This window comes from Diadema setosum, chromosome 7, assembly GCF_964275005.1.
Source record: "Diadema setosum chromosome 7, eeDiaSeto1, whole genome shotgun sequence".
NCBI lineage: Eukaryota > Metazoa > Echinodermata > Echinoidea > Diadematoida > Diadematidae > Diadema > Diadema setosum.
The window spans coordinates 10,486,607-10,774,964 of NC_092691.1; the positions used below are offsets into that span (position 1 = coordinate 10,486,607).

General features: G+C 38.5%; 5 protein-coding genes and 1 non-coding gene across 6 annotated transcripts; 4 read left to right on the forward strand and 2 right to left on the reverse strand.

Moving 5' to 3' along the window:
* Nucleotides 1-42,499: 42,499 nt before the first annotated feature.
* LOC140230717 (lactadherin-like) lies at nucleotides 42,500-57,991 on the forward strand. Its single transcript, XM_072310857.1, has 9 exons — nucleotides 42,500-42,652; nucleotides 45,301-45,352; nucleotides 46,460-46,684; nucleotides 47,610-47,930; nucleotides 48,454-48,791; nucleotides 51,816-51,972; nucleotides 53,778-53,995; nucleotides 56,388-56,531; nucleotides 57,511-57,991. Exons 1-9 carry the CDS (start codon nucleotides 42,500-42,502, stop codon nucleotides 57,664-57,666), a joined length of 1,764 nt encoding a protein of 587 aa, XP_072166958.1. The 3' UTR covers nucleotides 57,667-57,991.
* Nucleotides 57,992-81,726: 23,735 nt separating this feature from the next.
* LOC140230352 (ras GTPase-activating protein 1-like) lies at nucleotides 81,727-137,197 on the forward strand. Its single transcript, XM_072310501.1, has 23 exons — nucleotides 81,727-81,968; nucleotides 91,952-92,101; nucleotides 93,373-93,508; nucleotides 100,437-100,507; nucleotides 109,562-109,679; nucleotides 111,599-111,630; nucleotides 116,504-116,556; nucleotides 117,464-117,611; nucleotides 118,713-118,791; nucleotides 121,116-121,263; nucleotides 122,112-122,194; nucleotides 123,291-123,449; nucleotides 124,237-124,484; nucleotides 125,971-126,223; nucleotides 127,348-127,510; nucleotides 127,962-128,104; nucleotides 129,425-129,540; nucleotides 131,075-131,161; nucleotides 132,109-132,176; nucleotides 133,438-133,523; nucleotides 134,299-134,376; nucleotides 135,970-136,092; nucleotides 137,093-137,197. The coding sequence occupies exons 1-23, from the start codon at nucleotides 81,727-81,729 to the stop codon at nucleotides 137,195-137,197; spliced, it is 2,889 nt and encodes a 962-aa protein (XP_072166602.1).
* Nucleotides 137,198-150,589: 13,392 nt separating this feature from the next.
* On the reverse strand, nucleotides 150,590-174,505 carry LOC140230354 (adiponectin receptor protein 2-like). Its single transcript, XM_072310503.1, has 8 exons — nucleotides 174,273-174,505; nucleotides 165,067-165,246; nucleotides 163,967-164,187; nucleotides 161,339-161,615; nucleotides 160,320-160,503; nucleotides 155,340-155,527; nucleotides 152,410-152,603; nucleotides 150,590-151,757 (listed from the first exon to the last, which is right to left on the reverse strand). Exons 2-8 carry the CDS (start codon nucleotides 165,218-165,220, stop codon nucleotides 151,605-151,607), a joined length of 1,371 nt encoding a protein of 456 aa, XP_072166604.1. The 5' UTR covers nucleotides 165,221-165,246; nucleotides 174,273-174,505; the 3' UTR covers nucleotides 150,590-151,604.
* Nucleotides 174,506-188,512: 14,007 nt separating this feature from the next.
* LOC140230355 (cytosolic carboxypeptidase 1-like) lies at nucleotides 188,513-240,961 on the forward strand. The gene is made up of 24 exons (XM_072310504.1): nucleotides 188,513-188,679; nucleotides 198,578-198,693; nucleotides 204,511-204,578; nucleotides 207,634-207,838; nucleotides 209,063-209,194; nucleotides 210,303-210,396; nucleotides 211,504-211,541; nucleotides 217,184-217,330; nucleotides 218,429-218,509; nucleotides 219,156-219,298; nucleotides 220,956-221,048; nucleotides 222,226-222,345; nucleotides 223,999-224,819; nucleotides 226,122-226,253; nucleotides 227,642-227,726; nucleotides 229,002-229,158; nucleotides 229,759-229,991; nucleotides 231,073-231,229; nucleotides 231,824-232,004; nucleotides 232,823-232,952; nucleotides 234,102-234,251; nucleotides 236,765-236,941; nucleotides 239,685-239,899; nucleotides 240,632-240,961. The coding sequence occupies exons 1-24, from the start codon at nucleotides 188,636-188,638 to the stop codon at nucleotides 240,885-240,887; spliced, it is 3,975 nt and encodes a 1,324-aa protein (XP_072166605.1). The 5' UTR covers nucleotides 188,513-188,635; the 3' UTR covers nucleotides 240,888-240,961.
* Nucleotides 188,940-189,014, forward strand: Trnad-auc (transfer RNA aspartic acid (anticodon AUC)). Its single transcript has one exon. It is a non-coding gene; the product is annotated as a tRNA-Asp (tRNA).
* Nucleotides 240,962-258,408: 17,447 nt separating the features above from the next.
* Nucleotides 258,409-259,698, reverse strand: LOC140231308 (oxytocin receptor-like). Its single transcript, XM_072311457.1, has one exon. It carries the CDS (start codon nucleotides 259,696-259,698, stop codon nucleotides 258,409-258,411), a length of 1,290 nt encoding a protein of 429 aa, XP_072167558.1.
* Nucleotides 259,699-288,358: the final 28,660 nt, after the last annotated feature.

Genomic DNA, 288,358 nt, shown 5'->3' on the forward strand with positions numbered 1-288,358 from the left:
ACCCCAGGCCAATATTCCGTAATTAAGTAAGGTAATAATAGAGTTGAATAGAGGGAATGCAATATTGGCTTGGGGAAGAGGTACTTCAATTTGTGAACAACTCCAACGTTTTTACACAACAACTTACATAAATAATCAACATGAACCTTCCAAGAAAGATTACTATCAATATAAATACCTAAAAATTTTGTTGAATCTATTTGATTTAACTGCAAACCATTCACTAATACTGAACCTGGAAGAAACTTTATTGTATTACTAAAAACCATATAATTAGTCTTGTTTATATTGAGCGATAATTTATTCGCCTGTATCCATTCAAATACCAGTTGCAGTTCGTTATTCACAGAATCAAGCAACACATAAGGATCTGAGTGAGAATAAAAAAGACTTGTGTCATCCGCAAACAGAAGAAAAGACAGCAGAGAGGATGAGTTGCGGAAGTCATTAATATAAAGAATAAATAAAAGAGGACCTAAGAGGGAGCCCTGTGGAACGCCACAGCAAATCGAACCTATTTCTGAGTCGTGGTTATTCACAGTAACAAACTGAGTTCTTTCGGTAAGATAACTTCTGAACCACTCCAAGGCCTTTCCACGAATGCCGTAATGATTTAATTTGTACAAAAGTATTTCGTGGTCTATTGTGTCAAAGGCCTTGGAGTAGTCCAGAAACAAGCCGACTGTATGCGACTTTGAGTCTATAGCTTTCGCAACTTTCTCTACAAATAATAATATAGCATGAGTGGTTGCATGTTTTTTCCGGAATCCGAATTGATTATCAGCTAAAATATCACATTCATTTAAGAATTTAAGTAAACGATTATAAACCACCTTCTCAAGTATTTTAGAAAAAGAAGACAGTAATGATATTGGTCGATAATTTCCCAACTCATCCTCTCTACCCTTCTTATAGATTGGTAAAACTTTGGCAATTTTCATTTGAGCGGGCACAATGCCGGTAAGTAAAGACAAATTCAAAATGTGGACTAATGGTGAAAGAATTTCATTTATAATACATTTTATGAGATGATTAGAAAATCCATCGTGACCTGCACTCTTCTTGGGGGAAAGAGAATTGATAATGTCTAAGACCTCTGCTTCAAATACAGGGAGAAAAAATAAAGACTGAGGATTGGAATTTAGTAGGTATGAGTGGAAAGGTCTGTGTGCAGACGAAATGTTGCGTGCCAAATTTGGACCAATGTTAACAAAAAAAGAATTAAATGCTTCCGCAATTTCTCCATCATCTGTTATATTATTGCCTTCATAGACAATCTTATCAATTACACTTTTATTTTCATGTTTATGAATTACATTATTAATTATACACCAAGTAGATTTTACATCTGACTTATGCTGTTCAAACAAAGAACAAAAATAATCCTTTTTCGCTTTACGTAACAGGGATGTAAGGGTATTTCGATACTGGATGTACTTTGATTTATTCAAAGCTGTGTTATGTGATTTATATCTGTAAAACAGAGTATTTTTCTTGTTTATGGATCTAAGTAAAGCTTTAGTTATCCAAGGTGATCGTGGAACTGTTTTATAATTTCCTCTTTGATTTCTCAATGGAAAATGTGAGTGAAATAAGGGTAACAAAGTGTTCATAAATCTATCATACGCATCATTCGGGTCAATGGAATCAAAAACTTCATTCCATTCCATTGAGGATAAACTATGTTTAAACAGCTGAATATTATAATCAGAAAATATTCTTGTTTGCGATGAATTATTACACATCTTTTGTTTCTGTGATTCAGGTATAACAGGATTAGTAGAAACTATAACGGGAAAATGATCTGATATGTCTGTTACAACAATACATTGATCACCATAAGTGTGATTGTTTGAAAATACATTATCAATCAGTGTTGCGGAAGCTCCACATAATCTTGTTGGCTTGGTGATACAAGGAGTGAAAAAGGATGATACCATGGTATTTAGAAAATCACGTGTTTGTGGCTTTTCATAATCGAGTAAGTCTAAATTAAAGTCGCCCATTATATAACTGTGTTTGTTGCGGAGATAGGGCGAATCTAAAATAAATTCAAGGATTGACATAAAATCAGAATGATTACAGTTCGGTGGCTTATAAATTTCTCCTATTAATACATTCTTACCGTCTGGCATACTTATATCAATAAAAATACTTTCAATTGAATCCGACATGTAATTCAACTGGGTTACCATTTCAAATTTTAAATCATTCTTCACATAAAATGCCACACCTCCACCCCTTTTACAAACTCTATTATTTGTGACCAGTGTATAACCGTCTAATTGTACTAGAGAAGTGAAATTTTTGGTCATCCAGGTTTCACACAACCCCAATACTGAGAGTTTTACATTCAAAGTATCAAGAAAAAAGTTTAATTGATCAATGTTTTTAATCAAACTCCTTATGTTATGGTGCAAAACTGAAAAAGTATAATACTCCGTTTTAAAAGACTTCAGCTTTGCTACATGTTGCGGTAATATATAACTAGATGTTCTTGGTTTCTGGTGAGGAAAAATATCATGGTTATCATGAATAAAATTAAAATCAGGCATATCAGCATTAAGAGTTTCGATATCTTCGATTCCATTACATACATTCGCTAACATTTTGTAACCGGCATACCTGAGAAAGATGACAAGATGATATAACATTGGTTGGAATCACCCCCAGAGTTTCTAAAGAATACAACAACATAGGACATTTCAGTTTGGTCAACCAATTCGTAACAATGTGAAATACATGTAAAGCCACACGATCTGTCGCACGGGTGACTTGGCTGCAATAAAGCCATATATAGTATCGTGCAATCGACAATACACGTACCATCAGAGGAGGTATGACATAAATACAATAAACTTTCAATGAACTGTTTGCTTGATTTCAGCAGAAATAGGCTCAGTATAAGGACTAAGAAAGCTGTAAATAAATGTGACATCAAATGTGACATCAATTCTTAACCTAACCCTAACGCTAATCTTTACTCTAACCTTATCACTAATGAGTATTTAGCTGGGGAGTAATTGTCAAGGGGGGGGGGGGTTGTAACTGTCCTGATACGAGAAATAGATATAAGAGTTTTAAATGTGTTGATTTCTGTTTGTAAATATAATCTCATTCAGTGCGTGGTCACACTCTGGTGTGAACGTATAATAATGTGAAACCCCGAGGAAGAAACTCCGGGATACTTAGACACTCATATTATGCAGTATCTTTATTCCTTTCTTTCTTTCTTTCTTTCTTTTTTCTTTTCTTTTTTTTTTTTTGCCTAACTAGAGTGCTCTTTTTCGTCTGGAGTATTATCCCCAGTTCGTTCTGATGCCAGCTGCACGCTGTCTGTTAGAAGACATTTCATCAGAGTTGGTTGACCCTGCGTTTTCTACCTTTAAGGGTGAGTCACATGATCGGGGACCTGGTGGGTGGAATGACGTAGGCCATGGAAGAAAAGAGAGATCCCTCGGAACCCTAGTATTACCTCGTATACAACAGACCCACGGGGCTGGGAACTAGACAGCCAGTTGGATATGATGGATTCTGCCTCATCCTTTCACGGGTCCTTCTTCTGCGTAAACGTTTTGATATGAAGGAAAGTATGTTCAAAACAGGGCACCTGGAAACAAATTTTGATTGGTTGCATGAAAACAAAATGGCCTCTGATTCATAGCGTTTGATTTCAGTCATAACCTTCCAGAGCAACAAGGCCGCGGAGTATTAAAGTGGAGGGTTCGCAGTGCATGTCGTCACCTGTACATCGTAAAGAGAACAATAGGCACTATAGACGCCAAGAAGAGATACGTCGGGGTGATAAGCTCAGAGTCCTGATGACAGTCACTAACCTGTCACCTCTAGACCCCAGCAAAGTCACATCTTTGCCAGGCATGTGACTTTAACCTGCTACCAGAATTGGGTTATAGGTACTTTGAATTACCCTCTTTCTCATTAGATTACGAAAGACCCTTGAGCAGTTAGGCGTCTTTCTGTGGCGTGACTCACAATCGAATACCCCATTGTCTATATTACTCCCCCCGCCCCCTCCCCACATCTCTCTCTCTCTCTCTTCCTTCTCCCTGTCTTTCTTTCCTACTTTCTCTCTCGTTCTCTTCTTGCTTTTATTTTCTCTCTTTGTCATATTTCAGGATCTTTTCTCTATCATTTCTCTCCCCTTCTCAATCCCATGGTCTGAATTTGTCATGTTTCATGATCTCTCTTTGATTTCCTGGTCGAGTTTCTCTCTCCAATCTTTCCTTAATCTTTACTCCTATTCTGTTGTCTCTCACGAGATTTTCCTTGACGTCAAACCTTTCTGTGTCACCAGATCGCTATTTCCTCCGTGGGTAAGTTGATGGAGAAGCTTAGAGTTTTGAGGTCTGATTATCAGGGTACGGAACTGAAAAGGGTAACTGAATTTGAAATGTTTAGTACCGTCACGTTCTAGTTGTGGTCAGTCATTTCTTTGGCTAAATTGTTTTTGCATCAATATCCAGAAACATCAATACGTGGCTGTGTATTAACCTTTTTAGGTTTAATTTTCTGCTTTTTATCTGAAGTGTTCCAGGACATTTGACCTCTATAGGCAATTAACCCAGACCCTTCCTTTGAACATAACCCTCATCCTAATCCCAGACCTAATCGTAACCCAACCTATAAACCTCACCTGCATGTCATTTGCTGGTACTGAAATCCCATCACAGACCCCATGATTCGGACGCAATTACTTTGCTCTGTCTTATATTTATAGATGAGTTTTTGGACCGGGAAAGCCTTCCTATAGCCTTACACATGGCATGTGAGTGTGCATTGAATAAAATGGGAACAATTCGAAATAGAGAACAATGTAATGTCTCAATGGGAAAGTTTTAATAACATGATATAATTCCCATGTCTAAACTTACATGCTTGAGTGTGTGACTATGCCCCGATTTTATGGTATAAACTTTATTATCAATCTGTTCGTTCAATTGTCATGAAACTTTTAACATTTCATTTGCTGGACATCGCTGTTCTTTCCATGGTTGACTCGAATGCGGAGTTGATTTGTCTGTTGGCTACACCGTAAGTGGAGCTCAAACAGGTGAACTACGAACTAATTAAGGCACCTAGGTAATACATGTATTTCTATTATGACGACAGGCAACCTGCCTTTTCCCGCCATTTTTACACGCGACGCAACCCGAAACGCATGGACAATAGCGTGTGGAGATATCATATCTCTATCCTCTCCTCCATTGTTTGTTGTTCAGTTGTCTGGCTAACAATATTGGGGGCGTCCTGGAGAGCTTTTTATAGAGAAGACGGTTTCATCAAGGAACCTCATTGACGTCTTTAACACTGATGGCGTCTATTTGAGATTCATTTCGGCAACTGCACTATGCAAATGGGGTGATGAAAATGACAGTAAGATTACGCAGAATTACTTACCCAAGCGTCCTGGATTAAATTTGTATGGATTTTGGGGGATTTTATGAATATGAAAAACTTTTTACATGTATGTACCTGAGAATTTCTCATGTGGATTACATTTAGAAACTCTTTTCTGTATGAAAGTCAGGAGTGACAATGCCATGGCTGTGTTGTCACTACGGATTTAGTGTAGTTTTTGACTATGGTATTTCAGTAAGAGCACTTGCTGACTATGCTCTTAGCACTGTTATACTGCGCAAATATTACATTTGATTAATGGAGAGGTAATTCACTTAAACCTTTGTAGTTTGTAAATACATAAAGGAAATCATTTGAACGTCTAGGGATGGATTCATGAGAACTACTTTATGAGGTTTTCGGGAAAGGTCAACATAAACTTTTTAGAATTTTTCGATTGCTTTCGTCTTGTGTAGCTTAAATTTGGGAAGTGCTTGGGGCCAGAGTCAAAATTAGGCCACAGACATGGCTTGCTAATGATTAGCCCGTGAATTCACCGGGACCCCAAGAGCTGATGTTGGGTGTGCACGTATGCCATGACGTCACTTTCTCTCTAAAAGGCCGATAGGGGGTCATTTATTATTTTTTTTTAAAGTTATCAGTTATCGCCGTCCATGTTCGTTCGTGTGGACGGTCACGTGGTCGATCGCGTGATTAACCTCTGTCATGAGTTATCGGGGGAGGAGGATGAAGAGAAAAGAAGAAAAGGCACGGTGAAGAGTGGCACGCGCTGATGTTCAGATTGTAAGTGAGTGAAAACGTATACCCCTGACGACGCCGATTATAGATTTACGCAGTTCCAAAATCTGTTTTTTTATAAAGTTATCGTCGTTCAGAACTTATCTCTATACACATGATAGTGATAACGGATATAGTCATGACAATAGGTACACCTGTAAATATGTAGGATCTTTGCATGTGAGTATTGGCATGTGTGTCGGCATGTGTGCATTTGGCTTTACCAAGTTCCAGATTATTTTAGAATATTACGTGACAGTTTTTGTTTCTCTTTAAGCCTTTTCAAAGAATTCAAAGAATTCAAGTGCACCACATCATTCACATCATTGTTTTGTTTTGTTTTGCTTTGTTTTGTTTTCTTTTGAATAGTTACAGTAAGTTATTCCTCAGGTTCGTTAATCCGAAAATGAAATACGGTGCGTAATTCCGAAGGTTGATTATAGTGCGCACCTTTTTTTTTCGGATATCAAACGAACCTTTGAAGTTCTGTATAATCCGAAAATAAGATTCTTAATAAATTCCGAAGGTTCGTTGTATATAGTATGCACATTCTTTTCGTGTTTTTTTTTTTTTTTTTTTCAGATTAACGAATTATCTTCGGAATAACGAGCCTTATATCCGGATAAACGAACTTTCGGAATAACGAACCAAATTATTTCACTTTCGGATTACGAACTTGCGGAATAACGAACTTTCGGAATAACGCCACAATGTTCGGATTAACGAACCCTATATTCGAATTAACGAAGGTCAAGGTATATAGGAATTTGTGTGTTTCGGAATAACTAACATTCGGAATAACGAATGTCACCCATCGTCTAACACCAAAGTTTTCTTCACTGACAATTTTAGCATTGTCATTTTAATATGATGATGTCGAAGTGCTTTATTCACCTTTAAAAGCGTTTCACGTCCGTTATGATTGTGATTCCTTCGGATATTAACACTTTAAGCTGTCTTTATCAAAACTTAGCCGAATGAAGTAGGCCTCCATGAGGTGGTGCTCATACTGTATAATGTGCTATAAAGAGTGTTGGCATGTGTGTTTATTAATTTTGGTAATCAAGATAAGGAGAACTTCATTACCGAGATTGGAGTAATAAGAAACTTATCTTGGACAATCTAAGGAAGTCATGAAACATAACGTTACTATAAATGCTCTCTGTCAACGAAAAAATAAAGGTCGAAGCCAAAAAAGTGTCTTCGAAAGTAAGGCCAAAACAAAACAACAACAACACGAGAAAAAGTATGTACATTTTGTTCAAGCCAAGATAGCTCGAGATAATCAATCGCTTTTTTTCTGTCTTCTCTCTGTTTCTATATTTGGCCGAAGAGTTTATGGTCGAATATTGCGAAAGCTGCCAGGGTAGGCCGATCAGATTTTCCGGCGCTCTGCAGGAAACTCGGGGGTTTTCCGTCCTTCCCGCCAAAGTCATCCACGTGACTCGGTCGAAATGTCAAACTTTTAAAGGCTACTCTCATCTCCGACAAGACGTCGTGACGACAACAACTCTTATAGAGGGTGGTTGATGCTTGAGATGACGAATAAAAATGCCACAATATGTTGATACAAGGCTGCGATGAATACACTTTTAACCTATCGGTAACAAGAAACCAAATGTCCAAGATATTGTGTGAAAATCAGCAAAATAGGAGAGTAAACTTACATAAAAATTTCTTTTCCCAAATCAAACCAGTTAACATTATGAAAAAAGAAATAGTAGCGACAGAAAAAGAAAATGAAAAGTTGGAATCAGTCCCCAGTCGACTGAGGAGCAAGATTTTCCTAATTTAACAACTGATAAACTGATTGTAACTTCTACCATCATTATATTTTGACAAGATTATTGCCAATTTATCGTGTTTTCTGAAAGAGTCCCATGTTCCCATACATATTGCAATATTCGCAATTTGACATGAGGAAAATATAGAAATCCTGCGGAAGAGACCAACTGAGCATGCGTATTGATGAGTAGTGAGATAATAATAGTAATGAAGAGCATGACCCATGGATGTGGTTGTGCTTTTTTTTTTTCTTTTTTCGTTTTTTTTTTTGGATCACATGGTGCTCTGCCAGCACACGTGACATCAAGGTATAGTCTTCCTTTCAAACCTTTCCAGCCTAAATATGAACGGGTAAAAAAAAACTCAGACCTCTTTTAACCCAATGCAAGCCACATTAATTACTTGTTCATAGGGTTGTGTTTGAAATTTGAGCTCATTTGACTCACTGGCACAGAAAGGGGTTATGTTGTCATCATGTTTATTTAAGACATACAATGTCAAATCTATCAATCTATCCATCTATACTAGTAAATACATCTCTCTCCATCTTTCTCTCTTCCTATCTCTCCCTCTCTCTCTCTCTCTCTCTCTCTCTCTCTCCATGTGAGAAAACGTGAGTGTAAAGTGCAGTTAAAGAGTTTAATGGCAAAACGGGTTAAACGCCGTTTTGAAACATTTTAAAGAAAATCAATCATCAGACAGAGCAAAAATAAAACCTTTCTTGTGGTACTTCACTTGTTAAGTAAAAAATTATTTTTTTAAATTCTTGAACTTATGATTGGTAATATGTCATATTTTCTTATCATTTTCTTTGTTTTTGGCAGCTTTAATCGCAAATATATCAAAGTTGTCAAAAATGGAGTTAACTTTTTTTTTTGCAATGAAAGTCTTCAATCTGTAAGTAGAGAAAAAGAAATGGTTAATATAACAAAAAACAAAGTAACAAATATAAAGAACTAAAGAAATGCTAAACATGACAAAAACAAAGTAACAAATATAAAGAACTAAAACTGAGACTACTTCAATATCGAAATCTATACAGTGATTTGTCCTTTTCATGGAAATTCGATGTTTCCTTCCCGCCATAATATTTTCCGCTTTCCCGCCGTGCCTTTCCCGAATGCGCCTTAGTGAAAATTCGCTTGTCCTGCTTCAGGGATTGAGAGTTAATGAGAAATCTGGGTCAAACTGTCACGTCTTGTCACTTGCCATCCCTGCTAAAACCATGCAACATTTTAGATTTCCAGGCCAGAATGGGGTGAATTTTGAGAAAATCCCTAAAACGAGCCATTACTGGTATTTTCAGCCCCCATATTATCTAACTCGATGACATTAACTGATAATTGAAGACATGCTGACGGGCACTATAAAAGTGTGTTTTTCGCAGCATAATACACAATCTCACTGAGTCTTCACTCAAAGTCACCTTACCCGCAAATACCGTACAATAGCATGCGTCACCTGTTTCAATCTTTCAAAATATAGATTAACTGCTTTGTCCCTTAAAAATCGACGGAGATTATACATTTTATAAGAAACTACATAAACCCACTGCACTTTAAACCAACTGATGTAGGATTCATAATTGTATATCAACTGCATTTTTTTTTTTAAATGTTACCACAATTAGACAGATAGATTGCACAAGTGACTTTTCATGGCCAAGATTAAATATAGGTAGATTATTAATTGATTCAACACATCTCAAACGTTATCTGCTTTCAGGTTTCATCTGATTATGTGGCCAAAAAGTATTTTAGTCATATCGCAATTTCATAATCAGTTTCACAATTGATGGCATACAATAATTTTGCTTCAGAAAAAGTCGCCGAGCGAATAGATATACACCAGGACTGGTTAACCACTGGTTACTTCATCAACTTGTCTGTTGTGTATCCTTTTAATTCACAATGTGATTTCATCCACTTGCCCATTCATCTATCCATTTATCCGTCTATCTACCGATTTATCCATGTATTCATACATCTATCTATTTAGCAATTTATTTTCTTTGTTACAAAAATTGTATCAATGAGGAGCATTCCGAATTGGACCCACACTCGCAGAATTATTTACGTCACTTTCCATCGCTCCTTCTGTTGTTGTTGTTTATCTTCCCGATGTCATCAAACTAGTGAGTTATTAGTACAGTACAACAGAATCAAGAAAATTAATAATGATTGTCACATCATCACGCAATAATATCCACATACAATAAAATTGATGAAATGAAGTGATGTTTGCTTTCTTTTCACGCGGAATGTGAAAGAATGTGATTGATTCCCAATCATTACCAGGTTGACATTTTGTCAGCAAATTATCACAGCCCACCTCAATCTTACCAAATATCAAATGCCCCCCCCCCCTATCAATCGTATTAAAGTTAAGCTATGAAGGGGCTTGATCACTGAAATTTGACTTAATGTACAAAGTGGGGCATGATGATCTATTGATTACACCCTAGGGCGTGGACAAAATCCAATCTACAACACCTCATTTTTTTAGCTTATTTAAAGGGCTCCGCCATCATTGGCCGTCCCAAAATAACTTTGTGCATCTCACACTGGAAACACAAAATCACTATAGACTGACGTGAATGCACATGCAATTTATAGGCCTATAGCTTGTATTTTGTGAAACAGCATATTGTCTGTCCTTTAAAAAAAAAGGAAAGTATTTTTGTTTGTTTGCTGAGGAGGAGCAATGGGGCACCCATCAGAGCAAAAAAAAAAAAAAAAAAAATTGATTGTGGATCCTCGTGCAATTTATATCTGTCACTTTGATTATAACGCATTGTGAGATCATTTCTGATTTATTACGATCTCCTATTCCATCGTATTTTGAGTTACGCTTCTATGACTATTTTTGTCATTTCCGCTAATCTGCAGCTCCATGTTGGTATATATCAAACACGAATAGGGGGCTATGATCCAATTGGGCCAACGGTATATTTTCAGATGTTGTGTAGGGGGCGGGGAGGAGGGTAGCAACATACATAAATTATGTCATATCATGAAAAAGATACAAAACCGTAATTAAATCCGTTATGTGCATCTAACATGCTTTTAAAGCATGCAACTATAACTAGTAACGAGCACCTGGGTTTGATTGTAATTCACTGGTGTAAGAAGTATATGCAGTTATTGTAACATTAATCCTTTGCAAGGACATGATTGTATAATTTAGAACCAATGCTACATTTCACTCAAACTCATCCAAAAGTTAAAATGTTGTCCATTCGTTGTTGTTGTTTTAAGTTATGTGCAACGAAATGATATAACTAGACCAACCAAACCAACTAAACAAACATGCGACAAACAATCTCCTTTACAGTCACTTTAATCTACGATTGTTTGGTGAAAAAATGTACTTCATGTTCCAGTCGATTTTTGTGTAACAGATTGAAATCAAACAAACAGAACGGTAGGACAGAAAAAAAAACCTCTTTCTTTTCATTCACTCATTCATCCATTTCTTTATTTATTTATTTATTTATTTATCTATCTATCTATTTATCTATTTATCCATTCATTCATTCATTCATTCATTCATTCGTTCATTCATTTATCAATTCATTTGCTTGCACTTAATCTTGGTACGATTGCTTACAATAAAGAGGTGACCCATGATGCCATAATGCCCAATTACACTTGACCATCATGTGACCATGTGACTGCGCAGTACCAGTCTAACTGACACTCTGCGCAGCTATATAGTTCAGCAGGTCAGACTCTGCACGCACGGTTGTCATCGGCCAAGGCTGGTGTCACTTTGTCCATTTCCTCCGTGACATCGGTTCGTCCGAGCTAGAGTCTCTTCGGAAGCTATAAGGAACGGGTTGATTTGCGAGGACCTTACTCATGGATGTTGGCAGATGTGTGTACCATAAATAGCTCGGTAATCATTCGAAATTGTTCCAAGGATACATGATGGATTAAAATGCCGTGCTCATCTTGAACTTTGACTCGATGACCAACAGAAAAAAAAAGAAGAGATTTGTGGATATTGAATGGTCTATTAATTGTAATCATAATCATGAATGATGATGTAATCGTATTATTGAGACAACATGCGAGATGCATGTATAAAATAAAAGCTTAAATTTTCGACGTGGATATTTTCCAAAGACAAAAACAAAATAGAGTAGAATTTCTTGGTCTCAGTTCTTCAGATTCTGTTGCACTATTTGTCGTTAATTTCATCTTAGATCATAATTCATTTTTAAAACTTTACTTCGACAATAGAAAAACGTTAAAAAAAAACATTATTATCAAAAGTAACCTTTGTTGACAGCATAACGTGGAGCCGTATTTTTGCAATATATTATTCTTCCTCGGAAGAACTGAACTGCATAATAAATTATATTTACCATGTAGACTGAAAACTGGCTTATGATAGGCATAAGCCAGTTTTCAGTCTACATGGTATTCCCAAAACGTCTTAAATATAGACTAGCATGTACATAGGATGTATCAAAAAATGCTCGAAGGTACGAAATTTCTTATATTTTGGTAAAATCAATTTAGACTCTATAGAGAGGTTTAAAGTCAAACACTGGTAGAAAAAGGTGTGTCTATTCCTTCAAACCGAAGTTTTGTTATCTCATGCATGAGTCTTTTACATCGAATACCTACTAACTTTGCAAAACGATAAATATAACTTCTGTGATCATCGGTATAGGGGGAAAAGACATCGTTATTACGCAACCGTCATCTCTTGTACTGTGTACAATTCTTCAGCCTCATGTTATCTGTGTGCTTACTTAAAGGGCAAGTCCACCTTCATATACATGTGGGTTGAGTGAATGCAGCAATATTATTAGAACACATCAGTGAAAGTTTAGGGGAAATCGGACGATCCGTTCAAAAGTTACGAATTTTTAAAGTATCTGCATAGTCACTGCTGGATGAGAAGACTACTACGGTGTATGATGTCACATGCGTACAACGATAAGGAAAATATGAAGAGAATTTCACAAAATTGCACAAAAGTGCACATTTCCTCGACTCGACACTGACGTATATTTAGTGTAATATTATTCCCTATTGCCTTCTGAAAGAGGGAAGTCAAGTGTTCTTTTATCATGCGTGAAAAGTAAACATATCCTGAAATTTTCTTTATATTTTCTTTATATCGTTGTACACATGTAACATTAGTAGTAGTCTTCTCATCCAGCAGTGACTAAGCAGAAACTTCAAAAATCCATAACTTTTAAACGGATTGTCTAGTTTCCTCAAACACTTGCTAATGTGTTCTATTAATATTGCTGCATTCACTCAATCCACATTTGTCTTTGAAGGTGAACTTGTCCTTTAAGTTGAAGAGGCATCAGGGTGTAAATAGATACACCTCGTAATTCACGATCGGAAATCATTTAGGTAGTTTTATGGCTCCTATGATATCAAAATGGCATCGACTCCGGCATTGCCAAATAAATCATGAGCATCTAAAAATTTATGCGCGTACTAACACTACAACCAGCAAACGGTCAGAATTGAGATCACTGCTACAAATTAAAACATAGTCCTATTCTTTAGATAAGTAATTATCAACGCACTATTCGTACTTGTTTTTATTACGTTTCGTTCCTTTTATATTGATTATTGTAACTGAAGTTGATGAATATACAATCGGGTGATAATCATTATTCGTTAGTCCGAAACACACGAATTTCCTATACCTTGACCTTCGTTAATCCCAAAATGAAATAGGATTTGTCAATCCGAACATTTTTGGCTTTATTCTGAAGATTCGTTAATTCGAAGTGTCAATAACGTTCCCTCTTCCGAAGGTTCATGAATCTGAAAATGAACTAAAGAGCGGTTAAATTTCAGCTTATTTCATTTTCGGATTAATGAACCTTCGGAATAATAAACATTCGGAATGACGAACCTTCGGAAATATGAACCTCATAATATTCCCATACATAAATGAGCAATGTTTTGCATTATTTTTATATGGACCTCAGGAACGCCTTGTTTTGAGCATAGGTACCCTGTACGAATAATTAATACCAAATCAAATCAAGTAATCAAATATATGAATAACAACACAGAGGATTAGATGTTTTAGCATGTACAAGTATATTGTACCTTTTTTATGAGGTGATTAATGAAGAAAAATGATACTGATGATGATGACAAATATGTGAATAATAAATAAGGTAATAAATAAATACATGAATACATGATTGAATAGATAGATAAACACATGTAGGTAGATGGATGGATAGCTAGCTATATATATATATATATATATATATATATATATATGAATAGATAAAGAAAGAAAGAAAGAAAGAATGAATGAATGAATGAATGAATGAATGAATAGATAAGTTAGTAAACAGCCGTATGGATAATAAATGGATCCGTGCTCAGAGCCACGTATAGCGCGTTCGCGCATATATATCTTATCATCAGATATCCTCACTCAATGAATTTTAAAATTGTTGAGGTTCCTCTAATCAGCTAAGTATCTCATCTTTTTCAAATGTCATGAAACTTCAGAAACCGCGTATAATCTGGTGTATCGCTGGCTCGATGCCTTCGCAAGGTACTCACCCAATAACTACACACAGCGTTGCCAACTAATTCAGATCACTATCGAGCTTGTGTTCCCCACTGCTTCCGTTATATGCTATATATGTCATGTGACCAGAAATGTCTGTACATGCGTATGTGTGAGTGTTTAGGGGGGGGGGGGGGAGGAGGAGGGGGCGTATGTGACTGGGTGTATGCATTTGTGTTTGTATTATGTACCTCTTGTGGGTTTCATGCAAAGTAGAATCAACGCCAAAGTTTTTCTCGGTGTGATGAAGAACGTTGCAGAAGTAGACCCTATCATCTTTGCCTATATATAATAACAGTATGTAGGACAATGACAATAGTTTTTTCGTATTCTCTTTCGAAGATGTGCTAATTTTCCTTTTATCTGATGACACACAAAATTTAATGAACAGTGTCAGAGAAATAAAACAACAACATTTACTGTAAGATATGTGTCAATTTAAACATTGTGGAGCGTCGGAAACTAAACACTTTTATATTTTGCATTATTAGATTGATTTGTTGTCTGAAAAAATATGATCGTTGAACAAAATTTGATTTGGATTTGAATTCAAACTTTTCGAAGCATGCATACTCACCATGATAATACGATCACTTCTATGTGCTGTCTATCTTGGGAGTTAAGTGCAGAAAACTGAATATCTGCATGGAACCTAATTCAGGAGCATACTTTGAAAGTGTAGTGGAGCGTATGTGTAAACACCCCCTTGTATTTTCGTCACATTTCTTCAATATCTTGAATACTACGATCCAAATCCATAAAATCTAAAGATGGCTTATACAGTATATACTTAATCATGAACGTACACCATTGAATGTATATTGTTGTTGTTGTTTTTGTTGTTGCTGCTGCTGTTGCTGCTGCTGTTGTTGTTGATGATGATGATGATTTCTATAATCTACTTCTCTCTCTGCACTATTCAAGACATAAGTGGTCGTCATTCTACTCAAGCACACTGTTTATTGATGACGGTCTCCTCCACTTTGTAGCTCAAAATATGTAAATATTTACATGTTTACATGTTTAACATTATGTCATTTCTTTTTTATATACCTGCGTGTCTATACAGGTTATGAATATAAGTTTAGTTATCACTGGTTTTGTGACGTCATAGCTATATTGCCATTGCTCTGCATTCGTTGTATTTGTACAAGTGGACAAATAAAACAGAGCGAAACTGAAACTGAAAAGTGTCAATCGAAAGATCAGGAGGAAAACCTCCCCTTTATCGGACTGTTCTCCCTTTTCCCCCCATAAGGCAAAACCTCCATGAGACAAATTAGCCAATTTGTCCTGGGAATACTTTTGCCTATGTCTTTTCTTAGATCTGCGAGTTCACGTGACAGGCCTAACCACATCCCGATTTCCCAACAAGTGAAAGTTTTGTGTTAAAGGGATCACTTCACTCCCCGTTCCAATTGACTTTGATTTTTTTTTCTAAAAAAAAGTATAGCAACTGATTGACAAATTGCACTACATCGACGTAAATAACGTCGATGTAGGGCAATTTGTCAATCAGTTGAATGAAAAACATCTCGATGGAAGAATTTCATGAATTTGAATAAAAAGAGTATATTCAGTAGACGATCACAACATGCCCTGAAAGTTGAACAGATATCTAGAAAGTTTGGAAATTTCTGACTTATTTATTCATGTATTAATGAGGGTAAGATGTAACACGTAAATAGCAAATTAGCTTGAGGCGATAACGTCATTGCTATATAATTTTCCACTCACATCACATCTTTATTTACTTCCATTTTTTCGTAAAATCAACCAGAAGAATCTATATATTTCAGAGAGGTAATGACGTTGCCTTTCTCTCCAAACTTCCACTGCGTTTGAGTTGCGGGTTGGAAGAGAATATTGACAGCATAGGGATGGGAGGGAGTGCTCCCTTACGAGCTTCTTGTAATGTTGTTTTAATTGATGAACTGATGTATTAGTGTTTTGTTTGTACGATATCATTCTGTGTATGTATGCCTGCGTATGTGTATGTAACTGTATTGTATATTTATTAGTTTCGTTATTTTCATTGTGTTGAGTTCCAAATGTGATTATTCATGTAAAGCTGGACCCGTCAAGGAAGACCAGAACGACCATGAAGGCCGACCTGAGCAGGGCAATTCATCGGTTTGTCTTCAGTTTGCTATTCCAATTGTACTGTATCATTATTACTTTGTGATTTTACGGTGAATAATTGATAAACAAACAAACATTCCCCGCACGCTTTCGAGAAAGTACGTGAAATTCTAAAATTCCAAAGCCTAGTTTTGTTTCACCTTCATGAAGAATTTCACTGTTTTGTCTGTTTGCCTTTCGGTCTTCTTATCTTTAAAGGTCGTAAATCCCTTTGCAAAAAAGAAAGTGATTACAGAGAAATGTCTCCGAACATCGTGTATAGTATCTTATGGTAATACACCTCAGAGTTTTGTTGTTGTTCTGAAAGAAAAAAAAATCCGATATAATTCGAGAATATACTCTCCCCTTTTGCTCCGATTATAACGGTAAGATTTTTTTTTTTTAAGGGGTTGGGGGTTGGAACAAATTCAAGGGAAATTGTGTCCCCCTCCATCATAAAGAAGCTTCCCGTTTTATTACTTTACTTGAATAGAGGTCTGACTTACTTACCTCTACAATTTATACCAACTTATGGAAGGAATGTTATATTCAGGGTTGAGAAAGGTACAGCCTGAGCAAGAAATATTGAAACTTGATTGTCATAAATGTCTCTTCGTGCACGTGAAATACTACATCAGAAATTTCTCTCTTAAACCTGGTCTGTTTTCAATGAACTAAAAAAAAAAAAGATGAGGAGGAGAAAAAGAAAGGGAAGATATTTTGAATGGAAGAAAACAGAAAAAGAGAGAAAAATACAGCCCTACAACGAAGTATGATTTGACATATTTTACTGGAGGTACTTTTATGGATACACAATATTTGCTCCATAAGGAAAGGAAAGTCAAATCTTTTTCACTTTCTGTGTGGTCTGTCTTCAGTCTGAAGACAGGGAGGTGAGCTCAAGAGCACTAAAAATAGAAAACTCACTCTGTCAACAAAATGACGGGGTGGATTTCCTTTAAAGTCGCAAAACGTTCAGTTTATGTGTCAAACCAGCTGTTCGTCTGCCTGTCGCTGAATTCTACGGGTAATAGATAATGTCAACTTGTCACTTAGAGCCATTAAGAGTAATCCAATTGTTTCAATAGATAGGAGAGCCTGATTGAGAATTACCTGAAAGTATTTGATTGAATTTTCATACACGACCCTCTGTATGGATGAAACTGGGCGCCCCGACTTTGCATAGACAAGACCTCAGAATCAGACGAAACCAAAATCTTTTAGGAATACGATGGAGATGGGTTGGCGCAAGGCAATCAGATGTACTGTACATACACCTGTTGTGCTTGCTCTCGGGTTCAACCGCACTCATAGGGAATAATGACACATTGAGCTTTGTCACAGACCTGGGAAAGGGGCCTAAAATTAGCTTATTACCTGATAGTTTGGCCAAAGTGATGATTCAAGAGACCCCCCTTAAAAAACAACTAAAATATTATTGCATATTATCAAATGCTATATACAAGAGTGCTGTTTTCGTCTTTGCAGTGGTATTTTGTCCTCATTTCAAATGAGACTGATTATTTCATCAATGGTTGATGTTATTCCTTGATAAACCCAAGCCTGTGACAAATTTACCGTCATTCGCATTTCCGCAAAAATATGTCAACATCAAAATACAAATGCCGAAGAAATACAATTATGCAAAAAGTTCTTTGACAATCCATGCGTTATCTTTGTATAGTTACGTTCTATTTCATCTAACTTCCGTTTCTTTGATACGAATATCCTTTCTTTGACATGGTCATTTTGATTTTGTCGGTTCTGTTTCCTTTCTCCCTCAGAGATACGCATCCCTCGTTCTTTTTTCCTGGCAACTGACAAAAACGTATACAGTTTCATCGTGAAACCGCGAATAGGACTATATCAAAATGTTTAAATGCAAATGGGAGCAAACGTAGGTACCGTTGCCAATTATCTTTCTGGCCGGCAACTCCGCCACTTAAATAGAACTTCCTTCCACTGCACTTAAATTTAGCCTCAATCGAAGACGCCCTATGGCGTTGAGAGCACCGGCTGACTGTCAACCCACACCCACCTGTTACAATAATTTTCTGTGTTACAATTTTTTTATCTTGTTATTTTTGTTTTTCAATAAACTTTCCTGAACGAAAAAAAAAAACCACAAACATATTGTAAAAGATATCACAAAAACAAATTTAAGCGTTTCTGAATCAAAATACTTGAAAACGATGTAAAGAGCCTTAAAGGCATTATTTTACTATTTGCAGATAAAAAAAAAAAAACCTGCTTTAGTGCTTCGAAATAGTTCTTAAATGTGAGTTAGGGATAGACACAAATAACGTAAAAATTTTAATCAGTATAATAAATGTTTAGAAGTATTGTTAAAAATTGAAAATGTGATCAATAGCTATAATAAATTTGTTTTAAATAATCCTTCTACAGTTATAGTTTATTGAGAAAAAAAAAGTGATATCTCTTTATCTTTTTAGGCTTTATTAAATTTTAATATGGTAAGATATTTTGTGATACAACTGACCTACACATATGCATCAAATGTGATAACTAGAACATTTTTTTTTTTAATCACTGCTCCCAATAGTAACAATACATTTAACAATGCATCATCCTAATGTATAAACAGTTTCCCGAGCACATCTATATCCCTGAGTGATAGTAACTGTGGAGATAAATTCTAGTCTGCAAAACTGTACATGATTCGAGAGAGAATACGTGATCGATGTAGTTGCCACTGCGAATAGAATGATATGAATGTATTAAAAAAAGGCTACATCTTTGATGTATCTGTAATAACCAAATAGAGATAGGGGAGAGACAGAGAGAACGAGAGAGATAGACAGATGGAAGGATGAATGGATAGATAAAGAGACAGAGAAGGAGTGATCCGAGAAAGAGAAAGAGAGAGAGAGAGAGAGAGAGAGAGAGAGAGAGGGGAGAGAGATCCGAGAGAGAGAGAGAAAAAAAAAAGACGGAGGAGGAGAAGAAGAGGGATGAGAAAAGGCAAGTGGATAAATACGATGACAACTTGTCGGTATCTCTATTGTGACCTTAACCCGCCGATGCCTCCTCTATAATAGTGCTCGCCAGACCCTATGGGCGATATCTCTTGAGCCTCCGGGAGTGACGAGCTTGTATTCACAGTCCTAACGTAGGCTGGAAAGGGAAAGAGGGCGGGGTCAGAAAGGTGTCGACATGATGAGACACTTAAAAAGTCTTAGAGGCGTAGATTTGAATGAGACAGGGACTAAACTCTACTGCATTTATTCCATCAAATTAGAGTTTTACCCTCGTAATCCTCTTTTCTCTTTTCTCATATTGAAGAAAAGAGACAGAGAGAGATATAGAGTGAGGTGCACTAAAGAATGTTTCGATGAGATACGCAACTACCCCATAACATATTTATGTCAAAAGATCATTTGTAATTAAGCCATATCATTAAAGACGTGTAATTATCCTGTTAGTGGCTAGCATACTGCGGTTAAACTCCTAAATGAGCGCCATGCGCGGCTGCCTTCAAATATCGTCAAAAGGCGAACCTGTGCGCTATACAAGTAGCCCTATACCAGTTTTATAATTACTATAAACATATAATTATAATATTATATAATTACATTTATATACGTGTATCTACTTTGTAATGTGTATATGTGTGTGTTTTAGCACAGTATTAAAAGTGGCACATTTTTTATGGTTTGAAATACCGCTGTGGTAGGCCTATATATTTTTCTTTCCTGTAGGATGTTTCGAAGAGATGGTACATAAAATTGGATTCAAGCTTCGAAGATTTTTTCTTTATGGTACAAAAATAGCCCGTTTTGTGACACCTAAAGGGTGACTATGTACACTTACAGCATAAAGAAAGAAGCTATTTTTCACTCATTTCAAAAAGTCTACTTCATTTTCAGATTTGATTCCCTACAACTACGTGTACTCTGCTGTACAATAATTAAAGGGAAAAAAACACTGAAAATGTTGAAAAGTGCCTTAAACTGTCAAATCGCGAGTTTTTCAAGAGCAAACCATGTGCTTGGATTAATACTTTGAAAGACCCTTTTTGCATAATGACCAAAAAACAAACGCAAATTAGAAGCACAATATCAGTACTTTGCCAGTGCTGCTGAGTATGGAATTACTGAATATTTTTGGTGTCCATCGTGACATGCGTAACGGTTGAGTTTTTCATCAATCAATTCCATCCTTACTTGCTTAGACTGCATCCTCAAATTTTGCACCTAAAGTCAACTTATGGATGTTTCTGCAAAACAAACAAAGTGGAACATTAAAGTTTAAATCTTGGAGATACTTCTACAATTTGTTCCCCCTCCCTCATGTGTAGCGATGATTTTAGCTATATGACCAAACTCAACATTAAAAAAAAAAGACAACAAGCACAATTGACATAAACTAGTATTGGAATGCATTAGTACTGAAAATTTATTCAATACTTCAAAAGCTATGCTGTCCCAAGGAATTCCAAAAAGACTTACAAAATATTTTCATTTCAGTCATTTCACTTCGTTTATTTCATTTCCAACCAAATATGATTGCAATAAAACATTAGAATACACATAATGACACAAAAACGGTTCAATGTAATCAAGGAAAATACTGGCAACTAAAACATGATAAACGTTATGACTTGAATGTCAAATACGGAATCAAAGTTGTTGGAAATTGAGGCGACGGCTCCAAAGCAGAGCTTGTGATTTGGTACAGTCTCCTCATAAAAGATTTTAAAAAACGCTATAACAAAACTAGCAAAACTAGGCACATTTCCTGAGGAAAAGAAAGAAAGAAAGAAAGAAAGAAGACAGTGCATGGCATACATAATGTATTTTGACTATTTTCATCTTAAATTTATATTTCAGAACTATACGTGTGTCATGTTATTACAAGGTATTGTGGTGGATGCTGTGGAGAGATCCTACACAGTAGCATTACCAAGCAGGGCAACGTGGTCACAATTATTGCTTCGTTATATGTGTATATTTCACAAAGTGACTGTACAAAGTAGTTAGAAAATGTAATCCCAAATAATAATGAAATATAATCATGTTCATACGCACTCTTACAGATAATTATGCACACTTATTAATGGATGGTTCATAAAATCATTAGTCATCATTTTGTGGACCAAACCCGCTATAGCAAAACCTTTTTTTTCCCCACTGGGACATTTATTATTCTACATCAAACATACACACATAATACATCATAATATTTCAAATAAGGCACTTTGATAAACAAGCAATAAAGTATCGTGACTCAGACCATCATATCATACATATTAAGAAAACGGGTGTCTGAACAGACGCAACTTTTTTCTTTCTGAAACACTTGTAGCTTATGATTATTTCTTGCAATAAATTTTCCTTATCATGATATTCCCATATGCTATGTTTACATTTAAATTAAAACGAGGTACATTATTACCTTTATTTTACAAGCATGAAATTTATGTCTCACAAGCATAGTAATACAATCCAATGCCGAATAGTTAGTACAAAAAAAAAACCCACAAATAATTTATTTTCCGTTATCAATGTTTTTTCCTAAACCGGCATTAACATCAATCCATTCTATTTGGCAAAGTAGGTTAACATAGCAGTCTTTACTTCCGTGTTTTTGTTGGTTTTGTTTTGCTTTATTTTCTTTTTGAAACGTGATACGGTTAAAGTATGAATCATTTCAGATGGTGACATAAAGAAAAAAAATCGAAGAAAATTTATTCTGTTATCCGTTACATGCAGTACCTCTGACAAATATCCGCCCAGCACTAGAATCCAGGGCCCAACGGTTATCTATGTGTCATCTACTTGGCCTTAAAGGAATAGGTATAGTATCGGTGAGATGAGGATTCAGCTTTTATCTTTGTGCGAGATACTTAGAAACCACGTGATGAAATATGAAGGAGCACACAATTCTTAGAGGAATTCAAAGTTTATTTAATGAAAGTTGGTAATGAAATAGCTGCGATATTCAAAAACAAGGTAAAACAAAGCGATCCTATTATAAAAGGTGGGTCCCACCTTTTATTAGGATCTCTTTGTTTTGGATATCTCAGCCATCTTAAAATCAATTTTCATCAAACAAGCTTTGAATTCCCCTTAGAAATATATCTCTTTCATATTTCATAAGATGTTTCTCATCGTCTCACAGAAACAGTTGGAAACTTGAAGTTCCCATCTTTAATAACCAAAACTATACTATCCCTTTAACGGAACAGACCTGCCCAGTGCCAAGTCAAAACGGCACTGGAACATACTTTTACCTGCTGCCCTCTCCCGGCGTACGGCGAATTTCGCGTGCAAAATGAAATGTCTTGGGCTGCAGCTGCATGGTCTGTAATAATGACACTGATTGTTTCTACTGTTAGTATTGTATGACGAGACAAGGAGATGTACTTCTGCGCGTAGAATCATTATGAGATCACGCTTTTCTCAAAGCTGAACACGGTGCAGATAAACAGTTACTCATCTTAATCGTTCGGTTCCGAAACTGATCAAAATATCCTGTAGACACTTCGACTGTAAAAATAGATGTGATTCACCGTTCACGGAATATCAATGTGCTGTAATACATTTTACCATCATTGGCAGTTCATGACACGTTGATATAAATAGACCACTTGAGACAAGATTAAAGTAAGAATGAAAAGACTCCGTTAGCGTGTTGTGTAGATGAGTAACTGCTTCTGGGCATGGCTTTCTCTTTTAATGGGGATATACTCTCTCGTATACTTAACTCAATCAACACTGTAGTAGACGTTGTATGTGTTATAGGATTGAAAGATGAGATATTTCCTTTTCAACTTTCTTTGATGTATTACATTGTTTGTTTTAGTTAAAATAAAAACTAGCTAATCTGGCCAATTAAATCGGTTATCTGTGACCGTTACTTTGAATGCTGACTACACAAGCTGTACAAACGCTAAAGACAAAGTGAACATAACATTAAGACCAAAGGTGTGACAAGATTTACATTAACACACAAATCAAGTTTTGAAAAGAAATCATGGCACAAAGCAATAACTGTAATATTTGCAGCAGATTTTGTCATCATAAGGTTTACAAAAATAAAGGACGATACTACTTTAACATCTATACAATCAAACACAGGAAATTTGAGATTCAAACAGAAGAAAAAAAAACCCACGGATGTCCTATAAAAGCCAAATTTCGTCACTTAAGTCGAATTATCTAGGCTACTGTTGAGCACTGTGAATTCTATAGATAATTGGCAAAGACAGATTTTCTTTCCCATTTCTTTTAATTCTAGGATCGCAGGTGGGAGTAGGATGCTACACAGGGCCTCTCTGGACTTCACGAATTGTCGAAACTGGTCAAGAGGCGATTGCCTCGTATACCTCCCAGGATCCTTGTCAAGACTAGACACGTCCCGGATTTGGCCGAACTCTTCATAGGGGGGAAATATTCACCACCGCAGCAATCGATGTCCCAACTTTGTGCCTCTCTCCCAGACTATGGAGGAAGGAACTCACTGGGCGAGTTTCACTTAAACAATATCGGATGATTCTCCCGTATGACAGGTGGCACAGTTACATATAGAGACCGCATTCTTCCCACTCGAGCGCTTTGAGTAACGGTTTCCTTGGTCGGACTATCACGAGCAAAATTTTGAACACAATTTTGTTTTCTTTGATCAGTACCCGTTTTCTAACTCTCAATTCGACACGGAGGAGGGATAAGATTCAGTATTCTATCTGCAAGAGGTTGTGAGGGCGCCCATCTTAGATTGGAGGAAAAGATAGAGGAAGGACCTGGATCGTTTATGATTTTGTTCCCTGTGCAGATTGAAACGTTGGGATGATTCACTTGAGAATCGTTTGTTTCTCTGCCCCCTAATTCCCCTTCTCTCTTCCCTTCTACCCATCCCTCCCCTCCTAAGCTATCTTTCTACTCATCTATCTCTTACCAATCAACATATCTATCTACCTATCTCGTGTACCTTCATACTATTTACGTACCTCTATATCTGTTATATCTATTCATCTATCTCCCTTCTCTCTCTCTCTTCATCTCCATTAATTCTAACATACATAATGTCCTCATGTCTGTTTGTAAAATCTTGTAACGAGCATGCAGAAAGGGGAGGGTGTATTAACGGGGGGCATGGCAATAACCGAATAATTTTGCCGTTTCATACACTCCTGCTGGAAAGAACACAGTGTCCCACACTGTGTTCACAATGTGTTCACATAGTCGACTTTGTGAAAACACTCTAATTTAACAGTGTGAGGATGATTTCAAAGTGTGGTGTGATTTTTTTCAGAGAGAGTTCACATAGTAATGTTTGTTTCACATTGTAAATTGATGATATACAATGTGTTCACAATGTACGCTCGAATTTTACAGTATGAAGAGATTTCACACTGTGTCTCCACACTGTGTTCGCAATATCTTCACACTGTGTTTCACATTGCGTTTCACACTGTGTGAAGAGATTTCACACTGTATTCACAATGTGCTCACATAGTCGACTTTGTGAAAACGCTCTAATTGAACAGTATGAAAATAATTTGACACTTTGGAGTGGTTTTCAGCGAGAGTTCATTTAGTAATGTTCTGTTTCACACTGTGAATTGATGATTCGCACTGTGTTCACAATGTAAAGACGCTCGAATTTAACAGTGTGAAGAAATTTCTCACTGTGTTCAAAATGTGTTCACACTGTGTTTCACATCGCATTTCACACGGTGGGACACTGTGTTCTTCCCAGCAGGAATAACACTGACAAGACTTCAGTACTCTCGCCTGAGAGAGCAGCCTGCGACTGTCAAATCCCCTACACATCACGATACTTGACGCATCAATATGTTTTTACTCATGGATAGGATATGTCCCTATGGGTGTCACGATCTCCAGGGTAACGGAAGCGACCTTGGCCCGTCAGCTTGGGGAACAGGTTAGGGATGCTCGGAGAAGCAAATCCTTTGGTGGGAAATGGGGATTTTGCTCTCATCCAATACAAGGCAAACGTGCAGGGATCGTTCGATACGATGGACAGAGAAAAGTTTGGACTTTGTCTAGGCATTTAGGGGAGTTAACTTTGACTGAAAACAGGCTGATCTTCGCTATCTACGGCGGAATAGGTCCATATTTATCTAATGAATATCCCCGAGCATCAAAAGCTTGAGAAAACTCTATACCCTCTCCCGAAGCTGTATAAATAGGCAGACGCCGTACCCTTTATACTTAAGTCATCGTCGTGTAGTTCATAAGGCTGTATCTCCGACGAAGGGAATCCTGGCCTCAAATCATGTCCGGCTCAGACATCCTTGGAAATCCACCCGTATACATAGAATGGTCACTCTTGATCAAGGTGGATACGAATGGCTGGCTACCCGAGGATCGTGTAAGCAAGGCTGATAGTTTTTAGTTATAGCATGGATCTCCATGTTTTAGCAAGACGTTTCAGGAGATGAGTCCTCTAACTGACGTAGCTTCTTGCCGAAATTCGTCGAGGACATTACGGAAAAAACAAATCCATAATTAATTTTAATCACATAGAAAAGAAACAGTTTATTTCCCAGCACAATTCCCTGAAAAGTTATGAATTTGTAAAGTTTTGGTGCTGGATAAAGAAACTACGACACTTTGTGACGTCACGTATGGACTATGATATAAACGGAAATATAAAAAAAAAATCAACCAATTTTCACTTTTCTAGCATTTCAAGAGACCACTTCACTTACCAATTTCGGAAAGTATTAGAGGGAATGATATCAACCTTAATAGTTATGTCACTACAACAATTCGAGGAAATATGTACTTTTCATTTTTTTTTTATTAATTTTGTGGAATTCTCTTTATACTTTCTTCATATCGTTGTACGTCACGAACTGTAGTTGGCTTCTCATCCAGCGATTGCTGCACCAACGTTTTACAAATTCATAACTTTTCAACGGATTGTCCGGTTTTCCTCAAACTTCGCTGATGTGTTCTACATCATAATTGCTGACTTCACTCCATTCACAAGCAAGTGTATTTGGATTACATTTCCCTTTAAATCGCAGGTGAATGTCAATGACCAATCAGAGTTGAATGAGCAAGTGGTGCCAAGAGTCACTGCTTTGAATTCAGTTTGTGGTTATATACCTTAAAGGGATGGTATAGTTTTGGTTGAGATGGGGCTTCTTGATTCCACATTTTTTGTGAGATAATGAGAAACCTCTTTAATGACATATGAAAGAGCATGTAATTCTAAAAGGGTTTCAAAGTTTATTGGATGAAAAATTGGTTTTGGAATAACCGAGATATCCCTCCCTCAAAAAAGTAACCTTAATAAAAGGTGGGGCTCGCACCTTATTAGGACCGCTTTGTTTTATAATTTTTTTTTTATATATCTCAGCCATTTCAGAACCGATTTTCATTAAATTAACTTTGAATTCCTCTAGAATTGTATGCTCTGTAGTATTTCATAAGTGGTTTCTTAGTATCTCTAAAAAAAAGTTAAAATCTGAATCCTTATCTCAACCAATATTGTATCATCCCTTTAACAAAGACGTAGGGGAGCTGTACCGAGACTCTACCCCCGCCTTGCCCCATGGTTTGTGTAACTGTATAACTGTGTTGATGGGCATCGTGTTCGATTTAAGTGTTTTCATCATGACACTGTCTGTCGACGAAGTGTCATATTGGGGCACTGCGAGGGTGGTGTCTAACAATACAACAACGACACCTTCATCGAGAAACAAGGAATATTCCTTCAACCTGACCATGGTTGGAACTACGCACTGCAAATGGGGCCGTGCAGCTTGTCAAAAAAAAAGAAAGAAAGAAATAACAAGAACAAGTTTACTCTGACAACATCCTCCTAGGATACCCCCCTCATCCCCACCCTCCCACTACCCCCCCCCCCCCCCCCCGTCTCCATCCCTTCTTCTGCTTACTCACTCGGGCTAGCGACGGGAAATGCGTCATTGAGCTGCAGGGATCTGGTCCTTGGCAAATTCGGTAAACGTGACACATTACTTTTCTTTTTCTCTATCTTGTTTTTTTTTTTCTCCCTCCCTATCTCTGTTAATACTTCATGACACAGACGGACGATCTTCGACGTGTCAATCAAATCAATCAATCCAACGTTCTTAGATTTCAGTCAGAATAATGATTTTAGAACATCCACTAACCGTGCGTCCAAAGGGCTATCGTCTCTGTATTGCTCAAAGTTACTTAAACTTCACAGCTCAGAATCATAGGGCCTACTTCAGGTAGAGCTTGCGTTTTGATTCTTTGCGTATGCATAAAAGAAAGCTGTTCCACACTCCCCAGGGTTGTGTGTGTTGTCGGGGCAAAATCGAAGGTAGTCAAGAACTTTATGTTCAGCAGATGAATGAAGCGATATTCTGACATCGTTAACCACAGTATTGAATACAGCTTTGGCAAAAGAAATAGTGATACTGATAATGATATTGATAATAAAGCTACAAAAACTGTTACTACTAGCACTACTACTGCTGCTAACAATACATAGTTATGATGATAACAATAATAATAATAATAATAATAATAATAATAATGATAATAATAACAATAATAATAACAATAATAATAATAATAATAATAATAATAATAATAATAATAATAATAATAATAATAATAACAATAATGATAATAGATGGTAATGGTAACAATGATATTCGCATTAAGCCTTAGCATCACAATCTTACATAGTGCTAAAATCGACTATATAGCACATAATAGACGAAGGACGTTTATCAAAGCTGACAGCATCTTTTAGTCTGTAAGCTCTTTATATATTCACAATTCAATTCAATTTAAACTTTATTTTCACCTTTTTTCAACATCTCTGGTAATAGTCTGTTAAACGTATAATTTTTAGCCTTTGTTTGAAAAAAAAAAATTCTTGTTCTAACGTTCTGATCAGTAGTTGATTATTCCCTCACTGACTACTTGTCCGAATTTGTTTACAAATCTGATCATTATTTTTATTTCAGCTCAAGGAACATAATAGGCTGTCACACCCCTCAAATGTACAGGACGTAAGAATACAAAAAACACAAAGAGCAAGTGATTACACTGAGGGACAATACTATAGACAATAGATAAGGCAAAAACAGTGGTTATAAATGATATCGATAGCTATGATGAGTCTATGAGACTCTGCTAACGCCAGTGATGATGATAATGATGTTTTCTATATTACTACGGTTAGTAATGGTGATATCAATAAAATTATGACGACGATTTACTTTCGGCGTTGCTGTTGCTGTATGAGCGTCGTAACTGGAGGCAACTCGTTTGCAATGCCTTGAAACACACAACCCTCGCTAGACCGAATTTACTGATATCCCCTTCCACCTCCGGTTGAGAATTGGATCGACAGGTAATCGGGACAGACCTCGCCTCAGCACTTTGCTGGAGCTGTTTCCTATATAACAACACATTGCATCGTTGTGAAAGCTCTTAATTCGTTTAGCTGTCAGGTGACTAGCCCGTTAAGCGGCTGAGATTACGTGCAGCTTTTGACTCATTCATTAGTTAATCTCTGCCGATCGGAATGATCTAGTGGCTGTAGTTGGCGGATCTACTCGAATTAGCGTATCCCTTGGACGCCAGACACTATTTTAGACCCAATCCGTCGCTACCCACTACCCCACTGCCGAGAAAGATTAGCTACACAAGGGTTACACCAACATCTAATCCTTCCCCGTGTACAAAAAAAAAAACAAACAAACAAAAGTAAAACAAAACAAAAACAAAAACAATACACAATATGAAGCTGCACGACAATCAGTATTGTACAACACCTATAAAATAGAATGTAGCTATCCGATTGGTCGATTGCCCATCATGTGACATTTAGTTAATGTATATGATCAGAAGGCGGCAGACATCCCTTAAGCTCATTGTTTGCGGAACCAGATAAATCACGCAACAAATGTCATGTCGTGATTATATTCCAGGAGAGAACGGGTTAACATAGTCCGTTGTTGCACTTTCACATGTTTCAAAAGGCGCCCGTCTGACTTAATTCAAACATGACAGGAACGAGCTTGAACCGTTGTTTGATAGCGGCACGAAGACGTTACAAGCGGCTTTTTGTTTTAGTTTTAGCAGCTGCCCCGCACAAAAACTAACCGTAACGGTTTTATCTCCCACATCATCCAGCACACTATTACCATGGAGCAAGACAGGGGATTTGACATAACAAATGGGATACGCGGTCACTAAAACTCATTATGACGTAGACACCTGCTCCACAACACGGTATGAATGTTACAGATGATGATGGAAGGTCTAAGAGTTGACGTTAGGTACCAAGGAGTTGCAAATGGTAATAACGATTACAGTCCCGAAGATATAGGCAAAGGGAAGCTCTGAGTCCCTGCAGACCCAACTGACGGAATGACTGTGATTTCCGGCACCCGATCAAAACAATCTGCTCGGTCAAGATAAGAATACAATTTCGACATCTCATAATTATCATATCAGATTAGAGTTTAGGATTTTTTTTCAAATCTTAATGTATGACATTTAAATTTGTCAATTCCTTTGGAAAAGTTTTCATACCAACTGATGCTCAAGATAGTATCTTGGTTGCATATCATAATTATACAGAAGTGACGGAAAAGAAACACACACACGCACACACAGAGACACGGACATACAGATACGTGAGGAACTCTGACTCTGGCTGTACGAAAACAGCTTCGCTTCCACTTACGAAGAACTTGAAGGTAGAATTTGTACACTTGAAGAGTTTGCTTCTGTCTGGTACCGTGTTTCACTTTCATCTTTTTTTTTTTAAAGTTATCATTACATAAAACTTTTATTGTTACTATGATTTGGCTTCTTTTGCTTTCTTTTTTTTCCTGTAATTTATTCATCCCCCCCTTTTTTTTTTAATTGTCCACCGAACCCGACGATCACTGCTTGTTATGCCATGTCGAGTGATGGCGCTAGACTACACTTTGCCAGTTCCGCCTATATCTCCCACCGTCCTGTCCAGAACACCGTCATTTCTGAATTCCTTTTCATTGCTGTAGCAAAGACATAAGGTGTACCGGGGAAAGTGCACACACAGGAGAAAAAAAAAACAAAAACAAAAAACAGTTACGGACTGATATCGACTGTTCATCATGGTGATAAAGATGAACTCCTTTACAAATTCTAGTCTACTTCGAAGCAACATAAAATATTATGCTTTGTTTATTTCGGAGTGTAGTCTGCTGCTGCTGCTGCTGTATTGCCATCGTCCTCATAGAACTGTCGGTATTATCTTGTGTGCATTTGCTCTTGCTGCGGCAATTCCTTCATTTGTCCACTTTTCCGACCTCCTGGCCTGGCCTTCCCTTTCACCTCTCCATCTGAACAAGACTGTGTAGTCACTACTCTAAAAACGCGGAAATAATTTGCTACACAGTCAGGCACTGAAAATAATGTGGAAAAAAAAAAACTAGGGCAAAATAGACATTGAACAACCACAAAAACATCAACAAAACGTCAGTGGGTTCATGTTTGATTACTTCATTGGTTTATTCATTTCTCTAGTGCAGTTTTCCAGTCAATCGTCATATACAGAGGGAACTCTTTCGAGTCACCGATGATGTGCACTGCATTTCGAAGATCAGTTTAAGGAAAAAATTTCTTGAAAGTTTGCTTTTCCTCAACATCATCTATAAATCAGGACTAGATTGACAATCAGCAAAAAAAAAAACACACAAAAAAACAAACAAAACAAAACAGTCCTACACCTTAAGAAAAAACTCGACAGTGATTCGTTAAAAGTTTTCGTATTTAATACGCCCCCATTGTCATGAGAATCTACGGAGATAGATTAGGAAGTGCTGTTCTAGCTATGTAACAGTGAATGTGTAATAAGCCTATACATCTATATACATTGCAATATGTTGCTCAGCTGTCATTAGATTTCATTAAAAATAATCGACTCTGTTCAGTAGCATTATATAATCTGGCACCATTTTTCAGCACGTGTCTACTACACTTTCTATTCGTTAACCCTTTTGTCTGCCAAACAAAGTTAACACAAGTATACCTATGGACAAGAAATCAATAGGGCACGCAGAAGATTAACAAGCAGAGACCTATACCAAAACACGGAAGCTGAAATCTTGCATGGACCAGGACGTTGTCTACTTTATGATAATCCACTCCGTGAAATCAACTTGCTTAAATAAGTGGCAAATGATATTATGTTTATCATGCAGACAGCAATATCATTTGATTGTTTGTAGTTATTTCATTTTCCCGGTGAACGAGCAAAAAAAAAAAAAAAAAAAAAAACCGAAAAACAAAGAAACAAGCAAACAACAATAACAACATTCAGTCACTGAAATCAATTGTATATTTGCTTCGAAATAAAAGTACTTATAAAAATTAGAGTTTATATCTTGAACTCATCATTATAAGAATGGTTAAGGCATGGGCGTAGATCCCGGGGGGGGGGGGGGATGGGGGGATATATCCCCCCCTGAAATGGAGGAGGGGGGGATGGCCTGTACAATCATCCCCCCTGAATTTTGAGGGGAAAAAATGGAGGAAGCAGAAATGTGATTGTATCAATTTTGGCATATTGCATGACGTTTGTACGCCGGCCTTCAGACAGGTAACAGAGCTGAACAGTATTCTATCTTGTAGGAAAATGTATAATTTTCTCAAGCGCTCGCTCGCTTCGCTCGCTCGCGAAGAAAGTAACATCGACATACACTGCGGTAAGGTATGGCTCAGGCGTTGACAACGTCAAATAGTATAGGTCTACATGTAAACATGCTATGACGCGAGTAACTGGGGACCATCTGCAAAATATGTACGAAAACATACAAACAAACAATAACAACAACTTTATCGCCATGACTGAATCCCCTCCATTTCCTGAATCATTCCTGAGAAACGACAGTGACTGATGACTCAGTCAAGATACATCTATGGGTATACCAAGGGAAGATCAGGGACGTCGAATCTATGGGGGGCAAAGGGGCATTTGCCCCGCCCCAAAGGAAGTGTTTAGACAGCCAAATCATTTATCCCCCAAGCAATTCCCGAGATGAGGACAAATCTCGAACTTTCTTAATGGAAAATTGTCCAAATATCGCCAGAACTATGCACCAGATCGTTGTATTGCAATCATGGACATGCAAAAGGTCCGCTATACAGGATAAGTGATAAACTTTGTACACTTTTGACATAGACGTATATTCCCTAATTTATCAAAGAGTGTGCAGCAGATCTTTCACTTAACAAAAAAAAAAACCTAATAATTTATGTATAGAGGCGTCGATGGGGGGGGGATGGTTCTCAAATAAAAGTGGGACAAATAGAAGCGAAAATATAGCTACAAACGGCAGTTTTTGGAGTGTAAAATGATAAAATTTTAAAGCTCGCTCGCTCCGCTCGCTCGCATTTAACAGCTATGCCATTCTCCTGATGTTGCTGCCAGTAATTGACAGCAGGTGCACCCGGTGCGTCCCCTTAATTTCCAAAGCGAAAATATAGCTACAAACGACAGTTTTTAGGACTGGAACATGTCAAAATTTTCAAGCTCACTCGCTTCGCTCGCTAGCATTTAATCAGTATGCCATTCTCCTGATGTTGCTGCCAGTAATTGCCGGCAGTTGCGCCCGGTGTGCCCCTTAATTTCCAAAGCGAAAAAATACAGCCACAAACGGCAGTTTTTAGACTGTAAAATGTCAAAATTTTCAAGCTCGCTCGCTCCGCTCGCTCGCATTTAATCGCTATGCCATTCTCCTGATGTTGCTGCCAGTAATTGCCGGCAGTTGCACTCGGTGTGCCCCCTAAATTTCCAAAGCGAAAAAGTATAGCTACAAACGGCAGTTTTTAGACTGCAAAATGTCAAAATTTTCAAGCTCGCTCGCTCCGCTCGCTCGCATTTAATCGCTATGCCATTCTCCTGGTGTTGCTGCCAGTGATTGTGAGCAGGTGCGCCCCCTTAATTTTCAAAGCGAAAAATATAGCTACAAACGGCAGTTTGGGGACTGTAAAATGTCAAATTTTTGATGCTCGCTCGCATTGCTGCCAGTAATTGCCAGCAGTTTCCGCCCGGTGCGCCCCCTTAATTTCCAAAGCGAAAGATATAGCTACAAACGGCAGTTTTTGGACTGTCAAATGTCAAAATTTTGAAGCTCGCTCGTTCGCATTTAATCATTATGCCATTCTCCTGATGTTGCTGCCAGTAATTGCCAACAGTTTTTGCCCGGTGCGCCCCCTTAATTTCCAAGGCGAAAAAATACAGCCAGAAACGACAGTTTTTGGGACTGGAAAATGTCAAAATTTTCAAGCTCATTCGCTTCGCTCGCTCGCATTTAATCATTATGCCATTCTCCTGATGTTGCTGCCAGTAATTGCCAGCAGTTTTCGCCCGGTGCACCCCCCCCCCCCTTAATTTCCAAAGCGAAAAAATACTAGTACAGCCACAAAGGACATGTGGGACTGTAAAATATCAAAATTTTCAAGCTCACTCGCTTCGCTCGCTCGCATTTAATCGTTATGCCATTCTGATGTTGCTGCCCGATTGCCGGGAGTTGCGCCCGGTGTGCCCCCATAATTTCCAAAGCGAAAAAATACAGCCACAAACGGCAGTCTTTGGACTGTAAAGTGTCAAAATTTTCAAGCTCGCTCGCCATTCTCCTGATGTTGCTGCCAGTAATTGCCAGCAGTTGGGCCTGATGCGGCCCCCCCTTAATTTCCAAAGCGAAAAAGTATAGCTACAAACGGCAGTTTTTAGACTGTAAAATGTTAAAATGTTCATGCTCGCTCGCTTCGCTCGCTCGCATTTAATCGCTATGCCATTCTCCTGATGTTGCTGCCAGTGATTGACAGCAGTTGCGCCTGGTGTGCCCCCCCCCCTTAATTTCCAAAGCGAAGAATATAGCTACAAACGGCAGTTTTTGGACTGAAAAATGTCAAAATTTTCAACGCAAAGAGATTTCACCGTAGGAGGGGGAAACCCCCCTACCATGCCCTCCCCCCTCGCTTGATTCGTTCCCTCACATAACCGCTCCTCCTAAGATCAAATCCTGTCTACGCCGATGATAGGCCCCATTATTTTTTCACAGTGATGTCGCACAGCAAGAGCTGAAATACCACGATTTTGTCATTCAATAATGTATTGTGAATATTTAATTTTCTTATTGTTTTTTTAAAGAAAAGAAAACAAAATTTTCAGCACATCAAGTGAGCACCAGATCGCTGAATTTCAGGTCTGAAAATGCAAAATCTTCCTCGTGTGGGAGAGGGATACCCCCCCCCCCCCATACACACCCTTCCCCCGTTCGGTCGTTCCGCTCCCTCTCACAGATATTGCCCAAAAAAAAAAAAATGTTTTCATACTTTTAAGGTCTGATTTTCCGCCGAAAGTCGTCTGACAAGCAAAAAAAAAAAAGCAACAAGAACAAAAAGTCTTTATGTTGTTGCTGCCACTTTTCTCCCACTTTATATTTCATGCAAAAGAGTGGGACATCCGATCCCTGTAAAGTGTGTGTGGGGGAGGGGGAGGGGGCACAAAGCTTCTCCCCCCCACCCCCCCCCCCCCCGAAAAAAAAAAAAACTTGCAAGATCGATCGTAATCCGAAGGCTTAGATACATTACAGCTACTTGATTATGGATATTTCCAAACTATGCAAACATGCATGAACTGTCAAACGTAACATTCACGGACAGGAAAGACGATGCCATTTGTCACGAGAAATTTTTTTAAAGAAATATTTCAAAACAAAAACTTTGCATGTACACACCAGCACACACATACTATATACCTCCGCTATTATATCCCACATCACACAGATACAAAATCACCATTAACCTGATTATTCACATTCAATGTGAATAAGGATGATTACTACACATGACGGGACTACGAGGAACTCACATCCTTATGCAAATTTGTTGATGTTTACAGATAAGGAAGATTTTCATTGGTTTTTATCATCCCAAGTTAACACAAGCAACACTCTTGTTCAACTGTCAACCCATCAACAGCTGTGTATCTAGTGTGTTTGCCGGTACCGAGTCGGGTTACGCGCCACATGGCTCTCAAGAATTCAGTATCTTGGTCAAGTGTACACTGTACAGTAATCTCTTTTTGCCCCGGACGAAATCAGTTAGTCTACTTAAAGGGGAATCCAGACGATTTTAATAATTTCACATCGACGGCTCAATGTTTAGTGGAATTGTAGTCCTTAAGCAGAAAAAAAAGAATACTCTGAACCCCCCCCCCCCCCAAAAAAAAAAAAAAAATACACTGAACAAGGATGATGACGTAATACGTTCACCATCAGAATGCATGAGTAGTAAGCTCACATTATTTTCGGAAATGTAGCAAAGTAATTCCGTTACAATACCAATTGCTTACCAAGGTCATCCTTGTAGAATGTGTGCATGCTTTCTTCTTTTGTTCTGCTTCCTTGAGCCCCCATCATGTTTCTTATTGTGAAGTTGCTGTGTCATCATCCTTGTTTATTGTGATTTGTTAAATACAAATTTTGACAACCCGTCGTTTTTATTCCTTATCCCAATCAAGTTCAATTCTGAAACTCTGTATCCAAATGGGAAAATACAGTATTACATTAACAGTGACCGCGCAATATAAAACTGACATTTTTAACCGGAAGCTATAATTTGTTCTGCTCCTAGCTGGTGATTATCAAAAGAGATGTAGACACCTAGTGTCCCAGGTGGGTTCATGAACACCGATGGGATTTTCCCTCAAAAGATCTCGAGTTCTGACATCCTGGATTGACATGGGCACTTGAGATAAGGAGGAGAAAAAAAAAGGAGACTATTATAACAGCACCGTGCTGGAGAAAACGCAGGCAGTAGGTTTAATGTTACCATCATCTCTCTTCCTGCTTTTGTGATCGTCCCAGATGTTTCTGACCCGGACGTCGCGAAATCCAAACTTTGAGAACATGATATACACGGTGCCAATAAACTATATTAAACACAATGAACACAAATTTTCGCTTCTCCTCTGATGTCATAATTAATTTCTGTTTTTGTCTGGCTCTTTCTCTTTTTCCTCCCCCACTCTGTCTGTCTTTCTGTTTGCAGTTTTCTTCTTCATATTTTGTTTTTCTCTCAAGCCCATTGATATTTCTATTTCCAAATCACTTTGCCATGGGTTCATAGGGGAACGAGCCAGCAGTGTTGAAACAACCTTACATACTCTCTTTTTTCATTCTTTGTTAACATCTCCTACATTGACTGATATTAAACTGATCCCTTCCGGAAAATCGGGGTGTAAAAGGCTCTACCTTTTATATACCTACTGTATAAGTGAAACTGCATCACAAAACCGCCAAAGAGTCTCCAGAAGTGGATTTGAAGTAAAGAGCAGCCAATCTTAGAATTGGAAAGAAGGTAAACCTTCTGGAAAAATGTTGATACAGAATTTAAAAAAAAAAAAAAAATGAGTGTCTATTCAAGCCGTTAATCTCACCGTTTTTGTACTGTACAATGAATGGGGCAAAATGAAAATGGACGTAATACTCTGTTGTGAGGTTTGTCGAGATGACAAGGAGCAAAATTATTTTACAAAACAAAATTGAGTATGAATGGCAAGTGCACACCAGAATAATAAATTGTTTCATCCCCATGGTCGAAAATTATCAAAGACTAGCACGATAAGGATCTCTAAAGTCCATGATGACTATGCGAGACATATCATTATCAAATTCTTTATCTTAAACTGTAACGTCTCATACTTTTGACCCTTTGCTTTCACATTCACGACAAACATTTGCCAGCAAGTTAGAAAGTGAACAATTTCTAATATTGATAAAAGACATCCTGTCGTTTCATGATTTGGGAAGAAACATGGAAGCAGTCTTGGTCTATCCCATATCTGTTTTCTTGGAATGACATAAAAAAGAAACCCGGAACAGCAGGAAGTTCTAAAAAAGAGAGGGGGAACTAAAAGAAATGGAGGAAAATGTATAACCGCAGTATGCCATGTCAATCTACTTTTGTGAATAAGTCAAGAGGATTTGTACGATCGACGACCTGGACATTGATATGATTTGCTATCAAGCTGGGCCCATCAGTTCAACCAATGAATGAAGCGTATGTCTTGACAGAGCCAGACTGAACCATCCAATCAGCAACATTCTGGTTTGCTGATACCGGAGGTCTGAATTCTGGATGCCGATTATTACTTCACGAGTTGTTCTACACGGTGGTTCTAGTATTTAGTTTGATAACGCCATATTGTGTCTTGTATGTACACGTCTATACACTGAACATTGGGAACTGCATGCATCGAAGATCTAAAGATACCATGGAGGGCGGTCAGCGGTCTCGGTTATTTGCTGCCCTACAGTTATGCGTTTTACTGTGCTGCTTGTCAGGTACACCATTCTCTTTATAGTTCATCTAAGAGCCGGCCGCCCGCCGAAGTGTATCGGATCGCAGTCCGAAGAATCCGACTCGTGTTGGTCGACTATCGGATCAGTGTCAGACATGTCGGGCGGTGATCGAATGAGGCAAGGTGGTCCGATGAGGATCATGCGCAACATGTCTGACACTGATCTGATAGTGGACCGACCAAATCGGATTCCTCAGACTGCGATCCGATACACTGCCGTGGGTGGCCAGGGGCAACAAACTTTTCTTCCGATGAGAGAAAATCTCTGTGGTGGGGGTATAACTGTACTTCGAAGACATCTTCTAACATAATAATGAAGTACATACTGTACTTATAAGTATACAAATGGTGCACAGGTGCATGTTGCACAACACTGTGAATACCCTCGAGTGAGCTGCGTCTCCACTACCGCCAAGAACATAAACTATGCGTTACTTGTTTTATAAAATGGCTTTAGGAACTACTTTTAAACCACATGTATGGACAAATGCTTTACTCAGCAACATGTAGAACTTGCTCAAAAGCAAAGATTTCTGAAGAAGTGTTCCAAACACACTGAACACGGACTTAGAATTGTTCACTGTAAATCATAAGTGATTTTTATTTCATTTCATTTCATTTCTTTGAGTGATTTTCAATTAGTTTCATTTAATTTCACATAAAATGTAGGTAAAAAAGTGACATTTTAACATTACAAACATCTGGGGGCCAACTGAATCACATTAGGCTTGTTTATAAAATGCACCATAATGACATGATGCACGCTAGTCACTGATAAAATACGCAATGAACACAGAATGCAATAGGATAAAAAGAGACAAAAGGTGAATAAAAATAGAGAGTGGCTTACGTTAACACAATGTATAGCAAATCAAATTTGCAAAGATAATTTTCTTTTGTACGTTTGGCTAATATTTCTTGTCATTTTGATTTTTTTCAAATCATCAAAGCGACTTTCCAATGTAATTTTTCCAACTGAAAACTTGTATAATTTACAGGATAAAATTGATTATGACAAAATTCGGATTTTGTTTGTCGGAGTCTATAGTAACTTATAGTAACATAATAGTAATTTCTAAACTTTTTACACTAGACATGTTCATGTCATTGATACTGGCTACGATTCTGTTTTGACAAAGCTTCAGCAGATCTTGTGTGATCCACATTCTCTTTACACTGTTCTTTTTCATTTTCTTTTCTGTAGGTTTAAAACAGAAATACATTTGTAATAGAGCTCTAAACATTTCCATCCACAATTTCAGCACCTGCATGGACAGCAATACAGCAACCGACCGCTATGTATTATGTTTGTATATATATATATATATATCCAAGCTGGACATTCTGTATTATTATATTTTGTTATATTTCATGTATCTTCAACCGAGAAATACGAATATAAAATTGTAATTGAATTGAAATTGAAAAGCTGTACTTCACCCAGCACATTTCTTCATTATTCAGGGGGGTCCAGGCCGAGATTTCGACAGATGGGGAAGATCAGAAACTGAAATAAGTGATATGCTATGATATTATATATATATATGTCATTATATATATATATATATATATATATATATATATATATATATACACTACATACTGATATACTTATACTGATATACTATAGTCATAACTTAGAAAACATTTTTCCAATATATTTAAAGATATCCTATAATCATTCAAAATTTGTGATTATCTATGGGGCAAAAAGTTGAAGAACCATCTCAAGAACTTCCTACATCCGGGCTTCCACATGAATGGAACTGAATTAACTTAACAACTTCAATGTTGCAAATGCTTTGTTAATCATGGTATTAAAAATTTGATTCAAGTTTTCACTTCCATGAAACTGAACACATTTACACACAAAACTGAACCTCTTCTAGTTAGTATATCCTCGTCAGATGAATGAATACTGTGTTTCTTATGCAGTAAAAATAGACACAATTGCGGCATGAGACTCTCGAGAATTGCCAATTGCATTTAATGCATTGTGTTTGTAGAATACAACTTTCGAACTTATTTTTCTTTCGCGAATCTTGGCATACGAAATTCGCGAAGGTTTCATTTATGCGAAAATTTCTGGAAAGTGGAAGTCCGCATTTATACAACAACAAATCCGGAGGGTGTGAGTAGGTCTGAAGGGATTGTCTCGCCAAATTTGAAGCTTTTATCGGCCCCGTGCACGATAATCTTAAAATTTGACGTTCAAAAACTTTATTGAAAACCATGCCCTGTTGGGACACCACCGCTAGGGTTATCCAAACTGGATTCAACCATCAGGTGGTAGACCTACTAGGCCAGCTATAGTACCTCCTTGATTTAACACCGTCTTCAAAACTGTTTGTCAATTAGTCTCAGGGAGTTATTAGGGAGCTTTAAGGGCTTTTTACACTTGTGTTTCTTAACCCCGGACTTTCTCTGACCCAGGACTATCGTTAGTCCCGTACCAATATTTTCAGCTTTTTACACTCGCCAATTAGTCCCGTACTATCTCTTGTCCGGGGCTAAGGAGAAAACTGACCTTTTTACACTCGTATTTCTTAGCCCCGGACTTTCCAAACCACATGAATATTCATAATTACGCTGTGTACTGTACACGTACACGCACGCACCGGCAGCACTTGATTACCTCGTTTCTGATTGGTCAGTGAGGGTCGGACTTCGTCTCCGTTGCTTAGCCCAGGATTATTTTTTCGTTCTGTTTACACTCACTTGCTTGGCACCGCAATTGCGGTGCTAGCACCGCAATTGCGGTGCTAACCCCTGCTATTTTGCAGGGCCAGATAGTACCGTACTATCGGTGGGGCTAGCCCACTTTGGCAAAAACGAGTGTAAACAGAAAGTGGGCTAAGGATAGTCCCGTACCAACGGTGGGGCTAAGGCCCCCCCTTAGCCCCACCGATAGTCCGGGGCTAAGCAAAAATTTACAAGTGTAAAAAGCCCTTTAGATTTCAGACGCGCGGACGTTCAAAGGAAAAAACATGTTCTGAGCTTGCGCAGTATCGCGCGTCAAGTCAATCTATTTTTAGCTTGCGTCGCCTGAGTTGTTTACTACGCGTGCTGGGCTATTTTCACGTCCGCACAGTTTGCGACGTAGAGAACTACTTCATGCACTGATCCGGGGGCGCGATTTTATTTTTTATACGTTGCGTCCCAGCGTAATCTAAAGCTACTTTTCCACACGACGCAGGGAGAGGAGAACGTCCAGCGCACTCGTCGTCTCAAACGTCCGCGCGTCAAAATCTAAAGCTCCCTATTAAAGAACACCTCCCTGGTTAGTCTAGACTCTTCACACTTCGTTGTTTTCTTGTTTTAGGAGTGTTAGCCGAAAACTGCCCCTCCCTCGAGGGGGTAACTTTCGCTACCATCATATACGATCCTCCTGCTTCAGCTGGGGCCGACACCTATCCTGAAGGAACGGTAGCAAGGACACAGTGCGACGACAAGTACGCTGTGTTCCCACGCGCCTCGACCGAGAGAACATGCGTTGACGGTTCATGGAGCGGTCCTAACAGCTCTTGTCGACACATTGGTAAAGCCAACCACACAACGCTATAATCATGTACATGTACCTTTGTAATGTCCCCCCCCCCCCCACCCTAAAAAGGGAGGGGGAGCTGATGGGGACGCATTTTCTTTTTCTTTGTTTTTACTTCGCCATAACTTTTATGGACTATGTTTTCATTTTTAAAAAAATCAGTAACTCTATGCCAAGTTAGGTATCTTGCAAGGTGACGTCACTGAACCTCAGATACCATGGTGACGTAAAAACAAACGAAAGAACAAACGAAACCAACAAACAAACAAACTCACAAAATAAATCCACTATCATGATAACATTCTTTCAAAATTTACTCCAAATTTTAATGAAATTTTAAAATCAAATTGTTTCCCTGATTTATTCTATTCATTTCAGGAACTTGAACTCAGGCTCGATTGATGGGCCTACATACATGTACATTCTCTCTGTCATTCTATTCATTACTTTTTGTTCCTTCGTGTAGGAAGAAGGTGTCGGAGGAACGATTTTCTCGTTGAATACTTCGGACGTAGCTGCAGTAATATGGCATGCTTGAATAGACGTGGAAGGGCGTGTCCAGGGGGCAAAAGCTGTATATGTGATGATGTTTGTGGATGGAGCTGCGTAGGCAATGGTAAGATGGATTAATCATACCCCACCCCCTCCCATAGGACTAGGGAATTCGAAATTTTTTGTTTTGTTTTGGATATCTCGGCCACTTTAAAACCAATTTTCTTCAATTAAACTTTGACTTCCTCTTAGAATCGTATATCATTATTTTCATTATTTCATAAGAGGTTCCTCATTATCTCATGAAATGGTCATCAAAAACGTTGGAAACCTAAAGCCCGATCTCAACCGAAACTGTACTATCCCTTTAAAATTATCGGTCTTCATAAAAATTAAATCTGAGGAATTGAAAGTATCATTGTTATTTCCCTGATAATTCAGAGAACTGCACGGCCCTGCCTATTGAAAATGGACGCTTGCTGCATTACGAAGTCGGTGACACCATTCCTCATGGAAGCGTTGTGGAATATGGTTGCGATGACGGTTACGAGGGAGCCCCATCAGGCCGCGTGGAGTGTAGGCGTGGAAACCTCCTCCCGGAAGTCCCCACCTGTTCGCCAGGTGAGACCGATGTCCACACGCAAGGGCGCCGGAAGCGGGGGGGGGGGGCAGGGGTGGCACTTGCCCCCCCAAACAAAATGTTGGGGGGGCAAAACGAGTTTTTGCCCCCCCAAAGTGCCCCCTGTAACAAATAATTAATCACTTATTTAATGACCAAAATGAACAATAAAGGCATATTTCTTGTCTAAATGTTGTAATTTCATGACTGAAAATGCAAAATTTTCGCCCCTAACGGGGCGAAAATTATAATACACTAACAACATACATTATTGTATCTATACACTAATAGTAACTTAATTATGAGTAAAGTGTATAGATGGTAGCCTCGTGTCCTCGAGTGTGCCCGCTGAAACATACCTTAAGTAAATCTTACATTTTTCATTTTCTTCTTTGCTTTCCAGCAGTATAAGAATATTTTTCATTGTTCGAACGATGCGATCACGTTCAAGCTTTTAATGAGTACATTTCAGATAAATGGCAAAGTGAAAGTGGCTCGCTCGTTCTGCCCGTACTTATAGTAAAATGAAAAGTTTTCATAATTTATTATCATAGTCCTTCGCAGTGATTCCTTTTACTATGTTTAATTCCTCAGAAATTTAATTCAAAATGCTCTATAAAAGCGACTTTTATACTCTGTTTTTACAAAAAGTCCCTACCGCGGGAGGGGGTATCCCCCTCCCACACCCTCCCCCCGCTCGGTCGCTTCGCTCCCTCACCGAGGATCTCACACCATCACATTATTATGTACTCCCATATGTTATGATCATAGTCCTTCCAACTGATTTTTTCAATATGTTAATTCCCTAGAAATTTGCTTTTAAATGCTCTATAAACGCGACTTTTATACTCTGTTTTTACAAAAAGTCCCTACCGTGGGAGGGGGTTTTCCCCCTCCCACACCCTCCCCCTCTCGGTCGCTTCGCTCCCTCGCCGAGGATCTCACACCATCACATTATTATGTACTCCCGTATGTAATAATCATAATCCTTCGCACTGATTATTTTTTACTAAGTTTAATTCCTTAATTTTTTTTTATTTTAAATGGTCTATAAACGCGACTCTGTTTTACAAAAGCTCCCTACAGTGTTTGTGTGTGTGTGTGTGTGTGTGTGTGTGTGTGTGTGTGTGTGTGTGTGTAGGAGGGGGTAATCCCCTTTCCACCCCCCCCCCCCCCCGCTCGCTCGCTTCGCTCCCGCGCCGAGGATCTCACATCGTCACATAATGTGCCCCCGTCGAGATTTTGCCCCCCCAAAACCAGAAGTGTTCCGGCGCGCTTGTCCACACGTATCAAGCAGAATGTTTGGATTTCTTGTGGTTGTTCTTTTTCCCTAAACCGATGTCAGTGGATGTAATTCCATAGTAGAAAGTGTATTCATGATGAATTGTCCAAAAGCGTACATCGCTGTGTACATGTCACGTGTGTGTTGTATCGGAAAATGATTATTGTTCTCATGGACTGTGATGAAATTACAGAATTGAATGCAAATTAAAAGATAACTTTATGAAGAACTTGCTTCCAAAAGGTGCTAAATCCCCATCGTTTTTTTTCAATAAATTTAGCGCTTTTCGGTTGAAAGATCTTCATATATAGGCCTATATATACATGTAAGTATAGAAGCGTCTATAGGGGGAATATACGTCTGAAAACACGATATCTTTAAAGGGGAATTCGCTCCAAAGAGGAAGTTTTTGATTTACCTTAAGGTTTTGACAATGTTTTTCAAAGCCTTATCATTGACCTGGGGCCTCAGGACTACTCCACAGTAGGACACATATTATGGCATAGTGTATGTAGATTGAGGACTGTACCATCAATACAATTTAGGGGAGATTGGCATGGATGGGAAAAAATGGGTGTGTATATTAGATGTGTATAAGAAAACGGGTCATTGGGGGAATTTAGGGAAATTTTTTCTTAAAAAAAGAGTATTATTTTGTCATTCACATACAGGGTATAAGATGCATTTTGTGCTCTTGCCAGTTCAATTCTGCACTGAGCCCATATATTAATGCATAGTTTTTCAGAAAGAGCAATTTTTGCATTTTTCATGCTTTTTATCGAAATTCACCCTAATATCACATTCCGCATTTCCCTTTATGGCTTGAAATAGCGTTTTCACAATACATATATAATATCCATATAATATAATATAATATATATATATATATATATATATATATATCCAAACATGTTGCGAATTCACGTATTGGCTCCAATATAGCGAAGAATCAAGAAATAAACTAGTAATGCATTATTTCGCCAATAAGAATGAGTTTATTGAACAACTCAAATTTTCGGTGGCCTCCACCTTCTTCAGGAGTCTCGACGCGGAATGTCAATACCAAAACATAAATTCATTTATGTTTTGGTATTTTACCGTATTTTGCCAGTGATGCGTAGACCGAGCTCATCAAAGATTTTAATGAGGTCTTTTCGCGCCCAATCGGCTCTACTTCCAGAGGCTCTCCTGAGCACTGCTAGCCATAGTCCTACGCTGTGTGTTCAGTTTTTTTTTTTCAAGAGTGAGAGTGCATTTATTATAATCCAACTAGTCCGCATATCTCTTCTCCGTCGAAAGCCCCCATAGAAACATCGAACTGTTTTCGTCCCTTTCGTTTCTCCATGCTTTGTTATTGTTGTCAAACAGCCGTGTCCTCCTCGAGTGCATTATGGTTTCTATGTCATCCTCTTCTATGGTGGTGAATTTCCTGGCCTAGTTTAGACAGGTGGATAACAGCTCACTTGATATGGAGGGGTAAAAATCCACTATGTCAAATACAATGAAAATCAGAGACTCTTTGTCCGGGAGTTTGTTGAACAATTCGAGCACATCGGCTGTTTGGTCCACTGATTTTGGTTGATTTTGTCTCTTATTTGTTTGTTAATGCGATCAAACATTATTTTGCTAGCGCGGCCAAATTCCGGCTTTGTAGGGTTGATCAGTTTTACCTGGGGTTTGTTGCTGAAATTATCATTGTGGTCTTTTGGTGTAACAAAGGCGGGTTTTTCCATCGTACCGTCCATCCTGTCACTGATGTGTAACTCTTTTGCAATTAACTCAGATTCCTTCTCAATATCTGCAATTACTTTTTCCTGTGCAACCTTGTACTTTCTGGTTATGTTCTCATTTTGAAGTTTCGCGTAACTCTTGGTGTTAATCAAATACACATTCCTGGTTTTATCGGCGTGGACAAATACCTTTGCAGATTTATATATGCGTTCCATGTCCTTGTTTAGTTTCCTTTGGAATTGACTCTTTACATTCTTGAATTCCAAATCGTCTACAATGGCCAGCAGACCGTTTTCAAAGCCTGTCATCTCTTCTATTAGGGGTGTTGAGCGTTTCGATTTGAATCCGAATTTATCCCTGGTTTCAAATAAATCATTTTCACTTTCACTTTGGCCCGTGCAATCGCTCGCTCCGAGAAAAAAAAAATGAGCTCTCCATCTCATCCTTCTCATGACACTTTCAATCTTCTCAATTAGTCATTTCACGTAATCTGTTCTCGGCGGAATTGATATGTTTTTTTTTTTTCCCGGAATAATCCACGTGAAACCGATCCATCGCGCCACATATTAGAACACTGGGTGGATCCTCAGCAGAAGAGTTCTCGACCGCACAGGGGAGGAAAAATAATATGCTCTGCTTTACAGCATTGAGCACTTTTCAATCCTCAACATACTGTATATTCCCGACAAATATATACCCAACGTATATTTTTGCTCCCTTGTCCGGTTTAGCACTCTTCTGCTGAGGATCCACCCAGTGTTCTGTGTTCAACCTTGCTCACATTTAATCTTTGCAGAGGTTCTGAAATGCCTGCCACCTGCTAACCCATCGGGAAACTACAGTGTTTCAACCATTGGTACCAACATATCGCAGACCCCTTCGGCTGACGGGTACAGACATGGAGATGCTCTCAATGTCAGTAGCTTGTGTAACTACAATCATTATCGCGTTCAACCCGATCAGTCCACGGTGTCAACATCTTGTGAAGATGGTAGCTGGACGGTTCCATGGCCGACATGCGGTGAGACATAAGTGTATTGTCTGCAGTGTGACTGGTGGGCACGCATGTGTACGTGCGTTCTCCAAAACAGACATGTGCCGAACGCATCTTCTGTTCAATCTAATTTAGTAAAGAATCGATGTGAACAATTTGTAGGCGGGCATTAACTCTCTGTGATAGGGAGATACTGGTCTTGCTTGACCAATGTGCATTAAGGTTGTAAGTGGCAGCTTCTTTTTTCCCGGTTATTTTCTATTGCTGCAACATTGAACGAAAGCAAAAAAAAACCAAAAAACCAAAACAAAAACCAAAACAAAACAAAAATGAAACAAAGGAAAAAATTAAAACATAAGGTTTAACTGAACTGAGCCACATTTAAGTAGATGAGAAGAAGGAGGCATATTCAACTGTGGGGTAAATGCGAATATACAAAATCTAGAGATGCCATTAAATTCACACTCAAGCTCCACACGTGTACTGTACAGGACAGCCGTAAGTTTTCACTCCAGCTTTACGGCTTACCGGAAATGCCGTATACCCGACCGTGAGAACACACTGTCTCGTGTAGGGAGCTCACGGTGAATGGATGATCTTGGGTGTATAGTCTGCTGGAAAATGCATGTAAGTCCACATAAAAGTAAAATGTGCGCTTTGTAACTTGGTGGCGCGTCGGCCTCACAGCGTGAACAGGGGAATGACATATCCAGATACGCCTACACGGTGCATAGATCAAAAGCATTCTCCCGGTTGCTGTTTTCTCATCCTTGTCTCTATCTGCGGTCTAACTATAAATAATGCATTTTGCAATATTTGACTAGGCAAATGCTAAAGAGTAGCCACACCTTCGTTACCTAAAAAGTATCATAGTTTCATTTTTTCTGTTCTCGCCAGTTAATCTAATATGTTCCTCACAATATTTTGAACGCTCATCTACTCATTCTGTCAGACGGCTTCGTTCATCACGTGGAATTGCTCGGAGGAATGGGCGATGAAGGATTTGTTGCCATAGCAACCAATTCCGATCTGAGCTATCTGTGGCTTCCGTACCTGCAGGGATGGACGGTAAATGCGTCGCGACTGGTATGCAGGCATCTGGGATTCAAGGCGGTGTACACCACTCTCACGGGAAATTACTCGTCCACTGGTGTCAGAAGAGTGGGCGTGTTCACTTGCCCTCCACAAGCTGCCAACATCACTGAATGTTATCTACTCGAAGAGCGAAGAGCATCAGGACTGGACGAAACCATCTGGATAAAGTGTTGTAATGGTAAGCAGGATTTTTTTTTTGTCCCATGCTGATTTATGTACGTATACCATCATTGTAAGTGGTGTAATCCTTTCAAATCCTCACATTTATTCTTGTCAATAATATGGTGATATTTTAATGATGATGATGATAATCACTGATGCCATTGTTATTGTTATTGTTTTCATTGTTATTATCATTGTCATCATATTTTTTCCCTGCTTGATACTTGAAAATAGATATGTTATTAGTGTAGGCGTTTTCTTAGTAATTCAACACAACGGCGCTAAAATGAATTATCGTTAAACTTAAGCTTACAAAGGTTTGTGCACGCTGTTAATCTCGTGGTATTTGAGAGGATAAACTAGTTTATTATCACTGCGTTATCATTATCAATATCATTCCTATTAATATCGTTTTCATTCTAAATGTTATTATTAGCATATTATTATCCTCTTGATCAGCGCCATAATCATAAGGAATAATTGATTGATACGATGATTTATGCTATTCGTACTGTTGTGATGATTGTGATTCAATACAGTCAGTTCCTGTTGGAGTCCAGGAACAGAGCTTGGTTTACAGAGTGGTGTTCTTCCCGACTCTAGCCTGACTGCATCATCGTGTATCAGTGACGAGGTATGCACCAACAAGGCCCGTCTTCACGGGAAGTTTGGATGGATGCCACTCCCTTCCTCCTCTTCGTCCGAATCTTCGTCCGAATGGCTCCTCGTGAATCTGCTCTCCACGTACCTCGTCACAGGAATAATCACGCAGGGAGCTGAAAGATTCCTTTCCTTCGTGCTGACGTACTCTATTTCCTCCAGCATCGACGGGAACACATGGACTCAGTACAGAGACCCTTTGACGGGGAACAAAATGGTAAGATATAATCATGATTATCATCATTATCGCATAAAGATAAATGCTGCGTCGATAGTCAGGCAACACTTATTCGTAATGTTCATTTAGACTTGTCATAACTGTACGGGACAGGGGAAGTTCTTCAATTTTGAAACTAATCGATGCATAAGAAGATTACAATATTTGGAGAATTGACTCGTGGAAGGATGTTATATGATTAAGAAGAACAACTAAAAATGCCAATTTAGTAATGAGAATGACAGTAGGGATACTGGTAACAGTAACAAAAGCTACTTTTTTGTATTAATCATATCCATCCTGCTGAACGTTAAAATCACAATGATAAACCAGTAATGTAAATGATTACAATATATATCAATTATAACACTATTGACAACAGCAATGGTGATAGGATCTTAATTACCGTATAGGAAAGACTCTTTAGGTCTTGCCAGTGTTCTGTATATCAGGGGTCGTATCATTTTTGTTTGTAGGCTAACGTTGCCAGGCATCAATTTCGACAAATGCAGAGAGAAAAAGGGAGAGATGGAGAATGGGAGATAGAGAGAGAGAGAGGGGGGGGGGGGGAGGGAGAACGGAATGAAGATTGATCGAGAGAGAGAGAGGGAGACCAAGGACGTGAGACACTTGTTGGTCGTACCTGAAGTCGGATCGACGTAGGCATAATTGTCCGGACAGTTACAAGTCGTAGTTGTACCAAATTAAAGCGTGTCAAAACTATTAACCGTCTTTAGATCTACAACGCAAACGGTAAAAACGACACCAATTAGCCCCCCAAATCGATGTTCTGTGCATGCGCGAGACAGGTGTCGCCATTGTCAAACGCGGGAGGCTGCGTCGTCTTAACGTTCGCGTCGCAGATATGAACCCTCCGTCTTTATACTGACCTGTTAGAACATTCACTCTTAAAACATCCGAGTCAAATCTGACCCGGAACTGCAGCGAACTGGGTCTGTTGGGGTCAGAAATGACAAGGAATGGGGTCAGATATGACCCATTCAGAGTCATAAATTGGGTCAGGGTGACGCCATTAGGGGTCTTCATGACCAAATTCCAAGTCATTTTTGACCCGGAACGGTGTGTGACCCCAACGGACCCAGTTCTGGGTCAGTTCTGACTCGGATGTTTTAAGAGAGTTGGTTGCTTCCTCCATGGTGCCACTCAATTTTATAGTTTTTGTGATTTGTTTTCTTATTTTTGTATTAAAGGAGTCCTCTGGATGACTTTCAGATTTTTTACATTTGAACAACTATGAATTAGTTATACTGAGGACAGAGTTTCAGAATTTGTGATAATTGGAATGAAGAATAAGAATATTTTCAAAATTTAGAACAATTGCAATAAACAAGGATGATGACATGGCAGAGTCACCATAGGAATGCATGAGTTGGGGCTCAAGGAAGCAGAACAAAAGAAGAAGGCAAGCATAGATTACAGACAGGTGAACACGCAAGCAAGCACTATTGTTATGAAATTACTCTATTATCATTTCTGAAATATATGAACCTCCTATGTCATCATCCTTGTTCAGTGTAATTTGTTTAAGGTTTTTCAAAGTATTGCTTCTCTGCTCAAGAACCACAATAAATTTCACAAAAATATATACATGGAGTTGTCGATTTACGTACTACATGATGTGAAATTATGAAAATTGTCTGGAATGTTCCTTTAAGCAGCATGGGTTTAACAAGATCATTTATTGCAATAAAGGGAATATTAATCAATTGACTATCCAAATCTAACATGTCTAACGTTGCAGAAACGCTCCTTGCCCTGACTGACATGTAGAGTTGAAAATGTTTCAGTTCATCCGTTACAACCATGAACATTAGTTATTAAAGCCAAAATTCATCTTCCATCACTTAGAATATACTTCAAATACATCGAAAGGGTATACCAAGAAACTACCTGGTATTTAGACGGAATGAATACAATATCAACGGACAGCTGTAAAGTGAAGTTAACGCTATTCCGTGTCATTTGAAATTCTGAATGATCTGCTTTAAAACAAAACATCGACAGTAAAGAAAATCTTTCAAATATATTTTAAATTCCATGTATCACCACTTGCACTTGCCCGCCCCGAACACTTTGGTGATGTCATTGCCGGTCACTTCGCTTTGCTTCTGTTTGAGTTACGCATTCAGCAGCACTGTCGCGCTGGATACTAAATATTGCTGTTCATTCACATTCAGCACTGTTAGACGGGCTTTTCAAACTCGAAAATGCCCTTGCATGCTAATATCTTAAATATGCCCATCCAGTGTTGGTTTCTACGCTGGGCAATGGTGTAGTAGCGTGCCACCTTTTCTTTCGAAAATATCTCAATTAGCACAATTCGAAGCAACGTAACCTCTTCTTTAGTAGCAATGAATGCATTTATGATTCGTGTTTCAACTGTGACGTTAGATTGGTCCATTTCATGACGTCAGTAAAACCTTCGCCGAATTTCCCAGATTCATCCAAAGTGCTTGCATCATATGAATTTTCTCTTTGTTCTTGATGCATAATCCCCGTCGTGGAATGAGCAAATGTCTTACATCTTGTCCTTTCCAAGATTCTGGCATAAAAAGTGCATTTATAAATTTGTGCCAAACGGTAATTCTATTTGAAGCCAGCTTCGGAGATAAGCTCTATATGTGGCGCCAACTGTCGCACGGTCGATTTCGTTGTGAATTATATTTCGCATGATTGTCATTATCCATTTGAAATCGTGGTTTTACAGCGGTATTTCACACATTTCTCGACATGCATATACGAGTATATATTACAGACCAATGCTTGACAGGTCTGCCGCCATACGAGAAGTATGTTTTGCTTTAAAAAAAAAAGGGGGGGGGGGGACTACTCTTCAAAATAGCAGAAGACAGGGCGACGTGGGAGAAAATAAAGAAATTCGAAGTGATAACAATGCACGGCATTTTCTTATGATCTTCACTGAAAATCTGTACATGCACAAATAGAGTTCCATATCATTCCTCTTTTCTAATTGGTTTCGAATGACATTACGACTTTTCGTAGGTGCTCCGGGGAAACTTCGATGATAGGACTCCTGTCAAGCACTATTTTCGACCACCGATCAAGGGCCAATACATCCGGTTTGAACCAATCACTTTCAGCTCTCGGATAGCTGTCAGACTCGAACTACTTGGCTATGGTCCTCTACACAACGTTCTTGGTATGTATAATATTGACCCGTCGAGTCCCACCTCCCTGCTGTGAGTTAGGAGCCATGGCAGATTACATTGCTGCGGCGAAACCGCGGCGCCGCCGTTCATCGGCGCTTTGAGCGGTCCTTTGAAAAGCCCGTTGATGCGTCGGGGTACTCAAGCGTATTCTCACCTTGGCCCGAACTGCAGACAGACTTACTTACAATTAAGATAAGCGAAGTGATATCAAGTTTTCTTTTAAAGAGGGAAATGATAACTGGAGTTCTGAAGAGATCACAACAAAAATGGCAATGACAAAAATATACCCAGAGAGCGGAAAAACTGATGCTATTTCATTTTATAATAGACAGCATTGTAGTATCAAATAGAGAATAGGGAGATACTACAAATTATGGTGTCTTTGCAAGTCTGGAGGCTAGCAAGTGCCCCGTCTCACTCCCTCTCTCTCGTCCGGTCCATCTATAGAAATGTGGTATACACATTGAAGATGGAGACGCAAAAAAAAAGCCCCCCAAAACACCAAAACAATATTGCTAATTTCTGGTCTTGGCTCATGGACTATTAGTATATACAGGGGACAAAAACACTCTGTCCCTCGTTGGCCGCGCTGGCTGAGAGCTGGCCACACCACGAGTCGCGCTCGTTAGATCCCACTTCAGTCATTCATCGCAAAGAGCAGAGTGCATTAACCAGGAAAAGTGTTTCCTTTACCTCTATACCCATGCATATACAAAAAAAAAAAAAAAAAAAAAAAAAAAAACCAAAAACCGGGCGCATCATGCTGACCACTCGTGGTTCGTCCCTGGTGACCATGAAGAGTCAGCAAACGGTTAACTAGGAACATTATGCCATGATATACGCTTGAATGACTGACTAACTGAATTCTATATATACAGGGCTCGACACTAACGGTGGCCCGGTGGCCCGGAGCCACCAAAAATGAAAGTCGGGCCACCACATTTCAACAAAAGAAGGCAGAGTTGGAATTTTTTTTTTTCAAAGTATATCAATAAATTCGTAATTTTTTTGCGCCGGAAATGCATAAATGTTTTTTATTGTGTTTTTTTTTTTCGGGCCACAACATTTTTTTTTTCTCGGGCCACCAAAAATTTGAATTGATGATTTTGGTGGCCCCATCGGGCCACTAAAAAAAGTTAGTGTGGATCGAGCCCTGATATGTGTAAACATCTTCATCTATGCTCCTGTGACCCCTTCATTCTGACTTTTGTGACCCTCTTTCTCTCTTTCAATCTCCTTCTTCATCTCTCATACACAAACACGTCTAAAATGATATAAAGACACATGCATTTCTTTGTCCATCTATAATTAATTGTATAGACGAAGCACCTGGCAGAGCGAAAAATGTTCTGGACTTGTAATAAGAACCTTAGCTTGAATCGTGCCATGTTCGTCCATATTTGGATAGGACACTCTGCGTGTGTGGTTTCATGACATTTGCTCCTGCGATCTACACGCTTAGTTAAGCATAATATTCTACCCACAAACATCACCCTTATCCTAATCCTCACATCAAACTAAGCTTTAAAGCCTATCACAACCCCTACCCTAACCCTATAGGTCCGTGGGTCAAAGTAAGAACAAAGTATATGTCGCCGCTTTGCATACGATATCTCGCGACTCATGTATATTAGTACCGTCTACTGCTGATGAAATGACGTACCCAAATTCAGGACCAGTGATTAAAATGGAGAGAAGTAATTTTATCTCTGTATGTATAACATAATTCATATTTACATATCACTTCTTATTTTCTCATACCTCTGTCACATGATTTTCCTTTCTCTCCCCTTAGCGTCATTAGTTGATGAAGGATGCACGGTAGAACGTGGTGTTCCCCTTGGTGTTGCGGACGGCAGAATTCCAGATGACCGGCTAACAGCCTCGTCCACCTATGGAGGTCAGACGAATTTCTATGGAGTCACGAAGGGCAGACTCGACCTCACCGTTCCTGGACCAGATGGTGGATCTTGGACTGCTGAACGCTTTCGAGACCCGCGTCCATGGGTTAAGGTGAAAAAAAAAATGTTTCAAGATAGTGTAATCATATCAAGCACTTTCTTTTTTCTCAGCGTAAGAACTACCATTGCATATTATTTCTGATTAAAAAAATACACCCCAAATCTGGAGTTTCAATGCCTCCAACACGAAGTGTCGGCATTATGTTTTCGGGTTGTTCGCCTGTCCGTCTGCTTGACCTTCCGTCCGTAATCAATTTTGTGGACAGCGTAACTAAAAATCATTTAAGGTACCCTATTGAAACTTGGCATGTATATGTACGAGTGGGCGAAGTTGTGCCTATCAACTTTTGGGTGCAGATGCTCAAGGTCAAAGGTCAACAGGTCAAGGTCAAATCCTCGAAATTTCACTATTTCTCCCATATCTATATGCAATGTCTGGAGATATTTGCTTGAAACTTTGTGTATACATGAGCTATCATATAAAGATAATCCAGAGAAAGTCACGTCAAATGTCAAAAGCGAAGTGAAAAAGTTAAAACTCTCTTTTTTCTCCATATCTCACAAATGGTTCAAGGTATCTTCGTACATATGCATGTAGTGACTGGCAGTAATTATCTAGGGAATTTAGGGGCCATGGGTCGAAGGGCAGGGTCAAAGGTCAAGGTCAACTCCTCAAAAATCTATGCAATGCCTGCAGAATTTTTCTTGAAACTTATAGTGCATGCATGTATTACCCAATAGAGACTCTCTCGGAAGTTTCTTGCCTAAAGGTCAAAGGTCAAAGGTCAAGTTAAAGTGTTAAATTTCACTTCTTCCTTAAACTTGACAAGCCTGTCATTGTAATATTTTGCCAAATATGTGAAACTGTCATCACACATTGTCAGGACATTGTAATATAGAACCTATCAGGAGAACCGTGCATTATGGAGGAGGCATGCATACCAGTCGCCTTAGCGACATTTCTAGTTTTTCTCTCTTTCTCTTCTCTCTGTTTCCTGTCACCCACGTGTATAACATGCATATATGACAAGATTAGTAAAAAGAACGTATGGGTTGAATTCCCAATAGACCAAAATGGGAAAATTTTGGTCAACTCAGCTGTCAATTCAATTCAATTCAATTCAATCATAATTTATTTCCAATCTACGAAAATCAAAACATAGTACAAAGTATACATGTCATGAAATGATATTGTTCAAACATTTGCAAAAGATGCATGTAATATCCGAGATAAATTATATAACAACATGTGTTTATATATATATATACAATAATTAGGAGGAACAATACACATATACTTCGTGGACGTGCGGAAAATAGATTCGATTATGGAAAATAGTGATCCACTAAAAAGCAAGGCTTGTGGGACGTGGATCGCTAGATAAATAATGAGTAAATAATATATTATTCGAGGGTTTTTTTATAGCTATTATATTTGCTATAGATTATTTAAATCATTTGTAAAAAATATATTATAGTTATATTAAGATACGCAGGTCGGGAAAAAAATATATAAAATATCAATGTTAATGCCCGGACACTGTTCACTGAACCACGTGTACCGGGAAAATATGACAAGGACAACACACTCGTACGCACATTACCCACACACATATAAGACGCGAGACAGTACCGAGAAGAGAGAAGACGGTAACAATACAAGTCAACGAAGAACAAAAGACAGGAAAGGAAGAGGAGAGAAGAAAGAAGAGAGGTCTGCATACAGAGCACGCAAAGTGCTGCGACATCAGGAGAGGTGAAAGCTGTCATCGAGTTCCATGTATTTTGTAATAGAATTACAGCTCCCTCCTCTTATATTTCAGTGACAGTGCAAACAATTAGGCAAATAAAATATTCTAGGCCCATAAGTGCTTTTAAAGGGATAGTATAGTTTTGTTTGAGTGTGGATCTCAGGTTTTAAGTTTTTTATAATTAGAAACTATGTATGAAATATTAAAAAAAAATACAATTCAAAGAGGGATTTAAAGTTTATTTCATGAAAATCGGATTTGAAATGGCCAATAACTATATCCAAAAAGAAAGTAAAGTAAAGTAAAGTGGCCGCAATTTAAAATGTGGGTCGCATCTCAACCAACACTATACCATCCCTCTAAGTTTCAATTCTTCCTTTCTGTCTGTGGGAGCCGCAGTGCGATGGTATCTTCAACGTATCACATTTTCATGTTTGTTTGTTACTATTAAATTCTCTTTTTTATTTTTGGAGAAACACATAAAAAAAAACCAATAACTTTTATTAGTTTTTGTCTCAGTTTGGTGAACTTTGTATATACCAGTCTGGTTCCCTTGACTTGATGCCAATGTGAAACCCGGAGTTGAAATTCATATCAAGCTTACAAACAAACAAACACACCAAACACACACACAAACACACAAACAAATAGCAAAAAAATAGAATCCCAATTTTCAAATATTATTATCCCCAGATTGACATTGGCCAAATTGTCATGGTAACTGGTGTGATTACTCAGGGTAGCTACCATTGGGACAACTGGGTGACGTCCATCTTAGTCTCTACGTCATTGGATGACGTCACTTGGCATTTTGTGGCAAGATGCGGTACACAGCAGGTAGGCATTTCTACAAGCAACGTTTCATTTAATGCATTACCTATCAAACCTAGTGATTGTATACAAAATCTACATGTAAAATTCATGATGTCAGCAGCAAGACACGAAGTAATCCCGTCATTACGATTTAGGTGGAAAAGAGATCCATCACAGTAAATCTATGTACCTCATCTCAGTTTATACCTTGTTTCATTACCAGTAGAACCAATGATAATACAAAGATAGTCTTGATCAACGCTATAAAATCAAGTTATTAATTTGTTTTCCTCAGTTTCAGTTCAGTTTGGCATTTATTTCCATAGATGTTCTCTAGGCTTAGGTCTGTAAATGAGCATGTGTTGTTTTTATTTTTCTATTATTTTAAGAAGTATAAAACAACATAAAAACATCTGTATGACTATGTACTATCGACATTTCATCTTTATCACTATGATGACTGTAATCAACATTGCTATTACTATTAGCGTTGAATGTAGCTGTGATGGTGTGGTTAAAGGGACATTCCAGACAATTTTCATAATTTCACATAATGTAGTACATAAATCGACACCTCCATGTGTAGATTTGTGGAATTTATTGTGGTTCTTGAGCAGAGAAAAAATATTTTGAAAAACCTTAAAGAAATTACACTGAACAAGGATGATGACATAGGAGGTTCACATATTTCAGAAATGTAGCAGTGTAATCCATTACAATACCTCTTGCTTGCGAGTTCACCAGTGTAGGGTCTATGCATGCCTTCTTCTTCTGTTCTGCTTCCTTGAGCCTCAACTCATGCATTCTTATGGTGACTCTGCCATGTCATCATCCTTGTTCATTGCAATTTGTTCTAAATTTTGAAAATATTCTTATTCTTCATCCCAATCATCATAAATTCTGAAACTCTGTCCTCAGTATAACTAATTTCTAGTTGTTCAAGTGTAAAAATCTGAAAATCATCTGGAGGTCTCCTTTAATGTGTTACTATGAAATCTTACAGATATTCCCGGCGAACTTTGACCGCAATACCCATGTGACGTCACTCTTTGACGCACCAGTCAACGCTCGTTACGTGAAGATTCACCCATATTGGTTTGTAAATTATTACGTCTCCATGCGATTCGAAGTTCTCGGGTTCTTGATGATGTCCAGCTAACTACTTGGGATACCCAATAAATAGCACTAAAAGATTCAACTTTCTTCTCCGTACACATTATAATCTCCCAGCATCAGTATTGGCGCTATTTCACTCTGTGTGAATATGACAATGCTTACCTGTACACACAGATAGAGATACAGACGTAAAGATCTTTTTAAAGCATCTGTGGGCTCTATGTGAAGAACAGACAATACCCTTGGTCCAGAAAAAAAAAGAATTAGCAAAAGATACAGATCCTTTCGCCATGGATGATTATACATTATTATCTGAAACGTAATGTGAAATGAGAAAGGAAATAGACTGAAGGACAGCAAAGAATCTTACAGGATGTCACTGTTGTAATAATCAAAAGCAAAGTAGATAATTAGCAATATCAGTTAAAAGACAACGTTGAGTCATGCAAATAGAAAGGAGCATGTTTCTTCCACCAATAATGCAAATGCATTCTTCTCATATTTACTTCAAAGCTGCTCTGACGATATTTTTTTTTTCGGTTTTGCCATTGCTTTGCATTTGAAATAAAGGTTTTGAACAATCTGAACGATTCTCCAAACAGCCATTCCAAGAAATATCATAATCTTAAGCTAATGCAATTCCGATTTAGAATGTAAGCCATTGTATAGACAAACTCTCCATTTGTTTTTAGAAGTATCACTTAATCATTCACGCATTTCGATTTACAGAATACGCATTATTGTTTTCTCGAGTCCATTATAGTTGATATTGATGTTGCAATATCCATGGATCTTTATAAACTTCAAATAAAACTAAAGGCATGTAGTATATTCTAAGAGCAAACTACTATTGTACGTTATTCAACACAAACTCTATGTGGAATAAAACACAAATGCTCAGTCGAAAGAAAAAAAAAAGTAGCAGAATTTTAGGCAATAATCTCGTGCTAGATAATTGTAATTGAATATCAGCTTATTTACTCTCATAATTGGTCTCCAAATTCCATGGAAAGCGTATGTAATATCAAGCTACAGATTGATTCTGTAAATAGTGATAGTTTAATCTGAGAGTGTTGTCATGGTTGTAGATATCTTTGTGTGGTTGCATGCTGAAACTTGGGTTGGAATCGTCATGTCATATTTCGTATCATTTTGGGTTTTTTTTTTATATAGAGGTATATACAGAACGAAGATCTCAGACATAGAATCATTGTTATCTATGTTTTTTAATCTCTTCACGTAAGCTGTTATTTTTTTCTCTCATCCCATTAATCATTAATGTATTTCTCTTTATCAAGAGAAGAAAGTGTGATTATTTTAAATTGGGTGTTTTCTCCATGCTAAAAAAAAAGGAAACATATTTAGAATTTTTTTAAGAATCTTTTTTAAACACTGGGACCCTGCATTTTAGAAGTTGAAAAATATGAGTATTATTCATACGTCTGTACAAGTATCAATTAGTGACTATTGGGCTCATGCAACTTAAAATATGTAGTTTACCACCAAGAATCTGGTATTTACTTTTAATTTGATTCAGATTCACATCGTTTTACTGTCATGTATGAAAATGTACATGTACACACACACACACACACACACACGCAAATGCTTCCGGACTCTTCTTGCAAAAAGACGGTATAATCACAAAGAAGTAACAACAAAAACAATGCATAAAATGCATGTCGTTAAACAAATATGCAACGCATAATCAAAAGATACAAACTAAACTGTTACCCACAGGTTCTTACAACTTTAAAATCCATAGATGCCATTATTATGTATACATTGCACTAAGTGAAAAAAATCATCTGAATAAAGTCCACATATCAAGATTATGTATCATTGCATCAGCCCCTTATTCGTACTGTAACAAAGCCCTAAATGAAATATTCATTTAGACTAACAATCAAAGCAATGCAAAAACCCAAACTCCTTTGAGATAATACGTTTTACCACATTCTAACATAAATACAAGACTATTTGAAGAAAAACAAGATTCTATCACACATCAGTACGCTATTGTTTACCTGTAATATTGAATATCGTATTTCGTATCTGGTAGCCTTTGTGGTCAATTGTTTTACTTTTGTCACTGCAACTTAACCTCATTTATCTCTCTTTTTTTAATCCGTTATTATGAAATAAAATTTAAAAAAAAAATATAAAAATTAACTCCAAGGTACACTGTCTGTGATTTTTTTTTTCTGGTGTCCACCAAAGTCCAAGGATTGCTCATGCCATGCAATTCGTTACATATACTGTGACTATCTACGACAGAGAGAGGGAGAGAGAGGAGAGTTACATTAGATTATACTTGTGGTGGCCAGATTTACCGTACTCAACTTCTCGTGAAGCTGAGCTGGAATAAGCCATCTTGGAAAAGGCTGGTTTGCTGTAACATGGTAATAATGGCAATTGTGGGATACAATGGAGTGCATGGGAAGGCTGGCCCGGCTCGGATATATTCGGGAATCTCCGTAACGAATTGTGCTTACAGCCTTATCACTGATCTATATGTAAAGTACACACCAGCCAAAGAATCTCGGCTGGAGTCGCCGTTACCGATGAGCGTATCACGGGTCAATGCACTTATATTTCGCTGACCCGAGCTTGGAGAGAATGCCCGTGTGAATCGAGCCACCCATAGAACGCCACGTTACCGGGTCTTTGATATGAGATACAATTTGATTGTCTAAACGTTTTTGTCACATTTGAATCTTTATTTCACCTGTTGAACAGCAACTCATTCAAGCAGCGCTCGACAAATTTTGGTATTTAGCCATTAAATCGGCATACTGTCCGTCTCATACACGCATTGCATAATGCGTATAAATTACGTATGCGTGTGTATGTATGTGTGTGTGTGCGTTGTGAATTTGTTCTTGTTGTTGTGGTTAAACGAGGGATTTGACGACTGGTAACTTAAGTTTGCAGAATATAAAAAAAAATCAACATTCGGAAAGACGGGGGGGGGGGGGTTAATCGCCATACATAATCGAGAAATGATTGAATTGAGATTTTCAGTCTAATTTTTGGATTTGTCCCTCATCTCAAATTCTCAGTCTAAGAAATTTAAGAGAATTCATAACCCTTGTGCACGTCTGAAAGTAGGCCCTAAGAGTTACCCTGCAGTGCTTGTCTGTTATATGCCTGCATGCTTGCGAGTTTGAGGTATGCTTTGGATTCGGAATCTTGCGAATTAAATGAGGAAGACATAATGACCTAGAAGACAGTCAGAATCCTTGTTAACTTGTACGTGCTTTTTTTCTGCTTCCATTGGTTGTTAGCTTACCTAAAAACTGAGGTTTTCAAGTGAATAACATTTCTATGGTGAGCGTATCTATGCTTTGTTGTACATGAGCAATCAAATCTCTATAATGATTGTAGATTAGCTTACCCTTTCACGACAAAGATTAAAAAATATATCATATATACATATGTATATATATTTCATATACATATATATGTATATCATATATCGCTCAGCAAAAAAAGAAAGTAAACACTTTTTCAAGTTCATATCTCTCATAGAATATTTGGCTAAAGGTTAATGTATTATATCGAAGGTACTTTAATTGGCTATCAATCTAGTAGGACAATATAAAGGGAAACTTTACGCATGAGTGAACACCTTTGTTTTTCTCTTCCAAGGCACAAAAGCAAAAATTGCAAAAATGAACAAGTTATCATTCATCTGCAAGTGCTCTTCCATATTACAATAATAACAAAAGACACAATTAGATACATTAATTAAGTTGCAAAAATAAACCTTTGACCTTTATGATATCTTTGCAGTCCAAAATATCAAGAAAGGCCAAAAATAAAGGAGAAAAACGAAGAATCTTTGGTCAAACCCAAATTCAAATGAAATAAGAGGAGCAATATTAACAAAAATGGTAGAAATTTCAATTTGTTTTCAAACGAGGAAAATTGTAGATAATATTTGGTTCTTAAATTTATCTCATGAATCCTTAAATTACTATATAAAAGCAGTAAAATAAAGAAATTCTGTTTATTTAATCATCTTTATGCCATTACTCCCTATGTCGTTTGAAGTTCAAGCTGACAGAAAATTATGATTTTCCTCTTTAGTTTCCCATTTTGTTTTTGTTTGATGTTGTGAAGAGATAAAGAGAACAAAATTTTGTTTTTGCTATTTCATTCATGTCTCTCATTGTGTTAAACTGGCTTTTTGTTGTCATTGTTATCTTGAAGGGCATTGCCAAATGAAAGACAACTTGTAAAATTTTGCAATTTTTACTTGTGTGCCTTGGCGAGGAAGAATGAATGTGTTCACTCATGCGTAAAGTTCCCTTTTAAATTAACCTACTAACATGATAGCCAATTAAATTACCTTTAATATGGTATATAATACATTGATTTTCATCAAAATCTTCTATGAAAAATATGACCTCGAAAAAGTGTTTACTTTCTTTTTTTGCTGTGTGTATATCATATATATACATTATGAAGCGCTTGTTCCAAATAGCGCTAAATCTATCATTTTCAGCGGATTTAGCGGCTCTTGGAAGCAAACTCTTCATAATATTTACGTACATTTTTCCTTGATATGGCAATAGTGGAGTGATTTTAGTATCCTCTCGGTTGATCACGACGCCGGGGCATAAGCTTGATCTGGATATAGGTATTACTTGTTTTTTTTTTTATTATTATTATTATTATTATTATTATTATTATTATTATTATTATTATTATTATTATTATTATTATTATTATCATCATCATTATTACTATCATTATTATTATCATTATTATCATTATCATTATCATCATCATCATCATCACTGTTATCGTTATCAGCGGCTCACGATATTTCCCAAATTTTCATTTTCAGATGTCCAGATTAACATGGCTCTATAGGTTTATGAGATGCAGAGTGCGGAGTATGTTCTCGAGATTATGATATCATTTAATCAGAGTATAATCACTTCAGAAGTGGCAATGCTTTTTTTTTTTTTTTTTTAGAATAGCCATTGCCACGTGACAGTCATTTTCCACCCATTGCCAATTTGCCAACTAAACCAATCTTTTCACATGGGACACGAGGAACATCACTGGTAAACCATCTTGTCTGATGGCATACTCATTGTTATAGGATTCCATGCTTTAGAGTTCAGGGAGTTCGTCCACTTCGTCGCAATGGGTATGACTTTGATTCACTGGTAGACGTGTCTCCATTAATGAATTTTCGAATATCGTCTCGGGTTGAATATTCGCACATCGTTTCCGGTTGGATAGATATCTTAAAAGGGTGTTGGATAGTGTTCACTGTTGGGAAGGGGGTGATAGAAGATATAGAAAGTTTGTTATTACTAACGAAAGTAAATTACTGTTTTCATTTCTTCTTATAACTATGAAATGTTCAATGAGTTTTGGGGAATTATATCCAGTTTGGACGAATTCAAGTATTCTCAACTTACTTAACATGATTTTATTCTTGTTGCTGCGCTTAAAGACCTAAAGTGACATTTTCCTCACACAGGTGAAAAGCACTATAAATCAAAGGAATCCAAGTGATGACACTATTTGAACGAATTAAGATAAGTATAATGCCCCGCATACATTGATGATGTATGTATACAATTATAACATAGAAGTGTCCAAGGCCAACATAGGACTAAGATACCCTGGGCCTGGCGCACATCCAACTTTAAGCTTCTGCCCAGAGGGCGCTCTATCTTTTCTGACAAGGCGCCTTGGAACTCTAAGTTCTGTGAGCGAATTCTCATGTTACAGGCTAGCCATCCCCGGCGGCCTTATAAACAGACAGAAGCCGCTCGAGCACGCTTTAAACACGTGGGGCTACTCAGCAAGCATCCTGACACAAGCTTCCATTGGCTAAGTATGAACCCTGTGTTTAGGCCTACAGATGGCACTAGACCACAATCGAGACACTTAATACCAGTGTTTACTTGTTGAGAGGGTTGCCTTGGTATACCGTTAGAATGAGCAGCCATTCTGTCGCACACCCCTTCCCCTGTTTGCATCTATTTTCCAGACCGTGGCCCTGACACTAACCGTGATTAAACGGAGATCACGTGATGTTATTACATGTACACAAGTTTCAGCAGCATTTACCGGTGTGCACCCATCAAGAACCTATCAAACGTGACACATCATGACTAGGCCTACTCAAAAGAATCCTGTCGGGATGGATAGATAGCCACCATAGAGCCTGCCGTATTATACATAGATTGTATGGAGATGACGGTCAGACTCAACAAGTGTGTAGCCACGTGGTGCCTCCAGAATGAAAAAGCATGAAGTACATATGTATCTTTACGTGAGTCACCATACATCGTAGGCTACTTTGTTCTGCTGACACACATCATGCTGATTATTGAAAGGGTGTCGAAAGTACGTGAGGTTTGAGTCATCGGGCCCCAGCAGGTTCCATCAATCGCGTCTAGAGATCCTCCGTACACTCTTGATACCACCAAGTTTCACGGCATTGATGCGCTCTTGGGACAACAACGGATCAGGTCACCTCCAGTCTGTTACTGATTTTCATCCTATCGTGCGAGCAAATCGTAAAAGTAATCGTAGTTTACTGTGATCTGGTGTAGGATCTCTCAAGAGCTCAAATGGTTAAAGGGAAATCCCCCACACAGTGTGAATTACTCAAACTCATTGTCGGCTGGAGCCGGTGGAGCCCGGGGCTGGGAAGGCTCCTTGGAGGATGAAGAATGATGATCATAAGAACAATTTTCGTTACTGTGTGCAGCGCCCTCACATTTTACACTGTAAGGACTGTGAGAGGCGTTGGTCAGTTTTATGGACTGGATGTAAGCCTACTGAGAACGGAAGGAAAGATTAACGTCTTGTAGAATGTTGTCATGATTGTTCCACTAATCGTTTACATCTCACGTTTTCAGAAGGCATTTTGAGTATCATTGTTGTTATTTCTGAGTTGTTGTTTATCAGCCTCAAGACAGCACATGATGTGGTCAAATGGTAACAGCTCTTAATAACTTTGTATACATTTTGTCTTTTGTTCCTGTATCTGACGTGAAAAGAAAAAAAAAACATCCACAAAGTTATGAAAGATAACAAGTGTTCTGTGAAATACCACCTGATGTTCCCCATTGTTTAGTTGTCTTTAATCACCTAAATATCGTTGAATCATACAGGCATGTTTTACCTTCCCCCGTGTTTGACGTGGCTGTTCATAAAGAAGTTTTGTTAGAATGAGTCATGTATTGAAATTTACAGTCAAGAATGCTTCAGACGATCTGCAGTAACCCAAGACCTTGAGGGAATTGCGCCGTTGCCTCTGGTTGTGCGTAAATGATTATTGTCATAGACTTCATATAAGGCCCATGCATAATCAATTATGATATCACACTGTACCCCACTGTCCATAATGTACGTAAATATCAACTTGTAGCCCGTATGTTAACAATTCTCTTTGCAGGGGCGGATCCAGAAATTCGGCGCAACTAATGTTTCTGGTGCCACTTCCGGGTTTCATTTCATTTTTTCATTTTTATTTCTTTTGTTTTTAACGAAAGATAAGGGGGGGGGCGTGCGCCGGTTGCGCCCCCTTTGGGACCGCCACTGTCTTTGTAGAACTAGCTCTTCGAAAGAAAATAAAACATACAACTGAGCACGCATTGCACAGAGTAGAAGGATTCGACATAGGCATACAGTGATTGTCTAATCTGTGCTTTACCTCCAAAATATAAACTGTGTTATAACACCTTAGAACAGTGTTTAAATTGCTGTCTGCTATGCTCCCAATTAAATGAGGTTAGGTCGACTTTGAATATCAGGCTCCTAGTGGCTGACTGCACGAATTGCTTCATGATTCGCAAAGCACAAGCTTGGAATTAACATTTCACTGCAGTCGTATCATGCTCGCAGTATAGCTACAGTTTTCTCATGCAAAACCGGGTTCTCCTCCTCCTCCTCCTTCTTTTGCGTTTTGTATTTGATATTACTGTTAAAATGGTAATAATGTTAATAATAATAATAATAATAATAATGATAATAATAATAATAATAATAATAATAATAATAATAATAATAATAATAATAATAATAATTATGATTATAATAATTATAATAATAATAACAATAATAATAATAATAATAATTATTATTATTATTATTATTATTATTATTGTTATCAATTATTATTATTATTATTATCCTATCTTTCTCTGACTTGTAGTCATAACTACATGTATAGACCCTCCCTTGAAGGGACCACACACTTAGCACGCATGAGTATCAATACAGCATTACACTTCGCCCATTTATTGTTAAATCTGTCAATATAATTATTGTTAAATCTGCCAATGCATGAGCGTGCATTCTAATGCAAGGATTGTTATCTACCATGTGCTCTATTAAATCTTTTTGTAAATGCTAGGACTGCAGAATTAATGAGATGTCGAATGTCGATGGGTACTCCGTATTATTTTCTTTGTCGTGGCGTATGATACTATTAGAATAATAGTTTTGGCACTGATTTCAGAAGGTTCAAAACCACACTGTGTATGATTTGATTTTACTTAATTTACAAACATTGGTCAATGGCTGTTCCTTTTGCGTTTATGTATAGAATAACATTATTAAGCCCCTTGAATTAGTCTCAGAGTATTTTAAAAGGCAGAAAAGTATGTTCTGAATTTATGCTGTCGGTAAATGTGTCAAAATGAGTTGACACGCTGTATATGGATTAATCCGTGGTCTTGTAGGAAGTTGTGATATCAAGCGAAGATGACGAGGTGTCAAAGTACGGTATTTCGTTACTCATTCTCCGGAGGGGAGAGGGAATAGAGGGGAGGAGGGCGAGAGGGGTATAACCTGATTGAAGGTTTGTGGTTACCTGGAACCCCAGGGGCCAGATTTTTGTTTTGTTCCTGTTTTCTGCCAGTTGTTTGAGAGTCAGGACATTCGTCATACAAGATTTTGGGGCTACTTGGCTTTCCCGCAGAGATGAATTAAGTGCTCCACCAGTTATCGAGTGATTGATGAACAAGATTTGATAATAATAAACCTGTATGGGGTGATCAGAAAGTCGATACAATCAGTGAGTCAGTTACGTAATGCAAAAGAACAATGACCTTTAGCGTGCATAGGAATGCTCAAAACACTTTCGCGGAATCAGATAGGCCTACGTGATAGGTTAACGTAAAAAAAAAAAAATATGAGAAATTCATCACTTAATACGACTAGGGTATATAACTTAAATGTGTTCTGTAATTCTAATTAGCTCATTATAATTACGTAATCATTGGTAAACCCAGTTTTATGCGCCCACATTTGTAGAATAGTAGTGTGGATGCGCTTCCTTGGGACCCCAAAGATATTTTTAAAAGAATTTTACCACACTATGTAATTCTTCTAGGTATTTTAAATCATGGTGTTTGATCCAATTTTGACGCATCGAGTTTTACTATGATTAAGATTGCATGACATTTTATCTACATAATTACCAAATGCAAAAACTGAGTCGTTGCAACTTGAATTATGTAATGTCCATTTTTTTTCATTACCGGAATATATCTCTGAATTTTATATATACATGTCTTATTTCATTGTACCCTCGAGACATGAAAATAATCACCGGTTATCAGTGCAGTGTTATTAGTCCTGCGTTCACAGGTGACATAGTTATATTATAATTATGCCAATATAATCATACCAATATGTTGAATTTGATATAGAATATGTTGAATGATTTTTTTTTTCAATTGAAATTCTATAACATTGACGAAAAACGATGTTTTTGTGTCCTACATGTAATTTGAATGTTGTTTATGTAATTTTTTGTATTTTTTGTTGTATACTTCAGAAAGAAATTATTGTACAAAACACGATCCTAATATGGACAATTCGATGATTACATTGAACTGAATTGAATTAGATATTAGAACGTAAACTTATCAAAAAAGAAAAAAAAAAGAACACAGCTTCAAACAATGTCAAGCTATCTTTGCATTTCATTGAGACATGATTACTTTCGATAATAACGTATTAATCAATGTATAAAATACCCAATGTGAGCGTGTACCATAAATGCTCTGACGTGCAATTGTTTTTTTTTTTTTTTTTATGCTATGACATCAACCGCTTCTGATTTTCAATGGCACGCACACGTCATTTCATTTTAAATAGTAAAAGCATGACTATCAAGTACCGTCGGAAAATGTCGTCATTGCATAAACCTGCTTCCTACGAGCTGCTGCAGGGATTACCCATTCAAGCTTCAAGCAAGCCTACCTCCAATATACATGTACCTGCGGCAAACCTGAGACCGAAATCTTTCGCGTGTTATTTTAATGACAGTCTCTGGCGATGTGCTGCGGTTTTTGTTTCTGTTTGCAATCAACAGATGGCGCTGTTTCGTCTCTGCCGTTGCAATACATTCCTGCCATGATGTCGCACAGCACCGGGGACTTCTTATCCCTCGAAATAATGACTGTAAAAGCGTATTAGTGGCAACTTAGCGGAATGTTGTTGTCGTAATTCCTCATCTACAATACAGAATAATTACTTCGTCTATTTCATATCAATACAAATTCATTACTGGCAATGTGAATGAATTTAAGAAAAACTATTAAAAACACACCCCCCCCCCCAAAAAAAAAAAAAAAACCAACAGGACATGCTTAACATTCGTCATCAGAAATACCGACTTGAGAACCACTTGAAAATCTATCAACCAAGAAGGTTCATGTTTAGTGTCAATGTGAAGAAAATGAAACAGATTGATTAAGTGTCATCGCAATTCATAATGATTCAATCAACCAGTCAACATGTACTGGTTCCTACGTGAAAAAAAAATGACTCATTTCCCCCTTTTTAACAGTACAGCTTGTGATAAGCTGTACAAGCTGTAAGAAACTATCCTCTCTATTCTCTATTCATGTCAATTGACGTCATCGGCTTGTAGGATATAGGTTATCACGATAGCATGATTATATCAGAATAAATGAAACTATAAACTCGCTCTTTGCTGATGAGATAATTTTGCTTCTACCCTTTGTTTAGAATATTACGAGTCATTTTCAGTTATAGGTTGCACCCGTTGACTCGCAAATGAGAGAAAGCAACCAATAGTTTGTGCGAAACGTGGCTGTCTGATGTGTCATTTCCCCTAGTTCATTTGAATGGATATTCTCTTGTGTTTAATAATAGAGTAAATAAACATGGAGGGGGTGTGGCTCTTTATGTTCAGAAAGGATTCAATTTTGATTTGATTCAGAATTTATGTCATATGACTGAAGATTTTGAAAGCATTTTTATTGAAATCGACATACCAGCTGGAAAGAATATTTTGATTGGTGAGAATTATAGACCACCAAACTGTAATCATACTGCTTTTTTTTGATGTACTGAATTCCGTATTGAATTCTGAGTCTTTGCATAATAAACATTGTTTTTTAATGGGGGATTTCAATCTTGATTTACTGCAGTATCACGAAAAGCCCTGTTGCCAGGATTTTGTGGACACTATGTTTTCATATGCTTTTACGCCGTGTATAACTAAACCTACCAGAATATTTGATTCAGCGTATACAATTATTGATAATATATTCACTAATATTCATTATCCAACTGATCAAGGTATAATAGTTTCGGATATGTCTGATCATTTCCCAGTGTTTGCTTCCAGTCCATTTATACTAAATCGTTTTAAGCCTGCAACTTGGGAAATGAATTCTACAGCTCGTGTTATGTCTGAACAAAATATTATAAGATTTAAGGAAAGCCTGTTAAATATTGATTGGTCAGTGGTTCTCAATGCGAATGAGCCTAATGATGCATATGATAAGTTTGTTGATCTGATCGCTCCTCTTTTCTCTTTTCAATTTCCAATAAGATCACAATCTAGATCAAATTATAAAAAGATACCACGATCCCCCTGGATATCGAAATCTTTGTTGAGGTCTATCAATAGGAAAAATAAGCTTTTTTATATATTCAAGTCTCACAAAACTGATGCTGCTAAAAGCAAATATACTGGTTATTGTAATGTTCTTACTTCTGTGTTGCGTGAGGCAAAAAAGAAATATTTTTCTTCACTGTTTCTTCTCCATGAGAAGGACATTAAATCCACGTGGAAAGTCATTAATAATGTTCTTCAGAAGAAACGAAATAAATCGGATATCCGTAAGATTTGTTTAAATGACATCGAGTTAAGAGATGATAATGAAATCTCTGAAGCGTTTAACTCATATTTTGTGAAGGTTGGATCTAATTTAGCTGATGTTATTCCGGAAACGGATATACCGTTTTCTACGTATTTAAGTCATCGCAATAATCAATCTTTGTTTTTTTGCCTGTATTAGAATCCGAAATTGTTGACATTGTAAATAATCTTAAAGCCAAAAAAAAAGTACAGGTTATGATGGAATTTCTAATTATCTTCTGAAATATGTTGTACAAGAGATTGTTGTACCTCTCGCCCATATATTTAATTTGTCATTACTGAACGGTGTAGTGCCTACTAGGATGAAAATCACTAAAGTTATCCCGATATATAAAAAGGGCCGAGAGGACGAACTGGGAAATTATCCACCAATATCGTTATTAACTTCTTTTTCTAAATTGCTTGAAAAGATTGTGTACACACGTGTATTCCGATTCTTAAACGACTGTAATGTAATAGATGATAATCAATTTGGATTTCGTAAAAAGCATTCCACAATTCATGCTATTTTACTAATGCTAGACAAAATTATCAAAGCGATCGATGCCAAGTGTCACACAGTAGGTATCTTTCTTGACTACTCCAAGGCCTTTGACACAATCAACCATGAAATATTATTATACAAATTACATCACTATGGGATTCGTGGAAGGGCCTTGGAGTGGTTTAGAAGTTACCTTACTGGAAGAACTCAATTTGTTAGTTTGAATGGCCATGTGTCCAGCTCACAGCCTATAACTTGTGGGGTACCGCAAGGATCCCTTTTAGGTCCTTTATTGTTTATTCTTTATATGAATGACTTTCGCAGTTCGTCCTCTCTGCTCTATTTTCTACTTTTTGCCGATGACACCAGCATTTTTTATTCAAATCGAAACCCTCATGTTTTACTGAATACCATTAATACTGAATTGAAATCAGTATCTAAGTGGATTCAGGCTAATAAATTGTCATTGAATTTGACCAAGACACAATTTATGGTTTTTAGCAATATAATCAATATTTTACCGGGTAAGTTGGTTGTAAACGACGTGGAATTGAACCAGGTGGAATATATAAAATTCCTTGGTCTTTATATTGATTGTAAGTTGACATGGAAAGTTCATGTTGATTCTTTGCGTAAATTATTATCAAAAAATGTAGGTGTTATGTATAAGTTAAAACAGTATTTTCCTAAACATGTTCTCCATTCACTGTATTCTACTCTATTTTTGCCTTATATAGGTTATGGAATCCTGGCATGGGGAAACTGCTGTACAGCTAGACTCAATTCGTTATTATTGATACAGAAAAGAGTTATACGGATAATTAACTTCGCCACATTTTTGGAACACAGTAATGTCTTATTCTTTTCCAGTAGAACACTTAAGATCCAGGATTTATATCATTTCAATATCGGGTCATTTATGTATCAGTTAAACTCAGGTGGTCTCCCTGATATGTTTTCTTCGATGTTTGTCAAAAATACTGAAGTTCATTCTTACCCTACTAGACAAAAAGATTCTTTTCATCTTTCTCCTGTACGGACCGTATCTGCTTTAAAAACAATAACCACTACAGGACCTAAATTTTGGAATGAGTTGGATAGAGAAATAATTCCTAAATTATGCGAATAATATTATGAAGTATATTTAGAATTCTATTAATAACAATGAAGTACAAGATGAAGAGGGTTAGCATATTCCTGCGTGCTTTGGCAGAGAGATCACACCAAGGAAATTCAAAGTCTTTTGTTATGATAATGAGTTTGGCACCCCAGTCCCTATAAATAGCAGGTATTCCCACTATTCGACATCTTTTTAAAGTATACGAGGCAGTATCCAAACATTCACACGATCACTCAACGTCAGTCTCCACTAACATTGAACAGAATACGTATCAACAATTATTCATCCGGATCAGTCATATATATCTTACAGGCATAAAGCCAGACAGTAAAGTAATGAGCCTGGTCACGGAAGTTGCGACCGCAGGTAGTATGGCAAATGAGTTGACAGTTTCTGTGACGAGAAGAGAGAGGGAGGGTTATCAAACAATATGTTATGAACCCGCAAAGCGTTGGGTGGGACCCTCTTCATCTTGTACTTCATTGTTATTAATAGAATTCTAAATATACTTCATAATATTATTCGCATAATTTAGGAATTCTTTTACATAACACTTCGTACAAGCTTTCAGAGGGTTAGCATCTTCAAAGTAATACGCAGAAACTGTCAATTGAGATATGTTTCAGGCAAATGAAACTAAAAACTGCTGCACATGGGCGTTCATGATAGGTCAAATTTTATTCATGAGCAATCTGAGGAGTACCATGACAAGGTGTATGTTCCGTATGAATACATGATCACAAGGAGGAAAGAACAGTATAGTTTTGTAACAGTATAGTAACTGTGAGTTACATACGTATCGTGTCCCCCATCTTCCTTATAACTTGTGAAGATGAGCTGAGAATGGTTGAAGCGAATTTTGCTTCTTGAACTGGCTTAAAATAAAAATCTCGAAAGGTTTTGGCAGTGGCCACTCCTCAATGGTAACGCCTTGATTAAAAGCTGCAGTGCTCGAGGCACTGCGGTAAATGTGAGCAGAAAACCGAAGTATCTATGCCTGCTTATTCAATGTGCCCTTTTACCACCTAGACAGGATAGAAGTGATTACTTCTTTGTGAGGTTTTCTAGTAGAAATAAAAAGTTTAGTCACAACGTGAACCTGACGCAAGGGTTCTTTTCGACTTAAGTACTCCATGAGCACTGATAAAACACACAACTTCTCGTTTGTGAGGAAAGAAGACAATTTGATAGATTGGTTGGCAATACCCTTCTTCTGTAGTTGCTTTCAATAACTCAACCACTTGAAAGACTGTACTGTCATTAGGAATTGAAATTATGTAATGTCCAAAAAACTCAGAGTCTGCAATCTCTGTGTTGAAACAAGAGTCGCCAGGGCAATCAAATTCTCGCTTAGAAGTAACAGTCTTGCATTATTACCTAATGAACATAATTGAGAAACTTAAGAAATGTGGTGTTGTACCGTGGTTTGGGAGGTTCTACCTTTCAACACAGGTACTACAAACGGGTGCTTTCCCACGGAAAACCCGTCAGAAGAGGGCAGCACAGATGACAAGGCTGATCAATACGAATCTACCTTACTGTATTTTCCCAAACACATGCTGGTCAGACAAACATTACGATATTGGTGATGGACGAACTAAATGGCTCAAGCGATTGTTTGCGGCATCAACTAATCCAATGCTTTCAAGCTGAGTTATAATGTTTTTTGGTGTTGTGCCATGAATTTGCGATGAGCTCGGAAGTGTGCTCTGAAATTCCTAATGCTCGCCAACGTTCGCTGAGATAGGTCAGGCAGGAAGGTGCGAAGAGATATCTCCCTGGGTCAGGCGAGTAACCTCAGCTCGGGCATTGGAATGGGAAGGGGAACCAGGCAGTCCCCTGGTAGGAGGGGTGGGGCTGCCAGGATCGCGGGTGAGCGGGAGCCACGATTGTGTCCTCCACAAAGGGGGTGATCGAGACTGCTCTCTGGCAGTTAATATTGTCCATGCGGACTTGGGAAGGACCCTGGAAAGTAGGCAAAAACAAATTGGAGGAAAATAGTAGGGATGTAAAAATTCCCATGATATTGAAAAGGCATCGACAGCCTTAGGGGTCTTGTTCCCAAGACAAGTACGTAACCTATTTCCTATTGGCACTGGATGCGAAAAGATCAATTTCGGGTCTGAAGGAAGGTATAGATAAGAGCAACGAAAATATATACCAGGACGAAGACTAATTTAATTCTTCATATCTCTCCGAGATAGATTAATTATCTGCTTCTATATGAGCAACACCAGCCAAGTGGGAAACAGATAGTCAAGAGTAGCGACCCAGCGACCACGCCTAAATGTCATATGACAACTTATTAAGTAATGGAATACGACCACTCATTTTCCTGACGTAACTGACAGCTGCACTGTTATCTGACTTAATATGAATGTGTTGCTTATGGGAGGTGTCGCACAGGGAGGCAAGGCCTCCATGAATAGCCAGTAATTCTAGCGCATTGATATGCAGATTAGCTTCCTCTCGAGACCAGACACCTTGAGCAAAGGAATTATCATTTACACAGAGTGTACCCCATCTTGAGGTGCTGGCATCTGTACGAATATTGTCAATGGATGACAGGAATGTCGATGCAGGACCCAAACTCCTTGCATGGCAAGGGAAGCCACCAACGAATTTCTTCAATGGCAATATTGTTTATTGAATTAAAGAGATACATCAAAATTACCACCTGATTCTTGCACTGCTTTGGTTCTGCACGACTCTAGAACACGATAATGCCAACGACCCGCCGGTATGGGGTCAATGGAGAAGAAAGAAACCAATGAACTTTGCTAGATCTCGAATTTTTGTCGAGGGAGACGACAAAATAGGATGCCCAAGATTCCTTATCTTGTCAATTTTTTTTTCGTCTAGATGGCTCGCCACCAAATTAAAGCCTGAGTAGGTCGGAGAAGTTGTGACTTCCCAAAATTAATGACAATCCCAATGATGCCAGTAAATCCAAAACACAGTTCGTGTTAGCAATACTCTCCTCTTTAGAGCGGGCAAACAATTCAAATATCGTCCAAATAAATTATTATTCTCATGCCTCTGCTTCTAGGAGAAGCAATAACGGGTTTCATTCCTTTAGTAAATACCCTTGGCGCTGAACTTAACCCAGAGGGTAAGCAAGTAAGACAATAAAAACGACCATTCCACGTAGAACAAATACTTTGATAATCTTCATGAATAGGAATGGAAAAATATGCATCCTTGAGATCCAGTGACGTTAAGTAGTCGGATTGCATTGATTAGGATTTCTTTAACATTTCGAAAAATTTCCATCTTGAAATGCTCATACTGAACGAACGAGTTCAGATTTTTCAAATCAATGAAGGATCTGAGATCCTCGGTTTTCTTTGGAACTGTGAATATAGTGGACAGAAATGTAACTTCCCCTGGGGAAATTTCTGATGTTGCCCCTTTCTGGTTAACAACGAAAGAAATTCCAAATTAATTGCCGCATTTTCCTCCTCCGACAGTAGTAATTGAGGAGGAATAATTTTTGTTGGGATAACCGTCAAATAAGATCTTGTAACAACAAATAGTGTCTGAAATCAAGGGATCAGAAATAATGAGAGACCACGTCTCTTTGAAGAATCTGAGTGGTCCCGCATGTAAACGGGGACTTACTAGTTTTTCTACATTAGATGGTGCGTTGCTGGAAAATATGACGGTATGTTCTATCCGCGTGCTACCGAACGACCGACGACGCGGTCGGTCGGAGAAGGTTACTTTTTGGCCCACGCACGAGGGGCGACTCGCCAGCAGTTTTCATGTTGTTTGCAAGTGTTTCTCAAATAGCGTTTTCCCTATGGAGATCGATCTACTGCATAAATTATTATGCCCCTGTACTTCTGATTGAAAGCATGTTTGAGCTCCTCTCGGGTCTCATGTTCATCTCATACGAGGATGTTACGGCACAGAGTAACTCCGTTGACCGCCAGTCAAGCAACGGGGGCTGAATGGACTGACCGTTGCTCCCTAGCTGCTGTCTGCAGCTCCCGGGTGATTTTAGCATTATTTTACTAAAGGGAACATTCACTGAATCACCGTCTTTTGCACTTCTGTCAGCTGGACGGTTTTCCCGGGGATCGAGGTGCACATTTGCCCCTCGACTCTCGGTGCACACACCGAAAGGGGCGTCGAGGGCGTCATGTACTGTAGTGTTATGGATTCTTTTTTCCACGCTCTCCTTTCACGGAGGCAATGTGACCGCCTTGTCAGCTGAGCGGTCAATCCATCAGAAACTGCGAGGCCGGATTCCTCAGGGCCTAAATTGTCTGCTTCCAGCTCTATGAGCTGGTCGCCGAAGCGGCGTTTGCACTGCCTCCCACTGGCTGTGCTGCCTGCACAAAGCTCTCGAACTCCGCCTTCGGGTTAGCCTTTTGTCAAGGCCCTCTCGCTGTAATGGGCGAGCGAAGCGAGCCCTGCCGAGCGCGCCAGCGCGAGGGCCTTTTGAGATCTGCTGCACACATTATTATTCATGACACGTGAACCCTTCTGAATACTCATTTTAATGGCTTCCGGTCAACCAATGGAATGGCGCGCTCCCCGCATCCTCAGCCTTGGTGGTCATGCCTGTTCGCATGCATCACTGACCACCCGAGGAGGTCTGCCACGGAACTCTGCACACTATGTGTGTCGAGTTCTGTGAGAGCAGACCTCCCTGGTGAGAGCATGGACCTAGCAGGGAGGTGTCTCTCACACCTCCCTGGACCTAGTGAGGTCTGCGGCAGCGGCGTGCATTCGCTCTATTCAAATCGGGTTCGAGCAGACAGACACGCTGATTGGACCCCGACTTTTGCTCCCGAAATCGGGGAGCAAAAGTCGGTAATTCAAAGGGCTAACAAAGGGATGCGAAGCAGATCTCAAAAGGCCCTCGCGCAACCCCACTCAGCTGGGCTCTCTTCACCATACAGCGAGAGGGCCTTGACAAAAGGCTACCTTCGGGTCGGAGCTGAGCAGGTGAGTGGTTGCAGAATTCTGGCTGATTGTCTCCACTAAGTGCTCAGTACATCAAATTCGCGGTCACACCGCGAAGGAGCCAGTCTGAAGTACTCCCGCATGCAGCGCATTGCGGGCTGGCTCAGAGGTTTTGGAGACAGGCATCTGTCCATCCATAAAGCGAGATAATTGGGCCGATAAACGTTGAATCTCACTCTTCTGCGCCGAAAGATTAGACCGCAGCTCTACCTGATATACAGCGCCGTTACCGGCGGCTGTAAACCGTTGTCTTCTGTATCACTCAGGTTTGTCACACGTCGAAAAGATCAGTAAGCGAAGCTTATAACGCACAGTTGCACTGTGCAAGCTAACTCTCTGCCGAACACACGAAGAAAAGATGTCGAATAGTGGGAATACCTGCTATTTATAGGGACTGGGGTGCCAAACTCATTATCATAACAAAAGACTTTGAATTTCCTTGGTGTGATCTCTCTGCCAAAGCACGCAGGAATATGCTAACCCTCTGAAAGCTTGTACGAAGTGTTATGTAATAGAATGCAATCCCAGTCTCTCTATTCATTTAAGCATAAACTTAAACTAGTTTTTCTGAATTCATATCTATAGCTATTCTTCAATCCTCCGCGACATTCTCTGTTCATACTTCACATTACTGACATTATCGATTATGTAACATGTGCCTCGCTCGTGATTTCTGTATTATCTCCTGAACTTCCTTTGTACACATTTGGTATCTCTGCTATTGTACACTGCATCTGACTTGTACCTCGCTCGGGTGATCACGCAACTCTCAAGAAGTCTTGTGCCGCGGACATTGTTTTCTTTGTTTTTTCTTTTTCTTTTTACTTTTTGGCGTCTATATTTCTCCAATTCACAAATTGTCACTCCTTTAATTACATATACCAAGTAAGAAATAATCTCACATCCGCATCTGGGAATCTAAACCCTACAAGCAATGCTTCTATGTAGATTCCCCATATTTCACATGTTTTATTGTCTTATAAGCAGTACTTGACAATTCATCCAGGCTTTTGTATTGTGATGTTTATGTTTTATGTATTTCTTGAAATGTGGAATATGGAACAATAAAAAAAAAAAAAACCAACAATAGTTATTCTAACAATACGGACACACCTGTGGTACACCATAACTACATGTATTAAGTACAGTAAACTGGCAGACTTCCTAGTTTCATACGAAAGAGGGCGCAATATACGCGTGTGATTCCGAGCCCTTTAGGGCTCACACGGGTAAATAATTCCCCATAGAGACGTGTGTTAAAATTCAAATTTCAAAAAATTCTGTAAAATAGCTGGGAGAAATGAGGTGTTTCATCTTCACTAACCTGAATAAGTGAGATATTACCTTTCATCCATCAGATTGCCAGGGTGGGTTGTTCTGCTCTAATTCTGTCCAGGGGTCCGCAAAGCCAGACTACGAGTTCTTGTCACTCAAAAAATCACCTATTTTCCGTACACGTACCCAATGAAATATAGTCCCCTCAAATTCCATCAGAAAAGCTTTCATCTTCCAACCAAAATGAATTTTGTAGAGGAATTCATACTCAATATCTACAGCTATTCAGTTTTTTGCCAAACTACATCATTGATTTTTAATTAATTTTTTTCTTCATTTATTTTGGTATCTTTGGTACGAATTTGTGAAGGGGTCTGGGACAGTCCATTTTATTTACAGGTGTGAGCCCTTTATTACACTGTAATAAAGGGCTCTGTTGTGATTCAGTGCCGAAAACGGCACTTACGTGATTCATTTAAAAACAAAAACAAAAACAAAACTAAAGATGATATCTTAGTGTTACAGCAGTATTTACCATAATTATTATATATTCTGGTCCATTATACACCGTTCCTATGCAAGGGTGTCGTGGTTACTGTACTTTGTCAAACAACCAGTGAAACAGAAACTTAATATAGGGCCTAATTGCTTGCGTACAAAAACATCGCGGAGACATCAACTAACTATGAAAAAAAAATAATATTGCTGGAAAAAATGTAATAGAAATTATGAAATGAATAATCAGGGAGATGTAGAGAAAAAGGAACAAGACAAAAATAAAAACACCAAAATGTAAAACCTCACCACTGTGAGCGTGTTGGTGAGAAATTCCTACACAGGACGCAAATTGCAGATGGTTATTTAGAAGTAGAAAAACAAAATGATGACGTAGTAACCTACACGCATCGCAAAGTGAACTTACTATGTGCGAAACTTTCACAGAATGAAATGAAATGATACAAATTTTCACTCAGTTAAAAACAACACTTTCATAATCAAATGTTTCCATTCTAATAAAGTAATTGTTTGATGCCTACTTGACGAGGTAATCCCGCTTGTATCTCAAATAAGTTGTGCTAAGATGAACTACACAATGTCTGTGCTTTGTACTAAGATGAACTACACAATGTCTGTGCTTTGATGATGACCTCGATTTACAATAAAAGAGTGTGAGCTGTGCGAGTAAAATCTGGATACATATCTCTTCAAAATAATAAGATAGCCAGTAGAAAGCTGCAAAGTTGTAGTATAGGGAGAGCAGCCTCTCTGAATGTTGTCAGGGCGGTCACATGTCCAACTGTCCTTAGGAAGAATTATGACAATTGAGTATCTGAATATAAGAACGACCCAAGTCCATGGAACACCATTTCGAGTAAACTTGAAAAAACTTCACATCTTTATTATTTGTCCAATAATATTCTATTTAACTGTGATGGGAAGGCAACATTGTATGTACAAATTAGAACATATTATATCATTATGACAATTAACATTTACATTAAGTGTGGAGAGGCCATTTTGTGTGATGGACTTGGGTCGTTCTTTGATTCATATAGGGCTCACACCCATAAATATTTCCCCATAGGGATGTGTGTTAAAAATCAAATTTCAAAAAATTCTGTAAAACAGCTGGGAGAAATGAGGTGTTTCAGCTTCACTAACCTGGATAAGTTAGATATACCCTTTCATCCATCAAATTCTCAGGGTGGATAATTCAGTTCAAATTCTGTCCAGGGGTCCGCAAAGCCAGACTACGAGTTCTTATCACTCAAAAAATCACCCATTTTCCGTACACGTACCCAATGAAATATAGTCCCCTGAAATTCCACCAGAAAAGCTTTCATCTTCCAACCAAAATGTAATTTGTAGAGGAATTCATACTCAATATCTACAGCTATTCAGTTTTTTGCCAAACTACATCATTGATTTTTAATCAATTTTTTCTTCATTTATTTTGGTATCTTTGGTACGAATTTGTGAAGGGGCCTGGGGCATTCCCTTGTATTTACGGGTGTGAGCCCTATACATGATATTCTGCTATAGAGTTGAGAGAAGGATGAGAGAGGGCGCTATAATATGAATGTAAGAATGACCCAAGTCCTTCATTCCTACATTCATATAAGATTTAACTTATTCATTTCAGGCACTTCCGGGGGTAATTAGGATTTATCATTTTTTACACAAGATGAGTCAATGCATAAGCTACAATTTCCCATGTCAAACTGAATTTGGCCAAAACTTGGACTTGGGTCGTTCTTATATTCAGGTCTTCAATTGTCATAAATGCATCAATGGATGTCTTGGGTATAATGATGAACTTCAGGTCATAATCCGTCCTTGCTTGGTAGGTTACAGGGGTAACTGCTGGAGGCAAAATTGGTAGGCTTACCGGCCAGTAAATGTTGTGGATTGTGTGTGTGTGTGTGTGTGTGTGTGTGTGTGTGTGTGTGTGTGTGTGCGTGTGTATGTGTGTGTGTGTGTGTGCGTGTGTGTGTATGTGTATGTGTGTTTGTGTGTGTGTGTGTGTGCGCACGTGTGTATGTATGTATGTGTGTGTGTGTGTGCGTGTATATGTGTGTGTTAAGTGAGTATTGGTTCAGGAGTCGCCGGTGTGTCATCTTTGTTTGTTTTACATCAAAATGTGTTTTTATATGTGTTCCATCCGTGCATGAACCATCAAAACCACTGACAGTAATCTAAATGATAAGTAAATTAACTATAGTGGAATAGGCCAACTTGACCCAAGATAATACATACGTTTGTGCCTTGCTGAAAACTATACTCCCTAAATAATGTAAGTATAACAGAATAGTAATATTAGTTGCCGTAGTTCGTGCCGTTTTTATCACAGAACTAGTGCCCTCCTATTCGTCTCCACCTATCCAGTATATTTGTCTTTGGATTGTTAATGTCATTGCGTTTCCTATCTAAAATAACACCGAGACAATCATGTCCCGTGAAGTTTACAAAGTAAACTCACAAGCCAAGTTCTCAATTCATGCCTTGTCATGAACACTAAATCACGATTATATGCGGTATATTTCACTCTATGAATCCACTGACTGTTGCTGTAACATTCATTTCCATTTTGTTTTTTTGTTTTTCAAATAATATTTATTCACTTCCAATCAAATGATACAAGAAACATCAATTAATTTGGGTATCTAACACTGTACAACATAACAGAATAATTCTTTTAAAAATGAACAGAAATGACTATACATTTTCATGTTGCAATAATAAACGAAGAGAAATGACAATAGTACAGCAATTACCGAGGAAAAAAAAAATGGAAGTATATTATATCTAAAATAAAGCCCACCCCAAAACAATTCTCCCTAAAGCTGACCTAACTACCCTTCCTAACCATGTAATACTTTACTATAACAACCCCCTAAAAAAAAAAACTACATAATTACCTATCCTTTCCTTCCAACCCCTACCCATTTCAATGTTACTATTCTACTATCTAAACATAAGCACTTTAAAAAATGTGTAATTAAAAAACTCCACACAACGCACACGCACGCACACACACACACACACAAGCACGTTCATCGCATTGTTTTCATTTTCTTCTTTTTTTTTCAGATGACGTTGCTCTCTCTTTCTATGATGAAGCATCCAAATTAGTGTCATCGTGTCCTAAGTTGTGACTTTCAAAATGACAGTATTATTTCTGCTTCATTCAGTATCATTTCCGAAAAAGATTCCGCGATGCCTTCCACGCAGAAGACCGGTTTCCGGTAATTCGGGCGGGGTCCGCAGGTACAGAAGGGGGCCTATGGTGGAGGACGCCAATTGTGAAGGGAAATTCCCGGAAAGATACGACGCGCGCATGGCCAATTTGAATAGCTATCATTATTTGCCCGAATATATATTATCTTAAAAATAGTTTCATTACTAAAATATTATAAATACTTTAAAATGATTTTATAAATGTGTATAATTAATGTTTAGGATATTTTTGAAAATTTTACAACTGTAGTCGTCCATAATTTATAAAGCTTATTGGCAACCATTTGGTTCTACGCTGAGAAGGCGGGGCTCGCGCGAATGATGGCTGATGTCGGAAGCTGTGGTAGAGCGGTCGAGAGGAGAAAGAATGTCCATACAAAACACTTCCACCCGGACCGCGCAGCAGGCATTGCTGGGCAGAGATCGGCTTCTGGGAACGTCAGCCGACATGCAGAACTCCGAGGAATTTCAGGATCTACCAGTTCACGATGATTTTGATCCATTCGAGTCCTACACTGAGTTACCGGAGGAAACTGTGGATGCTAATCTTACGGCTCCCCCGGAGAATGAGTGAGTAGCCTTCGCGTGGGAGGAGAAAATCTCTTGGCCATTTCTGTTTTGTTTCTCGTCTGGCCGTGTCAGTGTCATTCATCAATGTGCCCTATGCACAAAGGGTTGATGCATGCACACTAAGCACTTAGCGATATTAATGAACGTAGGTGTTCATACATTCAGGCACATGCAGCGACGCAGTGCAGTGTGGTGTAGCTCTGGTAGTATTGTATTGTATGGCTTTGCTGAGATTATGCCGCTTAGATTGTTGTGCTCGTAATGTACAGGAAGACCTACAATGTATTTGCCAGGTCGTGCCCAAATTGATGCCTGAATAAACAATATCAAAGGCCTTCTTGACCAATGTCCAAAGTACTCACTGCTACTGTGCACTGATATACAAGTACACATGACCAGGTGGCAGGTAGGTGCCAGTGGCAGGCAGTGCAGCAATGCAGTGTGGACTAATGTAACATGTGTGTAGCCTAGTTCAGATTGTATATTATCAGTTTTGGATGGGGGCTGCACAGGCAAATGCTCATAAAATGCAGTCTCCTTTTATAATGTTATTTCTTATTTTGCATATTGCAATTCGCAATGTGATTCATAGAAATAAATATGTAGGGTATGAGTGTGTTTGCTAGATTTGAATACCGGTAGTTTGTTTTGCAATGTTTATCACTTGTATACAATCAGTAAACTAAGAAAGATCGTAATGAAGTTGGTGAATGGGAAGCCAGTGGAACATGCCATTGTACAAATTGTGTTTGTGTGAAAGATCAGTCATCATCAATGGAGATGCAATTAACTGTTATTTCCTTTTTAGGTATCATGTAAAAAAAAAAAAAAAATGTTTAGACTGATACGCTGGGCAAGGGACACTTTTTTATTTCTTCAAAATATTGTATGAGCATTTTGTAAAGAGTTTAAAGTAGACGGTCATCCAGTATCCACGAACATCAGGAAATGAGTAGAGAACTTGTAATGGACTGTGTATGCTGTATCATGCAACATTGTGTTTGCTGGATTTGGGTTTAGCAAAAGCGCTTGCATTTATTTACAGTGTTCAGTCATTTATTAGGAAGATTTTTACGTACTGCTGTATACATGCATTTGTACTATTACAGTAAATAGTACCTATAGTAATACATAGATGCCCAGAGTAGTCTATGTTGTGTGATTCAACAAAACTTTGTCTGTCAGATGTTCTGACAGCAATTTCTAAATCTCAAAATAGATAATGCTATCGTGTCACTAGACACTGTTCAGATGCCACTTGGGTCTGATAAAAAAAAAGAAAAAGAAAGAAAAAAAGGATTTTCCAAATCATATCTGAGGTCATGGAATTAGCAATCAATCCAAAGGATATTTTGATGCCTGGCATATTGTTCCATAATCTTGCATGTTTATTAGAGCTGGTATATTATTAGTCCTATTCAATGTCAAACATAATTTATAGACGTTTACTCCATCAGGTTTCAGCATGTACAGTGTATATAGTTCTAGAATGTAAGACTGAACATTGAATTATCTAACATTATGCCAATATGTTTTCTGAAACCAGAAGATAGTGATTGTGTCTATCATTGGACCTTTGATGGACAAGGAGGCTGTATTAATCTAAATAATGCACAAGTGCCCTGTAAAAGTTAATTTGCTCTCAGTAAAAACATTTGTTTAACTGTGAGATCTATTCTTGATGATATTCACTTCATGATCAAATGCTATCATGTGAAACTCAGTTAAACCTTGGTAAAAGCCAATCTGCACAGTGTTTTGATAATCTGTTACAAAAAAAAAAGAAGAATCAATTATATGACATTTCCTGTCATTTGAATGTAGGATTCATCATAATTTCATCATGTTATTCATGAGTATGTTTTATTTATGTGTTGTTCAATATCTATGCATCAAATACTATACTAGCTCTATCAGAGTGTCTTTCTTGGTTATAAATGTGCAGTGATGTACATTGTAAATTAAAGGGGAAATCCAGTCCAAATAAGAGTTAGTCTGATAAGAAAGAGTAAAATATTACGAGTTCAACGGTAAAATTTTGATCAAAATGGGGTGAAAAATAAGGAAGTTATGACATTTTGAAGTTTTGCTAATTCTTCAGGAAACAGCTCTGGAATGGCCAACATGAGTACAGGGGGGCTATGCAAATGGCAAAGTGAGCATGTCATCCCCTCACAACTTGCCATACTTTTGTGTAATTTGTACATAAAATTTTGAAATTTCCAGTATTTCATTCAAACACGATTATGCCCAAGGCTCAAATCCTGCCAGTGTATCTAACTGGATCACTGGTTATTCAACCAGAAATAACGTCATGTTTCAGTCTTCAATGACAGAAACATTGTTTTTTCGTCATTTTTGTGTACATAATCAATGGAAAACTGTATGGTTATAGTTATGACATGGATAGCTCACTCATTTGCATATTCCTATCCACTACATACAGCCTTGTACAAGAACTGTTTTGCAGCAATTAGCAAAACTTCAAAATGTCATAACTTCCTTATTTTTCATCCAATTTCATTCAAATTTTTACCATTGAACTTGCAAGTAGGATTTTACTCTTCTTTATCAGACTAACATATATATTTGGACTGAATTTCCCCTTGAACAATAGATTTACAATTTCTTTAATATCCTGAAGTTACTTTGGTAAACTGGAAATAAAACCCTCATCTGCCAAAGATCTGTTTGGAAATGGCATTCAAAAGAAATGGTAAAACCCAGAATATGTGTCACTTTAGGAATCCGTCAGAAACCATACAAAGCTCACAATTTTGTATGGTACAAATGTACATACCTAGTTTTTTACCAAATCGAGTCCCTTCCATATTTTCTGCATGTTTCCCCAATATCACAGTCCATACAGTATATGTTTAGATCTCTAGGATAGTAATTAAGGTCAAGGCATAAAATACAGCGCAGTTTTGATTCCATAAAACTAAAAGCTGGGAAATTCCAATAACACATTGTAGGACACATAAGTATGACATAGAAATCAGATAAATGCCAATACACCAATACGGATATTATATATATTCTACAGTGCACTCCCATCATAATGAGCATGGTTTGAATGAAATTCTGTATAACATTGTACATTTCAGGCCTGATCTATTTGTTTTGTGTGTTTATTTGCTCAGTTGTCACAAAATTTACTTAGATAATGAAAGAAAACTGCCAGTCCTGAGGACTAAATGTTATAACAGGAGTCCTCTGTACACTGTACGGTATATGTATCCTTATATTCCTGTGTACATTATATGTGAAAGATCCTGTGTTGGAATCATAGAACAAATGCTATCAGACCAAAGTTCATTTTAAAGTGTAAAAAACATACCTCACATCAAATATACTGTCCAGAACAAAGCTGGAACTTGACCTTTTTCAGGGAATTCATCATGGGTTTATATGATCTAGCACCAGATATGACATAAGGGCTGTCACCACAGAATTACACAATAGATATTGGTCACATGAGAAATTAGCTTATAGACCAGCCCCCCCCCCCCCCCCCAAAAAAAAAAAAAAAAAAAAAAATAATAATAATAATAATAAGATAAAATAAAATAAAAATAAAAATAAAAATAAAAACAAAAATAAAAATAAAAAATAAAATGTATATATTGATTACATTCTATTTATACCATACAGTGTACATGAATGATTCCACATTAAATGTGTTGTGTTTGGTACCCAAACCATCATGTTTTATGTGAATCCTGAAATTTTCAAGGGTATTTTCATTTCCATTGCAACAGATTGACAGATTGCCCTACATTGATGTAAATTAGCTCTGAATTTATCAGTGTTTTAGAAGTAGCCATGATAAAAGAAATCATGGTTGTACATACTCGAGCAGGATTCGAAGAGTACGGCCTGAATCCTGCTCGAGTATGTACACGTGTACATGTATGCCCATGATTTCTTTTATCATGGCTAATACTATTACACTGATCAATTCAGTGCTTATTTGCGTCGATGTTGGGCAATTTGTCAGTAAGTTGCAATAAAAACATCTCGACGCAAGAATTTCATGAATTTGGGTATTTCTGTTTGTTTGTTGGTTTCTGCTCAAATTCCGCTCAGGTACACAAGTTTGTTTTTCCTTGATAATGAGGCAGACTTGGTTGTAGGCCTACCCAGGACCTCAAAACTTGTGTATGCTCTCAGATTCTACTATCTCTAAAGTTTAGGTAAAATAATGTCCATCCATTGATAGCGTCTAGTACATTCGTTGTTCCATTAAAAAAAATTTAATCATGCACTGCCAACTAAACAAGCTTACATCCTTTTCACATCCCTCACCCCAGTTCATAGCATTTTAGAACAAATTGATGGAGCTCAGAGAATATTTTTTTTTTTTTTTTTTTTTTGGGGGGGGGGGGGAATGGGGTTACAACTATAGGTGGTGTTACAAATATTTTCTTGGACAGTAGATTTATGTAGGCACATTTCAATATCAAAAGAGAAAGCCAGATAGCCTATACATAGTGCCTGCATATAAAGTACTAACAAATAAATAAACGAATGAATAAATAAATTTTAACAAATAAGTATATGAATAAATAAATAAATAAATAAATAGATAGTTAGATAGATAAATAAATGAATAAATAGATGAATGAATAAATTGCTCTTGTGGTCATTTTGTGAAGAGAGAAGAATTCAATATCAGTGTACATGTAATACTTTGATTGCATTGTAAGTTTCTGTACAGTGTCATGTGAACCATACGGTTATAATTCAACCATGCATACCATGGCAGTTCATTTTATGCTGGTTTTCAACTGATTCAAAGACTCTTTATGTTTCTCTTTGAACTTGTTGCTTACAGGAGACAGTAACTTTAAAATATGAGAGTTTATGAGCAGATCATCACAGCTTACAGAACAGATTAGGATTTTTATTGGTTTAGTGGTTTGGTGCATGTGTACAGTTGTAACATGACTTTATGGCTAGACAACCTCTATTCTGGGCGATAGAATGGTTTAAGGCTATTTTTGTAGAAACCGCAGGGGCCTAACTCATAATTTTTAATGTAATAAAGATACATGGGGAAACCCACTGTGTGTATTCTTGTTTGGCTTGCTAAAGCGATTCTGCGCTTGTTCCTAATATTATGTAGTTCTATGCTACATATTTATTTATAGAATATGATGGCTTGTTGGTGCATTGCTGGATATTTCTACTCAAGGCAGTCTATTAAAGTGACTTCGAAATGAGGACAAGATGAGAACAGGAACTACACGATGTACAACAATTATACATTGTATGAGAACCGATAATTGAAACCGAGGCTGCAAAGTTGGTACACATTTTTAGTGAGTTCCCCCTTATCCTCCAATCCCCCCCCCCCCCCCCGTTCAATTATTGATGGAAGTGTGTAAATGTTACGTAACATACCACAAGGGAGGGCATCTTCTGTGAGTATAAATGTGTGTACATGTAGTACAGGTAACTGTCATTTAGTACTTGTGAATCTATTGAAATGATCAATTCAGATTCATTGCTAATTGCCTGAGGTGCCCTTCTGCATCAGATTATTTGAGGCATATCCTTGCTTGTTTCAGAACCATAATGTAAACTGTAATATTGAAACTCAGATTTTGGCCAATCAAATTGCAATTTATGCTGCATTGGTAAGATTGTAATTATGGTTAGAGATGTGTCAAAGGATTGTGTACGTATATTAAAGTGCAAGTCTGACATACTGTAAAGCCAGAAATATTTCGAGTTCATGAAACTTTTGTGAATTTTGTGAGGAGCCAAGATTCGTATATAAAAGTGCATGTTTAAGTTCCCGTCTGCATGTGATGCGTTGAATGACAGGGCATATTCAAGAAAGTTTCATGAGCACTGTGAAAAAGGCTGTTGGCTCCAATTCGTGAAAGTTTCATGTCGTGAATGTTACTGGTCTGCCAGGGCAGTGAGTTGGCTCAGTTGGTAGCACGTCTGCCTTGCAGTCAAATGGGTTGGGTTCGAGTCCCGGTCAGTCTAGCTGAGCAGTGTTCTGCGTGAATCATGCCATCCCCTCTAGGAAGGGGCAAAAATATGCTGCACCTCTGATAGGACATTCAAGGGACTGTACAGTACTGGTTGAGGTGGAGATTCATGCTTTGAACATTCCTAAGTGAGATAATGAAAAGCCTCTTATGAAATATGAAAGAGCATGTAATTTTAAGAAGGATTCAACATTTATTTGATGAAAATTAGTTTTCAAATGGCTGAGATATCCAAAAAAGTGCTAATAATAAAAGGCAACATGCCACAACTTTGTTAGGATCTCTTTGTTTCACCTTGTTTTTGGATATATCTCAACCATTTCAAAACCGATTTTCATTGAATAAACTTTTGATACCCCTTAGAACTGCATGCTCTTTGACATCTCATAGAGTGGTTTCTGAATATCTCGCAAAACGTTAAAAGCTAAATCCTCACCTCGACCAGAACTGTACACACCCTTTAAATGGAGGTCCCTTGTACAAGGGAGGTGATTCGCTCACATAGACGATCTCATTTCACTTGTTCACAGAGAGCAGGATGTGAACCTGATAAAGTGTCCTCCCACAAATTTAACCACACCAGAAAACTGGTGAATGATCCTAACCCCTTATGGTTCTTCCAAGGTGACTAGCAAAGTTAATAGCCACAGTCAGCAGTTCAGAACATTGAGCCATGGGAAGAAGAAGGTCGAAGAGTTGAACTTTTAATGCAATTAATTTTCATGTGGAATTTTATTTTTCCTATGAGAGGACTGCTGCGTGTTCTTGATTTCACTACAGGCTAGTGTATTGTATCATGGACAAAATAGAGTACACTGTACCTTACTGCATAAAATCTTGGGTTTGTTACATTTTTGCATTAATAGCACATTGCATGAACTGCATGGAAATTTTTACCCTTTGAATGAGACAATTATTTACTATTATCTTGGATTGTAGTAGTCCGCTTCTGCATGAATGCTAAGCTGTGATATTTGCTAATATTGTATTTGATGTACGGCCACATTATGCCCAAACTTGCAGGGAAAGGAAAATACTGAATAGAAATCTGTTCAATGCCATGTATGTTTCTTTCGTGTTTGTATGTCTGACACATTGATAGTGAATATTTGTGATGGTGAAATTCCAATGTTTTAGTAGACTACCTAAACTGCATATTTTGCAAACTTGCTCTTTTACATCAAATCTGCATCTGTTTTCCGATAACAGAGCGTTTGCGCACACAGAAGTGTCTTTGGCCAGTATACAATAATCATTAACCCGTTGAATACGAGTTCTGAGTATACTCGGGCAGGAGTCTGTGGGAAATGCATGCTGTAGCAAAATCAGCCCATCCTCAATGGGTTAAACTGCTCATGAGAAATATGTCACTTGTGATGTTGTCCGTGCTTTGGATAGTTCTTGCAGGTGCATATGCCAGTCAAAATGCTTCATGAAAAACATTGTATCGACTCACATGATCATCATTCTTTCAGTCTTCGTCTCTGGTACCAGTAGATATATCTTGTCCATATGCAGATCTTTTAAAGCTGTAACTTGATACCCATATGATGTCATTTGTTCGATTCACTTCTTTGTAAAGATTTTCTTCGTATCCTTCCTCCAAATGTTTGCATCCCATCCCGCAAGTAAACACAATTCATTGTACATAAAAGCCCTTTTTACACTTGTGTTTCTTAACCCCGGACTTTCTCTGACCCAGGACTACTGTTAGTCCCGTACCAATTTTTTCAGCTTTTTACACTGGCCAATTAGTCCCATACTATCTCTTGTCCGGGGCTAAGGAGAAAACTGACCTTTTTACACTCGTATTTCTTAGCCCCAGACTTTCCAAACCACATGAAAATTCATGATTACGCTGTGCACTGTACACGTACACGCACGCACTGGCAGCACTTGATTACCTCATTTCTGATTGGTCAGTGGGGGTCGGACTTCGTCTCCGTCGCTTAGCCCCGGATTATTTTTTCGTTCTGTTTACACTCACTTGCTTGGCAACGCAATTGCGGTGCTAACCCTGCTATTTTGCAGGGCCAGATAGTACGGGATTATCGGTGGGGCTAGCCCACTTTGGCAAAAACGAGTGTAAACAGAAAGTGGGCTAAGGATAGTCCCGTACCAACGGTGGGGCTAAGGCCCCCCCCCCCCCCTTAGCCCCACCGTTGGTACGGGACTATTAAAGCAAAAATTTACAAGTGTAAAAAGCCCTAAAGCCAATGTGAATATTTGTGACCCGCCACTACAAAAGGATCCGAAAGTTGCTGATGGCTTTAGCTGAGAAAATTAAGTTTGAGGTCAGATCATCAAAATCGGTCAACATCTTTGACTTTCTGTTTTTGACATAATTTTGTAGTCTAATGTTTCATCTATCATCTGCCAAAATTTTGAGGCTAAATGATCAAAGGAAAGGCAAGAAAATAGTGTTTTTCTGGGCCATAATTTTCCGATTTTCAATGGAACAGAAACATGTCCAAAGATTTGGATTTAGCACCGCAGATAGACTCAGCCCCTAGCAACGAGGGAGTGATCTTATTAGTCAGTGCGTGGCATCGTGGTTACTGATTGGTTGTGCTCGGACCGCTGGCTCTAAGCTTAAAGGAATAATTTACCTTTTGCAGATGAAACAAAAGCCCAGCAGTAGTGCTTTCATATAGTTCTTAGATATAAAGTTAGGGATAGAAACAACCATTGTAAAAAAATTTGAATTTGTAAAATCTATGTTAAGTATTGTTAAATATACAAAATGTTGACAATAATTATAATAAAAGTGTTTCCACACTAAACTGTCTACAGTATGGTTTATTGAGAAAAATACTGATATCTCCTTTAGTATATTTTAGGCTTTAATGTGAAAATCTTATATGGTAGGATATTTTGTAGTACAACAAACCTACACCATGTATAAAATGTGACATCTTAATCATTTTTTAAATCACTGTTCCCAAAGGTAAACAGGACCTTTAATGAACATTGCGGAGGTTGCTACAATGTAGGAGCATACCTTCTATTGTCAAGAGGTGAAAACTATCTTACCTCCCCTTAATCACAATTGCATTGGAAGGAAAACTTTGAAGGCGGTTTTCTCAAAATGCTGATTTCCTAGACCACTCGACATGTTCTCATAAAATCATCGATATTTCCACAACCAAGTACTCTTATGAGTCATGCTATACATATAAATTAAAGCGGAAGAGTAAGGGAATAATGTCACGTCACTTTTAGAAAATCGTACTCCCCCGACTTTCAGATCCTTTTGTCGTAGCAGGTCACATTTTGTTAGTGCTATTTCTGCCATGTATTGCAAGGGGGTTTTACTTTTCACAAATGTGAGTCGGGTGCTATTTGTGAATTCAACAGCACTCAGTGAAAATATGAACTTCGATCTCGACATGAATGCAACATGCATACGTACACATTTCTCGGTCCGTTTCTGTGTCCCATGATGAGTACACCTACATAGAAATAAATGCTTCTGTAAAACCATCCATACACCAGTAGACTTCAATGCTATTCAAAATGGGACATGTCTGTGTAATTGTATTGTATGCACATTGTAGCAATCTCATAACTTCACCATTTATGTAAAGTCACATTAATTACATACAGGCATGTGTACATATGACAAGCTTTACATATTATCTGCGACGCGAACACTAAGACGACGCAGCCTCCTGGGTAGGTCAGTGCAAACAGCTGTCTCACACATGTGCAGAACACCATTTTTAGCCTAATCAGGGTCGTCTTAGCGTTCACATCACAGATCTAAAGCTGGCTATTTTGTAGTAAACATAATTAGTTGAATATTTTAAGCAGCGTACATGGTTCATTTTGCTGTCACAGGAATCTACTCCCAGACCACAGGCAAAACTTTAGCATGGAACCCTACTTCATTGCCTGTAATTTTGTTGTGTTTTGTTTTTATTATGAATGATTGGCTGACATCTGTTGCATAAATGTGACATTATTTTCAATTCCCAGATGGTATCAGGGATGTCTGGATCGGCACACAGCGGAGATGCGTCTCCACGAGGCGGAGAAGCCTGGGAGCTACCTCGTCAGAGAGAGCGAACGCAAGCCTGGCTCCTACGTCCTTTCTTACCTAGGGCAGAAGGGAATCAATCACTTCAGGTACTGTATGATCATGTGACCAGTAATGTCCAATCAGAATCCTCCTCCTCCATCTCTCTCAACAAAAGAAACAAAGTAAAGGGGATTTAAGCAGGTGAAAGTAATTGAGCAAGGATCAATGTAGTTTTTTTTTTTTTTTTTTTTTTTTTTTTTTTTTTTTTTTTTTTAAAAACATTGGGATCGTATAGAAAGATAGAGAGAGGGAGGTGGGCATATAGATTCACAGTTGTATGTCAAATGAAGTTATTCAAATAAATATATATACTGTTGCATTGTCTAGGAATATTCTCCTTGTTTGCACTTTTCAACATGAAGGTATTACATGTATTTAAGGTTTGATTAAATTAAAAAGATTTTTTCCCCTTTTGTAGTGGAAATGATCTGATTAGACAATACACTGTAAGTGAATTTAAAGGAATCAGTTGTACTGTAGATAGAGCCAAGGTTTATCATCCCCAAAGGAATCTGGTAAAACCTGTAGAGTCATCATTTCGAGTGTTCACACTTGAGAAATTCTTTGGTATGCACAACAGTATATTGTATGAGGAGAAAGTACTATTCCTGCTTGCGAAGGTTATTTCTTTTCTAGAGAGAGATCTCAAAATAACTCCTTTGAGCTGGAAATGATGACTTGTATGGTACGGATAGGAACAATACCACATTTTAATTTTGCTTTTTCACAGTAAACATGACAAAATTGATTACATACACAATCATGTATAAAATGCCAATATACATTGAAAGTCAACTTTGCACCTTATTTGTGATAATTTCACTTCCATTTTGCAATACAGCAAGAGTTACAGTAACACTGTCCTATAGCATTCAGCTTGGTTTGTTGTAGATGTTTCGTTTTTTTAATGCTCATCCTTATCATGCTGATTTTGTGTTGCATTATCTGGAAGACATTATTGCTTCTTACCACAATTTGGCACTTTGGATTCTGGAAATTATAACAGAGGGAACATTTGTAACGTTACTGTGCATGTCTTGTGGGGGGAAAACCGTTTGGCTTTGGGAGTTAATGAAGGAGCAGAGTTAATGGGTTTTGGACAATTAAATGTTCAAAGCTAAATTGTTTTGCCCTGTGAAAGTGAATGTGATATTATCATGACAGTCGTTTTTTCTCCACTCCCCCACCCCTTCCCCCTCCCCCTTCCCTGCCCGTCTAACTTTGGGAGATGGGAGGGGACAAAAAGATATGGGGGAAAAGGAAAGTTTTGATGAGTCATGCTCATTGTGTCTCGTTTCTTTCTCTCTGTTTTTCGCAGAATCACGGCGGTTTGCGGTGATTTCTACGTCGGCGGGAGACAGTTCCAGACGCTGTCGGAATTGATTGGTTACTACACGCATATATCGAACATTCTGAAGAATGAGAGGTTACAGTACCCTGTGCCTCCGCCAGAGGTAAGCGTTGCCAGACAGAAGGCTCACATTTTGCGAAGTATGAAACTGATTAATGACTCACGTACATTGTGTAATACATTCCTGCAATGTATGATTCATGAATGGAATGACCAAAAAAAAAAAAAAAAAAAATCAACAACAGCAAAGTCTTCAGTCAAGAAGTGTGCTCACAAAACTGAGAGTTTAAAGGGACTGTACAGTACTGGTTGAGGTTGGGATTCATGTTTTGAATATTCCTAAGTGAGATAATGAAATGCCTCTTATGAAATATGAAAGAGCATGTAATTTTAAGAAGGATTCAACGTTTATTTGTTGAAAATTGGTTTTCAAATGGCTGAGATATCCAAAAAAGTGCTAATAATAAAAGGCGACATGCCACAACTTTATTAGGATCTCTTTGTTTCACCTTGTTTTTGGATACCTCAGCCATTTCAAAACCGATTTTCATAAAATAAACTTTTGATACCCCTTAGAACTGCATGCTCTTTGACATCTCATAGAGTGGTTTCTGAATATCTCGCAAAACGTTAAAAGCTAAATCCTCACCTCGACCAGAACTATACACACCCTTTAAGAGGTGCAATTATTTCCTGGACCAGGTACAGCTGTAATTGTGTGTTTAATTTATGGGTCTGTCAAATATTGACAACCATCTTGTTTATCTATATAGTGTTGATCTGAAGAATTATCACTGTCTCACATGCCACGTTGGAAGTCTTGGATTACCCGCTACACAAATATTTTGGAGGTTTGCATGTTTATTGAAGAAATATTGTAATATAGTGGCATATTTTTGTCTTTTCTGTAAAAACACCATATTGTCCACCTCTGCCATCCGGTGTAATTTTCACATTTTAGTTCGTTAAGTTCTGTCGGACAACGAAGGTGGGTGTGTGGGTGGTGGGGGCGGGGGAGGAGCAATTGGAGACAAGAGATGAAGTTTTGCAAAACGAGATGTGGCATTGAATATATGGGTTCCTGAGTATCTGGGCAAAATTTGCCATGTATGACCCAAAAGAGATCTTCTTGAGTATGAGGAGATGATTACATTGTAATCTGAGTGTGGCATCCTTCAAAACTTAAAAACAGTCATCATGATCATATGACAGTTATATCACGTTAATTTTGTATTTGGACATTTCCACATTAAAAGTGTACATTTTATGGATTTCTTTTTTTTTTTCTGTTTCCAATGTGCATTGCCCGCCAATACAATACCATTTTTTAGAACACTTTAAACAAAAGATAACTTTGCCCAAAAATTGCTTCAAAGAAGCAATCTATTAGAATTTTTGCCAGAATAAAATATTTTTGGCAACATTAAAATATGCAAAGCTGGACAGACATCTATTCATGTAACATATGTAGGTCAAATGTGAATTGAAACTTTGTTATATTTCAACTGAATGGCCTAATATTGATGAGAAAAGATAATAATAGCTCTAAAATTTTATTAAACATTATGTTTAATGACCATTTGTAGACTTGTTGTGTAGTGTACAGTATAACATGGACAGACAAATATGCAACAATTTTTCCCATGTGCACTAAGCACTAGATTACAAATTGCAAATTTACTATGAAAAACTGTTGAACAACTACAATGAAAGAAGCATTACTTACATTGCACCTGCAGCAAAATGATTTCTGAAACCCAATACAGTATTTAGTTTTAGAAACTTAAAACGTAATGGATTGTACTGATATCCCCCCTTTTGAATGTTGTCTGTCATTAGAAACAATATGATGATCATCCGTCATCAAAGTATAGTGATTTGAAACAGAGCACAAATTTGATTTTATATGTCAGATTAGTAACATTACATCTAGGTATTTTGATGTACATTATGCACATGTTACTATGGCAGTAATCATAGACAGACTTGGCGTGGCATAATTACTTCATACAACTGCAATTACTGTAAAACATGATATTTTCGCGGCATGAAATTTTCGCGAATTGGAGGCGACGGCTTTCTCAGCGGCATGAAATTTTCGCGAATTGGAGGCGACGGCTTTGTCAGCGGCATGAAATTTTCACGAGTTGCCTCTAACATTCAATGCATATAGTGTAGACAAGAACTTTCGTGTGCATTTTAATTTTGCGAATCTTGGCTCACAAAATTCATGAAATTAAAATGCACGCGAACATTCCTCATTTTACAGTATCTAGTACAGAGGGTCTTAGGATATGAAATATAATAATCTGCTAATATGAAGATGAGCAACCCAGAAGAACAGTTAAGGTGTTTTGATAAATGGAACCACAAATATTGCTATATCAAATAGAGTCTGTCGTATCTGTGCTCCGTATACAGGAAGTACAGTCTAATGTGTAAGATGATACCATCGATACAAGAAACAATGCATTTCCTATTAAAATTGATACTTCATGGAGACCAAGAATAGATATATTCTGTACAAAAAGTGTGCGTAGTGTCCCATGCACTGTAAAAGTGCTTAATTTGGGAAGATTTATGATTAAATTTAGTTAATATTTAAGACATGCCCCAACATATAACTTTGCAAAGTTTCAGCCAAATTCAATCATGCATGTAAAAGTCAATGATAACCCCCCACGCCCCCCCCCCAAAAAAAAAAAAATTATTACATGTTATTTGTACTCACAAAAAGTAACACATATGACATACGCATTGTGAAACACCCCTCATTTGCATAGTTTATTAATTGGGAAATAAAATTATTTTGTCAACAATGTAGATAACTTGTCCCCTTCACATTATATCCCCACAACTATTGAAAACAAATTGATCGAGATAGATCAAAATCTAATGTATTTTTATGCTCGCCATGAAACACGATTTGTGCAGATTTATTTATTCTTTATTTTACATGAGGTACAGATAGGAATGTATATACACATTTTATAAAATTTCAGTATTTTACCATTAAATTGGTACCTAGTTCAACTCATTTGCACAAAGTTGAGAAATCAACTTCCTCCTAATAGAGGGAGGTAAAAATAGCTTGGGCCTGCCCATTTTATTAGGTGCAAAAACAGAAACCTAACTAAGTTAATGATTTATCAGAATCTATCGCTGAAATACCGATTCAGATTACATGTTTGTATCTACTGGCAAGCATCATGTGATATAGTATTGTGCTACATTTTTGTATATATTCATAAAAACATTAACAAAACATTCAGGACATGATTGTGTGCATTTGTTGCACTCAAATGCCCTAAAGTTAAAAAACAAAAGCATAATAAAACAAAACTGTACAAAATATTTGTGAAGATCATAGCACATTCCATGAAAAGGCATGTACAGTACCAGTATGTATCAACATGTCTGTAATTACACCATGCTTGGATACATGAAGCTTCTTTGTACAAGTAATCAAGGCTTGTGGTTGCTGAAAGTGCTTTACTCATGGTAAATAATTCAGAAAGTGAAGTCACTAGTACTTGGACTGTGCAGAAGCACAGAACTTGGTTTTGATTTAAGAGGCATTGATTTCTTGATATGGACAATTCATCCACATTCATCATTCCGTCACAATTTGTGTGCCACAATCTGACTTTTAGTTGTATGTTTTTTAGATTGAAGGGGGAAAATAAAAAAGGTGATGAACAAACAACTACAACAACAACAACAACAACAACAACAACAACAACCCCACTATTGATCAGATGTTTGGGATCTTGGGGCTAGTTTCGCAAAGACCTTTGAAGTTACTGTAAGTTTCTGTGATTGTGGTTGCCTAGGAAACAATTTTGACTGATGATCGTTTCCTGGCTGTTGTTAGGGTGTCTGCAATTGTACTTAATTGCTGTCGGTTACAGTTCACTCTTCTGAACAGTCATTAATCTGAAAATGAAAGAAGGTTCGTTATTCGGAAGGTTTGTGAATCCGAAAAGGAGATGAAGTTTGTATTTCCAAAGGTTTGTTAGTTCATTTTCTGATTAACAAAACGTAGGAATAGCAAACCTTATTTCCTTTTTAATAGAATTTATAAACAAACCTTGTTTGATTTTCAGATTAATGAACCTTTGAAATAATAAACATCAAGAATAATGCCACATACATGTATGAATGAAGGAACCCGTTTTCATTTTTTGATTAGTGAACTTCTTGTTGGAAATTTGTGTCTTTAGGAAGAACAAAGCTCTGGAATAATGATCGTCATTTCACTTTTTGATTAACAAACATTTGAAATAATGAATGTAACTTGTAATTTAAATCTTTGCGATGAAACAGGAGCCATTACTATGTGCACAACACACATTCACCATGAAGTAACTGTAGCATCAACAACCTTTATAAAGTACATTGTATACTTTGTTGCAAAATTTGGCCTGTGGGACTGCCCCCCTTTTGAAGCTGTCTGGGTGCTTGGCATGCTGTTGTGTGCCAAACATTTATATCGCCCTGTCTGGCCCAAATGTGAGGGTATAAGACTCGTGTACAGGTGTATACCTTCATATAACCACACAGGGGATTATTGCCAAGTGATGAAAGTGAAGGGCATGTCAAACATAGGAATGTGAAGGGGATGATACTAGCAACAATTTGACAGTGAACTGTTTCTTTTCTTTTTAAAACCAGGATTAAGAGAGTGTTACATGTAAGAATCTCTCTGGAGTTTGAAGTCTCTTATAACTGTGACAGTGTACATGCATTCTTGCTTAAATTTGTCTAAGGAAATGACATGTAAATTGTATTCACTGTCTACAGTCTTATTCAGCAAGGTAATACTTCTGTATGTTCAATTTGACTTTGATAATTGGAACAAAAAATCAGACAAATAGAACTCATAGTTTAACTACAATCAGACAAAACTGAAGTTTAAACAAGATTCAAGGATTTTAAAGTGTTATGTATGTTATATGTACTGTATGTAAATTGAGTGATATTGATCACAAGCACATTGTACAATGTACTTAATGTAATACAAATAGATGAGGTGATTATGAAACCAAGTTTCCCACCTGCTTACAAAAATACAATATCAAAATCTTTGCTCAAAAATTAAAAATCTAAACATGAATCAAGAAGACTTATATTTGGGGGTAATATTGGGTTTCAGCTGTGATACCCTTTTTGAATGTAAGACCTTGTTGGTAAATTATTGACCCCAAAATATGTCTTTTATGATTATTTAATTTTTCTATTGATTTTCTATTTGTTGGACAGGGTGTTGTTGTTGCTCTTGTACGATGGATTTGCAGATTTTTTTTTTTTGACTGAAAGAAACACAGTGCAGTCCTGTATAGTAACTTCAATGCATTCTTTTGTTTGCTTGTTGTTTTGCAGCCTTTAATAATCCATTGAAAAGAAATTATTGTCAACATCTGTTTGTTGGTTCGATTTGTATGCCATGAGTGTAAAGAGGTAATGGAATTTACCCAGTGCCTATGACAGATTCTCAGATTCCCATACTTTGTATCTAGGACCTTTAGGCACAGCTTCCTTCTTTCAGGCAGTGGGATAAAAAAACAAACAAACAATTTGATAATCTTAATCTTTAACATGCAAATGGGTATTTTGTACTTAGAACATTTGTTATAACCCCTTCAGGGTTGAATTAACTTTTTCAGTCGTTTCCATTTACACACTGTTTTCACGGGAGCATGAGATCAAAAGATATCATGTGGGCTACATGTACGTACAGTCCTAATTAATCTATAAATTTGTGTCTGCAGTAATTTTTACTCAAAATTTGTTATGACCCCATCAGGGTATTAAAGAGTATAATTACAAGATATACTCCATTGATAACAAAGCAAACCATGCAACATTCCACCCCAAGTTTTCCCAAAGACTGATCCATTTTCTGAACAGTTTCTCTTGTCATTTGAAGGGAACACTCCTTTTAACAATTGTTCCGAGTCATCCTGTCGCATTCTGAGAACAAAAATGAAAGCGAAACAGAAACAAAATGCCCAGCTGTGCTCATCTTCCCTCAGTGCTGAAGGATATTGCTGTTAGGGTGACAAAACTTTGTGTCTCAAAAATGTCAAATGATCAGAAGAATTAAAAAGCATGGCAGCCAAAGCACTAAGACAAATGGGATCACATTGCATGTTGTGGTGGCTTCATTTTGGGAGATAAGACTGCTAGGATTTGGACAGGGCACCACTATCTGACAATTAGCTAAAAGGGTGATTTTCACCCAAATTTGAAGCGCAAGATTTTGTCACCCCAGTGACGATAATATGGTATACCAAATCACAACTTCACTAAATGTAAAATTGGAGAGTGCCAGAACTTACATATGTAGATTATAAGATGTCACTACTGTGTGTGATTTAAGTTGGTATAATTTGGGACTTGCAATACATGTATGAGCTGTAAGGGAATCTGAAGGCTAACATAACCATACCTCCCCAACCAGTTCTGAATTTGGAGGGAAGAATCTGAATTTTGACCATTTCCAAATCTTTTTTTCAATACGAGTTTCCTATTTTTCTTGATAATTTTTAATACTAAGACACACTCCAATTGGAACTGCTCTTTCTTTCCTACTTTAGACTCGATCATCTCTACTTTTTAGTCAGAAAGATTGGGCAGTCTGCATAACTTATGATGCATGAACCAGAGGGAGACTTTCTAAAAATGACTTTTGCATTCATGTATAAAAACGGTGCTTTATAGTATGATACTGGGTATTAATTTATTCGCTATAGTATAATACTGGGTATGAATTTATTCGCTATAGTATAATACTGGGTATGAATTTATTTGCTTTAGTATAATACTGGGTATGAATTTATTTGCTGCTATGATCAGAGTTTGAGGAGTTTCTGTTTTTAATAGTCAGACCGACTCAGGAGGTAAAAGTTCCGAGTCGTAAAGACATGTGAGTGTTTATTTCCTCTTCCTTTCTCTCTATGTCTGGCACTATTGTTATTTGTCATTATTACCTCTGTTCATTGTCTCTTTATTGCTTGATTCTGTTTCAGCCCGTTGATGACAAAAAGAAAGTCATTGCGACGTTGCCATACAACAAGGTTCCGGACACAGATGAGCTCAGGTAAGTGCCTTCTTGAGACCACGGAGGAAAGTGTTTTGAGGGGACAAAAGTATTCAGAAACTTTGGCGGTATTAAAGTTGCAGTCATGTTGTCATGTTCAGACTATTAAAAACAGACTTCAGCGCTGTGTGGATACCATGGAGACTATTATTCATGTTTCTGTAGAAGTGTGATTTTTTTTCCCCCCAGCAAACAGTCATTATCTCTGAATTTAACCAATTGCATCAATGGGCGATTACATTGTAATTCCACAGTATGTTCCAGTTGGCTTTCTGGAGTTAAACTTAATAAAGAGAATGATTTCATCGAAATTTGATGTGGGCGTAAAATAAGAAATTTATACAGAACTTAAAAGTTTCACATGTTTTCCCTGAAAATGCCCAAACTGGAATAGGGGATGATGCCATTGCCTCACCACTCTCCAGTTGGTTGTACGTGAAAAAAAGAAGAAGAATAATGTCATCTATAACATTTTCATAGTCCATGATATAGCAAGTGCAACCTCTAGTCACTCGCCAAAACATCACCAATCCTTGGTTATAGAGAGACTACCACTATTTGTTATTCAAATGAATACATCTTTATTATTCTTATGGCTGTCATGTTGAAAACGGAGATTGAGGAAAGATTTCTTTTCAGTGTACTGGTAGACTTGCAAGGTGATGACATCTACCAGTTTGAATGTGTGGTTGTAACTAATATCACTGTATGTTTGAGTTTAAAATTCTGTAACTTTCTGATGTAGGTTCATTACCTCCGCCAAGGGAGGAGGTTATGTTTTCATTACCGTTGGTTTGTGTGTGTGTTCGTTAGTTAGTTAGTTTGTCTGTGTGCAAAATAACTCAAAAAGTAGTGAACGGATTGGGATGAAACTTGCAGGAAAGGTTGAGAATGACACAAGTACCAAACGATTAACTTTTGGTAGTGATCCGAGAATTTTGGGGGAATTTATGAAGGATTTTTGATATTTTGGCAGGTAGGGTCAATGAACTTGGGAGTTCAGGCTGCGCGTATTTGAGGTTTGTATGCGCGCACTAAAGTGCGTGCTCTAGTTTCTGCCAGGGCGAGGCGCGCCGTGCAGCTGAGGGTTTATGACATAACAATTAAAGGCTTCTATATTGGGAAATCAAGCGACTTTCAGCACACTATAAACACTTTCAGCATGCTATAAGTACGTAGGCTAATGGGTGGAAATCACTGATATCTCTGTGGAAGAACAAGATCAGTGATGGAAATGAGCTGCATGCTTGGCGGAGGTCTGCACTCTCAGAGTGCTTTTCTAGTTTTTTTCTTGTTTGCCAGATTTTTTAAACTACAATGTCTTTTAAGTTAATGTTAACTTGAGGTAAGATTGCACTGGTATTGGGGCCTCTTGTAAATCCTAATGGATTGAGAAGAATGAGGTTTTTATTTGAGTATTGCCCCTTTGATAGGCATATTCATTGAAATGAGCACATTCCAGTGGGCATCAAATGTTTTATAAGCCAGTTTGAACTTACATTCTATGCATGAGCAGATATATTGTAAAGGTCAACTGAGAAAAAAGCAACATTATGAGATATAGAGAATAATGAGCAATGTCGTGTACAGCACCTGAGTGATTTCTTTACATTGCAGTGAAGGAACGTTCTAGACATTCAAGGGAGCTTGCAAACATTAATCCAAATAGATTGTGGAAGTGGGTGATATCGAACTTTGCAACTGTTTTGTTTCGATGGCTTTACAAAAAAGGCATTGTCATTTGCAGATGAAACAAAAACCCAGCTTTAGTGCTTCCAAATAGTTCTAAATTTTGAGTTAGGGATAGAAACAACCAATGTAAAAGTATTAATCAGTTTAATCAATGTTAAGTATTGTAATATACAAAATATGAACAATAGTTATTTTAAAATTGCTTCTAAACTAAACCATCTACAGTTATTGTTTGCTGAGAAAAATAGTGATATCTTCTTATATTTTAGGCTTTATTGCAAAATTTTATATGTCAGGATATTTTGTGATAGACACACATGCATAAAATCTGATAACTCTTAACATTTTTTAAATCACTGCTCCCAATGGTAAACAATACCTTTAACATTGAGGGTCATTTGAACCAAGTTCAAAAGCTAACTGTATACCAGTGTATTGCTTGTCTACAAGAATGAAACTCCCACTGACCATCTGTTTGAATGAGTTTAGCACAGTAAAGGTAACTTTTTCAAGACAGCTATTTCAGAATATAATCATACGATAGTCTTGCCAGCAGTTATGGCAGGATTGGTAGAACACGTCTTACAGTGTACACTGTTTTTTATTTTTGGCCTATTCTGTGTGGGAAGTGCACAATAAAGTTCCACGCTTTATCAAAATGTCATTGCATTTTTTTCAATCATAAACATACTCAAGGAGTTTTGAAAATTGCTTCACAGTGCGAGTGAGATATTCCCTATTTTGAAATTATCACTCTATGTGTACAACTGTATATTGTATGAGAGCTTCGTGCTAATGCGTATCCCAATGCTTAGGATTAGAATGTTCTATCTTTTTTTTTTCAGGGTAGCTATATTTGTTTGAAATCATATCCCTGTTCCTGACAGACTCTATATGTATGAGTTGGCAGGAGACACTGCTAGCGCTCACCCCAAACGTCGTTCGATAAATTTGCGTCAGCTCTGACATCCGAGGGTGCCCTTGTCAATTGATACAAATAGGGACAGCAAATACATAAGAAATGTGGGACGGCCGGGGAAAGAAGCCATTGTGCAGCGTAATTGTTTTTGTGCAGTCACCGTTGCCAGGAATCTGTGACAGGGAGCCTACAAGACTTGAAATATGAAATTCCCTTTCGTCTGCAGCAGACATAAATTGCCCTTTGCAGAAAAGGAGGGGCAAAAACCCATCGCCATGGCTATGCCACTCAGAGAGATCACGGCTCAGTGCACTGTGGTCGAGTACGTGAGATGAAAATTGAATGTAATTTGGTGAAAATTGCAAATTTTTGAGAGAATGGCAAGCCGCCATAGAACGCGAGGTAACCACTGTGCTGGGCGGAGAGTATCTCGCTTGAGTGATGGAAATGGTGGATCATGTGGAGTAGTTAGGGGGACTTCATGCTATTTGCACAGCAACAATGCTGTCTGCTTCATGTTTAAAAAATAGATGTGTTTGAAATCTAATTTACGAGCTCACTGTACAAAAAACATGTACCCATTTGTCAGCTTTTGCAATGTGGGAATATTGACGTACATATAAAATTGTGTGTATAATATAAATTATTTATATCGTCTGGTGAGATTAAGTAGCCACTAAACCCACAGTGTTTGAGGCAACTTAACGCCCTTTTATTCTCAACCGACGATATGTGTGTGTGTGTGTGTGTGTGTGTGCATGGTGTGTGTTTCTTTTATTTTCTGTACAATGCATAGTAATTTTGAGTTACAAGACTACAATATGCTGTGCTGGCACCTCTTTCTATATTGTATGAAGTGGAGTGAGTACCATTGTGAAGAACAGATTTTAAAGGCATAATTTACCATTTGCAGATGAAACAAAAATCCAGCACTAGTGCTTTAAGAATAATTCTAAAATGTGGGTTGTGATAGAAACAACCACTGTAAAAATTTGAATCCAGATAATCGATGTTAAATATTATTAGATACATAAAATGTGAACAATAGTTATAATAAATACGTTTCCAGATTAAATCGTCTACAGTTACGATTTTAATAATTAGAAAAATACTGATATCTCCTTATATTTTACTTTTTATTGGTAAATTTTATACAGTAGGATGTTTTGTGATACAACAGACCTGCACATATGCATCAAATGTGATATCTTGAAAATTTTTTAAATCACTGCTCCCAATGGTAAGCAGGACCTTTAAGCAAATATTGTTAGTGTTCATTTAGAAAAGATGAAAATATTTCTCTTTGATATAGAGGAAGGTTGGAAAATATTTTATCATTTCTACACATGGAAAGGAGGTACCGGTACTGTAAAAGTAGAAATTTTCGCGGTGTGGAAATTTTTGCGCATTTCGCGCAACCAGAAGCTAGCGCGAAAATAAAAGCACGCGAATATTTTTGCATGCCATATATCCCAGTACTAATGTTCTGATTCTGCGGAATTAAAAACACATGAGATCCATCTTATCCGGCCGAGCGCGAAAAATTAGTCGCGTGAAAATATCCACTTTTACAGTAGGAGAAATATTTCTGCTTTCATTCAGATAGAATAAATTCATTAAATATTTCTTTTTTTTTTGTACAGACAATATGGGAAAGTGGGTAGACGGCATCTATTTTGTCAGAAATTTTAAGAGAACACTATACTGAATTTATATTTGCTTGTAGTTCAAATCAAGTGAAGACAGTGCTAAGGGAAATGTGAGTTTAGATTTTACCATGGAGGAGGAGAATAGTGGCAAATGTTTCTACATAGTAACCTGGTATTAAAGAGTGCAGGAAGTATAATTCTGCCTGTTATTATTATTATTATTATCATTATCATTATAATTATTATTTATATTTTCCTTCATGGTATAAGAGAGAAAATGGGGAAATATACATCTAGTTTTGTATATCACTGCGTGCACAGGATGTGGGTGTGATATTTTATAAGCGTTCAATAGTATACAGAGAGTACATGTTAAGAATTGATATGATACGGGATATCAAAAGTACACTATAGTGGAAGCCAGGGCACGACACAGTTGTGTTGTTTCTTGTTTTCTGCCTGGTGTTTGTAGTTGTGAGTGGGTGTTTTGTTTTGTTTAGCTTGGCAGGGTACCCTGGGCATGCGATCCGCTCATCAACACGGTTCCATTTCCTCCACTCGTCTCCACCCCCGCAGTAGACAAGAGGGGGGCGATAATACTTTATAGTATAAAACCTCTGAATTCAATGACTTTGGACACTTTATAGCTCGTATACAAAACAGGACATAGTATTCTTTTTTTGTGTGTGAGTCTATTTTTTTTTGCGTGGGAAATTTCAGGAATGAATACTGGCATTTGCTTGGTTAAATTTATTGTGTTCACTGTCACTTTGTTTTCAAGTGCTTTCTTTAGTATTTCTTGTCTGTGACAGTCATACCTAAACCTTTCTAAAAAAAACACTACTCAAGGATTTCAAACATGTAGAGGAAGTGCAACAAAAGGAACATCGTGCTGAAAATAGAATGAAAACAAAGGAAATATGGAAATAAGTGTGATCAGCTAAATGTTAGGATGATAATTTGCCTCCCATGAAAGAAATTTTACAAGCATTCTAGAGGAATTGTTGATGTACAGTGGATATAATGTTAATACAAATCTACCTGCATGTGGACATTAATTAGCAATGGCACTATTAATTGTTTCAAGCTTGCCCACTTTCTACCAAAGTTCCTGTGCGAATTACTGAATATTGCATTTGGTTTTAATAGGAATTACAACTGAACCATATGGTTAAATACATGATTGTACATGTAATTACCAACCCTTTGACTGCCATCAAAAGTAAACACTACAAACAAACAAAGAAAAACAAGTTTATTTTATTTCTTTGTATCACAAATTATATTTCAAGTCACCTAGAGTATTTTGGTTTGTTTGTAAGGAGGTGAAGTATGGAATAAAGGGTACCACCAGGACACCGGGTAGGGATTTTTAATCTCTGCTGTTTGACATGACACATTGTATATAATTTCACAACTTTATTGTATTTTCATCTAAAAAATTCATACTGACTCTACAAATGAATAACATTTGTGCATTATTATGATGATTTTTTTTTTTTTTTTTTTTTTTGGGGGGGGGGGGGGCTGGGTTGACAATATGTTACTTTTAAATGTAATCCTTGCACTGTAGAACATTATATGGCTAGCTCCTGTATGCATGATGAGCTTGTCTACATGTACATGTACGTACATGCATACTGTACCAATGTGTGCTTGAGGTCGACGTTTTACTCTTTCAGAGGACCAGAAACCTAGAAGTAGTGATATTTGAATGTATGCCTATCATTAAGATGCACAAAAAGCCGAAAAAGCACACAGAATTTATACGGTGTATGTGTACATTGTAGTTACAACAATTACAATTACCGAGGCCCTTAAGTGTACAAATTTATGTCATGAATTTCCCAAGGTTTATCTTCATAGACTCAAAGCCATGTATTGTTCCAGATATTTTATTGGCATGTATTTTTGAAGCAAAAGCAGATTCAAACAGAAGTCTTCCTTACAGTGTAGCTTTGATCTCATCATAGCGGTACTTTCTTTTGTTTTCAAAACAACAAAGATGTACATATAAAGTATGTTACTTTGCTCTGTCTACTGACAAAAGATGTCATTAATTTGTTTAATGTATTCAAGAAAGGTTTAGACAAGAACATTTCTGGAAGACCAGAGTTTTGACAATCAAAATACTTTTATGTGGAATATTGTTACCACATAGAATTATGAATATAATTTACCCCACATATTTAATTGTATATACCCCCACTGAAGTCTTTAGAGAAGAGGGTAATTGACGTGATCGAGCCTTCCGACAGGGTCCAATGCAATGTAAACTGTATTACTTTCTAGCATTCAGAGACTCCAGCTCTCCAGCTTTCGACGGGAGATCTCCCGCCGAAAGCCCATTTTTGCTGAATCTCCCATTCTCCCGCTTGAGATTTAATTTCTCCCGCCCTGGCTCTGTGTCTCCCGCTTGAAATGATTTCTAACCTAGTGTCAACGTATGTTGAAAAATAAAGCCTTAGATAGCACGGAGAGAGAGCATCTAGAATCCTAGAACTTCGCGCTTCACGCACATCAAGGAGAGTCTCCTGCTCGCTAGGGATTTCACTTTTCAGGCGGGAGAATCTCCAGATCAGAAGGTGCTTGGGGTTGAGTCTCTGAGCATTTAAGAGATGTGCCAGTTACATGCAGTTATCCAGTCGAGGGAATGGAAACATAAAGGGATTTTGTAAAATGGAGGTGCCACTATTCAGTTGAAGAGACATTTATTAGCAATCAGCAGATACAGATGTGTATTGTAATGGGCTGTCTGAGGTAGCTAGAATGTTTTGATTACATCAGAAATTGTGTCTAGATTTATGTGTACATGCATGAGTACTCAGGGTATTTATACGTGTGCTGTAGTGTAAGTGTGTTTGTGTGTGTACCTTTTTTTTAAACTTTTTTTATTTGTGAATGCACGCAGTCATGTATGTTGAAGTAGAGTGTGCATTTCTACTGATTGGCCCAAATCCACAAAGGGTGTAGTTCACACCAAATCCGTGGTTTACTGTAAAAGTGGATATTTTCGCGTGACTAATTTTTCGCGCTAGGCCGGGTCAGAAGAGTTTCGCGTGTTTTTAATTCCGCGGAATCAAGACATCACGCACAGGAACGTATGGCAAGCAAAAATATTCGCGTGTTTTTATTTTCGCGCTAGTTTCTGGTTGCGCGAAATGCGCGAAAATTTCAACACCGCGAAAATTTCCACTTTTACAGTATATTTAGACCATGGGCTATAAAAACAAGCGGGAAATACATTTTATGCATATTATGTTGCATCATGTGCATTCTAGCGCACATTCATTTTCGGAGGTCAATCAGTGTAAAAGTTGTCATGTTGTGTGCAATTATGCAGTTGAAATCTGTATGATCCATGGGACAAGAATGATACTGCCTATGTATTCTTTATACGAAAGCGAGTACATTCATTGAGACTGTTTTTGTAGAATATGGGGTTTATACTTATTGGCACGCATTTATCTGCATTACAAAGTGTACATACAGTGTAGAGGTTTATGTTTTGAAAGGGAAGATAAGAGGCTTAGGTTAGTTTGTTAGCCCGTTGAGGACTGCTTGATTTTGCTGCAACACGCATTTCCCATAAGATGCTTGCCCGAGTATACTCGGGACACGTCCTCAACAGTCACCCTCCTGGGGTATGCAAGTACAATGTAACAACCTTAATGCAAAATAGCAAGAATAATAGTACCTTGTATATTAACGAAACATGTAATGATGATTATATGTACACAAAATGGAAATGAACAGATCGAGATAAAACATAATTTACAGCAGGCACTGTGCCTGCAAAAAGTTGTTAAATTTTAGTAATGTAGTCAGAAAACCCGCCATAAACACTTACATACGACGGTATCTACAGGTACAAGGTACATTCAGGCAAGTGATTAAATAGAATGAGTAGAAATAAAGAAACAGTTTATTATTCCTTTGTACATTTAGCATCTTTGCTGTATACTTGAAGGAGGTTGTACTACCATTTGATACATTGTTGCAGTGGTTTAAGATATTCACTACACCATGTCGATGATACTATTCAGACATAGTATTATGTATTGTGTTTCAAACCTTTAATATCACGGTGTCATGTGGCTTTATGTTCTGTAATGAATCTCTGATAGGTGCACCTTAACCCGTTGAGGACGAGTCCCAAGTATACTCGGGCAGGTGTCTACGGGAAATTCGTGGTGTAGCTAAATCAGTCCATCCTCACAAGGTTAAAAAGTTTAAGTGTCCCTCTGGCAACCCAGAAAACTTGGATTTCATAGATTCTTTTCCTAAGTTCAGAATAATAAAACTGGTAATGTTTTGATGATGGATGGGGAAGTTAAACTATAGATTTCCAGTGAGTTCATACGGACCCTGAAAAACGATCCAACAGTTTTTCTCACCTTTAATGCAAAAGGGGAGCGTATTCTTGAGTGACATGTGGTTACACATTGTAGTCTATTCTTTATTCCAAACTCTGAGGTGTTTTACCGTAAGATTTCATACAGGATGTTTGGAGACATTCTTCAAGCATGCAAAATTTCATGATGTTTGCAAAAGGGATATATGACTTTAAAAGTAGCAACAAAAAACAAATCTAATTGTTTTGCTTTATTCCTTCTGTGCCACAAATGCTAGGTATGGTATAAAATATGCATTTTGTACCATAACAATGTGTATTTCAAACTTCATGTCACATTTCAGGCTTGTGTTCAATGGTATCTTTCACAGGCAGAGTGTATGAAGTAGCTTTACTCAAATTATCACTTCATTTCCCCCATTTCACCTGTCTCTGTGTAGTTTCAGCGCTGGTGAAGTGTTCGTCGTCCACAATGAGCTCGGTGGTGGATGGCTGTGGGTCACGTCGCAAAGGACGGGGGAGAGTGGGATCATTGTCCAGGACTTGGTCAAACCGGTGGTAAGACTCTCGACACAGCCGCGACTTTCTTTGCTCTTTTTCATCAGTCCATTTCTGAGAAGGCTGATCTGGAGAATTTTGTAGATATACATGTAAAAAATGGACAAAGGGATGACCTTGTGGCCAGATTCGTGCAAGAAATTTGTCCAGATTGATTGGTGTACATCAGAAGCAATGTACACAGGGCTGCCACGAGTCATGTCCATGGTACTATCTTTATGAATATCATTGTATGGCCATTAGTGTACCAATGCATGCCTTCTGAGTACTTATAGGCCAAAGAAGGTCGGCTGGACTTTTGTGGAGGTGTCTCTTTGTTTTGGGCGTGTATACAAAATTTAGTATCTTCACTATCATGATGATTTAAATCAAGTCATTTGCATATCATTGCTCATTTTATGTTTTATATTTGGGTATTTGTTTAATGTGTCCTTCTTCTAGCAGGGTCTTTAGTTCTCTGAGGTTTTATAGGGCAAGTTATGTTTAGTCGATCAATGTCTTTTGTCTGCTTTGAGAGGGAAGTTATGCTATAAAAATTAACCCCTTGCATGTCAACTGGATTTGGGAGATTGTGTGTTTAATAAGACTATGGATGATTGCTGTATCTCTTTAGCAGTGGATTAAAGTGAAGGTACAAGGGCTGGTCACTGACTTAAATAGGCATGACCAACCTGTGGTTTGGACAGCTGCCTTGAAAAGTGTTTCCAAGATAGTGACACCTTATCCAATAATAGCAATCGGCCCAACTTTTGGGTCAATGCGTTTCCTGTTTATTTTCCTATGCTGTCACGCTATTCGGAGTGAGCACTTTGCTTCTTGTTTCTAATAAGTATCCCGGGATCCTGTTGATAGCTCAGTCACCCATTGAAAAGCTGTCAGGTTTTATTTCCACTCATCCAGGTAGTCTGGTGCTTTTTCTGCCTTGACCTCCCGAGCCTGGTTAGAATGACATGATCATGTCAGTAAGCTAGCTCATTAGATAGAAGCTGAGTTGGATCACTCAAAAGATTAGCATCATGGATAAAAAGCTGAAGTGGATCATGCAATAGATTATTTATTTTTGTTCAGGTGTCACAGACCGTAGCTACCAGAAGCACATGTAGTATTTAAACTCATCATGAATTAAAGGGATGGAATAGTTTTGGTTGAGATGGGGATGCAGGTTTTAACTTTTTATGAGATAATTGGAAATCACTTATATGAAATATGAAAGAGCATACAATTCTAAGAGAAATTTATAGTTTATTTGATGAAAATTGGTTTTGAAGTGGCTGTGATTTAAAAAAAAAAAGGTGAAATAATGTGGTCCTAATAAAACTTTGGACCCACCTGTTATAGGACCTCTGTTTCTGGATATCTCAGTCATTTTAAAACAAATTTCATTTGAATAAACTTCAAATTTCTCCTAGAATTGCATGCTCTTTAATATATTGTATAAGAAGTTTCTAGTTACCTTGTACAAACCTGACTTCCTATCTCAAAAAAGCTATACCATCCTTTTAAGTGGTCAAGGTGTCCATTTTTGTCATTTTCAGCATTCAGAGACCCACTAGCAAGTTTTCTTTGTTTATCAGTATTTTGCTGAGTTTGCTTACAAACAAAATCATTAAACAAGAATTGAATTCATCTAGGATTGTAATAATGGCTGATTCAGAGCACACACACACACACAAAATCAAATTCCTCACTGTATGAACTTTCAGCAATAAAGCTCTACTGTTGTTCAAAGAGTTTGTGATCTTTTCAACCATGATCACACAATACCTGTCACAATGTTTTCAGAAATTAACAATTATTTAGCCACAAAACTATTGATGATGTCAAAGTATACTCCATTCTATTAAATGCAGGCAATTATGCTGTCCCAAAGTTGAATATCATTTAACATGAAATTATCTTTTCCTTTCATTTCTCCCCAGGAAGGTGATATTGATCCAAATGAAGGCAAAGTGTAAGTAGTCATTTTTTTTCCTTTCTCCCACTTTCCTTGGATTCTCACCTTGTTTAGCATAATGTTAGAAGTATATGTACACAGAAGCAAGCCCATAAAGAAGTGTACCCGAATAGTAAGTCAGTTGAATTCAGTGAATGCAGAAAAATGCATCTGGGCAATTCCACGGTAACTGACGTTACACGTAAGGATTTTCATGAAATTGTTTACCTTGTAGTTTTGTGAATGAAAGCACCTTGGGCTTGCAATTAGCATTGATGAATAAGTTCATGACAATGAAGAAATAGGTGGAAAGTTTTTCTCTCAAACTGCATTTCTTATCACATAGCAAGTGAAAATGTGTCGGTAACTGACGTTACGGAAAAAGGACATGGGAAATTATGGTGTAGATGTAAATGGAAATATCTCATGTCCCTGACTTTTGGCCTTTATGTGTTTAATGTGGCAATACACCTAGGTTCTTAGGAACAGGTGTGCAAAATAATGTGCAATTTAGTTGTCTCCTTTTACCACCATGCCAATTTCAGTGAAGGCATGACGGTAACTGACGTTACGTAACTGACGTTACGCTTACATTTGCCATAGGGTTTACACATGCAAAATCATGATTGGGAATAGCTATGTGATATTTCATAATTCTGACCATTCAGAATGATTTGGTTGATATGGAGTCATACCTTGGTTCATCAGTCATAAATACACAATGAAATGAAACAGTAGTCCATTTTCTTTGTATTCTATGAAAACTTAAAGGTAAACATGTCAGTAACTGACGTTACGTAACTGACGTTACACATACTTTACCGTGGGGTTTACAGAGAACTAATTTATTTAACAGGTTATTATACTGCTGCAATGTACCAGTGACAATCCCAGGCAACTACAGCAACAAATTAAAACAAAATCTAAAGACACAAATAATATTGGGTGGGCCCTTAGGGGGCACCCCCCCCCCATGCCATAGCACAGTTGGGCAAAAATAATGTAAATGCACAAGAGGATATTTCTTGACATTTGTCTAAAGATTTAATTTTTATTCAACATTTATGATTACACAGAGCCATTAATAGATTAAGCAGTTCCAAGTATGAATATATTGACATGGCTAAGGGCTTTTTTTGTTTGTTTGTTTGTTTGTTTGTTTTTTAATGAACAGGAAAGTTTTTATCTACATAGAGTGCTCCACCCATAATACCTTGTAGTACTACACAAAACATGGATATTTTTGTGCTTGAAAAAATATCAAAATATCTTCCAGGTCATGGGGAAAAAAAACATGTATCAACTCATAAATATGCATAAATATGTATGAAATCTATTGTGATATATTTCTCCTTCTTTTCTTTATTTTACTCCTGATGATCTCCATCATCAATTGATTTAAATGAAAAGTGTCGCACTTTTAATATTTCTCTGTGAGGAAGAAAAATAAATGCTTTTTTGGTCAAAAGAGCATTATTGTTTTATTCCTAGCTTGAAGTAATTTAACTGTTTTTCTTTTCCTTTTCACTGATATATCACGGCTTGCAAATCCATTCGAGATACCAAGAAATCGGACTTTGCAACGAAAGAATACTAAAATCAATATAAAAAACTCTTCCTGTTCATAATTATCATGTGTTGTATTACAAAATGTCCCTGCATGAATAGAATAAAGTAATCAACAAATACACACTGTATGAACATTTTTTTTTAAACCCTGATAGAATCCTCTCTCACTGTGAGCAACATCAGTGTTAAAGGGACTGTACAGTACTGGTTGAGGTAGGGATTCATGTTTTGAACATTCCGAAGTGAGATAATGAAAAGCCTCTCATGAAATATGAAAGAGCATGTAATTTTAAGAAGGATTCAACGTTTATTTGATGAAAATTGGTTTTCAAATAGCTGAGATATCCAAAAAAGTGCTAATAATAAAAGGTGAGATGCCCCAACTTTATTAGTAACTCTTTGTTTCACCTTGTTTTTGGATATCTCAGCCATTTCAAAACCGATTTTCATCGAATAAACTTTTGATACCCCTTAGAATCGCATGCTCTTTGACATCTCATAGAATGGTTTCTGAATATCTCACAAAACGTTAAAAGCTAAATCTTCACCTCGACCAGAACTGTACACACCCTTTAAGTTTCAAACAATAATGAGTACATGCCTTATGTACCATAATACAAGATGAGCCATGTTAACTACACCACACATTTAAGTGCAAGAGAAGAAATATCTGTTTGTGCATTTGCCTTGAGGTAGAAACTTGACTAAGCTTCCTGAAAAAAAAAAAGAAAAATGCCAGCAAAAGCAAACATTGGTGAAGATTGTTAAACTGTTGGTATACAGCTGTGCAGAAGTTTGTTTGTTTGGTTTTTTTTTTGTAGAAAATGTGGTTGACATGCAATCATGTCACTGATTAGGCCTACAAACTTTGGTAGCTTTATCATCCTGTAGGACTGGGAATGTACTAATTTGAGTGCATATGCATGTGGCAAACTAAACTTCCAGATGTTTTAACCTTGAACTTGTGCTGAATCAAAAATCGAAAGCATAAGCTTCCCCCCCCCCCCCAAAAAAAAAAAGATAATCATGGTAAATGAATGAATAAATGAATTTAGAAATAAAATAAAATTAAAAAAAAAATATCCATGGACATACCATGGTAATGACATCATTTCCTATGAAAGGGATTGCTGCTCTTTGTTGTAAGTTGACTTCCCAGATGTATTGAAATGGCCAAAAGTCAAAAAATTTGCCTCAGTTATAATTACTGTCATGGTAACTGACGTTACATACTCGTGTATGACGTTTCGGTAACTGACGTTACACATTTTGTAGTGTTCATTTTGACTCTCCAGTATGCCAAGTATCCTTATTTCTGGTATTAAAATAAAGGCATATGGGCATACATTAGAAATCCCAAGTTACATCATACAGCTCACTTCCTTTGATGAATAAACTTAAAAATTCCTTGTTTTTGGTAACTGACGTTACATTTATCATTATCAAAGTAATTAACAGTTTTTATCAAATTCTTTAAAGCTACCAGCTTTTTTTTTTTATCGTGTGGTAAAAGACTTCTCTTGTAACTGCATACATGTGAAAGATTGTTGTTTAGAGTACTAATAAAGTGGATATACAGAGAGTAAGTTATGCAACAATACACTCATTTCACCATTGAGTTATAGGCATATTTTGGCAGCCATTTTGAAAATCAAAATGGCCGCTTTTATTGAAAAACATAATGATTCTTAAAACTTCAACTCAAGTACTGTCTGAAAATGTATGGTGTTTGAAACAAATATCATTTTGAATTTTTGGCACCTGTGTCCTAGTTACCGTGGAATTGCCCATCTGTGAAGTTTGAGGAAAATTGGACAGTTCGCTTAAAAGTTAGGATTTGTTAAATTTCTAGTGGATGCCATGTGCCATTAGCATAACATACTGCAAACGTGTGTACACGTAGATGGTACTGCTTATTCAATAACTTCCTTCATGCAGTTGCAACAAGAAATCAATTTTCATAACAAGACCTTAGCAACCAGCCTTCTGTTCTCAGTCAGAACCAATGTATCTTATGCTGACATGCTACAGAAAATCATTCGAATGATTTGTTGATTGAGAGGAGCTTGAAATTCCACAGTGCTCCAATATGAGCTTAATTTCAGTGAGTGAGTACCTCAAAGAAACAATGCAAGTTTTAGTTTAGACTCGGACAATAAGGAGACAGTCATAAAGTTCTAAAGTTTCACATGTGTTGTGATACTGGAACAGTATCGTGGAGGCCTGTATTGAACGGAGAAGTGTACACGCGTGCATCACATTAACATCGGGATCAGAGTCAATATTTTCGCGTGTCTTTAATTTCGCGAATAGCACCTGACTCGCGAAATTCGCGAAAATAAGAACCTCGCGAAATATTTGGCGTATACAGTATACAAATCATGATGATTTTTGTTTTTTCTCTTCAGCTATGCTGTATCATATATTTTTTTTTTCTCATAGTGCTTTAAGTATGGCATCATAATAACAACTGGAAGTGAATGAGCGAGTGTTTACATTGTTCCGTGAGAAGACTGCATATCTGGCCAAGTGACAAAAGGAAGGAGAGAGAGAGAGAGAGAGAGAGGAGGAGAGATAGAGAGAGAAGGGGGAAGAGGAAAAGAAACCCGATCCAATTTTGGCAGGAAATTTTCTGTCCAAGAGCTGGTCACTTTCCAACGTGTAACATTATTATTGTTTTTAACTCTTCCAACTTCAACTGAAAGCTAACAATGGTTTACAAGGGCAAGAAGAGAGAGAGAGAAAAAAAAAATCATGTTGTTGTGAATCCATAAAGTAAAACCAGATTTACTTGTGGAGCTTCTTTAAATTGTCTGGCTGTGGCTTTATTTCCCATGCTCCTTTATTTTTCTAGAGATATTTCTTATTACTTTGTGCAAATTTGCCTTCTCGAAGTTTCACTCTGAAAGATTTCTGCATGCAAAGATGAAATGAACACAACATTCTACGTCTGTCATAAATGTCCAAATAGAAAAAAAACTGATAGATAACTTGCATTTTTGGTATTTTCAGAGTGTGATCAACATAAAGAAAAAAAAAAAGGGAAAAAATAATGGCGGAAGGCTTTGTGCAGACTTCTGTTCTGATCTTGAGTCTGCAAGACTTGGCCTTGCCATGTTATAGTACAGCTTTATAGAGTTGTTAAACATGATAATAAGAATTCCTCTCTCCTTGCCCATTGTAGTGTTTGAATTGAAAAGTGCTTTATTTTACTCTGTGGTGGTTTTAATAATGGATTGTGGCAGCTTGTTTATTTGTTTGTTTGTGTGTTTGTTTTGGTATGGTGACTCGTGTAAAAATTGTCTTTATTGTTGTTTTGCAGGTGGTTTCATGGAAATGTGTCAAAGGAGGACGCAGCAGAGACACTGTGGAAAGGTGAGGCTGGTTGTCTATTTGGCACCAACCATCATTTTTAATCAATACACACACACACACACACACACACACACACACAAACGCGCACACAAATCTTTAAAATTAACGACTCTAACCTTGAGGGGGGGTTTATCGTTGAGTCGTTCACATTTATTTACATCGATGAAAGGCATTTTGTCAGTCCATTGCAATAGAAGTGACTTGAAGCAAGAATCACTAAGTTGAATAAATATGCAGAACCTGCTGCTACTATATGATGGGATTAGAACCATCACTGGCTGTTGAGCAGAAACTCGGTAGTTTAGTGGATATGACACCTGTCTAGCAATCAGGAGGTTGTTGGTTCAAGTCCAACTTGCATATGTATGCCCATGATTTTTATCATGTCTACTACCAAAACACCAAATAATTGATCAAATTTAGGGTGATGGAGGGCAGTTTGTTTATCAGTTGCAACAAAATCTTTGATACTGTATTTTGCAAAAAAAAAATTCTTCCTGAACTTAAGCATTCTACAGGGTGGAATTGGCACTTTATGAATGCTTGCTATAGTAATTGTAATGATGACGATGATGGCGATAATGATTAGGATTTTGAAATGATGAATATAATTACTGTCATCTTCCTAATCACCATCATCATCATAATTATTATCAATATCATTGAAGAAATTGTCAAAATATGAAATGCTGATAGAGAATAGATTCACTTTTTAAATTTATTACCAAGAGTTCTTTAAAATGCCTTAGGCCTTCCTTTGTCTTTCCCTTCCTAAGATGGTCTCTTCAGATTTTATATCATTTGTGTACATGTAATAGAGAAGATATTTTTACTTTTACATTCCTAGATATGTATTGACATGATAAATATATTTCAAGTTTTGTTTTGTTCTGTTTTGCTTTCATAGAGGGGAACGTTGGGAGCTTCCTTATCAGAAATAGTGACAAGAACCCCGGCGACTACTCTCTGTCGTTTCGCGGTCCAAACACCATCCAGCGATTTCGCATCCAGAAGCAGCAGCGGCAGTATGTCATGGGCGGCAGATACTACAACAGGTAAACCAAGTTTGGCGGTTACTGCAAAAGTGGAAATTTTCGCAGTGTTGAAATTTTCACGCCTTTTGCGCAACCAGAAACTAGAGGGAAAAAGAAAGCACGCAAATGTTTTTGCTTGCCAGAGGTTCCAGTAGTTGATGTCTCGATTTCACGGAATTAAAAACACTTGAGACTCTTCTTACCTGTCGAGCGAGAAAAATTAGTAGCGCGAAAATATCCACTTTTACAGTACTGCAAAAAGGAAATTTGTGGAAATTTTCACATATTTTGTGTGACCAGAAACTCATGCCAAAGTAAAGTCTTGCAGATATTTCTATTGTTACGTGTACCACTATCTAATGTCTTTATTCTGCAGACTTAAATAAAAACGTGAAATTTACATGTAGCTCTCTCGGTAGAGCTGAAAATTTACTCATGTGAAAATGTCCAATTTTGTAGCAATAAAACAGAAATAAAATGAGAGAGACAGAGATAGAGGGGAGAGAGTCAAATAAAGATAGAGAGAGAGAGAGAGAGAGAGAGGAGAAAGAGAGAGATAGACAAAGAGAGAGATAGAGACAGACAGACAAACAGACAAAGTGAGTGATTGTGCAATGTGCATGTGTGTGTGTGTCTGTGCGAGCTTGCCTGTGATTGAGTGAGTGTGCGTGTCTTTCCCTCTCATGGTCCTACAATTTCACAGAACGTATTGACGTATATACCTTTTTGGCTGGACTGAAGAGGAGTCAGTGTTATTTTGAGTGTCATCTGTCATGGAGCAGTCATAATTGACTGGATTAATGACAGTTTTGAGGTCAATTGGTGATTTTCACATACTAATAAGGTGATTAATAGGAATACAATGTTCATTGGAAGGCCAAATGCTTGTCAGCTGATTAAACACTTACTAGCTGTATTAAAAGGGTTAAAATGCAGCGTTTTTGTGTATCAAATGGATTGTCATGATGTTGTTGGCTTATCTATTGTTACCCACAAGATGTTCTTTATGTGCAGATATACTTTTAAGGTAATTCATGTGTCTTTGCTTATATTTTGTGACTAATGACTTTATTTTTTGGTAAAGGGTTGGTTCAAATGTGTCTTTTCTGTATTACCTTCCAGTCTCGATGCAATCGTGGATCATTACAAAAGGGAAGAAATTATTGATGGATACAAGTTACTTGACCCCACAGCTCCAAAGGTAGGCTTAGTGTGATTGCTTGACCCTCGTATGAAGAATGTTCAGTCTGAAGTCATTGCATATATTGGACAGTAAAGTCTTGTTGTTTGACTGTACATGAAGTTGCATTTTAGTCGCTGCACATTTGTCATTCTGTTAGACTAGCATATCTCCCTAGTATGCTACAGTTGCAGTATTAAACAAATTCAGCATTCAGCCACAATGTGTTTCACTTTGTAATCAACCATGCTCTGGTTTAGCTCCAGAATCATTTATAGTCTGTTTGTTTGTTTGTTTGTTTTTTGACAATGTACGCACACTTCCATGCTGCAGGAAGTGTTTAAGTCATTGATGAACAAAATCAAGTGCATTTGAGCATTTGGTCAGCACCAACTTTGATAGGGTGTTTCGAGTAGATTATCCTTTTCTTGTTGCAGTTGTGTGTGCAAAAGTCATGCCTCCCAGACCAGGACGATAACAAAGCTCCTGGCCATTTGCAAGAATAATAATCATAGGTTTGTTTCAAAATTTGCATGACAGCAAAGCTTGGAATTTTCTCTCCAACTGTGCTCGTTGCATGTCCAGCATAATAGTTATTTGATGAAGGGCAGGTTGTCAATCAGTTGCAACACCCTTGTTGCCTTCCTTATAAACTCACGCAGTTGATTTTTCTTGTTGATGATTGTAATGGACTGGTATACAAATGACGCACAGGTCTGAGTGCGTCAGTCAGAATTGTGTGCATAAGGTAACTATGGAATGCTTAACCCACGAGGCGAAGCAGAGTGGGTTTAGGCTAAATTCCATAGTTACCGCATGCACACTATATTCCGACTGACGCACGAAAAGACATGTGCGTCATCTGATTTATAGAATGGGTAATTTTCTTGCCAAAAACCCATTTTTCTATCGTGTTACCCGATGACAAAATTACTGAATGCATGTTCTTTTGGCTTGGCATAGACGAGAGCTCAAAAACCATGCATCAGTTTTTACTGGATGCATGGCCAGCCATGCATCAGTAAATACTGATGCATGGTTGTTTTAGCCAATAGGCGTCTCGTACTGAGTGCGCAAACGCTTGCTTAGTGCGTGAACCTTTGTTACAAGTGCGCGTACTCTTGCTATAAGTGCGCGATAACATGTTTACCACTGTGACTCAGCGTGCGTCCAGTAAAAATCAACACATAGCTCTCGACCAATGAGATCGCAGGATTCTCGCTACCCATTCTATAATGAAGTTTTACACCTGCCCACTGATGGTGCTACTAACATGCTCTTTTTGTCGTTAGAAATCCATAGGTCCAGCCATTTTTTGTTTGCAATTGTTATATCAATGTTCTCTATCATTTAATGTGAAGACTAAGTGATAAAGGATGACATGAGAATCACCTGACTAGATTTTATGATGAATACAATTTGCTTCAATAGTTCCAGTATTTTAAGAAAAATTAAACATAATATGTCATAAAAATTGAAACTTGTGGGTGTTAATAACTGGGAAATTTAGGCAGAAAATTCATGGAAAAGGTAAAAAAAAAACACACACACACAGACAAAACCCGCTGATTAGACAGTGAGCTGTCACTCTTTAAAATGAGTGATTTAAGAGCACATGCCACAGGAATGGATAGGAATGGATAGCACAGATACAGTTTGGCAGTTACAACTGATGCATGTGTGCTGATGGTTCTGTAAATCCAGATACATTTATGGCATGAATCTTTCGCAAATGGGAACTCACAGCCTTCTTTGCAACATGAAACTTTTGTGAATTGCCACTTGCATTTAGTACATTGTGTATTAAGTTTTTCAACTGCATATTACTTCTGTGAATCTTGGCTGCTTTGAAAATTCTCGAAAGTTTGTGTACACTATAACTTCTGGTTTTACAGCATTTTATTGATTGATTGGTATTAAAGGGACTGTACAGTACTGGTTGAGGTGGGGATTCATGTTTTGAATATTCCGAAGTGATATAATGAGAAACCTCTCATGAAATATGAAAGAGCATGTAATTTTAAGAAGGATTCAAAGTTTATTTGATGAAAATTGGTTTTCAAATGGCTGAGATAGCCAAAAAAGTGATAATAATAAAACTCGACAGGCCACACCTTTTGTTAAGATCTATTTGTTTCACCTTGTTTTTGGATATCTCAGCCATTTCAAAACCGATTTTCATCAAATAAACTTTTGATACTCCTTAGAATTGCATGCTCTTTGACATCTCATAGAATGGTTTCTGAATATCTTGCAAAACCTTAAAAGCTAAATCCTCACCTCAACCAGCACTGTACACACCCTTTAAAGCTAGAATGAAATACTCCCTCTCTCTCCGTGCGTAGAAATTCAAGAACCAGACGACAAGCACGGAAGACACGTCCCCAGTGAACTACGAGGAGCTGAGGAGGAGGCGGAGCAGCGGGGTCGGTATGCACATTATGACGGGCATGGCAGATTCCATTATCAAGCAGGGACATCTCAGCAAGAAGAGTAAGTTTTAACGGCCCCCTCATCCGATTAAACATTACAGCCAACATCAATGTATTGTAGCATTGTGCCTCAAAGGTGAAAAATAGTTTTGATATGCCTGCAAAAACTGTCAGAAGAAATAGGCAAACATGCAAGTGTGAAATAATACTGTGAGAACACAATTTCAGTTGGGTTACGATGAAAATGCGAAATGCTTGCCAGAAAGGTATGCAGACAGTATTGCAATCTCAGAGCGTATCTGATCATGGTTGGTTTATGATGTTGAATATGACCAATTATAAATCGAGCCCTAGCAGTATCCATAAATATTCCGTGTAAGAGTGAATCGTATGCAAGGCACAAGCGATCAACATGTAACTTTTTGCCTACCCACCACTGAGTGGGCAAGGCACTAGATCATTCATTCATTCAGGGATGTAAGTTATATACTTCAGTCAAAACTAGTTACACTTTGATCTCAAAATACTCTCAAACAACTCATTATCCTGACAAATCACGCCAGCAAAAAAAAAAAGAAAATTCTTTATAGACCTTTTGGTATATTGCTAGCAAATTTCAAATGATGGAGGATGAATTTTGAGTCTTTCCCAGAACTATGTTTTACCTTTAAATCAAAATCTGTAATATGATCACTGTATACCAGCAATTACAACACACTTATTTCAACGTCTGTTGTTTTGAAAGCTTTGCATTGTGCAAACTATTGACATCCTCATTGTAATAGTGCTTTCCATTTCTTTGTTGTACTAGTTCCAGACATAACTCTGAAAAATTAGGTTAATAGTCCTTTATATGGTTCATGAAATTTTATCTCATGTGACATATGCTGTGTTTTTATTCTATGGCAGGCCAGAAGCACAAAAAGTGGAAAACATACTACTTTGTACTCAACAGTACTGAGCAGCATTTATACTACTTTGACAATGAAGCAGTGAGTATCACCAGAATGACGGGAATGTCAAAGATATTTGACTGAGAGAAAAGTCAAAAATTATTTAGAATGTCATATGAATGATCTGTTTGAAGAATTTGAAGGACTGCTGTTGTATTTTTTTTTCTTGAGCAAAGAACAACTGTTCTTTAGCACTGCAAAAGTGGAAATTTTTGCGCATTTTGCGCGACATGAAACTAAAGCACAAAAGCAAAAGCACACTAATTTTTTACTTGTTATATGTAAAAACACTTTCATTTTAATTACGTTGAATTAAAAACATGCAAAATGCATTGTATCAGGTGGAACACCAAAACTTCAACTCGCACATAAGTTTTCACTTTGAAAGTAGTAGGCAGTAGACAACACAAATTCTCGAGTCAGAAAATACAAAGTGTTTTCAAAGAGTCAGGGAAATATGGACTTCTTCAAGTTAGAATGAGCTTCAAGATTTTTTTTTAAATTTCATTGTTCAGATTTTCACTTCTTAATAGGGTTTCATGACATGTTTGAATGTTTGGGAATCGTAGTTGCAAAAGAGGGATGTTATAAGTTTCTTTCTAGAACAGTTCGTCCTCTCACAATAGGTAGATTCACATGCTGTTCCTAAACTTTAAGCTCCAAAACTTAACTCTTGATGATTAGCTAGTAGTTTAGCACCGTGTGAACGCACTCGAAAGTTAGGAATCTTAGAGTTTAGTCGATGATTAGAACCACAAGACATCGTGGGGTTTATGCTTTCTCCACAAGCCACGGAGTCAACACTCGTAGTTTCGCTTCGTGTGGACACAATAATCAACGAGTTTGTGAGTTAGCGTGAACCTCGCTTATTGTTCACATCTGAGTCAACCTCCAGCTGCGCTATTTTGTACGGGCATAAGGTCATCTAGCAAAGACTCTGCACTTCTGGTGTAATCATCGAGCGGAATTCACTCATAAAAAGTTGTAACTTAAAGTTTAGGTGCGCGTGTGAATCCGTGTCGTGAATTCACAAGTGGAGCTAATCATCGACAGTTAAGTTTTCAACCTGAACTTCAAGTTTGCCAACTGCGTGTGAATGTTACTTTTGAGCATGTTCTCCTTTCCTGACCCACAGCGCGTCAAGCCAAGAGGTCTGATAGACCTTGGATACGCTTCGGTCTACACGGTCCACGAGAGCTTGTTCGCCAGGCCCAACTGCTTCCAGATAGTCGTGAGGGCGCTCAACGACCTCCAGGTTTTCTACCTGAACGCGGAGTCGCAGGAATTGGAGAAGGTATGTTTTGCGTAGTTGTCTGTCGTCTGTCACATTCACTCTGGGAAAACCTGCAGTATAGTTATGCATGTACAGTCATGACTCAATGATGATGAATCATTTCTTATCCACTTATCTAGGTGTGGAAGGTCGCAATGTACAGCTGTGACTTATTTTGGGACCATTATCTAAGCTTTTGATTCATGTTAAAGGTCTTTAAAAATGGAACTTGAGTCTTCTCTGTGACTGTGTTTGTTTTTGTTTTTAGCCATTTTGTATTTTTTCAAAGATGCTTCAAAAGCCAGTGGTCCTTCTCAAGTATAAAGAGGAGGACATACAAATGAGAACTTCTATACAACACATCCAACAACTTGTCTGTTGTTTACTGAGGATATTAGACTTTTTGGCAATTTAAAGGCATTGAAAGTTCACAGTTAAATGCACTTAAGACTTTGGGGTTTTTTTTTCATAAGTTTAAAGGTTTTTCAAATCTTTTCTTTAACCCGTCGAGGATGGTTTGATTTTAATACAACATGCGTTTCCCATAGATGCTTGACAGAGTGTACTCGGACTCGTCCTCAACGGGATACGTACACAACTCTCACACCCCTGTATACTTCCTACAAATGAATGTGTGTTATTCAAACCAAATGAAAATGCATACTGTGAACTCATTAAATTTTTTTACCCTTATGCCTTTACTAATGTATATGATTTGCTATTCATTTAATGCCTGGTTTTCAGTGAATAATTAATTTAATTCATTTTCTTGTCTGTATGTGTGCATGTCTGTTTCTACACGGTGTAGGAGTGGGTGCAGGTTCTTCGATCGTGCTGCAGCAAGGCGGGCTGGACCACGCAGTCCCAGCGCAGCAACCGCAAGCGGCGCGTCAAGCAGCTCAAGTCGTTGCGTCTGCGCATCCTGGAGGCTCACAAGATCCCCGGCAAGCTGATCCCGCACGCCTACTGCATCGTGTCCCTCAACGAGGTGAAGGTGGCCAGGACGCCGGTCCAGCAGGCCCCCAACCCAGTCTGGGATGAGGAGTTCCTCTTCGAGTGAGTCCCAGGCAATTGATTCTCCTGGCCAGCTAAAACACACCATGACTTCTTCAAATTGATGAATTCCTGTGTCAAGTAGTTTTCATTCTAGCTGATTGACAAATTGCCCTCCATTGACAGAAATAAGCACCAATTATTCAGTGTTTTATTTGTACCCATGATAAAAAATATAAACCTGAGTATGTATGCCTTTGATTTTTTTATCATGGCTACTACTAAAACAATTGAGTATATGAATATAAGAACGACCCAAGTCCATGGAAGACCATTTCGAGTAAACTTAAGAAACTTCATATCTTTTTTATTTGTCCAATAATATTCTATTTAACTGTGATGGGAAGGCAATTTTGTATATACAAATTAGAACATAAAATTATTATGCCAATTAGCATTTACATTAATTGTGGAGAGGCCATTTTGTGTGATGGACTTGGGTCGTTCTTTGATTCATATACATGGTATTCTGCTATAGAGATGAGAGAAGGACGAGAAAGGGCGCTATAATATGAATGTAAGAATGACCCAAGTCCTTCATTCTTACATTCATATAAGATTTAACTCATTTATTTCAGGCACTTCCGGGGGTAATTAGGATTTATCATTTATACACAAGATGAGTCCATGCATAAGCTACAATTTTCCATGTCAAACTGAATTTGGCCAAAAATTGGACTTGGGTCGTTCTTATATTCAGGTCTTCAATTAATAATCATTGATTATTTGATGAAGGGCAAGTTGTCAGTCAGGTGCAACACCACTATATCGCCTTCTTTATAAACTCACGTGGTTGATTTCTCTTGTTGACAATTGTAATAGACTGGTAAAGTTTTATGCCTGCCCGCTGATGGTGCTATGGACATGTTTTTGGTGTTGTAAGAAATCTGTAGGTCCATTCATTTTTTATTTTCCAATCATTTTCCCAATGCTCTAATGATGATTAAATGATAAAGGGTGACATGAGAATCAGCTGACTAGATTTTGGGATGAAAATTGTTTGCATTAGTTTCCAAGCAAGTATCACAAGGAAAACTTAACATGATATTTCATCAAACTTGAAACTTGCAGATGTGAATAACAGGGAAATTTAGGCAGAGATTCATGGAGGAGATTCTTCCCCCCCCCCCCAAAAAAAAAACCAAACAAACAAACAAACAAACATGCACAACAAACACTTGTTAGACAGTCAGCTGTCACTCTTTAAAAGGAGTGATTTAAGAGCACTTACCATAGGAATGGATTTGGTGTGGTTGAACACAAGCATCACATACAGTGATGGAGTTATGGAAATAAATGAAAGATGCAGATGAATTCTCTAGCATGAGATTCACATAGGGACATCTCAAAGCCAGTCATGCACTCTTCATATTTACGTAAGGAGGAATAGGTTGCGATGCTACAAGAGTACTGACTAGCAATGAAATTGATGTTATGTCCAACATCTTGTGACTTTTGTGCTCTTATGAATTTTATTGGTGGTCTGCAGTGACTTCCCAGATGAGATAGACTCCTTCACCATCGACATATGCAATGGAGCCAAGCGAGCCAAGCCCATCCCTGTGTGTCGGACCACCGTGTTGCTTGACCGCCTGACCAATGGCTCTGTGTCCGACGAGTGGTACCCGCTGATCTCGGCGGCCAACCAGAGCAGGTCGTCAGAGATGGGCTCCATCCGGGCCCGAGCTCAGTTCATCTCCGAGACTCTGATGCCGATTGAAGAGTACAGCCCACTCAAGGAGGTGGGTGAGATGTGAAATGGCAGAGATTAAAGAATGGGTTTAGAAAAATGTTGCAGTATCAATAGTAGGAGTGAAAATTTTGATACATATACCTGTAATGTGAATGGACAGGATTATCATGTAGGGATAGAAGTCAGTACAAAAATGTGTTCTTACCATGATATGCTTCTTATGCCTCGACCACCAAATGTCATTGCAGGTGTTGTATTTTGATTTGTCCTTCCTTCTGAACTTTAGTCCGTAATCAATTTTGTTGACGGCATTACTTAAGAACCGTTTGAGGTATCCAAATAAAACTTGGCATATCTATGTATGCATGGACAAAGCTGTGGCTATCAACTTGTGGGCGCACACACTCAGAGTCATAGGTGCATGAATTTCTACAGATTGCATGTCCGAGATCAATTGATTATTGTGATCATTGACAATAGCCACTATAGACATGCTATCATGCACTTAGCAAGAAATGGTGAGCCATGCGCCCAAGTAAGTTTGGCACATGTCGGTAAGTACTGGACACAAGAAAAAAATAGATTCTTTCTTTTTTGTGAAAATTTGTCAACTGTTCTGTAGAACATTACATGTCTTTCCGTGCATCAGTAGGGATAGTATGTATACAGTAACTATGGAAACTAGTCAAAACTCATACTGCTCATGTCCCCATTCTCTTCCTTATAAGCATTTATGATACTTTGATTGACAACATTCTGCTGGCTAGAAATAGTGTATGTCTAGCATGGATGAAGTAAATCTCAAGGATTTATCTCTTTAGTAAAAATCATTAGGACTGTCACATTAATTTTCTTCTCTTTTTTTTCTTTAAATTGTTATATTTTGTTTGCCATATAAAGATGTAGAGCATGAAAAACCAAGGAACCTCCATATGCAGTGGTTGCATGATCCCTGCATGCTGTCTATTTACAGTATTTTTTCTGTCCTGTTGATTTGGAATGTTTGACATTTTAGGTTTTGGAGGCTGATTCTATACATGATGGAGAGTTGTTGAAGATTTTACGGTGTAACTGAAATTGAGGTGTGCATATCAGTACATTTGTTGAGAAGAGATCCATAAAGATGAAAAAGTTTCAACTGGTGGATCCTGCTGTTTGTTTTTTCTCCTCCAGCTCATCTTTGAAGATGCGGACTACCAGACCATCTTTGCTCTGGAGGAGGCATGTGCCAAAGACCGCGCCCATCTTGCCAGTGTCCTCCTGGACATCTTCATGCACCAGCGGAAGGAGATCTCACTCCTGAAGAACCTCAACTCCAGGGAAATTGAGAAAGAAGGTACCCAAGAGGATGGGGAGTCTGCTTCTGTCAAGATGAATCTAGCGATTCTCTCATTGCCAAAATATTTTTTTTTCTCTCTTTCTTATTATCAATCATTTTAGGTAGGGAGATGACAGCATAATAGATTGATAGATGGACATACTGACATACAAACACATGGAAAACAGGATTTGTGATTAGAGTGCCAAATATCATTGAAGAAAAGGCTTCATGGATACATTTGAAGAAATATACGATAAAATGATAGAAATGAATGTTTGGATGTATTATTGATATGTTATATGAATGGACAGGATTATAACCTGAGGAATAAAAGTCAGTACAAAGTTATGATCTTATCATGAGTCTTGTCTACAGAGTGGCATGGAGGATGTAGAGCTGTAGATGTATGTTTGTGATGAAAGGTAGAAAGTAATGAGTTGTGCTCATTTCCTGTTTTCTCTTCCAGCCGAGAGAACGACCTTGTTCCGCTCCAACACCCTTGCCACGACCCTCATGGACCGGTACATGAAGACGACGGCCCAGAAGTTTGTGCAGCGTGCTGTCGGGGCCGTCATCCTCAAAATCATGGAGTCCAAGCAGTCCTGTGAGGTGAGTGAGGCATGGAGGCAACTGTAAAGTGTTTTTTCCCTTGATTAAATTTTCACACTGAGCAGCATAACGTCGCTGGGGTGACAAGACCTCGTATCTACAAAATGTCAAATGTTCAGGAGAGCCAAAAAACATGGCGGCCAAAGCACTGTGGCGAATGGGAAAGCCTTTCCTTTGACATGCCGTGGTGGCTTCATTTTTGGAGTAAGACAGTTGGGATTTGGACAGGACATCACTTAACCCATTATTTGACCATTTATCCAAAAAAGTCATTTTCACCAAAATTGCAGATACAAGGTCTTGTCACCCCAGCGACGATAAACAGATATTCATGCAATCATGCTGCACAATTGCTCAGTCGTATGTTTCATTCATTTTAAAAAAGACCAAAAACAATTATGCGACGTTTCCATGCATCAATATGGTGGTGCTGCCTGATTGCCCTGAAATCTAAACTTTTTTTTTTTTAAACCCGTTGAGGACGGTTTAATTTTGCTACAACACGCATTTGCCATAGACACTTGCCCGAGTATACTCGGGACTCGTCCTCAACGGGTTAAACAACAAGTAATGTTTTCAGAAGGAACAGACTTGGAACAAAATCCGGTGTAGTGTCTCTCAAATTTTGCTACTAACATTACTGTCAGTCAAACATGTACAATGTAACTCTGAATTATCTGAATCATGTAGGTACATGCTTGTTCCCTATGCCTGCATTCAGAGAGCACGCAAAGTAAGATTTAGAAAACACATACTTGACATGACCTGCAAGATTATATTTTAGAAATATTCTTGACCTAAACCTAGTAGTCTGCTTTCAGACACACTAAATATATGGAATGGTGTGAAACATGTTTTCTATGCCATCTGATAAGGGGTCTAGGTCTGGATCAAGGCTTTTAAAGCAAAAGTCCTCAACTGGTCGCACAGAGACATTTTAAAACATGTTTATGGCATGCTGATGGTTGGAGCAGAATTCAGAAAATATGACAGGTCCCTGTTTCAAATCAGAATGAGCCTAGAGTGTGAGACATGTATAGAGAAAGATAGAATGAAAAATAACATCATTCAGTTGTCATAGAGAAGAGAGTTTGCATAAAGGAATTTGAATGTGCTCTAATCACATCTTATTCTTAACCGACAGCATGTCATTGGAATGTTTTAGTGTACAGGTTTCAGACTATATGGCAGTGAAGGCTATACACTTCCCAAGCATAGCTCTACAAAATACTGCATGCAAATAAACATATCAATATTCATGTCCATATCAAATCAATGACAGAGTCAATAAATGTGTTACAAAATGTTCTTCCATCACAGTTGAACCCTCAGAAGTTTGAGAAGGGAGCCGACGCAACAGAGAACTTGGAGCACTTACTTGGTTTCCTCAAGGACATCATAGAGTCCATCTTCAGTTCAACGAGTGCATGTCCGAGGTGGGTACCCGCTTTATACCTGAATGATCCTCTGGTCTCCTTGGCCATCAATCTATTGTTCATTTCTTCCAGTACCAGATAGAGAGAAAAAGTAGGATCAAAACAGACAATATCAACCAGAGTGGACAAGTCTCCCTGATAGGCCAGTTTATAGTTCCAATTTGTGCATTGGCAGAAAAAGGTCATTTGTGATAACAGGCATTCCTTTTTTTTTTTCTTTGATTCAGTTGGATAAGCATCTATGATGTAATTAATCATGCATTCTTGACAGCACATCTAAAGCCCCACATTTGGAAAAATTAATAAAAAAAGTTACTTTTTTAATGCATTCAATGCAAAACAATTAAATAGATGCTTCCCTACGTGATGGCACACAGTGAGTTCTTTGTGTCATTGTTAACCTGTTGAGGATGAGCCCCGAGTATACTCAGGCAAGTGTCTATGGGAAACGCGACTTGTAGCAAAAATCAGTCCATCCTCAACAGGTTAACTAAAATGTACATTTTGTCTGCCGTGAAATTGCTGATGGCAGAAAAAAAAAGAAAAAAAGATTGGCCTCAGATAACTACTGTCCTTGCTGTTCTTCAATAGTCAGCAAACGGTATCAACCAGGCACATTGTGCTGTACGCTTGAATGAAGGAATGAACTTCTTTGATTTCATTTTTGATTGCCATCTCATTTTTCATCTTTGAACGAGAATCCATTATACCTCTCATGGCATGTACTCATATGCATCATCAGGGATAAATGTAATTACATTTCAGCATAGGGTGCATTCAGGCGCTTTCTTAAAGCGAACCATACCATACCGTACCTGCGCCAGAGGAGCGTTCGAATGCTCCTAAAGTGTACCGTACCAAACTTTTCCAAACCGAAAGTGAACCACTTCCCGATATGCTCCAAAAGGGTACCAATAGCATACCAAAAGTTTGCATTCATGTATGAAGAATGCGCGTAACATGCACATATATGCAATAATGCAAAGAGTTCATTCTCTTTGTTCGGGACAGCTGTAAGTAGTTTAAGCTTGCCAGGTGAATGACCCTGTTGCTATAAAAAGTGTGACCCCCTCTAAAGATAACTCAAGAGGTACTCTTTCTCAACAGCTCTCAAACGCTCCGAATGTGGCACAGTTCGGTATGGTTTGCTTTGGTTTGCTTTTGAGCGCTCGAACGCACCCTTAGTGACTTTATGGGAAAGATGGGAGAGAGATTTAGAGGATTTACTAGAGAAGAGTTTTATCGCAAAATGAGCTAAATCCATTCTTGTTAAGTTGAGATATTTTTGATTAAAGCTGCTAAAGAACAAAGAAAATAATAAGAAAATACTGGATATTTTTAATCATAACTTCTAAAATATTCCTTGTTATATTACAAGTGACATATTACGTGAAAGATTTAATTTTGCTCGATCTGATGATGGACTTACTTTGAGATGTTTAAAACTGGCACTTAGACCATTTTGCAATGAAACTCTTCAAGTGATGTCTGCGTGAATCATTCTCCCTGCATCGTGCGTGGTTCCTTTCCCCAGAGCGCTGAGATACCTGTGTGCATGCATCCAGACAGACGTGAAGACCAAGTGGAAGGAGGACCCCGTCTTACCGGCCAGAGCAGTCGGGTAAGAGAAAGAGAAAGCCCCTCCACCAGGCTCATCTCAGAGAGATGCCAACTGTTACCTTTGTGCAGTATTTTTGACTGTTTGTTTTGTTTTGTTTCAAAAAGAAATACCTCAGAAATACCTTTATCACACATTCTTGTGGAATTTTTGGTTTGTGCACCAAGAGACAGTATCCATCATATGTAAAAAAGCAAATAATCTGAAGACCTCTATCCTTCGCTGTGACAACTTGATGTGTGTTTTGCTTGTCAAGATAACATGCATTATATTTTCCAACTATTGCCCGCACAATCTTTGTCGTAGTTTTACTGTTGTTCAAAGCAAATTTTAATGATAAAGATCTAGTTTAATGGTAGAGAGAGATTTGATGTGATCTTCAAAATTTTTCGCATGCTTGGAGTCTCGCTGCAGTCGTTGCCTTTGGGAGTTTGTAATGTGAAGACTGCATTTTATATGGACTCCATGCTGTTGCTGCTCAATGCCTTAGATTGCGACTTGTGTTTTGAGATTGCCTTCTGACACATAGATGGAACCTCAATGCTCCTTTGCAGGCGTTGCCTGTTAGGATACTGTAAAACATGATATATTCGCGGCATGAAATTTTCGTGAATTGGAGCCAACGGCCTTTTTTTCAGCATGAAATTATTGCAAATTGCCACTGGCATTCAATGCATATAGTGTAGACGAGAACTTTCGTGTGCATTTTAATTTCGCAAATCTTGGTGCTCGCGAAATTCGCGAAATTAAAATGCACGCGAACATTCCTCGTTTTGCCGTACTATATTCATGATTGCAGTGTCTTTGATTTGATCGTGACATGTTTTTTAGATTGTCGTGGACACATAGTTTTAACACTCCTCTGGAAGCACATGTGACTGACTGGATGTTGTATTGATGATTTTTGTGTGTGCCAAAAGTGTTAATTCAATTTTGTGTGATTCTTGCAGTGGCTTCATCTTCCTACGACTCATCTGTCCCGCTATTCTCAACCCAAGACTCTTCAACATTGTTTCAGGTATGAGTGCTGTTTTTTGTTTTCTTGTTTGTAGCCCCACCCTTGCTTCAATACCCAATTCCCCCTCTCTCCGAGGAAGAATTGGGGATGTTTAGGTATGAAGTTGTTCTCGGTTACTCTAAATTGTGAGTGCTGAATTCTATATGTATTCGACATACATCATGTACATTTGACCATTCATAGTTCACAATTGAATATAATCTAATAGTTAAAATGTATACACGATTTGTACTTTAGCAACAAAAGGCAATACAAAATAGAAATCAGAACAAAAGTGGAAGGGGGGGGGGGGACCTAAATTACATGCACAGTGTGTATTCCGTAGGCCCTCAAATACTGGATGTGTGACACAGCATGTACAAGAGATGCTTAAATCAACAAGAAAAGCATTCTGAGAGCGCAGACCTACACCAAGCAGCTACTTCCTTTCCACCGATGATCTTGCTCTTCCACAGAGATCAGTGATTTCCACCCATATGTGGAAAGCCTTAATTTGTTAAGTCATAAATCTTCAGCTAGAGCACACACTTTAGTGCGCGTATAAAAACCTCCTTCAATGAACTCCTAAGTTCATTGAACCTATCTGCCAAAATATCAAAAATCCTTCATAAAATCCACAAAAATCTCCAGATCACTACAAAATTTAATCATCTGTTCCTTGTGTCATTCTCAACCTTTCCTGCAAGTTTCATCTAAATTCGTGCACAAATTTTTGAGTTATTTTGTGCACAGACAAGACAAACAAATCAACGGTAATGAAAACAGAACCTCCTCCCTTGGCGGAGGTAATAAACTGAAGTTCTGCTTATGAGAAAGAGAAAGGAAGAGAGAATGAGAAATAAATGAGTGGATGAGATGGCAGGGGAGAGAAGAGATGGAAAGAAGACCAAGCAGGATTGGAAATTTCAAACATAATATCTTTGTAGTAATAAGAATCAGAATATCTATGTCGTAGTAGATGTTTCAGCTTTTCTCCTGTTTCTGACATAGACATTGCATTATGGACTTGAACTGGATGTTGTGTAACACTGTGGTGTCGTATATTCAGTCTACTTTGCAGTCTTGTGTCTTCTACACTGTGTATAGCATGGTGTTAGTGTTGTGCAGTTTATACTTCTTCAAATTTTTGTACACCCTCACCTATTTTTGAACAACTTTGGTGTTCTGTGTATGTGTTCTGTTTGTCAATCTCTATTTCAATTACATTCTGTTCAACCAACTATTTTTGATGGTGTTTTCCTGATATGTTTGTGTATTGCAGAGGCTCCCTCGCCCGTTGCTAGCCGGACATTAATGATGGTTGCTAAGGCCATTCAGAATCTTGCCAATCAAGTGGAGTTCTCCAAGGTGAATGGAAGGACCATCACAAATGAATCCATTCATGCAAAGTATTTCTTTACAAAACCTCATAGATTTTGAGTCTTATTCTTATATATCATCTCTCCATTCTCTTAATATCATATGATTGTGATAGATATGCACATAAAAATAAAATGCATGTTGCATTATTTCATGCAATGTCAAGATATGAAATTGAATACAACTGTTTGTACCTCTGGAAATAAATGACAAATTTTATATTTGTGAATTGTTTCCCCTTTGCTAATTTACAAACTACAAATGTACCTATACCAAATTCCATGCATAATTGCAATGAATATTGGACTCTTGTTTTCACTATGAAACAGTAGACTTCGCTAACGGTAAGGGTGGATTCCCACTGTCGATCATATCAACTCAATCAAGCCAGACCATGACAATATTTGACCTGTCAGAAAATATCATGTAGGAAGTCAGACCAATGCTGATCATGGTAAAGAGTGAATAGACCCCAATTGCCCCAATCACCTCTGATTACCCTGTACCGAGTGAGTATGACCAGGCCAAAATAGGTTGGTTAGGCTTGTTCGAGTTGATATGATCGGCAATGGGAACCCACCTTTATATGCATTGAAATTGAGATTGCCACAGAATGCTTGATGTGAGGATGCACATGCTTCATTCAGTTTTTTAGTATTGCTTAATGAAAATATTCACTTGGCTTCATATTGACACTATTGAGGTTTGAGTTCCTTAGCGTGTATATGTTTGTAACTCATTTTTCTTCATTCTCCAATGATAGGAACCATACATGGAAGCCATTAACCCCTTCATTGTCATCAACAAAGGTCGGATGATTCACTTCCTGACGGACATCTGTGTAAGTGAACATCATGCATTAAAATAACAGAAGAAAAGAAAAACTCTGATGCTGTACATGCACGTACATCATATCCAGAGGTCATCCTTGCAATCCTTTTACTTGTTCAGTGAGCCTCAACGCTGATGAATACAGGCATGCCCCATTATAACAAGGTTACCGGGATGCCGATTTTAGCGCTTCGTAAGAGGTACCTTTTTGAAAGTATACTTTAAAAAAAAAAGACCAGCTAAATACAGTAATGGAAAATGGGAACCGCTGAATTCCCCTTGTGAAGATGGTGCCTCATTGTAAAGTGAGCTCATTATAATGAGGTTTCCCTGGACTAGACCAAGCCTGAACAAGCCCGACTACCTGAAACAAGAAAAAAAAAACAGAAGAAGACAAACCCTATCACAACGGTTATCAGGATAAAACATTTTTAACCCATTTAAGACGGGATAGTTTTGCTACAACTCGCATTTCCCATAGACCCCTGCCCGAGTATGAATAGTGGTAATCAGAATGATACATTTTAAGTATGGCTACGGTATCAAAGACACCTTGTCAACCATTATGATTCAAGATAACTCACCTACCTGTATACTGTTCTTGAAATAATGTTAAGCAGATAATCAACGTTTGTGAAGGTGATGGGACAAACTATCACTTCTGAGGTGATCTGGATGTAGCTATCTTTCCGAAGCGCAGCTGAGGAAAGATAGCGTACACATTCAGATCGCCGAGGAAGTGATAGTTTGCCTCATTGCCTGAAACTAAAAGTTGATTATTTGCTTTATATTCCACATCTAGGGTCCTAGAAATTCCCATTTTATTCCACATCTGAAACCGTTTTAGCTGTCTTTAGGTATCCTTAGGGCTTAGGCTACGTGTGCGCGTAGATGACAAAACAATGAATTTGCTGCGTGCACCGCGTGGCACCGAAGTGAAAGTGCGTTGCACTGTGTACTATCAAGTGACCTAGGTCACATGATAGTCCACAGTGCAACGCACTTTTATTTCGCGCATACTCATCTTGCGTTAGGACTGTGTGGACTGTGTGGAGATCAGCGAAACAAGAGGGACTATCAACATAGAGTGTAACAAACTTTTCTTCTGAGGTGATGTGATGGGCAAAACTATGCTTCATCACGTGATCAGCTCTGGACCAATCCTATTGCAACATTCTTAGCATGTGGAATATAATGTAAAATATTGAAATGATAAAGTATGCAGGTTCAAGGGAAGATGGTATGATACGTGATGTCTTGGACCAGTCTTGTTGTTTGGTGCTTATGGTAGTCTTTGGAGCACAAAAAAAGTGAACTTGTCATGCAGGAACTACAAGGCTCTTGAAATACAGTGCTGGCTAAATCTTCAAATGGGGAAAAATACAAAAGAAATAAGGAGAGACTGCAATTTGTCAGTCTGTTGCAATAATAATAATAGCTGTTATTAATTCTATTATTTTCAGCATCATCACTAGTATTAGTGGTAGAAGTAAACAAAAGTGGTATCATAATAACTGCTATTAGAATTGTTGTTGATGTAGTCATGAAGATGACTTCCAATCTGAGCATGTCTTTGCCATTGACCCATCTTCTACCCCTCCAGGTGATAAATGGTCCACCAACTCCAGGTGACGTGCCCCCCATCGACCTGGCCAGACAGCTGGCAGCCCTCCACCAGCTCTGCGTCACTCATCTCAAGGAGCTGCAGCAACTGAGCACTGTCCAGGTAACTATGGCAACAGCATCATCCAGGAATAGAGCCGATAGGAGGATTGCTTGAAGTGTTGATGCTTGAATATTGTACAAGTCTAGCGAGATTATAAACAATGTTTAATGATGAGCTTTGAATGGGCTTGGAAATGATATTCATATGAAACACTGTGACACAACCATGGCTTTACATCTTATGAAACATATGATAGGTGTATATGAAATACATGAATAAAATACATAAATATGTTTGAATAGATATTAACATTTTTCAGACTTGCAAGGTCTTCCTGATTTTGCATGCTCACTGAAAATTCGATTATTTCTCACATTATCACAAAAGAACCGTCTTAATTTTGGAACCATCACTGCCTCGTTGACATGTACATGTATGTAAAGAAAAAGTATTTGATTTGATCTTTGTCATTGTTATTGAGACTGCATTGATTTCATTATTATTATCATTATTATTATTATTATTATTATTATTATTATTATTATTATTATTGTTATTATTATTTTTTTTTTTTTTTTTTTTTTTTTTTAATACTACTACTACTACTACTACTACTACTACTGTTACTATTATTATTAACATCACCATCATCATCATTTTCATTAACCCGTTCCTTCCGCGATTCTCCGAGAGCCTTCAGCGCCTGCAAACGAGATTCTTTTTGCCCGTCGATTTAATCTCTCGATCACGGTCGTTTTTCTAATGAGTATAACACAAGTAAACATGCATTTAGGCCACGAATGTAGACACTCTTGTCTCCATTTTGGGAACCAGGTATACCAGGTTCCCGTAATGAACTGGTTAATTATCATTATAATTGTTATTGTTTTACTTATAAGTAGTAGTTGTAGTATACTAGTATTTTGATGGTTATGATTGTGATTATGATGAGATTGGAATACCATCATGATCATGGCTTTGATGATGATGATGGTGATGTTAATGAAAGATTGTGATGATGATGTTAATGTCTCCCTGCTCCTCTTCCCAATGTGTCCAGCCAAGCCTGAAGATACTGCTTGGCGTGACAGAGATGTTGAACCAGAGGAGAATCTACTATGTGGGCCAGCAGACAACCAACACGGGTATGGGCACCATGTCATAACGCCCACACCACTACCGGTGCTGCCACCACCAACCACCACCACCACCACCACCACCACCACAATCTTCTCCTTATTACACACTATCTGGCCACCATCCATTTTGTGGCCACCACAGTCGCCAGAAGGGACCCTCCAACCAGCTGGTCCCCGATAATCTCAGTTTCGGTTGATTTCGCTGCGCACCGCAATATCACCTCAGTATTTAACAATTACATTGTTTGTCTTCTGTAATGCAATTGTGTTGGGTGTATTATCACTTTGGTATTATTTTAGTAAAGATTGGTACAGTGTATTCTTAGATAATGTCAAAATGTCAAGGGCACATCTGCATTTATATCACATTTAGGTACATGTTGTAGGTTACTGGGTGTACAGTAAACTTGTTGTACCTTCCAACTAACAGAAATAAACAAAGCTCTATGGGTTTTGTTTGTTCATGTTTTGTGTCGTTCTTGTACACCTGCCAAGCTGATTTTTTTTTTTTTTTTTTTTGAGGGGGGGGGGGGGGGATGGGGGGGTCATCATTCACTGGATAATACCAGCCAACTAAAATCAACATCTGGTGCTCTCAACCCAAGATGTCTTCCATGGCAGAAGGTCATTAGCAGCCCCAAGATCCTGCTACTCTTAGTCCCACTCTCTCACACAGCTGTTGTAATTAGAAATCAGACTGATCTAGAAAGACTTTTGTCATCTGTCCATTAAAGACCCCGTTAGTGTGTGGATTCATGGAATGGGAAGGTGGGCCTGATTCGGATATATTGAAGAATTGCTGAAACAAATTGTGCACAGCTTTTTCACTGATCTCTCTGTAAGAACTGGTACACACCCAGCCTAAGAATCTCTGCTGGAGTCAGCTGTTACCGATGAGTGTGCGGCTTCGATGTAAATAGATATACGTATTTGCTGAAACACAGCTGATGTGCGATACTAGTAGTTTCCAAAAGCCTTTGGCGGGCAATGGATTCAATCAGACCACACATCCCTTTGTTTGATGTGTCAAAACTAAACTACAAGAGCACAGCCACCTCCCTAATAATTTGATATGGGTCATGGAAGGCATGTGGTACATATTAAAGCCTATTTCTTTTTTAATAACTACACTAAAAGCCCCATGCTCAATGATGTACAAGAACTTGGAAAAAGGAAAGGGTAATACATGTACATTCATTAGAACCAACAGACACTTCTTTCAGACATTGGCTTTTGTACTGGTACATGTATTTCTGATGTCCCGTCATCTAAAAATTGAAGCATTAACTCTCAGCCTGTAAGAGTGCTACCTTTACTTGCAATTTTGTATTTATTATTTTCCCCTTTTGCTTTGAGATTAAGAGCATGTGAAGGGTACAGTGCTAAAGAGCAGAAAATAATCCCCACATCAGCGGATAATTGTTTCTTTGAGAAAGAAAGATTTTCCAATCAGTGCCACTGATAGTATTGGCAGCATCACAAATTTTCATAGTTTGTGTGAGCAGGATCTGCAAGTAATTATAAAGGACATTCAAATGAACATGTACACATGTTGAATGTGTAAACCGTCAAGTCACAGTGTGAGCGTACAACTCTTTCAGGTCTTTGAGTAAGCAACAACAAAAACCTGTCTGTGGGATTATGCCAAATATTTTGCTGTAATTTCCTGTTTATGCCCACCTTAGAAATTATATATTTCTTACTGACCTTTGTGCATAAGAAATGATTATGCAGTGTTTTGTAATTGTTTTATTTTTTAATTGATGTGCGTGGGAGAGAGAGAGGGAGAGAGTGGGGGAGACAGAAAGAAAGAGAGAGAGAGAATTAGAAATAGCATCCATATTAGCAGTAGAAGTTGTAGTCATATAATGTTTTTGTTTTGTTTTGATTTATTGTATGGTAGAGTATAGTGTTTGAAATAGTATTAGATTTACTATGTTAAAGGCACAGACAGTCTTTTAAAAGGGGAAGGCTAGTAACTGATCAGTGGGAATCAGTGGAAATGCTGGGAGATGACTGTTCCAATCCTTATGGGATTCATTCAAGAGTTCATTGTATATCTATTGTTGTGTGAAAATGATTTGCTTCAGAACGGTCTCATATTCAAGTAATGTGCAGATTAATGCTCCCTTACTGACCAGGGACGATAACCTGGAAGCATTAAACTGCACATTACTTGAATATGAGACCATTCTGAAGCAAATCATTTTCACACAACAATAGATATACAATGAACTCTTGAATGAATCCCATAAGGATTGAAACAATCATCTCCCAGCATTTCCACTGATTCCCACTGATCAGTTACTAGCCTTCCCCTTTAAGTCGAGCCCCAGTTTGTACATGTTCTTTTTTGCTATAAACATTCATATATTCAGTCTGGACATTTTCCATTTATGCCTTTTGTGAACAATTTAGTCATGTGGCAACTGTAGGCTGGTTCATAGTCCCTGAATCCCATTATTTGTACTCTTAAAATACTATCTCATGGGGGAAAAAAGGTTTTTTTTGCGTGTGTTTGGTTGTGTTTGTCTTATGATGTGTCTATTCATGATTGATTTTTGTACCATAATTGCTAATTCAAATAATTTGACAGTACTTTGACAAGACTTGCCATTTGTACTGACTTTTAAGTTTCATTTTTTCTTTCCTTCTTTGATAACAGTTTAATGGTGATGAATGTTATTTTTGAGAGAAGTTAGCTAAATTTGTCCCATAAGTGTTGTGTGCCTATTCCCGTATTGTTCTTTGTCATCTAGACAGGCATAAAAGAAAATAATAATAATAAATAATGAAAAAAAAGATGGAATGAGTCACAGAAATTAGCTACAGACAGTTTTAAAAAATGACATGTTTTAATTATCTATTCTGAAATGTTGGGTCTACAGATGTTTTTCTGATGCGCATTGGACCTGAGCACATATCATTTAATATCTTCGTGTGGTATTATCATAGGAAGAAAGGAATTGTATTTTTGTGTGATGCAAACTCCACCCCCCCCCCCAACCCAAATCTACCTGTAACGTGGATTTAGCTGTTTATGTTGACTTCTGCAGCATCAGCTCCTCAGGAACTTGAGAATGCAGTCAATTTCCGACTCTGATTGCAAAGATTTGAAAACAAAACTCAGATGGTGGATATGCTTCAATGAGAGAAAGAAAAAAAAAATAGATATGTTAAAGATGAGTTTTCCGGTATATTTATTCAGGAGGTATATTTACACCATCCCCAAGAATTCCAAGTGGAGGAAAAAAAAAAAGAAAAAAGAATGCCAGATATATTTTCCTCTTCTTTTTACCTCAGACTGATTCTAGTGGAACCAGTGTGCAATACGTGTATCTTTTAAAACAAGGCACTTTGATCATCGATGGAGCTCATTGCTCTTTGCTGAAAGTGCTTTAAAGATGAGTATAGTTCTCCTTGTATCAATTGATAGCGTGCTGCATAGTCTGAGAAAGTTATAATTTGCAAAGCGGTTGGTTTATAGTGCTTATCAAATCTGGGCCCTGTTTCATAAAGCTGTTCGTAAAGTTATGAACAACTTACGAGCGACTGGTGATCAGTTCTGATGTGCTATACTTATCAGAATTTCCATAATTCAGCACAAGAACTGATCACCAGTCTCTCGTAAGTTGTTCGTAAAGTTACGAACAACTTACGAGCGACTGGTGATCAGTTCTGATGTGCTATACTTATCAGAATTTCCATAATTCAGCACAAGAACTGATCACCAGTCTCTCGTAAGTTGTTCATAACTTTACGAACAGCTTTATGAAACACCCCCCAGAACCCACTCACAAACACAGACACACACAGAGAAAAGAAAAGATGAAAAAAAAAAAAAGGTGAGAAAAAAAATTAAAGTACATTGTACTTCTACATGTGGTACAAAAATTCCTTTTATAATTACATAGGATATTATGCCGTGTGGATGTTCTAAATTGTGACCATAGAATTCACAAAATGATGATGTACTAGGAGTAAAACACAAGGACAGGTCCTAATTATACTCATCTTTGATGTTTGAAGAAACTCATGCAAGTAATGAAAATTTATCATCTTTTTATTATTTTCACATCTTTGTATGCGGCAGGCAGATCAAACAATTTTCAAACTCATCAATATTGAACCAATGCACTTTTTTTTTTCTAATATGATTGCTATGGTTTGTACTAGATTGTGCTTTTTTAATATGATTTAGAAATGTTTAGATTCATAGTACTTCTATAAAAATATTATAAGTTGATGTAGAGGAAATTACAGAATGAGAACATATTGTGATCTTTTTTTGATTTTGTATAATGTGCTTTATGTCTTGTATAAGCAGCAATTTACTGTGTATTTTGAGTGATTCATGTGTGTAATTATTACTTCTATATTTGACCAGCAGCTTGTTATGATTTTTATCATTTGTGTTGTTGTGAAGGATGAGGAATGTCACCAAAAGATGAATTATTACATGTACTGTAATAATTCAGTAACAGTACATCAGTGCAGGAGGTATCACATGAAGGTTAAAAGGAAATCGTTTGTCCCAGCCTTTGTACAACACAACATGACCAAACTCTGCTTATTGCCAGCATAAAAAGCAAAAAATTTGTATGGATAAACCTTTAGTTGCTATTTTATATTCTGGTGACTCTGTGGTCGTGTCAGGTAGTAATCCAGCCTCTATGACTCTCTTCTCTAGAAATCTTAAAGCAGAGGAAAAAGGGAAGTCTCTTGTGACTATACTCTGCAGCATCCATCGTATACATGTGTACTTTATTATTTCCTGACGATTTTACACTTTTAACTTTGAATATTGTGGTCCGTGCCATTATGAGAGTGTCGGGACCAACGGTACGTAATTTAGTGGACGCAAAATCAGTTCGGTTTGCTGTTAGTTGTGTGGCTATCTCAGCTAGGGGTGCTACAATGACTCTGTAGTGGTTGGAACTTCTGGCTCACAGTCTCCCTGTTGCAAGTTACGCCTCTCTCTGACACAAAGAAAGAGCAAATACATGAAGGTATGTTTTATAGGCGTTATACATTGTGAAACTATTCATAGAAGTTGCCGTAATGGCAGATGAAATTACAAATGGACTTTAGGACCCCCATTTCATGAAAAGTTGATATGTTAGCAACTTTTGCTGGAATGGCAGTGGTCGTCGTGGTAATGACAAGAATCCAGCTTTCTGATTGGCTGTTGCTCTGAGAAGTTGCCATTTCCAGCAAGAGTTGCTATCCTAACATCTTCTTTGTGAAATGGGACCTAGAAGATGAATGTGACGTAACCTGAATTTCAAATCCGTTTCCGCATAGTCGATATTTACGACACAGGCAGTAGCTATACATACATGGTAGCAGTTATGAATGTGAAGATACAGTTGTAGGTGTCGATCACATGCAACAATAGCAAGAAATTACCCAGAATTTTCTCGCAGCAAACTGTGTACATATCTGTGATACTCCATCATTGAAAATGTAATATAATATGTAGTTTTGCACATGCTACTTTTTCTCACCACATGCCAAACCTGTTTTGATGGCCATATGTTCATTTTCAGCTTGATTCACAGTTATTGACTTCAAGATATTGAATGGCAAATCTTCAATTTTTGTTATCACAAACAAGTTTTTCAAACCTAGTTATGCTGAGCAAAGACAAATACAAAAAAAAAACACATGGTTATTTATGGCATATTCCTTCGTACGGTCACCACTCACTTCATGTTAAAGCTACCTTATTGAGTGTTTTTATGGCACTGGTAGATTGTTTCTTTAGGGTAATTCTTTTCCTGGTGAAAAGGTGATACAACAATAACTTGTTGGATCTTGTGTGTGGACATGAAATTGATTTCATGTAATGAATATATGCACGTGGCAAGGAGGCTGATACCATACGAGGTTTTTATTATTATCATTGTGATTATTATTATTATTATCATTATTATTATTATTATTATTATTATCATTATTATTATTATTATTATTATTATTGTTATTATTATTATTATTATTATTATTATCATTATTATTATTATTATTATTGATTTTGAATGGATGGGAATTCTGTACTGAATAGGTTTCTTTCTAGCTAGCAATAATAGAAAGAACAAACAAAAAATGTGAGCAACAGGCTAGATCAAAACAAGGAAAATTGCAGGCATTGAAATTAGGAGATGTTAGTCACACAGCTCTATCAATCTTACAATTCTCATGAGCCAGGAAACTTTGCATACTTATACATATTACACTTTTGATCATTTTTTAAAAATTATTATATCGGGTCTATTAATAACAGGATTGTGGGATTGTGCAGAGTACCATGCAATACAGTATAATTATGTCGATTCATGTTGACATATAGTGATTCGTTTTTTTGTTTTCTCTACAATGATCATGTGTGCTAACACTACCAATATTATGATGTGAGAGTTGAAATATTACATTATTGATTGTCAAATGTATAACTGTTGATTGCACGGTCAAGATGTGTTGTGTAAATACCGATCTTTAATGGAGTTTTAAAACGCTGTGGACTTTTCTGAAGCGTCTCGACACGCAGAAAGGAATTTTATGTGGTCATTGATGCTTTTGGTTTGTGTCGTGTTTGTATAGTATGTTTGTTTGCTTGTTTGTATGTGTGTATGTATGTATGTATGTATGTATGTGTGTGTGTCTGAGAACTGATGGGACATTATTTATTGAGAACTTAACTGCACCTGGAACTATGTAAACATAACAGTGGAGATATAAACAGTATGTTATTAAAACAAAGTTTGAATTTTCACCTCTACAGGAATGGTTAAGGCTCCATTTGAAATACGCTACAATGTATGTAGGGGTTTTTTCTTCTATTTTTTTTTTCTTTTGCTGTCCTATGAGAGCTAACTTGGATTCAAAGTGGGTGTTATTGTTGGTGTTGTTTGTTTTCATTTAAGTATTGCCCAGCTATGGAAATTAAAATATGTTGTGTAGCTATAATCATAGTACTAAGCAATCATCATAAAAGTCCTAGTGTTCTGTACTCATGTTTTGTGTATATCTGTTCTGAGTCTACACCAGAGTGGGCATTTTGTTTTCTCGTTCGCGTTTTCCTATTCCCAGGCCCTCTATCCCATTTTAAAACTTTCATGTGATGATTTTAAGGTAGATCTTCAAGAGCTATATATCTCTGTATGAAATAAATTCCACTCAGTTAAAAACACAAACACTTGAATTATGACTTGTTTATCTGTGTCTTTGCATTGCATGTTAAATATATTGTTGCTATAAACCAAGTAAATCTTTAGCTTGTAGGATTATGTAGGAAAGCAGGTATCATTGATACAATACCACTGTCCAGTTTTACCACATGGGGTGATATTGTATAATCCTGGTACATACTGGTATAATATACAGCCGGATACTACAGTGTACTACAGTACTTCTTCATACCACTGCCACTATCATTTCTTCTTCTCACACACACACACACACACACACACACAGGCGGGATATCTTCCCTTCAGAAAGATCCAAGTGCATTTTTGACGATTTGTTCATCTTTGTCTGTTTGCTTGTTTTAATGGGGTGGGGCACAGGATTTCTCTAGCTAAATGGCAATGTAATCCACACTCTCTATATAACAACCCTCTATATTTCAGTTATTCCTCACTTCTTTCAAAGTTCCAAAATCTTACTAGAAATGTTCCCCACAGGGTGCCAGCAGTTTTCAGCACCTGTGTTGTGAACCAAACAGGGCTTTAGAAAAACAAACAAACGACATGCAGTTTTACGGCAGGAGTAAAGTCAAGGGCACTCTTGTGTGTGTATCCCACCGGTATCAAAACAGCCACAAAATTCAAACCCAGGGGGGTGTTAACACACATGCTTGCTGGTAAAATGCTCTTCATAACAGTTCATGAAAATTTGCTGTAATATACAATTGCCTTTCTTGTTGGAGTCATATTTGCATGTGTGTGTGTGTGTGTGTGTGTGTGTGTGTGTGTGTGTGGTTTTTCGTATTAGGGATTTTTAACTGATATTTTTAACACACCTCCCTTCTCTCGCACAGCACACAAAAATAACTGGGGAAAGTAACTCAATTCTCCAACCTTTTCTTGTCATTTTAATCCTCTGTCCCATAAATATTACAACAAGTAATATTAAAGTGAATGAACACCACACCAAGCCACTCAAACACGAGGCCTTGTGCACCACACTAGGGTTGGGGCACAGCGATGTGTATTCCCAGTGCAAGGGAAGCACATCTTATCGACAAAGACACAATGACAAAAAAAAAAAAAATGTTTAAACTAACAATCCACCTACATTTGTACTTGTACCTAATGGATTGATGTGTGCAAACAGAACTTCAACTCATTACAAGCATGGAACATTTGTATGAAATGTCTTCCATTAAGATGCCGTACATCTTGCCTTGTGAAAACAAGGCATTTAACATAAATGTGACCCGCTACAACAAAAAGGTCCTAAAGTCGCGCACGGTCGAAGCCGTGAAAATCAAGTTTGAAGTCAGAGCATCATAATTGGTCAAAACTTACGATTTTCTGACTTTGACATATTATTGGAGTCTGACATGTCTTCTATCATCTGTAGAAATTTTGAAGCAAAATGATGAAAGGAAAGACCAAAAAAATAGCGTTTTTCTGGGCCATGTTTTTGGCGTTTCAACCAAGCAGAAACCGGTTCGAAAATTTGGATTGAGCGCCACAGACAGGCTCCGCCCCTAACAACGACCGGAGTGATCTCATTGGTCAGTTTGCTGCTTGCCGCTAACCGAAGCATGAAGCTCGCACACTGCCAAGTCGACTGGTGCGTGCGGGCGGGGTGCGGTGGGTGCGCTATGCCCAGCCGCTTCTCCTGGCATCCTAGTCACTGATTGGTCGGTGAGGAGACCGCCGACGCTGTGCTTGAATGAGCGTTTCGGGGGTTGCTAGGGTTTACCTTCTATTGTCCGGAGGTGAAAACTGACTACGTGCCCCTTGATCGCGATTGCGTCGCAAGGAAAACTTTTAGGGCGCTTTTCTCGAAACAGTGATTTCCCATACGTCTCGACATGCTCTCTTTTAAACATCGATATCTCCACACCCGATTATTTTCATAAGATGTGTTATATATCAATTTAAAGCAGAAAGATTAGGGAATTTTGTCAAGCAATTTTTAAATAATCGACCTCACCCGACTTTAGGATCATTTTGTTGTAGCGGGTCACAAATTAAGAATGCTCTTGAAACATTTCAAAGCGAGAGAAAGTATTAAACAAGCACGTCAAATTATTATACTCCAAACACATGGTGCAGCACATGAAAATTTTTCCCCCATTCATAAATGAAACAGTAACGACTGCCACATATCAAGAAAACTTTTATAGTTTGATATCTGCATCTTCAATTTGTTTTCCTCATACAGAAATCTCACAGATCGTACTAATGTTCTGATTGCACATGGAAATAGACTGTACTGTTGTCATGAGGACTGGAAATGCAAGACTACTCCATTGTCTTGAGCCTTTCTGGCAATCTCCGCAAGGTTTGTGTAGAATTCTATTCATCGCATTTCAGTCCCTATTTTCTTCTCTCAACGCAAACTTGACGTAACACTGACCATAACAGCCAGTTGAATACAAGAATACACATTCACAGTAAATCTGCCCTACTTTGGCAAAAGGAAGCAAGTGACATACCATCCGAATTTGAGTTATTGATGTTTTCATAATTCACATAATGAGCTCTTCTTCCAGGCCAAGTTTCATGCAGAGACACTCATCCTACTAAGAGATATGTTAGATAGGACATCATGATAGTCCATTGACGTCAGTGTAAATGACAGACACATTTTGCTCTTTTACGAGAAATGTCACTTTTGTCACTTGCTTCTTTTTGCCAAAGTAGGGCAGCAGTTCCACAGCTGTTTTATAGAGCATATGGGGAATCAAGAACAGTTCCACCTCGTATAATCAATCCTACATATTTGAGAGAAATAGAGTGAGAAAAAAAAGAGTCTTTTTCTAAGACAGCACCTCGTAGTTCTGATCATTGACAATATCTTGTGTCGCTGAACACGGCATATCTCAATAATGTAATCAATATGATTTAATATAATCTCAAAATAGAATACACTCCAATTCTACCCCAGCCACCACGGTATATGCAAACCTTAGAAACAAAATGAATGTACATGGTGATTAACCAACAAAGTGATTGCCTGGGTTTTAACGTCTATTCCTCATGCATCACAGCACAGCATACTGTATACTGCATACGTGTACATGACCCTGCATCACAAAACCAAATAGTCGTCACACATCAATTTATAATTTAGGGAATATTCTGAAAGAGCAGACTCCAAGCTTAAAGATGATGTATAACTCGATAAAGAATGGACTTTCCTAAATAATGGAAAGACAATACACACTCTGAAAAAGTGCTTACTGAGAAAAGAGGCTTTGAAATTAAAGGTCCAATCAAGTGCTTACTTTCATCAAGCCTTGCTCTGTGCAATGAAAGGGACATCAAAATGAAGTGAAAGTCCATTATGACCATAAAGAAGGGATTATTAGATTACATTCTATTCATGTTTAATACTACATGTAACTTTCAAAACAGTAGCATTATCCTTTCAAAAGTTGTTAGAGTTGAAAGTGAAGAGTGTGTAAAGGGTTTGTAAGAAATGAAAAAGGGCCTCTAAAACATACCTAATCAAACTATTCCACAAAACAAAAAAACCAAAAAAATTATTCTTGAAATGCTGCACAAAAAACCAATTTCCCATTTTTTTTAATGCAAACTTAACCCTAACTAGGCCGGGGGGGGGCCTCCGAGGCCCCCCCCCCTCGACGTTCCGCGCGATGTATCGCAATCGCAAAAAGCTATCGCCGCGACGTTTCACGACTTTTTTCTTTCGAGTCTCCCGCATTTTTTGACACCAAATTTGCGATGCCCGGGCGTGCGGTTCCGAAGTTACGCATAAATATGTACATGCATGTCAGACCAAAAATTGCTCAAAAACGTGAATTCGTGCCCCCCCCCTCGACGTTCCGCGCGATGTATCGCAATCGCAAAAAGCTATCGCCGCGACGTTTCACGACTTTTTTCTTTCGAGTCTCCCGCATTTTTTGACACCAAATTTGCGATGCCCGGGCGTGCGGTTCCGAAGTTACGCATAAATATGTACATGCATGTCAGACCAAAAATTGCTCAAAAACGTGAATTCGTGTACAATTTCAATGCAAACTGTGCTTGCAGGCAAATTTCATAAAAGCATGATTATTTTGGTGTTTTATTGATTAAAATCAATGAATAACATATTTTCTTGTTCAGAGCGATGTCGCGAACGAATTTCATCGAAAATACAATGAAAAACATAAAGTCGAAAAAACAATGAAATACATAAGAAATTCAAAAACCAATAAAATACTTAAGAATTTTTTCTGATATCTCAATTTTTTTTTATTACATTTGCTAATGACACTAAAAAGAATATTTACACAAAAAATGTGCCTGTTTTGAGCTTTATTTTGTGATTTATACCAAATAGTCTGATTTCATGCATCATTAGGCATAAATTAGCATAATTTAGCATAAATTATAATTTTTTGAAAAATTAACTTCATGGTATTTTAGATTACATCATAGGCAATGTGTGTGCCAATTTTCGTCGCGATCGCGCGGTCGACGGCCGAGATCTGGAGGGGGGGCCTGGGAGGCCCCCCCCGGCTCTATTAACTACCAAAATAGCCCGGCCTAGTTAGGGTTAAGAATGGTGTAGAAGAATTGCCCCTTCAGATAAAACAAGTATTACAATAACTAAAGATGGACTAGGTTGACCTACATGTAGTTCACCCATTTTGAGTCCTAATGTAAAATTGGTTTGTATGACTCTTGGTTGCCTTTGTGACGCATGGTCATGTATGGGCAATAGTATTCATAAATCAATGCAAGATTTACAAAGTGGGTTATCCAGCCATAACATGCTTGTCGTACGGACACATTCTGCAGTTGATCCTGGGCTTTTAGGATCACCTTGTATTCAGTCCCACAAAACCCAAGTCACTAGTTGATGAAATTAGACCAACTTTTTGGTAATGATGCACCGCAACGGAAGATGTACATGGACATTGAGATGGTACTGCATAAAGAGCCAATACCTAAGATCATACCACAGCAGCCTGAGATAGTGATAAATAGTGTGAAAATTAAAATCACTTCCAAATCAATAGCAGTATACCTCAAGATTCCCTCTCTGATTATGAAACCATCAAAAAATTCTGTTTTTATTTAGTACATCAATCTTCAGATTTATCAATACATCTGAATATGCTGTACAATTGTATGTACACTATATGCAATCTAAACTAAGGCACACAAGTCTTGTCTAAACAAGGTCGGTTAACTACTTAAATGATCATCCCCCCCCCCCCACCCCTGGCAAAGTTTTGTGTGTCAACCAACTCAAAGTCATTTTTAGGTGTACAGTGTTTGCACCAACAACAAATATCATAATTACAAATTCATCAACACCAAAGAGAACTTAACAAAAAAGAAATCAATGATACTTCCTATATACTTCCAACCATCGGAACCTAGAAATATAAAATCACATTACTATATGCTTCATACCACATGTAGTCTTGAAAACAAAATAAAAATAATTTAAAGCTTTGGGTGTTGATAAGCTTCTAGAATATAAAGATTCCAAGATGATAGATTTAATGCATTATAATTACATCATATCTAATTCATATTCCCCATTCGGGTATTCCATTTGTGTGTATTTCTTCACAAGGTACAAACTATTTGTGAAGTAGTTTCACTTTTCAAGGAGAGGAAGAATATGATACGTTATGATAAATACATGGACGTAATACAGTATGGGAATAATTGGTACTTTTCTTCCCTAGATATGTTTTGATAAAACTATTCTTACATATAATCTTTCTTATATTAATAACACTGAATAGCTATTTAAGTATATACTACTGGCTTTAACAAACAAAATCAATTTTAAACAATCTAGCTGGCAATTTCTTGATTGCCATTATCAACTTTTACATTCACTATGAATCATTTTTGCTGCTTACAGATATTTTGGTCTCTTCCTATTATTGGCCTCTACTTTATCAATTTGTTCAAGTTCAATTGATAAGTAGCATTTTCCCCTCTTTTTTCCCCCTGACATTCAATGAAGCTGGCAAGCAAGTGTATGAAAGCACTGCTTGGCATGTCTCTGTAAATTCACTTTGACATGAGCCAATTTGCATTAGTGCTGTCAAGGACACATGTAAGATGCTGTGAAAGAGAGAGAGCAAAAAGAAGGGGGGGGGATAAAATAGATAACAAACTGTAAACAAGTGAGCGAAATCAGTCTTCCACTCTTGTTCCACGATATTAATTTTCAAACCACATGAATTATACCGCAAAACTCATATATACCCTGTAGGCGTGGTTATTTATAAACCACCTTTAATTATGCCATTGACTACCTGCAGTGAAGTGGTGCAAGCTACAAAAGTATCGTGGACAGAATGAATTCAAGCGGAAGTCTTTGGCTTAATAGCAGGCCTTCCTCCCATTTGACCCAATTCCTCTGTGTTCCCATAAATCCACAGATAGGACCCTACACAGATACTGAAATGTAATTGTAACTCTATCCTCTTACCTTGAACCTTTCATTGCAGGAAGGAAGTATGTGTGCACTGAAAAACAGACATGAATTGTTTTGGCTATTAAACTTTTTGGCAGTTGCATGTTTATATACATGTACTTGTTTATAGGAATTTTGAGGGTTATTTGGTCACATGCCTACTTTCTGGAATTCCCTGCAGGGTGACCTTGTCGCATTTTACAATTGTGGAGATTTTTATGGATTTTTCCCTAATAATTCACGGGGATTTTTATGGCTTGAACAGGACACGTTCACTCTACAACAACTTTGTACTGTAGAACAGCAACATCACATCCCTGTGTTTGACAACGATACATTCTTGAATGATACATCCATAGCAAACTGACAGATTTCAACACAGTGACGGCGAATCCAAGAATGATGCTGCGGACAGCATGTCATCTCCTCTGTACTACGTACAAATACACTGTACCTGCACATCTTGTGCTCAGCTGTGAGAACCAAGAACAGCTCTGCATATTCATAATAAATAGATATCTCTGTATAAAATGGCTTTTGTTGTAATATCATCTGGCATTTTGTCCCCACAAATCTGGCATGTTGTGTGTCTAGAAGCCCTTTAGTAACAGAATGCTTCCAAGACATCCTTGTGACACGCTCCACCTTTTGGGTGCCATTCATCGAGGTATCCTTCGTGAAACGTCACTGCTACTTGTCGATCACCAGATAAAGTCCGGCATGCCGTGGATCGGAGTCTAGAAATAGTTTATACAAGGTTAGAGATGCAATGGACTCCGGGCTGCTGGTGGCGGGGTCACTTCACACTTCCACCGTGACGTCGGGGCCAGTGGTCAGCTCCGGGGCGTTGCACTCCCCGACCTGCTCTCGGTAAGCGGCCATGGTGTTGATGCCGTGGTAGTGGACAAAGGCAGCAGCGAGTACCAGGACATGGAAGATTTGATGGCTCTGGAACTATGGGGATTTAGACAGAAGACAAGAGGCCTTCAAAAGTTTGTGTGGTTTTAAGCTTAAATGCCAAAATTAGATACTTTGTCACAAAGGGACTAAGTTCAGCATGACAGAAAATAACTTGATTACCCAGTTGTGTACAGCAGATGAAATGACAAAAATGTGTTAAACCTTGAGATTATGCAATACAAACAATGGCAAGTCATATTTTAGCAGACAGTATAATGCTTGTCTTTAGGTATACAAAGAAACTGTAAGTTGAATTTAATGCTTTCATATTTCTTTTCTTCTGACACACACTCACACACACACAGAAAATATGTAGAAAAATTCTAATACATGGAAATAATAACATCAACAACACTAAGAGTGAGAGGAAAAGACCTCCCATGAGTTCAAATGGCAAAGTTCAGCAAACTTTCTTACAGGTTCTGAACACAAAACAAGATCTCCATTGATTAAGGAGCAAAGCTTTGCACAACAAAATATCCACTCCCTCACCAACATAATTACCCTTCCCCCTTGTCATATTTCATGGCATATATCACAGTTACATTTCAAACCTTCCCTATCTCCTAACCATATTTTAAAATGTACATAACAGATATGTACATCAAACCCTCTTTCCCAATCTAGAGCCTTTGGTCACACTCACCCAAATGTCACACTTGCCCGGGAAGAATCTCTCTGGGACGCGGATGGCGTAGAGCACGGCCCCGATGATGTAGAGGCACGCCATCAGGATCATCCAGCCCAGCCCACCAGCCTCAATAGCCGTGATAAAGCTGTTGATACTCACATAGTGGATAGCAGGAATCACGCCACTCAAGCCAAGGGCTACATACAGACCTAGGCAGATTGGGATTGGTATAATGTAGGTTAGGTCAGATGGGATACACGTAGGTCAGATTAGTGCTCTGTGTACACATTGTGGGTACACAAGCACCATCGGAGTATTTTTGAAGTACAAAGGGTTGGTGTGAACAGAAAGCCAACACTTGACTTGATATGGGGGCTGCTCACATTCACTCGTTAAAATCAAGGAAGACTTAACAGAAAGATACTTTGGAATTACATAAATTTTGATGTAAACATAAAAAACTGCATCATCATCACCAAATATTAATGATGATGATGATGATGATGATAATAATGATAATGATAATGATAATGATAATGGTAATGATAATGATGATAATGATAATGGTAATGATAATGATAATGATGATAATGATAATACTAATACTAATACTAATACTAATACTAATACTAATACTAATACTAATATAATTTCATGAAGGCTAATAAGCTACTGATGTTTCAATACTAAAAGTTACTGAATCCACTCCCAATAAAAAAAAAAAAACAAATCCCAAAACACTCCTTTTGTATTTAACCAAAGTGATCCAACAGCCTTTAATAACTGGACAATCAAATTTGGGGCAAAAATAATGCCTCTGGCATCACTTCCTGGCAGAGGCATGACAAATTATAAAAATAAAAATCTGCACAAAAAGCCCTCTAAGCATATGTGACCCTGCATCACAAAACCACCAAATGATCACCAGACATTAATTTCTAGGAAAAGTTCTGAAAGAGTAGACTCTCAGCCATAAAATGATGTATAACTCAAAACACATGGAGTTTCCTAACCTGTCTATCAAAATACTGAATGGGAAGAAAGCACACACTTTCTTTTCTAAAGTGTTTGTTGAGGAAAGGAGCTTTGAAGTTGAAGGTCTATTCAAAGCACTTAATCCTCATCAAGCCATGCTCTGTGCAATGAATGGGACAAAGAACAGGATGTAAAACTCAGGAGTAACAATGAAGGGATTATCAGAGTAAGCTGAGATTTTACACAACCTATAATTACATTCTATTCATGACTATTACCTACTTTCAAAGCAGTAGCATCATGCTTTAAAAGTTATTAGAATTAAAAGTGAACAGTGTGTATGTAGAGAGTATTTAAGAAACACACAGGGGCCAGTAAAACTTGCATAATCACACTACTCTACAAGTACTCTACAAAGGAACCACAGTGTTGTAGAAAAAATGCAAAATTCACAATTTCCCAGTCACTTTACAAACCCAAAACTGACAATTATATAGAAGAAAAATTGATTGACCACATTGACCCATTTAACCTCTTTTGAGTCCTCCTGTAAAATTGGGCCATGTGACTTTTTGTTGGTTTTGTGATGCACCGTCATATACTGTGTAAGCTGTTATTTTCGCGAGGGTTTATCTTTTGCCAATTTGACGAATCACAGTTGGATCGCCAATCTAACAAGGAAAAGTAGAAATTACGCGGTGCGTAATATATGTCCCCGCCGGAAGTAGCATTTAGTAGCACAATGTACAATATAGGTAAAAAGATCAAGGTCAAAGGTCAAAGAAGTCAAAGGTCAAAATTTTGAAGCCCTCACCTAGTGCCATCACATAAGGCAAACGGAATCGAAATCGGGTTAGAAATGGGGAAGGAGTAGCATTTTGTAGCCAATGTACAATGTAGGTAAAAACTCAAGGTCAAAGGTCAAAGAAGTCAAAGGTCATAATTCTGCGTAGAAGTTTTGAAGCCCTCACCTAGTGCCATCACATAAAGCAAACGGAATCGAAATCGGGTTAGAAATGGCGAAGGAGTAGCATTTGGTAGTAATATGTACAATACAGGTCAAAAATCAAGGTCAGAGGTCAAAGAAGTCAAAGGTCAAAATTCTGTGTAGAAGTTTTGAAGCCCTCACCTAGTGCCATCACTTAAAGCAAACGGAATTGAAATCGGGTTACAAATGGCGAAGGAGTAGCATTTTGTAGCAAAATGTACAATATAGGTCAAAAATCAAGGTCAAAGGTCAAAGAAGTCAAAGGTCAAAATTCTGTGTAGAAGTTTTGAAGCCCTCACCTAGTGCCATCACATAAAGCAAACGGAATCGAAATCGGGTTAGAAATGGCGAAGGAGTAGCATTTTGTAGGCAATGTACAATATAGGTCAAAAATCAAGGTCAAAGGTCAAAGAAGTCAAAGGTCAAAATTCTGTGTAGAAGTTTTGAAGCCCTCACCTAGTGCCATCATATAAAGCAAACGGAATCAAAATCGGGTTAGAAATGGCGAAGGAGTAGCATTTTGAAGCAAAATGTACAATATAGGTCAAAGGTCAAGGTCAAAGGTCACAACTGAAATTCTGTATAGAAGTTTCAAAGCTCTCATGTAGTGCTATCATATAAAGCAAACAGAATCAAAATCGGGTTAGAAATGGCGAAGGAGTAGCATTTTGAACATTTTGATCACACACGGACGCACGGACGGACGCACGGACGGACGCACGGACGGACACACGGACACACAGACACACACACGTACGGAGCCCGTTTCATAGTCCCCTGCTCGAACTCGTTCGGCGGGGACAACAACATGCAAAAATGTCTCGATGCGCTTGGGTGATAGTGCATTCATGTCAGCGTCAGCATCAATTCGTGAAATAACATCTCGCAAGAATGTCTATGACCTCCTCATTTGCGAAAAAAAAAAATGTACACGAAAATAACAGCGTATACAGTATGAAGAAGAGGCGTCTTTGGGGCTTACCTGCTCTAAGACTACGGTACTTGGGTTGATTGAAGCTATCCCTGAGTGCTACAGTGAGGCAGAGGATCCCAAGCACAATAATGGCTGCCAGGTAGCAATAGCGGACGATGTTGTCGCAGTAGAAGCCGAAGTAGAGCCATGGCACAAAGGAACCCACAATAAGAAAGGTTATACCAGAGTAATCTAACCTGTAGGGTGGGGAAATAAATGTACATGCCTCAATATTATTCTTTGTCAATAGAACATCCCTCTACAACAAGTATAAACATACATATAGAAATGCTCTAAAATTCTTTCCTTTTGCCAAATGCAAACATCAGATTGAACTGTCTTGGAAAGGCCCTTGCTCCACATATCCATACATAATTGTTCTGTTAAACTGTCGTATGAATATCGTACAGCAACTTATTCATACAATTAAGTGTGATTTTGATACTTGGTGAAACACATTTCAATGCTCATGCCCTGTTGTTGTTGTTTTAAAGAAAGAAGAGAAAGAATGCCCTGTTAACACACATGTCCCCTCATTCAATGCTCAGCATATCACACATAAACTGTATAAGCCTACTGCGCATGTAGTTGTATACTAAAAGATTATGTATAATGAATAATAGAAGCAAACAACTGACAATGTCAATGTGTTCTGTCAGATCTTTTTGAAGAAAACTGTTAAAAGATGAAATTTATCACATTAGAAAATACATAAATGTGTAATGCATCAACTACACCTCCTCCACCAAAATTCATGACAAAAACTGCATTACTAGTGAAGGAGTAAATGATCATTTTCCATTTTGAATTTCAGTTTCCCAGATCTGGCGAGTCCATGCAAGAAAAATTCAATGGGAATTCTTCAGCTAATGATAAAACTGAAACACTGAGCTGTCAAAAATTGACCCCCCCCCCCCCCCCCATATAGGAAAATATATATCTAGTTTAACTACTGTATACGGCATTACATACATGTACACAGGCAACATCACTGACAATGAAATACCACTTATTCAGGGCAATGACCTTCTCCTTCCTACATGCCATAAAAACGTTCACGGTAGCAGCCACACATTGTCACACACTATGCTTCAATACACAAAAGAGATAGTATATCCCGTGGAACTGAGCTAAATCTGCTAGGATTATTGCCTGACCAGTGGAGTAATCTCATTTCCTTTTCCTCCCATCCAATGCTTGATAGAGTGTAACAAGCAACAAAGCAGTGTACAGAAATGCTGCTGCACAGAGGTAATAAGCACACTGTCAACCAATGCTGTTCTCTCCTCAGTATCCACAACATTGTGTGGGATTGTAGTTGGGACAAGTGTTCATTCACTACGGACTACTATACCTCCTACTACTGCTATCCTCCATTTACATACTGCTCCTACTACTATTACTCCTTCTACAACAACAACAACATCTACTACTACTACTACTACTATACTACTACTATTACTACTACAACCTTGTACATGATGTGCTACTACAATGTACTACTTCTACTAGTGTACTACTACATTAACTACTACTTTTACTGCTACTACTTCTACTACTACAGTAACTACTATTTCTACTGCTACTACTACTACTACTACTACTTCTACTAGTACTAGTACTACTACTACTACTACAACCTATATACATGATGTGCTACTACTTCTACTACAATGTACTACTTCTTCTAGTGTACTACTACAGCAACTACTACTTTTACTCCTACTACTTCTACTACTACAGTAACTACTACTTCTACTGCTACTACTACTACTACTACTACCACCAATACTACCCCTACTACTACCGCTACTAATAACCACAATATTACACCACTACCACTACAACTAGTACTACTACTACCACTACTACAACTACTACTACTTCTACTACTACTACTACTACTACTACTACTACTACTACTACTACTACAAAACAGACTTTAATTGTGAATATACATACATGTACAGTGTATAACATATGTATCAACACAAAAGCATTTTCTGAAAGAAGGAAAGCATGTGTACAAGGCTTGTAGATACAAAGAGAAAGTTGGAGCTGTTTTGAAAAACAATGGGGTATCAAATTTATATCACTGATCTATTGCATGTCCACATTTCCTGTCATTGATGGAAGACTACCAGCTGCCATTTGGATACATGCCAAATTGCCTTGGGGCAGGACTGCAGGTGGACATGTACCACTGCAGTAATTGCCCTATCCATTTCACACAGTCAGGCTATCATTAGCATGCCACCCCACTTCCTAGAGACACCACTGTGTATCACACACTTCACTCACCATCTATCCAACACATCACTCACAGCCCATTCTCACCCCCACAGTGAAGATCACTTTAAAGGGAATTCCCCCAATTTAAAGGAAATGCGGTGGTCACCAAGAAAAACGTCTCACTGCCTTATACAAATATGACTATCAAAGTATGAAAACATAGCAATGGGATCACAACTACATCAGGATCAGAATGTACAAAGTACATCGTAACCATCCTTTTGAAATGTACATCTCTCAGTATGGAAAAGCATTGGAAGCTGCTTCATAGGTACCCAAAAATGTGATATCATAGAAAGGAAATGATTCAAATCTTTCAGGGCCGAAAGAGCTTGCACGCGAATGTCTACATACGGCGTTCAACATTAGCAGTGGCCCAGGGCCACTAAAAATTGGTGAGGGGTCACCCAATTCATCTTTTGGTGGCGTGACCAGGCAACTAAGATTTAGAATGTTTATTTGTGCTTTTCTTTTGGGCCACTTTATATCTTTTTCGGGCACCAAACTTTCAGATTTTAAGATTTTAGTGGCCTGTACATGCCATCAGATGAAAAAAAAAGTTAGTGTTGAGCCATATGCATCTGTGTGTATATACATATGCAAAGTGCCAGGATCAATCAGGATATTTTGCCAGAATTATAGATATTTGCATTAAAATCCAAGCTGCTACAAGTAGCACGAGCGGCATTTTGTTGGATTTAAACAAACACAACACACACACACACACACCTACTGGTAAATTTATATGAAGAAGAAGAAAACGACACATGCCAGAAGCAATACAGAACAGAGAATACAACCCCAGATGGGACAAAGTAGAATATTTCAGATGAGACTAGCTCAAGCTTAACTTTGAGTATCAAGTGAAATCTTGCCTTCACTTGCCACAGAAAGTTCAGTGCACTTTTGTCAAACTAAATTCAACCATGGACCGTGTACACACCAGTTGTTTGAGTCATGCATAAAATCACTGAAGCAGTTGCAGTAAAATAGATAAGTACTTTAATCCTGGACTTATCCCCTGAAAATAGTATCTAGAGCAGAGAAAGAAGAGCGTGCAGTTGATAAAGTCTACACATTGTCAACTGAGATCTGATATGCTAGAGTGTTATGTAAACACAAAAAGTGGTATGACCAAAACTGAAATATCCATTAATATTACAATAAACACAAATGTGCTCACCATCACTTCAATTTCCTCAATTGGGCTCTAAATAGACAAGGCATTTTCAAGGATTAAACACTGTTTATTCGGACTTTGGAACCACTCCTAAAAAGATCTAGGTAATTGTATTCTTTGACCTCTGTTTAAAAGCTCCGGCATGAGGTGATGTCTGATGTTTTTGTGTGATCTGCCCTCCTGTTGGTTCTGTAATGATTCTAAAATGCTTAGTGCAAAAAGGATCCCTCCCCCCCCCCCCCAAAAAAAAAAAGAAAAAAAGAAAAAAAGAAAAAAAGAAAAAGTGCTGGACACTAAGGATCACAGTGCAGGCTGACAAATCATTAAAGGTACCTTGATTCCATTAGATTTGTTTTGAGTTGATTTTAGCTTTCAGTTGTGTACAAGGTATGAATCACTTAAAAGAGGGGGGAGTCTTACCCAAAAAATTAACCTTTATGTCCAGATTTGACTGAGCAAATTAACCTACAACAAATAGGCTATGGCATATCTCCTATCAGGTTATAGTTTTGTAGAGGGATTGTTCAAGTGCTCCCCTAAAGCGAATTGTATCGTACCATACCTGCGCTAGAGGAGCGATTGAATGCTCCTGAAGTGTGCCGTACCATACTGAACCGATCCAAAAGTGGACCACTTCCCGATGTGCTCCACAAAGGTACCAAAAGCATGCCAAAAGTTTGCTGTAAAGCATGTGCATAACATGCGCATACATCACAATGCAAAGAGTTCATTCTCTTTGCTGATCTGTAAGTAGTTTAAGGGTGCCAGGTGAATGACCCTTTTGCTATAAGATGCGTGACAACCCTCTAAAAATAACTCACGAGGTATGCTTTCTCAACAGAGCACTCTAAAACGCTCCAAAACTGGCACAGTTCAGTCGGTACACTTTGGTTCAGTTCGCTTTGCTTCTCTTTAGATCCTCTCAAGGCCTACATTTGTATGTATAGTGAGATGTACATCTATAAATGGAACTCTCCAAGAGTTTCACAGCAGTATTTCAGTATAGATCTTTTGTTGCTGACAAGTAAACTTTTCTGAATCAGTGTCAACAATTTCTACCTTCCTGTGCTGTTGATAACTTTATCAGATGGATAGCAGTTAGCAGATGTCAGTGCAATAATAACAATATGCTACCACCATGATAAGAAGAACCATCAATATTTGTATTACTACTACTACAATGTGCTACTTCTACTAATAATAATACTACTTCTTCTTCAAGTACTACTACTTTTACTACTACTACTACTACTACTACTCCCACTAATGCTGCCGCTGCAGCTACTAATGCTACTGCTACTACAACTACTACCACTAATACTACTAAGGTACTACTACTACTACTACAGTTTATCATTCATTATCATTGCCATAAATACAGCAAATACTTCAGAAAAAAAAGACATTTAGCAATTTCAAATGCAGGCAACAAGGCATAAAAAGCACTCCTAGCAGAGGCACAGGTCCCTGCCTGCAGTACCGACGGCGGTGCCAGTAAAAGGGGGGCGTTCACTTACTTGCTAAAGAGCCTTGAGACCTGTACAGAGTGGCAGTAGAGGGTGTGGAAGAGGCAGGAGAATCCCAGACACAGGATGGCACCCAGGAAGAACATCATGTAGGCCACTATCTCCTGCCACTGGTAGTGGGACATGATGGACTTTACCAGGAAGAAGATCATAATGATGATGAACGCTAGGCAACCTGACCCAGAGAGAGATGGACAGACGGACAGACAGATACGTAGCAATACAATTTAGATAATGTCAACATGCTATCACAGACTATCATTCAGTATGAACACACACAAACAAGAACAGTCTTGAGGTGTGAATTTTCTGCAATTTGTCTCCCTCTACTACAAATGAAATTTGTAATATTGCAACTGCTGATCAGTAATTCAACAAACATCTCGGAAAGAACAGTCTTCCACACTATAACAGACAGCCAGACACACATACACATTGAAAAAAAAACAATGCATTTTATCATTATGCTTTGATATTGGTAAGCCTACCAGTATTTTCATGGCAGTGATGAACACCACCATATGAGTATCATGTCACACATGACAGAGTAAACGGAGACAAAAATATTGGACAGAAATATGGGATAATGTATTACCACTCACAGCCATTAGTCAATTAAAGTATTCACAGAATATCAAGATAGTCAATTACAACCCTACTGTGTTTGCACTTCCTGACAGATGAAAAAACCTAATGCTGGCATGTCCCTCGATGTACAAGAACTATTGCATAAAGGATATGTGAAACTTACAATTTCCACTACTGCACTATTATATTATATTTAAGGAGAATTTTCGTACCATACTGATGGGATAGTCATTACACATTTTTCATCACAGCAAATTTTCATGCAATGGATTGTTATGTACTGTAATATTGGTAAGAGGGCTAAAGAGTGGGCCTCGGGCAAGATAGTATGTGATGGATTGTTTTGTAACATTGGAAAAGGGAGCTAAATCTGGGTCCCACGGTACGACTGTACGTTCCACGCGAGGTTCGGCGGGGCTCACCTAGCATGTGCGTCCATATATTGCCCGTCTCCGTGTGGATCCTGAAGATGGACTTGAAGCAGGTCCTAAAGGATGGAAGCGGAGGCCGGTGGTGGTAGTGGAGAAAGTCGTTGTCTTTCAGCCAGTCCGGCAGGAAGTTGTGGTGCGTGACCTTCCATGTCACATCTTTGACCTTCTGTACAAACTTCTGGGCCTGTTCGGCGGCCCTCTGCTGGAGCTGGGAAAAGTCTAGGTCGCTGTCACTCCCGGCGGACCTGTTTTCCTTGTCACTGTTATTCTGCGGTGGTCGGAAAACAAGGAGCGGGGACAAACAAAATCAATAAGTAGAGAGACTTAAAAGACATACAAATGTAAAGGTAAAACAGCAAAAAAGAAAAAGAGAAGCACACACTACAAAACTTCTGATTTCCTGATGTATGCAAACAGGCAGATTTAAATTTGTCCCCAAAAAACTTGAATTTTGATTAAGCACAAAATATAAATACTACTCTTCACAGAAGTTGTAGTATTTATAATTTACTTAATCTGAGTAAATAAGCCATGTTTGGTAAAGGAGGCTTAAACATGTGTACACCCTTTCTCTGCAGTGTAGTCAATTTCTCATACTGTATGGGGGGGGGGGGGTGGCCAAAAAATAAAGAATGACAGGAATTGTACATGTATAAAAGCTACATTACTGTACCTGTGGGTAGGTAAAATTGTAAGATATGAAGTCAGCAATTAATTTAGTACACTGGAGTGGTTTACAAAAGCAAGTACACAATCATAGCAAACCAACTTTGTTTTACCAATGACAATCTGTGTTTACTGGCCGGTGGTATGCTAAACTGTGCAAACTATGGCTGACCATTGGAGTGCGTGCACAAAATTATAACAATATGTGATACACTTGTACAGTGATACAGGCAAATATGATGTCCCTCCGTCTACACCAGTATACATATCAGGATGTAGTGCTTTTTTTTTTCTTCTTCTTCTTCCTTTTGGTCGTTTGAGCACAACTGGACAAAGGCTTGACCTCAAAATATTGCAGGTTGTTTGTCCCAAAATCGCCCACTTTGTTTCTTAAGTTTATAGACCGCACAGTCACTGATGCATAATATGGAAGGGTTGACTGATGACAATAGGCTGCATACATGTAGGTATTGAGATTGTACATCTCAAGCTGTGTACAAGGTACAGCTACAGTACAGTGTACAGGTTGCTACTCATATGACCCAAGGGTGCAATACTGGTAATTGAAGATTTGCAGTGCTCAGTATGGGTGTATGCTTTATATGAAGGAGGACAACAACAAAAAAATTGTACTGCTGAAAATTTTGGAAAATATGGCAGTTACTGTACATGTATGCTTTAAATAGCAGTGGGGCTCAGCATTAGAGGAGATTACTATGTGTATAATTCATATTACAACCTACACTTGTATGATTAAATCTTAATATGATGGAGATCTACTGCAAAATTGAATTTCTTGCATGTGAGCTCTCACTTGTCAATCTCCCTCTGGCTGATGATATGAATTTGGAATATCTTCATGCGTTACATTACACAAAGCGTATTACAAATTGTACAAATTGCAAGAATCAAAAGCACACTGAGATAGTACAGTTTTGTTCCAAGCTCTACAAATGTACACTGTATGTCTACTCATTGATATGGTGTTTTGGCATGTATGGAAATCCATGCCAATGCAAATCCATGAAATGTCTTGCCCACAAACAGAAATCAAGAATAAAACAGTGCACCATACAATGAAATTATCAAAGTTAGGAGAATCTACATTTCATGGCAACCATTTATCCAGCATAAACCCAAATCTGTGATGCCCCATGGAAAAGAAGTGCATGTAAAAAGAGATACAATGTATGTTATCAGATGTGTAGACAGCATAAAATCTGATGACATATGATCTGAGACATGTCTGCGTTTCTCCACATCTAATCCAGGAGCAGTAATTCGAGTAGGAAGCCTCATCCGCAGTAATCCAGGAATTTTCTGATTTTAAAGGAGACATGACTTCCCATTTCTTATCTTTTACTACCCTCACAAGGATCAGATGGCATCAGGCTATATTTTTGGCATCAGTGCAAAGAGCAAATGGGGGTGTGAAAATGCATTATTGTACATTATATGGCATTATGTTTATTCTTAAGTTAAATGACATATACAGTGAACATTAAAATGAGTGCAATTTATACTGATAAAGAGGTAGATGTTCAATTTGCATACAACCATGTCACCGATATGTACAACTGTGCACTGGAAAAATACTGGAAGGTTCAGACCTTTGACAACAAGGGAAGGTGTGCAGTTCTGCACAGCAGACAGACAGACAGAATGGGTAAAATGGGGCATGTTTCAGCCAGTTTGGTGACAAATTGGTGAAACTATCTGACGCTGATGAACTGGCTTCGTTACGAACAATGTGGATAACTCCTAGCATCATGAATCATTAGGTCAATCTGCAGTGTGTGAATTTCATTTCAGAAAATCCCCCTATCAAAAATATAATAAACACAACAACAACAACAACAACAACAACAACAACAACAACAACACCAATGACAACAAAACAAAACCTCTGAAGCTTCTTCAACAGAACAAAGGGTGCAAACTGGCTATACTCACAGCTTTGGGATGATCCGCATCCTTGCTTTTTAGAGCCGTTGTCTCCGCGACATCTGTGACTCTCTGCTCTACGAGAGTGTCCTGCTCATGTGACTCCTGACCCTCCTGGGTCGCACCAGCAGCGCCACCAACCTCTGGGTCGGGATCCATGGAATCGCTGTCCGAATCGTCTGGGTGCGTCTGCTTCTTAGGAGCCTTCTTGCGACGTCTCCTAACTTTACCTTCAGGATCACAACAAAACATGTTCAAGAATATACAATCAATCTTATTAATACAATTATCTGCAAGCTTTGCTAAATAGAATTTGTATATTGTTGTTGGGTGTTTGTTTGTTTGTTTGTTTGTTTGTTTGTTTTTGGGGGGATGGAAAACAAATTGTCCATTGTCAAGAAGAGACAGCATGCCCTGTCAGCTGATATATCCATCAAATGATTACCGGTACAAAACAATAAGAAAATGGTATGATCAAACTAAGCAGAAAATTGGGAAATTGTACTTATTACCAAGATAGCAATATGAGCTAAAAGTTATCAGCTATGCACTGGGCAGGCAGCAATTAAAATTAACTGAAGTTCCATTTATCCTTCATGATTGTCTGGATAGCTGGAATTGCCATAATGAATGAACATGCTCTGTACTGGTAAAGAGGGATTTCAATACAATGTATACTGTAAACAGCATAGTGTCTGCTGGGTGCAGTGAGGTCTATTTTTGTCGTCCTCTGTATCAGAATACATTATTCATCCTATGAAAGCAGTCTCAATTTTAACACAATGACTAACGTGTATCACCTGTGTAATACATCATTAAAATTGATTCACTAGCAACCAGATCAGCACATGGTACTGATGAACAGTAAATAATTGCACAGCAAGAAATTTTTGCATCCCTGAAATTTTTGCGAATTGCCATTGGCATTCAATGCATATTGTTTAGACAAGAACTTTTGTGTGCTTAATTTAGCAAATCTTGGCTCTTGCGAAATTTGCAAAATTAAACTGCATGCACAACTTTCTGGTTTTTCAGTATACAGAACTCAACATTCACAACAGAAAATTATTATGGCAAACAAAGCAAAAACACAAATGAAGTTTACGCACCTTCAGACTCGCTATTGGTCAGTCCTGTTGCTACTGTAGGGTCAAGTGGTGTGGTAGCCCCGCTAGTGGTGGCAGCAAGAGGGTCAAGCTCGCTGTCTGCGTCCTCGGCGCTGCCCAAACGCCAAAGGTGCTCTCCTTCAGGTGATTGATTCATTCAGGGTTGGTGACGAGACAAAGAATCTGAGTGGCATTGTAATAACAGAAATACTCCGCGTCAAGATGACGACTTCTACAAAATCAAAATCTTTCAGCCCACTGTTGCAGATGTCAGAAGTGCCATACAAAGCCACTGAAGGCCAAACAAAAGTTTTAGGAAAGTGCTAATAAAGTATTTAAGTACTGAAAACAGCAAATTTCATTTCATATTCACATGAAATTTATCAAAGAGACCTTTGAGCACCTGGTGTGAATAAAGTTACAGTATCATGAATGTACAATGTACATGATCTGTATACATACACCTGTAGTAGGGCCTATGTGAAAGCTTTTAAAATTAGAAAAAAAATAAAACAAAAAGAAGTACAAATATGTAAGTACCAAGATTCAGTGTAGAAGTACAATGCAAACTATAATTTTCAACATGTGAAAGAACACATCCACACATAAATCAATGATGTACAACCATGTTACAATGTACCTTCACATATTGGTGAATTCTTGAAATTCCTTTTGTAATAGTTTTTGTTCAAAGGGTTTACCAGCAGAAGTCAAGTTTAGAGTTCAACATCAAAGCCATAGACGAACGTTAGAGACCTTCCCATGACTCACAAAAATATAATACTACCAATGTTACAGAGTGTACAATATTGTACACAGAAAATATACAGCTGTACAATGTATGTTCAGTCAGTCTCTCCCAGACTGTATGAACAGGTATTGCTATGCAGAATACAGGAATGTTATTAGGGAGAGTTTGGGATTAAACAGAGAAGCAAGCCCTAATAAGCTACAGTGTACTGTACATGTAGTACAAAGGACATGGATCAGAATCTTGTCAGAATCTTGATTACTAGTAAAAGATGAAATACAAACAGTTGAAAGTACACAAAGAAATGAAAGTACGTGTACCAGAAACCCAAGGAATAATATTCACTAAAACTCATAATGTCTGTATCATACAGTGGAATCTTGTCTTGTCATTGTTGGCCATACAAATATATTGTACAGAACAAGGATCTGGGCCACGTTTCATAACAGTTGATATGACAGCAACTCTTGCTGGAATGGAAATTGTCATGGTAATGACAAGAATCAAGCTTCCTGATTGGCTGTTGCTATCGGAAGTTGCCATTCCAGAAAGAGTTGGTATGATAAAATTTTTAATGAAATGTTGCCCAGAATCCCCCTCAGAAGTTGTTAGAATAGAAGCATAACAGCACAAGTACATGTACAAGTAGTTCTACAAGGTATCTCAAACTACCTATACTACTGTAGGACAGATTCAAAACAACACACACACAATTGCCATGTCTGGTTTAGTATGTTTGTTTGTTGTTGCTTTAAAAAAAAAAAGAAATAACATGGATTTTGCTGTTCTGTACGCGAGTACATTGTATGTTTTTAGGTCTACACTGTACAGGTGGACAACAGCAAGAGATCGTGATCTGCATCATAGGGCTTGTTGCATATTGTTGATATGATACTGAAGACATACATGTACACTGTATGACATAACTGTTCGCTTTTTCATTATTAGTGTCAGCTGTACGTGTACAAGCTGTATGTTGACTGCCATTATAATTGAGACTAGCTATATTTTCATCTCCTTTTAACTAAACTTCGAAGGACAGATTTGATTTTGCGTACAAAACATACATTGTACAGTTAACATGTCATACATACAGTATTTTCCAAGTGCAAGAAGTCTATTAAATTTGCACAATGTACAGGTACTCGTCCCATTAAAAAACTATTGATTTTAATTCCAGAGTATTGTTCAAATACAGTGTTATTGTACTTTCATACAAGAAACATACATGCTACACAATGTATGAAACATATTTCATCTTCAAAATTCTGGAACATAAATCAAAATGTGTGATGGCATTTGACTTCAGGTTCTGCATTATTAAAAAAAAAGACTTCTATAAAAGGAAAGTAAACTAAAAAAAAATATGGAACCATTATCAGATTAGTGAACCATTCCTTTATACAATGTACATAGTGTGTACACTTGTATGTGTCCCTGGTACATAAATTTGTATTACTCTTCATGGAAACATTCAATTATTTATACTTTTCATGGAATCATGATTAACTTTATTCAGTTACAACATTTAAAACTGTCAGCTTTGCCTTTCTGGATTAGAGGAAGAGTGGATAGACTGTAGCTTACTGTGACTGAGCATGCATGATATGTGTAAGTCTGCATTGATATGACATGTAGAGATATAGGCTGATGATATTGTTTGTTTTGTTTTTTGAGGGAGGAATAAAGAAAGGTGAAGGTGGGGGTGTGAAAGAACCTCTGCCCGAGTGACCACACACAAAGACACATCTACAAAGTGTATACAGCATACATGTACAATGTACACGTACATTGTACTTATCAGTAAAGGTTACAAGTGCAGTATTTACACCACAATCCATTTCCCATTATGAGAACATACATTTGAACTGCATAGTATGAAATTGCAAAATCTGAAGACAGTATTCAAAACTGTTAGACTGTTTCTAGGCACATTTGACTGATGATGTATAACAATGTTCTATACAAGGGAAATTACCATCATTCTCTAGTCTAGATACTGTTAGTAGTGAGAAATAAAATCTAGACCAGACTATTTGCATTATTCATCAAGTTAATATGAGTTGCAATATTAGCAAGACTCTAATTAGGAACAATAAAGAGATGTACCCTACACATTAATAAGCAGTACTTGTTTCTAAATAAGCCACTTCTTTGGTGTGAAGCACTACCTTGCTTTTAACAGCATTTTCATAGGAGTGGTATTCAAGTTTCGTTTCTTTCAAGAAAGGGAAATGCTGTCGGGGGGGGGGGGGAATAATCACATGATACTAGCATTTGAGTATCACAAAAGTATTAAAGGGATCGTATAGTTTTGGTAGAGACCTAATTTCAGGTTTCTAACATGTTTTCTGTGAGATAATGAAATATGAAAGAGCATGTAATTCCATGAGGAATTCAATGTTCATTTGATGAAAATTGGTTTTAAAATGGCTGAGATATATCCACAACAGAGCGGTTCCAGCAAAGTGTGGGACCCACACTTTATTACGATCGCTTTGTGTTACTTTGTTTTTGGATGTTTCAGTCATTCCAGACCCGATTTTCATCGAATTAACTTTGAATTCCTCAATGGTATGCTCTGTAACATTTTCCTGGTACTTGTACATGTACATTGTATCTTGCAAAAAGTTACAAGCCCAATTCTCAGCTCCACCAATACTGTACCATCCCTTTAAATAGGCAATTAGTGAAAGCTTGGGTGAAATTGGACACTTACTATTACAGAAAAGGAAAAAAGCTTGCCTGAGAGACAATAGTCATCTACTGTACTACCAATCATGTGATGAATACAAAAAGTTGTCAAAGTCATGTGACTGCATTGCCACTCCTCCACTTGTTTGATCTTTTTTTTTTTTTTTTTTTTTATTTCAGTAAGTGCTAGAAATACACAGGCTCTTCTTACGATATTCTGATAGTGGGAGTGTACATTTATACACTTTTTGAAATGCTATGGGTAAGAATTGATATTGACTCCATCTCATGAAAACACACACATCCACACAGACAGACACACACACACACACACACATACTGTACACACAAAACAAAATTTGAAAAAAATCCTAAAACATTAAGATCCTGGCAATAAAAGGCCAAACAAAACACACAGATGGCTCGCAGTTATGTGCGATTTAACAATTACACTCATTTTTTTGTAGAGACACATAATTCACCAATTTTACTTTAAACATTTGCAGATATTTTGCTTTAAATTCTTTCAATTCCTTACAACAATCTTCATTCCAACAAGTTTTCCTATATAACAAAATGGTGCAAAACAGCTAAAGGTGCCTTGAAAATACATACCGGTATTAAACTTGTGCATGCAAGCATACAGTACTACAGTACCTGGTATTAGAAGTCTGAGCAGTTTTGTTTTACAAAAAGCATTTTGAAGTGAGATAATAAAGTGATATTTGTGACACTATAAAATACATTGTATACACACTGTCAAGTAAAGTCTTCTGAACTGGACAGAACTTGCACAATCTACAAAGTCTGGCAAACACAAGCAGCAAACAGGTACAATAATACAAGTGCAAGAACTACCAGCAAGAGGCATTTTTTTTTTTTTTTTTTTGGGGGGGGGGGGGGGGCAAAGCCTAAAAGGTGCAAATGGATTTAAAAATTTGCAACAGGGGTGCAGCCATTATGGTTGTGATGCAATATTAGTTTTAAACATCCTCTTCTTGAATGCATACATGTACAATGTACATGTACTTAAACTTACCACGTGTGTCTTGTTGCTGAAACAGATTGTTGCTGTTACTTCCTTGGAATGAAAAGGAAATTACGAAGATTCTGTGCTTACATTGCAAAGGACAGAATAACATGAACAGAAGTTGCAACATGACCATGTACATGTATAAGGGAAAAAAAAAAAAAAACATTTGAGGACACTCATGCAATGCAAAACCAAAGATGAACTGAAGATAAAAAAACAAAAATGGCAAAGAAGGCCTTGCAAGTGTAGGTGTACATGCAATAAGTACTTGTACTGTATGCAGTCTGCTTTAGGAAATTCATACTGAGATTACCGGTACACAATTTATGCAGCTGTTATACTGTACCAATGATGAATGGGCTTTATACATTTGTATGTTTAATGAGCAGTGTTTAGAAACTTTCACAACTACATGCACACGAACAGTTCTTTTACATTTTGTGTTTGTTTGTTTGTTTGTTTTTTTAAGAACAGAAATTATATGACTTGTATTTTACTCACATAAGGTCAAAGGACATCACTAATGCCTACAGCTCACGGTACAATTTTGTACCTTGTCTTTGTGGTAATACTGTACAACATCAACTTGCAGGATTTTGCAAGTGAAGATCCATACAAGACTATAAACATGTACAAAGTTGTATAATAATATAAAAAATACCATACTTACAGGCGTATCATGAAATGAGATACTGTGAATGCAGGAATACTACAACTGGGCGCTGCAAATCCATTTGTCAGGGTAAATAAAAACTTAACCCCAACAGAAATACAGACTTGTTTGTTGTATTGGACACTACACTACAGTACAGTGTACATAGAAGTAAAGTGTATAAAAAAAAGAAGGCCCTGAGTACTGAAGTCAATGGTCAAGACACCTTTGCCACTAACAAGGGGGGGGGGGGGGGGTGACAAATATATGTGATTTTGATGGGAAAAAAAATGGCAATACATATAAACATTCCTCAGAAAGCTGACTGACAAATTCATCCAACTTTGTACAAGTATAGCATCCATGGGCAAGCTACATTGTACATACAAAATTATGTACTTCAAGCAGGGTCAACTGCCTGTGACTTGCAGAAGCTACGGGCCTCCTAATGGTGTTCTGTGTGTGCACCTACACCCTTTACACAGGCAACTACACGTACGGGGCAAGATACATGTGGTACTGTCAGGTGTAGGCCAACTACAGGGAGCTCCGAGTAGCAAAAATTTTTTCCCTGCAAGTCAACCTGCAACTTACTACAGTGCAAGGCTTCCCCAGACACAGTGTGACAAGGCCTTGAGTATTCATCACAATTGTTCCGGGTGAGTCGTGGGGGTTTGCCCGCAGAGGTACACGCAGAACACCAGTAGGAGGCCCTTCTTAGCCGCAGCACCTTGCAGGCAACTCTTTACTGTAATGCAGGTATTACAAAGTCACCGTATGTCGCTCGTAATTGAAAACGGATCAGATTTGAAGCTCTCACAAGGAATACAGGCTGTACACGCAAGAAGCAGGCAGCACACGTCTAGCAGATAAGACGCAAGTGTGAAACTCGCCAACATACTTGTCTGCCTGCAGAAAATTGCTGAAAAATCCACGTGCAACAAGCCCGCATACCTTGCCCGGAAAGGAGTCATGCAGCAAACCGCAACACCTTTTACAGACATGCATACACACACACACCACCCTATAAATACAAATTGTACTAGTAATAGTATACCCACAGGCCACACACGCACTCGTACACACAAGCACAGCCCTGCTCCTTGTAGTTATTCTAATTAAGAAGTATATGTCTATCAACCAATTTGTCATTTGTACATTTGTGGGTGACGTTTTGGAATCATTTCTAAAATTCTGCATTGATTAGATCGCGTCTAGTGAGTTGGCGTTTTCTACATTTGTGGGCGATGTGGGCTTTTCTCGTATTTATTATTTGTGGGTTCAACAAGTGACAAGGGCCTACGTGTAGGAGAGTAGATCGTATCACCGGACGCTTTTTTTTTCGTGACTTTGAATTCCGTACTCAGAGGATGAAATTTCGGCTAAAAATAACACCACTTTGGCACTTATTCACAGACACCTGGAAATTACAAATTCAGCCAACTTTTGTCAATTGTTCGCTCCAGTTTTTAGAAAATATGCTTCAAACATACCCCTCTAAAAAAAAGTTGTCTTTTTGCGCGGTGCAAAATCGCATTGTAATACCAGACACGTTGTTCGTATAAATGGAATAATCGACGTCTTTCGCATCTTGTCCTTGCACCAGAATTGCAATTCATACCCACGATTCATCATACATTGCACATTCCTACCGAGCGGACGACAATGAAAAAATCGGCAAATGACACTCAAATTTCGTATTATGGTAAAATGTCCGACATGAACATTTCGGACAGTTCACGTGATGAAATCATGTGAAAAATTGATGTCTGCTTCTGCGTTTTTCACATTTACATGTAAATCTACATAGGATGTAGGCCCTATGTGTCACATTTTTCGAGATTTCGGTCCATACAACGCTCTGTGAGGCTAGTCTATAAAGCGGTCCATACAACGCTCTGTGTAGTGTGAGGATAACGTTAGTCTATAAAGCCCTGCGCGTATTGAATGTCATCGGTACGCAGAAAAATGTGCGTGTCCGGTAATACCATGGTGTCGAATAATACCATACCTGTATTGGCTGTATAACACTAGAGTAAAAGCCCCAATTTTCGGACACTTAAGCTTTTTTGCAATATTTATTCAACTCAAATAATACTCCACAAATTATATCTATAATAATGTATGTTGAATATATTAACCTAATTTTTCCCAATATTGATTTTGTTAAACAGATCATGACATTTCACAAAATCCCCAAATATTATGACCTTGTCAATTCCCCAAAATTCGGACAGCGTCTCCAAAATTCGGACACGTGCGCAATGTCAATATGCATACAAGGCCGCTGAAAAATCCACACGCGCCATACATGTACCTTGTTGGCACAAAGTAGCATCGGGGATGTTGCGGCGCCCTTTCGTGTCCGAACTTTGGGGACTGTGCACTTGCATTCAGCCCCTGTACATTTACTCACTGCATCGGCACGTACGGAGATTTTGTTTTTCTTTTGTGTTTTTGAGGATACCATCACACTCTGAGCTTGTGAAAAACGAAATGTCTCGCAAAAGAATGGCGTAATTTTTCAATTTTTAGCACTTTTTTGGCGACCCCGATTCTTTACACGGGACCTATCACCTAATTCGCGCGCGCTTTGGAAAAGTTGCGGCGATTCCGCGTTTTTGACGGCAAAATTTGGGATTTTAGATGGATTTTTGAAGGTGACTCAGGCACTTTCCTGTGGTGAACGAGTGTGCTAGTAGGCCTATGTGAAACGATGTGATATGCTTGTGTTGTGACAGTCCACTTTGCTGCCTTGTGATAAGTGGTAAGTGTCCGGATATTGGAGGCCGGCCGAAAATTGGGGTTCTTACTCTAGATTAACAGTGGACAGTTAGATTTATACTTACCACCTAACGTTACAGTTGTACACTGTATGCCCATCATGGTATTGGTTATACACAGCCCACTGTACATGGTACGTCGCGACGTACCATGTAGGAGATGTACAGCGCAACTGGGCTGTGTATAGTTAGGTATTGGTAGGCCTAACACTAGTTAGGCCTATTTATGGTGGAACGACGACGTACAAACCAATGACACATGTTTACTGTTGTTAGAATTCATAGCAGGACTAGACTCTATAGTAAATGTAACGTTAGATCTAACGAGGATCTAGACCTACTGAAAGTAATTTTACACGACTACAGCCAAAACTGTCCAGTTAAGTTCGGCTGGTGGTAGTGGTGGTACGAGTTAGCCTGACCAGACACTGTGCGCGATTCGCGACAGCGGCTGCGTGTAGTTAGGTACGAGTATGAGTAACATGTCGTTTAACTTATTACTTTGTAGATCTAACGTTAACGTTGAACACATTCAACATTAGACACTACTAATGACTAACGTTAGGTAACTGTTAGAGGTCTTTATACAACGTCCAAGTAGATCCTTGTAATTTGATTGGAGGATTGTTGGTGACGTGATATTAAATAAGTACTCCATTCAACGCGCCGTGCAATTTTGGTTCTATTTTTGCGTGCAACTTGGTTCGATTTTTTCGTTCTATTCCACGGTTCGAGAAATTGTACGGTACTGCGTGTACTGTGTGTTGCATATTGAGGATCGCATGCAGCTAGCGCAGGTACGTGTGCGGTACATGCATGCGCGTACGTAGGCCTACGTAGTGCTAGTGTACGTGTATGAGCTATGACCTGTATCTACACTGATTGCACAAGCCAGAAAGAGAATCGCAGTGGATCCACATGTAAGTATGGCTATATTTTTCATACATAGACTTCTAGGCCTACTTAGACCAAAAAGATCTACTTGGACGTTGTATAAATCAAATAGTGTATGGTCTTTACTCGTGCAATGGAACGAGATTTCGCACTCGGTGAAAGATGAGGCGCACTATTCAACTCGGCTTCGCCTCGTTGAATAGAGCGCCTCTATCTTTCACCTCGTGCGAAATCTCGTACCATTGCACTCGTGACCATTCACTATTTGTATAACATTATTGACGTAGACCTAGATCGTAGATTCCACCAACCAGTTGCCAACGTTAGATCTCGATACCCCATCCTACATAACCAGGGGGCAGTGAACATGTCATGACGAACTATGATTCATGAATGACTTACCAAAATAAATGAGAGGTGGCGATGCTGACTTTCATCTACACTGCACACATTCGTTGGGGGTGGTAACGTAAATACGCTAGCTAGCTCGCCAGTCTTTCATTCAGACAAAGATCGTGAGAATGACAGTGGATTGATTGTGTTGTGCTTCTGGGTAGTTCCTGTCCAGATACCGTGTACGTAGTGGTTGAGCGTGACGCGACGGCGATGTTTTATGAATGTGGTGGTGTCGACATCATCAGCCGACCCGTCTTGTCTACGTCTTTGTACTTGCAATGTGCGACTCTCGTGGTGGTTGTCGTAGCGTTGCGTTGCATGCGTTGCGGCGGTGGTACGTGTTTGATGTGTACAACCGGCCGGCCTGTACCCTTGCTTGACATTGAACGAACTTGTATTCTCTATACCTGTTTACAATTGTGTTCCGTCGTAAGATCGCGCGATCGTGTCGCCATCTGAATGCTGTTGTTTTATTGTTTTGTTCTGTTACACTCTAATACTGTACATACAGTCTCATTCGTACGTACGTCTATGGCAGCTGTGTGTTCATGCGTACGTGGTACGTAAAGTACATGCGTACATAGCTAGCTCATTGCTTTTGAGCTTAGCCTCTTTTCGGTTGGTACGTCCAAATACCAATTGTCGCATTGGTAGTTGAAATTAAAATTCGCAATGATAACCATGATACGTAATCTACAAAGAAAATTGTTTTAATTGAAAACTTTGATCTAAATTCTTCTTCTTCAAAATGTACAACATTGAGATTGGGTGGCCTAGGTGAGATATCAAAACGGCATGATGGACTCTAATCTGTGTTGGTGAGGTGCCAATTGGCGATCCAGTCACATGCCCTCGAGTCCAGTATGACGTCATAATCATCGCGCCTCGCCTCGGTGAATGAGGTTGGATGTTGGGCCTACCCACTGATAACTCCTTGGCCTACATTATGCAATCATTCTATGAAATTAGCACTATAATGGCCTATTACTCTAACTAGTAATGCAAAGCCTAATGCGACGTCGTCGGACGCACCATTGACCAGCACAATGCCCCAGTTAAAGGGTGTGTACAATTCTGGTCGAGGTGAGGATTTAGCTTTTAACATTTTGCGAGATATTCAGAAACCACTCTATGAGATGTCAAAGAGACTGCGATTCTGAGGGGTATCAAAAGTTTATTTGATGAAAATCGGTTTTGAAATGGCTGAGATATCCAAAAGTAAGGTGTTACAAAGAGATCCTAATAAAGTTGTGGCCTGTAGTCTTTTATTACTATCACTTTTTTTGGATATCTCAGCCATTTGAAAACCAACGCATCAAATAAACGTTGAATCCTTCTTAAAATCACATGCTCTTTCATATTTCATAAGAGGTTTCTCAGTATCTCACTTACGAATGTTCAAAACATGAATTTCCACCTAAACCAGTACTAGCTGTACAGTCCCTTTAATAGAATATAAGAAGATTTCCAGTATCTCATATTCAAGGGAGAAGCGTGTGTATCATTATGTACGGCTTTCATAGTTGCACTGAGCCTGTTTCATAAAGACTGATGGAAGGATTGATCTTACGATTGATGCGATTCAAAAAAAAAAAGTTACGCTCGATCTGATATCAAATCTGTGTAAAATATCAAGCGTATACATTTATCTTTATGAAACAGACAGGATTGATTTTATGCTTGATTCGCTGAGCTACGTACGCTCAATAAATCGAGCGTAAGATCAATCGTAACTCTTCACGAGAAAACTACATAGAATCTATAGGCTCCTGTTGCTGCAGATGACATTGTTTATTGAATGAAATAGAACTGAAATGAACTGAACTAAACATTCTTTAAATGGACTGAATTGAATCAAATTGAACTGAACTGGACTGAATTTAATTGAACTGAACTGAACTAAATTTTATTCATCTGATAATGAATGTCGACTGTAAAAGTTAATTGACTTGAATAAAGATTAACCAAACTGAATTTAGAGTGAATTAGACTATGCTGAATTGAAATTTAAATCTAGTAAATTAAATATCTCCATTTTGGCAAAAATGGACTTATCGGTTTTTGCGAACAAACTCTTCAATTATTCAACACTGCTCAAAACATCGTGCTTTTTTATGTTGTTTACTGTCAGTTATACTTTCATCAATTAGCCACCAAGATTTGTTCATGCAACACTGGCGCTTCCCATAGACACCAAATACAAGCTAATGTTTTACAGTCCTGCGGGAGAGCGTCATCAAAGGAACCTTTTGTTTGTCAGTGAGCAAATGCGGAACGTTGAGAACAATTTTTGAACGACATTTTCAAGAAAAGTTTGGAATTGTAACAAGGATCAAGCGAACTACGTGAGCTATGTAGGTTCGGTTGTGATGGGCGGATAGGCTTTATCAACAGAAATTGATGTGGCAAATTCAGGCGTCACTCCTTTCAATCAAAACAAACAAACACACAAACAACTTAGAACAAACAAAAACAGAACAAACAAACAAACAAACAAAACACAAAAAGATCCGAAAATGGGTGAAAAATGTGCTTGTATGTTGGGACTTCCAGAGGACTTCCATTCTAGTTATAAGCTATGTAAATCTGATAAAAAGGAGTAAAATCTCACGAGTACAACAATGAAGATTTGATCAAAATCGAATGAAAATTTGGGAAGTTATGAAATTGGGAAAGCTTCGCTAATTTATGCAGAACAGTTGTCGTACAGGTGATATGAATATGGAAATGAGTGAGCTGATTATCATCCACCTCGCACTTTTCCATTGATATAGTGAGTGTACAAAAAAAAAACACGAATGTCATAACTTTCTTATTTTTCATCCGGTTTTGATCATTTTTTTTTTGTTGTTCTTAAAGCACTTTTGAATAGGAAATTTACCCCAAAAATAGATAAACTTCAAAAGAAAGAAAAAAAAAACACCTACCGACCGATCCAAAAATGACAAAATCGGATAAGAAATAGAGAAGATGAGACATTTTGAATTTTCACACTTTTTTTTTCAGGAAAAAATTCTTGACCAGTTCTTATGAATATTCAAATAAGCGAATTGATGATGTCATGCCCTCGCAATTTTTAATGTACGTTATAATAATTCCGGGAAAAACTATTTGTAGCTAATTCAGGCAAAAGCATATTCACACACCAAAATATATCAGAGGTAACATTTTGCTTTTTTTTTATCTATATAATTATGCCGATTGAAATATGAGATTTTTGTCATTTCTGTATTTGAAATGAATAAGAAATTGTGAAAGCATGACATCATCGATTTGCTGATTTGAATATCAATAACGACTGGTCAAAAAGTGTTTTCCAATGAATATTATGAAATTTCAGAATGTCACAACGTCCTTATTTCTCATCCGATTATGATCATTTTCCATTGGTCTACAGGGTTTTTTTCCCCTTTCTCATGAAATTGATTCAACTTCGGAGTGGACTTCTTCTATAGATTATTGATGAATTCAGTGAATGAAGAAAAATAACCGCATGCACACTCAGTAAAAATTTAGGGAATTAGTTAGACATGTCAAGTCAGTTGACATCTACGAATTTTTCAAGTTTGACATTGTCCCGCGTGTCGTCATCAAGGACCTTGGGACTGGAGGGGGGGGGGGGTATAAATAAGACACCTTAAAAACTCTTAAAAACGAATTTTAAAATATGAAAAAATGGGTGAGGGGAGAAATCGCGGGGAAAATAATAGCACCCATGCCTTTCCGAAATTCAATCGATTAGTTGCTGACATGATTAAATCAAGTTAAGGGTGATGATTTCGCCCCCCCCCCTCGCCCCCACCCCTGAACGGTGTATAGGCCTCTAAGTCATGTGTTCTTCCACTCTGCCAGATATATAACATAATCTGATATCTTCGAATTTTCCACGTGTTGGACTTCGAATGTTATTATTATTATAAGAAGAAGAAGAAGGAGGAGTCTCGAGTACTCCATATTTTGTAGTAAAGACGTATCACTGTATACACTGACGAAGTCCCTTTCATGGAGTGTCCGATTTTATTCAAACTGTGTTGATTTTGTTTTATCAAAATTTCGGCATTCACTGAATCACTGATCATTATCATTGGTGGTAAATTTCAAGACTAGTAAAACGACGTAGGAAATATGTCAAGAGATGGCGCTCTTTTAAAAGAGGCAACTTGCACCATAATATAACTAGTCGCAGCTGCCTCATGATGTCCGGAGCAATAGAAGGTTACAGAAGAGGCTTTGTCACAACTATAGGCATAAATGCCGGTTGAACTTTCACCCAACGAGGAACGAAATAAAGAAGGCGAGTGCAAGAATGAAAATATATCATTATTGTAACAACGCAGTTTCCGACACAAATTCCATGAGCAGTGCTATAAAGACGAGTAGTAGTTTCATCAGCATTACTTTGCCCTGACCTATTGCCATAATTATTATGCCGCTACCATGGTAACGCAGTTTCTAACACATTATGGCTTGCATATTATCTTTACCCCAATATGTGTCAGTTTTATGAGCATGTAGCTTGCAAATGCCGTAGTAATTTATTCGCAATACTTCTCGATTTCATAACGCAAAAAATGGACGAAATGGACGCAACGGACGAAATGACCGCCAGCTGTATAGGCCTACAGGATTCAAAGTCCTTACTCACCTTTGCAGCCACACGAAAAGTGGACTATGACTTTCGTCGCAAAATACATTGAAAAGTTCAAATGTTTCACACTTTCCTCTTGATGTAGATTTCTGTAAATCTGTTACGAAAGGCAACCGAAATTCAAAACCACTGATCTTTACATCATTTGCGTGCTACGCCAGTGCAACAAAAGATTCTCAATGTGAAAACGGATTTGTTGGTTTTTGTTAACAATCTCTTCATCAAAAACATTGTGTAGTCAAAGTGTCAAAGATGAATAACCGACAGTCAAGCAAACTAAAAACGGGTAAAAAGGAAAATCACAACAGTGCGGGTAAAATGAATTTGTAGTTCCAATAATTACATATAGATTGCAGACCTATGGATTCGGCAAAGATGATTATCTAATATGCGACACAAGTCACCACTCACCGAGTGGAGAGGGGGGGGGGCAGAATGACGAAAAAACAGTAAGAAAGAAAGAAAATGGTGCAGCCGTGCATTGTGCAAAAGTAATTAAACCACGCAAGCACTTCACAATAAAAAAATGTGAAGTGTTTGCGCGGTCACGTAGTTGTGGGTATGTCATAATGTTCATGTTTGTTGTGTACGTTCAGTTCGGATCTCTTACTTTGACGATAGAAGTGAATAGAAAAAACAAAACAGATTAATAGCAACATGCACTAATATTCAGACATATTTTGAGTAAACATCATATCTTTAAGCCGGTTTCTAAATGAACTGATAGATCTACGTTGGGTAAAAAAAAAATCCAAACATCAGGGCCACGATGCTTTAAGGATTTTTGTGCTATAACAATTCTTGGGTTTTCAAGATGATAATCAGATGAACGGCGAGTTGGCTAAGAATGAATATTGAAATTATAGGGACTATAGGAAATCATTGAAGTATTGAACACCGAGGGAAGTTGGTTGAACGTGTATTTATGCATAATGTCGTTTGGAAAGTAAAATAATTGAGACATTTACCCGTACTTCATATAAGATCAATAATTTTAGTTGAATCAAGAAAATGGGATTAAACTCACTCGTTTCGGCAATTATCAGTTTGCATTTTATTGATGTTGTCTTGTACTGGATGAATGAGAAGAATTTACATTCGACTACCCCGGATTTACCCATTTATAAATAGATAAACTAAAAATAAACGTATAATTTCCTTCAGCAGGCACACGCTTAGTCCGACGTGGCCGGTTGATCTGCTAGACTTTGAAGGTTCTAATCTTTGAAGGGTTCTAGCAATCTTTGAACAGAAATCAATTCTTGATTTCCGTTGCGTGCTTCCAGGTGACCGTCGGACCATGCACACTAGATGTAGGAATCAAAGATCATAGGCCTATAGTTATAAGATCTTTGAGGAACCATGCATGAGTGACAGAGCCGGGTGATAGTGTCATTATGAATGGAGATATCTTCTCTCAGATCATGCAGTTCCTGTTGATGTCTCACTCAAAACGGGGGGGGGGGGGTGCTTATGGGGGAGTGCGTAGCACTACTGTGAAAAAAAATGGATGATATGGATGTAATATCACATAAATCAATGATAGGCCTACTGTGATTGATTATTATTTTATGAGCATATAAATTGCGTGCACGCAATGATCAAAAGAATATGTTTTGTATTTTGTTTATTTTCTATTTCTTGTGTAAAGTAATGATATTTTTCTTGTTATCCTGGTGTGAAATCACACAAGGCATTATCATGATATCTATCAATTCTTCATTCAGATCTTTGAGGATCTAAAAGTCTGAGGAACAGCTTCCCATGTTGGGGGCGTGACAGTGGCACACAGGGTAATTGATAGTTTGTGTATGGAGATGTGAGGCATACGAATGCCCTCTATCGGCAGCTCAAGACCGTGCGCTTCGCGGTACGGACGGTGCACCCGGTGCGCACCTAGTACCTGGGAAACTGGAGAGCAACGCATCGTCACCACTGATCGTTTGATCGTCGCACAAAATAATAATTGAACGTGCTATGGTAAGCCAACATAAAAATATCAATATCGGTCTTTCATTAAAAAAAGAGAAGAAGAATTTGTTAATTTTTTTTTCAATTTCTTGAAAAACCTACTTTTACATATTTGTCTTTTGTCAAGCATTCGTCTGTATCACAACATCATTTCATCTTTTCCCAAATAATTCATTTTACGCATTGATTTATAAAAAAAAAAATCAATCATTTAATTCATAACAACTAAAAAAAAAAAAAAAAAAAAAGCCCTACCCCTTCATGTAAACGTTTCTACATTTTTCAGTACATTATGTGATCACGATTTGCAAGAATATGTACCCATTAGACCAGGAGAAACAATCCTTTTGATAAAATGGAAGAATATTGCCCCACATTGTAAAATTATTTTGAAATGGTTGTGATATTCTTGGAAATTTTGTGTGCAAAAATGACATGTTCTGTGATGCCCTGACAGGGCCTCCAAAGTACTTCGCCACAATCATCTCAATAAGTCTCGGGCTCTCAGATTAGCCCTCTTGCTCGCTTGCGTGTGCACGTGGCCATAGGGTGAAGGATTTTGCTCTTTTGAGAAAAAGAGGGATGAATTTTAGAGAGAGAAAAATAAACTCAAGAGAGATTTTTCTCCAGGAATTTGATAGAAAGCTGCAAGAATAATGGCTTCAAGAGAGATGAATCATATGAGAAAGATACCTGGTGTTTTTCAAACAGACAAAACACTAAGTTGTGCAAATACGATTTACAAAATAGAAAATGATTGTGAAAAAACAAATAGTTCGTAAATAAATTGATTCATAAAAAGATGAATAGTTTGCAACCTAACGAATGATTTGTAAGTGAAATATGGTTTTTCAAGAAGACAAATCATCATGAAAATCCAAACAGTTTATAAAAGATAATTTGTAGGCCTTTGCATCGCTGGATGAATTTGTCCTGGGTCTGGATGTGTAGGATCAATGATTAATTTTAAACCCTGAATCATGGTTTATCACGTGCCTTTCTAAAATACAATGTATGTTGGGGTTTGTAACCCCCTCCCCCTCCCCCTGCCCCCCCTCCCCCTCCCCCCCCCCCCCCCCCCCGAAATAATAAACTGTAATGGTTATTGTTTTAAAAAAAAATGAAATTTTGTAAGTTATTCACTTTTGGCTTGCCATAGCATACTGTGCGTAGCTAGGGTCGCGCATATTAATAACGTACACGATAGATTGTCAACATCTATGCAGCTCATGTGTTTAGCACTGTATGTACAGTGCACTCACTTCATCTCTTTCCACCTCCCTGCTTCATCTATACAGCTAGCTTGGGGTTTACTTACCCTGCCCTGTGAACATATGTGCTGCATGCCCATCTTGCAAACCTAGCTAGTTCAATCTTCGCTAATTCTACGGGGAAACTTAAGCTGCCAGACCTACCTTCCGTGGTGCAGCGACAGTGATCACAGCATTACAGAGTCTACCACCATTCCTAATTAATATATCGGGACGTTTACGTTAGCGGGGTGCTGCCTCTCTGCAGAATCTACTGCCACTACCGCTACACTGCGCACTGCCATTGATTGCACTGCCAGTGCAGTGTCACTGGGTAAATTTACAGATACAGGTGAGTGGTAGCCGCAAGCAATAAAACCTCAGACCAATTATTGGTAGGGTGTTCCTAATTGGTATAAATTTATTTGTGAATGATGCTTGCAGCTTCTGTTCTGGAGATGTCGACTGTAATATGACTCCGCCATGACTGATGACAGGAAACTGTGTGTTAGTGTTAGGCCCCTACTGTTAAATTTTTAGTGTTGGTGTTGCAGATGATGCCAAATGCTGGCAGTCAATTAGCCCGACCAGACGCTGTTAATACGCTACGCGAATACGGCTTGTGCCGAAAGGGTGGGTTGGGTGACGGCGCGTCACGTTAATGGAAACACCACCCTTCGTCCAAAGCCCCCCCCCCCCCCCCCCCGGTTTTGCCGAAAGGGTGCGTTGGGAGCGTTGGGTCGCGTCGCGTTGACTGGAACCCCACCCTTCGTCCAAAGCCCCCCCCGGTTTTGCCGAAAGGGTGCGTTGGTACTTTTTCTCATGTAATATTAAAAGACGAGTTTTTCACCTTCAAACAACCATTTCAAAGAGGCTATCGTCCGGATCGGTTTCTAAGCGCACAGTAGGGAAGAGACGGAAGTTGGTCTAATTTCATTTTGTATTAAGCGCATTACAAATGTAATGTATTATTATTATTATTATTATTACTATTATTATCGGTTTACACTCTATTACCACTTGGTCTACAGCCAGTTGGTCTAATAGACTGTTTAATATCAGTTGGTCTAATAACCAGTTGGTCTAGTCATCATTTCGTCCATCAATTACTGTTTGGTCTAATTGTTATTTAGTTTAATTACTATTGGTCTACAGTCAATTCGTCTGATAATAGCCATTTGGTCTATTTTTTATCTAACACCACTTTGTATCATCAAATACCGATTTGGTCTATTATGAGTTGGTCTAATTCCATTTCGTCTAATCATCAAATGGTCTATAAAACCAAATTATTTTGTCCAATATAAATTTGGTGTATACATCATTAATTTTGGTCCATTGCCCAGTTGGTCTAGCCTCTGTCTATCATCATTTAGTCTACACCCATTTAGTCTAATAACGATTTGATCTTATTGTCTGGGCTATTTTTTTTTTTTTTTTTTTTTGGGGGGGGGGCTTTTTATTGATGTGTACACCAAATTTATATTGGACAAATTTGGTTTCATTTTAGACAATTTGATGATTAGACGAAATGGAATTAGACCAACTCATAATAGACCAAAAATAGACCAAATGGCTATTTTTAGACGAATTGACTGTAGACCAAATAGTAATTGAACCAAATAACAATTAGACCAAACAGTAATTGGACGAAATGATGACTAGACCAACTGGTTATTAGACCATTTAGACCAACTGGCTGTAGACCAGGTGGTAATAGAGTGTAAAGCAATCCGGACGATAGCCTCTTTGAAATGGTTGTTTGAAGGTTAAATATAAATTTAGAAGTCGTCTTTTAATATTACATGAGAAAAAGTACCAACGCACCCTTTCGGCAAAACCGGGGGGGCTTTGGACGAAGGGTGGGGTTCCAGTCAACGCGACGCGACCCAACGCTCCCAACGCACCCTTTCGGCAAAACCGGGGGGGCTTTGGACGAAGGGTGGTGTTTCCATTAACGCGACGCGCCACCACCCAACCCACCCTTTCGGCACAAGCCCGGGAATACAGCGTCTGACCAGCGAGCGGGCACCTTCAAAGTGGGGAACCACAACACAACTACAAAACTTATGAAAATTTATACGTTCTTTATAAACAATGTACACGTTACCAAACGTTACTCACCTTAAGTGCATGCTTGTATTACAGAAGGTTCGTAAGTCCATTGTCACATTGAGAGCCCTCGTGATAAGTCCGTGGAACCAAAAAATGATACTTTCTGGCAGATTCCCTAACACCGTCGCGGTTCATCGTTGCAGAATTCAAAATGGCGCCTTGATCTCTGCGGAAATCTTTTGCGTGCGTGCGATGCGCTGCTTGAGTGTTGGCGTAGCAGCACGGTCGACAGAGGCAGCGCGACCTTTTGAAAGGGCATTCAGATCATGTGACCTCCCGAATATTGGAAATGGCCTGGCGTGAAAGACGATGTACCGTTCGTGAACCGTTCACACATGCTGCATATAACCATCAATTTAGGTAAGTTATTAAATCTAAATTTCAATACTCATAGCATAGATATGAAGTCTCATTATCATTTTGTTCGTCAGATGAGTTTGAAGTGGCAAAAAAATGATCTAAAGTATCAAAATTCAATCCGATCGCATGCGATCGTTGGACCCTCTTCGTGTTTGGAGCTTCGTTGGTACAGCCCTGTCGCACTACGTATGTACAGCGGCGACTGGGCTGTGTATAGTTAGCAGTCAATTAACATTAGTGATCCTACTGGCTACTGCCAGTGATACACAACAGTACACAGTTAAATTGATACTGCAGCCATGTGCAGGATACCATCCTCAAACTTGAGGTCTGGGCCCGGATACAGGGCTGCCAACTCTAACTCTCAGTCTCACGCATTGAGCGTGAGACTCACATTTTGGTCCTTTCTCACTCTAAAACTTTATTTCATTTGCATGCATTTCTATTGATCTCACTCATTTTGACTCCTAAATTATAGCATTGGCCTATTTGGGAGTCTCACTCTCAACTAGTTTCCAGTGTTGGCAGCCCTGCGGATATGGCATCTCAAATTCAATCACGGGAAATGTCTTGTTATGCACCATGGTCATAGAAATCCTCGGCGTCAATATCAGATGCATTCAAATGACAAGAATGATCCATAATAATTTTGATAATAATATGTTTGCGTCAGATTGTTGACCCCGTTGAGTAAATTACTTGAGGTTAGACGGAGAGGAAAAGGATTTTAGGATGTACTTTTCTCAGTACCTCAGTTTTACTCTTCATGTAGAAGAGTCTAGACAGTCAAAGTATTGTAGCTGCAGAGGCAAATAAAGTACTTGGTCTGATCAAAATGACTTTTACTCAGAATCTGACGAGGGAAGTGTTTGTACCACTGTACAGACTACAAAAATGTACATTGAAGGCCCTTGTTAGACCGCTCTTGGAATATTGCTCAAGATTGTGTATGGAACGAACTTTCAAAGAGCGATTACAAAAAGCTTGAATCTGTTACAGAGCAGAGGAGAGCAACAAAGTTGGTATTATGGTAGACTCTATCTGAAGTTAAATCGCTCTGAGAAACTCAAGTATTTGGGGATTCCATCCCTAGAGTATCAACGTGAATGTTCAGATATTCAACAAGATTTTGCATGATATGGAAGACTTTGATCTAGCTTAGCTGTTCTCTTTGTTATAAATGATCAAGTTATGCGGGGTCATAAGTTTTAAGTTGTACAAAGGAAGGTGTCGAACTAGTAAAAGGTTAAACTCTTTCAGTCAGAGAGTACGTTGTACATTGTAGGTTCTAGTAAATACTTGGAATAGCCTTTGTGCAGAAGCTGTCGAGGCAACATCAGTGAATAGCTTCAAGTCTATTAAAAAAGCGCAATGATCACTGGAAGCAGAAACATAACAAATTTTATCCAGATTGCATAAACTGACCATCCCCTGGATACATCACATGGAACTCTTCTGAATTCAGGCTCAGGATTTAATCCTTTCATTGACCCTCTACAACTTGTAAGTTGTACAAGTCTTCAACTTACTGGGCATTATTCTAGATAATTCAGGTAATTCAGGTAATTCATCTGTGGACTTTATTGACTGGCGGTTTAGTATTATTCTCAGTGTGTCACCAGAAAGAACTGTTAACTGTTCCACTGTGATATGAGAAGTACGATTTCTCGTAATGCGACCAGCCCGAAGGCAAAGCTCCCACAGTATAGTTCTGTGTGAAGGAGCGCCCGGGGTTAAATTTCCTATGTGCTTTACATAAATCCTACGCCTAATCACAAAATATAATGATGTTTAAAAAGTCATGAGAGCAAGTGGAAAGGCACTTTCTTTTTTTTTTAAACTGTGCTGTGATTGTGAAAAGTGATCTATAGTTTTCGAGTTCTTGATTTAAAATCTAGATCTGGACTCTGTAACACTAAAACAGGTAAAGGTAGACAGCCTAGGTTCACCTTTACCTTTACCCGACATTCTGGAAGAATGCTGTGGTATTGGCACAACAGTCTGGCTTCCAGTTCTTGCTCTTTAAACTCATCCTTTCTCTATTCCTTTCATAGCTATCCTATTATTTTAGGCTTCAAATTCAGCACAGCCATACATAACGTTACCCTAACCAAACTCTAATCCTAAACCTAAACTCTAACCCTACTATTAAAGCCATAAAGCCACCTAAATTTAATCATACTACTTTGATACACGTAGTGTACATAGGGCCTATCACTTACATGGCTGTATTTTTTAATTTTTTTCCCCCCAATTTTAGCAGGGGCTACATGCAATGGAGATCCTGTAGGAGGAAAGTCTTGTCTGGCTTTCCATAGTCCATACAATATACAATATATATATTTTAATATATATGAATATAAATCAAAGGTTTATAATAATGGTGCGTCCCCATCCGGGTCTGGGCCTTTCCAGGGTTTTTCCGGTTCTCCGGGGCTGAGTCGTCTCATGTGATATTAATAATTTATGTAATTTATTGTTATTGTTATGTTAATGTGCGCGAAATGAATGACTGTGTCTCATTGTGAATAATTTATGTATGCGGAATCGCCCCACTTTATTATATTGGACTCACTGGAATACAAAATAATGCAAATGTTTGTTAAAATTCAATAGGTATGTTATGCCGTCAAGAGAAAAGTGTATCATGTATGTACTACACTTGGCCGAGTTTTCTTCTTCTTCTTCGTCTTCTTCTTCATGCTATTTTACTTTTCTCCTTTTTTCTTTCTATGTCTCCATTTTCTCTACTCCTAATCTTTCTGGTCTCATTTCTTATCCTTTTGCCTGCTTATACAATATTTTTTCACACTTTGAATATGAGTAGGATTCTGTCGAAGTTATGTGTATTTATGTTCGTAAATCTTCTGTAACATTGTGTGATATTTATGTATATGCCCTGCTTATTCTGTTCATCCAGTTATGTCCTGGGCTTTTATGTTTTGTATTTATGTATTCCTTTGTTCGATTTGTATATCAATAAAGTGATGAAATATAACATGTACACTTCACAACCAACTCCTTTGATAGTATAGCTTGCCAGAATGATTGTTTTTTAGCTCCTGGGTAACTTTGCTATAAAGTAATTTATAAAATGGGTTCAAGAATGTAGCCAACTGGAAGTGCTGAAATGAGTCACGTGCAAGTGCATTATTTTTTTACGATCATGCACGGCCTGACGTCACAATGTTTACACTAGCAGTGCGCACTCAATCAGTTGTTACAAGTGCGCGTCACGCGCTACTATACGCGCTGTCAATCCTGTAAACAACTTCTAGTTCGGGCTGCCAGCCGGCCTTTCTTGTGCATAAAATGTGGCGTACGTATACTCTTATACGTACAGTACTTATGTGCGGGATTTCCGAGTGTGACGTGCGTAAATATTTGGGACGAACATCTTCGGACATCTTGACTTTTGAGCGAGTGTTACATGTAGCTGACTGGTATTGACCCACAAAGGTACGTGAAAAATGCTGTTAGGTTTCGACCCATTTTATAAAACAAATGATGCACAGGATTATTTCGTGGCGTTAGTGAAGGTGCGGTGCACTCTCGAGTATTATTAATGTCACATTGAGTCTAATATTGTAGATGGCTAACTACATGTACAGTTTCCGAAAATGAACATTGAAACAAGTAGGTGCTTAATGACAATTTTTTATTGTCTTTAAACCCCTATTGTCATTTGTCAAAATGTTTTTAGTATTTTTTTATTATTATTATTTTTATTTTAGCTCATCTGTGCTGGACAGTTCAAGTAAACTATTGTGCTTCTTTACCCACCATGCATCTTCTTTAACAAATGAAATGCACTGATTGAACACACTACACCTGACCAATGATGTATTTCCTTTTCTTTCCTGTTCTATTCAATCCCCTTTTCTCTTTATCAAAATAGGTCTCATCTGGCACAACAAGTACGGCTGTAGGACCTACAGCTGCCATGGTGTCTTAGCCAATAAGAGACAAGAAAATCCCTGTGCTGTCTTTCACATGAACTCTCATTGGGAAAGAAAACAGCAACCATGAGCAAGCCAAAGTTGGAAAAGACGGTCTACTCTGTACCAGGGTAAGTCTGACTTGTGTCCAGGCATGTGTTTTGTGGTGGAGATATATTACATACATGTATAATGGCTTGAATCATTAGAGACATAAATCCAGGGATTGGGAGAAAAGGTATAATGTATCAAATGTTCAAATTTTCCTTCAGGTTTACATGTATGTCAGGTTCAAGCGTGTGCGTGTGTGTCACGCACATGCACACTGCTTTAGCTTCTGACCATTGCAGCATTGAGCATTACAGGTTTCTGGGATGAACACTGTACTGGGGCTTTCTATAGCTCAGTCGGTAGAGCACCGGGCTATCATTCCGGAGGTCTCGGGTTCGAATCCCGATGGAATGCCATTTTCGTTGCTCATTTGTATTCATGTGAGAAGAGAGCAAGAAAGATGGAGAGAGAGAGAGAGAGGAAGAGGGAAAAAGAGAAATTAAAAATGGGAGAAAAAACCCAAATCACTGTACTGAGATTTGGCATCTTGAAGTGAAGAGTGATGATTTAGAAGGTGGAAAGATTTGAATGGCTTTTATCCATGATTTGGCAAACCTCGTCCAAGAGTTTTATACCTTCCCACTCATGAACACATACTTTTTGTAGCAAGCCACTACAATCAAATGTATTTTACAATTACGTTATCTAAAGACAGTGCTATCGACAAACTCACAATAATGGAATCTTTATGAGAGCGACAATGCCAGGTGGTGGCCAAAAGTGGACTGGTGGTCATGTAAATTTAGCTCACAAGTGTCTGACCTCAATTCAAGGCCAATAATTCATCAATGATGTACACTTGTACTGATAGGAATGATTCCATTAATAATTTTGTTGTAGTACTATATAAAGAACAACAAACAAAACCAGTTCTGTGCAAGTGAGGGTTAGTGCTCTATCAGCAGGGGGGGGGGGGGGGGGGGTGTCCTTGCTCATGATACAATCGTAGTTTAGCATCGTGTGGACAGACTTGTTGATAGGAACTTGTGGATATAAATGTAGTTACTGGGGCAAGTGAGCCTATTCTCGAGGATACACCTTGTTGTGTGAACACTCGTTGTAGTTTGGGGGCCAGAGCTTATCCTCGAAGATCCTCGAGGTTTAATAAAGATCACTGGTCTGAATTTAACTAAATGTCATTGCCACTTAAATGTAGTTATGGATGAGGTTTTCCAATGCAATTTTTTTTGTGTGTGTGTGTGTGTGTGTGTGGTTGCACAGCATGACCATGTAATAGCATTTTTACATTCTTCAGTGACTCAAACTGAAGATGATGAGCCTTTGCACTCTTTGCCTGAGGGAATTCCTATTTCATAGACTGACCAAAAGCCCAACAGACCGGAAATCAAAAAGGGACCTTTAGATGGAATGTCATATGGATCAAAGATTTCATTGAATTTCATAGAAAATCATTAAATTGTGACAAACACACAGACATCCACACACACATGCATGCACAGCATGCACACCCAATGACACACACATCAAAAACTTTGAATCTAGTGTCCATCATGAGTAAAAAATACACAGTTTCCTTTCAAGCTTAATACAAACCCAGGTACACTGTAAATGCACACAGACATTCTCCCAGGTACTGAAATACACACAGCCATTCACCCAACTCCCCACATGGCACCCCACCCCCACACATGCTTTGAGAAGTATTGCATACAACATATATTGTACATGCACACCCAACCCCCACTCACTCATAATACAAGTATGTGTATGATATGTAGTAATTCATAAAAGACTCAATGATTACTCTTGCCTTTATGTTGTGCCTTTGTTAGAGAATAAGTTCATATGGAGCATGAACTTGGTAGTTCAAGCTGCGCATTTTTTAGGTTTTAAACGCGCACTAAAGTGCGTACTCTAGTTTCTGCTAGGGCGAGGCGCTCGCGCAGCAAAGGGATTATGACGTAACAAAGGCTTCTATATTTTTCAGCATGTATAATATGGTTGGAAATCACTGATCTCTATGGAAGAGCCCATTCCCCAGTGGTGGAGAGGAGAAAAATTCTCTTTTGGGAAGAGCAAGATCACTGGGTGAAAGTAGCTGCTTGGCGGAGGTCTGCGCTCTCAGAGTGCTTTCCTAGTATTGGAAAGTTTCAAGGATTTTGGTGGTAAAGTTCATAATAATGGAAACATGCAGAGGGGAATTTTTTTGGAGTTTGTAACCTTTGCTTTGCAGAGTGCTGTGATAAACTGTTATGAATTCCATTTGAAGCTTTTTATAAGTTATTATCGCGGATTTGATGGCAGCATATCGCCCAGCCTGTGAAGTCACAAATCAAGTCTCTCATGGTTCATGCACCCAACAACAATGGCAACTCAACCCCCTCATACAATGTAGCACAATACAGTGAAAAAGTTCACCTGGTGGAAAAGGTATCACCACAGCACCATTCAAGGCCCAATCAGAGTGATCATATACAATGTGTACAGAGCTTTAAGGACAAGTTCACCTTCATATGTGGATTGAGTGAATGCAGCAGTATTAATAGAACACATCTGCAAGAGTTTGAGGAAAATCGGACAATCCGTTTAAAAGTTATGAATTTTTGAAGTTTCTGCTTAGTCACTGCTGGATGAGAAGACTACTTCAGCTTGTGATGCTACAGTGTACATGTGTACAACGGTAAAAAAAGTATAAGGAAAATTCAAGATATTTTAACTTTCTCGCGTAATAAAAGAACACTTGACTTCCCTTTATCAGAAGGCAAAGGAGAATGATATTACCCTTAACATATGTCAGTGACGAGTCGAGGAAATTTGCACTTTTTTCAAAAAGTACAATTTTGTGAAATTCTCTTTATATTTTCCTTATATCGTTGTACACATGTTACATCATACACTCTAGTAGTGTTCTCATCCAGCAGTGACTGTGCAGATACTTCAAAAATTCATAACTTTCGAACGGATTGTGCGAGTTTCCCTAGATTTTCACTGATGTGTTATCCAAATATTGCTGCATTCACTCAATCCACATGTATCTGAAGGTGGACTTGTCCTTTAATATTGAAAAGGGAAAAGTGAGTTGGTGGACACCTGCCGTGCTATTATCTACATTGTCTGTGGTAGATAAAGTGTGTCTGTCTAGGGGCAGACTGGCTGGAATCCATATGCTGACCATTGAACCAGATCAGACAATGGCTGTGGTTCCACTTTCAAGCAGTTCAATTAATATTATCAGTGTGAATCGTCTTCTTGTAAATGTCATATCACAGCATATACAGTGTACGCCACATATTTTGCAAATTGAGACTTAAAACACAATGCCACTAGTGGTTGCATTTCCAATCAAGGACCATATTGACAGCAGTAGAAAAGCTTGCAATGTTCTGCCTTGGAAATACAATGTACTCTGAAGCGGACCTGTGATAAGGCAATATCTTGACAAGTTTATGATCTCAAATGCTGAGTATACTGTGTACTGTCAATAATATTCATATAGATGATGACTGGTGGGGGAGGGAACATACCGAATGTTCCACCCGAAGGGTTTGAAATGCTATTGAGGGAGATTATAAGTCCCAAGACGAAGTCGAGGGACTTATAGCCCCCCTGAAATAGCATAAAACCCTGAGGGTGGAACGTTTGGTACATGTTCCCGACAACAAAAGTCATCATCTGTTATATTATATGAGTTTATAGTCAAATACGTCAACATCAACCACCAGCACAACGCACTCGATCGCTCGCGCAGAGCCAAATTCACTAAACACGGGTCCTTCAAATCACATTTTAGTAAGCTTTACAATATGACTGTTCAATCGTTTGATATCGTTTATCATTTGTTACGTGAAAATGTTTTCCCAAGGGAGAACATTACAAGAATGTTCTGCCCATGGGCGAACATAACCAATGTGCCTCCATCATGTGATTGTGTTTAGCCAATCACTAACTGGTATTTGACTAACCCATGTAATATAATATGATATGATATAATATGCATATTTCAAATTATATCATAATACCTATCATCCCTCTTGGAATAGAGTGTAAGACCACCAGTAAGATTTCTCCAATCAGACTGGTCCTGTGCCAATCTCCCCCAGGTATAGCCCCGCCTCCCCTCCAGTTACAAGTATATAGCCCCGCCTCCAGATTTCAGGCTCTCTCAGTCACATTGTACATATGTCCCAGATATTTCTTGGATGGCTGCATTTCCTTTTGCCCTGTGGGTTTCAACTGAGTGCTGCCTTTGTGATATTTTGAATTAGTTTTCAGAGGGTGTATCCTAACCAGTGCCAGCATCAGTGTAACGTTAGTATCTTTCTGTCCTATTGGCTGCTGGCTTGTCCTTTCCCATAACTCCCTGTTGCTGATCAAAGCTGGATGACGCATTTTAAGTATTCTCCATGGGCAAGATTTGATAAATGTGTGAATTCATCTTTGAATAGTTGCTGAGATCCTTCATGTTTCAGCCCGCTGCAGTGGTACAGGTTTTTACAAGTGTGTTGAAGATCTTAGTCATTGTTTCAAAATGTGTATGGTTGATAATCACCAGATGTTCTGTACAATGTAGCTGATTGAAGACTGCCCTTCCTCTGCCAAATCTTACCCTGCGTCTGCATCAGTTTTTCCTGATTTTTCTATGTTACTCCTCAGGTAGGTGAAACTTTTCACTTTTATTGAATATGTACCTCCCAATATGACTTGGTTTGTGTTTCTTGCATTTATTTCAGGTACAATGTACCTTTGTCTTTCTTGGGTGTACATGTTTATTTTGAGGCCAGTCATGCAGAGTTTTAGCTGACTGTATCTGTCTTGTCTTGCATCTGCTGCTGTGTATTGGAAAGCAGAGCAAAAATTACCAGCAAAATCCAAATCATTTCCATTCAAAAGTTCAATGCGATTAAAAACTTTCACAGGTACGGAAAAACAGCATTCTCCTGAACATTGCATTTCCTGCATTGACTATCAAGATCCTATTATCCCCCTTCTTTCGCAGCTTCCCCAAATATTCCTTTCAAATGCTCTGGAAAAGTGGGTAGAATGTTTCCACTCTTTCTGGGATGTTTGCCTTTAGATCCTCAGCTAGAATTTCATCTGGTCTGGTAGATCTGCCAGTCTTTAGCTGTGTGATGGCTCTACATGTACGTATTTCCTCTTTCGTTGGTGGGCTACAATCAGTAGGAAGGTTATTGTAAGTTGGTGAAATATCAGGTGTATCTTGTGGGAATGGCCTGTTCAGCAACACTCTTCAAAGCGCTCTTTCTATCTCCCCTTCTGCCCTTCACAATCTGTGATAGTATTTCCTGTCTTATCTTTCACCAGTTAAGGTATACTGAACTTGCCATAGAATCTCCTTTAATATGATAGAATACAGTTCTCTCATGCTATTTCCTTTGCAAGATGCTACCTTTGCTTCATCTGCAATTGTACGTCCATATAGACATGATATTTGTCTCTCTTTAATTCTTGGTTGACAAATTGTTTATCTTTGTGTATTCCTGTTCAGCTTTGGACCTCTGAGACCCAGTTTGACTGTTGTTGATGACTGCCTTTTTTTCCTTTTGTTCTTCAACCTTCTTTCATGTCTGTTGAGACATCAATTCCTTGAGGCTGGGCCTCACTTACATGAGTACTTCCTTACATATTTCCATCTACTGACTTCTCGACCATCGAATCCTGAAGAACTTCAAACCTGATTTGTAAAATTACTGCTGACTTCCCCTAGCTTGTTTCAGTTTTTCAAGTGCGCAACGTCATACACTTGTATCTTGATCGTTTAATTGTTCTTGGGTCCAGAAAAAATTCCTCTTCAGTTTAAGTTTTCATATGCTTCACAAGTAACGATGGTGAACTAATGCAATATCTGCTCCCCATCTGACCCTTGCACATTGAAGAGACTTGTGAAATGTCCTGTTAAATACACATGTGGTCCGTCTGGTCCTCTCTAACCAAATCCTAATAGATAACCATGTTGCCTTGTGGATCTATTCGTGTTGAAACAGAGTGCTCTCTCCTCTCACTGCAGCGCAAAAATACAGAAATCTCTTTCCATTCTTCAGTCCTCTCTCCTCCACCTTCACTTCTCATAACTGCTTCAAATCCCTTCTTTTTACTGCCAATCCTAGCAATTAAAGGCACATCAGTAGACCAGGTTGGTTTAGTTGAATGCGTACGCGGGCGGACGGCGTAAGTTTCCTACAGACACCTAGTATGCTGTCGACTCCTCTTTAGTGCTTACACTTAGACCCATTTCCAGTCCGGGGCTGTGCATCTTTAAAGTGGCCCATAACCATGATGGTATACCTTGATGGCAGTTTGTGGATAGTTCCATGGTGCTTCTGACATACTATCCTGGCTCCCTGTTTTCATGCTCTCCATTATTTATTCAAATTGATGAACTCTTGCATCATTGCTTTTATTGCAGCTAATTGAGAAATGACCATAAATTGGCGAAAATATTAAAGCACTGATTAATTGGTGTATTAGTAGTAGACATGATAAAACAGATCATGAGCATACATACTGGATTTGAACCAATGATCTCCTGACCATCGGACACATGTTGTATCAACTGGACCACAAGCTTCCACCCAACAGCCAACACTTGCTGGTTTTAGTCCTCACAACAAATAGCAGATGCTTTTCTCAAGTTAATGAATTTTTACATCAAGTTGTTTTTGACAAATTGCCCTGCATTTACGTGTTATTTTTATATCAAGTTGTTTTTGACAAATTGCCCTGCAATTACGTATTTGTTTTTTGTTTTTTTTGTATTTTTGTCGAGCCCACCGGAGGAGCGGGGAGATAAAGGGATCGCCTGCGGCGTATGTCCGTCCGTCCTCCGTCGTCCATCCGTAGTCCATCCGTAACACTACAAAAACTTGAATAACTCTCTACTGAGGACTTTAATTTCAATCAAACTTAGAGGGAAGAGTGGTGATACAAAGTTACACATTTTTTTAACCAAACATGAAGGTCATCACAAGGTCAAAGGTCACAGACAGGGGTCAACAAACTTTTAGGGCCCAATGTTAAGATTTTACGGCGCGTTTCAATTATGGCTCGTAACTTTTCATGTATATGTCCGTTTGTAACCAAACTTGGCTAGTAGATGTTCCTTGGGGAGTTGAAGGTCACCTCAAGGTCAAAGGTCACAAGCGCGGTCAATGAACTTCCAGGATTTAAAAAAGAGATTAATTTCTTCTACGCGAATGGGCGAGACACATTTTGGCACTTACCTGGTTATATTAACTATTGTTTGTTGGAGAATACACAAATATCAATGATGATCCTACATTTCAAATGTTGTTCTGAATGTAGCAGTAATGACCTGTGCACCATGACTCTCTCAACCGATGAGAGCTCCCTGTGCTGATCGAGAGAAAGCATTAATGCAACCCCTTGAGTATTTGGTGCTCCATCTTCAGAATATCAGAGTATAGAACCGATTGCCCCATAGAGATTTTTATTTGTCCCTCCCTGTCCAATGTGTCTCAGACCACGTTTACAGTGCAGGGCTTGCCCGAGCCCGGGCTGCCCAGGCTGAGCCCGGCCTCAATTGTGGTACTCTGCCCCGCAATTCTGTCCATTTACAGTGGAGGGCTCAGCCCGGGCTTTTTGTTCAAACCTTTCAATATTTTGTCATAGTGGCACTCTGCTTGTAAACAAACTATCATTACTGGGAGCGCGCCGATCGCAATTTGGTACCGCATTTGGCCCAGTTTGCGTTTACAGTTACAGTGAGAAAAGGCTGGGCTGAGCCCGGGCCACGTACCTCCAGAGCTTGGCCAAATACGAGGCCGTTTTTGGTACCGCATTTGGCCTTTTGCGCGTTCACAGTGAAATGAGGGCCGGGCTCGGCCACGGACGAGCGCGGGCCTTTCACTCACTGTAAATGGGGTCCATCAAATTCTCCGTTCATGCATCTTTATCTCAACTGCTGCTTGTTTCCAGTCTTCCATGCTGCAAACATATTTCCTGCATTCCAAACATTCAAATGTCTGTGGACTTGTCATGATTGCGAAAAGAAACTCGGTAAGATAAACCTTACATAAAGTATTCATTAGAAGGCAGGGAGATAGACAAGGAAACATTTGAAGGAGGGACATTGGGTGATTTCAAGTTTGGTGCTAGTGCTAAAGCTAGTGCTAAAGCTAGTGGTATCTCCCACACAACTGCCTTAAATTGAGCTCCAACACTGATGGTCAGATTAACGCAAGAGATACCGATCAAAATCGTTGATCCCAACACTTGGTGTTGACATCGAAACCCCGTGAGGTATACGGGCACTGTGCAACAAAAAATGTGATGGCAAGTGGTTCAAGGCAAAAAATGTAGTCAAAAGTGCTTTAGAAGTTTTAGATACATAATGAGGAAGAAGGATTAAAATGCCAAAAATTTCATCCCCTCTCCAATACACATCAATCTTCATGTTTCTTCAAGGCTAAGGTTTATGTAGCCATGTCTAGAGTGTTTGTGTACATTCTGCGATGACCGTTTCATTACATAAATGTAGCAAAGACTTTGCACATACAACGTGCATCTATAATGGATGTGAATGTGGGTCTCATGGTCATGGAGCAACACTAACACCAGCACAGAACTTGAATTGACAAAGATGATAATCCCATGGGGCTAGTGTTAGCTAGTGGGAAAAAAGCATGTACTGGTAAACCACCAACACAAACAGTGGAGCTCGGTTCAGCAGAAGACATTCAGCATCTGGCCCAGCACCAACTACTGCAAATATGTCATAATTTTTAGGTGAACCTCCAAAGCAAAACCAAGTTACGACCAATACCGGTATTCAGTGTCTTAGGTATGCCTTTCATGTCCGTCACTCGACTTTGACAAAGTAAATGTATTGAAATCCTTCCTGTTTTCTTGAAGAAAAAAAAAGAAGTGTTGACGAAAAAGTCTTATTTTGCAAAAGCTACTGTCTACATATAAATTGGTAATGAATTTCAGTGATTATGTTTCATTGAAATATGTTATGTTCCACCTGTCAATTTAGGAGGATTAGGAACCTGCACACTTTAAGGCTGTGTGCTGCTATATTCATCACACCTACAGTTGCAAGCATACTATTGGACTCATTACCATAGCCTTGCAAAGTGGCTTATACCCCTTGTAGCTAGCGGTCGCCCCTCTTAAATTCTGAGGATGATCGCTAACAAAGGCTTGTATTTGTTCTTGGAGTGAGGGGATTGAAAGGCGTAGTGATGTTGCAAAGGGACGTATTGATTTGTGTGCAGGGGCGCCACCCGCTGATTGTGCTATGGCCTGTCTGGCTACTTGTCGGCCTTGAATGGCCTTTTGTAGTTAAAATTCCCTGCAGCATTGTAATACGTGAAAGGAAAACTAGTGCTGTATGATGGGAAATTGATTGGTAGAGTATTCTTAATGTTGAAGATACTACCTCTCAACATTTGCTCACAAATAAAGTTTATGACAGTTTTTCAGTTTTTGATATCAAAATGTGAGTTTTAAAATACCTTCATAGATTATCAACGGCTGAACACGTATATGAAACTGCCAGGCAAAAACTTTGTTGTTGCGATATAGATCCTTACCACTCATGAACCTAAAATTGTATAATAGAGCACAACTATTTTATCTCTAAACTTTATACTGACTCCACAAAAGGACATCATTGGTGCTATCTTATGTCGGGTTGACATTATGTAATCATTCCTCACTCAATGTCATGGATGTACTGTAACATAAAATGGTATTATCCTGTCCCCTGCGTGAACCCTGCCCCAACCACCATGAGTGCACACAGGATTTAATGTAGATTTACCGTACGCCTACTGATGCTTGTGCTTGGCTGATGGTGTATAAAGTGGTCCAAATGATCCATGTCCCATTCTGTGCATACATGTATGAATGGACCTGATTGATGATTTTGTGTGTCCCCCACCCACCTCCCCAATCACATTTGATTCTTTTATCCAGGTCCAGGATGGCTACCCTTCTGTACTCACTGGACAAACTGAACAGCTCCAGTTCAGATGATGTGGATCAGCTGCGCTATGTCACCACCAAGATACAGCACTGCTTGAAAGACCATGGTAAGGCACTCAGGTGATGTGGTCTCACTTTCTTGATAACTAAACAGGTGCAGATCTCTGGCTGCATTTTTACAGTGTCTGTAAATGGTTCACATTTTTGCAGTTCCTGTCTTTCTTTACAGGTCTTGTGGAATGACTGTTGAATACACTTGGACCCCGTTTACAGTGCGAGGCTCAGCCGCGGCTCGGCCGCAGCCGTGCCCAGCCCCGCTTCAGTGTAAACGCGCAAAAGGCCAAATGCGAGGCCAAAATTGGCTTCGCATTTGGCCTCGCTCTGGAGGTGGTCTCGGCCGCGGCTCGGCCGCGGCCGAGCCCGGCCTTTTCTTGGTGTAAACGCAAACTGGGCCAAATGCGCGGCCAATTGCGCGGCCAATTGCGCGGCCAATTTTAGTCTGGCTTCCAAACCCTCTGCCTGTATCTTTTGCTATTCAGGATATTAACCCCCTCAACGTCGAAAACTAGTATAGTTTAAGGTGGTTTTGTCCTGCAAAGGATTTTTTCCTACGGCAAAGGCCTTTGCCCGAACGGCAACTTCGTCGCCACGGAATTCATTTGGCAAAGGGTCTGAAAACCAGACAATACCAAATTGCGTTTGTTTACAAGCAGAGCGCCACTACGACAAAATATTTAGAGGTTTGAATCAAAAGCGCGGCCGAGCCCGGCAGTGTAAACGGACAAAATTGCGGGGCCCGGCCTCGCAATTGAGGCTGGGCTCGGCCCAGCCCCGCACTGTAAACGGGGTCTTGTTTTGTGTGTCTTTTTGTTTTCTGCCCTACCATAAGCTCTATCCAAGGCAACAAGTGATGATTTCAAGTTCGGAGCTAGCGCTATCTCTCATCCAACTGCCTTAAATCGAGCTCTAACACGAGTTGACTAACGCAATTAATACTGATCACAATTATCAATCCCCACCATTAGGTGTTGGAATCACAGTGCGCCGCAAAGTCAGCGGGATTTGCACAACAAAAAAGTTATTACACATGATTACAATCAAATATTAGCAAATGTAGCCATGACTGTGTAGTTTTAAACACATAATGAGGAAGTCAGATTAAAATGCCACAAATTCCATCCCTTTTTGAAACACAACGATCTTAATTTTGCTCCCAGGCTCAGAATTATGTACCCATGTTAAGAGTGTTTGTGTACGCTACTTGGGCAACCATTGCATTAGCATAAACTTTGCAAGTAAAATGTGTATCATCTATCATGGAAGTGAATGTGGGTCTCATGTGGCAATGCAAACACCTGCACCAAACTTGAGATGATGAAAATGATAATCCCTAGAGGCCAGTGTTAGCCAATGAGAAAAACTTACTTAAATTGCTAACACAGACGTCGGAGCTCAGTTCAGCCATGGACCTAATATACATGGACTGTTCACGGCAGTCTTTCTTTGATGTAATGATCGTCGCCGAAACATGATTATGTGCATCTTAATGAGTACATTCAGGTGTCTGGACAATAACGATTGCTTGATCATGTATCGTCACTAACAAAAGAATCGTTTCCCTCATTTCAGTCTTGTTACGCTGATGTGCCTTTTCAGACAGAAGTGTCTTTAAATGAATACAGATGATGAGGAGCAGCAAACCTGAGATCGTGAAAATTTTTGTGTCAAAAGATGGGTAATTGCTGGAATAAGCTGTGGAAAAGTGAAATATTGAGATCACAAATGACAATCATTGTGCCAAAATGTTAGCTTTCTTTTAAAATGCTTTCTGTTGAAATGCATCATGATTTTTATGTCAACCTTCCAACACTGACTAATTTCAAGTTCAATTTTACCATCGGTGCTAGTGCTGAGATGGCACTACATTAGCACCAAACTTGAAATCACCCAATGTGTTCATTACTTTGATCGTTTTGTGAAAATGTGCTTGAACACGTCCCTCAGCCGAGTGCTCTAGTTTTTGTACCAATTTCCTTACATAACCAGAGGAAATGTTGAAATCCTGTGTGGAACTTCGTGGTATTATTGTACAGAACAAATCCTGTTTTCTGTCAGATATCCCTGTTATTAAAGCCCCAGGACTGAAAAAAAAAGAACATTTATTTTATATCTCATAAAAAGTTAGCATAACCATCTTTTGCACATTTACAATGTATGCATAATTTTGTTCACCAGATTAAGGAATGTTTATACTGGTAAATCATTCATATAATTATAAAGTAATTTGTTTATTAGAAATGTAGTGGGGTTTTTTTTTGCCTACTGTAGAAGCATTGTACAGTTGAAAAATAAAAAAATATAATTTTTTTTGAAATGTCGTGTTTTTTGCTCTATGAATAACTGCTGCCGAAATTATTGAAAGGACCGGAGAATTGCTGCTCGCTAGATTTCTTGTGGTTTAGGGATGATGATTACTTTTATAGAGTGCTCACTTTTGTCAAAGCAATTTATTCACACTTGCAATAGAGCGCATAACCTCTCCATGACACTGAGCATGAGTACAAAGGAGAGATTCTGGTTTCTTCTCATTCTACGTGTTGGGAACTTGCGTTTCATTGCAGCTGTACATAAATAGCATTCAGAGAAGCATGGTATTCCATAGAATGGAGATGATGTGTAAAACGATTTGCTTGTTGGATCAAGAGAAAATAGCACCTGGATCAAAAAGCTTTCCCACGACATTTGTGGTCCAGTCACTGTGTCGTGAGTATTTGTTATAATCACAGGACTGCGAGCATTGAAGAAAATGACATCAAGTATTTTTTTTTTTTTTTTTTTGTCATTTCTGCAGTGTGACAAGTATGGTAATATACAGACTCAGGCTCATTGAGAAACATATAACCGTGTAATTTCAGTGAAAGGAGTTCCAGGTCAAATCATAATTTCAAAAGGTATCTCACAGTATATGGTACCAGATTTTTTTTTTTTTTGTTTCTTTAACAAGTCAAGAGCTCACATTCAGTGGCCTGAATCCTAAAGGTGTATTCTCGTACACACTGTAGCAAGGTCATTTTCTTTAAAGGCACTTTGAAAGAGTTGCGTGTTCATTAGACGGAAATCAATAGCGTTTCACTCTGAAGTCAATACCCAACCGCACTGAAAATAGCAATGTCATAGAAAAGGGGAATCAATGGGAGCTATGGTTGAATTGTGTTACATAAAACTTGTATGTGAGGTATGCATGTTAATCACCTTTTTCTATCAAATGCACTGCTACAAATGTGTAACACGAACATTCATGCATCTGTCCATTGTACAGGAATGCTTGTAACTGTCGTTAACAAGTGTTTTCTTTGAAAAGAATGCATAAATTACTAAATCACATTCCACTTGTTATCTTATCGTCGTTTGTTTTTTGGATCACTTGCAATTTTCTCATCTTTAAACTTAGCAAATTATACTGAAGTGGGTTTTGTCATCAAACCAAAGGAACTCTTTTAAAGCAGGGAGGGGGATGCTCTGTCTATACAGTATCAATCATGTTTTACTATTAAGTAATATGTTGTCGTCTCTGCTTTACATTGAGTCAAAGCATGCAAGTGATGTCATGTATATTTTATGTTTACAAGCATGTTTTGAAAAGCAGTGCAGTCATCTCACAGTTTTCCTTATTCCAAGTGATTGTATGATTTTATTACCTCTGCCAGTGTTTTTTCTTTTGCAGAAATTAGTTTGTACATGTGTATGTTTGTTTGTTTGTTTTTTTTGCAAGTTAACTCAAAAGGTTATGATCAGATTTTGATGAAATTTTCATTGAAAGTTGATTACGACACAAGGAACAGATGATAAATTTTGGTAGTAATACAGATTACCCTCTGGATCCAGGATTTTTTTTTTTTAATTATTATTATTTTGTGTGTGTGTGGAAATCATGATATGGGTGAAAATGAGCTGCTTGATGGAGGCCTGCACTCGCTGAGTGCATTTCTAGTTCAAGTTTAATTCATTTCTCTGTTAAGAATTATACCTACATGTATCATAGGAGGCCTGTGGGTGACACGATGTTACAAAACAGACAAGCATATAAATCATTTAAAAGAAATGATGGACACATATAGCTACATGTAATATAAAGTCAACAACTAAAACAGTTCACATACCCCTCAGTATCCTTTTGGATAAAATGCCATTTCAGGTATGATGATTGGATTAATGGAGGCACAAGGCACCGGTTTGAAACCTGCACTGTCATATAAATAATCAGTCTATTTCCAGTTTTGTCCCATCTGCACAACAAAATGAAGAATGCAATCATTTCCCTCCCTGAGGTTGTGCACCAATCACAGACACCCGGTTTATAGCAACATTGTACCCAAAGCTCCAGGTCTCTGCCACTCCCCAAGCAAGCCACTCCCACACTCCAAAAAGTATACAAACAATCAGGGCCAGCCAGATAGAAAGAGACACCCCCAAACTGTTCATGCTGCAATGCAGATGGCATCCAACCATAAAAAAATACTCATTATCAGCAATCAAGTATGACAACTTCAGTATTCCTTCTTTGGAAGACTATTATTTGACAGTGCTGGAGGGTATAAATACATTGTAGTTGTGCTGTGAACTGTAGATCTATATTGAACATAATAAAAGGTTCAAGGCCAGTGGCATACAGTGTATGATCAAAATATGTAATGTCAAATATTCATGGCAAGGTGCAGCAAGTCATTGAAATTTGATTTGCAAAATTGGCTATAAACATCACAAGGATTCTGCTGAGAATAAGTACAGAAATGGTACCCATGTTGTTGAACTGACGGAATATTGATTACAAGTTCAGATATCATCAAAAAGCTGTATGATCTGATATGATTATTGACCCGTAGGACAAATCATGAAGCAGTGAAACTCATTTCCTGTGCCTCTTGCAATACATAAAACACAGAAACTATATTCATACAATTTATTTTGATATTGCTGAGGTGCTTTTTTAATGGAATGTTTGCCTATTTATTAGTGATGCACAAAATAGCTCTGTCTCTTTATTATTATTATTATTATTTTTTTTTTTTTTTGAGGGGGGATTTAACAAAGGAAGGGACATTGATGTTTTATAAAACTACCCTCTTTTTTTAAGGGGGAGGGAGGGTGGGAATCATGGTGAATTCAAGCACTTGCACAACACCCAACAATTCCTTTGGCAAAGCAAAGCAAAACAAAACAAAAAACAAAACAAAACAAAGTGAAACCCAAATCAAGTAGTCTGTAGCCCTTCATCATCGTGACTTCCTGTTCTTAGGTTTCGACACTCTCCCATACGTGGACATTTACCAGACTTTGAAATGATCCACAAGTCTTTGGAACATTTGTAATTGATGGTTGAGTGATAGAAATATTCTTCTAATAAACTTGATGCTATGAGAAACCCTCCCATGGAGTAATCCTTTTTGTCTTTCCCTCTTTCTTACTCTAGATCTGTCAGATATCTTACCTTGATGAGTAGATCTAGCATTTGAGTATACTGGCAAATTGATGTTGGGTTTGAGTTGATGCGATACAAACTCTCAATGCTAATATGCTAGATGCCTGTCTTGATTCTCTTTACCAGAGAGTATAACTTTTATTTTGGATAGATGATGAAGCCGTACAAACATTGGCATTGACCTATGCCAAGGAAGAAAGCAAATAGGACTCCCAGGTAGTAAAGAGCATCATTGTGTAGATGTGGATGCTGACATTATTTGTAATGTTTGCCAGCAGGCACCGTGTACTGTGTACAATTCAAAAGTAGATGACAGGAGTGTACTGAGCTTCAGGTCCAAGCTTTATGCCAATGCAGATCGATACAAATATCTATGAACTGTGCTCACTTACTAGTATTTATTAACTTATATTTGGTTTGTGTTCTACTTCTTCGATTTGATCAGAAAAAGTTCGCAAGGAGGTCATGTCCAAAACTACCAACGGCCTGGAAATCCTGCTAGCAACCTTAGAGGTAAGACTCAAAAATTCTGTTTGTTGTTTATTATTTGCATTTTTGAATTTGGCAGTTCTGTGTCCATCACCACAATGTCATTGTGTATTGATAAAACCTGGTGATCTGGTCTGCCCCAAGTACAGTGTACTCACAACTACAATGCAGATCTCATGGAAGATTTTTAACACAGGCAGCTGAAAATGGGCTATCCAGCCATCTTGTCATTAAGAAAATAACAAGAAACAAGCAAACATTGTTATGTTTACAATCTATTAAGTTTGTACATTTGTGTGATGCGAATAGTGCATAATTCATTTATATCTTTCTATGATACTACAACTGTGCTTTAACTAGAGGACACAACTCTGTGTCATGTACCGTACTCCCCTCTGGGCAACATGAGAAGTAGATTCATATTCTTTAATGATTGAGAGATTAATGTGGGTAAACACAGTAAAGTATGGAGAGACCCCTAGGCTACGCACATTATGAAGATTTTCAGAGGTGTACAGGTTTGACAACTTTTATTGCATGCAATGATAACTTCATTGAATTAGGACGCAGGTTCAAAACCATCATTATGTGAGAAAGAAATCATTTACCTTGAAAGTATTTAATTTGCTGTAACTTGTTTTGAAATGTCCTCTACCAGTGAAGAACTGAAATTCACAATCTTAAAGACCTAATAGAATGGTTTAGGCATTTTTTTCTCAATGATGTAATAATATTAAATGTTAAATTCTAAGTAATTCTATGGTTGTGCGGGGTTTTTTACTGTTCTGAATTTTGTTCTATATTTGTTAACATAATGGATGCAATTTCCTCGGTTTTGGAAAACTTGCTATACTTTCACCGCATGCGGCGCACTATCACTTCTAAATTGTGATGACGTCTAAGAACAGAGTCGTTCACGACCAGTCTAGCCGTAGCCAGCGAGCTGGCAAGGCTATGCTAGCGCAGCGCAGCGACAGCCAGCCGGCGGCTGCACTGGCTAGCGCTCGCTGGCGGGGGGAGCGAGCTAGCGAGCGTATAGCAGGTGCTGCGCTGCCCTATTGTCATTGGCTAAGCCTTTAGACAAAAGAATATTTAATGAACTGTATCGGATTTAATACTGCCAATAATACAGATTACAACTGTGGTACGCTTGGATATCCATTATTTTCGGCAAACTCGTGAAATAGGCCCCACCACTCCGTGTGGCGTTCATCTCGGCAGGTAAGCACGGCGGTGGGGCTGCCTTCCACAGTGAATACTCGTGAATGCGGCGAAAATGACTTCATAATATGGCCGGCCCTCAGCTCGACTAATTTAACGGCCAATTTAACCATAAATACAACCCTACCTAACCCTAAACCCTAACGTTAGGAGGACCTACCCTTGCTTGCTATAAACGCACGGGTACGGTGCACGCGCACTGCGGTGGGGCCTATTTCACGATAGCCCCACCACCACTTCGTGTCTGTACTAACACTACGGCGACTCGCTTGCTTTATAGGCCTAGACCTACTCGTGAATCCAGCCCCACCGTGGCATTCATCGTTAGATAAGCACGGCGTTTGGGCTTCCTTCCACAGTATGATTTTAGCATAAAACAAAAACTACTCGACCAAAATTGACGATCATTCTTGGTATCGTTTTTCTTAGAAAATGACGCATCTAAATTACTGATCATATTGCAGAAACTGACTATGGGAAACTGGTTAGGCCTTTTTTTTTCTTTTCTTTTTTTTTAGCCACGACCCACCCTGTAACAACATATAGGCCTATCCCCCTAACCGTTAGGCATTAGAGTGTAACCTCTGTACTACTACCAAAGATTCTGCTATTACTACTTACTAGTCTACTAGACCTAGTGCCGTAGTGGTAATTGTACTACTACTAGTAGTAGTACTAGTAGACTACTACTACTAGTAGACTACTACTACTAGTAGACTACTACTACTAGTAGACTACTATAACTACTAGTAGACTGCTACTAGATCTACTACTAGACTACTACTGGTAGTTTAACTTGTAAGCGCCGGCCGACGGGCCAGGCCACGGCTGGGGACGCTCCCGCTTGCTTGCTGCGGCCGGAGTAGCCGCTCTACACTTTGTGAGCGAGCTGGGCCTGTTCTTCTAATCTACTTACTAGACAGTTACAACTTACAATGTCAATCATGTAGAATACAGTATATCCTTTCTAACGTTAAACTATATGGGGGCATACCAGACATACCACTCTGTATTTCCCAGGCGATCGTTTCCGTGAGGTCTATTCTCGGGCTTGGTGCCATGTTCATACGCTCTTGCACTGGCAGCGGGGGAGATGCAGCTGGTTCATATCGGTAAGGTGCAGCCCCACGATAACGTTCTGGTTCATCGGCTGCCTCTCCCTCCCCATCTTCCCCTTCAACTTCATGTGCCTCCTCTTCCTCTCCGCTATCGTCAGAGCTGCAGTCTTCATCATCATCATCAATGTCGAAGTTTACCCATATAGGGGAAGACATTATGCTCGAGGTACCAGGTATCTGTGCAAGCTAACTTGGTGATAATGTACGTGGTAATGCGTACATGTCGACAGTCAGTGTGTCGACCGGGAGCGCACATCCCGCGGGGCATGGGCCTGGCCGGGCTAGCTATCGTGTACGCGCGTGTACCAAGCTAGTAATCTGAGTGCTTGTGCTGAGCGGCGTCTGCTAACTGAGCACAACTCCGTGCTTATACGTCATCAATCGGTTCAGGGGTGTTGGTCACGTGACTATCTTTTTCGCAAAAGCTGCAACGGGGTCCTCCAAAAATGTGATATTTGGGGGAGTTTCTAGAAGCGATAAAAACCGGAACGACACTGACAACATATTTACATTGATAATCATGACATATATTTTACATTTCTTTTGCATATTAAAACATTTTGCAAGCATTTTATTAGGTCTTTAAACATGTAAGTGTGTGCAAACAGCTCTGATAAGAGTTAATTAGAAGGTCTGTGTAGTCAAGTTGTGTGCATACTGTATCCTGATGAGATGAAATTGTTGATAATGATTTGTGTTTTCTCCTCTTCCTCCTCCTCCTCTTCCATTCACCCTTGTAGAGCTCCAAGGACAGTCAGATCTCGCTGAATGTGACCTACAGCCTCCTGGACCTACTGCAGTCCCCAAAGCGGGCCCAGAGCATGGTGTCCCGTGGGGCCACCCAGGTCCTCCTGACGGCCCTGAGCACTGCCTCCAAGCAGCAGCCAGTCTGTGAGGAGCTGATGGCTGGCCTCCACCAGGTTCTGGCCAAAGTGAGCCCCAAAGGTGAGCCTGGGCCATTTCATAGTTCATGGGGGTCATCATGGACACTGTCCCCTCAGGTTTACGGCCCTACGGTTAGCACGGGCCACTATTCCATACGGTTGTGACCCAAAAAGCTACGGCCACTCTCCACAGGGTTTGGACCTCAAAAGTGGGAATACCCCTATGTCCATCTGGATTGTAGCCCCAAACATGGGAATGCACTACTGTCCATTAGGGTTGTGGGCACTTGAAACAAGAAGGGGCCACTGTTTACCTTGGGTTGTGAGGGCTGTGGTCCCTGTTCCTTGGAACAGGTGTTGATGCATCTTTAAAAGGAACAGCGAAAAGAGAATGTTTTAGTGGTAAACTTTGTAAAAAATAAAAACCTCCAGATTCAACTGTGTAAAAGTTCAACACCTTCATTCCAAATGTACAGCTATGCAAGAGGGTGGTCTCCTATTTAAAGGTACTAGCCCACATTTGCAAACCCATGAAAATCAAAACTGCATAAAACAGGTCCAATATGACTTCAAGTACAAGTTATAACAGTAACATACCTCACCTGTCGCTCTTTGTCTATACCATTCGATAAAAGAGAGAAAATCATCGTTTTAAAATCAATTTTCAAACCGGGTCAACCCGACCCAAAATCGAATTACGAGCGCGGGCTATAGCTACGTACTTGTACATGTAACACGTACATGGACCGGAGCTAGCGAGCGTTATACGCATGCATACGGATTACGGTGCATTTTCATTTATTTTTATGAAAGTAATGGACTTATTGGAACGAAATTTTGCACAGGTGTTACTGCAATCATACCCAAACTCCATGCTAACTATGAGACCAATTGCTGCAGGTTTACAAATGTGGGCTAATACCTTTAATGTTTAGCACAAAAATGGCATTTGACATCAGGGAAGCACATGTCAAATTCATTGAAAGTAACAGGGATGTACATGTACAGCAAAAAGAGAGCCAAATACAATATGTTGTGAATTTCAGGGGCATAGTATACATAGTACATATGCCCATTAATTCTGTGATATATTGACATGTCTTTGCAGTGTACATGTTACAATGCCAACTAGAATAGAGTAAAACCAGATCAACAGTATAATTATGTCAGCTTTTGTATAGTAATTTTTCTTCATGATAAGTTCATACTTTAATTAATAAGAGGGTATTACCCAAGTGATTGCATTATGGTATCATATTTCATTTATTGATTTATTTGTACAAAGATCGGAAGTTTGGTGTGAAGGCGCGCCTGAGTGGTGCCCTGCCTATCACCATGGCGATAGTGAGAGTGAACACAGGAAATCTGGACCTCATCCAGCCAATGGTCCAAGTCTTGAAGATCTACTGCACAAATTGTGAGTCTGGCAAATATGGCCAATGGAAGCATTTTCTATTTGAAAAAAAAAGAAGAGATGTGTTCATGGGTATAATTCTGTAAAGCGGGCCCAAACGCTTCATTCTATAAAGAAAGCATAATCAGAATTCATCTTTATCTTATTTGCACCAAAGCCTTAGAATACAATGTTTGATGTTTTTAACTTTGTGAGAAGAAATACAAGTAAACTTTTCTTCTTTATGCAAGATGTCCATGATTACAAAATGCTCTATAAATGAGTCCGTGTTTCCCTGGCAATAATCAAGATTAAGTATGATTTTGCATAGAAAATAAACACAGTGCAGAAAAAGAGTCTAAGCAGTTTGATTCAATCAACATCTTGACTTGAGAGAGGTCTTTTGCAGACATCTTTGATGAGTTTAACTTTTCCTGCACTGTATGAATTTGCTTAAATATTTAATCACCCATTCCTGCAGATCATCTCTTTTGCCTGTACCCATTGAGGACTAGCTGATTTTGCTGTAACACGCATTTCTTGTAGACACCTGCTCGAGTACCCTCAGGACTGAAAATGAAAATTAAATGCCTCAGATTTAATATTTTGTGGGACATTGGTCAAGAGCTGGCAGTCTTGAGTCACCACATCATGCACTTTTTTTTTTTATTGCATAAGAACCAAAACTCCTTCTTACCAAGAACTGTCAAAGACTGGAACAGATTACCCCAGGAAGTGGTCGAGGCTAATACCATCGACACATTTGTGTCCCGAGCCTCGGCCCAGGAGTAGTTGCTTAGCACCTTTTTTTAAAAATCATTATTGTTATCATTATTACTATCATTGATGGACTTGTCAGTTTATTGGTAATTTATTTGTTCATATATTCATTTGGATGATGATTACTACGGCAACTACTTGAACTCTTTGAAGACTTGCATAACTTAGACCATAACTTAGTGACAGAATAATCAGCAAGTTGATTGCGGTCACTCTTACGGAAGAAGAAGAACTCCAAACCTTACACGAACATGAACCCAGAGTATGAAGAGAGAAAAGAAGGATTATTAAAGAAGATATGACACTTACATGGGCAAATAGAGAAGATAGGGTGCTTTTCTCTTTTTTGCAGCCGTAAATTCGTCTCACCTGGGTAAGGCTGGCGCAGTAAGCTGTATGCTGAAGATTGTCTCCCTGTGTGGGAAGCGCTACCACCCTGTTCTCAGGTGAGTCATCACTGTACTGAGCAATTCCACTTCATGTCTAGAACGTCCTGGGAAAACCTCAAAACAGTGAACTGTATGCTGTTGTGTTTCTTTGCCAATTACTGTAAAAGTGGATGTTTTTGCTGTTTTGGAAATTTTTCGAGCATTTTGTGTGACATGAACTAGTGGGAGCTCAAAATTGATGTGCTTTTTGTCGTCATTTATCATTATGTGGTTTGAAGTTTTCGTCTTGTTTGGTAGTTCTGTAGTGAGAAGGAATTAATGGTTCAATTCAATTCAATTCAATTCAATTCAATTCCACTTTATTTTCATTTCCATAAAATTGGGAAAATTATATAAGTGCATTAGCAGAACATATTTGTAATAATTTTGAAAATGTGAGTTAACAAAATACATGTTATCATGTGTATCAACAAAATTGTATTTTTAAGGTATTTACATATGCACAGTACAAATTAAATAAGGATGGGAATGGAAATAGAGGGTCCCACTAAAAAGCAAAGCTTGTACGATGTGGGACCCTCAGAAAATGCATAAGAGAACGAATAATGACTTAATGAAACTACAAACAGATATATGAAACAAAATCGAAGAAACCAATGTCAACTGACATGAAATCAAATTAGGAAGGAAAGAAAAAAAAAAGGAAAAAGAAAATAAATACATTGAAATGAAATGGTCATAATGTGGACCAGTTACCTTATATTCTAGTACTGTATATGCTGCCAAAACCCCTTACTGCTGTGGCAGTGGTGAGCTGTTTGAAATGCTCACTTAATGTGACCATCCGCAAAATTAAAATCAAGGGGCATTCATCTCACCAGGCAGTACACGAATAATTAATCACATGAAAGTTTCTGTTTTTACACAAAAGGATAAAAGGAACAGATATGTAAAAAAAAAAAAAAAAGGCTTGTTGCGAATCTTGTTTACTGTAGGTTGCAGTGACAACCTCATCAAAGTCTGATATATGTCGTCTTCATAAAGCTATCAGATATGATTGTGATCTACATTTATAAAGCTAAACCTATGTGGATGCTGTGGTGAGGTTAAATGAACAGATAAATCCTTCATTGTGCATCTTTCTTGCTCTGTTCTTGTTAACAGGAATTCTCTGGAAACACTTTGTCTTCTGGTGAAATCAAGTAAGTGACTCACTCAGACAACAGAGTTTGGTTTGGAATGACAGTTCCAAGTGTTGTCGTGTTTGTAAGAATTCCCTTGAAAAGCACATAAATTAATCTTGTCGGAAATTACGACACACCTTTTGTCAGTTAGACTTTGTCTTTAAAAAAAAATTAATGTTGCTGTTTATTACAGCAAAATGTGTGATAAACTCCGCTTTTCTACAGGTAATCGACAACTCTTTTATCATCAGGCTTTGGTTTGATCCCAGACAACTACCTGTCTATTCAAGGCAATCACGAAAGGCTGTGTTGATTATTACCTCCGCCAAGGAAGGTGGAGGTTACTATTCCAGTGGTCATTGGCGTTGGCTTGTCTGTTTTTTGCAAAATCACTCAAAAAGTTGTGAACGGATTTGAATGAAACTTGCATGAAAAGTTGATAATGACACAAGGAACACATGATTGAATTTTGGTAGTGATCTGGCAGATTTTATGGATTTTTGAAGGATTTATCTTTTGGCATATAAAGTACAAGAACTTGGGAGGTCTACATGCACATACTGGAGGTTTACATACACGCACTAAGGCATGTGCTCTGCTTGGGCATGGCACCGTGCAGTCAGTCCGCAGCACGTATGCTAATGAGCCAATCCGGCAAGATTTATTCAGCACTCTCGTTGACGATCTTTGCGTTCGAAAGGTGTCTCGTCGTGCGAGATTTTGCGAGACTTTGATAGGGCTATGGTTTTCACAGTGTAGCGACTTGTACATACATTCGTCATGGCTACAAGTCACGGTAAATTGTTTTCCAGACTTTGATCTTTATTTTGATACTAAATTTGCCTATAACATCGGATCTTATCATGACTATATAATCAGTTGAATTTGCGTAAATTTTACCTGCTTTTCACGAAAGATTTTGTCATCTAAAGTTCTTTTTTGGTTCCTGACCGGATTAAGAAACTGTTGTTTGTGATTTTGGCTTTTTCGTAGAGAGGAAACTTAGATACTCATCATATATTGGAGTCAAGGAGACGCAAGCATGATTTATACTAGTTTTTCCGTTTTTAAATGTCTGTAAAATTCACTCCTACACCAGAAGTATGCTCCGCACAAAGTGTACAGTGGTGCGAAAGACCTCTCTCATTGGACAGTGCGTGCGTTCAGCACTTGAACTACACGCGTGCCAAGAAACTGCAAGTGGCATGAAACCGTTATTGTAGCAGCGTAATGACGTAATGCAAGCGCTGAGTGCAGGCGCTGTCCAATGAGAGAGCTTACTCTTGAGATTGCACGGTTTCAAGCTGATCAGCACTGACATCGATGTATATTTTACTGGTTCCTGACCGGATTAAGCAACAAATTGTCAAGATATTTACATGGATACAAAGATTAGGAGATGGACTACCAAATAAAGCATTTTCATTGAGACGCAAGGTGAATTTGGTATTTTTTTGACGTCTTGAAAGTGTACTGCACGAATTACTTTTTTCATCATTTTTCAAGCTCAAATTACGCTATGATATTTTTCATTTACAATAATTTGAGTAACATGTGACGATATTTTACATATTTTCCTTGAATTTGATACCAAATTTGTGAACATAAGGTGTATTTTTGTAGCCGAAAGCCCAAGGACAAAATCCCCTTACGCAGCTCATTACGTATGCAAGCCTAAAGCGGGCTTGCATACGAGTTGAATAAATATGAGCGAATTATTGGGTGCTGCGGACTGACTGCGTGCAGGCAGCTTTAAGCTGATAACATATTAAAACTTAAAGGCTTAAAGGCTTTTATTAATAGGAAATTGCATGCATTTTCGGGTAAAAATGAGTTGCTGGCTTGGCGGAGGTCTGCACTCTCCAAGTGCTTTTGTAGTTTTTCTATTGGCACACTCTTAAAAAAACAGTAGGCCCCTACTTTTTGTATTGTTGTATCAGCTTCAGCTGAATTTGCATGTACATGTAATGTGCATGCGTGTAAAAAACAACTGCAAGAGTGTCCATTTATAGAGTCCTCTTTACGACCACAGTCTCATAACGCCAGTCATGTAGTAAACATGCAAGTTTTCGTTACTCTTGGTTGCTTTTTTTGAATGACAAACCTTGATTTAATGAACCTTGCTGTGTCTGTGTGTGTGTGTGTGTGTGTGTGTGTGTGTGTATGTCTGTGTGTCTGATGCTACATTGGTGAGAACTTCGTCCTTGAATTTAAAGAGCAAGATGAGTGTGGAGGCCTACACGAGTTTGTTCATTCAGTTGTTTCTTATTTTCTGTTTAGCTTGATCAACAACCTGCCTGTTTGTCATTATTTCATGTAGTTCTGGTCTAGTACATACACGTGTTTGTATAGACAGGCCAAGGAGGTTCTAGAGAATGGAGTCATGACCGTCTTATTTCCTTTGCTAGATGTTCGAAGCCGCCGCTGAAAAATATTTTAAGCATGTGCAAAACAGGATCTGCCGCGCAGATAGGAAGACAATTGACTTGTGTCTCATTGCATAATCACTAGCCACTTTCAAAGGAAGATATTTCTTTGTGATGGTAATTACTTTTCGCTATCCCTTCTTATAAAAGGTAGGTGGTACAGACATGAGGATGCGCGAATAGAAATTGAGCAAAAAATGCTGAAATGAAGATGAAAATTACTCGACTGGGCATATGCGGGCACTAATCTGATATATCTATCAATAAAGAATTATACTTGAAGATTATTCCATATTAGTTTCATTTGTGGAAACTAAGCGGAAAAGTGATAAAACCAGCTTTCCAGGATGGTACAGTTTTAAACATTTTCACACGATACAGCTCAGATTTACACTTTTGCGAAAATTTCTGGACGGAAATGTCTTTTGTTTTACATGCTTTATCATTAATTGAAATTTCATTTCATTTAATGAATAGATAAGCAAAATATGGCCAAAATTATGATAACGTTCAAAATTAATCTTCAGAATGCTGAGCAAGACGGCGGCAAGAAACATCGATCATCAAAGGCACAAGTGCACCTGTGGAATTCCTTTGTACATCAATAGAAATCTGACAACTGTTTGAATAATCACAGCCAGTTGGAACTCCAGTGTATAAAACCTCCTTGGACAGGCATTATCAGTCGCGTACAACATACACCCTGTACATTATACAGTGTGGTAGACAATGAAATTCCTAACCTTGAGGCAAGAATGTCTGAAATTCACAGTCATGATTGTTGTAACTTGTCCTGTCCTTTTGTGGAGGTGGTTACAGGTTCATCAAGTGGAAAAAAAAAATAGATAGAACAAAGTTGGCAAAAATGTGCAAGTATGTATGCATCTACAAGAAAGTCTGGTGAAATTTGGGAAATGTGAATGCAAGAGGCATTTTCAAACAAAAGCTGGGAACCAAACTTTCAGATGAGTATGATTCAGGTATGCTTGAATACCGTATAGACAGTTCCATAGAGAAATTAAAAGAGTTAACCCATGCATATAATGTGCATAAACCTCCTGGCTACCAGCTTACTATTTTTGAACTCTTCCAAGTTATTCCTAACAGACATGCCATGATAACATTAATACATGTATGTATGTGTTTCATATTCCCTCAGACAAAACATGCAAGTATCAGAAAAATAAAACCACAGTTTGTTGCAAGTACCATGTAGTAATTGCTAGGAATTATACAGTACAATTGTGCTGTTATTAAATAATGGATTGTCTTTGTATGGAACACATTTCACCCATTGTGTACCAGGGCACATTGTAGCTGCCAGGTATAACTTGCCAGGCTCTTACATGAGCATCAATTAGTCCCCCTAAAATTGAATATACAGTTATATTCAAGTTTGTAGACCATCCACTCAGGTGTAACAAAGCCTCAATCCAACAGGAAGTCAATGATGACATAAAAGGGATTAGAGGGAGGGGGAGGGGATTAAGTAATCTATATTCATGGGCAGTCAGTTTCCAGACATCCATGCCAATCCAGCTACTTAGTCAGTAAGCGCAGTAAAGATTAATGGCAGAAGATGATACGAAATACAGTTTGCCTTTTAAGCTTGTAGTATGCCGGTTTGATGAACTTACTGTTCAATGTTTTTGCTTTTGTTTTTGTTTTTCCCCTTTTAAAGAAGACAGAACACACTTGTCTATTAAAAATGTGGTAAACCATGTGCCTTACTGGCACGTGCAATTAAAAACGGGAAAGCAGCATTTTTATTAATTTTTGGATTTTGGCAGGAGTGTGAATGGGAGACAGTTTCCTCTTATAAGAGAAGAGTTTTCCTCCCTCAGTCTTTGTCTGGGAGAGCTGAATCATACTCTGATAATTGTATCTCCTTGCTTTCCTTAAATCTGCTCAGAATAAATGCCTCATGTTTGACACACATTTCTGTACCTATGAAGAAAGTACAACAACAACATTAAAGGTAGGGAATCTCATTTGCATGCCTTAAATGAAGAGTTGTATAAACACAGTGGTATGTTGAAGAGAGTATCATTTTAGAAACTCCCATAAAGTATTGAAAGTGGAAGGTAACATTTAGTACATTTTTATTGACCGTTAGATTTTGAATTGAATTCTTTTCGGGGCTCACCGTAAATTCCAGTACATTACTAGGCTACCTTTGCAGACCCATGCACTGCATGTGTGTTCATCATGTCTATTTTGTGAATAAAGTTCATCAAAACTTACAAACATTTCTATATACATTCTTGCCACACACTCTATCAAATGTTATTACATCAGCTCTTATACTTTTAGATTTGTGTGTATAGATAAAAAAATACAGAAGACTGCAACAAAAAGGCTTAAGTGTGGCTGACACACAGAACTACTGAGTAGTTGAGTTTTGTGCATTGTTCAAATTGTAGATAACTGTTGACTTCCAAATTTCTAAGCAGTGGCCTAAACAAGTCCCCTGAGGTTCATATTTAATGTTTTGCTGCATTTTGGGAGTTCTGTAAAAGGTATCCCCTACCTTGAACAAAACTAATGAGAGCCATCATCACATTATCAGTGCACTCACTTTTCAATGATATTGTATATTTTGAAGTAGGGTAATAGTTTGTGAGTGAGAGAAGAGAAAAATCTCAACCATTTCTCTCCTCAAATTAGTGATTCTTGTGTTGAGTTGTTTGCATTGCAACTGATTGACAGATTGTCCTTCTTCAACGTAAATAATCATCAATACTATTCAGTATTGACAAATTATCCTTTTTCGATGTAAATAATCATCAGTACTATTCAGTGTTCCGGAGTAATAGCCATGATGAAAATCATAGACATACACACAGTGTATATCTCACCTGTGTATGTTTGCCCATGATGTTTATCATGGCTGTACGTAAGTCTTAACACTGAATAATTGGAACTCATTTTGATATGCCAATGAAGGGCAATTTGTCAATCAGTCACTCTTCTATCCTCTTCTTTCCTGCAATGAATATGTTTGAAAAATCCTGTTCTCCATGAGCTCCCTTTTTCCATCCTGTCCTTGAGAAAGTGTCTAAATCTGAAAGCTCTCATCTCATGCGCTACCAACCTGAATGCTTTTTGGTCTATATAGAGAGAAGCAGTATGTGCTCTCATTGTAATGATGTATTTTGAATGGAGATAATGCATATCCCATGTAAACCTGTGAAATATTGAACTCTGCTTCTTCCGTTCCGCCCCACAATGCAGAAAGCAACTCGGCCCGAGCCATCGGGCAGGGAGGGATGCCGATCCTCGTGCAGGCCTTCTGCGAGTGGCAGAAAGTGGATGTGCGGAACCGACACATCAGTGTGCGGAAGGGGATTCTCAACGTCATCAAGAACATCACCACACTGAGTGAGTTGGAGCCAAGGCCGGCTTTGGGATTACTATCTCATGAACCTTGTGTGATGTGTAGGCGACACCTGGCATAACGAAGTCCTTCAGGATTTGCTGTCTTCAGTCGTTGTATCAAAATTTTGTTCCCTGAACTTTTAGTTTCCTGTAATGAAACTTTGTTATACAGTATTCATCGCATAATCGGGACAGGTTGGGAGTAGCAAACACGGCCCCTTTAAGCGGGGTGCCCAATTTCGCGATGAGCACTCACCATACACTAACGGCATACGACATGTACATGTAGTACACACACAAACACACACACACACACATGCATACTGACGTACTGTACATGTACATGAATACACAACCACGCTACCCCTGGGCGCGACCCTCTAGCTCTCCCTGCATTCTCGCAATGATGTAGAGCACATGGCTTTGCTTATGTAGGGGAGAAGAATGTCGCGAAAGCATGTGTTTCGCAATGGCATGGATACTTATACACGGCACTTTCGTGGCTATGCATGTACATGTACTGGATGGACGGAGGTCAAAACACACCAGTCCGAAGCTTGCTTTGTAAGTTTGATGTAAACAACAACTGATAGGGAATCTTTGAAATATTGTTGTGGTATTTTGGTAGATTTTTTGTGTAAAATATCAACAAAATCAAAGATCGCTAGTAGAAAAATTGTCCCGTTTATCAGAGGTCCCCGCCCGATTATCCAGTGAAAATAACATGCATTGGAAATGTTTCTGGGAAGCGTATGTCATTTAAGCGAGGTTCCCGATGATCAGATGCCCGATTATACGATGAATACTGTAATTGTGTTTGTTGTAAGGGGAGTGCACTATGTAGTGGAATCATGAGGGCCCAGAGTGGAATGTGTTTCAGTTATCTGTTTTCACACCTAGTTAGCATTTGCATATCATACAATGTATGTGTATGCATGTCCATATAGTGACATTAGTTTTGGAGATCATGTTACATACTATATCAATTTAAAGTACAATGTACTTTGACCTTCTCTGTGTGGGGTATATCACTTACGTTGTATCATGATTTTCTGTATTTTATGCATTCATTTTGTTGGTTATGCCTCTTGTCATCCGTAGAATCTGGAAAGAAAGCTTTTGCAGACTCGGATGGTATCAAGCTGCTCTACAATGCTGCACAGGATATGACTACCAGCACAAGTAAGAGCTAGGCCCCATTTCATGAAAAGTTGCTATGATAGCAACTCTTGCTGGAATGGCAATTGTCATAGTAACGACAAGAATCCAGCTACCCGGTAGGCTGTTGCTATGGGAAATTTGCTATTCCAGCAAGAGTTGAAATCCTAACATCTTTTATGAAATTGGCATTAATTTCAAATCATAAATGAATGTTGGTTATTTTGGTGGAGGCGTATCAAACAATGCTCTATTAACTAACTTTATAATGTGTTTGTGTCCCCATGAATATGTAAATTGTAAAAGAACAATATGTGGATAATGTTTCACATGGTATACAATTTTTATGCTGCGACTAAACATGGCATGTTATATCAGCATAGTCACAGTCATTTTTTTTCCTTACCACTTTGTCATGATAATGTTTGTTTGTAGACAGCAGATAAACCAGATTTATTACTGCTGGTAGAAATGTACATCCAAACATCACTTTTTCTTGTCAAACAGACTTTCAAATAATTGCCTCTCTCGTGTAGTGCGCTCATTTTTGTCAAAAAATTGGCAAGTATATCATTTATGTAGCTTGTCAGAAAACAACCAGAAAGAAAAGAAAGTTGTCTGTATAGACTGAATCGTGATTATTATATTTTATGTATTCTACCTCCAACAGACAAAGACATAGAAAGTCTGGTGAACATCATCTGCATCATTCTGAGGAAGTGTTTCCCAAGGAACCGTCTCCCGCTGCCCAGCATCTTGAGTTGCATCCATTTCACTCTTCCAATGATCCCAGAGGGCCACCCACTACTCCAGATTCCCACCGGTAAGACTATGACAGAGGAAGATTATTCAGGTAGCTGCCGGAGTTTCAAGAGAAATGTATGTTTGTATGTGTTGTGCATGTGTGTGCATATGACCATACGCTGTACGTTACCCCGCAATTCTTATATATCCTTGAACTTGTGTAATCCTGTATACACGAAATATTTCGCGAGTCGGGTGCTACTTGTGAATGTAAAGACACTCGAAAATATTGACTCTGATCCTGATATGAATGTGACATGCATGTAATACATTTCTCCGTTCAGTACTGTACTCCACGATCGCCGAATTTAACCACTCGCAAAATCGTCGGGAAGTCCCGATTCACAAAAATTTAGACTCGCTAAATATATGTGACCCGCTACAACAAAAGGATCCGAAAGTCGGGGAGGACAATTTTCTGAAAATGGCAGGACATTATTCCCTTACTCTTCTACTTTAATTCCATATATAGCATAACTCATAAAAGTACTCGGTTGTGGAGATATCGATGATTTTATCAGCGCATGTCAAGTGGTTGAGGAAATCAAGAGTTTTGAGAAAAATGCCTTCAAAGTTGTCCTTCCGACGCTATCATGGTCAAGGGGAGGCGAGACAGTTTTCACCGCTTGACAATAGAAGGCACGCTCCTAGCGACCTCCGCCATGTTCAGTCAAGCTTAGCGCCAGCGGTCTACGCACGACCAATTGGTAATCGGGATGCCACGCACTGACCAATAAGATCACTCCCTCATTGCTAGGGGCAGAGTCTAGCTGCGGCGCTTAATCCAAATCTTTGGACACGTTTCTCTTACATTGAAAGTCTGAAAATCATGGCCCAGAAAAACGCTGATTTCTCGCCTTTCCTTTGATCATTTAGCTTCGAAATTTTGGCAGATGATGGACAAAACATTAGACTACAAAATTATGCCAAAAACAGAAATCTGATTGTTTTGACCAATTTTGATGATGTGACTTCAAACTCGATTTTCTCGGCTCGGCCATCGGCGACTTTAGGATCCTTTTGTTGTAGCGGGTCACATATGGCGTATACAGTAATATCTTTAAGAATTTAGACCAATACAATTCATTGTATGTGTTCTGTAATCTGCAATTTCATGTGCAATGTACAATGTGATCTTTTTTCTTGTAGTTGCCAAACCGTATATATCCCAATGAAATCTCATCTATCTACAAACCTATTTATCTACATATCTATCAATCTATGTATTGATATGTCTATCTATCAATATATCAATCTATTTATTCAAATTACAAGTGTACCTTCCTGAGTGTGTAATCTATCTACTGTATACGGCATATATTTTGCGAATCTCAATTTTCGCAAATCGAGAATTCCAGATGATTTCGCGAGTGGTTAAATTCGCGATTGTTGAGTCCTGTACTGAACGGAGAAGAGTACACACATATGTCACATTTATATCGGGATCAGAGTCAATATTTTCGTGTGTCTTTAATTTCATGAATGGCACATGACTTTCGAAATTCGCGAAAATAAAAACCTCACGAAATATTCGGCGTATACAGTATTTATCTATTTTGTCTATCTCTAGAGTTATATGTTAATCTGTTTATCTATGAATCTGCATGTATATACAAGGTGTATGTATATATAAATCCTATAAATCTATCTATCTATATAAATCCACATATTTTCTGGAGATGATGGCATTGATGAGAGTGATGACCAGGATGATGATGTCAGCAGTGGAGATGAAAACAAGGAAGAAGAGAAACCAAAGGTAACAAAGATTTACTGACACAGTATGCTATGGGTTCATGGTGGAAAGTTTTGACTGACTCTTTAAGGGACCTTCAAGTCAATCTTATTTACAGTTGTAATTCAGTTTAATTTCATTTAATTTATTAATTTTAATTTTCAACAAAGAATATGTATAATGAATATAATGTATGTGTACAAAATGTAATACTACTAGAAAAAAAAAGAAGGAATATACAGTGTACATATTCTGAATATATCTAGATATAGTATAATCACACAGTAGGTTGTCAAACCAAGATGTACAAATGTATATGTATGTACTATATATGTATATTGTTATACAGTTTATATAATTTCACATCATTTCATGCATACATTGATAGTGCTGCATTGTAGATTTGTAGAATTTATTGTGGTCCTTGAACATATGAACTAATGCTCTGAAAAAACCTCTGGAACATATTACATGCACTGAACAGGGACGATGATACAGGAGACTCGCATATTTCAGTAATGTAGCAATACAATGGCATTCCATTGCAATACCACTTGATCAGCAAGTTCACTTGTGCAGAGTTTATGCATGCTTTCTTCTCTTGTTCTGCTTCTTGAACATCAATATGTATTCGTGTATGTGAAGCTGCAATGTCATCATCCTTGTTCGTGGGGATTTTTTATGAATTTTGAAAACATTCTATTTCCTCATCCCAATCACCATAGATTTTGAAACTCTGTACCCAGTATGACCAATTTATAGATGTTCAAATGCAAAAGTCTTCGGGTCATGTGGAGGTCTCCTTGTGAATCAGTGGCTCACAGTGCACTGAACAAAGTACTAGCCAGACTATCAGCTGTGACTTCTTCAACTAGCACTTGGGAGCATTTAATATATTTTTGTGAATCTTGATTGCACTGTTCAGCGATATGGAATAAAAATCATCCCACGTTCTCTCTTGGTATACATTTGTTTTATAGTTGTCGATCTTTCCATGTGTGCTTCTGTTTGTACATTTTTATGTCTCTTCTTTGCCACAGAGAAATGAGATGTATGACAAATGTATTGTAAACAAACAGACTGTAACCCAAAGATGGCTTACATTATGCTTTTAAATTGGTGAGGGTGCTTTTGATGCAGAATTGCATCTGACAGTGGTCTTCTGGTAACCATGGTAATGATGCTATGATTACACCAACAGGTGGAAGGAGGAGAAGGAGGAGAGGGGGACAAGTCCACCCCCACTGAGAGGCAGCATCGCACCCCAGAGGACCTGGCCATGTATCGAGACTTCTTCCCAGAGCTCAGTGATTTCGAGGAGGCAGGTTTTCGGGTCTTCCTAGATGTACATTGAAACCTGTCTATAAAGACCACACAAGGAAGACAGAGAATGAGGTCTCCCTTTGTCAATGGTCTCTCTAGACAGAATCATAAACATATATAACTTTTTCTGGAAATAATGTTGTGGTTATAATAAAAAGATGGCTTCTTAAATTAGGTTTGAGCTTAGCCATTTAGCCATAACCATAAATAAGCATTTGTAGCTGATTGATACTTGGAATGCAAGGTATATGTACTGTATAAGCTGTTATTTTTGCAAGGATTTAATTTTTGCATTTAAATTTCGCGAATCTCAGTTGGATCGCAAATTTAACAACTCTCAAAAATGTCGCCATGCCTGAGGGTAATAGTACATTTACTTGCATCGGCATAAATTTGCAAAAACAACATCACGTATCATCAACGTACAAAGTATCTGTACGCGAAAATAATAGCTTAATATGCAGTATTAACTTCTTTTTATAGATAATAATTTGTTGAGAATGCTACAGGTTGGTTAAAAAGATATTTCTCAAAAGTAAAATTCATGTTTACATTTCTGAGTTAAAATGATATTAATTTTGTCATATTTGTTTTCCTTTATGAAAAAAATTGATACTTGGAGAAGTTTATACAGAGCATCTGTGTCAAGAGTGCTCTTTTTGTCATCTTTTGCAGGTTCTTGCACTTTATTCTAATTTTGGCAATAGGTTGCAAAGGGCATAATATTAGCTCAACACAGATCTACACTTAACCCTGCCTCAGTTGAAAAATAAAGTAATGCTTTAAATTATTGTCCACTTTAAACTGTTCATACAGCTTATCTCCTCTGCCTAGAGGCATGGTGTACTACATTTGTATTTCTCTGACTATTTCGACAGTCAAAGAGAAGTTGTGATATTAATGTCATTTACCCCTGGTAAAGGGGAAATCCAGTCCAAATAAAAATTAATCTGAAAAATTTTGATCGAAATCGAATGAAAAATAAAGAAATTTTGAAGTTTCGCTTATTTTTGAGGAAACAGTTCTTGAACAGTCAATATAACTATGCAAATGGCAAAGTGAGCATGTCATCCCCTCACAACTTACTTGCCATATAGTTTGTACATAAAAGTTTGAAATTTCCAGTTTTTCATTCAAACGCAATTATGCCCGACGTTCAAATCCTGATGTATCTATCAGATCACTATTCTGAAGTTATTCAACCAGGAATAACATCATGTTTCAGACTTCAATGACAGAAATATTGAATTTTCGTCATTTTTTGTACATGATCAATGGAAAATTGTGAGGGTTTGATATGGTCTGCTCACTCATTTGCATATTCATATCAACTGTACAAGAACTGTTTTGCAGAAATTACCAAAACTTCAAAATGTTATAACTTTCTTATTTTTCATCCGATTTCAGTTAAATGTTTACCATTGAACTCGTAAGATTTTACTCTTTTTCATCAGACTACCTTAATTTTGGACTGGATTTCCCTTTTAATGATATCAGAAGTGTCACTGTTAACTTGTTTCACAATGTGCAGTCTTCCTTTGATTTCAGCTGTAATCTCTATGCTTAGTATAACTGCTTCTGCTGGCTACTTTGCACAATATCCTCTGCGAAACTGACGTGACTTACACTTGTATTATCGATCATGCGACAGGTGATGAAAGAATCAGAAGAACCCGAACCAGAGGATGGTGTCCAGCAGGGTGCAGACAACTTCATCCACATCCCCACCGCCAGGAGCGACCCACTAAGGGGCAGCTCCAGGGCGGGGAACAGACATCCCTCACAGCCACAGCCAAACCTGCGGGAGAACCGCTTCAGCCTGCCCAACCTGTCCAAGTACGGCAGCATGGTGGCCAGCTACCACACCGGTAGTGACGATGGCAACCTGGACGGGAAACAGTCGCGGCTGAGCTCAAGTCGGCAGGGCGCTCCTGCTGCCACCGCCACGACAAAGACGAACTCCTGGTTCCCCGTCGAGAATCATGACTCGACAACCTCTGTGGGGCACTTTAACATTGGCGGATGCGCCAACTCGGGTGCAGAACCCTCATCCTTAAGGACTAACACACCACGGGTGACGGCAAAGCAGTCACGCTCTTTCCACAACCTCCGAAGGAACCACTCCCCTCCAAAAGAGCCCAAAGGACTTAAGTACACCAGCCCCGAGCGGCACTTGACAACCCATGCCCTGTGGGGCATCGGCGACGAACACCCCACCGAGAGCATCGACTTTGTTCGGTCGTCGATGACGATATCAAGGATGACTCTGCGCAGCCCGGAGGTGGTGCAAGACGATGCGCTCCTGGCAGAGCCAATAAGTTGGGATGAAGTGAAGCCAGACATGTACGGAGACCTGCTGGCAAAGACCAAGAGAGTTCTACCGTTCAGGAGGATCGCCCATCCTGAGATTCACGGACACTTTCCCAGCCCTGTGGTGGAGGAGTTCTATGACAGGCCTTCCAGTGTACAGAGGTAAGCAGAATCATATCTGGTAGCATGTATAGTCACAGCTGATATGTCAGCCACAAGAAGGCCTTTATCACAACTTTAAGGGATGTACATTACACTGTACAGTCAATTATAGTGTAAAAGTGGAAATTTCCACACATTTCGCATGACAAGTAACTAGCGCAAAAATGAAAGCATGCAATATTATTTTATTGCCTGTTTAATGCAACACTATTCTAGGTTTTGATTCCACAGAATTCAAAACACTTGAAATTCACTTTACACTTTTTTATAGTAGGACAGTATTTGTCTTGATGGATACATCAGACACGTATTCTATTTCACCAAAAATCCTCTCCATGCTTATTTGTGAATAAGCTGGTGTAAAAACGAATTACTCACATTAATTTGAATAAATGACTCAAGAGTTGTGCACAATGAACTTAAAAATTGTACATTTGTAGATCGCTTTGGATCATGCTTATTTCTGATGTATTAGTTTTTGATAAGATTTGTTACGATATTGATAGGTTGATTGTTCGTTTTTGCCTTACGTATTGTGGAATGTTGCAATTGAAGGACATACAGTGCAAGTATGATTGTACATTTGTAGATTGCTTGGGATCATACTTATTACTGTTGTTTTGGTTTTTGATGAGATTTGTTAAGATGTTGATATTTTCGTTGTCAGGTTTTGCCTCACTGTAGAATGTTGCCTGAGAGGACATAGATTGCATTGGATCATACTTATTTCTGATGTATTAGTTTTTTTATAAGATTTGTTACAGTATTGATATGTTCATTGTTCGTTTTTGCCTTATTGTGGAATGTTGCAATTGGAGGACATACAGTACAAGTATGATTGCACATTTGTAGATTGCATGGGATCTTACTTATTACTGGTGTATTGGTTTTTGATGGGATTTGTTACTATGTTAATATTTTTGTTGTCGGTTTTTGCCTCACTGTAGAATGTTGCCTTAGAGGACATAGATTGCATTGGATCATACTTCTGATATATTGGTTTTTGATAAGATTTGTGACAATATAATTGATATGTTCATTGTTGGTTTATACATCACTGTAGAATGTTGCAGTTAGAGGACATAGATCATATGGGATCCTACTTACTTCTGATATATTGGTTTTTGATAAGATATGTGACAATATTATTGATATGTTCATTGTTGGTTTTTGCATCACTGTAGGACGTTGCGATTGGAGGAGGTAGATTGCATGGGATTATACTTACTTCTGATATATTGGTTTTTGATAGGATTTGTGACAATATTATTATTTTCATTATTGGTTTTTGCATCACTGCAGGGCGTTGCAACTGGAGGACATAGATCGCATCATCCACCCACAGAAGGTGATGGAGAGGATTGTCTACGATCTCGATGAACTCATGAAGACTGGTGCCATGACCTTTACCCCCAGCAACAAAAGCCTATACAAGTGGGTTCATGAATATTTATTTTTTATTTGACTGTGTAATATGCATAAACGATGATAATAATTTGTATTCAAAACACACTGGGCACAGTGATGCTATTGAAGAGAAAAGACACCAGAACTGAATGTGGAGGGTGACTGTGGTATTCTTTTCATATTTCCTCACGATGTCTTTGTATGTTTGGTCAGCGTTCAGTCAGCTGATGTTGGCAGGAGTGTCTGGCTACCATACAGGCCTAGATACAGCCGTCTGACCTCTTGATACAACTTGTCAATGCAAGTGAGAGTTGTGCAACTGATTGACCAATTGCCCTACACAGACGTAAATAAGCACTGAATTGATCAGTGTTTTAGAAGTAGCCATGATAAAAGAAATCATGGGCGTACATACTTGAGCAGGATTCAAACCTACGACCTCCTGATCTCTGGACAGGCACCATTTCCACTAGACCACCGAGCTTCCGCCCGACAGCATGTGCCGTTTCTAATCCTTATAGCATGCAGCGGGTACTGCGTGATTATTGAAATTCATGAAATTCTTTCGTCGAGATGCTTTCACTGCAACTGACAAATTGTAGGACAAATTGTCCTACACGTACATTGACGTAAATAAGCACTGTGCAAAGGCCCTACTATTCAGTGCTTATTTACATCGATGTAAGGCAATTTGTCAATCCGTTGCAATGAAAACATCTCGATGAAAGAATTTCATGAATGTGAGATTTTTATGTTTATGTGTGCCTGATCTCGAGGAGCCTCTGTTAAAAGCCCTCATGCTGTTAGAACATTGACAGACATGAGCACAAAAAGCCAAAGCCAGTATTAGTCATGAGCCAGCAGAAAGGCTGAGCTGAATGCCACTCTTCATGAATAATGAAGGTTGTTGTTTAGACCAGTGGCACTAGTTCAAGAGCAGGAGCAGTCTGAAAAGGCCCTACTACTGGGGCTTGCTTCTCACCTGAGGTTTGACTCCGTCCAGCATGATAATCATCTACAGCTATACTGTAAAAGTGGATATTATTGTGCAACTCGTGCAACTTATTTTTTGCGGTAGGCCGGGTAAGAAGAGATTTGCGTTTTCTTAATTCCGCGGAATCAAGACCTCAACTACTGGATCATATGGCAAGCAAAAATATTTGTGTGCTTTTATTTTTGCGCTAGTTTCTCCTTGCGCGAAATGCGAGAAAATGTCAACACCACAAAAATTTCTACTTTTACAGTACTCATATTTGCATATGCTACAGCTAGAGGGCCTACTATTGCAAACATTCGTTGGAGTAACAACCAAACACTCTAAGAAGGCTTTCATAAATTTGAATCTTCCATACAAGCCTGCTGCATCATACTCTTTCTTGATATGAATTACTGTCTGTCTGTCCTTTTCCCTGCAGCTCAAAGTCTGGAGCAGAGGGAGAATCGTCTCCCCTCGTCTTTAATTCCCTCTTTGAAAGTGGGAATCTCAGAAAGGCAATTCAGGTAACATATTTTCTCTATCTTTCTCTCTATCTATATTATGTATATGCACATATCATCCCTGGGATGACAAAACCTCATATGTCATTTGACATTGATTAAAAAAAAAACCTCCATTATCAATTTTTAATATCAGATGAAGAGTTTGATCGCAAAATGAGTTAAATCCACTTCTGTTCATTTGAGATATTTACATTTAATTTTGCTAAAAACAAAGAAAATATTAAGAGAATATAGAATACTTTATGACTTCAAGAATATTGTTATGCAACAAGTGCGGTATCATTGGAAATGATTTTATTTTGCTTTATATTTTGGATCAAAAGTGTATCTAATGATTGGTTGAAAGAGCTTCACATGATTATGAGTATTTTCAGCATTCAGAGTGTTGGCATGTTTGACACTCCATAAAGTACTATTTGCAAAATGACATCACTCCTATGACGACATATTGCAAATAGCATACTACAGTTGCATTTGCAAAATGATGTCACAAAGCATTTCTGAAATTGTGCACAGCTTTGCTCCGTCACTCTGTGAAATGTAACAATGTTTAACAAACAATTGCTTACGTCACAAAGCAATTCTGACATCGCGCACTGCATGCGTTGTACCGTAACTCTAAAATGTAACATTTCTAAAAAAAAAAATAGATTGTGACATCACAAAGCAATTTTGAAGTTGCATGCTACCGTCAGTCTGTGAAATGTATCAATTTCTTGTAAAGCAATTGTGACGTCATAAAGCAGTTATGACATTGCACATTGCTTCGTACCGTCACTCTGTGAAATATAACTTTTGTGAACATCTAAAGCAGCCTGACATCATGCGCTGCTTACTGGAGTTCCTTCACAACATTACATCCACCACTATGACACGACTTCTCGCTTCGCATTTCCCCATTATTCCCTTCTTTTGTTCAAATTTTTGATCCAAAGTATAAAACAAATATACCTTGCCTAATTTCGAGTTTCTGGTTAAAACTATAGGCCTCGGTGTCTCCAAAAGAACTATTCACTTCGGGCTACGCCCCTCAGTGAATAGTTCCTTTGGATTCACCTCTGCCCATAGTTCATGCATATATGTTGGAAATTTCCCAAATACATGTAATAAGCATTGAACAGTGTTTGGTGTGAGGATATAATGGAATATATTCAGTAATTATGAAGTCTACAACTCTTTGTACAAATTGAATGAACTTTGCCCATAAGTATTATTGCATGTTGAGGAATATCACAGAAGTTTCCAACATGGACTCTCTGTCAACTTTTGTTGCAGGTGCGCAAGTACGAGTATGATCTGATCGCCTGCACCGACATCAACAGCAACCACTACCACCAGTGGTTCTACTTTGAGGTGTCTAACATCAAGGCGGGGGTCCGCTACCGATTCAACATGATCAACTGCGAGAAGGTCAACAGCCAGTTCAACTCTGGTAAAAGGAATAAACACCCCAAAATACAAACACTCAAACAAACCAACAACCAAGTGCTGTAAAAATGGACATTTTTGCCAGCATTTGGCGCAGCTAGAAACAAGCTTAAAAATAAAAGCAGGCAAATATTTTTGTGTGTTACATGTAACACTGTTTAATATATTGCTTCTGCAGAATTAAAAACACAGTAGGCATGAAATTCAACTTAGCCGGTTGAGAGTGAACAATTAGTTGAGAATCTCCGCTTTTACATTCAGTTATCAACAGTATTGTCAATGCAATGAAGGGACCTTTATCCCACATTTGCTGATGAATAAACCATTTTTGAGATCTCATAAAATTGTAGCGTGTATACCACCCTAAAGAAGGCTAGTAATCAGTACAATATGTTTGTGTGTTTTTTTTAGTCATTTGTGTATAAAACACAGGTCATGTTTGTGTGTTTACATGTGCTTGTTTTTACATGAATTCTCATATACTTATTTATTGTATATTTTGATTATGCTCGTGGTCCGTGGTTGAGCAGATCGAACAATATTCTTTTTTTGTCACATTTCCTATTTCTGTAAACCATTATGCAATCATTGTGCCATCATCCAGGCATGCAACCGGTCGTGTATTCCATGCGGGAAGCCATGCTAGGGCGCCCTCGCTGGGAGAGGGCAGGGTCGGAGGTCGCCTACTACAAGAACAACTACAACCGCAGCCTGGTGGCCACAGGGGGCCAAAAGGGCAAGACGTACTTCACGTTAGCCTACACACTCACCTTCCAGCACGACAACGACATCTGCTACATTGCATATCACTACCCCTACACCTACACTACACTTCAGGTCAGTGGCAAGTTTGCAATCTCTCTTGGTAAGATGCCAGTTCACAGTTAGCAATCAGGTGGTGGTTTGGCACAGGTGGTACTGCATCTGCCTCCCAATCCAAATGACCCAGATTTGACTTCTGAGTCTGGCTGAGCAATATGATGTGTAAACATGTTGTCCCTCCTAGTACGAGGCAAAACACTCTTTACCGAGGATAGGATTTTAAATTGAGGTCCCGTGTGTAAGCTCGTCATGACTCACACACGTAAAAGATTACACTTCATACATTCATTGCAAAAGGCAGGGTGCTTACCCGGCGTAGTGGTTCAAAAGAAAACTTGCAGTTTGCTTAAGAATGGGAATTTGCATTTTCATGCATTTCTTGAGTTGTTTGTGATAATACACCGTTCACAGATTGACTGGGCTCAATAGGATAATGAATTCTCACAGGGAATGCATTTACTTTTTTTTCAAGGGATGTAGTCCCAGAAGTGAGATACAATCCCATCAGAGAATTCAAAAATTGATGGTGAGGTGGCTCAGTAGGTAGCGTATCTGCCTTGCAGTTGAATGGCTGGAGTTTGGGTGTGGGTTGGAAACTCGGTTAGTCTTATGAGCAATGTGCTGTGTTATCATGCTGTCCCCTCTACAAGAGGTAGAACACTCTGTCCTTTGGATAGGACATAAATTGGAGGCCCCATGTGTGAGAGCGTAACAACCCACGCATGTAAAAGATCCCGTTTCAGTCATTTATGGCAAATTGCAAAGAGCAGGGTGCATAACCCAGTAAAGTGGTCTTCCCCAAGTACATGTATATACAGCTGTACAGCTGGACTTTGTGGAAGACCAGCTAGTGCAGCTATTTAGAACATGGACTATCCAACCATCTTCTCAGATGGATGACATGAACAAGCAAACAAACAAGCAAACAAATGGTCTTCATATGTACATTTAGATGATATCACACTATATGCCCTCAAGCAATGTTTGAACTGTGATCTTTTAGATGAACCATTTGACCAATCCATGTTTATGTTTTTCTTTCGTGAGAAATGTCATATTTGTGATTTCTGGTTTATTGTTGTCATTTTCACCCTAGGTGCACCTGTGCAAGCTGGAAGCCAGTCTGGGCGAGTTCAGCAAAATCTACCTGAGGAGGCAGACATTGTGTCACTCCCTCGGGGGCAATGAATGTCCAGTGCTGACCATCACAGCAAACCCCACCAGTCTGGACAAGGAAGGGGTCACTCAGTTCAGTAAGTCAAATATAAAACAGATATTAGATGAAAGTAGCTGGAGGAGGTGGAGGAGGAAGAGAGGAGAAAAATGGAGAAGTAGAAGGAAGAGAAGTAGAAACAAAATATAGGAAGATGACAGATAAAGTGAATAAAGGAAGAAGGAAAGAGGAGGAGCAGAAGATAAAGAAAAAGAGGAAACAAACAAAAATGATTACACTTCAGGAACGATCTTTAGTTACTGATATTTGCAAAATTTTTTAAAGATGATATGTATGATGATGTATGATGATGTACCAGATGGTACATTCTTTATGTCTTCCATTCATTGTCAAAGTCCACATGAAGTGTACTGATAAAGTGGAGATTATGATAGCGATGATCATGATGAATAAGATAATGATGAGAATGATAACAATTATGTAAAAATAAAATTAAAAACAGCAATATCGTCAACATTATTGACATGAATGCCATACTTATGTCTGTATGGAGACGATGCTTTCAAATCATTTATACTTGCTGTAACACTGTTTATGATGATGGACACCTTAAGTACATACAAACGCTGTAGCTCTTTCAACCTGTCAAACACCAACCCATTCCTCCCATTAGGGAACCGGAGATACATCTTCCTGTCTGCCCGAGTGCACCCTGCCGAGAGCAACAGCTCCTTCATCATGAAGGGTACGCTCAAGTTCCTGGTCAGCACGCACCCCACCGCCCAGGCCCTCAGGGAAACCTTCATCTTCAAGATCGTCCCCATGCTGAACCCGGATGGGGTGATCAACGGAAGGTATAGACTCCTCTCCCAACTGGTGGAGTGTCGGTGTCAGAGACAGACGCAGTCACTCTTCAGATATACATGTACATGCTCTCATGCACGCAGACAGACATGCCAACTGACAGACTTGCTAACTGACAGACATAATGACACAAGAATGAGCATGCACACATTTGCACTGATACAGATAGACAGACAATCCTAATATTCAAACAGAAATATAGACACACAAAGTCACATAAACTTTATATACTTGTTCACACATACTTGTAAGGGCCTTCAAACACCAGAGCCTAGTGTTCTTTGTGTCCTGTCCAGAAGGCTAGACATTCTTCATGAAATACAAGAGATTGCAAACTGCCTGCAATTAACTTGTGATTTTGATCTCTGATTTTAGATAGCAAAGGAGAATGATAAACCATTATTATAATTATTATTGGATTTTTGGTGCAATAAATGACTCAGAGATAATTCTGATACAGGTTTTTTTTTTTCCTGTTGCTAAACCACGATGGAGTTATCAGCTGAAATTTACTTGATTGGAAATATGCAAGAGTATGAAAGAGAAGACATTCTGTTATAATTGTGCAGGATTGACTGCATAGAGCACTGTCGCAGATGAATTTTGTCCAACAATTCATTTATATGGCACAAGAGTAAACTATGCAATTCTGCACGTGTCACAAAATATGATTTTCTTTCCTTAGCTTATGTGAGAGATCTCATGCCACACAGGGCAGGTATGAAAAGACTTATTCACAAAGTGCTTCTATTCCTGCAAAGACTGAACTTGGGTTATAAACTTCACTGTAATTCTCCCCCCACAATAGTCATCGCTGCTCCCTGAGTGGGGAGGATCTGAACAGAAGATGGTTGCTACCAAACAAGGAGCTCCACCCTACCATCTACCACACCAAGGGCTTGCTGCAATATCTAACACTCATCAACCGAAGTCCACTGGTGAGACAATTTTCTTTTCCTTCATAGATGGGATGAATGGAAAAGGGAAATAAAAAGGAATAAGAACTTGTGTTACATAGACATTGCTGTAAAGTTGTTTTTTTCACAATATAAATTGTCACCACTAGGAGTCATTTTCTGTAGGATTGGAGGTATCAATTTGTTCTGTACAATCTATGTTCTGAGATTTTGTAGAATTGCATTAGCAAAGTGCAGTTTTAACCCGTTAAAGACGAGTCCCGAGTATACTTGGGCAGGGGTCTGTGGGAATTATATGTGTGTTGTAGTAAAATCAGTCCGTCCTCAACGGGTTAAGAAAACAAGTGAAAAATCACTTTTGTGTGAGAGGCTATTTGCTGGTATGTTCAGAGTCCAAGTTTGGTAGGCTCTTCAAGTGATGTGTGGATCTTCTTTCCAGTGATACATTTCATCTTTATTCACATCATAAAAGGTTCAATATTAGAAATATATAAAGATAGAAAAATACATTTCTGACAGCACAAAGACATACAGAATATACAATGTTCATACTCTATAGATAAATGTAGCAGTAATCATAGATCTCTAGGAAATACAGCATGTATATTAGGGGGAAAAAAAATCGACCTTGGGTTGTATTAAATTTGTATGCATGACACTTTAATTGCAATTTTGAAAGAAATATAATGAGGACATCTGGAGAAGCACAGACTATTCATTACAAGCGTAAAATATCGAGTATATCATGATTGCATTTGTCCTTATTCAATGCCTCTACACACAAGTTCTTAAATTTGTTCTGCTAACCTTTTATTCTGTCTCTTCCAGACATATCCAATTCCAACTGTATAATGTCTATACTGAGACAAACTGTTCCTTAAAGTCAAACAAAACTATGCATGGCTTACAAAGGTAAAGTTTATTGATGCATGGTCTTATAAGAGGGAACTGAGACTTGTTTTGTTGCTTTTTTTTTCTTTTTGCTTTAAGCCATTGAGGACAGTTTGATTTTGCTACAACACGCATTTTCCATAGATGCTTGCCCGAGTGTACTCGGGACTCATCCTCAACAGGTTAACCTAATCATCTCTATTTCCTACGTTTAGATTGTTTATTATGCAATAATTTGCTGAGGGAATAACTGTTTTCTGTTGCCCTCGTAAATACCAGGTATACTGTGATTACCACGGCCACTCTCGGAAGAAGAATGTCTTCATGTTCGGCAACAGTGCTGCCCAGTCGTATGCACCGGAGGACCTCCAGAACTTTGGCATCCCCTCTGGTGTGTCCGGTGCCAAAGTTGAGGACACCAGCTACAAGGTGAGGAGGGATGAGGGCTTTACTGTCATCTACTGTACTACCAGTGAAAGCTTTTTTTCTCGCTCTCTCGCTCTCGCTCTCTCTCTTTCTGTAAAGTAAAAAGTTACTCTTAGGCATGTGGAATAAAGTTTTCAGGCAAAAGCCTGAATTTCAGGCCCTGGCAGTTTCAAAGTTCAGGCTTTTTCATGCACAGATGAGCTGCAGTAGATGGATTTCAGGCCCTTTCTTTCATTTTAACTGGCATCCCTGGCCCATACATGATTATTATGTGTGGTGGTTTAACATTTAAGTATTTGCTTGCTTGGAAAGACCTTGATTTGTTTGTGATGGTGTGTGGCTGAGCCCATTGTTACTTCTTTATTTCTATTGAAAATAGTGCAGCCATATTGCAGGCAAATGCATCATTTGAATTAGAAAACAACATTACTATTTTTGTTTCTTTGAGTGGCTTTATGAGAAATAAAAGCTGATCTGTATTTCTACCAAGGGTAGTGGCAGAGGAAGTCTGTTCATGAAGTCTATACTTGTATTAGCGTTGGGAAAGACAGAAATTCAAGTAATGTATACAACTCAAATGTAGAATCAGAAGCCACCATAGTCTCGTGTTTGTGTGATTTCCTTCATAATTTTTATTAATGTCATGATTTGTATTCAATTTTCTTTTTGATTGTTCAAATTTGAAACTATTTTTATACTCTTGATGGCATGTTTTTGGGTGTAGGAGCTCATTACCAAATCCCTGTTTCTTGTTTTTATCCTGGTTTTCATTAGTGATATCCCCAGTGCAAGTACCAGACAATGTTATGCTCTTATAAGTCTTCAGAATATTGACTTCCTGTTGTAAAGGTCACATGAGCCAAAGGCTCAAGTGAGCTACTGTAATTGTTCATCATCTGGTGTCCAGCATGTTTTATTTGTCATGTGTATGCTTTTTACATTTTTAGCTACTTTTTGAAAAAGCCTTGACAAATTTGAACCAAACTTAGCAGGTAATTATCTGTATGGTGATTGGATCTGTTTGTTCATAAAGGCACAATTACCCCCCCCCCCTCCTTTTCCCTAGGGAACCCTAGGGGCCCCAATGCCCTGAAGTTAGGGAATCCCTAAAACTCTTCTTCTCTGGAACCAAAAGTGATAAAGCAGAGTTAGTGCTACATGTATTAATTCATGAATCAATTGGGGGGGGGGGGGGGGGGGGGGGGGGGGAAGGGTAGAAGAAGACAAATTTGGGGCCAATTTTCATATTCTCGTCTTCTTTAACCCTATTCTAACTGGGCTATTTGAGACCAAGTTTTTACTGAGGGGGGGTGTCAATTTGACCCCCCCTTCAGATCTCGGCCGCCGATCGCGCGATCGCTGCGAAATTTTGCGTGAAGATAGAGCTGGATGTCAACTACAAGATTACATGGTCATACAATAGAAAAATATTGCCTTTCTATTTTTAATAAATTAATTATGCAAATTTGTGCATGAAATCATATTTTCACCTATAACTCCATTAAAAAGACTGGAGGATTGCTAAATTTTTGTGTCAGAATTCCTCAAGACACATCAAACAATTTTCGTGTAAAAAAATAGCACAATCGAAATCAATTTCTTTTGTTTTTTATTGTTTTGTTAATTTCTTATGTATTTTAGTGTTTTTTCGACCTTTTGTTTTCTTTTTTTTTTGCCAAAATTTGTTGCAGGCACTTTTTCAGGCTTATCTACACTAGAATTGATTAATTTCAATGGTTAAAAGTTGAAATAATCTAATTTATATCAATTTAACCAAAAAACACAATATGCATTGGATTTGCACACGTTATCATGAATTTGAGCTGTTTTTTGGTTGACATGCATATGCAAAACATTATATAACTTCAAAACGGTGTACCCGGACGTCGCAAATTTAGTCTCTAAATATGCGCGAGACTTCAATGAAAAAAGTCGTGAAACGACGTGGCAAAATCTTTGCGCGTTGCGAAATCGTGGCGCGAAATGTCTGGGGGGGGGGTCAATTTGACCCCCCCCCCAGTTAGAATAGGGTTAAAACACATGGTCAAATTTTTACCAAACTTGGCAGGTATTATTGGTAGGGCAATAGAAGATATACATTATGTGAACAAATGGACACCCCTGGAGGCCCCCCATAACTCCCCAAGTTTGCCATGATCTTCTTAGGTAATAGTCTGCAAAATACATTGAAGGTGATCTTACAATACTCAAGTGAGAGTTAGACCCACTAGGTCTCTTTTTTTTTTTGTGTGTGTGTGGTCTTGTTTGCCACTGTCCGTGTTAATATTGGTATTTTCTAGTGGTGTTTTCCAAATACCGGTGTTATTAATGTTGGTATTTTCAGTAGCAGTGCCGTATAGGGATGCTGCTTATTTATCATGAAACGGTTTTCAAGTTGATGATGTTTTTGCATCACATGTTTCTGTCCGGAAAACATGTTTATCAGGATGACAACTTGGATGGGATGTAGAGTCCGATCTTAACTCGTTGAAATGTCCATGTCCGTTTCACGACAGCAATTACCGAGGATCCTGAACAACCTCGCTCCTGCCTTCTCGCTGAGCACCTGCAGCTTCACAATAGACAAGGACAAGGACTCGGCGGCTCGCGTGGTCGTGTGGAGAGAGATGGGAGTGGCCCGGAGCTACACGATGGAGAGCACCTACTGCGGCTTCGACCAGGGCAAGTACAAGGTATGGCATCCATCTGGTAGGCATCTGTGAGCAAGCTTCTTTTAAAGGGATGGTATAGTTTTGGTGGAGAGGAAGATTGGGCCATTAACTCTTTGTGAGATACCAAAAAACCACTTACAATGTATGAAATAGTACAGAGCATACCATTCTAAGACTAATTCAAAGCTAATTAGGTGAAAATTGGTTTACGGATGGCTGAGACATCCAAAAACAAAGTAAAACAAGGTGATCTTGACCCGTTGAGTACGGTTTGATTGTGCTATGACAGACATTTCCCATAGACACTTGCCCGAGTATACTAAGTACTTGAGACTCATCCTCAACGGGTTAATAAAAGATGGGTCCCACCCATTATTAGGATTGTTCTGTTTTAGATGTCTCAGCCATTTCAAAACCAATTTTCATCAAATAAACGTTGAATCCCTCTTGGAATTACATACATGCTCTTTTACATCTCATAAGAGGTTTCTCATTATCTCACCAAAAATGTTAGAAACCTGAAGTTAGTTCTCAACCAAAGCTATAGGATTCCTTTAAAGAGATGCCATGCTCATGCAGAGATTCCGACTCTCCCGCTTTGGGGCCATTTTCTTAATCAAAATATCCTGCTTTGATTTGAATTTCTCCCACTTTAGCTGTTTGTTTCTCGCTTAAAATATATTTTCATCTGCTTAGAGTGTAGCTTTCCTCCCCCAATTTTCAGGCTTGTCATGTACATGTATGTTTAGAGATACATTGTAGTCTAGGATAGCGCCAGAGAGTATCCATAATGCGTAGAACTTTCAACTTTGGTATCAAAATGAAAAAGGAAAATACAGAAAAGAAATGTGATGAAAGATGCCCTCGTGCTTGTTTTGCTCTTTGTGCCCAAACTTGAGCATAGTCTGGTGTGTGAATATAAAAAGCCGAGGTTGAGGCCTCACATTTGCGAAGGTACAATTTTCTGTCATCCATCAAGATTAACGTCTTGCATTAGAAGCCCTACAATGTAGGTGTATTTTTGATATTTAGTCATAGAGCTCAGTTATAGCGGATATGGAGGGTTTCTTTTGGTAATATCATCTTCAAGAGAAAGAATCCAGGAAACGGAAAGAAGCACATGGCAATTAGAGATCCCAATTAGCTTATTGCTGTCGTCACTTGCATCATTTATATGACTTCTTGTGACAGGAAGTTCCAGCTTGTAGTGTTTCATGACAGGGAACGCCCCTTTCTTGGAAGAGTGTGGCAGTGGGAGATAATTATTCCTTGACAAAATGTCAGACACAGCCAGTGTGCCAGCATAAGTGACTGATGAAAAAGGCAAACAGATTGTGATGAAGAAAAGAACCAAAAATGAAGTGAAAGTTGGTTGTTTCCATGTGGTTAATATTCACATCATAGGCAATATTGTTCGGGCTTCCAAATGCAAAAGCAGATAATGTCGCTACATAAGCAGTGATGACCTTGTTCAACCTCCATTGTTCATTTTTTTCAAGAAAGCATTTAGTGAGCACTCTCGTAAGGTACGATCTGTAAGTAGATTTGCAATCTTCCAAATTCCATGCATCGTTCTGACACATATTTGAATCTTGACTCTCTCCCCTTCTGTCAATCCTTCTGTCCCCTTCTACTCTAAATCCCCCTCTCCTTCCCATCCTCCCCTCATCTCTAACCGTCCCCTCTCTCAATTTTCTCCTCTCCTTTACATGTTGGCGTCCCCGCCATTACCATTTTCTTATCATCTCACCTTTTCTCCACCTCTCCCCTTCTTAAAGGCATAATTTACTGCTTGCAGATAAAACAAAAACCCAGCACTAGTGCTTTGAAATAGTTCTAAACTGTGAGTCAGGGACAGAAACAACCAGTGTAAAAATTTGAATCCGTATAATCGATGTTAAGTGTTGTTTAATGCACAAAATGTGAACAATAGTTACAATAAGAATATTTCCGGATTAAACCGTCTACAGTTACGATTTATTGAGAAAAACACTAATATATCCTTACATTTAAGGTTTTATTGTGAAAATCTTATATGGTAGGATGTTTTGTGACACAGCAGACCGACACACATGCATCAAATGTGATATCTTGAACATTTTGAAATCACTGCTCCCAAAGGTAAACAGGACCTTTAACCCCTTCCTTTCCCCTTTCCTGTTCCCATTCTTCACTCTGTCCTCTTTCCTTCCCTTCACTACCCTTCTCTTCTATCTCTCTCTCTCCTTCCAATCCTTGAACCCTTTGTGCACCCTTCCCTTACCCCTTTCTCATCTCCCTCACCCCCATCTCCTCTAATGACAATAAGCAAGTTCGGAATTAGTTCATGTACACATTAGTACAAATGACCTTTCTTTTTTCGCAGTTGGTTAGGCACTTTACTCGTTTTCAAAACGGCATAATGCATAAGCTTGCCCGATGTAACAATGTATGGAATCATGTTCAAACAAAGAATGAACTTGTGTTTAGATCAGGTGATCAGAATACCCCATCAGTTGACAATTTAGCAGGCATCCATTTCATTGTTTTGTATGGCATGCAATAACAGCCTATTTACTTTTATATTTCGAAATACCATTCTTGCTGTTGGGTGGATGTGCTGGCAAGCACCATTTAGATAAGGATCGCATGAATAATCATCACATCACAGATGCTTTATATCTCAGTGAATTTACAAACCAAAATGCTTGTTGGTACAAATGACCTTTTTCTGCTCATGCACAAAGTGGAATTACGAACTGGTCTATTCCTCATCCACCTGTAGGGCCTACAAGTCAGTACTAGCATGCTTGAAGAGATGGGACAGCACTTCTGCGAAGGCCTCCACAAGTTGGCCAAACGTCTTGAAGCCTCCGCTTCTTCGCGACGCCACGTCTACAACCATGCCGCTGGTGCAACCTCCGCAGAGGGTGGCAGCCTAGGGGGGCCCAGTGGTTTCCCACAGGCCGAGAACATGGATGATGAAGATACCGACGAATTGTAAGTTTCCATCTCATGTAATAAAGATCGCCCAAGTTTGTATAACAAATAATCCATGCACCTGCACGTATGCCTTTGAAGAAAATGTACTTGTCTTTTCCTCCATATCTTGAAAAGGGAGTTATAGTTTTCTCACTCTGTAGCAGCCAAATGTTTCGAGAAAACCAACCAAACATCATAAATTTACCAACTGCTTTCATTGTTCAAAGTTAAGTCATGCAGAAATACATGTGAATATGTCAAAATTTATTTTGAAGATAAGATGCAAGATTTGGACACCAAGCTGTGCATAGCATCTACACAATGCACAGTGCAGTTAGCATGTAATTGTAAGATTTGCTGCCATGCAACTTAACCTTGTATGAAAGCTGTCAAAGCTTCAAAGCATCTGTGTTATATACAGTGCAGTATACATGTCATTGTAAGAGTTGCTACCATGCTACTTAACCTGTTGAGGACGGTTTGATTTTGCTACAACACACATTTCCCATAGACACCTGCCCAAGTATACTCGGGACTCGTCCTCAACGGGTTAACTTTAAGAAAGCTGTATGAGGTCCAAGATTGGTACCCTGCTTAATGAGTACATCTTGCATGGAGTCTGATCATGTAGTCAGTAGTTGCCATTGCCATATACTACAGTCAGATTGCCTATGGTCTCATACCTGACATACGTATGTATACTAACCATGTGAATGACATTTCCGTCTTTCTGTTCTGTCTCTCGTGAAGGTTGGAGATGGAGCATGAGGCGGTGCCCGAGAGGAAGCGTAGCCACATCATGACTGACCTGAAGGAGGAGCTGACACCCAGTGAGAACGACATCGAGGACGGGGAGGAGGAGGAGGAGGATGACGAGCTCGATGAGGAGGAAGAGGAGGATGCCGACGAGGATGCGTTCGGACTGGACGAAGAAGCCATCCCAAAGATGACACAAGGGGATGTCGGGGAGGCGGCGGTTAATGATGTCGAGCTGGAGCCGTCATGATACAGCGAAGCCATCTAAAGACAGTTTTCCACTGATAGTGAGGACCTCATTACAGGCAACTCCCGTTACAACAAAGTCCTTGAGACTGGCAGTTTTCTTATTTTACAGCAAAATTTTGTTACAGCTGAACAATGAAGTTATAGTTATATATAAATATATATATATATATATTTGGATCATAATTTTGGGACATGAATTTTTACTTTGTTGAAATGAGACTGTGTTTGTTGTAATGGGAGCGTGCTGCATTATAAACTTTTGAGGACTGACTGCAAAGACCATCCGTGAAAGGGATGTAGAGTGGTCATCGAAGAAGTGCCAGTGGTGTTAGAGATCCAAGCAGACTAATGCTTTGGAGGGAATGCCATGTGGAGTCGGGAAAAAGCTGCGAGGAAATTTCCTCGAGAAGCCTGTGCAAGCTTGATATCCAAGTCTGAAATCAAAATGTAAAGAGTTTATGAAGAATATTTTATTTTATTGGTTTAATAGAGGGTTTTTTTTTATACACACGCAGTCACATTGATACCAGAACCATTTTATTGAGCATGGAAGGTGCTTGTTTTAAAATATTTATTGTTTAATTTCTTGCAAATGCATTCTCCTTGGTGAATTTGATATTAGTTGAGAAACGTAATGTATAATGGCTGTCTTTCATGTTTACCATGACGGTGTAGTTTTATATTTTGGTTGTTTACTCAAATTGCCTTGAGCTATTACTAGTGGAGGGAAACATGGTATCATATAAACAGGTTTAAACGGGTGAACTGAGAATCATAATATCAGAATGGTTGAAGGGGCTTTAAGGAGAGGTAGAAAGGTTATTTGGGATGTTAAAGACTTTTAGATAAGCAGTTATTTTGCATGATATGCATGTTCTGCAATTCTACAATTCTACGAAACTGGAATATCACTGCCTTGCATGTGTAATGTATCATGGATCCCCCTGTAAGTCATTGTTCTCTGAAATGTCTTGGGAGTTTCTTCTGCACCAAGTGTATTTAGAATATTCCTCAGTTTGTTCATATAATGTAAAAAGCACGTCTCTGCAGTGTTCCTTTCGTAGCCACTTAGATATATTTTGTTTTTGTTTTAGTGAAAGTGTATGCAGTTTATTTTTTTTTCTCCAGATTGTGTATCAATACTTGATTTTCTTGCCATAAGGGGGAAGTATTTGCATGTAAATCGCTGGGAGTAATTTAATTTCTCCACCTGCGCTTGTACACATACATCACAGATCTCATTAACAGGATACTTAATATGAACCCTCTCTTGATACTAAGCCCATCCAACATGAGGTGTGGATGTGCTGAGGAGAGTTTAGGCAGAGTTCCTCTATGTTGAAGGCCAGAGGTCACTGACCTTTCATGGAAAACTTGGCTACGCTGTCACTTCCATTCATAATTGGAATTTAGGAGTGTTTAATTACAGTAATATATATAAACTGCTATACAGAACAGGGTGGTCCACATGGGGTTTGAGCACGTCGCTGCAACATGCTCGAATTCTTGTGCAACATCCTGAAAAGCCAGTGACATGCTATGCAACAACCTCGAGAATTGGTATCATGCTCAAAATAGAATGTAATCAAACATTTGAAAAAATGTGCAAAACTTGAGACACATCAAACTACACCTTTGTTTTAGAATTGTACTTGTACCTTGTACTTAGCTCATGATATGCACTTCATGTACATACAATTTCCACCATTTTCCCTCATTCAGAAATTACAACATGCTCAAATTTCAAGCTGAGGATCACCCTTCAGAATTCAATAGACTGAGCCTGTACACAAGTGCTTTCCTGCAAAGCCTCTTATGATAGACTGTTAAAAAAAATATATATGTTTTTTGTTAGGTTCTGAAATATGTGAGTTTTTCCTTTAAAAATTCCAGTGGGGGAGTTTTCATGTCGACTGTATGTGGATCCTCTTACAGTTATGACATGGCAAACCCCTTATGAGTCAACAGTGGGTAAATAAATGTACCCAGATGTGAGCAATGGAGTGCTGAAAAGTGACGCAGTACTATATCCGTCGTGCAGGATAGGATAAGGATTGACTACTTAAAGAGTGTGTTTTAACAATTTCTGAAATCTGACAGCTTTTAACTGATGGGATTTCTTGAGGTTCATCAATTAGTTTGGCATGAGGACATACACGTAGTGGTAGGTATCTGCAGGCTATCATAAGAAAGACCTGTCGCATTAAATTGCACTAGCTACAACCGCCACTAGGATGTTGAGAATGCGAAGAATGTCATTGATTGATTAATTAATTGATTAGGTTGATTGAAGTCAAACATCATTGAGGACAGAAGCCAAATGATGACGTATATCTGTTCCTTATAGTGTGGCATTGACTGATACACGACATCAAAATATAACAGCAAAGACTCTATTCTTGACGAATATGCAATCTTCATACACATTTCTGAAATGAGTTTCTGAAAAGCTTATCTTTTGCTCCCTACGTGTAGATGGGCTTCAAAAAGGGATGCAAGAGTTGATGTCTTGGACCGTAGTGGAAAGGGTAGGTCTGTACAGAGGTCTTGCTATTTTATTTCAAAGGAGTTTGTGTCAAACCAGCCTTGCATTTCTAACCTGTTTATTTGAGCTGCAGCTCAATTTGAATTCCTGATCATGAATACTGTAAAACATGATATATTTGCGGCACGAAAGTTTCGCGAATTGGAGCTGATGGCCTTTTTCGTGGCATGAAATTTTCGCGAACTGCCACTGGTGTTCAATGCATATAGTGTAGACAAGAAATTTCGCATGCATTTTAGTTTCGCAAATCTTTGCGCTCGCGAAATTCGAGAAATTAAAATGCACGCGAACATTCTTCGTTTTACAGTAGTTGGGTAGCTCTAACTACGAGTACAGTGTAGGGGAGTAGCAGTAATTGACTATTTCGCTCGTTAGTTTGCAGAGATTGAAATGTCATTTCACATCCCTTTGTCCAAAGTGAGGATATTCTACCAGGAAATTACAAGACTTTTTTTGTTGCTGTTGTGAAGGCAAAGGCCCTGTGCTTTCAATGCAGAAGGATTTGAAAACGATGAGCCGACATAAGTCAAATTCTGATTAGATGTTATGCCTCAGAGCAGGAAAAAGAAAAATGCTCCCAGGGTGATGTTCTCATCACAATGCTTCATATGGTCTCAGTCACCATGGCAACGGAAGACAAGTTTTAAGTTTTCTTGTGTACGAATGCTTACAGGTGATTGTCTGCTTACACCATTTCAGGCATGCCAGCCCCCCAAATCTAATCATGAATATTCACAAGGCAATCAACTTTGGAAAAGTCATACCTGAAGGGGAGATGGACGAGCCTCCACTGAATTACAGAGAAAAGATGAAAAAAAAAAAGGGAACATATTTAATATGTGAGATGAGGTTATGAAAGCATGGATCTTTGTTGTTTTCTACAGATGAATGACTCTGTAATTGCTTCCCCCAGGCGTATCCAAGTACCTCCGCACACTGGGAAAGTCTTACCTGTTAATCCTACACATAATGGATGCTGGGAGAAGAAGCGATCCTCTAAGAAAATTCCACTTCATGTTGTCTTTCTCCAAAGAGTATTCTCCTCTTGACAGAGAGCGGCGAAGGATCATTGAGGATGGATTGCTGTAGATGGGATTTTTTGACAATAGCCACATCTGTGGAATTCATGAAGCAGGAAATTGCTCTCTGTTGGTTAAGTGAGGGATTAGTGACAAAAATCATGGGGGTGGTCGTTCATTTTTTCATTGTATATGATTCAAAGCTTTGACTTTGAATTGCAAAAGAGTTATTTCACATTACAGCTGCTGCTGATATATCATTTCTGAGAGGTGGGTAGGTAATCATTTGCATTGCAATACCCACATTTTATATAACAGAAGTGGGACACAAGTCGCATGCTCCATTTTGTTCCTTTCTCAGAAAAGCATCGTCGTGACCAAACATGTATTGGTATAATGGCTGATATTGACAAGATGGGCATTGTCAGTATTGGGCAATTTTGAAGATTCATTTCGTCCTGAACATTTAGCATGTGACATTCTTGCACAAATGAATATATTCTTGTGCTGCCATCTGAAGAATATAGTGAGAGCATCAAGAACTACAAATAACTGTATGTTGTTCAAGGGCTTATTCACATACTACAGTGCGAGTGTAAGTGGAAAGAAAATTGTATTTCCTTGTCTTTTTGGTCTAGTTTTGACTGTCATCATCACCATCATCAAAATCATCATCATTATCAAAATCATCATCAAAATCATCATCAACATCATCATCAACAACATCATCATCATCATCATCACCATCACTGTTGTCATCGTTTTCGTCAACATCATCATTGCCATCATCGTTGTCATCATTGATCAGTGTGTTGTTGGTTGAAGCTTTCATTTAGATTTAAGATGAAGGTATAGTGGGTGACAAATGACTTGTTTTAGGTACTACATGTACCAGTAACTCAAGATACCTTTTGCCCTCGATACCCTGTATCAATGATGCCCAAAACAAACGAAGAGACATAAATTCATGAATAAAAGTATTAAATCTAGTGTAACTTGCTTTTGTGTTTAAAGAGCGCATTCATATACATTGCATGTAGGCCTACTGTGTTCTGTGCTACATCAGCTAATGAAATCCTGTATTGAAGAGTATTCATCCAAATGTGTCGCCAGACCATAATGATGAAGTCTATTCAGGGTAAACAGGAAAATGTGAAGCGTAAAAGATAACACTGTCACATTAACCTGATTACAATTCATTTTCACAATTTATTGACACCTTTAGAGTTTCTTGAATGCCGTATCCAACTGAATTTCACGAGTGGTTTCTTGATCAGCAGCATCACCAGAACCGCTATCACCGTTTGTGTTACAGCCACCTTCAAAAGGGATGAAACATGCATGCATTCTTTAGCGTGGCGTCATGCTGTCCCGAAATTGACACAAGATAGCAATGCGAGTATGAACCTTTCCAACGTCTTCGAGCAATTTTTTTTTTTTTTTTTTTTTTTTTTTTTTTTGTGGCTTGCCAAAGATTTTTGCTACCTCTCACGAAATCGCTGCCGGAGCCTTTGAAACTCCAGCGGCGGTCATACGATGGCTGAAATGCCCTCCCGAATGACCCCATGTTTATATGACCAGAGCAGAATTTGAACCTTTTCCGTATCGTGTGTCCCGCTCTGCTCAATTTCGGGACAGTGGGACGCCTGCAATATGGAAGGGAAAAGCGTGTGACAGGCACTTGGTAGTCCTACACGTATTCAATGTTTACAGCCCATATCGCCGATTGTATTGCGTCCTTCACTTGTTCAGAGTGTTGATGTCAGTATATAATATCTTTTTGAAAACTCCACTCCGTTTTACCCTTCCTTTATTTTCTAGCCTGAAGATTCTATCGAAAGTGAGAGAAAAGCTTCCTTGTATATTTTGCAACAAAATTTAAAGTTAAAGTTTCTTTCTTCATGTGATTGTCAATGATTGAAATTTATGTCACGAATCTTTGAATGCTTAAGCTGTCTTCCAGTTGCTTTAAGACCTAAGACCCTCTTTTATATCACATTTTACGACACTTGGTTCTTCGGAGATTTAGTGATGTAAGTCTTCCAGGAACTATTCATGATGCTACTCTCAGCCAAATTCTCGTTTTGAGAACATCCCACTCCATACGTTGAAACGCCAGAAGAAGAAGAAGAAGAAAAAAAAAAAAAAAAGAGCCAGAAAAAGAAGAAGAAGAAAAAAAAAAGAACCCGAAAGAGAATCATAAAACTTGTTACCACGGAATATGCGTTCATTGGGCTTTTACCTGAAAGATGCTGATTGTATTATGGATATTATTGATATTGTTATTATATTATTATTATTATTATTATTATTATTATTATTATTATTATTATTATTATTATTATTATTATTATTATTATTATTATTATTATTATTATTATTATTATTATTATTATTATTATTATTATTATATTATTATTATTATTATTATCATCATCATTATTGGTGTTTATATTACAAGTATTATCCTTATTACTATTATTTTTACGATTATTGTAATTATTATTATTATCATCAAACAGATAAAAAGAAGACTTGATAGAAATGATGAAAGAGTGCTTATTGATCATATTGCTTTCTGCTTGAAACAGTACAGATGGACATACCATCACGGACAATGACAATATTTGGCAAAGCATGCAATGTAATGTATTCTTCTTTTTTTTTTTTTTCGGTGAAAATGTCACGTGTTGGAAGATTTACATGAGACTCGTGAATTGTATGACAAGATAATGATTATTTTATACCCATGTAAATAAATTGGTAAAACGTGACCGTACCCGTTTAATGTATATATTTTTAGGAGAAAAAGCAGAAAACCTTGAAGTAATGGAGAGAATAAAGATAGAAGAAGGGGAGAGAGAGAGGGAGAGAGGAGAGAGAGAAAGGGGGGGGGGGGAGAGATGGAGGAATAAACAGAAGGAGCCAGACGGCATTAGAGATAAACCGAAGCGGCGTGCGGACTTATAGGGGACTTCTGGGTTTGTTTTGTATGTCGTGGAAAGAGAGAGAGGGAAGGTGAGAGAAAGATATAAACATAGTGTCTCTACAGATACAACTGTGTCGGGCCCATGTAGTCGGGATTTTTCAAGGGCGATGCGTAACTCGAGAAAACGAACCTTCGATACTGTTTGGGAGAAAGAATAGAAATGATCTCCACGATATAACACAATGTACCTTAAAGGTACGGTTGAGAGCACTGATTTAAAAGATCTTCGAGTTATCACATTAAAAATCCATGTGTGTAGGTCAGTTATATCACAAAACATCCTACTATACAAAAATTGTGCAATAAAGCCTGAAATGTAAGGAGATGTGTTAGTTTTCTCTATAAACCATAACTGTAGAAGATTTATTCAAGAAACAACTTTATTATAACTATTGTTCACAATTAACATTGATTATAATGATGTACATTTTTACATTGGTTGTTTCTAGCCCTAACTCACATTTTAGAACCATCTTGAAGCACTAAAGTTGGGGTTTGTTTCATCTGCAAATGGTAATTAATGCTATTTCCCTTTTTATCTTTGTTATTTCATATTCTTTCTTTTTCTTCTATTATATTCTTTATTCCTGTTTTTTTTTAGCGTAATTTCTAATCCTATTTTTTTTTTACTGCTCTCTTTCCTTATTTTGTTTTGTTTTGTATTTCCTTGTTATTATTTGTTCTTCCATTCAAAATTTCTCTATTAATATTTCCTAATGTTGATCTTCATCTTCATATTTGCATTTGTTTGCGAAGCAAAACGTGTCAGAAGACCATTCCGCGAAGTGGTCTCCTTAGGCCCGGTCGGGAGGGTCGCTTCTCCGGGTCACTGTGTGTGTTCACAACTATCGCTGGACTGGTCCCTGTTGGATATCGGTCCTACGTGGATCGTCCAGTAATGCGGATGTGTACGGAGCAAGATATGTGGTAATGAGGATAATCTTGATTCAAAAGAAAAACCAACAAACAGAAACAAAAAGCAAAACAAAAAACAAAACACCAAATGCTGTTCTTATACAAACGTTGAATAAACATAATTCAAGCGAATTATTGTCAATTATCGAAATTTGATAAATTTTCGTTTTAATCAAACAATGCTTTTAATCATGCAAAGTACCCTGATGTAAAGCACAGAGAAAGACCGTGTATAATGATTACACGTATTTGGAATAGGTACGCAAAAGGAGAACTTGGTCATGAAAAGACTCTCAAGGTGGCGGGCAAATTCAATTATTTGAATTAACGACGGATGGCTCCTTTGCGTCCCTCCAATAACCTTGGCCCAATAGTTTTTATGCCTCCGTCACGAAGTGTCTCAGGAGGCATTTTGTTTTCGGGTTGTCCGTCCGTCCGTCATCCCGTCCGTAATCAATTGTGTGGACGGCGTACTAAAAAAAACCCTTCCCCTATCCTCCCCCTTTGTGTTCTTTCTCATAGACTTAGTGTTCCTTAAGATCGACAGATTTCAGAATATTTCAGCATAAGTGTGCACCAGATCTGTCACTTCAGTCCAAAATGCAAAGTTCCCTCGTGTGGGAGGGGATGTCTCCTTTCAATTAACCCTTTCCTCGATTGGTTCCCTCCATAGATTTAGTACACTTTTGGGATTGACAATTTCCCTAAATTCGATCAAAAATGTATGTTGATTTGAATTCTAAAAACGCAAAAGTTCTCTTGTATGCAGGGGGGGGGGGATGAAACCATTGGGGAGGTAAACATATCATTTTACCATCAAATAATTCCCGAGATGCTTCAAATTTGCTTGTTTTTTTTTATAGAAATTGTCCGAATATATTACCCGTAAGTGTGCACCAAATCGTTGAATTTCAATTCTGAAAATGCAAACTCTCACTCCCGCGTGAGAGGGGGATACCCCTTCCCCCTTTAAATCCCTTTCATATCCATAGTACACTTTTGAGATTGACAAAATTCCGAATTTCATCAAGAAGTGTGCACCACAGCTCATTCACGTTTTTACTTTTTCCTTTTGTCAATTTACCCACCTCCAGCTTGCTTCCAATCCATAGATTTAGTACACTTCTTTGATTCACAATTTCCTAGAAATGATTAATGTGCAAAAGCTCCCTCGTATGGTAGGGTGTGGGAATACCGTCACCCCCTTCCTTGCCTCCCCCCCCCCCCTCCGCTCTATCAGCCTGTCCTTCATGAATTGATTATGGCTATACACGACATTACCTATTCCACCAAAAGTGTGCATCAGAGCGTTCTATTTCAATTCTAAAAATGCAAAAGCTCCGTCGTGTAGAAGGGGACTGTCCCCTCTCAACCCCCGTCAACGTCCATACACCTATAGTATAAAGTGATGACGTGTACGCGGAACAAGAGCTGATATGTGCCCTACCGCTATTTAGTTATTCACATAATCTGTGAATACAATTTGTATTTATTTTCCTACTTTTTTGTTAGGAAAAAAATGGAAAAAATCATAAAAGTTTGTTGCAAACAGTTGCCTGATCGTTGGATTTTGAAAATGCAGAATCTCCCTCGTGTGTGTGTATGTGGGGGTTCCAACAATTTCACCAAAAGCGTGCACCAGATCGCTGAAGTTTAGGTATGAAAATGCAAAATCTCCCTCTTGTGGGAGGAAGATGCCCCCTCCTCTCGCACCTTCCGCCTGCTCGGTATTTCCGCTACCTCGCACAGATCTTCCAATCCAAGTTTTGTCCCCCAACAATGAAAACGGATTGACGCCCCTGATGTAGGTTTCCATGATTATAATGGTCTCTTATTTTATCCCCCAGAAGCCTGCAGGTTTGACGCACCTGGATACTGTACTCATCTCGTGACGTATGAAAGGCCATCCCTGCCATTAACGAGAACTAGCTGACGCATGCTCGAGAAACCTTACATGACTACAGTATTCTAAACCTTATGGCCCGAATTCACGAAGGTGGTACAAATGAAATTATGGTTTAAACCATGGACAAAAACCATGGAGCGCCAAGTGTCGCACGGAATATTTCGTTACGAAATTGGTCATTTCGTCAACAAAATGACCGTTTCGTTAACGAAATTATCATTTCGTGGAGATAATTTCGTGGACGAAATGTTCATTAAGTTACAAAATGTTGTCATTTCGTTACAAAATAGTCATTTCATCGACGAAATGACTGATTTCGTAATGAAATATTCCATGCGACACTTGGCGCTCCATGGTTCTTGTCCATAGTTTAAACCATGGTTTTATTTGTACCACCTTCGTGAATTCGGGCCTATGTGATTTAATTGACCAATCAGTGCGCTTCGTTTGACCCCCCCCCCGCCCCCTCTATATTTGTTGTTAAAACAAAAGAAATAAAAAGAAAAAAAAGTGAGATGAAACCCGGAACACCAGAAATATTGTTTGCGCCCCCCCCCCCTTTGCTGAATTCCTGGATCCGCCCCTGATTTTTTTTTTTTAAAGATAAGTTATGCTTTTGAATACAGCGTATGCGATTTTAACATTTCAAGTGTTATTTCTAGCCTTATAGGCTCCCAATTTTTATCATTTTTTCTGCCCCCCCCCTTCCCCCCCCCCCCTTCCCCCCCCCCCCAACGCCTTGCATGTAGAGAAGGAGAGAGTGACAAAGTCAGAGAGAAAAGAAAGCCTGGTAGACGGGGATATGTCATAGGGAGAAACAGATAGAGATTGATTGCTAAAAAAATAGACGAATAGATGGATACGAAAAGAAATTTCTAATTTGGTCACGTCAAACTTCACTACCTCTGGGCCGGATGCATAAACGCTAGCAATTGCTTGTGGTAGCCTTTTACTAGAATCCGTATGCATATAAACAAGGAATTGCTTGCGAGCAGAAGCTTTTGCTAGCAAGCACAAGCAATTGCTTGCTGCCCTCAAGCAATTGCTTAGATACCAAGTATTTGCTTAAAAACGTATGCATAAAACATATACCTTTTGCTAGTTCTTTCTAGCAATTGCTTACGATTTTCCAAGCTCTGTAAAATGAGCTTGAGCTTTTACATAACTGGGACGTTCCCTTTTAAGTATCATTTTCATATTCATGAAAGAAAGACCATTCTTGTGCAGGAGTGGTATAAATCTACAAGAAATTACTCCTAAGTAGTGTCAGAAAAAATTTCATTTCAACAACGGGAATGTCCAGTGGTCAGCACGTAAAATGTTATGAAAAACAGGTAGGATGTCTGACTTCGGTGGAGAGCAAGGGGACCTCTCTCCATGTGCGATCTGGCAGATCCGGGCTACTGTAAGCAGTGATGGGAATCAGCCAGTAATACGTGTGTGTGTATAGATGGGTGTGCGCGTCTGTGTGTGCATATATGAGTGTCATTTCATAGCTCTTCTGCTATGTCAGGAAATGTTTCTGCACACACATGCCCTTTCAAATACATGCTGCCACACTCGCCTTTGTTCTTGTGTTCGCACAGGCGTGACGCCCCTTTTGTTGAAAACGCAGGCAAATTGCTTGTGCGGAACAAGCAAAAGGTATAAGCACTAGCAAAAGGTTATGCATATGGATTTAAGCAATAATTATTGCTTGAACTAGACCTTTTGCTTGACGGGCTTGTGCTTTTGCTTGAAGCAATTGCTTACAAGCAATTGCTTGTTTTATGCACTCGGCCCTGACATCCATCGTGCATAACATGTCCATGGTACTGTGAAATGTATTGACTCGAAAGAGTTACACATCAATCATGCCAACTGAATTTGGATCCATAATTTAGAATCATCTACATTTATTCCAATCACCTCTCTGTACACAGTTTTCTGAACTCTTACGATATTTACATATATCATAATACATTACAGTGCACCATGAATATGACATAGGCATCACAAGGAGAACACTACATGCGTGTCACTATGAATATGCTGCTTTACATGCACCAGATATCACCGCCACGTAAATAATATCACAGTGATTTCGGCGACGTTGGTTACATCAGGAATACAAGGTATCAACGTAATCTATATTGTCTGGAATCCGTGTCGTGGTGAGACAATGACAAAGACATAAACTTCAACATGTACAGCAACCATAGCATTTATTTGAATTCTCACAACTGATTGGCTGTTCACCGATACTGCCATGGACACAGTTATAGGTATTGTAACTTGTGAAGACGGGTGCTGTATAATACTGTCCCAGATTAATAGACAACGGCAACAACAACAAACACATTCAGATTGCCAACAAAACTCGGAATCTCAATGAACTTCCAAAAGCCGTCGGATTTATCACTTTATGAGCAACTACTGTAATAATTCGGTTGTTCAAACGTGACGCCAACGTGACACTATCGTTTGGCAGTCAGCGAGACCATCGTCACGACTAATGATATACGTTTATATTATGTTCCCGACGGCCACAGCAGTCCCGTTTGTCCGAAGCGATGTAGGCCTACTCCCTGGGATTTTGGTCCGTTTTCCCATAGTATTTCAGATTTTGTTGTAGGGCTTGCTAGGATTTCTCATCGTTTGTCACGGTATCCGAGACAGACTGTGGGGGAAAGCGGCTGCTGAGTTCCCGGAGCGCGTAGCGGTTCAGTCCGAGTCTTCTAGGGGTGCCTAGTGCGTTTCCTCCCGACACATCACATTTTGGTGGCCATTTGAACAAATCGAGATCCTATCCCCCTCGTTGGGTGAAAATCGGTCACGGGGTTTTCAAGAAGAAGATGAAAACTTTAAAAAAAAAAAAGTTTACGCACGACGGACGGCCGACGACGAACGACGCACGACGCACGACGGACGCCGGACGCGGGACGAAGAGCGATCGCAATATACCTTATACAAAAATAATTAATGCTAACATCATCCTGGATGAAATAAGGGATTAAACGTGCTCATTAATCAAAGTATTACGAAGGAAACCTTATCATTCCGGGAAGTCCTATAAGTTGATTTGACGTCCTTTCCTGAAAAAAAAAAGCCATATATGAGCAAAATGAATAGTTCACAATCACCAAAGTAGGTATCTGTAAGATTTCATTTGTTTGCATATCAAAAAAAAAAAAAAAAAAAAAAAAAAAAAAAAAAACAAGACTCACGTTTAACTCACGTCTACTTCAGCTGGTAAATTTCCCGCCACACGTCAGAGCAGCGCAGACTACACTGTCGCGGTAATTATCGATCCACGCGGGCCAATATCCGGTTATTGCCCTATACGTGCCACTATTCACCAGCATATCATTCAGCTTATGGGGGCCCCGCCCACTCGCTCCATCCCCCCCCCCCCCCTTCCCCCCATCACCAGCGGCGGAGGTTGAGTGTTAACACAGAGAGTGTGGAGTAAGCCCAATGCAGATTCCTGTCGATGAACTCACAAGTTAGAATTGATAATTCCTTTCCGTACCCCCCCCCCCCCCCAACAGCGATGGCAGACGTCAGATACAGCGAATCAAATCACAATATTAAGTTTGGTGGTAGTGTGATCATATTCAGCTTCAGTAATTTTGTTATGGGTGGTAATGAAGAACTTTTACCTCCCCAATCCGGGGAAGCAATATGCTGTTGTTATGAATCAAATTGCTGTGTGACATAAAGTGCGCTGCCAATGTTGCCAGTGAAGGATTATTAACTGTTCGCATATGCGACCAGTTCAGCTGCGTGTTTCATGCAAGTCCGTTCGCTCAGCACAGTTGGGAGCTTTACACTTGTGACGCGGACGTCTAAACGATCTTGCTTTGACCGTTCTCCACTCTCCCTGCGTCGTGTTGCAAAGTAGCTTTCGATTTCGCGAAGACGCAACCCCTTAATGATCATCGCATCCAGTAGCTCCCCGCGTCGCTATATTTGAGCGAACGCAAAAATGGCCCAGAACGCGTTGTTAAAACTCAGACGATGCGAGATCGATTTTGTTGCAAGTACTTGGAATGCTTGTTGAATGTTGCTGCTAATACTTGGACGGGTCAGCTACTCAAGCACTCCTTTGAAGGCTTACCTAGTCCTTGAAAACGTTGCATTATCTTTTGCACATTAGGCAATGTAGAATATCTAATATTTGCTTTCTGCCATGCAAATGCTCTTTTCTTGTTAGCAAAGACCTTGTTTGTAAGGCTTCTGTTTGTTTTATATCTAACAGTTTCCAGCATTAAGCTGGAGCACACTAGTAATAAGATATATGCACAGAAACATGACAATGATAGTCAAGATGCGGACCACTTTAATACCAAAGCATCTCGCATGCACAAACAGAGTCACAACCTACAATTAACATAATCAACTAGCTACAGCCGAAGTGTGTGTTGATCATGTATTTCAAATACCTTGATCTGTGGTAATTACTAACACGCATCGAGTCACACTTTATTTTCAGTTATTTATTTATTTATTTATTTATTTATTTATTTAATTATTGATTGATTGATTTATTTATCTATTTATTAATTAATTAATTCATTCATTTATGCTAATGGTGGATGATATTTGGAGCGTTTCTTAGATGGAAAGTAAGACCATCTCTATTGTGGACGCCGTCAAACAGTAGTCTTATTGATCAGCTGTGCTCTATCAAAATTTGAGGGTGCACGTCACGAAACCGACACCCACGAGTCATACAGCCCACGAGTTACACAGTCCATGAGTCATACAGCCCACGAGTTACACAGCCCACGAGTCATACAGTCCATGAGTTCGACACTCAGCAAACAAAGCCCATGAGACCGACACATTAAGTCCCGTGTTGTAATGTCGAACTCGTGGGCTGTTTTTACCTAGTATCGAACTCATGGGCTCTATGACTCGTGGGCTGTATGACACATGGACTTTTTTTTTTCAAAAGTCGAACTCGTGGGCTGTATGACTCGTGGGTGTTGGTCTCGCGGGATGACCCCAAATACGATTATCGCCTCTACTCGGTACAGGCAAAGGTATAGATTGTCGTCACAGACACGGAATACGTCATAAGTTCATCCAATGGTCAATCGATGGTCATTACACAGTTCAGATCTCATCATCAAGACACTGGCCATGTGCATGATATTAAATCAATCTACCCATGCCAGCCTTTGTTGTTTCAAACTTTCAACTTCAACATAACTTGAATACCAAAATTGTTAAGCGTTTTAATACAAACGCTCCAAAATGGATTTTAAATAATCATTTTTTTTTAAAATATTTTATTCTATCACGTTAACGTAATAGTACAATTTCGTGGACCAGCCACATAAAAGAAGAAAAACTACGAAAAAACTCGCTGAGACTATGATAGCAAAATATATAAACACGGAAATAGGAGTGTGAAACAACACATTGTAACAAAACTATTCTTACCAACAAGACAGCATGTTCTTGTATGCTATAAATCGATCCTGCTTGCTAAAATACATAAGACGCTGAATGAAGTGGAAATCATTATAGAGTTCGACTCACACGCCGACGATGTATGAACATTATACTTCTTGATCTGCCTTTACGCCATGTTACGCCAGAAATTTACCTATATTTCGGCCTGCTCATACGCTTGATGCAAGAAAAAGAAATAACAGATAAATCAGCTATTAAGATCAAGTAAACATATCCATGCGAAAAACCAAAGACACTGCTCTGCAAGAATTTTTGTACAAAACCTTGTGGAAAACAAGTAGGCTCTACACACCGTCATATGCAGCGGTTTTGTTAGGTCAGAGAGCTTAGCTCAACGGAGGAAGGACGGTTAAATGTTGTCCAAGCGCTCGTGCAATAAAACATAGAAAGTTGGTTACTTTCAAGGGATACAGAATGAAAAATACCATAAATATTCATATCATTTCCCATGAATGAAAAAGAAAGCTGAAACAATAATATATCAAAGTAGAATGTGTGGAGTGAGAATAGATAACAGACCCTCTACGTATCATACAACCTAGTTTATCATTCCCGTCAAGCAGGAGCGTCCCTGTGTAAATGACGTGACCCATCTCTCAATATTCAACCCTTTCTGTGCCAGAAACATTGGACAGTGGGTACAATCAGCGCTCGAAGAACACAAAAGGGTTAACTCTTATCATGGGGCCCTAGGCATCGTGCAACGTGATTTTATCATTCCTGTCAAACAGGAGTGTCCCTATGTAAATGTGACCCGTCTCTACGTTGATATCTTAACTCTTTTCGTAATGACGTAACTATTCAGTCAGAGAGATTCGCCTAATTACTGATGGGGACAACCCTCCTGTCGTAGTGACTGGTCACAAACAATGATATAAGTATAACATGAACAAACAGGCCCTTTCATGCCTATGAAACGTAATAACGAAAGTATGTTCAGGATGGAAGGTTATAATCCACTTAAACACGTTCACAAGAAATTAAGATAAAGTTCTGTTCGACAAACGTCTAATACCTGAACAACATTCAGCTGACACTTAAGATTTCCTTTACGCTAAATCATTTGTTGCAAGTCATCTAAGATATCACATTGCACTTACACGTATCACCATATAACGATAATGGCCATCTATGGTCGCGATTTTAATAAAAATGATGCTCATTCTTCAAAGTTTTGTGCGATACTGCATGCGTGATCACTATAGATCCCTTACCTGTCAAAGAATTAGCCGCCGCATTTACATGTGGGCTACACGTCCGGTAATTTCCAACAGAATGCAAATATGAACACAGTTTATGATGTCGCTATATGACGATCGAACATAATGTTATGGTGTACGCATGATATAGAAAAAGACATAAAATATGTAGACTGTATCTCAGTCTTGCAAGAAATTTGGACATATTGGATGGACTACGTAATACACAAACTATATGTTTTACAGTAATGTGTGCACAAATCAGAAGTGAAACATACACACACGCACACACACAGTCACACACTCTCTTACACACACACAGAAATACATAAACACATACACACAAATGCATTTCGGACACATCCAAATGTGCATGCCCGTCAGACATTTGCAAAGGAGAGCTAGTCACGTGACACAGGTCATACGAATGTTACGACATTTTACAATACTTTAAATTTGCAGGAAACATTCGTTTTCCATCTAACCATGTAAGCTCTGCACATAAAAATGATTCAAATAAGTGCATGATTTTTAGATTACAGTGAATATCAATGTGAAACCACGCCTCTCAAGAAGATTACTTCTGCGGCATGTACTTTTCTGGCCTAAATGAATAGAAAGTGAGAAGGGAATTCATATTCCTCCTTTTTTTTTTGAGACCAAACAACGACCTTTACGTAGACAAAGAAATTAGAAAGAAATCAGTAATGAACATGCAAGAAATTAAAAATGAATATGAATAGCGTGAATAATTCTAAAGAAAGAAAAGTGTTCTATGCTGAATCAACGGAACAATGGTTAATCACAAAATGTTTCCTATCTCGTAAGCATAAAAATCAAGAAAGAAATTGAATGAGTGAGAAAAGGGGGCCATCTAAACACTATAGTGGAACCAAAAAAAAAAAAAATAAATAAATAGAGTTTCTGTTTCGCGATGGACTGTTCACGAACAGTGCAACTGGAATTAAGTGAGTCACCAATGAGGAATCTCCTAGTATAAACCTCTCCTTTAACGTCACTCGTTAAGGCGGTCCACCGACGGCATCTATTTAGCTGCAAAGACAAATCACGAATAGCTTAAATCGCCATGTGCTACCAATTCGGAGATGTTTACTCCAGTTCATTTGAAACTGTCAGTATGCTGAGGGACTATTTTGCGGTCGACTCGTTTATATCTTGTGGAGACACGCGAACCCATTAGAGCTAGAATTGGCTGATAGTAAATCCATGTAGCATGACGTCAGCAAAGACTCCGGATGTAGCTGCTACGTCTATGGGCAACCATGTCCTCCCCGACAGACCGACACAGGTTTCCACATTAGTGTCTTTCCTTATCAGTATCATGGGCATATTTTGAGCCCTTTGGACACCTTAAAGTACGACGCAAGAAACACACATTTCAACACATCTTATCTACTGTACTGGCGATCCGTCGTGGGATAATGAATGCCCAAATTATCGAATGGGAACAAGTCTGATTGTGTGCCTACACCTTGTGCTCTCGTATCTGCGGAACCGGTTTATAGATGTTCCTGAAGGAATTCGTGGCCGATCCGTTCTTGCCCTTGAATGACGTGCTCGTGTCCACAGCCGTTCTCATTGTCTGGGAATTGCTGGAAGATGTCTCCACTCGTGGCATCTCGAATTCCAAGTGGCGGCGACTCCACCATTGCACGTTGCTACAGCAACATGTCGTGCACTCAGCCCACCTCCCGTACTTTCCGCGGTTGAATAAAAGAAATATGTACGGATTTGCCGACGAATTGGACGCGGCAAATATTCCGAGGAGTCCGTACACAAAACTGTTGATTTGATGGACGTTGTAGCATGTCATGAGCTCCACGATGAAGTAGGGAAGTCCGCAGACGACGAATGCGAGGATGATGACGAAGGACATCTTCAGCGTCTTGCTCTTCGCTCGGTTCAGCGATGTGGATCCAGTGCTCTGGATGCGAACCTTGCCTCCGCGCTGGACAAAGTCTCCCACGGGGTGGCGACCGAAGGACGTGTCTCGAGCCTTGTCCCATATCTTCTTGCATATCCGCGCGTAAGCGACGGAGATGATGAGAATGGGAATGAAGAAGGTGAAGGTAGCGGCATACGACAGGTAAGCCATGCGGTGCCAGTCGGGAAGGCGCCGGAAGTCGGTTCCACACGTCTCCACGTTGTCCCTCTCCAGCACCTTCCACAGGAACAGCTGTGGGACCGAAGTGACAAGCGCACAGCCCCAGGCCGCCCCGACCATCCTCCACGCGGGTAGGCCCTCCTTGAGCGGACTGCGTACTGCTTGGTGGCGATCTATCGCGATGAGCACAAGCATGTTGCTAGAAGCCATGATGGACACGGTCTGCATGTACATGACCACTTTGCACATGACGTTGCCGGCAAACCAGCGATAGTAGAGCATTTCGTAAAGGGCGGATCCCAGCAGCGTGAAAAGGCACACACTGAGGTCGGCTGTAGCCAGACCGAAGATGATCTTGTTCACGCGGGATTTGCGTCGCCTGTTCAGCCAGAGCCAAAGGAACACGCACATGTTGCCGAATAATCCGAACACGAACAGCAACCATAGAGAGACGATCCGCACATCACGATTGAAGCTTACAGAGCTCCCACCCGTGCCTTGCTCAGTGGTGTTCGTGAAGTAGGACTGGGTGGACATGGTGTACATGTAATGGTCCGAGGAATCATCAGCTACCAAATCAGGGGATGACGTGCGCAGTGCCCTCAACGCTGTTTCAGGATCCTCACCGTAGGGATTCCTTGGTATCTCCATGGTGAGATCTCAGAAGGACCACGTGATCTGAGGGTGTCAATAAACACAAATATCATCAAGATTAAACATTGTAATGTTTTATTTGTTATAATTCATCTTGTGTGTTGCACGATGGAGATTGTCACAGCGTGTTCCATGGAGTACAAGAAAGATTACATGTGAAATTCTGTTGTCTGAAAAGTTCATCCCAAGGGTAATGCGATGTTTTGGGGCGGTTAGTTAATATATACAAAAAGATTATACACTCTTATGATCTGTGACCTGCTCCTTCGTATTGACAGAAGTGATTACACCATAAACACCGACGGGAATGAAACTTTGAATATCAGCTCTTGAATCAGAACCAATACAATGAGACCAAAATACAAATAGGCCTACCATGTATGGTGAGATGTTTACATTCTCACATACCACGTCGCAAATATCGGACATTTCTCTAAAGCAACATGAAGTCATATTGAACAGATAACATCAAGATGATATACATAAACAACTTTCGTTAAAACAACAAATGACAGATCTTGTCTCGCAAACTTACGACGTACACGACCACAAAGCGAAGATGAAATCTAAACTGTCATCAGTAGGTATAGACACTGGAAAATTGCCAAAACATTTGATGAGCGAAATCATGTTTTTCCCGTCCAAAAAGATCATGGTTGACATGTAACGTAAAAGGCATAATTTGTATGGCGAGTGACAACAAAAATCACATCACCTACTTGTTTGTATGAATGTGTATATGTATTATATATATATATATATATATATATATATATATTCAAACATCGCCTTTTTCTAGATCATCAAGTTTTTTCTCAATTATCAATTTTGACAAGCGCCATTTCGTAGACCGCCGACTGATACATTTATAGACGCAGAAGATATCGTTCTAAATTTACAAGAGAAGCTCTTCAATAAATGCGAATGAAAAATCAATTTCTTCGTCTGAAATTTGCTTAGTTTGTGAATGACAATGAGAAGGTGAAAGAGTTAGATGGTGAAAGAAAGAGAGATTGAAAGAGAGAGAAATATGTATATATATTGAGGGAGAGAGAGAGAGAGAGAGAGAGACAAAAGAAGGGGCATTAACACAGATGAACAGAGAGAGGGAGTCCCATGCTATTCTATGTGAAATACAAATTATACCTAAGTCGAAGATAGCGTCTACTAGCCAAGCCCATTGTGGGTTTTAATTGTAGTTCCAAATTGTGAGGTATATAACCAATACTATTTCAATTACCAACCATGGCAACTGCTATTTTTACGAGACACTCAAAGAAATACAGACGAGTTATAAATGATGACTACGCAACATGGAAAAATGAAAAATTGCTATTTGCCAGTGTTTGCGATAGAGAGAAAATCGAATAGACGGAATAACCAGTTAATAACAAATTGACATTGACATGCCTTATCGTAATACCTTATTTTCTTACTTTCTCATTTCCATATCATTCATATTATATTCATCACCTAATTACTTTAACTTTTACTATCTTTTTTTTTTTATAATAGAGGCAATGCGAAGAACTGTTACATGTCTTGAATGCTTACGTCATTGAATCAGCTTTTGCGTGTCAACTGTTCAGCGATGTTCAGAGATTCTACTTCACGCACAAATCACAATCAATGGGGAAATAAGGCAGTATTTTTTTTTCCGGATACAAAAACCAAATGTACAAAACACACATGGAACATAACAACTGATGACTTTCGATGGTACCAAACAAACAAAAAACAAATTCTACAAATTATATCCTCTTTAACAATTGCGTGTAATTTCCCCATCAGGTAAGGCAAGGCCTAAGGTAAGGCCTAATTAATTGCTATTACATTAAAAATATTTCTGGGAGTTATCTTTTTTTGCCCCCCAAACGTTTCCTGTCTTAAAGGCTTCTTGTTTGGTCATAGATGATATTATCCTATAGTCAAGCCATACTTCTGCTGACGGTCGGTCTCCTGCTCCCTTATTGAATCAAATCTACTGCCTTTTCTGTATTTATATGCAACCATAAATGTTTTGCAATGATTTTGTTATGCATGTAGCATAAACTGCACCTTTGTATCGTGCCTTTGTCATTTGGTTATGTTTTGTTTAAGTTTGTCACAACCATGTAATCTATTTGATTTGAGAAGCAGAATAAATACATACGATCGAATACAAATTGACACGGTACATGCAGACATGTGCGCGCCATGATTATTCAGCTGTACAGTGTTGTCTATCTTGTGACGTAACAATCAAAGCTTTTCTCTCACTCTCTCCCTTCGCTCTTTCTCTTTCTCTCTCTTCAACCCCGCCCCCCCCCCCAAAAAAAAAAAAAAAAAACTAAACAAAAACCAAAAAAAAAAAACAAAACAAAAAAAAAAAAACAACAACAACGTCCCTGCTACCAGATCAATCACATTCACATTCGCTACCCTACACATGCTGGGAAAGAAGTTCAAGGGTATAACGCCACCGTCCTTCCCGGAAAGTAACAACGAAATATGAGCCCACAACCACGACGTCTTCATCTTTTCTCTTTACATTTTCAAACAATATCAAGTTTTAAACAAGCAAGATTCTCCAAAGAATTTCATCAGTAATACGAATTACATTATAGAGTACTCGTTCTTAACCAGTCGTACTTTTGAATATTGGAATAGTAATATGGGCGTACTCTACTACCCAAGCGTTACTCCGAAAACTTGACTTTAATCTATATAGAATTGAACGACGATCTCAGTAAAAATGTTGGAGATATAAACATTTTTGTCGATAGAGGACGGTGCCCTTGGAGAGGAAGAAAAGAAGAAAAAGAAGACCAAAATTGAGTAATATAAAGCAGCTTTATACAGGAGAACTAATATTATCATTGCTTGCACGCCAGCTGGAGTACTTAAATGGAGTTGTTTTGATGCCTTCACCTCCTCCAATATTTCACATTAAAACAAAAACTCAGGGTTCCTAAAAGCAAGCTCAAAGCGCAACGAAGAATTCTCATTTGATACGACAAGGGAAATGAATAATTAACGAATTTTTGTCACGGCAACGCTTGTAGCGCCATCGTCAAACAATTCACACAAACAAATATGTCTGGTCGTTAGGTGAATGGAAAACCAGAGCTGTGGAAATTTTCGGCTTCAAATGGGCGTTGGGAGATGTGGCTCGGTGGGGCAAAATGCGAGCTCATGACACATTAACTCGTTTAATGACGACATCACCACTGATTAAGGAAGATTAGCGACGCGCGAAATCTCTTTAAGGAACGCAGATGAGTCTTGTCCGTCATCATCAATCAAGGCTTTACCTCAAGTTGGACGCTGGGAAAAGACAAAAGCGTTTGAAAAACCGATGCTAGTAATAGATATGTGCTTTTTTCTCTCTCCCTCCCCCACCCTTCTCTCTTTCATTCTCTTGGAATGGGGAAGGGGGGGGGGGGAGAGTGTATGAGCAGAAATGAAGAGGGGGAAATGGGGAACCAAAGAAAGTGTTACCAAAATTTGAATTGCATGAATGAAGGTGTGAAGCGATCACAAGGAAGCTACAACGGCTTATGAATAGAAGAATATTGGGTTAGAAAGACAGAGACAGAGGGAGGGAAAGATGTGAGAGGGATAGAGTTGTACATTTGTTGGTGGGGTAGAGAAAAACTAGGGGAAAATACATATATGTACATATTGAAGTGGAATATGGTTTATGATGTTAATATATTCAAGTGGAATATAATGTATGTTATAAAGATGTTGTTTCTTTTAATAGATTTATTCATTGATCTTATCATTGTCGATGTTTTCGTGAGAGGCTATTGCAGTAAATACCCCCAAAATGGTGTGAAATTGGTTTGAAACAATACATACATACAAATGTATTTGCATTCTTTTCACTTTTTTTTCTGTTTATTTATTTATGATTTGAATGAAATCAATAAAAATCACTGAAAACGAAAGAACAAAAAGTCATGCACCGATGAAACAATCCGGAACAGACGTAACTCATACACGCCCAGACCAAAACTTCGAGAGTCAAAATGACCGCTAAATCTCACGACGCCATTGTAAAAAAACAAAAAAAAACAAAATACAAAAAACAAAAACAAAAAAACCTCTTGTGTCTCGACTGAACATATTATTTGAAAGCGCTCGATGTGTTGTTGTTGTTTTTCCATCACCTGGGGTATATTTCCTTCACACCTCCATGGTAGCCAAGTCAACAGTATTAGTAAGTCTGTTGTGTGTTTTCGTTTGTCAATATGACGTTTCACCGGTGAGATGCAAGCGCAGACGACATGTCAAGGACAGCAGAGAGAAAGAGCGGGAAAAAGGGAACAAAAAGAAGAGAGGAACGAGCGCACAACATCCCACATTCATCGCCACTTCACCGCCTCGCTCCCGCGGGCCGACGTATCTCGTTCTGCCCAAGCCATCCTTCCGGCACATCTAGTACATTAATGAAATTCGCGTCTTATTCCCTTTCCTCCGAGACAGTCAGACAGGCTAAGCGCGATTCGCCTTTTTAGAAGCATACTGAAACATGTCAGCGTGATCACGGACTGCACGAGGTATCTCGCTTGATTTAATCGAGTTATGAAATCACTGAAGCTACCCATCTCTTTTCCCCCTTCAATGCGAAAACAAGGGTACGTCCTTAAGCATCGCACTCCGCGCTAAAATGCAGAAGATTATTTAGCTAATAAGATGTAATTTTCTCTTCGCTGTACCAGACAACATCTCTGACTTTATTCTACTCATGCGAGATCCCTAGAGTCACATCCCATTTGCCTCGTTGGACCAAAGGGCGTATCACAGCGCTTTCTCCGAGCTTGATACATTAGTATATACCTTATCAACAAGACAGGGGGTTTTCAAAATACACTCGAGTTGCACCTGCCCACATAATCCCATGGCGCTGTTAGGTTTTATATGCCCAGATTGAAACATTCAGATTGGTATATTAAATTCTGCAAGCACGGCGTCAATCTTACCCAATACATGAAACATCACATATAAGTAGGCTATTATGTAAAAGGTGTTTAATCTTGTTGCCACGTCATTTTCATGATTGGGTTAATTCAGAGTGCAATGTAACTTATGAATTCTTGCACTTGGAATCAATGTCATGTTTATACTGCATTGACAAAGAAACATTAGTTGTACATTGGCTCAAGACATATACTTCTTGCAGACCAGCTTTCAAATGCAATTCACTTTGATGTCGCTCTTTGATCTTGTTTGATAAATCTTGATATTGACTTGAAGATTTAAAAAAAAAAATTGAGGGATCATAATCATTGAAGACGATCATTTCTGTTTGAGTGTTGACCTACCATAATCGAATAACGTGTATTTAGGTCATGCGTATGTAGAAAAGCGATAGTACAAGAAAATCTTTACACATTCATCTCACACACACACATATGTATACATATACATATACACATACATAATATACATATACATATACATATACATATACATATACATATACATATACATATACATATACATATACATATACAAATACATATGCGTGTGTGGGAGGAGAGAGAGTTTGTGTGTGTGTGTGTGCTTTGCTTCTACAGCATGCGCTTCCCCGGCAGGATGAAGCGTTTTTATGCCATTTAGGTTTTTATCACATACATAATTCATCCAAAACGTGTTTGAGCGTTACGTCTGCGTGTTTAAAGTAAAAGTGTATAAAATCTCAAATATCGGCACTGAGTCCTCACAGCTTTATGACAGATTTCTCACAGTGTTTAAAGAATTTCAAATACTTGAGTTTTCATAGACTTGGTTTACTGATAGCTTTTTCTATTTCATTCCAACGCTGTTATATTCTTATACGATTTTTTTTAGGTTTATAAGCGAAAAGCAGCAAACAGATACAGTAAGAGTCAGTCCCTTGCGAGAGTTTTAAGTTATTGTTCAATCAGATATTCACATTTAATTATCCAGCCATTCGTTCGTTCATTTCTTTCACTGTCAATCATAGAGAAGTTCTGAATGTGAATCTAAATTTATGAACTATGGGAACACTCCTACATCTACATGCAAAAAAAAAAAAATGTCAACAGATTAAAAGATTTTAAGAGAGATCTACACCAAAAACTATACGTGACTTCAAGCTTCTGCTGTTTATCGTTGAAAACCAGAGGACATTTGCCATGCAAACCATCCTATCAATGCCAATAATAATACCAGCGTGAACCATTGATTGACCCAAATATAAGCCACTAATTAAATCGTCTAGGTCCCAGAATTCTTTGACGCTGTGAAAACTCGGTATCAGTATCGCACGTTCATGAGAAACCTATCTATTCGAGAGGTCGTCATCCGGGTATTTTTCTGACAGCATTCCTTGTTTTGTCAAGCTGTGACGCGGGGCCCCGCCCTTCAGGTGAGAGACGGGAAAGCGTGGGCCATACCCCCGTGGAAGGTTATCATGCCATATACTAAGTGTCTAAGACTTTCTTTACACGTTAATCACGTTAACCTGAGCCTTTGGCAACTTCAACAGAAAGTAAGAGCGTTGAAGGGTGATACAGGAGGCAGTTAATCGTAGGATCGAATCCAATACATGTTTTCTTCTGAGTACGGCAAAAATGTGTCGGTAGTTTGCGAAAAATGTCGACCCTCGACGTTAGTGACGTGAGCATCATACTTTGGGAGGGTTGGCAAAATACGTTTTACTTTTCAATAAAATTGCCCCCCGGTAGGTTATTTCGAATGGAGATAGATTTTAACAAAACAGATGTGAAGCTTAACAGTACAAAATGTTTTACAGGACAACATATCAAATTATTACACATACAAGCCACTTTTTCAATACAATAAAACCATGTATCAATATTCCTGCAAGGGGTTTGCTTAATGACATACAATATTGTTAGCATAATACCTGTCCTATGCATTTTACATTACCCGTATCAATTGAGAAAAAGAGTACAATATTGTTTCCAATATTGTACTCTGCTGTCAATATCGCACTCAAATGTTTCTTTATACGCATGTGCAGTATCGCTTGCAAAGAAAGCAAAGTACAGTGGCATTGCGCGATGAGGTTGAGAAATGCCATATAGTACGGTCTGCTATGTCGAAATATTGGATGCCGTGAGATTTTCGTGCCAAAATTTATCTTTTTTTTTTTTTTTAGCTAACTTGGTCAATTTGGGGGTGCTGAATCCAAAAAACTTTGGTTCCAGTTTTTTTTTTTTCGAGCACGTCTTCAGCCGCCATTTTGAATTTCATAATGGCCGCCATAGCAAACTGTATGTTGACCCAGTTCTCATAATGTGAGCAGCATAGAAGGTTCAAATTTGATGCAAAAAGCATGTTTGTGATGTCAGACATTCTGATCTTGAAATTCAAAATGGCCGCCATAGCTAAATGTATTTTTATCTGTATCTCAGGTTGTAAGCATTATGGAAAATATAAATTTGGGACAAAAAGCTTGCTTATGATGTCAGACATGATAATATAAACATTTCTGTTTTAAATGATGGATCATTTTGGTTGGCGGCCATCTTGAAATTCAAAATGGCCACCATAGCAAATGTAATTGGGCCTATGTCACATATCGTATGCAGTGTGTAAGGTTCTAACTTGGGGCAAAGACCATGATTATGCTATCAGACTTTCTGAAACATCTTTTTTTTTCTGAAATGATGGTCCATGTTGATATAATAGGGGGCCATCTTGAAATTCAAAATGGCTGCCATACCAGAATGTATATTTTGACCCACATTTCATGTTGTAAACAATACAGAAAGTTCACATTTCGGGCAAAAACTAGGCTCATGATGTTGAACATTCAGATGCACTTTGATCCCCTCCCTAAAATTGCAGATCATTTTTTGAGGCTGCCATTTTATCATTCAAAAATGACTGATTTTCAGCTAATAGGCCTATCTGTGGTTAGAAGCAACTTTTAGGCATATCAATGTTTATGGTGGTGTACATTGTACATTCTTTTACAAACACACACACACACACACACACATAATTACATACATTCTGTAATAATGGATTATTCGCATTGGCTGCCACTCTTGAAATTCAAGATGGATTTCAACCCATATTTGGTGCTGTAAGATCTTTACCCTGCAAACTCAAGCATGCTGGAGCACTTTCATGTAGGACCTACACTTGAAGAGTTTGTTCGCAAAAACCGATAAGTCCATTTCTGAAGATTTTAATGTACGGTCTCTGTCATAAAGTACAAAATAATACCCTTTAAATGATTTATTGGTCATATTTTTTGATGTTATGGTCAAAAGAAGCAAAAATTTCCTTATTATTCTCTTTATTTTTCTTGACCTTAAATCGCACATCTCTATTTGGCAAATATGGACTTATCGATTTTTGCGAACAAACTCTTCACTTGTATGTGTAAGTCAATCACTTCAATGATATTATTATTGCATAGGCGGGACTGCTTCCTGTAGGTACACTACCATGTTGAAGTGCAAAATGGTTGCCAGGGGAAACATTCCTTTAAGAGCATTGCATTTGGGTAAAACTTGCCAATGGGAAATCATGTGATTCTGGTGTCAAAGCAAATGACTTTCAAAAGAGCCTAAATAACTGTGTGTGAGTGACTAAATGCCCCCATTTTAGACGATTTGGTTGTAGAGGTTTTTTTTTTTTTTAAATAAACAATATTAGCCGTGTACTAGAAAATTTATCGGAAATTCACTGTAATAGTTAATGTCTTCTACATTGTAGGCTCATTCCCTCCATGTGTTTTTGGAGTCACGGCACTTGTACAGGGCTGTACACAAGGGGAGAATTGGCTCTAAATTCTTCCAGAAACAATGACTCTTGTATTTCTTGCCATATGAACATAATAATGAATTCTGTTGCTACCGTTGGTGTAGGAAGCTCAAAGCACTTAATTGCACAGTTTATGCATATCCGCTGAAAATAATTACAATGTACCGTATTATATTCCCCTGTAAGTAGAGGCACAAATTAGGTTGTGAAGGTTTACGCGGTTTGTTCTCTGGATGTGTTGTATCAAGACTCTACGAGAGCAAAGCGGGAGATTGTCCAGGTTGAAGTCATCCACTCCCAACTTCTGGAAGGCATGGACTGTATCATTGCACATTCTGCATGATTCAACGCTTAGAAAATTCTTGATCCATCTGCTTTTTGAGACATCATCACATTTTCAACTTCAGCCTGCACCATGACAGGCATGACCAAGCAGACCTTTGTTTGTTTGTTTTTTTTTTTTTTTCGCAACACTTTGCAGAACATAATCTCTCAACAATGTGAATTGTACTTTATCATCTCCTTTTCCAGTGATGGAGCAGACAACATGCGATTCAGTGTTAAAAGTACAGCAAAGATCCACCAGGAGAATGAAAATTTCAGTGTCTATACGTAATAATCAGCAATATCTCTGAAATTCCCTGTTGCTCTTGAGGTAGCATCTAATACATGCAATGGAATGAGGATATCTGCTTCCTCGTTGTGATGGGCGACAGCTCCCATGGCATCTTTGATGAACCCTTTGTTTCTTTTTTCCCCATTCTGTGTCAGATGGAATTGAATGATCAGTATTTCAACTTTCAGGCTGATTATTTGGCTCAGTTTTGTGGATTTCTAAGGCATGGGTATGAAAAATGAACCTTTGTTAGTGAGAATGAGGAGAATGCCATATTGTGAGATGAAGAGTGATTGTGGAATTACTTAGAACAGTAGAACTTATAACTTCCGATAATCGCATCGTCCATGACAGGTATATCAGACTGTTGTACCGGTAGAAGTGTTAGAAGTAGGTAGCTGAATGTCTGGCCTCATTATCCCAGACTTACTTTTTTTAAAAATATCTTTCAGATACAGATTCTTTGTACAGAACATGAAAACTTCCCTTTCCATCTCTTTCTAGAATATCCTCCTTGAATGTGGGATACCTGATAACCAAACACCACATTCATCAGTGTAAATGCATTGACAATTTTGTAGAATACCCTCATGTGATGGTGTTCTAAATTGTTGAGGAATTCTGATGCAGCCAAAGTGCCACAGAACTGAGCTATTATTGCTCTTTGTATTAATAGTTTTAGAATCAGTGGCGGTACAGCAGTAAGCATCTTGGAAGTCTTGATTGAGGATGACCTACACAAGAGCAATCAGGAAAAAACCTCCTCATTGGCATTCCTTATTCATTCCGTGTTATTCCAGAAATACATTCAGCAATTATGAGCTCCCTGATGAGTTGTTTCATTTTGTGGTCAACAAACAAGCTTGTGAATGGGATGTCTGTTAGGATGACCATGGCATTTCTTGCCATTGCGAGACTCTTCCTTGTATGTCTTCATTCTCTCGAGGCAGCATCAAGTTTTTGAAGATCACCTTAAATCGTATCAATACTTGCTTTTGTACAAAATATACTTAATAACTGGGATTAAATATAACTATTAACGAGGTTCAACTACACCAAATAATGTTTTGCCTGAGAGGGAAAAACAAATCGCTTGTACGCGAACCACATATCCGCTTGGCTATTATGGGACGTGGGATGATGTAACGCTTATGCCTACACGCTTGCCCAAACTTATGGGAAGTGGTATAGGACCCCCTCCCCTCCCCCACCCCCTCACGCAGTTTTTGCCCCTCAGGATGGCTTGGTGACGTCATTGGAACCTCGTCCTTACAGTCTGAATTTATGGCGGCCATTTTGAATTAAGAGATGGCTGTCGTTCTGCCTGAGCTGAAAATGAATTCGGTCTAACTAGGACAACTTTGGCAAATTCAAGTAAGGCACTTACCACGGTATCATATGTTTTTCTATGGCCACCATCTTGAATTTCAAGATGGTGGCCTATCTAATGATCCACAATAGGAAACAGCTGTACTAACGTTGGACACCACAAACATGTGCATTACTGAAAATTTGATGCTCCTAATAATTGCAACATGAGATACAGGTAAAAAAGCTATGGCGGCCATTTTGAATTTCAAGATGGCAGCCTTTAAATTGAATTAAAATCATCCACAATATCAGAAAATGATATATCAGAGTGTCTGACATCACAACCATGCATTTTGCACCAAATGATTTATCACACGGCGCCATAGGATCACATCAATGGACAAATAATCTGTCAGTGTATATTATTTTCCAAAGGTGTCAACATCACACAGCCATTATCATTACGGAATCTTCAGCGTATGGTGAGAAGGCGACTTGTTGAAACCATGGAGATGTATAGCCTCCATGTCGACACTTGCCTAGACGCCTCACTTGGAACAAGCGACAAGAAGACAACTTCACAAGAACCCTCAGAGCAGTCGGTCTTCTTTTTTCAGAGACGAAAAACAACAAAACCACCAACACAAAACCGCCTCCCATGCGCTTATACGAGTTTTAAAGGAAACCTTTACCTAAAAATAAAGGTGTAGTGAGTGAAATCAACATTATAGGGCGGTGAGTTGGCGGTGAGTTGGCTCAGTCGGTAGCGCGTCTGCCTCACGATCACGCGGCCCGGGTTCGAACCCGAGTCTGGACTGAGCAATGTTGTGTATAAACATACCGTCCCCTCTAGTAAGAGGCAAAACACTCTGTCCCTCGGATAGGACATAAAATGGAGGTCCCGTGTATGAGTGAGTCACAGCTCATGCACGTAAAAGATCCCGCTTCATTCATTCATCGCAAAGAGCAGGGTGTCTAACCCGGTGAAGTGGTCCCACCTCACATCCAACTGGACCCCATGGAAGACCAGATTAGTGTAGCTGAATATGGGCTATCCAGCCATCTTCACAGATGGAAAATGAACAACAACAACAACAACAACAACAACAACAACAACAACAACAACAACAACAACATTATTAGTATGGACAACAATATAGATGCGATAAAGGAAATAAAAAGAAATTTCGACATGTTTTCACTTTTCTAGTATAATGAAAGAGCACTTGACTCACCTCTCAAAGAAATCACGTAGAATCAAGTTATGCATTACATATGTCATTAAGAATTCGATGGAATGTGTACTTTTCATGAAATAATTATGACATCTTGTACAGAATTGTTCTTCCGATAATTTTTTTTTCATATTGTCCGCATGTGACATCACGAACTGTAGTAGTCTTCTTATCCATATGATGGTGACACCGAAACTTTGAAATATCAAAAGTTTTGAAATCGATTGTCAGATTTTCCTCAAACTTCGCTGATGTATCCTCCTATATTGCTGCTTTCAATCAATCCACATTATTTTATACTTCAGTTTTCCTTCTCGATATCTCCACCTGCACAAATTGCCTGGGCGCGTGTTTCGTAAGAAGTCGCCTTCATGCTTTTTCTTCCGAAAGAATGAGCCTACACGAGTTTTAACAAGGCGATATCATGCTGTTCGTCTAAGCTTTCGTACATTTAATACTTTTATACCCTCTTTCTGCGTGGAATATGCGACTGGCACTTTCATAGGTCACATTTGTAACCTTAATTATTGACTACACACTTTTCTTTTACATCATTCTGTTGAATATGATCACGTTTGCGGTGGTGCTAGCTTGGTGCTCTGTGGATAAAACACACTACATCATTTTGATTACTTCACTTCATGCGGAGGCTGAAGACGTGATGTTTATGTCAAAGACAGTTAGTTACGAGAATATGGCTTCTAATGAAACAAGGAAGGAGTCTGGGTCAGATTAAGCCATTGCATCAGAACGGATGAAGACAAGTTTCTGCTTTAACTAACAGAAATGTGGCCTTTTCTCATCGGCTATTCAAAGCCATATAATCTTTCAGGTACCAAACTAACGGTCCAGACTTGATTATACCAAAAACAAAACAGGGATTCCAAGTGGGCATGGGCGAATGGTTTCCGCAGCGTACTTTACCATCTTTGTATATTTTTATTGATATGTGTTACTGCTGCTTGTTATTTTGCACACACATGAGAAAAAAATACTTTGTCAGCAGTTGATTGTACTAAATTTTGATAAGTCTGTGCCTCTTGTCAAATAAAACGTGAAACACGCTTTTTTATATGATTTTTTTTTTTTTTTTGAGGGGGAGAAGGCATTTTTCTTCTCGGATGGGACTACGTCCGATCAGAAGTATATTCTGCCTCATTTGTCTCCATGGGCACTATTGCTCCCTATAACAGTTGAACGCACAGTGTCAACAGCACTTTGGTTTGGTGGCCTTAATAAGGCTAGTCCCTTCTTTTTCTTTTAAAGATATGGTATCTTTAAGGCATTATGATTCTCACTTCAAGGTATTCAGTGGCACATTCATCAGCAAAAACTACGCCACTTCCATTTCGGAAAAGAAAGCTTTGGTCCACAACCCAGAAAATGAAACGGAAACGAAGTTACTCGATTCGAATTGAAGATATGAGCACGGCTTGCATCGTCGTCGCGTCATTGCATGTACACAAACTAAAGTACTCGGGAGAGCAGACCTCTGCCAAGAAGCACATTGCAATTCATATTGCGATTTCCACCCTCTATTATGGTCCTACATTCATAAGGCATCTGCATTGCTAGATTCCTTGACCATCAAAACATAGCCCTAGCATTTCGAATCACATCGATATCATTGCTAGTTTGACAGCTGTTCTCAAAATGGTCCAATTTCCGAATGATAACGAATCCTTCTAAAAATCTTTAAAATTCATGGATCCAGACGGTGATCTGGATCACTACTAAAACGTAACTTTTGTTGTGTCATTGTCAAATTTTCCTGAAAATTTCGTCCAAATCCGTTAGTAACCTTTGTGAGTTATTTTGCAAAAAAGACGGACAAATAGACAGACAAACAAAGTAAGGCTGGTAAAAACATAACCTCCATGGCGAAGGTATGATAATTGGAAAGTTTGCAGATTACAGTATTTTACATATCCAACAAATAAAAAGTTACGGTCTTTCCATCAACCCATTTCTTAGACTTCCCCCTGAACGATCATTCATCATGAGCTTGAACTAGTTTAGCAATTCCAATTACACTCTCATCTCTGCTTTTAACTATGTGAGAAAGTATATTGATCGATGTGATTCTTGTCAAGTTGGTTTATACCCTCGATAACGTTGGTAGACCTGTGTCACCATCGAGAGGCCACAAACTCGCCTGGTAGTACAGGGCCACAACAAAACCATCCTGCCAGGATTAATGGAGGGCAAGCAACGAAGAGACAGACAGCGCAAGGCATGGTTGGATATCATCAGGGAGAGAACTGGCGACAAAACTGTCTGCCTACTGCCGGCGCAGTGCAGAGAATCGCGAATGGCTGATGGTCGTTATTCCGAAGCTTCGTTAATCTGAAAATGAAATAAGGTTCGTTATTCAGAAGGTTCCTTATTCCGAAACACACAAATTTTCTATATCTGGATGTTCGTTAATCCGTAAATGAAAAAAAAACAAACAAACAAACAGTTCGTTAATCCAAACATTTACGATGTTAATCCGAAGGTGCATCAATCTGAAAAAAAAAATAAGGTTCTTCAAACCAAAACTAAAACAGGGTTCGTCGTTTCGAAGGTTCATTAATCCGAAATCGAAAAGATGGTGCGTACCAACGAACCGTCGGAATAACGAACTTCATTTCATTTTCGGATTAACGGATCTTGGGGATAATTGGCCTCATTTTATCTCCGGATTAACGTACCTTTCGAATAACGAACTCTACTTCACTTTCGGAATTACGAACCTTGTGAATAACGAACCGTATTTCATTTTTGGATTAACGAACATTCAGAAGAACGAACTGTGATCATTGTGAACGGTGGATCGAAGGACCTACCTGACGCTCAACTCCAGCATGAATCCTGATGATGACCCTCTGGACACGGGTGCTGACAGGGTATCCCTTTGATCTTTATATTGACAATCAAGTTTGACCTCTTTACATATTTTCTCACAACTCACACAAAAACAGACAAGTGTTAAAGATACCACTCCCTTCGCATCATGTACATTGAACTGTCCTCATGCTCAAGTTGTGGTTATCAAATTTAACACTGAGCTACACTAAATATCCTACAGTACTTTTTCAATGCCTATACTGGTACTTTCTTCGGCTTAATGATGTCATTCCATTTCACCGATCCGAAAAACAAAAAAGGAACAAGACAGTGATAAAAGAAAGGGGGGAAAAGCTGTTCGTAGTATGAGACTTGAAACAAGCAGCAATAGCCTGTACTGAATTGAGATGGCATATCGTACAAAACATAAGACTTGAAACAAGAAGCAGCAGCCTGTATTGAATTGAGATGGCATATCGTAGAAAACAGAACATAAGTTCATCCCTGTTTTGAAACCTCAACATACTTCCAGTTATTTTGATAATACATGAAGGGTTCGAAGTCCTATCGTCTTCTCCTTCACTTCAATGAAATCTGAATTAACAATGAACACGCTACCAACAACCTTCTTTTTTATGCTGTTCTCGAGAAAACTTTAATTTCCTGCCCGTCTGTATCCCATGGTCTTGAGTTTGTTGACACAGGTTACTCTCACCACGTGGTATCTCGCTGTCTCGTGCGCAGCTTGTAAAGGCAAACCGACTGCGAAGGTCATTTCAAAGGTTCTCCAATAAACAATGACTTCAGTAACGATCACGTCCAAACTTGCTCATAGCGGCCACTCCAAGGGAAACGTGATACTGTTGGTAAGTTGCTCTTGGACAGCCGGTCGCTTTAAACAGGTTTGCGGTCAATTCGATTCTAGTAGGATATACGTAAGGCACGTCATACACCTATGTTTCTGGTACTCATAGTATACAGAAATCGTCACTCGACTCGCTGTTATTACTGCTCTTTGATTGTAACAATAAGGACAGAAATCTACCTTTCCTCATCTTGTATCCTTTGCTGTCGGTGAACAATAATGTTGTATGGTCCTGAAAACAGGTGAGACGAAAACACTCAAACACTCTAACGCCTCATTCCTATTTACGCATCTAGGGATATTGCTTGACTGTCATTATGCACGTACGTCGTATTAAGCTCAAGTTCCTCTGTGCGCAAGAATCAAGACGATTCACAGCGTGAACAGAAATTCAATGTGTCGATTTAAATGCTACTGTTGCCGAGTTATACGACCTGAATTTTTAGGATTAGTTGTATCCGGAAACATGTTTCGTAAACTAGAAATCATAAGGTATAGCATTTCTTTTCTAACAATTATTAAATACGCCATTTCAATTACCTACTTTTAATGTGTTCAAAGAGGGTAAATTAAAGTTACTGCAAAGATAACATGCTAGGGAGATTGATCAAATGATAAATATGAGAGTTCTTTTTAGCCTTTCCTATAGAATGCATAACATAAATGTCAACATAATTTCATGAATTATGTTACCGTTAATGTATGTCGGGATAGGTGGAAAAGGTTTCAATAGATTTACACCCAGAACAACTGATACTTTTGTGACAGCGGGCGAGGTGAGTAACCGCGCGAAAGCACTCTCGGTTTTATGGAGCAGCATCACTTGTTCTGTTTAATGGGCCTGTGTGATTTCATAGTCATGGTAATGCTTGAGCAGTGAGCAACAATATTATTGTCGGCGAAAGAAAGTAATAATCATGTCGGGAAAAATACTTGACTCAGTCAAAAACTCTAAGATGACCATTATGATGACAGCGGCAGATTCCTCCGTGACGATGTTCCATAATGATTTTATGAAATCAAACTGCAGTCAAATTGGCCATGCTAGTAACAATTTAGATTGCTGGTCCAACACAAGAGCGGGATGTGCAAGGAAAGCCATGCCGTGTCCTTGAGTCACTAGAGGAAAGGGTTAGTGAACGCTAGCGACTCTCCAGAGGGAAAGGTGAAAGAGAGGCGAAAGAACTACCGAGAAGAAAAGAGAATCGGCGGGCCAGACGTGGCAATGAATCGGTGACAATGCAGCTGGAAATTAATGATGAAAGGCAGCATAAACACGCAAGACAAAGTTACAGTCCTACGGAGACCAAGGAGAGAGTAAAGGCAGACACTTTAAGGCGTTGAAGTATTCCTCAATGAAATTAGCGCTGAAAGGAATCCTGAAATCAAAAGAGTTCCTAATGGAATTGGAGGGTGAGGGAGGGACGTGTCATTAAATTACAACGATCCGCCGCATCAAGTCCGCGCAAAGATACCTGCAAATTCGTTGGCCGTTACCCTAGTAACGCGTAGCATCCCTCTCAATTCTTCTGCTTGTCTCCTTCTTCTCTCTAACAGTACAACTATATCACTGGATGGACACTATATCCCGCCTACCGGAACCCTGCCTTCAAACATGGTGGACATTGATACCATTGTGATGGACGTCTCAAGACCCTTGAACTAAAAGGGATGGTGTCGTGAACCTCTTCCTCTTTTCTCCTCCTCCTCCTCTTCCTTCTCTGGCCCGCATCTCGAGCTAATCTTGTCAAAGGAAGAGTGTGCGAAAAGCGTATGGCAATTCCAATTCGACCATGCTCGCGTAGTACCTCCTTGATGTAATGAGAGCCTGCATGCAATGAAACGGGCAAGGGACCACGCCACCTCACGAAGAACAGCACTGTAGGTTTCTGCGTGGTCCGCTTTCTTCTCAATCTTCATGTGATCTTAGTAAAAAAAAACCTGGTCTGGAAATCTCGGTGTTTTATCTACAAGTTTGAGCGTGTGTCTGTCTAACATCTTTTGGATGTTGCTATGATGAAATTTTTTACTGTTTTTCAAACAAAGGCCTTGCATGGTTTCCTATCGTCCACGTTTAGCTAAAATCAGATCATGCCTCATGCGTTAAGTTTAGAGCAGGTGTAGAAAGTGCCGATGTTTCCATTTTGGCCCTTCCCTGAGTCTTTACGGAGACATTCCCATGATGACCATGAGCCACTTTTATCTTTTACCTTTAAAAGAAGCTACATACAATTCTGGTAAGACTTCGGTTTCTCCATATCAGGTGAATATTGATATCATGAAGCATGGATGTAAATGCCACGCGAAAAAAAAAAATCGAAACGTTCAAAATTACCGGCACTCACAAGTGGCGCCCAAATTAGATCAACGCCAGAATAAAACATGGGTTCTGAAATGAGGAGTTAATAGGCATGTGTACAGCCATGTAATAAGAGACTCGTACCTTACGCTTTCTCAAAACACTCAGCATGATATATTCTGTTTCTCCTTCTTCCTGTCCGTCAACATTTTTCGTATCATAAGGTAAGAGGAGCCATTTTTCATCCCTAGGCCGTTTTGAAATGGCAAAGCTTTTCGCCGGAAAAATCATATTATACTGACACCCTGAGTGCTTCGAATTATTTCCAATAAACTGTTTGTTTGCAGGGAATAACTCGGGCTATCTGTCCAGGGGTAATGAAAACTGGCGGTATCATGTTCGTCATTGCTGCCTGCGGTCATTTTATCAGGCAGACGTCTTTAAAACCTCATCCCACCGTTAGGATGAAAAAAAAAAAGGTGAACGTCAGGAAGAAACCTGTCATTATAGTTACAGCAGTATAATAAGGGAATATAGAAATCTTGCACTCCCTAACCCTGGGCAAGATATTTAATCCTTCAACACAGCATGATTCTGTTGAGTAATTCGAGAGTGATACCGACTCTCACATAAAGAGAATTAAGAAGAAAAAAAGGAAATAAAAACAGGTGTCTAAAGAAGGTATAAAAAGATCTCTGGAAACGAGCTTTTTTCCAGGAAACTGTTTACTCTTCAGTATCACGATTGAGATTAATTCTCCCTTATGCTCCTATGGTGGTATATTTTTATACACACACATACAAAAAAAAAGTACCATTAACCATGAAAAAGTGTTATGTATGACAGATTGTATATATAATTATATATATATATATATATATATATATATATATATCCTTTAAAATGAGAATAAAATACACACTGCACAAAGGAGATAAGCAGAGGCGACTCGAACGTTCAGATATGATTCAAGTGTTCAAGATTGTGCATGATATGGAAGACTTTGATCCAGCTGTTCTCTTTGTCATCAATGATCAAGTTACACGCCGTCACAAGTTTAAGTTGTATATAGGAAGGTGTAGAACTAGTAAAAGGTTGAACTCTTTTAGTCAGAGAGTAGTAAATACTTGGAATAGCTATTGTGCAAAAGCTGTCGAGGCAACATCAGTGAACAAAGTTTTTGCTCAATGATCACTGGAAGCAGCAACATAACAAATTTAATCTAGACTGCATAAACTGATAATCCCGTCGATACATCACATGGAACTCCTCAGGCTCGGGATAGAATCCTTTGAATGGCCCTCTAAGAGTCTTCAACTTACTGGGCGTCATCGTAGGTAATTCAGGTAATTCAGTACTATGTTTACCACGATCGACGAGGAAGAATCAAGGTACAGGACTCTCCCCTTCCCATTACCTTTTCGTCAAAGTTCACTGAACAATTCGCCAGCATCCCTCATAGTATCGGTAGCGTATCAACATTTTCTTCGAATGGAAATTTGGAACTTTCTGTATTCGTAAAAGTCTTTCCACTGGCTGACACAAAACTCTCTGGATCAAACGTGGTTTGAATGGAATGAGGTTTGAAACGTACACATGTTGGCCTATTACTACCCCAAGTGATAAAATGTAGAAGCAGGCTTTTGCTTCTATCATTAGTCTGATTTTTAGCTTGCAAGCTTATTTTGATGTTGTGTAATATAACTGAGGTTATCATAAAGCTGTCATTATGTACTACTTTTTTCCTTCGCCTCGTTTTTAGATAATTAACATATGTCTCTGAAGACGATCGTTTAAACATTACTTTTCGTCATATAAATGAACCCATGTATACGAGTTTGGTTTGGATCTACACCATTCAATTCACGCCTCCTCTTTCTTACAAATTATTCCTTCGATTATATACCTACAATATTATTTTTCCAGTTTAAGCAACGGGAATGTCCCTACAAAGTGTCTATACTCATCAGCAGGAATTATAGTCGAGTTGACATGCACGCAGCACTTTTCATGGGAGGGCCATGAGTTCGAGACTCCATGGTATTTGCAATAATTGATGCCCCCTTCCGGTACATTTGCTTTCCATCGCCCCTCTGAAGCCGGATGTGTAAATTGTTATGTAAGGGAAATGTGAACGCTACTGAGGTATAATTTGGAGGCGACATTATTGGCTAACAGTAAACCACTAAATCCACCAAACTACTGTGCGGGCTCAATTTCGGCAACACAGTTGGGAAGGATTAAAAAAAAACAACAACAAACGAGTAAAAAAAAAACAGTGTCAGCAAAGCAAATGAAAAAGAACACAAACCAACAAATAATGATGATGACGATCTTGCTGAAAAAAGTGACACTTATATGATAACTTAATGACAATGATAATAATTGTAATCATTATAATGATGAATACAACTACATAATGGGATTGATAAAGAATTAAAAAAAAATAGGTTCATAGTAACTGGCCATGACAGATAGCAGATTAGACAATTGCACACAATTACATACATACAAGTACTGGTGAGGGGGTGTGGACAAAACTCATTACATCTATTCGCAAAGGCAAAACTCCTTACATCCGCTATTTACTGTATATACCAGACATTGATACCTGTGTATGCATTTTCTCCCATGACCAAAAACGCGTACAAAGTAACGACTGCAAAACGCAGCCCGTAAAAGAGAATCCATTTATTTTCATTTGCCGTCAGAACAGAACGTTGCTTGACGATGGGCGTAACATGTAATATCTTGGGCAATCACGACGCAATAAAAGTATCCGGAGAATCAATTTCACCTCGATTTTAGCGGTCAAACCTATCGGGCGAGATGACCAGTCAAGTTTATTGGGTGTCTTAGATGCCTAGAATGGATCTAAATAGCGTTGATTTACTGGTGAAATGATAATAATTGGAAGGCGAGCGAGGGCCATGTACTTTCTCCAAAGCTTGGCCCGTCGATTTTCGTCCTGCATTAATTGAGTTCAGAGAGAGTGCAGTGGGAAAAAGAAGACATGATACCATTTACCAGCTGGGAAACGGTACTTCAAGATGATGGAAAAAGGCCCCCTTCATACTAAAACTTGGTTTGAATTGGCTGCCTTGCCACGCACCATATTAGTGAATTTCACAAAAATACGCCTGACTTCACAAAAGTCGAGACATCTTCAGTATTTACAATTCAGTTGACTTAAGGGATATTATTTTGGCACATGAATTAAATATAAAGAGTCTGAATCTGAATGTCTGAATGTCGTACAAAGTTAATGTGAAAGAAAGAACAATTCAGAATTAAAAATTATTTGACATTCCCTCAACACGCGGGAGGTTGGCAAAACAGTGCGTCAATATAGTAATCTCAGGCAACATAGGAACAGGGTCTGCAATATTTCTCTCATTGAGGAACATATCTGGCTTTCCACCTCTGTTTGTGTGGTTTTGCAGTTTCATTGGTCTTTCTTTCTGGAAGAAGTTAACTGTGGAATAAGCCTATTTCGAGAGAGATCCTCTATGTTAACCATCAATCGCTCCTCTTGAGGTATAGATATTGACAATCTTGAGTTAATATACCAATAAGCCGCTTCGCCCTCAGAGCAAAGCGTAATCCAGACGATTTGATTGCCTGGTTAAAACAAGCGGAATTGGATTCAAAAGACACCGTGTGCTTGCGCCGTTCATCATTCATCTCTCAAGAAGTGGTGAGGAGGATTATGATCTGAATATTCATTAGGAATCTTGATTCCCCTTCGCGTAGGAAGAGAGAGCTATAGAGGTTGATCACAATTTGCTACATTGAGTGGAAAGATGGCTGTGTAGTTTCCCTCGCCGCGAAGAAGGTATAATAACATAGATTCCAGTATTCATTCTCGTAACTATCCATCATCTAGTATCGGTAATATTCCCTCCTATCTGAACAGTCCCGCTGAGTATCGAGAAGAGATGATTCCGCTCAAACTCCTGGGGACTGCAGGATGAAAGCTACCAGGCAATCTCAGCATTATCCTCCCCTGGTCGATTCAAGTCGAACTGCAGACAGTTTGGTCTAAGACACTCTTTCTTATCTTTTTCCCTTCTCCTCGTCCACAGACAGCAAATACAGCGTGCGGGGAACCAAGAAGTTTCATGCGGGAACGGTGCAACAGCAAATACTAACCTTATGAAAAGGAAAAAGAACCTAAGAAACTGTCGCTCTCACTCCATCATCTCTCCCTCTACCCATCTTTCTCTCTCTATCTATCTATCTCTCTATCTCTTCGAGTCATTCTATCATGAGGATTGGATCTTGTCCTCGGGGCTTCCTAAAGCACCGCAGAATCCATCCTTCCCATAATGTCATAAGACACGTGTTATAGAAGCCCCTGCTCGGGGACTTGGGTCCTTCACTCGCAAACATTAGCTTATGTGCTTATATCAGTAGAATATCAATATATTATTACGAAAAAAACATTATGCCGTAACTTGTTCACTTGTGCACTGCGCTAACCGTACAACATCCAGATAACCTTTCACAATTTTCTCAAGGAGGCAAGGCCCAGAACAAAACTAGTGAGTCGGCAAAGTAATATAACACGGAGACCTAATACGTAAGTGGCTATTACATGCTTGTGCATCCATGCCGTTAGCCTTCGCTCTGTCGTCATAATACGGTGTCATTTGTATTTAACACTTCATACTCACTCACGAAAGCAAACAAAGCGAGAAGAGTGCCTTTCTAAAGGGTGCTAAATGCATTTTTTAATCAAATTTAACTTTTTTTTTTCCAGAAATGATGTATTCATTTTTAGTAGTCCTATATAGGAGACTCTTCAAAGTGTTACATTCTTGTGAGAAAAAAGGTGTTCTACCCATTTTGGGTTTGTTTTTTCCCCATAAAAGGTTCTAAAACCAGCTGGATCTGATCAGAAACTTACGTGTGCATCGTAACTACAGTTTGACGGGCTGGCTGGCTTCCTGTAAGTGTAGCTGTTCAGATTACCTACATGTTTTATTTTTATTTTTTTAATATTATTATTAGCAGTATTTTTTTTTTCAACACATTCTTAAAGGGATGGTATACTTTTGGTTGAGACCTAACTTCAGATTTCTAGTATTTTAGGCAAGATTATGAGAAACCTCTTATGAAATGTAAAAGAGAGTGTAATTCCAAAAGGAATTCAACTTTTATTTGATGAAAATTGGTTTTGAAATGGCTGAGATGTCTAAAACAAAGCGATTCTAATAAAAAGGTGGGACCAACCTTTTATTACGATGGATTTGCTTTAATTTGTTTTTGTATGTCTCAGCCATTCCCAAACCGATTTTTATCATATAAACTTATAATTCGGTAATTACAGAATGGTATGCTCTGTATTATTTCAGAAGTAGTTTCTTGGTATCTGGCAAAGAGTAAAAAGCTCAAACCTCATCTCCACCAATACTGTACCATCCCTTTAAGAGAAATGGAAGAAACATGAGGTTGTGAAGAGATAAGAAACCATCCAAGAAATATACACTAAGTCCCAGAAACTAGTCACTAAAACAACATTTACGTCTTGTACATCAATGTGTAAAATTCTTGTTCCCAAAGGCGCCATATCTACAAAATACCCCTGTACAAAGCAACATACAATTTGTAAATATGAATTCTTTACAAATCAGTGTAGACAAGTAGATTCTTCCACAGTGCATTTCTTTATCCTATTATGGGGTACGCCTATGGGACGTAAAGTCATTGCGTGAAAACATTTTGAAGCATGTGAAATAGAAATCCACGTTTTTCTCCTTACCATCAAAAGTGGATTTAGCACCTTTTGGAAATGAACTCTCCGTGTCTGTACTGTTAGTCTCTTCCACAGGACACTCGATGACTCTCTGCTCACTGAACTTGGAGACGACATTGCTGAGTTCTTTGCTTTCGTCCATGTGAACCCGTGCAGAGTTTGTATTTCTTTAATCCTGTCTTCAGCTTTATTGCACATTCATGTGTCTGTTCAATGAGTAAATTAAAGGAGCTATTCAGTGTAAATGCATGTCGGCTTGTATTGATTCATAATGTCCTGATCATCACTCATGTGGCCAGAAGAATATCTAAACATTCGCCATACATTTCATTATACGCAAAAAAAAAAAGAGCAAAAAACATCCAAACCAAGATTCGGCCAGTGACATCATGATTTTGTCAATCATTGATATAGTACTTTATGATTAACAAATGTCATTGGAATGCACCTTCCCCTCGTCTGAGAATAACTTGCATATTTCCCTTCAATGTCTTTTGCTAATCATGTAAGTATTTTGGGAAACAAGCAAGTTATGCTAAGTCCAGAGAGTAAATGCAAAAATTATTGTAAAATTTATTTCATATATTTAGATATTCATCCGGCAACATAAGTAATATTGAGGGTATCATGCATCAATACAAGTCAACATGAATTTGCATTATATAGTTCCTTTAATGAATTAATTGATAGTTGTGTCATATTGTTAAGATTCATATGTGTTTGCAACTCGAATGATACCAAATCGAACTTGGTCCTGGAGAAGAGTCATATCATGTTTCAGTGTCCCATCCGCTAAGTACCAATTTTCTACTTTTACGATGACTTGTAGAATGCTTTGGAATAAGAGTCAAAATGATGATCCCGGACCATATCTAGCCGCAATCTTTCCGATGAATAAGTCATCGCTGAAATTAATTCAGCAAGGAGAAAAAGAGTGTCCTCGGGAATGTTCTTGAGTTGGAACTCATCGCGTATGTGTTTCATTCCTGGAAAAGAGCGGCCATTAGGTATGTGAATGTGGTAGCGAAAAATCAAAAAGATGTAACCTCTCCATTTTAGGAGGAGTAATGATTGTGGAGAAAATTGGCTTTCATGAATCTTCGTTTCCGGGAAATCGAGTTAGTATCGAGACAGGTATGACGGTGTTATTGATTGCTTTCGAAAGCACTCCTCAATCGAAAACTGTGGATGGAGAATGATTCTGATTGCTTGCCACTAGAGGTAATAAAGCCACTAGTGGAGGACTCTTTTATTAAATAGGAAACAATTTCACTTCAAAATATTGGCTGCTTATTACCAAGGAGTTGTGACTCGGGAAAAGAAAAGGGGCGTGATGAGATGAGATGGCAATGAAAGCGGACAGCACTGGTATCCGACTTTCCTTGTTTCGGTTTACTTTGCCTCCCTTTTATGACTGATAAACGAATCCAGGAATAACACAGCGGAATAAGCTCCTCATGAAAATATTGATTCATCTGCGGGATGGAGAACCAGGCATGTACATACTGATCTTATTAATGATAAACGAGCTCGAAAGATAGAGAGAGGGTAAGAGTGATGAGATACACAGCATATATGCAATCAACATAAATCTCATCAACGGCATATTTTCGATCATAATGACATAAAGAGAAATATGACCATAAAGCGGAGGGACTCTGCCCGTGTTATTGAGAAATGGCTTTGTTCTGCATTCACTGAACTTTCGAGGGAACATTTTCGGCGGAGGGTGGCGGGCTGAAACCCTTGAACCGTCGGCGAGGCAAATGCGTACGGTCCTCTTTGTCTTATGCCCCTAATCAATTTTGAATTGGAGATAAACGGAATTCAGGCATGCAAAGACGAATCGCTCTTCGACGAACATTAGGTCTAATGCAGCTCGGCACAATCTTTGACATCACCCCCCAAAACGGTGCAACGTATGAAGGGACAGTGGTGGTGGGGGGAAAGGGCCTGCAAATTTCGTCCAAGGCAATGCCTGAGAGGGAAAAACAGAGACATAATTACGATTTCGATTTGCAATTTAAGACATGTCATGTCAAGTACGTCAGAACGATTCGTCAGATGGCTTCCTCCTTGTGTTGCAACATTTGTTGTTGCTCGTTCCTGTTCTCTCTGGTTCTCTGGTTTGACTCGGATAAACAAGACTAGATGTATGGTTTCTCTCTCCTTCCTTAAAAGCCATCTCCCGCGCGCTCTCAAGAGTTGATAAAATCCATTCTCCTCCTGCGTGTTACATTATCTATTATTTTGTGATACACATTTACTCTCGTGGTTGAAAGGATTCGAAATATCGATAATGCAACAAGGTAAGCTAGAAAGGAAGGAAAAATACAATATTTTTTTTTAGGTTTTGAAGGAATTTTTCGTCATTGTCAATCCTATTATATTACATCTAAAATAACACTTACCCAGAATCAGGAACATCATTCAGTTCAATTCAATTTCAATTCAATTACACTGTATTTCCATCAAACAAAAGGTAATACGTAATACAATGTATACATTTGTAAACTCATTTCAATGGGAAATTAAAAAAAAAAAAGTCATTTAAATCTAATGAAAGCCAAATATGACTTAAACTTTATTAAGATAATTATTCCAATACTACGTATACGTTTTGCTCAATGTCTCGCGAAGTGCGCTATAATAATGAACGAAATTACCAGCATAAACTTTCGTTGACATGTTGAGAAGAGAAAAGGTTACGGTTATACTGCTAGCATGATGTACATTTTATTCGTCATTGTTTGACTTTCATTTGAGTTTTTCCAAACTTTTAACATTGCTACAGCGTCAATTAGCCTCGATAAGCACACATACTTCGTGCAATTGAGCAACCCTGGCGCATCTCTAGAATAATGTGATGTTGGATCACCGCACTTTATAATTTTCATGTTGATAGCGAATTTATGGTGCTGAAATTTCACTAATATTGCTAAACAAAGTCTGATTTCTTCCAAATTCTTGAGAAAACTAAACATCATAATTACGATCCTCCATGTATGGATGTTAATTGAACTAGGCTAGCTACTCTGGACCTTGTCAATAATGTTGCAACCTGGATACAATTTTTACTGTTGACGATGATTATTGCAAAGTAGCAAATTGCGTCTACTCGTTTGTTGCGCCATTTTGAAGTACGTCAACACGTGTTTCCTCAATGTTTCTTATTAAAGTTTTTCACTGCAACCTGTAGATAAAAGTGCATGGTAAAGAAGGGCAAAGTCGTTTAGAATAGTCGAGATATTTTGTAGAGAAGTGACAAGTTCCAATAAGACTAAGGCTGCTCTTTTCATAGTAGTGATTGATATCACCACCATGACAAAGTTAATATGATGCGTTTCTCGCTCTCTGGAAAGTGCAACACTGCTTCAATACATCTATAGTTTTGTTGCAGATACGAAACGAGACAGACGAGAATTGGTAGTGATTTTGTGTAGCCGAACATGACGAGAAGTAAACTTAAGAGCCAATAGCTGGCTCCAGCGCTAACTCAGTACGAAACCTGAATCTGCTAAAAGCATGTTCAGGCTTCGATAAAAAAATTGTAAGTAACCGCGCACACACTTTGCGAAATCCGTTTTACACCAGCCGCCGCTCCGTCGGAATCGATACGAATGCCAGCCAGCCTGTATGTGGCCGGGGCTTTACAACTAACTACCATCCTCATGATTGCATTTATCCCCGATCCAACTCTTTTCCCTCACTTTCACTTTTCTAAGAAACATGTAAAGGGAAGAGCAAGTCAATGAATTTGATGGATGCGATACACCAATTTCGGCGCACTTAACCGCATGTTTTGTTTTTGTTTTTGTTTTTGTTTTTGTAAAGGATACTTGATATTTAGTCTCATGTCAGGGGAGAGTACAGCATTAGGGATCAAACGAAATTTCCGTTGACATTTCTCGTTGATTTTCCAGCAGCACCCCCGACAATATTTAGGCGTTCCATTTTCGTGATTAGGGCAATCAGGGACTAATCACTGACGTGAACTTGTGCGCTGCACTTTCAACATCGGCGTACCTTCACAGCGGAGGCAAATATGGCCTCAGAAGCATTATAGCTGCACAGAGATTGAAACGGAGCTGTGTGTCGTTGTCATGATTACTCGGTGTCATTGGGTTTTGCGATTGCTGTAATGATTTTAATTCTCATCACCTGTTCACGCCTTGGAACGGACCATTTCCGTTGTACAGGTGAAATGCTTCAAACATAGGCCTAGTACAAAACATGAAAACGAGTTTCTGCGTGTGTACGAGGTGTATGTAATGCTTGTGTGTGTGCGCGAGAATCAACGAGAATTTCGTTCTATGCAGAATTTTCCATCACTTGCGTACACATGCTAGGATTTGCAGAAAATATTGTATTGTATGTTGAAAAGAAGAATGTGATTCAGCAGCTCAAGTTAGAAGAGCTTCTTATTTTTGTTCATACTAGTTTCATTGTGAAAATGAGCCTGATATTGAATGGAATTCAAATAAAGAATATCATTAAAAATGTGTGTGTGTGTGTGTGTGTGTGTGTGTTTACAAGACACCGTGTTTCATCATCTACATCGTTGTTTTAACAATTTCGATTTTTTTTTTATATTTGGGTAGAATTATTGACAACAGCCAAAATAATCATCTATTTTTTAAAAAGGCACTTCAATTTTACTGACCATCATCGTCACTACCATTGATATTTCTTGCATAAACTACTAACCAGTGTTAGCCTCCGAAATGCATTTATGTGATGGCCTTCGACTTTCTTTTCTGAGGCTGAAATATCATGCAAAATAAATTCAATTTGCCTTTTAGCTTCGTGATTTTCAAACCAGAATTTAAAACCAAAGCTTCCATCTCAAGGCCGAAACAATCTGAAATAAAATTGGTGTTTGGAATATACCGACCACTAATTTCATGGAAAGGCATAGCATTCTGTAAGTCCGCGGGGGTAGAAAGATCAAAATATTGAGCTATATGTTGATGAGGCGAATTAATTTAGT

Excerpts from the sequence above, each read along its gene's own strand:
- LOC140231308 (XM_072311457.1), bottom strand. The coding sequence starts at position 259,698 with ATGGAGATACCAAGGAATCCCTACGGTGAGGATCCTGAAACAGCGTTG.
- LOC140230352 (XM_072310501.1), top strand. The coding sequence starts at position 81,727 with ATGTCGGAAGCTGTGGTAGAGCGGTCGAGAGGAGAAAGAATGTCCATA. Across the intron at positions 124,485-125,970 it reads GATGAGGAGTTCCTCTTCGA|TGACTTCCCAGATGAGATAG; the intron begins GTGAGTCCCAGG and ends GGTGGTCTGCAG. Across the intron at positions 127,511-127,961 it reads CAGGGAAATTGAGAAAGAAG|CCGAGAGAACGACCTTGTTC; the intron begins GTACCCAAGAGG and ends TTTCTCTTCCAG.
- LOC140230717 (XM_072310857.1), top strand. The coding sequence starts at position 42,500 with ATGGACGCTTGCTGCATTACGAAGTCGGTGACACCATTCCTCATGGAA. Across the intron at positions 45,353-46,459 it reads TGTCATCCTCTTCTATGGTG|AGGTTCTGAAATGCCTGCCA; the intron begins GTGAATTTCCTG and ends TAATCTTTGCAG. Across the intron at positions 56,532-57,510 it reads CAAGATGCGGTACACAGCAG|ATATTCCCGGCGAACTTTGA; the intron begins GTAGGCATTTCT and ends GAAATCTTACAG.
- LOC140230355 (XM_072310504.1), top strand. The coding sequence starts at position 188,636 with ATGAGCAAGCCAAAGTTGGAAAAGACGGTCTACTCTGTACCAGG. Across the intron at positions 229,159-229,758 it reads CAACAGCCAGTTCAACTCTG|GCATGCAACCGGTCGTGTAT; the intron begins GTAAAAGGAATA and ends GCCATCATCCAG. Across the intron at positions 236,942-239,684 it reads TCGACCAGGGCAAGTACAAG|GGCCTACAAGTCAGTACTAG; the intron begins GTATGGCATCCA and ends ATCCACCTGTAG.
- LOC140230354 (XM_072310503.1), bottom strand. The coding sequence starts at position 165,220 with ATGAATCAATCACCTGAAGGAGAGCACCTTTGGCGTTTGGGCAGCGCC. Across the intron at positions 161,616-163,966 it reads ATGCGGATCATCCCAAAGCT|AATAACAGTGACAAGGAAAA; the intron begins GTGAGTATAGCC and ends CGACCACCGCAG. Across the intron at positions 160,504-161,338 it reads TATATGGACGCACATGCTAG|GTTGCCTAGCGTTCATCATC; the intron begins GTGAGCCCCGCC and ends TCTCTGGGTCAG.